This window comes from Myotis daubentonii, chromosome 7, assembly GCF_963259705.1.
Source record: "Myotis daubentonii chromosome 7, mMyoDau2.1, whole genome shotgun sequence".
Taxonomy (NCBI): domain Eukaryota; kingdom Metazoa; phylum Chordata; class Mammalia; order Chiroptera; family Vespertilionidae; genus Myotis; species Myotis daubentonii.
This window is the reverse complement of record NC_081846.1, coordinates 51,525,050-51,813,407: the sequence shown is the minus strand read 5'-3', so window position 1 is coordinate 51,813,407 and position 288,358 is coordinate 51,525,050. Positions and strand designations below refer to the sequence as shown.

General features: G+C 37.8%; 3 protein-coding genes and 1 non-coding gene across 5 annotated transcripts; 1 reads left to right on the top strand and 3 right to left on the bottom strand.

Annotated features, from left to right (window-relative positions):
• Nucleotides 1-7,353: 7,353 nt before the first annotated feature.
• LOC132238582 (sodium channel protein type 3 subunit alpha) lies at nt 7,354-120,690 on the bottom strand. Its single transcript, XM_059704241.1, has 28 exons — nt 120,474-120,690; nt 102,230-102,405; nt 88,416-88,729; nt 83,818-83,936; nt 81,734-81,823; nt 77,052-77,180; nt 76,466-76,557; nt 75,209-75,481; nt 74,943-75,006; nt 72,767-72,908; nt 71,861-72,067; nt 63,130-63,420; nt 56,311-56,655; nt 55,162-55,294; nt 53,492-53,730; nt 47,518-47,691; nt 46,193-46,549; nt 43,726-44,193; nt 33,363-33,483; nt 31,842-31,996; nt 30,688-30,861; nt 20,455-20,577; nt 17,605-17,877; nt 16,683-16,736; nt 15,525-15,662; nt 14,397-14,501; nt 11,413-11,683; nt 7,354-10,902 (listed from the first exon to the last, which is right to left on the bottom strand). The coding sequence occupies exons 3-28, from the start codon at nt 88,677-88,679 to the stop codon at nt 9,707-9,709; spliced, it is 5,997 nt and encodes a 1,998-aa protein (XP_059560224.1). The 5' UTR covers nt 88,680-88,729; nt 102,230-102,405; nt 120,474-120,690; the 3' UTR covers nt 7,354-9,706.
• Nucleotides 120,691-154,384: 33,694 nt separating this feature from the next.
• Nucleotides 154,385-155,062, bottom strand: LOC132238845 (thioredoxin-like protein 1; the record flags this gene model as incomplete). Its single annotated transcript, XM_059704875.1, has 1 exon — nt 154,385-155,062. A coding segment is annotated over one exon (546 nt), but the record flags the coding sequence as incomplete, so codon positions are not given.
• A 1,660-nt stretch (nt 155,063-156,722) lies between these two features.
• SCN2A (sodium voltage-gated channel alpha subunit 2) lies at nt 156,723-280,778 on the top strand. Of its 2 annotated transcripts, XM_059704239.1 has the most exons (27): nt 156,723-156,922; nt 186,019-186,333; nt 187,969-188,087; nt 197,609-197,698; nt 198,447-198,575; nt 199,143-199,234; nt 200,114-200,386; nt 202,642-202,705; nt 204,114-204,255; nt 204,394-204,600; nt 205,935-206,222; nt 209,240-209,587; nt 213,851-213,983; nt 218,218-218,456; nt 230,299-230,472; nt 231,740-232,096; nt 234,429-234,908; nt 245,307-245,427; nt 251,069-251,223; nt 253,029-253,202; nt 258,539-258,661; nt 260,873-261,154; nt 262,534-262,587; nt 265,796-265,933; nt 266,290-266,394; nt 269,931-270,201; nt 277,111-280,778. In XM_059704239.1, exons 2-27 carry the CDS (start codon nt 186,067-186,069, stop codon nt 278,310-278,312), a joined length of 6,027 nt encoding a protein of 2,008 aa, XP_059560222.1. In that variant the 5' UTR covers nt 156,723-156,922; nt 186,019-186,066; the 3' UTR covers nt 278,313-280,778. The 2 variants fall into 2 exon arrangements, with proteins under 2 accessions (XP_059560222.1, XP_059560223.1); XM_059704240.1 differs by lacking the exons at nt 156,723-156,922; nt 186,019-186,333; nt 187,969-188,087; ... (8 more) ...; nt 209,240-209,587; nt 213,851-213,983 and adding an exon at nt 215,020-215,530.
• LOC132238985 (small nucleolar RNA U13) lies at nt 232,922-233,022 on the bottom strand. Its single transcript, XR_009453947.1, has one exon. It is a non-coding gene; the product is annotated as a small nucleolar RNA U13 (small nucleolar RNA).
• Nucleotides 280,779-288,358: the final 7,580 nt, after the last annotated feature.

The window sequence follows — 288,358 nt, the reverse complement described above, 5'->3', positions numbered from 1 at the left end:
TCTGAGGGATGCACTTGGCCCCCAGCAATATGCTAAATTGGGCCGGCTGCTTTTCATCTTGTGGGAGCAGCCCGGGCAGCATTGGGCCAGCAACTCCTCTGGCGCCATAGTTCATCTCCTTCACCTTCTCTGGGCCCTGGACCAGTCGGTGTGCAGCTCCGCATTGCCCGGCGACAGCTTCTAAGGCAGGTCACCCACCCTCTTGATCTTCTCTTTGGGTTTCTCTGAATCCTGGGCCAGGTGCATTTGTAGCCGAAACCTGACTAAATTTAAAGGAGACATAGACAAATTCACTATTATATAGGAGATTTTAACATACTTTTCTCAGTGACTAATAGAATAAGCAGTCAAAAACTCAGTAAGTACAGAGATAATGAAGCGTTAAATATGTAGATCACTGTATCTCACAATTGCAGAATAGACATTTTGAAATACAGAACATTTACTAAAAATAACCCCCCCAAAAACATGTCATCTATGAAGTACATCCCAACAAGTTTTCATTGTATTTATTTTAAAATTTTTGTTTTATTGTAGTAAGAACACTTAACATGAGATTTACTCTCGTAACAAAATTTTAAGTGTGTAATACAATATTGTTGCCCGTGGATATAATGCTGCAAAGCAGCTCTTTAGAGCTTATTTATCTTGCTTAAGGAAACTTTATGCTTGTTGATTAATAACCTCCCTCTCCTTCTTCCCCCAGCCCCTGACAACCACCATTTCAATCTTTGAATCTATGATTTTTGACTATTTTAGATATCTGGTATAAATGGAATTATACGTCTTCCTGTGATTGGCTGATTCCACTTAGCATAGTGTCCTTGGGGTTCATCCATGTTGTCTCAAACTGTAGAACTTCCTTCCTAAATAGTATTCCTTAGTATGTATATGCTACATTTTTTTTTTACCCATTCATCATAGATGGACATTTAGGTTGTTTCCACATCTTGATTATTTTGAATAGTGCTGTGATAAAAATGCAAGTGATAATATCTCTTTCAGATCTTTTTTTAAAAAAATATATATTTTATTGATTTTTTACAGAGAGGAAGGGAGAGGGATAGAGAGTTAGAAACATCGATGAGAGAGAAACATCGATCAGTTGCCTCCTGCACACCCCCAACTGGGGATGTGCCTGCAACCAAGGTACATGCCCTTGACCGGAATCAAACCTGGGACTTTAGAGTCTGCAGGCCGACACTCTATCCACTGAGCCAAACCGGTTAAGGCCTCTTTCAGATCTTGATTTCAGTCTTTTGGATAAATAACCAGAAGTGAGATTGATGGATCTTATTTTAGTTATTTAAAAAAATTTTTTAGAGTAATCTTCATACAGTTTTCTGTAGCAGCTACGTTATTTTGCACTCACACTGACAATGTGCAGGAATTTCAATTGTCTCCATATGCTCGCCAGCACTTGTCTTCTTGGATATGCAGATTAATGTATTTCATTAAATTCAGGAAGTTTTCAACTTTTATTTCTTCAGATGTTCTTCATTTTTCGTTCTGTTCCCTTGTTTTGGCATTGCCATTTTATGTATGTTGGAATGCTTAATGGTGTCTCATTTTTTTCTAAGGCTGTTTTCTTTTTTTTTTTTTTCCTCTCTCTTCTTGAGATTATGTATACTCTATCAGTCTCTTCTCAATTTTGCTGATTTTTTTGTTCTGCCAGCTCAAATTCACTATTGAATCCCTCTAGTGAAATAACTGTGTTTTTCAACCCTACAGTTTCTGATCCCACCTACCCTCTAAGGCTGTTGTTATTGTTTGCTTGCTTCTTTTTATTTTTAATTGTTTAATGATTTGACTGAACTAATTTTGTAAAGTCTAGTTACTCTAACATGTGTAACCACTAATTTTCCTGCTCAGATTGCCTTCCTTTATTTTTTTAATCTCAGGTGTTGCCCCGAGGTTGGCATTAGCCATTTATTGGTCAAAGGTTGTGCTTAAGCCCCTTTATCCAGTTAGAGTTTTACTTTTTGCTATTGGCTTGGAGGTTGATATCATGGTTCAGGGTGTTTGGGTTTGGGGCCCTATGTCATTCAGGGACTAGTAGCTTTGAATTCTTCTCTCTGCTCCTTAGCGGGTACAACCTTGGACATGCACACAATCTTTCACATTGCCAGACAAGAGCCTGAATTTATTATTAATCCTGCCTCTTAAGAGTCACCCCTGGATTAGAATCGTGTGTTGTTCAGTCAGTGTTTGGGCAGAGGTTATATTTAAGCCTCTTATACAACTGAGCCTCATGCCATCTTATATGATGGCTTTGTGTGAATTTTGGGGAGTGCTTTCATGTATGCCCATATCTTGCTCTGATTTCTCCTAGTGAATGAGGCCTAGTCCGTGTACAGTCTTTTTGACCCACATAATTGGCTGTGACCTTAACACGGTTCTTTATGGCTTTCTTTTTCCTTGGTTCATTCCATTAAACTTCTGGCTGCTCTATTGTTTTGCTTGAATCATGGGGCTACTAGCCTCATAATGTCCACCAAGATCTTGTTGTTTTAGATAACACCCTTAGACATGGAGTTCTTTACTCTCTATTCCATATAAAGTCAGTCCCTCAGGAACTGCTCCAAAGTTCTTTGGCCTTAACCACAATTTGAGCTAAGACTCCAAATACATTCCCAAAAGTTAGATTTCTAATTTAATTATATTTAAACCTGGTGTGGCCCATGTATCAGTTCTTTGAAATTTTTTGACACTTGCTTTTTGGTTTGTCATTTAATGTGTTTTAATAAATGTGACTATGCAATTGAAAAAATCATGATACTTTTTCAAATGCTACTGAAGAGTTCTTTGTGTGTCTAGTATGTGAAGCTTTTATTTATCATCAAAGAATACGTGTGCTTTTTGGTTTTTCATCCACTCATTACATTTTGACTATTGTTAATTTCCACCAGAATATTTTTTACTTTTTATTGATCTTATATTTTTCTTTTCATTCTTGTGCTTTTAAATTCATTGAATATCAACTTGTTTCACTTTATTCCTGCACTGATCTTAACATTCGTTTTTCTTTGTATATCTTTGAAATTTTAGTAAGAGTTTTAAGCAAAGTTTAAAGTTCATGGTCCTACCTTATGGTGACAGGAGAAAATGTGACTTGGATGGTGGGCACACAGTGTAATATACAGGTCTTGTAACATAGAAGCCCACACCTGAAACCAGATGATCATGTTGACCAATTGTCACCCCAATAAATTTAGTAAAAAATAATAAAGTTAATATTTTTATCATCCTCCTGAATAATACACAGACTTAGAATTTTTGAACTCCAACATCTCTCCCAGCTTGCATGAAAATATTTTATTCTTTTAGTTCTATTTTTTGTTTGTTTTAACAACTGAAGTACAAATTATTATTGCTTCTTGCCATCACTGTTTTTTAATTTTATGTGTTAATCATACATTTACAGTTTTGTTTTGTTTTTGTCTCAACATTCCTTTCTGCATCTTAGAACATTCTGATGAAATAATTTTTCTTCTACTTGAAGTATATCTTTTAGACATTTCTTTGTGAGAATATATTGGTAATAAAATATCTCCATTTTTGTTTATCTGAAAATGTTTGAATTTCCTCTCTATTCTTTTTTTTAATATATTTTATTGATTTTTCACAGAGAGGAAGGGAGAGGGACAGAGAGTTAGAAACATCAATGAGAGAGAAACATCGATCAGCTGCCTCCTACACACTCCCTACTGGGTATGTGCCCGCAACCAAGGTACATGGCCTTGACCGGAATCGAACCCAGGACCCTTGAGTCTGCAGGCCGACGCTCTATCCACTAAGCCAAACCGGTTAGGGCTCCACTCTATTCTTAATGATAGTTTTCCTGTGTATAAAATACCTGTTTAACAGACATTTTCTTGTAACATTTCTTGCTGTCATATTAAAATTGTTCTGTTTACTTTGTCTTTCTTTTTACTTGTAAGATTTTGTCATTTGCTTTGTTGTGAAACTTATTAAGATGTGCCTGATTATGGCTCTCTTTTGTTTATCTTGATTAGGATTTTTGTGATTCCTGAATGTTAGAATTTTTGTTCATCATCAATAATGAAAAATTCTTAGTCATTATATAATCACATATTGGATTCCCTTATATTATAATTTCTCTTTTGGAATTCCAATTATGTTATATCTTCACACAACTCCCTTAATTTCTCTTAAGGTTTTTCATATATTTTCTATCTTTGCCTCTGCTGTTTAGTTTGTAATTTTTTTCAGATTTTAATTCACGATTTCTCTCTTTCATGTAAGTTGCTATATAAGCCTTCCATTTTGTTTTAATTTCACTTATTGTATTCTTTGTTTCCAGAAATGGCGTAATACTCTTCAAGTGTGCCTCATAATTTTTTATCTCTCCCTTACTATTCATATTTTAAATCCTTTTTTATTTTTTAATATCATTAAGCATACTTATATCCTATATCTGAAGACAGTGGATGTGTTCTCCTGCTCCCACTCTGCAGTTTTGTTTTCTCATTGTTTACTTTGTCATTTCTTTAATTATGAATTCATGTTTCTTGAACTTTATTTGTGGGGTATCTTTGAAGCCTGGGCTGAGCTGTGGTCTTTCAGAAAGGATTTCTGTTCATTTCTACCAGGAGCCTGGAACCACTAGCAACTTGTGTCTGCTTTAAATTGAATTTTTGCCTGGCAGTATTTTGTACTAGGCTGGTAGTATAAATATGGGTCAAATCTGGGTGAATGAATTTCAAGAGAGATTTTCCCCCATAAATCCAGAACTAAGACAAGACACAAGTTTGCTTACCAAAAATTGCCTTTCTATCTGCCTTTGCTAGGTTGGTTTTAAAAAAATGTTTTCATTAAGTGAGTAGCTTTTTGTGGTCTTGAATTTATTCAGGATCTCTCACTCAAATTGGATCAAAATATTTGTCTTCTATTCCCTATACCCAAGTCATTAAGACCAAGCTATAGGTTACTGGGATCCACAGAAGCCCCCAGAGCAGCCTCTGAGTTCAGCGCTTGCTTACCTTTCTCTATCAGCCCTATGGAATTTTCCCTGCTTTCCTGTAAGCCCAACCGTACAGTAAAATGGTCTTTAAAAATACATTATTCTGTTTTTAGGTATTTTATGATAGGAAGATTTTAGGATAGTAGTCTCATTATATGATGGAAATATATATTCGTTAAGCAAAATCCTAACATCATACTAAAGTGTACTCATGAATTATCAAATGTGAAAAATATTTTCATGATTAAGGTACCAAAATAAAACCTATGTTTTAATCCATGCAACATATGTCTGATTGAAGACAACTAAGTAAAACTATTCTTTCATTGATACAATTAATGAAATGAAGTTTTGTTTTAGTAGTTTCTGTTAGGTAATATATATTACTTGAAAGCCACAGCTAAAAGGTATACAGTATTTCCAAGATACGTGTATATTTTTAACTGATTATAAAGGTGGTGAATTTAGATGCTAATAAATTTGAGAGTCATTCTCAATTGGGACTGAAAAAATGTATAGTACTAGGATTATTGCTTGACAAATATTTTTTTGTACTCCTGCAAGAATCAGTTGTACTAGTAATATATCTGAGTACTGATAGTCTCTGATGCTGTGGTAGTCACTGCTGATAGGAAAGAAGGTAAAAAAAAACTAATGAGATGTGCCCCATACTTTAGATATTTACAATCTACTAGAGGAGATAAATGAAAAGGAGGTAATACAGCACATTATGATACACACCGTCATTGATACACTTAAGAAGTCTAGGAAGAAATGATATATTCTACTGGGGGAAATCTGAGGACGGTTCCTAATATATGATGATATTTGAGCCAGTTCTTAAAAGATGAGCAGTGCTTTACCAGGGGGGAAAAGGAGAGGGAAGGACACTTCAGGTAAAGAGAATAGCATGTGTAGAGACAGGAGAGATATCAAAACATTGTGTAATGTGATTCTATGGCGGAGAGAGCAGGGGTTGTGCAGTAGTGGCCATGACAGATGATAGTAGTGGGATATGTGAAGGGCAGGTTATCCAGAGTATTTTTTTTGTTTTACTCCATCCTAAGATAAAATTGATCTCTCAGTAATGGGGTGCTATCTAGTTTAGAAGGTTTCCGATATACATTTCTGTATGTCAACTGGCAGAATTCCAGAGGACAGAGATTCTGAAGAGGAGAGGAGGGGAGGGGGGACAGTTGCTGCCAACAAAAGGATCTCTAGGAGTGAGTAACAACAAATGTTTGGATACATCAAATCATTAAGTCTTTTCTCTGTAAAAAGAATAAAACATTTTTGATGTTATAAGGTAAGAGAATCATGTGCTTCTTTCTTTTGTGATTAAAACCAGTACTCTACGGAATGCAAAACTTAAGCCCAACTTTTTCATGTTTTGTGGCAAATGTTAATGATCAAGAAATAAGTAATTTTTGTTTTCAGACAATTTCACAAATGACTAATTATTTATTTGCTTTAATCTCTTTGGTTATATATCAGATGTTATCTTTTAGAAATCTGTAATATCACAAAGAAGAAAAAATAGCTATTTTTTTTTCAATTATTTTAAACATCCTTCAACCTTGTAGTATAAAATCTTTGAGGTCAAGAAGACTTTTAATGGGATTAAAGTCAAGGCCAAATGTGTTTCTGTCTGTTTAAAGTTATCTGAGTAATTTTTTAAAAGGTATATTGACTCTTCTGACTATTTTAGAGGATGGTTATTTAGATACAATTCATATCAATTAATAGATTGCTTGGCTAATCTATAATAATAATAAAAGTGTAACATGCTAATTAGACTGGAGGTCCTTCTGGACGACCTTCCAGATGAAGCCAGAAGGACTACCTTCCAGATGAAGCCGGGGCTGCAAGGGAAGCCCAGGTCCCAGGTGCCAGAGGAAAGCCGGTGCCGGCAGCCGGGGAAAGGCAGGCCTACTCTTGCACAAATTTCATGCATTGGGCCTCTAGTAATTACATAGTAGGATACATAAAAAGGTTAAGGATTTTGCAAAGCAATACTTCTCTGTGATATTGGCAAGATATGAAAATTTATTTGAGCAGAAAGAAGTCAATGAATTTCAATTAAGTCACCTTATATCATTTATGTTGGGGTTAGGGTTAAATCTGAAATGCATATTTAGACCCAATTCATCTTCAAAACACATGCATTATAACTGGAGTTTGCCACTGATAATAAATATTTGGTTTTGACATGACATCAATCCAAGGAACCCTGAAAAAAGTTAATATAAATCCTCCATCACTACATTATTAATATTTTATCTGTAAATAGGAGTTCATAAAATCCATTTAAATATGAAGTATATAAGATTTATTAACTACTTAGAAATTTGGAGATGGTAACAGTTACACTGAGAGGAGTTGAGATTAAAATTATTACAGCCAAAGTAATTAATTTTGAGTTAATGATCATTGTAGAGAGCTACTGTTATTGTTAGGATACCTACAAACTGGAACATGCGGGTTTGATCCTTTGCACACACAAAAGTTCACAAAAGTGCTTTATTCTGTAGTACTGTTTGGTGGATCATGCACTAGGTTGTTATGTAATTCATGTGAACTTTTATGTATACAGATGTCAGATCAAGTATAGCTTTTACTAATTATATATATTTTAAACTTCGAACAACAAAAAAACAGAGGCCAAGAAATTAAATACAATAAAAAATGAAATATTTATTCTTTTGGCTCAATAATGACGTAGCTCACCATTCTCTTTTAGTAATAGCAATTCCCTGCATGCAGTTCATCAATACACTACAAGTAAATAGTTTTGTAAAATGAATTAACATTAAATTTTTGGTTTGTGCAAAAAATTATATCATTTCAGATCATTGCACAACTTTGCCACTTTGTTCATGGCTGGAAAGGACACAGCCCAAGTTATATCTCTAGTAGCTTTAGTGTAGCAGGAATTAAAAAAATAATACTAGTCTGCATAAGCAAATACTACAAAAGTTGAGTTAAAAAAAAACAAACTTCCATGAATAAAGGGTTATATTGAGGCAACCAGAATTGGTAAAAATGATCTAGGTTTGAGTTTTTGACCAATGTATCTACTATTGGTATGGTAGAAAATATAACAAAGAAATTCACAAAACCCAGTGTCTAACTTTTATTTTAGGAGATTATCCTTTGAAAAGTCTTATGAATTCAAAAGTTTGGAGTTGTGATTAAAAATAAGAAGCAAAAGCAGAAAGCAAAATAAGTTGCCATGTCATCAACCTGAAAATAACTTTCTTCTGTACAAATGCGACAAATAAAATTGATCATATTTTTACATTATATTTCAACAAGTGTTGGACATATTTATAGCAAAATATGAAGTATACAGGTTTTGACAACAGGCAGTATGCAGTTTGTTTCCTTGAGATCTAGAGAGGCATCACACAACACTCAAGTTAAATTAAAAATGCAAAAGTAAAAGTGCTTTTAAATAACTGCAAGCTATTCTGCTTGACATACTAGACGGAGAGCTGGTTGAATTCACTCTACCACCAACATGTCACTTCTTCTAACCAAGACTTATAAAGAATGGGTTGAGGAAAATAGAGCAGCATAGGCAATATTAACATGCATTAGTGATAGTCTTCGAACTATTTATGTTTAATGAATGGTACAGGATATATCCCTGTTGGAAGCTCGCAAAAGACACATACACTGTGGTACATATTTGATTTAATAGAACTTGTTTATCAGGCTGTATATATACATATATATATATATATATATATATATATATATATATATATATATATTTGCCCAAACATGCACCACAGGAAAAAATAGCTATTTACATAACAGGGTGTTTAATAAAATGTCAGCTTTGCTAAGAGCAAAAGATGGCAAAACAATACTGCAGCAGAAAGTGGAACAACTATTCTAAAGTGATACTTTAGATAGACTATACTTTTCTAGAACAGATTATTAAATTACTTTTTTTTAAAAGCATTTAACCAAAATTAAATATAGAACTCTGGAACTTGGAATAAAATTTGCACTTGCTGAAACAGAACACTTTGCATAAAAATAATCCTTTAAAATTAGAGGAGACTTTACAGGCACATAACTGTTCAGATATAAACAAACATAGACAAACACTTTCAAAATTAAAATCATCTAGAAAATGGAAGTACCTGAAATTGTTGATATTACAATTTTGTTTCTGGTTTTGAGCTAGAATTTCATCTCTCAGACAAAACACTTTTGTCTGATTATTTGAGAAACTTTTGGAGTAGGAACACAGGGATCATATACTTTTTTCTCAACTTAAACCTCATTTACAAAAATAGTGACAGTATTATGAATAAACTATGAATTAGGGACCAGGGAATCCACTAGAACAGATTTTGTAAAAATATGGCAGATATGGAAGTTAAAAATAGAGTGGATGCTAGTACTGTACTAAAGGTGTTTGGTGTAGTTACAAGGATCACTGCACAACTGTCCCTACAGTCTAGGTGGCTGTTGAGTTTCTCCTCAGCAGTGTCAGCTGGTAATGAGAACAGCAACCTTTTGTCAATGTTGATACCCTGACTCACAGAGTTGTAGTGACGGAGAGGCCACTGTCTTGTTATAGGCACTGACCATGAGTATTTGTTAAAACAGTCAGTTTGGCATAGACCTCCTCTGGGAGTCCTGTTGACACATAGACTTTACCTTCATAGGCTGTAAACAATTGATTACAAAGGTAATTCTTTGTTTTTACTTCTGATTTTCCCTGACCTCTTTCCCTTTGCTTTCTTTTTCTGGTTTGTCTTTCTCAAACTTTTCTTTGTCTGGCTTTGTTACACTATCATAGGAAGGAGGAGAGGTGGTAGAGGAACTTGCATCTGTTTTTTCTGGGGTGGAGTTCCCATTTAATTTGTCAATAATCATGTCTTCTTTTATAGGTAAGTCAACCCTCCCTTTGATTGCCTCTTTATTATATTTACTTGATACCTTTTTTAACCTTTGCTTTAAAAGATAACATCTGAAATTACGCTGAATAATAGCAGCAGACACCTCCTCTTGTTTGCGTTTCAAAGTGGTGGTGATGGGTTCATAGGAGACTTTGGATGGGTTTGATGCCATGAACCGGTCTTCCATCTGTACTCGAAGGGCATCCATCTCTCCACTCTCACCCAAAACACGCTTTGTAAAGGCAAATAAAATGTCGAGGCAGTGGATCCGGTCCCCACTGACCATGGGCAGGTCCATGGCAATGAGCTGAACTTTGTTTGGTTTTGCTACCAGAAGAGGAGGATCCAGGGCAGCTGCAAAATCTGAGAGCTTGGAGAACTCTATAAACTGGGTAGCATCGGGGTCAAACTTCTCCCAAACCTCGTAGAACATCTCAAAGTCATCCTCACTCAGGGGCTCTGCACTTTCTTCAGTAGCAACACTGAAGTTCTCCAGGATGACAGCGATGTACATGTTCACCACAACCAGAAAGGATATGATGATGTAACTGACGAAAAAGAAAATCCCCACAGATGGGTTCCCACAGTCTCCCTTAACTGAGCTTCCAGGGTGAATTGCATCAGGGTCACAGTCAGGTGGTGCACTGTTGAGAATAGGTGCTAACAACCCATCCCAGCCAGCAGAGGTGGTAATCTGGAACAGGCAGATCATGCTGTTGCCAAAAGTTTCAAAGTTGAACATGTCATCAATTCCAGCTTCCTTTTTAACATAGGCAAAGTTGGACATGCCAAAGATGGCGTAGATAAACATGACCAGGAAGAGCAGGAGGCCGATGTTAAACAACGCAGGGAGGGACATCATCAGAGCAAAGAGCAGCGTGCGGATCCCCTTCGCCCCTTTGATCAGACGTAGGATTCGTCCAATCCTGGCAAGACGGATCACTCGGAACAGGGTAGGGGACACAAAATATTTTTCTATCATCTCAGCCAGAAACATGCCTATGGAAACAATACAGAAAACCACTAATAGTGAATATCTTATGCTTACATGAATACTTTATCTTTGCAAGTTCTATGAAAACAACAAGTTCATTATGAATATAAACCTTTGCTAAATATTTAGATCCACTTCCTAATTTAGCAATTAAAGATTACAGTTTTATACAATTATTATGTAATGTCATAAACCTATATGGATTTTTGCAAAATCCAACAAAGTAAATAATCTCATAGTGATATAGCAATTTAAATTTATACACACCATTTTCTATGAACAGGTATCCTCATATATGAAATGTGCTAATTACAAATATTTTTTCTGAAATTTACAAATATATTATTTTTTATTTTTTAATATCAACATTTTTCAGTTAGAGGCAAATGAACAAGACTGTTAAACTTCAGATCTACACACATTATAATTCTCAGACCTTATTTCCATGTTACACAGCTGTCAGGCCTTGAGGGACCTTCCTACAATAGACCTCTCTGTAATGAAAGCACCCTTACCTACAATGGAGAGAATCACCACCACAAAGTCAAAAATATTCCAGCCTATGGTGAAGTAGTAGTATCTGAGGGAGATAAGCTTTAGCACAAACTCTCCAGTGAACAGGATAATGAACACAACGTTGATCCGGTATAAAACTATAGTCATGTATTTGCTCTGGTCATCGGTTTCCACCATCATGGTGACCATGTTCAGGCAGATGAGGATCATGATGCTGATATCAAAGACTTGTCTGGTTACAAAATCAAAGACCATTCCTTGGAATTTGTTCTAGAAGAGGAGAGAGGATAGAGAAAGATAATATGCATATCTACACTAATAAAAGAGAAAAAATGGTAATTGGTGTATGACGATACCCTTTTCATTGGCTAATCAGGGCTATATGCAAATTAACTGCCAACTATGATTGACAGTTAACTGCCAACTAAGATTGGCAGTTAACTGCCAACAAGATGGTGGTTAATTTGCATATGTAGGCACAATGCAGGGAGGTGAAAGGGAAAGCAGGAAGAAGCCCCCTGCCACTGACAGTGATTGGAAACCCAGGGGGGAGCTAAGAGCTGGGGGGCAGGGCAAAGGCGGCCCTGGGACCGCCTTTGCCGTGCCCCCCAGCCATGATCAGAGAATCAGGTGTCTTTTCCGCCCTGGCCAGTGATAGCGGGAAGTAGGGGTGGAACCAGCGATGGGAGCTGGGCACGGTCGAAGCTGGCAGTCCCGGGAACTAGGGGTCCCTTGCCTGGGCCTAAAGCGGAGCCCACGATCACGGGGCCGCTGCAGCTGTGGGTCCCCGCTGCCCGGGCCGGACGCCTAGGCCAGAGGCATTAGGCCTGGGCAGGGGCAGAGCCTGCAACCGCGGGGAGCTGGGGGTCCCCTGCCCAGGCCTGACACCTCTGCCAGAGGCCTCAGGCCTGGTCAAGGGGCCGATCCGGTGATTGGTGATCGGAGGGTGATTAGGGTCAACTCCTCTGGCCGAGGCATCAGGCCTGGGCGGGGGCTGAGCCGGGGATTGGGGGGATATGATGGTCCCCTTGCCCAGGCCTGAAGCCTGGGTCAGAGGCGTCAGGCTTGGGCAGGGGGTGGAGCAACCGATCAGAAGGAGATGGGGGTCCCCTGCCCAGGCATGATTCCTGGGCCAGAGGCCTCAGGCCTGGGCGGGGGCCAGAGCCAGTGATCAGGGGGAGATGGGGGTCCTCTGTCCAAGCCTGACACCTCTGGCGGAGGCATCAGGCCTGGGCAAGGGGCAGAGCCAGCAATCGGAGGGGTCTGGGAGTCCCCTGCCCAGGCCTGACGCCTCTGTCAGAGGCGTCAGGCCTGGGCAAGGGGCCGATCTTGCGATTGGAGGGTGATGGGGGTCAACGCCTGAGGGCTCCCTGTATGTGAGAGGGGGCAGGCTGGGCTGAGGGACACTCCCCCCCCCACACCCAGTGCACGAATTTCGTGCACCGGGCCCCTAGTTTCATAAATAATGATCCAATAAAATTACAGTCACAGTTCCACCAGTGGCCATGAGATGTACACCCTTCTCACATAACCCCAGACAATTCTGTATGCTTCATTTTTCTTATGTTAAAAAAAAGAGAAAGAAATAAAAAAAGTGATTTGTGCCCAGCCAGTATGGCTCAGTGGTTGAGCATTGACCCATGAACCAGGAGGTCATGGTTCAATTCCTGTTCAGGGCACCTGCCCAGGTTGTGGGGTCGATCCTCACTGTGGGGCATGCAGGAGGCAGCCGATCAATGATTCTCTGTCATCATTGATGTTTCTATCTCTCTCCCTCTCCCTTCCTCTCTGAAATCAATAAGACATCTTAAAAAAGAAAAAAAGAAAAAGTCATTTGACAAGAGCAAAACATAATTGGTTTATTTAGGTTCTATGGAAAGATAAAGCTGAATAAGGCATAAATTGGTGGCGGTTGGCTGATAATATGTATGGGCTTTGCTTGACTTTAATAACTATGATTATTTTTATAAAAAAATAATGGCAACTAGTAATAAATATTTACAAAGGAGGTTAATGTAGACAGACTTGTACAATACTCCAATTCATTTATCAATACTTTAGGACCGATAGTATCTTTTTTCTATCTCTCTCTCCCACAAAATATGTCAGTCATTTTCTATTTAATTCTACCTCTTCTAACTGAAATATTTAAATGAACTTCAGTAAAGCAGGTCATGCCCTTTTGTGTACCCTGCACCTCCTCCTCCCATCTCCTACCCAGCTCTAACTACTCTTAAACATATGGTGAAGTGAAGCCATTTATAGGATTCAGGAGATCCTGTCTAGTCCCAGTTCTAGCAATTACAGCTTTATGACTTGGGGTGTGATATTTACCTTCTGTGGGCCTCAGTTTCCTTATTACTTACACATCTGAGAGGATAGATGAGGTAGAGGACAGTTCGGTGAGCATGATACCTCATTATCATGCCTTCCTGTGATTAGGGAGCTCTCCAGAGTATGCATTCCAAATATGTTTTTGTTGTGTGTATTTTGTGAAACAAACTATTTTGATGACAACCTGTTCCTTGCTAAAAATGTTAAGAATATTTTTAGTCATAAGAATAAAGAGAACAAGCAGCGTAGAGGGAGGCCATGGGTGTGGGATGGGAAATCTGAAAAACTCCATCTACTTAAAAGGCCAAGAGGGTACCCTTAACATGATCACAGGAGCAGGATCCCAGTGCATTCCTGGCAGCAGTGGGGGCATTGAGCCTGTGTGGGAAGCAGTTACCTGGAACCCTTTAGTTGAAGACTTTCAATTGACAGACTGTAAAGAACATTTCCCCTTTTTAAAGAACTTAGTAATTCTTATTGAGTGTCTTATCGAATGTAGCAGTTGTGAATTGTGTTACACAACATGGACCTCACAATCAGGTCATATTATGTATTGGTGATATCACACACTATGCTCTGATCCAGAGCACTGCCCAGTTTTATCCTATGGAAATCAGGCTTTGGAATTTTAAAGATGAGTCATTCTTACTGCAGGCCGAGGTATGGGTTTCTGAGGTTTCTTGGACCCAAGTTTCTTCATTGCATTGTAATATTTCTTTTGTTCCTCTGTCATAAAGATGTCCTGACCTCCAAAGTAAAGACACAGAATAAAATTGGTTACAATCCCAACATGTGTTACAACAGCACTTTTACAAAAATATGTCTGGGTCTTTCCTTTAATCCTCTCTCCATTTTTAAATAGATTATTACCCTGCTTCATACAGATTTTTCTGCTTTTCCCATTTATGTGAAATTCTGAGTACTTAAATATTATGCAAACCCTGTAATCACATAAAACTATGATTAGTACAGGATCTTAATTTGATTATAATATGTTTAGAAGGAGGATCAGAGGTCTCATATATTTTCGTGAAAGAACAAAACGTTTTCTTAAACCATTTCACTGTTGACAGTTTTACTTCTTTATTCAACAATTTTTGAGCACCTCCTGTGTGCTAAACAATGTATCTGGTACCAGACTTTCATAGATATAAGACACAGTGTCAACAAACAAGCACTGCAGGCACTGCAGGGATAACAATAAATTCCAAGACTCGGAAATGGGCTTTGTATAGGAGAGTACCCTTAAGCTAGATCTTAAAAGGCGGTTCAGTGTTTGCTAAGCAAAGAAGTCCAGGCTGAGAACATAGTCTACGTAAAGTCATGAAGGTAGAAGAACATGGCTTGTTTAGAAAAGGGCAGAAAATCCATGTAGCCATGAGTGTAGAAAATGATAGTAGTGTTGATGGTGGGTGGGCAGTGACTGAGGACTAGGGAAGTGGATATAGAAAATATGTTATGGAGAAAATGAGGCTGGAAAACTGGGTGGAGATCATCCCTGAAATGCTTCGTAAGCAAGGATAAAACACTGGAAGCCCTCTGGATGTTTTGAGGCAGTGGCCATATTTTTGGGTCAGGAAGACCCTATTAGCAGATCTGCAGAGGATGCACCTGGAGAGGATCCACTGACTAGAGCTGGATTCTTCTGCACCTGAACTGACCATATAGTGAATGAAAAATAACATAAAAATGATCTAAGTCTGTCATAACTGTGAGTGTTCATATATAACAGAGAAAAGCTCAGAATGGAGAGAGGTGAGAGCTGAGGAATACTTATCTTCTTTTTCTGTTGGTTGAAGTTATCTATGATGACACCAATGAACAGATTCAGAGTGAAGAATGACCCGAAGATGATAAAGATGACAAAGTATAAGTACATGTACAGATTTTCTTCATATACAGGCTGCAGTTTAACCTAAATTATATTAAAAATATAAAATATTTAAAAACACAGTAAATACTTAAACTGAATAACAATTTGATGAGTGTTGTTACTTAATATAGAGCTACTTTTGTCTTGCCCTGAAACAGTAGTTTGAAAAAACAATTCTTTTTCAAATGGTTGTGATGAAGGATAAGGAAAGTTTGTAATTTTTATGAGTGTTCTTGCATCTGTTTTCCCATTGTGGCATATCTGTACATATTATTTAGAGTAAGTAACAGTGGTAAAAACAGGGCAAACATTTTGAGCCTATTATTAGTCATATATATTTTTGCAGTATTTTCAATTTGGGTTTGGAAATGGAAATGCTGGCTCTTGGAGATACGGCTTTACTAACAGAACATCAACTTCTCAGAGGAAAATTCAGCATAAATGATATGCTCTGAGGAATTATTTTTATTCCTATTTTTAAAATTGAATTTCCTTGAAACTTGCTTGCTTTTATCATGGTACTTTTGGAAGTTGTTTCCCAGACCCGGGTTGTTTATCATATTTACCAGGGAGAGGGAGAGACCTTTTCTAATCTTAACAGTTTCATTTGCTGGATCAATTTTACACCTTTTGATCCAAGAAGTTAGATATCTTTTTTTTATCTAGGAAGTTAGATATCTTTTCATTTTAGATACATAAAATAGACATGTATTAACCAAAAATTATCTACATTGAAGTGTATGGTCTTAAAAAGGTCATTTCTACATACGATTGTAAATGATCTGATAATATCCTATATAATAAAAGGCTAATATGCAAATTGTCCCATTGACCAGGAGTTCGACCAGGGGGCGGGGCTGCCGGCCAGCTGCCCACAGTCCTCCCCGCCCTGCCGGCCCAGCCCAATGGGCCCTGATCAGGGCCAGATGGACCCCACCCATGCATGAATTCATGCAGCAGGCCTCTAGTCTAATATAAAATTCTGGGCCTTTCAGTTAAATTATCACAGATGTTCACTATGAAATATCTAGTAGCTATAAATAGTTTTTAAGCGACACTTACATCTCGTGAATCAACAGCTGCATACATTATGTCCATCCAGCCTTTAAATGTGGCCTGTAAACAACATATATTTAAATTCTGCATAAAAACCTAATCCAAGAATATGCATTTTACCTTATGAAAACATGATAGTGTTATTACAAATAAATTTTTGTACAATGTTATGGAGTTGAATGAAGAAATGAAACTGAAGTAGAACAAGATTTTATTTTGAGTCTGGGACTTGTTTTCTTTGTTTCTCTTGGAAGGTTTTTCTTTTTTTTTTTTTTTTTTAAGCTAAAATTTAACTAGATGCTTGATTCATAAAACCCCATCTCCATCTCAAATCCTTTTCATACTTAAGGTGTGCTTTGTGATTCAAACTTGTGACATGTTTAAACACAATTCAGTCATTTTCATTAAGTAATTATCGATTAGTTAATAAAGTGTCAATTAAGTCAAAATTATTAAACATTACTCATTTTTAAATTCACTCCATAAGTTTGCATTTTCACATATATTAGAACCATACTATTGATATGTTGGAATAATTAACTATATGGCTAATAATCCATCCATTTAATTCATTACTCAATATACTAGTATACATTATTATTTTAATACATAAGATTGCTCCTTTGGTAATGATTGCTACAAAAACTTAGAAATGCTAATGGCACAGTAGTGCTCCATAATATAAGGAAATACAGGAAGCAGAAATATAAAATCACATTAAAACACACTAAAAGCTGAACTCTGGGGAAAATACATGATAAAATAATTGAAAAACATCTTTATAGTCAAGTCAAGCTTGTAGTATAGGTGTTATCATCAACTGCTTTTGTACTGTTAGATATTAATCATTCAAACAAAGAGCATCAGAGAAATGATCTTAACTGAAACATTTGAAAATGTTTTCAAAACTCACGCAGCAGCCACTTACCACTTGCAGCAATGCGAGATATCCAGCACCAACATTGTCAAAGTTTACTTTCACGTTTTTCCACCGAGCTTGCTTGCCAAGAGCCTGACAATCGCTAAAGTTGTTGACTTCACTAACTTCAAACATCTTACCCGTTGTTGTGTTAACACAATGGTAGAACTTGCCAGCAAACAAATTCACACCCATGATGCTAAAGATCAGCCAGAAGATGAGACAAACCAAGAGCACATTCATGATGGAGGGAATTGCTCCAATAAGAGCATTCACAACCACCTAGAAGGAGAAATGAGGATAAGGCAGCTTACGAATCATTAAAGTGGAAACCATTCCTTTCATTTATTTAATACTGAAATGGGTGTGAAAATAAAATAAAAAGCTAGATGGAAAAGTTGTTTCTTCTAGTATTTTCTAGGACATATTTGATGAAGGAAAACAAACATAACTAAAGAGCTAAAGGATTTAAGGAAAACAATATGTCAAAGCATGAAAAGAAATAAACAAAATCTAATATAGTCAGATGGAGTCAGAAAATGTTTGCATGCTGGGGAAAAAGAGGAAAAAAGATACATTAAGTACCAACAAAATAAATAATCATCATTCAGCAATACATTTTAATTTTCAAAAGTGTTAATAGATGATTGATTACTGGAAAATATGATTAAACCTTTTACAAATAAACAAATATTAATGATGCATTAAATCTGTATCCACAACACAAGTTAACTTGTCATGGATGTAAAAACAGGATTAGGAATTTGCAAAGTCTTTTTTTTTTCTCCTATTGATAAATTCAATTTAAAAAATATATTAGGAGATGAGATGAAATTTATCTCTGGACATGAAAGTACTGAATCTGTCCCCATCATTATTATTCCAACTCTCTTAAATGTTCACTTTGTGGCACATGTCACTTCACCAGGCTGACCTATTTCATTAAGGAGAAATTCAGTCATAGTCATCTTTCCTCTAACTAAATTCAGAAGAGATTCAGATGTATTTTGAAATCTCTAGGGCTATCAACAGTATCTTTTCTTAATAGAATCTGGTTTATAATGGACTATTTTTTAAGCATTTACACTAAGTGAAACTATTTAAAAACTAGAGGCCTAGTACACAAAATTCATGCACTGGGGGAGGGAGTCCCCCCATCCAGTCTGCGCCCTCTCACAGTCCGGGATCTCTCGGGGGATGTCGGGCCTAAGCTGTCAGTGGAACATCCTTAGCGCTGCTGCAGATGTGGGAGAGGCTCCCACCATCGCCGCTGTGATGGCCAGCCATGAGCAATGCTTCTGGCTGAGCAGCACTCCCCTTGTAGGATCGCACTGACCACCAGGGGGCAGCTTCTGCGTTGAGAATCTTCCCCCTGGTGGTCAGTGCGTGTCATAGTGAGTGGTCATTCTGCCATTTGGTTGATTTGCATATTAGTCTTTTATTATATAGGATATTATAAATATTATCTTAGAAATCAACACCAAAGAATTTTAAATTGACATCAAAACCTGGAATCCAAAACTGTCATATGCTACTTGAATTTGATTTCCTTTAGAAATTAAGTCAAATATATTATACTGAAATCTGGTTTTATGTTACTAAAATTTGTGTAAAATTACCTCCACAAATTCTCTTGTCATCAAATAAATGCATTATATATTTTACCATATTTTATAGTTGGAATGTTAATTTTGCCATATGACTGAGTTAAAAATGACAGAGTATTTTTCTCAGATTAAAGCAAATATATATTTTTTGTTTCATTTAATTGCTATGTCCCCTCAAAAATGAATTATTAATATGAAGCCATACAACCAGATGAGGGCTTACATAATGTCAGTAATGGTAAAAAATTGGTGTGAAAAGAACCTGAAATTGTGTAATTTTATTAATATTATCTTGTGACTTTCATTATCAACTCTCAGTATAATAAAATTTTAATGTACAAACCAAGTATTTCTTTCCTTGCAATGATCTGAAAAGTCTGGAGAGTGGTTTAAGTCACCCTCAAGAGTGAATCTCAAAGTCAAGGCTGAGGTGCTTTTAGTATCCACACTTCCTCCTAACATAAAAGCCCTATGGCCCAGAAGAAATTCAATATCCATGTGCTTTTATAAGTTGGATTAAACAAAGCTGGCCTCTGTGCTAAGTAGTATTTTGAGTTTGTTGCAAGTGGGTGTGTATACAAGTGTGTACTGTATGTTTAGATGCATAAAACATACACTAAGGAGGAGAGCAGGAGAGGGGAATACTAGTGCTATAGAAAAAGTGCACCTCATTCAGAATGCTCACTTAAAAGGGAGATCTATAAAGCAAACCCCAGGGGTTGCCTGCAATCTTTAATTATCCTAACCCCTTACTTTGTTTTCTTTGGATATATAGATTTTGTCAGAGGCTACAATTTAGTGCTGTTTTCTTGCTTAACAACTATTTTTATTACTGATGTTAATTGAAAAAGTAAAAGCACACAAAAACCATTTTACCTTTCATTCATCACCCGTAATTTTTGAGGAATCAGACTACCTATTGAAGGGAAAAAACCCCACAAAACCCTCCTAGGATGAATGCCAGTAGTAAATAGTCATTTCTGTGTGTACAAGCAAAGAAAAGAAATAAATGGTTTGTGGAAACATCCTTGAACTTCTGTCAGAAGACCCGGACTCTAGTCGTCCTTCTGCCACAGTTTTCTGAAGGCTTGTTTCGATTTCAGGCTCGGCTTGGTGGTCTCCAACATTCCTGCTCTGAAACTTTGTAATTCCATTAAATAAATTTCAAGACACTGTGCCCCCACTCTGTATCTAAAGCATAACCTACATTTAATTCTGACATGAATCATCAGAGAGCTCTTGGCCTTCTTACCCTCATGCCTTCAAACCGGGATAAAGCTCTTAGAGGTCTTAAAGCTCTTAGTGTCCGGAGGGATTTGATGGCACCAAGTTCTGAGTAGCCGAGTGCAGTAGCGACCAAGCTAACCAAAGAAACCTACAAAAGGAAAAATTATTCATCAGTCCCCCAAGAAATAAACTGCTGGCTGAAGGCATCGAATATGGCCTGATCTTCAATGGCAACCATATAAAACTTCAGACATATCTTGGCAGCTTTCATCTTTCACATAGTGGGATCATCTTACATGGCCAGCCTCATCTCATACTATTGCTTTCCTTACCAGTGAAACCGGAGTCCTTGCTCATTTTTATAAACATTTGGAAACTCCTCTGATTAGATATTTCGCCCATGGAGCCCTTGTTTTACTTCTGCATATATATAGGGCATTCTTCTAAAATGTATACACACACTTTGAATACGTATTAAAGGTAGTGTTTATTAAAATATATTTCATTGTCAAAGTTGAGCTATACATTTTTAGGACACCCTGTATACCATTAATAATTCAGGCTTTGATATAAAAGCCATATCCTCCATAGATCTGTGCTTAATATCATTGATTAGGAACCATGTTTCTCTCCTGAATTTATGTAGTATCTTCGTTATGCATAGTGGAGGCATTTGCCATGTAATCAAGTCAATGCATCCATTGGATGGCGTAAGGGCGTTAGGGTTTAATTTCTTGTGAAAGATGCTATTGGAAATGGATAATAAGTGAACCTACCAACAATCTTTTGAGGGCAGATACAATTGGAGCCACTGTCCCCTCATTGTTTAATTTAGCATACATCTCACAAAATTGAACAGAAAATAAATGACTTGAAATTAAAATTGACTAGTGGCAGGATAATTTATTGAGCTATTCATTTCTGTCTAGTGTTTGCTGCCGCAGAGGACTGGAAAGATGGGAAGGTTATTAGAGAACACGCAGCCTTCTATATTCTGGGTTCCTTTGCCTCAGGAGGCTTTAACAACCTCTTTTTATTTCTGGAGCTTCTTACTGAAGACTTCCTCCACCCTCCCAACGCAGTCTTTTATTTAAAGGTAAATGGCTGCAGATTTTTCAAAACCCTAAAGTAAGGAGGTTCGTGCTTTGAATGGAAAAGAAGATGGTAATAGCCAGAACCCAAAGGTACTGGCAGGTTAGGAAGTTGTGGGTTCAAAGGCTAGGAGGCACCACTGACATATAACCACCCGACACTGGACTGAGTGGCTGGGTGTGTTGCTGGGGAAGCTGGGAATTATTGAATTGCCTTTATTTTAATGGGCCTCATGTCATTTTGTGTAACGCAAAAACTCACTTTATTGAGTTAACTATTGTGAAAACCTTAATATTCTTTAAGGTAATTTTGAAATATATAATTTTTAAAAGTGTATGTAATTTTGATTGATTTCAGAGAGGAAGGGAGAGGGAGAGAGAGATAAAAACATCAATGATGAGAGAGAATCACCAGTCGGCTGCCCCCTGCATGCCCCCTACTGGAGATGGAGCCAACACCCCAGTCATGTGTCCTGACTGGTAATTCAACTGTGACCTCCTGGTTCATAGGTCAATGCTCAACCACTGAACCACACCAGCCGGGCTTGAACTATACAATTTTAATATATATCCATCAATAAATAATTGGATAAGAAAAAAATGAAGTACTGCCATTTGCAACATCGATGGACCTTGAGAATATCATGCTAAGTAAGTCATTCAGAAAAAGCTAAGAACCATATGATTTCACTCATATGTGGGATATAAAACTGAAACTCAGACAGACACCAAAATAGTGGTTACCAGAGGGAAGGGGACTGGGGAAGTAATAAAGGGCAAAGGGGACCAAATATATGGTGACAGAAGATGTGACTCTGGGTGGTGGGCACACAATGCAATATACAGATTATGTATCATAGATATTTGCACTTGAAACCTATATAATCTTATTAACCAACGTCACCACAATAAATTTAATACAATACAAATAAATTCTGGACTCTGGAGAGTACAAGAATGATTACTTTCTCAGCCAGGCAGAAACCCAAGTGCCTGCAGAAGTCAAGTTGTTTCAATGGCCTCTCAAAAGGAGCTGAACCTGGAGGCACCAAGTTCCTCTCAAATAGGGAGGTAATGGAGGGCGCTGAAAACAGAACTGGTTGAAAGTCTCCACAGGAAAGCGAGTCCCTTCATCCACCTCTCTACAGCTCTGCAGGAGAACTGACGGGAATAATGCACCCTCACAATTTACAGAGTAAAGTCTGTATCTGCAGTAGAAGTCAGAACATAGAAACAATAATCTACACTGTGAGACCCGTGAGACCACAAAAGGCCTCTTCAACACATCATGAAATGGAGGGTTTTTCATGAATAGCGCCATCAGGCTCAACTAGCATGCGGACTGAATCAATATTTCTTAGAGCAAGGGCACCTGGAGCTTCAGGACACTTAGTGTACACCTCCTCTCTTCCACCCCAGGACAGTCATTTTGTCTTTATGCTAGGCAGCTGCTGAAACGGGGCTCAGATACTGGTGAGGGCCAGGTGCAAAGCTGCCATGGGGGTGCTGGCAAAGGGTTGTTGATGAAGAAGGGAGGTGAGGGATGCTGGAGCTGGTGGGGTTTGATCAACGGGGATGGGTAAGGTTTACGGCAAGAATGGAGGGAAGGATATCCAGTGTCTGTGAGAAGTAAAGGACAGTTCCTATGCAGTATCAGTCAGGAATGAGAGCTCATTTTTATGTAAGGGGAGTTTATAAGCCAGGAGTCGCCTCTTTGCCTTTGACATCCCTCTACTTCCATCTTAGGCTTTCACAGTTTATTTATTTGTCTTTAACTTTGTACATGATTAGAAAATCCACAATGCTCACGAGCTATAAAAAGCAAATATTTTGGTCATTATACCATTTATTTTTCATTATAATTTTTTTTTGGCAGTGGGAAGCTGGGGTTAATCTATAAGTGTTCACCCCTGGGGAACAGATGAGCAAATTCTGGCGGTGCTTTACTGTAGGCTGCTGGATGGCGCACAGACCCATGGGTTCCCCGGGGATTTCATTTAAATATTACTAACTCCTTTTTTTAAAAGAACAAACACAAAGAAAACAAGCACCTTGAACCAGGTCATTTCTAAGTTTACTTCCTTGTCTGAAATTCTATAATTCAATAATTTCAAGATGGTTAAAGCAAAATAATACTGTATTCATGCTGAAAGATAAATCACAGTATTTTTACTTACGGATACATTATCCTTAATCAGTACAATACTGGAAAAATACTTCTTTTTATGGGGTATGTAACTATGTATCTATCCTTGGGTTTAATCCTTTTTTTTCTGGGAAAATAGGAATTGTTTTGGACATTTTACATAATGATTTTCCTCATCTACAAAATTGGGATCATAACAGTAGATGCCTCAGTGGTTGTTGTGAAGATTAAATGAATTATGGCAAAGATTAGCTGTTATTAATATTATATAAGGGAACCTTTACCTGCCTTTCCTGCCACTATTTAGAATCCTAGATGATGAGCTGATATCATATCCCTTAGCAAGAGGGACCTTTCTAGGAGAGAGACTTTATGAGGTTATGACTGGAGGTTCAGAGGACATTTAGCAAGCCATTTCTTGGTCCAGTCAGTCATATGGTGTTAGTGCTAAAGGGGAGGACCCAGGTCCCCAATTTATTTTTTATTTGGTAACATGAAAAATTTGCTGATCGTCTGGTTATGAAGAGTGATAGAGAAGGGTAGGTTGAAGATGACATTGGGTATAGTTTTATGGATATACCACCATCAGACTAAACATGGAATTCAGGAAGAAATGCATGAATAGAGGGAAAAGAAAATGAATGTACTCATACAGAAGGAGTAAAAGTAGGCATTATCTAGGAAGCATTTAGAAAGGTGCGTTGTGGTTTCAGGAAAGACTAGAATTAAAGACTTAAACTCTCTTTGTGCTAAAAGTCATGACATTTTAAAGAATGAAATACAGAATTTTATACCCAAAGCAATCTATAAATTCAACGCACTTCCCATTAAAATACCAACAGCATACTTCAGAGATCTAGAACGAACTCTCCAAAAATTCATCTGGAATAAAAAAAGACCCCGAATAGCTGCAGCAATCCTGAAAAAGAGCAAAGTAGGTGGGATCTCAATACCAGATATCAAGATGTATTACAAAGCCACTGTTCTCAAAACTGCCTGGTACTGGCACAAGAATAGGCATATAGATCAATGGAATAGAATAGAGAGCCCAGAAATCGGCCCGAAACAATATGCTCAATTAATATTTGACAAAGGAGGCAAGAACATACAATGGAGCCAAGATAGTCTCTTCAATAAATGGTGTTGGGAAAATTGGACAGATATATGCAAGAAAATGAAACTAGACCACCAACTTACACCATACACAAAAATAAACTCAAAATGGATAAAGGACTTAAATGTACGACAGGAAACCATAAAAATTCTAGAAGAATCCAAAGGCAACAAAATCTCAGACATATGCCGAAGCAATTTCTTCACTGATACAGCTCCTAGGGCACTTGAAACGAAAGAGAAAATGAACAAATGGGACTACATCAAAATAAAAAGCTTCTTCACAGCAAAAGAAACCATCAACAAAACAACGAGAAAACCCACTGTTTGGGAAAACATATTTGCCAATGACATATCTGATAAGGGCCTAATCTCCAAAATTTATAGGGAACTCATACAACTTAACAAAAGGAAGATAAACAATCCAATCAAAAAATGGGCAAAGGACCTAAATAGACACCTTTCAAAAGAGGACATTCAGAAAGCCAAGAGACATATGAAAACATGCTCAAAGTCACTAATCATCCGAGAGATGCAAATTAAAACAACAGTGAGGTACTATCTCACACCTGTCAGACTGGCTATCATCAACAAATCAACAAACGACAAGTGCTGGAGAGGATGTGGAGAAAAAGGAACACTTGTGCACTGCTGGTGGGAATGCAGACTGGTGCAGCCACTATGGAAGACAGTATGGAGTTTCCTCAAAAAACTGAAAATGGAACTCCCATTTGACCCTGTGATCCCACTTCTAGGAATATATCCCAAGAAACCAGAAACACCAATCAGAAAGGATATATGCACCCCTATGTTCATAGCAGCACAATTCACCATAGCTAAGATCTGGAAACAGCCTAAGTGCCCATCAGTAGATGAATGGATTAGAAAACTGTGGTACATCTACACGATGGAATACTATGCTGCTCTAAAAAGGAAGGAACTCTTACCATTTGCAATGGCATGGATGGAACTGGAGAGCATTATGCTAAGTGAAATAAGCCAGTCAATGAAGGAAAAATACCACATGATCTCACTCATTCATGGATAATAGAGACCATTATAAACTTTTGAACAATAATAGATACAGAGGCAGAGCTGCCTCAAACAGATTGTCAAACTGCAGCGGGAAGGCCGGGGAAGGTGGGGGTGCAGGAGGGAGGGGGGTAAGAAATCAACCAAAGGACTTGTATGCATGCATATAAGCATAACCAATGGACATAAGACACCGGGGGATAGGGGAGGCTAGGGGACTGTCTAGGGCGGGAGGAAAAAATGGACACATATGTAATACCCTTTGTAATACTTTAAGCAATAATAAAAAAAAAGAAATACAGAATTTTATACTGTTAATAGGATAATCGATTAACCATGGGCAGTGAGAAAGTTTTCTTATTAATAAATCGATGATGCTAAAAGAGAATTGCATCCTTCCCAAAAAAGGAACAAAGCGAATTATCCCTACTAGGAGACATTTATAGCAAAAGCTAAAGCACATACTAAACTGTTTACATGAAAGTTTGTCTGCAGAGAGATCAGAAATTGACATGAAATGACAATAACTTATGTTATTCAGTTCCTTTGGAAGTTCTTTTAATTTAACGTAATTCTCGTCACAAAAGCCCCAGCTGAACAAGGCAGGTGTGTTCATATTAGCAATTGTTGCCATTCCACCATGGAGTTCAGTGTAGGAACTCTTGGACTAGCGCAACACCACATTTCAAATAGGTGTGTGCACTACGGCAAATATGGGGCAAAGAGCACAGTGCTAGAGAGAGGTTGCTCTGCCACTTACTGGATGTATGACCTCTCCAAACCTCATTTTCTCAGTAGCAAAATAGTGATAATAAGGCTTACATCGCATGAGTGTTAAGAGGATTAAAAAATAATTTATAACTCAAAAGAGATACTGATAATAAGTTTTATAATGTAGGGGTTGGGAGCACAGTCAGACTATTTGAGTACAAAATTCATCTTAGCCTCTTATTAGCTATATTTACTTAGGCAAGTAACAACGACTTTTCTTTGTCTCAGTTTCCCCATCTGCAAAACGAGAGTGATTATGATTTCTAACTCATACAGTTTTTAAGATTAAATGAGTATATATATAAAGTGCTTTTAGTAGCAACTGCACACAGTAAGCATTAAATTAGGGTTATTAGTTTTAATTACTATTAGGAAAGGCTCGTAATTAGTACATTCTCTGTCTAATCCAGGTTCAGGGCTTCAAATGCCATTTATAACCCAATGACTCCTAAATTCATAACCAGGTCCTGGCTTCTCTCTAGAGTTCAAGACTTATAGAAAAGTCCACATATATTCTTAAATGTCTAATTGGCATCTCAAACTTAGTACATTCCTCTCCCACCTACCATCTGCTCGCCTGGTCAAATGTGTTTTGATCTTCCCCATTCCAGTTAATGGCTTCATTCTCTACCTGTTTGTTCAACCCTGGGTTGAAAGAAAATCTATTTGTAGAAGCCTCCCTTTTCTTCACACCACACATCCAGTCCATCATTCAGTCTCATCACCTCAGTCTGACACAATCTTCTCTTTCCTAGATTATCAATACAGTTCTCTAGTTGGTCTCCCTGTTTTGACTCTGCCATTCTTTCCCCATCAAGATATGATCATTTTGAAACTATACATCAGATCCCTACACACACCCCTCCCTGAGCTTCCCATTGTAACTATAATTAATACATATGAAATTACTTAATATACACAATATATAATAAATTACAATAAAAACACACAACTTCTTGCATGGCCTTTAGGTACCTTTCTTAAGTCAGTTTCTATCATTCTTACCCATGTTCCCTCACACACAAGCACAGTAGTTTTCTTTCTGTTTCTTGGGTGTCCTCTGCTCACACTCATTCCAGGACCTTCAGATTGGCCTTTGAATGACTGGCCCGTTATTACAGACTGAATGTTTGTGTCTACTCCCAAATTGATATGTTGAAACCTAATCCCCAATGTAATAAAATTTGGAGGTGGGAACCCTTGGGAGGTGATCAGGCCGTAAGGGCAGAGCCCTCATGAAGGGGATTAGTGCCCGTACAAAGAAGACCTCAGAGATCTCCTTTGTTCCTTCAGCCATGTGAGGTCACAGCAAGAAGAAAGCCTTCTAGGAGCCATGAAGCAGACTCACCCCAGTGACTGAATCTGCCAGTGCCTGGATCTGGGACTGGGAAGTTTATGTTGTTTAAAGTCACTTAGCCTATCGTATTCTGTCACAGCAGCCCAAGTGGCCTAAGATACCCTACCTCATCATTTACCTTTGCAAAAACACCTTCCCTAGACAGTCTAGCTAATACTCTCCTGTTCCTCACTTTGTAGTAATTCTCTATCCTATTATCCTGCGTTATTTAATAGCAGCAATCACAATCTATTAACTTATTTTTAGAGTTTATTTGTTTATATCTCTACTACCTGTTCTATACTCCCATAGAACAGTGACTTTCAACCAAGATGCCACAAGAATTTTTAAAAAACAATACCTGACTATTTATGGGCACTGACCTCTTTTCCCACAAGTTGTCAAAATAATGACAACAGCCAACACAACAATAGCCATACATTATGAATGAATCAAAATTACACCTGTCAGATCAGCAAAAAAGATATTAGCGTGAAAGCTCAAGTTTAATCTATCTTATTTATCTCTCCCTTATCTACAATAATAAAGTGCTCAGAATATTTGAATGAATGTTTTGAGGCTGGACAGGTAGCTCACTAAAATTTTAGGTAAGGAATAAAATAGAGTACATTTTTTACATAAGTAAATTTTTCAACGTTTGAAAGTATATTCCGTCAGGTATGACATACTTCATTTATACCTCAGATTTTTTTTTAAAAAAATTCTATAGCTGTTTAGTTTTGTTACTGCAAAAATACCTGATGGATTGTGAACCCCTTTTACATATATTTTACTTATACTTTCAAAAACTGTTTTAACTCTACATTTACATTAGCCTCGTGGTCTGAGAAAAAATAGTTATCTGAGATTACAGTAATTCATATATTTCAGTTCCTGCTTTAGGAGAAAGAAGAAAATAGACCCATTTAAGATAATATAATTTTCCCAACGACAGAAGGCTTTAAGTACCCAGTTCTAATCTACTAATTCAGTCCCACCAAAAGGGAAGTAATTTTTGGGGAACCATTCTTTTTCATTAATTTATTCATTTTTGACATTACTTAATAGACACCTGAATAACCATTTACCTAAAGTGGTTAAGGATACAAAGATGGTACAATATCCCTGCTCTTGAGAGATTTTTGCATGGTATTCATGTCTTCTGCATGAGGAAAATACATGGAAATACTACAAATGCAATGTAATAAGTATTTCAGTGAATGTACATTTTTTCAGTAAATGTAAATATTCAGTAAACTTCAGAGTTTTCTGGAGTTCTATCACATTTGTGGATTATCTTAATACATGGCAAAATCTTTTTGAACCAGAGAAGATTCTTAAATATATTTAGTGTTTAATCATTTCAGGGAGAAGCTAGAGATTATAAATGCTAAATCCCAAGCACAGTCTGAAAAAAATATTACATTTGTACCAGTTAGATATGAAATCTGGGAGTGGGGGCAGGTAAGGAACACTGAATTTAGAATTAGGAAATTTGGACACTAATCTCAGCTTTGTTACTAAGTTGTGTTATTTTAGAAAAATTCTTTAAACTGAGGCTTCAGTTTAGAAAAAAACTCTTCAGAAAACTATCTAGAATAAAGGCTGGATATTCTTTAAGGTCCATTCCAGCTGCAGAATATGAGAATATTAAACTTAACTTTGATGGATAACTTTTCGGGACAATATTGAGATTCATCTCTATTAATCATTAAAGACCAGCCATGGAAATTGGAAGTTATTTCTGGTCTATTAAAAGTGACTCAGCAGCAGATTTCTTTTCAACTCAAAGGGTTAAACACATTTTGGTTATAGAATTATGAGTATGTATGTGTGAGAGAAAGGAAAGTAGAATTTAGATAAGCCCATACTTGTCAAAAATGATAAAAAGAATGAATGCACACATATGACAATCATTGATTTATAGTGCCAAGTGTTAGAGCTAAAAATAAAGTGCTTTATGATTGCTATGAAACAGCTAGAGGTACTTGCTGGGAGGCTGTGAAGCCTTGTGCAATGGAATATCACAGACTATAAAACACCAGGTAACTATCGTTTTGTCCCAGTGCCACTACATTGCTTAAAATAAAAATAATAAAAAAAATAGACTGAAAGTTAAACAGATTCCACTACTGCCAACACTCCTATGACTACTCACCCCAGGGCAATCAGTTTAGAGCAGGACTCCTACACCTAACTCTTTGTATGCTAAATATTTGATTACTACTGGGCTATATAACTACTGGTTTAAGACTAGAAATGCATTTCACTGTCTCTGTGGGTATGTGACTGAATGAATACAGTATAGTTTATTTTAACATTATTTAATAACATGTTCCCTAGTAAGTGTAAGAGGTAGTTCTCACAATGCCTGCCCCCAAAGCTTGTCTTGATTTTACTTCCTTGAACTTACTTTAATTTAACTGTTAATAAGATAAATGCTTAGATCTGTCAATTAGCAGAAATTTTTTTAGCTATTCCTGAATTTGAGGTCCTAACCTTTCAGAAAAAGAAGAGCTGTCTTCTTGTGGCATGGAACATATTTCTGTATTTTCTGTTACCACTGTCCACATTTCTAGGACTTCTGTTTTCCATGAGACTTTTCTAATTTTTGTATCTATTATACATATTTTAAAAGGTAACGGCATAATTGTGTCAGGATTAGTGAAACTAAGTTCTCAAAAGTCAAGCTTTTAGTTATAGATATATATGAAATGTCAAACTTGCTACTTAAGAAATCATTTTCTAAAAATTAATCAGTATACTTACATCAACAATTAAGAAATCTAGCCAGCACCAGGCATTTGTGAAATATGTTTGAAATCCATAAGCTACCCATTTGAGAAGCATCTCCAGGATGAATATATAAGTGAAGACTTTGTCAGCATATTCGAGCATGGTTTTGATAGTCTTTCGTTGTTCAATGTATATATCCTCAAACGCCTGTGAATGAAGAATTTTATTTGAATGGCTTGCCTTCCCCATATATTTGATAAAATCACTTAGTATGATACTGGCCACACAGCAATAATTTGATAAGTATTAGCTAATATCAGACAAACATTGGATATCAGGCAAAATTTAAAAACTAAAACTAATGGAAAATGTGGTCAAATGAACGTCAATATCTTTACTGATTTAGTATGTGCTTTCTTCCTTGCTTTCATACCAAATCTCTATTTCAATTACTGCTACAAAGACATGCTTTTAGAGAAGTAATATACACTGAGAAAAATAATTAGAAGTTTTGTTAATGAGGGGAAGACTTGACTTATTCCAACACGACCTTGAATGTTTCCCTGAAGGACCTGGTTTATTTTGAAAGAATAAATTGATTAGACATAAATAAATCAAGATACAGTTTTTATTCCCTAAGTGTTAATATGAGTTTTAGGGACAAGTGGATGGTATTTGATATGGAAGGTAGCATAGTTACAGAATGTCTCTGGAAATGGTTTTCTCAGTGAGGAGAACATCTGTTAGATAAACACCAGATGAGAAAGTCCATCTGGCTCGTCATGGTCCTGATTTATTCTGTACTGAATTTTGCAAAGTTAAACCCTAGATGCCAAGCTCTGCAAGGCACAGGTATATCTCACTTGCTTTTTGAAAAAATTTTAAAATTTTTATTGACTTCAGAGAGAAAGGGAGAGGGAGAGAGAGATAGAAACTCAATGATGAGAGAGAATCATAGATTGGCTACCTCCTGCACGCCCTCCATTGGGGGACTGAGTTCATAACCCAGTCACATGCCCTGATAAGGAATTGAATAGTGACTTCCTGGTTCATTGGTAGACTCTCAATCACTGAGCCACTCCGGCTAGGGCTCATTTGTTTTTTAAACTCAGTGTATGCTTTTGGTGTTTTCGGAGAATAAGCTATTTTACTAAGACCTGATTCTTGCCAACATGCATTTGACTTACCAAAGCACCACTACTAAGGAGGATCATGAAGACAATGAAAGTCTCAAACCAGTTGTGTTCAACAATGCTGTAGCAGGTTTTCCGAAGATTCCACCAGACCTTGCCTTTGCCTTCTTCTGTACTTACTTGACAGAATGGAAACTTTTTAATACATCCTAAAAGATAAGAGTAAATGAAATAAGTTAGGAAAATAAATTTTACTTTTAATTAGGAAAAAATAAATTTTGTTACTCCCATCTCAGTCTTAAATCATCATTTTATAGGGTAACTGGTTACTTCATTACCTAGTTATCTTCAGCACCCCTCCAGTATAATGAATCATCAATTCCTAGAATTCAAGGAATTACTTTACCGAAAGTTGCGTAAGTATAAATGGGTTCGTTCTTTAACACTAGTTAGGATCTCTCTGCCTCAAGGCCATTGATGAAAATAGCACTTGTCAGGATTAGGGAAAAACTACATGTTCAAATTGCTTATTCCTTTTTTGATGCGATCCTGGATTTTCATTTCCCTTTTTTTCATGCACAGAAAATCCCTATGTGTTCCCCAGTATTGGCCACTGTCAGTTTTTCCAAGCTAATTTATTTTCAGCCTCAGTGCTTTTCTTAGTCACACCTATGACTCATCTTGTCAGTCAGTATCTCTATTCCTTTGTCTTCCCCCTCTTTGCTTTCATGTTACTGTATTTCTAACTTCCATCTACTCTTCTGCTCTAACTCTCTGAGCTTCTCCTCATCAGATTTAATTCAATCACACTGAATCAGCAAATCTCTATTGATTTATAAGCAAGATTGCTGTAGTGGTTGCTGTGAGAACAACTATTCTTCTTCCTGACAAAGCTCTACAACACAGCTACAGCCCCTAACAGCTCTGGTCACAGCACAAATTAAGCACATTTGAAACTGTAAGGGATGGGGTCTAATTAAATTTCTTTCTTTCTTTTGTTAATCCTCACCCAAGGACATTTTTCCATTGATTTTTAGGGAGAGTGGGAGAGAGAGGGAAAGACAGAGAGAAACATCGATGTGAGAGAAACACATCAATTGGTTGCCTCTTGCATGAGCCCCTACCAGGGCCCAGGCCGGGGAGGAGCCTGCAACCAAGATACATGCCCTTGACTGGAATCAAACCCGGGTTGCTCTATCCACTTAGCTAACCCGGCCAGGGCGGAATGGGGTGTAATTACAGCAGCTATAAATCCAATCACCACACTAACAGTGGAGTCTGAAGGCATTGCTGTATCAGTGAGATGACATTCCAGAATGCCATTTATCTCATAAGGTTAACTTTTCCATATTCTGGAGGGGGAAAAAAAAAAGACACGTCAAATCATCTTAATTGCACAGGCGTGGCCACTGCTATAATACAATCCGGAAATACAGATAAATTAACTTTTTGGAAGAAAAGAGGAAAGCAAGGATAAGCGTGCCTTCATTTCTTTGGAATATTTCTGTCCAGGGAGGAATATTCGGTGTCTGCCAGGAAAGGGGGTTACATTGAACCGCATTGGAGCTGGCTTACCGTCAGTAAAGCACGCTTCTGGCTTCAGGTCTTCTTCAGGTTCCACCTCGGCTTGCTCACCTTCTCGGGGAGGGGCAACATCAACGGTGCTTCCTTCAGAGGAGCTGGTTCCATTTAATTTCTGGAAACAAAAGCCCATTGCAAAGATGTGATTTCGCTCCCCTTTTATTAGTTAATTTGGAAATGCTCTGTCATAGTGTGAAAAAAATGGCATTTGACTCCATTAACATTCCTGATGATTATGTACTAATAATTTAACATAATTAAAGTCCTATGCAAAACAATGTAACTGCTGACTGACTTCAGGGAAAATAAAGTTTAGACAGCATTCAATGCGGGTGACTGGGAAAGATGGGTTATACCGGTTAACTAGTTTTATGATCTCTACATATGATGCCACATTGAAAAGCATTTAATTCATCGATACTCAGGCCAACTCAAGAATAGTTTGATAAAAGTTTGGCATCCACTACCGATTTTATTAATTAAAATGTATCAAGTCAAATTCTAATTTCCACCTCTTCCAATGGAAATTTTCAGAGGGCAAAGAACATTACCAGTTGTCTGTACTACTGTCCATGTTTCTGTAATTTTAGAAAGGAAGGATGGCTCATTAACATTAGTCAAAGTCATTATACTTCAATTTCGAGCTATATTTTTCTCTGACTTACATAATCTTCTTCTTACTTTACTTCTTTACTAGCAGAAAAATGATCTCTCTTTCTCTCTCTTCTGTTTAATATTTGCTAAAGATTTCTAAATGGGAATTTCTTCATAAATGACATTGTTCAGAATTTGTTTTGACTTATTAGGAGCACATTCTTAATTCAACATGTGATCAGGCTGTGGATCTTTCCATTAAATAAATCACTGTGACATGCTACGTGGCTAGCAAGAACCACTTTAATGTTACAATAATAAATATCTAATAAGTACTCTGAGGTCACTTTGGAAGACATTATGGATGTGCAACATTTTATGAAAACTGATGCAAAGACATGACATACAGCAAAACCTAGGCAATGTAAAGCTTTCAGAATGAAAGAATGGTGCATGGTCATCTTAATGATTTCAAAGCCTCCATTAGCTTTAGTAGCTGAATGGAAGGGTCACCCTGCCCTAGCCTTCTGAAAGAGTTAATGTGTGACTAAAATATGCCTAAATGTCTTCCTAAGCGCAGGAGAAAATTTGATTCAAAATTCTTGATTTACTGAAATCATAATGCAAATATAGTTTGATATGCTATAATGCAACCTAATTGAAGAGTAGTATCCAGATGATACTTTTTGTGATGTTACTTTGAGGGTGAAGTTAACCAAGTGCAACTAAATAGATTATGAAAATTAAGTCAAAATATAATTCTATAATGAAATACCTCCTATCCTGGATTATGCTACAAAGAGAAGCGAGACCATCATTTTGGGCTGATGGTTCAAAGGATCATTATAGTACAAGAATTTTACCATTAAAATTCTCTATTTTTTGGAGAGGTGGACATATTTTCTTCGAGGACTTTTCTTTTCTTTTAATATCATTATTCTTTTAAGAAAATCCCAGGAAAGCTATTGCTGGATAGAATTGTAGCCGATTCTGGTATTATGAAGAAAATGCTGGATAATTATTTAGACTTGGCAACAACTCTCCCCTTCCAATTTCACTGTTTTATGGGTTGGACACTATAATGTTTAATGAGTGTTAGCAAGAATATCATAGTTGCATAATATGATAACATCACAACTGCATACAAAAACCAGTAAAAAAACAAATATTTTTTGAGTTTACTTATAAAAAGTTTCATGCTTCTTCCTCTTGGCCAGTCCAAGCTCAATGATTTATTTTGAGCCTGGTCATGGTCCATCTCCCATGAAGCCTTTATTTCTTGCATTATCTCTCCACACGAAATTTCATAGAATGGTTAGTCCATTTTACTTGTTTGTTTTCACCAAATATGTTCATATATCTATATATCTATATATCTATATATCTATATATCTATATATATCTAAATTACCACAGATAAAATCATAATTTATGTACATATACAAAAACATGTATACCAAAATGTACACACACACACGCACATACCAGACAATCCAAGCACAAAATAGACAATACCGTTGTTGAGTTTATGAAGAGTGAATAAATGAATAATTATATTTCTATGTTACTCTTTTTTTTGGAAATATATTTTTATTGATTTCAGAGAGGAAGGGAGAGAGAGAGAGATAGAAACAGCAGTGATGAGAGAGAATCATCAATTGGCTGCCCCCTGCACACCCACTACTAGGGATCAAGCCCACAATTGGGCATGTGACCTGATTAGGAACCAAACTGTGACCTCCTGGATCACAGTTTAACACTCAGCCACTGAGCGGCACCAGCTGGGCTGTGTTTCTCTTACAGACAGAATTATAGTATTTAGATAATTTCATCTCTCCATTTTGATAAATAATTATTGTCTTAACAGAGCTTATTTAATTGTATTAGGAAACACATTTTTCTGCATAAATAGGAATTATTTAATTAATATTTAGTGATAAAAACATATTTCAAAAATGTTTCTCTAAAATATTGGCAAACACTCAGTCACTCAATAAATAAATCTGAGAAAAAAATTAATAGTATATATGTATATACCCACATAAATACACATGTACTTTCCTATTTGAAAACTTTTGAAAATATACTCACCCTTCACTTCTCATTTTAGCACTGTTAATATGACTCTAAGATGTTTATTGTTTTTCATAATATTTGTCTGCTCTATATTATGTCTTATATTTAAATACAAATACTTATTTAAAGCAAACTCTTCACAGCACCAGTAATAGTAACTGCTAATCTGAATGACAACTGGATCTACTGTTTACTAAGTTTTGACCTCAATACATATTTTTGTTATGGTGCTGTCTTTGGATTATAAATGTTGGTGAATGTGATTAACATATTTGGATACACATAATTTTAATTTTCTAAATGGCTCTAGAGACTATGCATTCAAAATCATAATGTAAAGAGGTTCAGCAGTGAGTTAGTTCACCTCTATCCGCTTGGTATTGTGAGACATAACATGTTTTTTGAAAACAGAAAAGGAAAAAATTCTGCATGCCTTCTCTTCTCAAACCTATTTTACAATGAGAATCGCTTCACTGTTATCCAGGAATTTTCTGATTCTAAGGATAAGTTCTTTAAACTTACAATCTGTAAAGCTCCTTAAGGAATGTTCAGAGATCTGTAGACCCTCATGCACCAAAGCTTCAAACATAGTTGGTAGGTTAGTGTTCGTTTCACTAAAAAGTGTTCTGTGGGAAGCTCCTTTCCCTATTGAGGTTGATATAAGATTAATTCTTCTTAAATTAAAGAATCAGGCTTTTTCATATTATAATCTTCATAGGCCAAAATTTTTCATAGGAAAGTTATTAAAATATTATATCAACTACATAAAAGTTGTAAATTTACCTGCATTTATAATTAAAGCTTAGACTGTCATTACATGATAACAACTTACCGATTATGAGATACTTCCTTATATGCTCTATTCACTGGATCCATAAAGAATTTTATTGCTGTGGTTTTAAATCATGATTTTATACCCCAGGTAACTAGTTAAGCATTTAAAATTCTATACATTGAGAAAATACTATCTACATAACCTAAACATTTTCTAAGTTCAACACTTTGACATTCATACTCTGGTAGAGGGTAGTTTGTAATACATTTTATCTTGGTCAAACCCAAATGACTTCTAGGATGGCTATTTAAACACATGTAACTGATTTAAAAGCAAGTGAATGGTGATAAATACAAAAAAGAACTTACTTTCTCTATATTGCCATAGCTGTGATACTACAACGATATAAAAAAAAGCAAAGAAAACCTGAAATGAATTTTTTCATATTAAGGAGCTTAATGACTGTACTAAATAACTAAAATTAATACTTGTTCTGAAGTAGTTTGAAAAACATGATTAGCTCTACTATAGGTATAACGATGCAATGCTTATGCTTTCATATAAAGCCACATAGTACAAGCCGAGACTTGTTTTCTTGTACTATTTTCTTCCTGCTCCTCCCAAATTGTATGGCACTTAAGATTAGACTCTCCCATCCCTTGTAGAAATCACTGAGTCTACAGAGGGATGATAGCTTATGCTGTACAAATGCACACTGGAAAGCAGGTTTTAAGATGCAACATTCTCCAGGCCTAATTCAGCCGCAGAACACATGCCTGGCTGTAGCAGAAGCCTGGCGCAATGCTGTGGAAGCTGCACGCTGATCCAAGAACCATGCGCTCAAAGACATGGTACCTGAACATGAAGTTTTCAAGAAGATTAATTACAAGTACCACTCATCAGAAATACCAGAATCAGCGCCCAGGAAAGCCATGAGACCATGTTTTCCCTTGAGAGCATGAACTTATATAGAAATCCTCCCCTTATGATGAATGTTCCTCTTGATTTTTATCCAATTAAATAATGAAATTTAACTTTCAGAGATAGAAGAGAATGTTAGCAACTGGCCTACTTCCACTGAAATGCGCTCACATTTCATTTGTTTTCAATCAGCTATCAAATGTTTGACTCTCACAAACTGCTGTATGATTCAAGAGGCGAAAATAAAAGATTCAGCCATTACAGATTGCCTTTAAAATCTAGCCATTGACCTCAAAACCCCTTCTGGGTTTTGTCTTGTAAGTAGAAGAGGAAAATTTTTTGGTCAGACATACTATCGGGCCTTAGTCTGATCTTTTGGAGATGCATATCCATATTTTGAATGAAGACATTTCACTTGACGAACAGGTAGCCACATAGTTGAGACCACTGGGTTGCTTATCCAAGGCAGGAAGTACACAACTAGAACCAATAGTTCTCTCTGATGGACCACTTTTTGAATGGTTAAAAATATAAATCACCTGTATTTGGTTTGGCCTCAACATTTAAAATGTGCAATCCCCCCTATACTCCTTTTAAAGTAGACTTAATAAGGACAGAATATATGAAACTAAAGATAATTATGTGGTAATTGAAGGATAAAGTAAAGGGGCATCAAGAGGGCAGAAGAAAAGGCTGGTTTATCTTGAGAAGATCCACAAAAAATTGTCATCTAAACCAGTCTTCATTGAGTAATTTCAGCAGAAATATACTGAAGCACCAGAACAGTTCTCTAAAATGGCTATTCACACACCCATCTGTACTTCTGTAAGAGACACCTCACATTCGGTCATTTTAAATTAAAAAAATGCATAAATCACCTGGGACTGCATTTTTTTTCTATTTTTCACTAATAATCTTATTTCTGAATTTGTTCCAGTCTACAGCTAATTATCAGTTATCTCTAAAGAATAAGAAAGTATTTATAAATTAAACCTAGAAACAACTCTAAACTCTACTTAAATATCATTTTTCACCAAGAGCCTTGAAAATTGCCAATATTCATACACCTCTCACTTTTGCTTTATAATTTCTTTCCCAAAACCCTCACTCAGGCTCCAATAAGCAATGATATCAACAGGAAGAAGTTGAGTCAAGAGACTAAGCTAGACATTTAGTTAATCCACAAACCTACAGTAATTTTGGGAGATGCCCTTTACTCTTCATAAAACTATAATTAATATTCAAAAGTAGGAAATTTTCCAACTCTCCTTTTTTTGCCTGCTCAGTTTTGGGTAGAACATTTTAGGGAGAAATTAATGTAGATCAGGGAAATTTTTAAAAAATGGGTACACTGGACCAATTACTTAATGATCAAGACACAAGGAACTTTTTCTACCCCATATAATGATGCTTTCCTCCTTTTAATTACTTTACAGTGATCACTTAGGGTTTTGCAGACATATGATTTAACAACTTTTCTAAACTACATGAAATCCAAGATATGTAGTGCCCAAATGCATACAGACTATGGCCCTTCATATCCAAAAACTTATGATCACCCTACTCTTCTTTTAAAAGAGCTTATCCCAAAACACATGAAAACAAACATTTCCATTTGGAGCACATGGGTTGGATGGATTGAAAATTATATTTACAGATCTGAAAATGGAAGCACTAATTGAACATCTATGTGAGTCTCATTTTGGTAATACAATTGACTTATAAGGGCTGAATCGACAACAAAAAGTTGTGGTCTTATTTTAACGAAATAAAAGCAGATAAATAAATAAAAATGCATGCCCTCAAGTTCTTGACTATCTTGAACTTTAAACATTCCTATCATGTTTTAAAATAGATATAAATCCTATGATCATGCAATTATTGCTTTTAAAAGTGTACAGAGACTAAACTGGAAAACTCATTAGCAGAACCAGATGTGATGTTGGGGCTGCCCGTGTAGCTGACCATGCTGTGATGTGTCACACGATTCAGCAGAGAGCAGCTGAGCATGTCTAGCAGTTCCTTGCCACGGCAGGGGAAGGAACATAGCTGAGTAGCATGCAGGCCAGTCAAGATTCATTTAGTAAGTAATTGTACTTGTACACTTGCTTGGGTAACCTGGGTAAAAGTGGTGGCACGAGTTTCTGGCTGGTTAAAAACCCCCAGAGCTGCATTCTTGATGGCTCCCGCTCGATTTTACCCCTGTGAGAAGTAAGAATGGTAAGCAGTGAAGGTCACAGCAGGATAATGCTAGATTGTACTTTGGAATTCAACTTCAAATATGATTCTTAAGAGCATTTATTCTATATCCTTTACCGAAGAAGACAATGAAACCTTTTAAGGACTAAATTGTCAAAATTGATAATTATAAAAAAATTCAAAGAAATCGTGCTTATGGAAACTTTAAAAAAGATAAAAATGAACAGAATTATTGTTATATCTTGTCACAATATTTGTGTAATTCCAGACTATTCAAAAAGAAAAAGATCGCTATTTTGAAATCTGTACCTTAAATTTTCTTACATTTTTTCATGCAAAGCTTTATATTTATTTTCATACCAGACTGTTTGTTAGTGGTCCATATATATGATATATGATATACTATATAATAACAGCAATTCATTTTTTATCTCTAAAAACTTTTATCTAAAAATTTCTCCCCAACTGTGTTACAGCTGGATAGAGTTTATTATGAAAATCAATAAAAGGAGCTGATTAGATAGGTTTTATACACCATCCACATTAATGATTAATTTACTGCCTCTTCCTAAAGCAGAAATGAAATGTAAAATTTTTTCCCTTCCTTTTTTTCTCTGTGATAAATGTATCACTCTACTGGATTTAGCTTGTTTTCTCACTTTGTCAGCAAAGAGATACGATACTGTGATCTCCAAAGCACAGCTCAATGTTTTTTTGCTACTTGTGGTAAAAAACAACAACAACAACAATAACTAAGAAACTTGAGCCAAAATGTCACTTTAAGAATATGTGTGTGTGTGTGTGCACGCATGCACACACGCTTGCATGCATGTGCACAATAATTACTAAAAAAAAAGAACACAGATAACATTAATGTGCTCCTGAAATGTGTTCAATGTCAGCAGTTTTCAGAAAATCAAAACTGAACTTTGCTGAAATTTATTTAAACCTTCTCTATAATGTTAGAACATGCTGATTTTTGTTTTAAAAAAGTGTACTTTTAATTTTTGTGTGAGCATATATGAAAATTGATTGCCCTGTTACCTTTCCAGGGATTTTTTTGGTACTAGTTTTAAAAATCATTGACATAAAATTTACTGTTGAATTTAATTTTACTGCACAAAATATTTTGCCATTTTATCCTAACTTTGTAAAAGTATTTAATTGTATATTTACTTTGATTCATTTTCCCACCTTATTTTCTGTACACTTTAAACAATTTCATTACATTCTGTAATTAGATTCCATGTATCCAAAATTAGCTTGAAAGAAGAGAGAATGCTTATTGAAAAAGTCACCCAATAAAGGAATATTTGTTCTGATAACAAAATGTGTTCTAGGACTTGATAATGAAGACATTGTATCCCATTATTCCAAATTTATGATTTTTTAGCCACTAAAAAGACATGACAGTGAGGTAGTATTCTACAAAGCAATCATTTGAGATATCTACAGACATTACAGAGTTTTTTGAAGTATTATGGAAAGCAACTGTTTCAAGATATTTAGTTTTCACGGTGCCAAGGTGATGAAACCTGTGATATTAATGTAGCAAACATTTCTCCAGCTCTTTGGCTTTTCTAGCTCTTTTTGAACCCAACCTAGTCTGGTCCCTTGTCTTCCCTCATTTTTTCTTTGTACTTACCTCTTCGGTAAGCTCCTGTAATTTCAAGGGATCAGATAATTATGAATCTGCATTTTTGAAGCTATTTTTAAACCCTGACCTTTCACCCAGTCTCTGGTTCCAAACATTGTCACTTCTACTTCAGCATATCATAATGAAATTCCTTCTCTTCCCATATAAGCCTGGTGATCTTTTCTACAAAGATTTTTAGACATTGGCATTACCATTTTTCCAATTTCCCAGATTTTTTATTGGGTTTATCAAACCCTCACACTTACTCCCTTACTCCAGAATTTCCTCACCTCATTGCTATCAAATGATTGCTACTACATTCCCCACCACAACCCCACTTATCCCTCACTCTAAACTGTTTAACTCATTGATACAAAATAAAATTTCCTAAAACATCATTTTTCTCTTGGTTTTCCCCTGCTTCAATATAGACAGCTTCTTATTGACTATGCAACCAATTCCAAACTCATCAACTTACTTCAAAGACTGAGCAATCTGAAACTAACTCATTCAAAATATTTTCCACTCTCTTCTCAACCAATTCTTTATTCATGGTGATTGTTTCACTGGCTCACCTTAATAGTAAGCTCACTCTCAATTCTGTCTTTTGTTTAGTAGGTTTTTGCCTTTTTGCTTTCTCTTTGTATATTTGACCCAGACTTTGAGGTCTGTTTTAATTTTATCTCTTCCATTTAGCAACTTACTATGTTCTTGCTGTTCTTCATACCCACACCCTTCTATTCAATGCTATAGGATTAATCTTTTTAATGTCTTTAATTATTTTGTGAGTTAGTGTTAGCTTCCTCAAAGATGTTGAGGTTTCCCTGAAGGGGGTTATGTTATGGAGCGCTCTTTTAATTCTTTCTTACTCTTGGTATCTAGCAGAATGCTAAGTTGATCAAAGTATTCAATAAATGTTTGTTAGTTAATTGGTGTCTCCTCTTTAATAAATCAATAACAGATGAAAAATTAGAATTAACTTCTTATTTTACTAGAATGAGCAACATATAGATTAGGATTGAATTCACTAAGTAGACTTTGAGTGGAATTCAGAGAAAAAAATCTTATGCATCATTTAATGTCTATTTTTACTCTTTCCAAAATATTTTCAAACTTACTATTATATATCAGCAGTTATGAAATGCCTAAAAAAAGATTAAAAAGCTATCACTTGTAATATTGTCAACTACTTATTACTTATACAAATTCTGTTGCTACTGTTATTTAAAAAAGAAAGCTATAAAATATGCTCACAAAATCAGACAACACTGGTCTGATTCCTAGGGCGTCAATATTATGCCCTCAAACTAAAACTTTCTTTTATAACTCCATGGTAGACTTATTTCTTACTGGTATATTAGAAGTTCACAAATAAGTAATAGTAAAAATTATAATACTGTTCTCCACAACACAATATCGCAGAATTAATACCATTAAGCTACTAATATGGTATCCTTTGAATTCTTATCATAAAGTGGGAAAAATTCCCTACTTTCTTTTCTTTTAAATAACTAGTCTATGACAGTAAAAGTAGCTTTTGAATCGATAATTTAACTGTAACCTTCAAGTAGAGCTTTTGTAAGTAGTTCTTAGTATTTTCAAGTTCATCTGGAAGATTTGCTCATCACTGACTGGGCAAAATATAATCAGTGCTATTTGTAGCTTTCTAATATGTACAACTCTTTCATAAATGAATAACACAGTATCATAGGTAATAAAACTTTCAGAGGTGAACAAAAACTACATAAACTTTCACATTAAAACAAACTGTAGCAAACCCTAATATATTATAGAAAGTAAGGAGATGACACTTTCACAATGATCAATAAAATATGGTTCCTTGAATTTCTAAAGAGCATAATTAGTACAAAATAGAAAGTATTAGTTAACATCTCTTTTTTGGAAGGCCATATTTTTAAATTAGACTTTCAAACTATCAGGAAAATGAATATTAACTATTCAAAATGAACATGTTCTATGGAAACTTGGAATTCCTATGATTGAATTTCCCAATGAAGAATATTTTATACTTTTTGAATATTACCATAGATAATGTCCAATATACTTTTAAATAACATAAACACTTAAGAACACTAAGTAATCTTATTGCCTGGTTACTCGAAGAAATACAACACAAAGTTTAAAAGCATTCTTACCTCTTTGCTTTCTTCTAGTTCAGACTCACTGCTGAACTCTTCAGTATTTAAGTTTTCAAAGTCAGACTCTCCAACAGCAATTGGCACTGTCACAGTGAGGCTGGGGTTGTTGATGAAGGACATATCATTTTCATCGATTACATATTTTTCAACACTGCTTCCAGTACCTACACCACTGGTGGTTCCATTCCCATCTTTTAGATAATTAAGCTCTTTGCTTATTTCAATTCCAGTATTATTGGATATGCAGCTGTCTATTTTGTTGCCTTCCTGGATTTCTAGGACTTTTGGCTTTCTAATAAAGGTTTTTCGGAAACAGTCCCGTATCTTACTTTTCACATAATCAATTCCCTTTTGCATCCTTCCTACTGCAATCTGGAGATTGTTCATTTCGTTATCATCATCAGTAGCAGCAAGGTTGTCAGAGCTAAATGAACTCAACAATAAGGCCAGAAAGAGGTTCAGAACCTAAAAGAAAAAAAATTGTTACATTAACATTGAAATATGCATTATTATAATAACTTAAGACACTCATAGATCTTTGCTAAAATTAATTCATCAAATGCTTCTACATTGCTTACTGTATTTTAGACACCATGTCTTAATTACATACTACTTAAAAGAACCTGACATCTGTCTGCTGTAAGGGCAGAATGGGAAAACAAGCTCCATCTATTTCCTACTGAAGACAATGGGGAAGCAGAGCTTCTAAGATTTAAATTGTGTCTACTCAGAGTGGTCAATAAAAAATAAATCCCATTTTTATGTTTTAGCTCAATGAGAAAAAAGTAGATATTTTCATCTTCGTCATTTTTACTTCATGTTATCAGTTTGAATAGGGAATGTCTAGTTTTGTGTTTAAATAATGAATTTATTTGTTTAATAGCCTAGCAACAGGTTAAAACAATATACTTGAAATGTACATTCCTTTGTCCAATAGCCACAAACTTTTATAACAGCAGAAATTTCTAAATGCAAATTATATAATACATTTCCCATAAATATGCTTTGAAATTTGTGTCCAAATAGTTCAACAGATGGAGGAAAATCTAAAATTATCCCAAGGCATAGGCTAGACCCATAAATTACTTTTCTCTTTTCTCTTTTTGTACAGAAAATATGAGGAAATCTTATCTCTGAGAGTATCTCTGGGATACATGGAGAAAATTATCTAATTATCAGATAAAATATGACTAATACAGAATAATTAATTATAACTGATGCAAAAGGAAATTTATTTATAGGAATATTTTTAGCCTGAAATGTAGTTACTGAGTTAAAAAAATGTTACATGGTAGGAAAACACATGAAAATAAAAAATCCCAGTTTGTTTCCTTATTTCTTTATCAAATTTTGTTCAGAATATAGAGCTTCTTAATTTATTATTCTGAAAAAACTGCTTATTCAAAGGTATTCCACAACATTATTTTAAGCATTCTCATTTGAAATGTACCTCTCAAGGCATAGTCCAGTATGATAGTATAAAGAAATGCTTTGTCTACACATGATTGAGAAATTTAATCATTAAAACTAAATATAAAAATTGTGTTTTTACATCCATACTTTTAAGCCAGAGCCGAAAGTAGGTCTTTTACATCTAGTCAATGTCCATTCGTATGAGTAACTTAAACTATAATAATTTTATTTTCCTTTTAGAAAGCATATACAGGGAAGAATATATTTAGTTCCTTCCAAGCCATTTGGATAATTACAATACATAGCTAAAAATACAAGTATAATGCTCTATTTCATTGAAATTTGTCTTCAAAATTTGGTACTGTGTAACTTTCGCCCTTGAGTAAGTGAACAATATGAACTCTGAACTTATAAAGAGTGATTTCAATATAGAGTAGATAGTTGTATTTTAAGATATATTGGAGATTATTATTTTATCAAAATAATATTAGGATAAAAATAATTCAGGTTATAAAATATTATGATAAAGTTAATCTTGATTATAAAAACATTTACTTGAAGAAAAACACTAATATTTCCCCCCCAAAAAAACTTCAGATAGATCTCATCATCATAGCAACCACAATATTTCAGTTTTGTTATTCCAGTTTCATGGTTTGGAAACTTGAGAATTTAAGTAACTGGCCCATGCTTAGAGTGTCAGCACTGGGATCTGAGTCTAAGTCATTGATGAAAAACCAAAGATATGTCTATTGTGTCAGCCTACCTTCCTAGCTACTGTCTGATCTTGTTCTTTTTTAAAAAATAATATATTTTTATTGATTTCAGAGAGGAAGGGTGAGGGAGAGAGAGATAGAAACATCAATGATGAGAAAAGAATCAGTGATTGGCTGCCTCCTGCATGCTCCACACTGGGGTTTGAGCCTGAAACCCAGGTATGTGCCCTGACTGGGAATCGAATCATGACCTCCTGGTTCATAGGTTGATGCTCAACCACTGAGCCACGCCAGCTAGTCTGTTCTTATTATGAATATTTGCAATGTATACGTACCACGAGGTTTCCAATGACCATGACCAACATGAAAACAATAAGGCACATGGTTTGGCCAGCGACCTCCATGCAGTCCCACATGGTCTCTATCCACTCTCCACACAGCACGCGGAACACAATCAGGAAGGAGTGGAAGAAGTCATTCATGTGCCAGCGTGGGAGCTTACAGTCACTGGAGATCTTGCAGACACATTCTTTGTAGCTCTTACCAAAGAGCTGCATGCCGACTACGGCAAAAATGAAGACGATGATGGCCAACACCAAGGTGAGGTTACCCAGAGCCCCCACTGAATTGCCAATGATCTTAATGAGCATGTTCAGGGTGGGCCAGGATTTTGCCAACTTGAAAACTCGAAGCTGCAATCAAGTGAAAAGCTACTCTTAGCAGTAATCACAATATAGATTTTGAAGTTAAACATCATTTAATTAGTGTACTATATTGTAGACCAACTCTGTGGGATACAAATTTGGATATAAAAATCTCAAAACATATGAAACAAATTCAAATCCAGAAAAAGGTGTTAATAATATTGGAATTGCAAATCAAATCATAATATTATTTAAATGCAAAAGTAAAAAAAGATACAATATTTCAGATGTGATAAATAAAACATTTCTGATTCATCAACAGATACATCTATGAAAACAAATTAATATTTTGATTAGAGACATGAATTTAGCAAATTAATGTCATCCTCATACTATATTTCTGAGAGTAAAAAGAAATACATATCTTATTGCACATTTATAAAATAAATGTAAAATAAACTACTTTGATAAAAAAAAACTTATAGAAAACTCTCTTTCCACTTGAAAAAATACACATTTTACTTAATTTCCAACAAAATTTTACATATTTTTCAAAAAAACGTTAGCTGACCTCAGAAAGTTTGCTTTACTATTGTTTAAAGTGCTGATGCTATCAAATATTTTCCTACATGTACCTTTAATGTAGCTCCCACTAATATAAGGTTGATAAAAAGCAAAGATTAATTGGGACCTGAAGTTTTTATTTGCATTTATGTATAAACTTTAGAGCAAAAACAAGTTAAGGAATTTAAAACATAATTTTAGAAGCACATAAGTTTTTTTAAATGTGCCCTACATAGTTAATCATTATGAAGTGTTTCAACCATTTTTATCATTCTTAGAAAACAGTCACACTTAATTTTAAAGAGAACATTTATATATTTTCATAGACTACCACACATATTGGTATAAATTTAAAATTCAAAGTAAATATTTTATAAATACATTTTGATTCACTTTCAGAAGAAATTTTCTGTTAATGAAAAAGAAAATATAAACAGTCTATGTGCAGATACCAGTCTGAATGATCTCAGTACAGACAATCCCTCCACATTGGACAGGCCAAGCTCCATCAAACTGAGGCTGACAATAATGCCATCAAAGATATTCCAGCCCTCCTGGAAATAGTAATAGGGATCCATGGCAATGATCTTGAGAACCATTTCTGCTGTGAAGATCCCAGTGAAGACCTACAGTAAAGAAATGTGACAACTTGATACAAGCTTAGCATTTTATTTCAGGGGAGTATTTTAAGTAGATTTGTTTTATTTAACAAACCTGATAGATTTTCAGGAAAATGCTGATTTTAAAACATTTCATCGTTCACATTTTAAATTTGATACTAAATAACAGCTATGGAGTTGTTGCTATTTTTAGTACGCTATGCTTCTATAATCACAATTATTTTTTAGTATTTTTACATTAAGAAAAAATCTATATGTTATTGGAAGTTACACATAAATATCTTAAATTTAGTAAAAACAGTAATTTGTTCATGATTTTTGTTTTTTAAGAGACAATGTCTTATTGCTATGATTTTATAAAAATTCCTGAAAAATTCCTGAAAGAGTGTGCCACAAATGTTTTATAATAATGATCTCTGGGTGCATGCCTCAGAATTGAGGTTAATGATTCATAGAACAAGGAACTGCAGATTTCATTAAAGCAGTAGGAGAACATCCTCAGTATGCACACATCCATAATTAAGACTAATAAATTATCTGAGTGGTTGCATGAATGTCTATTTGACAATAGAAAGAAAAACAATAAAACAAACTCAAAATTTGTTTCTTAACTCAAAAGCATAGGCAAAGAGGCCCAAGGACACAAGGAGTTATGCAATTTCTCTTGCAAAACAAGAAACCTTTCAAGGCAATTCTCTTAAACAACTGTAAGTAAAAGCTGTATTTTAGGACTTCAAAGTAAAACTTACTATTTACCAAGGTAAGTCAGCCTTTACCTTGGAGAAACTCTGTCAAAATAGCAGTCATAATTATTTCCTAAAACATCATCTTCATTATTTCCTAAAATTATTTCCTAAAACATCATATTAATTAAAAATCTTTATCTACTCTTACTAATATGTCAGTGGAGCAAATACCACATTTTCCCAGTCACAGTATGACCTAAAGAAAATACCCATCCAGAAAAAAAAATCTCCATTTCATCATTTATTCACTCAAATGTATTTCAAGCAAGCTTGGTACATGAAAATTCAGATACATTGTGGAGAATACATTGAAATGTGATTATTTTTTCATTTTATGGAATGACTCACCATGATTATTTTCCCCCTGGTGAATCTAAAATAAGTTCTGATTTATACATATAGCATTTCTTATGTAAAGCTTCAGACGCAACTACTATTTGAAATAGGCAGCTTACTAATAGAAATATATTGAACTACCCAGGAAAGAGTTAGAAGCTATCCAGGTAAATGAATTACAAATATCTATACCTACAGAAAATCATAAGGTGATCTTTTTAGCTAATTGTGTTTCTTTAGGCTTTTATATTTTCAAACAACCTGTAAGATCCTTAGAGCAGGTACCATGATCTGAGTTCCCTTCCGGGTTTAGCAGAATAAGGATATATCATAGACCCTTAATCACTGATTACAATGAGAGTTATAGCAAGAAAATTAATCACAAATCTTTAGGAACTACAAATCTTTGCCTCTATTCCATGGGAAAATAGTTACAAGTTAGTTGGAAATGTTAGGAACTACAAAACTTTGTCTATATTCCCTGGAAAAAAATAGTTACAAGTTAGTTGGAAATGTTTGTGTGATGAAGAGGTTGTCTAACCTACTATGAATGATTGGAGGATTTCTTGGAGTAATGATCAAAACACAATAAAAACCAAAACCAAAATAGAACATCTTAGAGAAACTCAGTAGAAATTTGAGGTCTCTTGATACTCAAATTTAATCAACCCAACCAGCAGAGAAATGATATAATTTTTATATGCTCCAGAAATAGGGTGAAAAAACTTTACTTTCTAAGTAAACTTTACTTACTTTCTAAGTAAAGACTGCAAGTTGTACAATTATTTTATGAGACATTCTTGTGTTAACCAATTCAACCCAAACTTCTATGCTGTTATTTAAAAGGCAGTGTGCAGTCATTTGAACAGTAATAAACTAGTCCATAGAAATTCTAAATTTATTTTAACGAGCAAACTATAAACCCCACAAAATGTGAAATGCAACCATCCAAGGTATGTAATGTCATCAAAAGCCAACTAAGCACCAATGATATAAGAAATATTGTATTTATCTACTTACATATTAAATATATATTTATATTACATATGTGTGTGAAATACATAGTAGTTTTCATATATAAACATTTAGTATAAAATTCTTGGAATAAAATAAGATATATGAGGAATTAAACTATAAACTTCTTTATGAATATTATATGTTATTAATAATAATAAGGAACTACCAACCAGAAGAAACTGTCAGTTTACACATTCCCCTGTTCTTGAATAGTTAATTCAAGTCTGTTTCCTGTCATCCACACTCTCCATCTTGATGAGCCTTGTTTCCCCATCATTAACATCAGTTTATCAATGGTTTTACCAGTCACCAGTCTTCTACCTCACTTCCCTGCCTCATTATCCTCGTTGCTATTCCTAAAGTCATAGAATTTAGAACTAAGTGGGGCACGAACAGTTATCTAGTCAAAACATTGTACTCATGAGAAAAATAGGCCCAAAGATCTACCCAACTTTTTCAGGAACTCCCAGATATTTAGCATGACCACTTGGACTTGGACTCAGATGTGGTGCTTTAGTCTAGTGCTTTTCCATTTGCTAATACCATAATAAAGCCTCTCTTATCATTTGCTTCCATATTCAATTGCTTCAACATTGGAATTCTATAAAACCTCAACTTCCTGCCTCACTCTGACAAATTTCTTCCTTCATTTGTTCAACTTCCCTAACATCCCGATATCCTGGGGAAAATACAAGAGCTAATTTCCATCAGTATTTCAAAGAAAGGTTAATAGCAGATATTAGAGGAAGGAAATTGTTTATTGAGCACATGCTAGATGCCAGGCATAGTGCTAAATGTTTTCACAGTACCTCACTTGACCTTCACAACAGCTCTGGAAGATGGGTATTATATCCGTTTCAATAATAGAAAACAAAGACTCAGATGTTTTATCATACGTGTCCAGATGCTACATTATTAGTAAGCACTGGCAATGAGGTCAAACCCAGTTCCACCAGACTGTAAAGCCCACATTATTCCACAAAAACTAGCTACCTGAATCAGCCCTTTTGGATAGGAAACAATGAGTTGGTTGTTTATTGAGCAACAATCATGTAAACACTGTTGGAGATACAAAAGAAAAGTGGAGCATGACTTGAGCCATTGAGCTAATTTATAATAGGTTTGAAAATCAAGAATTATGATACCGCAAGAAAGTGTTTAATATTCAACCATGTTTTACTTACAAATGCATTTGGAGTTAAGAAAAGAGTGTTTAATTGCACTGAGTATCATTAGAGGAGATAAAACTGGAATTGAACATTAAAAAATATGCAGAATTAAGATGAGGTGATTTGAGTCAGAATACTCTAAATGTGAATGTAGACAGCAGTGAGATATTTTCCTCTATGTCACTATATAAAAATGTGTGTGGTGTTTGTATGGTAGAGTGGTAAGGCTATACTGATGGGACTGATGGTGATAGATCAGGAAACACTGCAGAACAAGATGGTATAGGAAGGATGGGCTCAGATGGGATTGGGGGAGTCTTAAAAACCAGAAAAGAGTGTTGGCCCACAACTACAGATAATAGATACTTTAGCAAGGTAATAGCACTTGAGTACCGAGTACTAAAAATGTTATTTTAATAATAGTTATAGGATTAAAAAAGACATACCTTGAATGAAGAAGTAATGGGTCTTCATTTCAACTAAGAAATAGGGGAAAGGAAGTTAGAGTGGCTATAAGATTCCTATCTTTGAGGTTGGCCACTACTAGAGGTAACACAAAAGTGAAGTGATATTGTTAGGACTCTCAATAAACTGAGAGAAAGATTATTTTTCAGCTGTCATCTATTATATTTAAAGTTGTCCTTGACCAATGGTCTGTAGCAGTTGGAAATATAGCACTTACTTGAACACAGCTTATATCACAAGAGTAAATAATTACTAGAGTTATTGAGTACATACAAATCTTGAGTGAAAGACATAGCTGTAATAAGCATAAACAAAGAAGTAGGGTTGGACTGATTAGAAAAAATCAAAGAACAATCAGAGAAAAAAATCAATATTACAGGTGCCAAAGATGGAGAATTGCTCAAGAATCTGGTCGGGGTCTATTGAAACAAATAAGGCAGTGAAATTGAAACCACTTTGGGGGATAGATGTTTATGCAATTTTATGTAACTGTCTGCCCAGTACTTTCTACCTTCTGTTAGAGATTGCTCCTCCACGTGTATGATTATATTAGTCTGCCATGTTTTCATATGGCTCCACCCTCTGCCAGACTGATTAAACCAGAAGTGAGCATCTAATCCATGCTATGCCAGAGTTCCCCTGTCATGAGAGTATTTGAACTGAAACTGAAAAGAGAGCCAGTCCTTTTTCAGTGCAGAGGTTACAAGAGGTAAAACCAGTGATCTATGATAAGCGTATTTCCTGAACTAGAGACAAAAGATGCAATGATTATTTGGGCTACATCAAAGCCCTTGGTTAAAGCAATTTCTTGGAGCCCAACTACAAAATTACCCTTTCTGTGGTTTGGTAATCTATCTTTCCTTTCCATTCCACAAGTCATCCCCCCTCCCACTTTAAGCTAGTTTGAGGGTTTTTTTTTTTCTGTTTTGTGCCAAAAGGAAGATCTTGATTAACAAACTAAATAAAATACTTTTCTTACTTGTTTATTCATTCCAATTTCTTTATGTAATTTAGGAGGAAACGTACATGCCAACACACATACATAGGTGACTGCTCTAGTAATTTGAATCAAAACTGGCTAAATTACAAATGCATTTTACCAACTATTTCTTCTCTGTGTGAATACTACTGAAACATTTCATTAGATCAGCAATTTTCGACTGGTGTGCTGCCAGAGGCACACTGGTGTGTGGCAAGAATTTTGTAAACATGCAATACCTGACTATTTAGTCAGGATACTGCCCCTTTCCCCTTAGATTGCCAAATTAAAAAATATCAGGAGCCAACTCAACAATAGCCATCAGTGTGAATGAATCAAAATTACAAATTTTTTTGTCAGATCATCAAAAATAATTTTTTTGGTGTGCCACAGAATTTTTGTAATTAGTTTGTGTGTCATGAGATGAAAAGGGTTGAAAATTGCTGTTTTAGGTAATTCAATTTGAAATAACTATGCCCTCTATTATACAGAAATTAACCTGTGTGTTCCTTTAATTGGACATGATTTCGTAAAGGCTATGTGTGCTAAAATTCATGCTTATGGAGCTAGATTTAGATCTGATGGTTTCGCTAGACCGATATCTTCAGCAAGAATGACAGTAAAAATTTTAACAAGTTTACAACTGGTGAGACCATTATCTACCAGACTGACGTTGATCTAAACCAGCCATGGGCAAACTATGGCCAGCGGGCTGGATCCGGCCCATTTGAAATGAATAAAACTAAAAAAAAAAAAAAAAAGACCGTACCCTTTTATGTAATGATGTTTACTTTGAATTTATATTAGTTCACACAAACACTCCATCCATGTTGTTCCGGCCCTCCGGTCCAGTTTAAGAACCCATTGTGGCCCTCGAGTCAGAAAGTTTGCTCACCCCTGATAAACAATCAGTAGTCAAAGTAATTGAATTTTAGACCTTATCACTGAGAGTCTTTATAATATTTCTTTAGATTTTTTTCCTGTGGAAAAAAAAGACTATATTTTTTGTTTCAATGCAGCACAGATGGGTTTCTTTTTTGGTCTATATCCCCCACTCCTGCCCAAGGAATTAAGTAAACTTCAAATAAACTTACCAGGTTTCCTATAGTCAACACACTACTGAATTGACCAGTCATTGGATAGTGCTCCATGGCCATAAAGAGGGTGTTTAAGACAATGCAAATAGTGATGGCAAGATCAACAAATGGGTCCATCACAATTAAATTCACAAGATGCTTCACTTTTAACCATACATCACAGCAGTCCCAGATCAAAAACACATTGGCAAATCTATACCAGCAAGGTGGACATTTCTGCCTAGATTCTTCAAGTTCTAGAAGAATAAAGAAGAGTTAGTAAAAAAAAAAAAAAAAAAACAAAAAAAAAACAACAACAAAAAAAAACATTGAAAATGAATTGCTGCTCTAGATTATACATTATTTTATAAAATGGACATTTCTACTTGGGGAATAGAAGTTGATACAACAGCTTAACATACTTGAGAAGACAATCCCATTAAATATTTTCATAAAATGTTCATTAAGAATGTCATGAAATAGACTTTATTTATCCTTTAATTAAATACAAAAAAATAAACACTTTGAATTTAATATTTTGCTTCAAACTAACTTCATTAACTAATAACTTAGGTAATAGTTGATTAAATTGCTATATTCTCTCATCAAAACAAGTTTTTGTATCAGCTTTGTAGGTATATTAAATGTATCAAAGAATTATTGTTTAATTTGAAATTACCTTTTTAAAAACACCGTTTAAAGATGGGATCTTTATCAATACATGTGACTTATTCTTTCCTCTGTTTCCACAACAGCACTGATCTTGCACACAATGAGAATATAGTATATATATATATATATATATATATATATATATATATATATATATATATTTAGTATAGATTGAAACCCAAATCTACTTCTGTTATTCATATTTCTTTATATGTTTCAGCAGTTTAGCCTCCTATATAAAAAATTACTAGTAATTTTAATGGGTGAAGCCTGTTAAAAAATAATGATGTGACTGCTTAGATATCCAATACACTAGTAGAAGAAGAAACAAAATGTAACTGATGCTTTCTAAAGAACATATGTAAGGTATGACTTATGTAACAACATACACTGCAGTGCTAATTAAATAGCCTTCTAAACTTCAAGAAGTGATGACTCATTTAATGAACGAATAAAGGATTAATAATTACTGCCCATTCCACTGTCTCAAAATTAGTAAGCATTGTGTCAGCTCTCCTTTGAGAGGATGAAATGGTTTCTGGGAATGTGGGAGATGGGGGAGATCTTTAGGGCCCTTGCTGAAGTGGAGCACACGTTTTGATTTGTTCAACTCACTCAGATGCTTCTCTGAACCCCATTACCACCTCCTTGCCTGGAAAACAGGTTAAAGGTTGAAAGAGACGTTTCTTTGTGCTTCTTCATACCAACACTTAAAAGGGGAAGCGTTTCCTCTAATTGCTTAAGGATAATGTAATATCAGGGTAAATAATCACTGATATAGTATCAAGCGGGGAAATGTCACTCTGCAGAGATGTTAAGGACCAAAGTAAAAAAGAAATAAGAACAATATTAGTTTCTATAACCAATGGGAACGTAATATGTTCATATATCATCTACTTTGGTCTAATATGTAGTTCTGATCCTGGGTAATTAACTGTGGTAATTTAAAGAGAAGACCTCGGTTCCACAAAGCATATGATTATAGAAAGCGGCCTGCCTCATGGCCTGCTTCTTACCCTCCATTGTGTTGGTCAGGATGCTGGCTATGCTCATGGCTCTCTGCCTTCCAGAGGAATCCTCTAGCATTTCCATTGAAATCTGGTAAGAACTTAGCCTCCTCTTCCTGACTTCTGTTTCAGTGGTGGTGCCCTGCAAACCAAATACTGATGGCTCAAACCACCCTTTTCAATGACTAATACAACACCACATAGTATTTTTTTGGAAAACCGTGCTACATGCAATTTTTCCAAGTCACAATTTTCAAGTAATAAAATATTAAATTTGTTCTTAAGTTATAAACAGTTTTTTTAAAAAATTACCTTAGGTGATAGCCTTTACCAAGAATTCACCAGTTAGAATGCAATTGTATAGGGCAATTATATTGCAGAACCTGCTGGATTTTTCAGGGAAATTTTCATAAGCATGCTAATGTCAAATATTGTTTCATCTTGTTCACATTCAAATTGTTTTTCTGCTTATTTCAATAACTTATAATCAGATCAATCTTCCCTCCCAATAAATAATAGGATTAGGATTAGATAGTCCCAAGGGTAAGTTATTTTACTTGAGGCTATATTGACAATATTGACATATATGGGCCAATTTTTTCATGCACAAACACAGATGTACAATGAAATGTGTGTGCTTTCCTGAGATTTTCTTAATTATTTCTATATGCCATTTTATAAGAAATAATATTTTAGAGCCATTTTAATAGATACAAAAATATTTGAGTCACTGTGATATTGACAGTTGTGTAAAAGCTGCCCATTACCTATATTGCTCACTATAATATTTAATTTTAAATATATGAAATTTCCAGAATATGAAAAATTCTGGGTGATCATATATCTATAATAATGATTTGGTTGTTAAAGTGCTCATTATTTTGTGTTGGCAGGTCTTCTGAATTTGCAGATATTATTTCATCCCAGATTCTAAAAACTGGGCTCTTTTAACTTCAAGCATTTGAAAGCTATGGTCCCATACAATTCAATTGATTCTAAAAAGTTTGTTGTTTTGCATTCAGTGAATAATACATAATATTTCTGGACTGCTTCCAAAATGACAGTCCTTAAAAGTAATGTATTATTTCATTACTAGGCCTTGACTATTTCAAATTGGTATATAATGTCAGTAGAAGCTAACTTATTATCTATTATCACCTCTGGCAGTTGTCCAGTAGGTGAGGTTAAAGCTGATGGTCCACCCACCAAGGAAACCACACCATTGCAATCCACAGTGCTGTGCATCTTCCCATTTGCTGGAAGCCCTGGCACCATCCTGGATGACATACTGGCCTGACTAACGTTACTGTTGCGTCGCTCTCCATGTCTGTGGGGCACAAACAGTGAGTCTCTCCTGCTCTCGCTGTCTTCAAATGTACTGTGCTCATCATCAGCAAAGTCATTTTCAGAACCGACATCCTTGGCCCGACCTCTGAAGCTGAAAATACTTGTTTTGCTGTTGCGTCGTGGGGAAAACAGGGAGCCACGGATACTTAGCAGAGACTGAGGAGAGAGCAAGGAAGAAAGGAATGGGGGTGCGGGGGGGGGCACACACACAATTATTTAATAAAAGTCCCAATATTGCAGAATCTATTTCCTTTTGGGTGAAGAATAGTCTTGCTCTTAAACACAGATCATCAAATTTATAGAGAACACACATGTTTTGATATTTTTATTATAGATCACAATGCAAATTTAAGTATAAAGTGTTCATTTCTTTACTGAGAATCTTGATTTGCAAGTTATTAAGTCCACGACCATTTCATTTAATCTTCATCTAGTACTGTGAGGTGTATTTTTTAATCACAATGTTATAGGGCTGGAACTTCATGTTGAAGAGGACAAGTGGGTTTTTTGTCTGTTTTGGTGGGAGTGATAGTTAAACAAGTAGTAGGTTGCTTTCTCTGCCAAATACTATGATCTGAAAGGACCTACAACTTGGAAAATAAGTTATGGCTCAAGTGAGACTGTTGGCTCAGATTTCAAATATTTGTAGAAAATATTTTACTTCTGGTTATAATGGTTTAAAAAACAAAACTATTTTCTCTTCATTCATTTCTTTTGGATTCTGACAGGAAAATATTCTTTTTCCAGACCTGTTTGTCTCTATCCCCCTGGGAATGAAAGTCATCAAGTTAATCTATGATGCTGTATGCCAAATTTGCTAGCAGTTTCCCAAATGGCTAATCATGATTCACGCTATTTGGGAGAATATATATCAGAGTAATGACAACAGAGAGTATTTCTAAACTGCTTTATAAATCATTTTCTTATTTAACATTTAACACTAAGTGCTTTAAAAAGCAAGATATATATACTTGACTTTGCTAAAGAGGGTGATATAAAACACAGCTTATCCTTCTGATCTCACTTTAATTTTATTAAAAGGAACTGGATGATCCAAAACCATTTTGAACATTACAGATGTTCGCAAATAAATCAAGTTAATAGTTCCTGGTACAGGAAAATGAGGATTTAGTATGAAGTCTCTTCTTTCACTTTTTGGATAGATTTTAAACTCGCAGCACCGAATACTTCTACGTTTATTCTAGCCTTGATGGTAGTTTTCAAAGACATCTTTATTCAGTCTGCAGAACCTTTGTTTACTCCCTTTCTCACTGACTGTGGCACTCCCTGTTGCTCCCTCTCCCCCCACTCTCCAGTTCATCTCTCATGACCTCTCCTATCTCTCTGCATAGCCAGGGTAATAATGTATTTGCACATACAGACACATGTGCATACATAGTCATATGTCAGCATAAATCTGCCCGGATCTTCCCTTTCTTTCCCCAAGCTTCAGTGTAAAATCAAATAAAATTTTAGTGGGGAAAAACATTGGAAAGGCAAACTCCATCAAATATATTTTGGTCCCTCTGCCTAATTAGGTAATGCTGATTTTCTTAGGCCTCATTCATAGCTTTATTTTTATGACTTTTCCCAGACGGCAAAGCACTAGGATAATCTTTGTTGCCCTTTATAGCGGGGATGCTCTGAGAAGATACTATGCATTTAAAAAGATGCCATTGGCCCGGCCGGCATAGATCAGTGATTGAGCATCGATTATTGAACCAAGAGGTCACGGTTCAATTCCTGGTCAGGGCACATGTCCGGGTTGCGAGCTCAGTCCCAAGTGTGAGAGTGCAGGAGGCATCCCATCAATGGTTCTCTCTCATCAGTGGTGTTTCTATTTCTCTCTCCCTCTCCCTTCCTCTCTGAATAAATAAAAATATATTAAAATAAGATAAATAAAATAAAAAGGTGCCGTTGCTTTGGATTTGGCTAGGATCGCCACAGGAAATACCAACTGCCTATTTGTCCAACCTGCGGCTGTGCCTGCATGACACACGTTTGTGCAGCAGGTTTGTCACTCACTATGGACAGCACTTAGGCAGGTTTCCACTCTTCAAACTGATCAAGAAATTAGGCATTAAGGAGAAAGTAATTCAGCCCCTCATTATAAAGAATGTTAATGTTTTAAATCTCCTCGGATTCAATTTAAATGATCAGTACCTTGGTGATGTCCAGACTGGTTTTTGAAACTTTAGTGTGGATTTTTAGGTCCTTGCCTTCTGGAATTTGGATTCAGTGAGAGAGGGTCGGACTCTGGAATCTGAATATTCACCAGGTGGTTCTGTGCAGGTGGTCCTCACTCTACACTCTTACATTAATCCCTAGGACGGGTCAGTGTAATCATCTTAATATACTCATGTTCAGAGGCTATCTTGGGAAACTGAAATTCTGTATGCAAAGGTTGGGAGTATGTGGAACATTCATAATGTATCCTGTACATGCCTTTAATTTGCATGTTTTCATGTCAGGGTGTTTTCAAAGGCGGTCCAGATCTTTGAGTTTATTTGAAACTTCTATTCACTCTTCAGAAAGTATAATAATGGGTGTGAGCACAGCTTTCAAGGCAATGGAGACTGAAAAAGGCGATGACAAAAATAGTATTCAGAGAAAAGGAACCAAAAATAACACACTAAAAGATGCAGCAGAGTGCAGGGAATGCCCACAGCTGCGCCAGGCCTTTCTCCAGGGAAAACAAGCTTTTGTGCTCTAGGAGCGAAAGATCCTCTTTCTTTGCCTCAGGCATGCCCAAACGTCCATCCCAGGGTTTTATGTTACCTTGGCCCAGAAGGTAAATCTGAACTCTTTTTCTTAATTTTCGACAACAGAAGGGAGAATAGAAGAAGCCAGGTCTGTAAAACACAATGCAGGGCTGGACTCAAGTGGTTTTGTAAAAGTCAAGGTGGGAGACGGTGCAGGGAGTTTAACTCTGGCTGTCAGCTAATTTCCCTCTGCTAGGCCCCTCCATGGCTCCTCAGCTGCCTGTTGGGCATCCCAGGCACACTACCGCACAGGGGACCGACTTACACTTTCTGGAAGAGCTGACTTACATTTGCTCTTCCGTGAGGTAGCTTCTTCGCTTGGCATCTCTAAATGTTTGCTAAGTGTCTCTTTTACAGTGAGGTTTTCCAGACCAACCCTATTTAAAATGTTTATCTCCAGTTAGTGATCCTGATTCCCCTTTTCAACTTTATTTATTCCTATAGCACTTATCACCTTCTAAGACAGTCTATAACTTATTATTGTCTGTCTCCTCCTTGAATATAAAGTTCCCTGAGGTCAGTGAATTGTATTGCTTTTGTTCAGTGAGATATTTTCAGTATCTAGAAGTGTTTCTGCCACACAGTAGGTTATTAATAAATATTTGTTGATTGGACAAATGAACTAATCCACAAGTTTTTTTTTTTGAGCACCATGATGAAACAATGGTGGACAAATGCTGATTTTCAAAAACACGTAGATATGTTCATGTAAATGTTGCTACTATGCATATACATTTATGAGTAATTGAAACTACGCAAATTTCTAGTTTCTCATTTAGAATTCATTTTACCTATTTTTAACTTAATAAGATCTTTACTATTTGTCACATAGGTATTCCATATTGTTTAATTACACACAACTGTTTAAGGTAGACATTATCACCCCATTTTACAAAGTAAAAGTGACTCGACCATGGTCACAGAACTAATTTGGAGTTGAAATATGAACACAGGCTTTGTAACATCAATCATTAAGCTGTGGTGTCAAATACTACTAATCCTAACAACTTCTACTAATCTTAATAATGCTAAACTATATCAGAGATGATAGTTTAAGCCAAAAAAGAATCTGGTTCTATAGAGGTTCAAGTTAAACTCAAAAGTGTTATACTGATGTACTATCATACTTTATATTTTTATTATGCCAGATAGCTGTTGGATCTCTTGATATCAGCATTATCTGTAGGAAACAGTGTTCATCTTATAACTTTTTGTGTGTACATAACTATTTTGTCCGAATATGAAAAGTCAAGCTATAAATTATTAACAGAGTTAATTTTTATTCACATTAAATGTAAATTATAAATTAAATACCCATTGATAACTTGTATATGCCTTTTGCTCCCAACCAAGAACTAAACAATGAATTTTGTACTTATTCCACTTTTTAAAGAAGTTTTATAAGAAGTTTGTTCTTTATAAGAAGGACATATAGCCCTCGGTTGATATATATATATATTTTGCTCTAACTTAATTTTAATTATGTAGAGTGTTCCTCAAAATATTACCTTTAGGGTATAATTATGACCCAGATTAATATTATTAGAAGAGTTAATAATTCATTGTACATGAGCACTTAATGGAACCAGTGTTCAAAGTCATAGGTACTTAATCACCAATTTCATAACTATTTATTCTTTACATTATGTAACAGATAATACTTATTGACAGACAGAAAGTTAAAATGATTTTTCTCTCTGACTTGACATATGCTAAAGAATTGATTAGTTGGCATTAAATCAGAACAAAAATAGACCATCTTTAGTTCTCTTCAAGAGCAATTAGGTCATAATTTCATTCTAATGAATTATAGCATGACACCAGATCAGGATAATGGAGACTCACAGCAGTACAGTTCTCCTATCCTATCTTATAAAGAGGAAATATGCTAATTGACCCTCATGTTATTACAAAAAGAGTGGCACCCACAGCCAATAAAGAGGGAATATGCTAATCGAATGCCCCGCCCTCAAAGATGGCAGAGCCCACAGCCACAAGATGGTGGTGCCCAGTCCCCTTAGCCCCTCCGGGGCCCGGCCTTGCCACACACCTGCCTTCGGAGTCCCCCAGTTCCCTCAGCCCCCCAGCCGCCCAGGGCCGGCCCAAGGCACAGGCAAGCCTTGGATGGCTGCTGCCCAGCTGCCCAGGGCCAGCCCGAGGCACAGGCAAGCCTTGGTTGTCAGCTGCCCAGCCGCCCAGGGCCGCCCAAGGCTCAGGTAATCAGGGCCGGCTGAGGCTTGTGCTGCCAGCAGTGGCAGCAGCAAAGGTGTGATGGGGGCATTGCCTTCCCCTGATCGCCGAGTCACCTCCCACCCCTGAGGACTCCCAGTCTGTGAGAGGGGGCAGGCCGGGCTGAGGGACACCCCCTCCAGTGCATGAATTTTTATGTACTGGGCCTCTAATCAGAAGATAAAGGCCAAGTCCAGAGACATTTTTTTTCAAGATTCAGAACATATGTTGCAATCAGAACCACAGATAATAAAGGCAGAAACCCAGATGTGAAGAAGATAAATTCATCTGAGGTCTCAGAAAGGAAAAGGTAAGAAAAGGATTGCAAAACTATCTCCCTGAAAAGTATGATAGAGAGGTTTTATTCCCCACAGCAACTCCCCTCAAAAAAAAAAAGCAGATGAAGAAACATGGTCTCAAAATAATGCAACATTTAAAGCTGATTACCTTAAGTTAAAAGTTAATCTATATAAAAGGCTAATGTGTGAAGTATCCTTCCCACTGTCTGACCAGTCGCTATGATGCACACTGACCACCAGGCAGCAGATGCTCAACACAGGAGCTTCCATGATACGCACTTGCTATTTATAGAGAAATGGCACCGTGGACCTGGCGCCCACAAAGCAACACTCGGCTTCCCCCAAGTAAGACACAGGCCCTGCCACCACCCCAGAGCGACAACCCACCAAACCGCAGCTGACGCTGCCAAGACCCCATGGCGCAAAATGCGGCCCACAGCCCAGCCCAGCCCAGAAACGGTGGCTGTGGGCACTGGGTAATGACATCACATAGTAATGCCCAGCTTCCTCTCCCTAGTGACTAGCCTCCTTACAGTTTCTTCAGCCCAGGAACATGACTTGCTTCATAGCTAGGTAGCAACATTTCACACTGTAACCGAATGTTTTTCATGCCTCATCTCATTTGATCCTCACAGAAGTCCTGGAGCAGGTAAATAGGAGAGTCGGTAGAATCCTATTTTCTTTTCATTAGCCGGAAAACAGAGATTTAGAAAGTTTAGAAACTTGATCCAATTGAAAAGAAGTAAGAAATGGTGGACCTTGAAAACAACTTCAGGTTTTCTCACTGCACAGAATATAGTCAAACACTGCTACAGTTAAATATTTTACCCTTTGTTCTCCCTGCGTGATCTATAATAATCTGCTTCATGTTGATATTTACTGCTGTGTTGCTGACAATTACCTGAAAGAGAAGTTGGGGTGCTTCACTGGGCTGGAAAAAGTTTAGCTAAATCAGAAAGTAGGGCTAATTAAGCAAGTTTATTCTATATGTATAAAAGGCTACATTGACTCATGCAGGCACAATACATATAAAGCTCTCACTGGTGCCAATCGCACGCATGTGTTTTGATCTATCATTATAGGGAAAGGGCGAATACCAATATTAAAATATTTCTTCTAATTAATTTCCTTTCAATGTGCACGAATTCATGCACTGGGCCACTAGTGGTTTAATAAAAGTCTTGTTTAAAAGTAATTTATAATACAAATATAAATAACTATAGTAAATATTAGTTACCCGCCTTTCATTTAAATCAGATATATAAAACAAAACACAACAATTAACAAGCAACCGCAATGACAAAGTAAATTGGAGCACTTGGTAGAAAGCTAAGCCATACCTGATGAGGGGAGTAGAATTTCTTGTCACTAGTCAGGCGGTTTCCATCCATGGAATAAAGGAAGCTTCTTCTCTTGACACTGTCTTCAGATTCAGATTTGGGAAACCTGTCTCCCTCGCCTTTGTTGTTTCCTTCAAGATGCTCCCTCTGTCTTCTCTTCTTCCTTCTGTTCCTCCACTCCTTAGCATTTTTGGAGCTTAACTTTGAGGCTTCTGAGGAACTTTCCAAGAGCTCTCCCAGGCCACCGATTCCACTAAAATCTCTTGAAGCAGCTGATGCTGCTGCCACTGCCTGTTTAAAACGGAGCGAGGCACTGGTTAGAACATACGACTTTGAAAACAGTTCAGTGGTACAAATGTTGCCACTTAGGGCTATTAACTATATGTGAACATGATGTCTTCTGGTCATTTCGTTGTGCTTTCACGACAAGAGTTCCATTACTAATGACACAGTTTTACATACCATAAAGCAATATGCATTAGGGCAAGAAAAGTCCTGTTTGGCACCTCTCCTGAAAAGATGTGCCAACTCTGTGGAGATGAGCTTCATTTCAGGAGACAGTTATTCTCTTAAAAAATATCTTCTACATTTTAAAAGCAAATGTTTCTTTTCCTGGTTGCTGGTCTGGTTACTATTCCAACTCCATTCATAAGTGTGTTTCTTCTGAAACATGTGATTGTAAACAACTGCGTGGCATTTTTTTTTTCTTTCTGAATCTAGGACAAAATATTTGTGTGTTTGTGTGAACTCAAAGCATTTAAAGTGTTTACTGTTTACCTCTGGATAGAAGTTGTGGGAATGTATTGGCTAGTTTATCCTCTTACTTCATTTGAATTACATTTATTACTATAGTTCACATCTTTAGGGTCATGTTAATCCCAGAGATCAATGATTAATTTACTGCATAGAACTTTTAATTTTAAATTGTTCAATGTTATAAATTATTATAATGAATAATAACACATGCTAACATATCAGTCAATAAGGATTTATGATAATTTTTCAATATTTTTCCATATTTTAGCACTAAGTACATAGTTAAGCATTTCAAATTTCCGTACATGCTAAAGAAACACAGCCAGCTCTAAAATAAAGTATGGCAAACATTTTGTATTTTTATTTATATGAATAGTATTTTTAGACTGGAAGTGATATAAACATGACTAGAGAGGATATGAAACAGCAATATAGTGCATATCAAAGCTGAGTTCTCATTAAGTATATTCCTGTTTTTAAACATCATCAAGGAAGTGGAAATGATTACATTATGAGGATACTGGTTCAACTCTGTACATATGTCATTCCTAAGTATAAATAACTCTAAGTTATCTACCATTTTGTTCTATCTTTTCCACTAGACTGTAAGTTAGACAGGACTTTTCTCATGTTTTGGTGCGCATTGCCTAGTATATCACCTGACATAAAAAAACGGGGGCTCAGTTACTATTTAGTAAATAAAGATGAAAAAAGGCATAATGTTGTCAGTTTTTTTTGGACACTGATGTGGGGCTGGGGGAAGAATAAGGCATACTTAGCTTTGACTTTTCCAGATCTCATAGAAGACTGTCAGAATGTATAACAGAAATGTATTTTAGGAAAGAATGAAGATAAAAGTTATAATGCTTTGACATCATGTTGTGCTTTATGTTTCCTCCTTCCCAGGAAAAAGCAAACTCTCATAAGTAGCTTCCATTCTGAATCTCATCTCAACTTAAAATATACCATATATAGAGAAATACAAATTCTCTAGGACTAACATGATTCCAGTGATGGAATCCCTGGTACTACATATGGTACTAAATACTTGTGTTGAGCTAAGCAACAGATAAAATGTAAGACAGATATTTGTTAATATTGAATACTATATTAATTATAGAAACCCAGGTCTAAAATTTGGTAAAAGACAATGCCTAGCAATCAGATGAAACATTAATTCAGAATTTGGGTATTTGTAGAATTGCATATAGTCAGATAGCCAGACTTTTATTGAATTCTTGGTCATCAGTATTACTTCTAACATTATCAATGATGAAAGATGAGAAATATTATGAGATATTTTAAAATATGAATATGTTAAATATAAATATTTGTAAAATAAATGAAAAAAAGAAGCACGTTTCTGTAGCAAGTTAAATATAGTTGATTATGCCTGATACGCAGAATATACATAATACATACCATTGAAAGAATGGAATATACATGTATTCCTCTTTATCCAAATAAAGTCCTTAATGCACCTTTCCGCTTTGAATAGACAGAAACATGCAACACACAGTGCTAATCATTTATTGTCTCACTTGTTGTTAGAAACAAAGGAAGTGGTGGTAATAGTCCTTTGCCATAATCCTGAAACTCGTGTTCATTTAAATCACTTCCGTAATTTGTTTTGCATAAGACATGATTTCCCTACCTATTCTGGGTAACAGTTGGCAAATAACTCAAAACCAAAACAGATTTCTAAGGCAACAATGGTAACCTCCCGACACAACACATTTTCTGTGTCATTCACCAACTCAAATCTGTCATTTGTTCCACTTCCAGTGATTTGATGATCCCTCAAAGGCAGATGTTTCCTGTCACCTCTCATGTCTGTGTACCTGTTTATACCTAGCTCTGTGACATGGCCAATGTCCTGTTTATTTGAAAATGGCTTGCTGAATTTCTCTTATAGCAAATAATTAATAAGTCCTTAATAATTACAAGAGTATAACGTTTTCTTCTTTTAAAATATCTGTGTGATTCAAAATAGGCTCTGTAACTCAGTATCTGTGTCTTTCAAATATAAAACAACATGACTGCCAGTGATTATACTGCATTTTAAACATAAAATCCAATTTTAAAACCCTACTCAAAACTACAAGACACTGTCCTGGCCAGTGTGCTCAGTTGGCTGAGCGCTGTCCCATGCATCAAGAAGTCGCCGGTTCGATTCCTGGTCAGGGCACATGCCCAGGTTGTGGGCTTGATCCCCATGATCAGCAAGTTCTAAATATATGGTTGAACTGGGTAACCAACTAACCAATTCATTGCTAAATCCCCATCTTTCTCTCTCTCTCTCTCTCCTCTCTCTCTCTCTCTCTCTCTCTCTCTCTCTCTCTCTCTCTCTCACACACACACACACACACACACACACACACACACACACACACACAAAGCCTAAAATAAAGATCTAATATTATATTCTGTGCATCTTCAAAGTAACTAAGTATTATTAAAAACTTCAATTTTGAAACTACAAATTCCAAGGATATACTGTCAAATAAAGTTTCAAATATCTGGAGCCATCTATCTGAAAAAAAAAAAAAAAAAGAATCCCTATATATCAAAAAGTCACTATGTACAAGAGATTTTTTGCACTTCTATTTCTGGCCAAGAAATAGTAACAGGGATCATATTTACTCTCCTTCCTGAAATAATCAATAAAATGGACAGAATGCATGTAATAATGGTTTTGAAGACTGAATGAATGAGCCACTGGGTAGAGTATTCAGAAGGATTTTCACTAAACAGTAGGGAATAATTAACAGTAGGGAATAATTAAACCTAAACTAAGTGCTGCCCTAATTCTACCTAACGAATCTCAAAGTTTTGAAGATGTAAAAGGATCAAGTTGTTTATAAGTAATGTAACTATGACTCCCAAAAAGGATCAATAATTTTTATAGAAATACAAAAATATTGAGCAACAAAAAGGTAAAATGAACAGTGTCTGTAATTCAACTGAAGATTTTCGGCAATGTAAAAAAAAAAAAAAAAACCACACAAAAAACAACAACCAACAAAACAAAACACACACAGGAGTAAATGGCCATTCATGAAGAAAATAATTAATTAAAACCATATACATCATAGATGTTAGAATTACTAGATAAGGACTTTAAACAGTTATTACAACTGTATTATATATGTTCAAAATATTAGAAACAAGGGAGATATAAAAGAGATGCAGATTGAGCTTTCAGAGATGAAAACTGTAATGTCTGAGATGGAAAATACCCTGAATGGGATTAATAGAAGATATGACACTGAAGGGGAAAAGATGATCAAGACATAGCAATAGAAACTATCCAAGCCAAAATAAACAAGATGATTCTAAAGCTCAAATGAAACTACAAAGGACCTAGAATAGTCAAAACAGATTTGAAAAAGATAAAAATAAAGTTGGAGAATTATCCCTATCTGATTGTACGACTTATTAACCAGCTACAGTAATTAAGAGTGTGGTATTGGTGCAAAGACAGACAAATAAATCAATTTAACAGAATAGAATTCAGAAATAGACTCACTCACATATGGAGAACTGATTTTTGACAAAGGTTCAAAGGCAATTAGAGGAGGAAGAATATTTTGTTCAGTAAATAGTACTGGAATAATTAGATATCTATCCTATCTAATAATAGACAAACATGGTAATTAACCGTACCTCTGACACGCTTCCCATTGGCTAATCAGGGCGATATGCAAATTAACTGCCAACCAAGATGGCGGCCGGCAGCCAGGCAGCTGAAGCAAACAGGAGGCTTCCTTGCTCCAGTGAAGGAGGAAGCCAAGGTTCCCCGCCTGCCACTGCTGGCCTCTGAGCTGCACTCTAAGCAACTATGTTGCAATTATAGTGCCTAAACAAACCCCAGAAACCTGCTTTCAGCCGTCACAGCTAGAGCAAGCAGGACCAAAACAATGTTGCAATTATAGAACCCAAACAAACTCTAGATTCCTACTTTTCAGCAGCCGAGGCCTCAAACTGGAGCTGAGCCTCAGAGCTAAAGTTGGCTCTCAGCTCCAGTGACAGACATAGAAGGAAAATAAATCCCAGAATAAAAAAAAAAAAGAAAAAAAGGAGAGGGGAGCTTCAGTAGCCCGCCAGCCTCAAAACGGCCCTCAGCCCCTCATCCAGGCTGGCAAGGCACCCCAGTGGGGACCCCCACCCTGAAGCAACAAGATGGTGGCAAATTTGCATACTGAAGGTGGGCTGCAGCAGGCAAGTAGCGCCTGCAGGCCATCAGCGCACAGCAGTGACTGCGCAAGATCCGCCTCCTGGCCCAGAAGGTGCAGGGTCGCAGGGACAGCCACCATGGCAGGCCAGACTGACATCCTCCTGGCTGCACCATGGGGGTTTGTGGATCTGCAAAGCCAGAGGCCTCTGGTGTGCACATCCCCCCCTGGCATGCGAACATCCCCCAGCACACTGTCACCCTCCCGCGCCTGCAACAGTTGCAAACGAAGGCATGCACAAGTTCCCCCCGCCTCCCCACCACACTTCCATCAACCCAGCATGCCTAACACCCCCACAGGATGTGCACACATCCCCTCTGATGCGCTCACGTCCTTTGGAGAGTGTCTGGGTGTTCTGAGTGCTGAGGGTGGGCGCCTGTGAGATGACAGTGGAAGGGCGGAGTGGTGATGCCCTGTCCCCACGGAGGCCAGTGCAGCTACGAGATCACCTCTAGGGGGTTAAGGCAGGTACTAAGGCAGGAGCAGGTGCATATAGACACACCTGGTGGGCGCGGGCGGCCCTCACTGAGGTGCCTTTGGTCAGTGTTCAAGATCAAGAACCCAGAGGTGGAGAGGAATTCTGTCCTCACAGTGAAACAGTGGGATAGTCGGGGCGACTATAGAGGAGGAATGTGCACTTTGGGTGCCAGCACCCATGAGCAAAGGCTGCCCTGACTGAGCCTTGCTTGCTTGGGGCCTAGCGCACTCCTGCCGGGCAGCGGGTGACAGGACGTGCTTTTCCAAATTAATGAGAAAAAACGTTGATTCTCCCGCTGCCCACGAAGGTGGAAAGTGAAGTGGGGAGACATGTGGGGAGTGAGCGAGGTTCCTTGTCTGGGGGTTCCAAATATGCTGTTGGTTTCTTTCACTGCTGACTAGAGATATACAAGGTGTCCCCCCAAAATGTATACACACTTCAAATACCTACTAATTCCAATGGTTTTAAGCATAAGAAAGAAACAACAATGGAGCTGTTATCTGTTAAAAGTGTGGGCACAAACAGGTAGTTGGACATTCCCTGTGGGGTCTCAGATTGGAGAGGGTGAAGGCCAGACTGAGGGGCCCATTCCCCCCACACACACCCCAGTGCACGAATTTCATGCACTGAGCTACTAGTCCTATCTAATAAAAGAGAACCATGGTAATTAGTGTACAACCGCTACCCTTCCCATTGGCTAATTAGGGTGATATGCAAATTAACTGCCAGGCAAGATGGCGACCGGCAGCCAGGCAGCTGGAAGCGAACATGAAGCTTGCTTGCTTCAGTGACAGAGGACTCCAACATTCCCCGCCTGCCTTGCCGGCCTCTGAGCTTGCAGTTTGAAACATTGTAACAAATATAGAAGCTAAACAAAACCCCAGAAACCCGCTTTAGCTGGCCGGCCGGGATCTCAGAGCTGGAGTTGATACAGTGTCTCAATTATAGAACCCAAACAAACCAGATACCTGCTTTCAGCAGCAGAGGCCTCAGAGCTGGATCCAGAGCTAAAGCTGGCCCAGAATTTAAAAAAAGAAAAGAAAAAAAGGAGCGGTTTGGAGCTTCAGTCACCCACCAGCCTGAAAACAGCCCTCAGCTCCTCACCCAGACTGGCCAGGCACCCCAGTGGGAACCCCCACCCTGATCCAGGACACCCTTCAGTGCAAACCAGCCAGCCCCCACCCATACACCAGGCCTCTGTCCTATATAGTAAAAGGGTAATATGCCTCCCAGCACTAGGATCAGCGGAGCCGCTAGGCCTCCCGGCACCGGGATCAGCATGACAGGGGAAGGCGCCCCAACCCCCTGATCAGCCCTACTCTGTGCCTGATATGGGGGAGCCCCCCAACCCCCTGATTGCCCTGCGGCTCTGTGTGTGACAGGCTGCGGTGACCCAACCCCCTGATCGGCCCTGCTCTGTGTGTGACAGGTTGTGGCACCCCAACCCCCCCCCCCAAACGGGTCCTGCTCTGTGTGTGATGGGGTAGAGCCATAACCTCCCCATCAGCCCTGCCTTGAATGTGACAGGGGGCGGTGCCCCAACTCCCCTATCGGCCCTACTCTGTGAGTGACAGGGGGGGAGCTCCCCAACCCCCTGATCGACCCTGCTCTGTGCGTGACAGGGTATGGAGCCCCAACCCCCCTGATGGGCCCTGCTCTGTGAGTGACAGGGGGGAGCTCCCCAACCCCCTGATTGGCCCTGCTCTGTGCATGACAGGGGGTGGGGCTGCAACCTCCCCATCGACCCTGCCTTGAGTGTGACAGGGGGCAGTGCCCCAACTCCCCAATCAGCCCTACCCTGAGTGTGACTGAGGGTGGCATCGCAACCTCCCGATCTGCCCTGCTCTGTGCATGACAGGGGCGGCGCCCCAACTCCCCAGTCAGCCCTGCTCTGAGCCCGACCAGGGGCTGCACCTAGGGATTGGGCCTGCCCTCTGCCACCCGGGAGCGGGCCTAAGCCAGCAGGTCCTTATCTCCCAAGGGGTTCCAGACTGCGAGAGGGCACAGGCCGGGCTGAGGGACACCCCCCTTCTCCAAATGCACAAATTTTTGTGCACCGGGCCTCTAGTCTATATATAAAACAATATCAACCCATAAAACACATTTTACACACAAAAAAATAACATTGATCTAAATATAAAACTTGTAGAAGAAAAAAATAGGAGAAAATCTTCATAATGCTAGTTTGACAAAAAAAAAAAAAAAATTAGATTCAACACCAAAAGCACAAACAAAAAAGTTTGATAAATTAATTTATAAAAATTAAAAACTTTTATTTAAATAAATACTATTAGGAGAATGAAAAGACAAGTTACAGACTGGGAAAAATATTTGCAAAGCATACATGTTATAAAGGACTGACTTATTCCTAGAATATATAAAAACTACTCAAAACTTAATAAGAAAAGAAACCGCTCAGTTAATATAATGGCAAAAGATTTGAACATCCATTTCTCAATAGAAGCTGTACATATAGAGAGCAAGGACATGAAAAGACACTCAACATCATTAGTCATTAAGAAAATTCAAAACAAAACAGCAATGAGTTACTTAATATAACGGATAATAAGCCCTACCACACCCAATGTTGGCAGATGTATTTGAGGCACTGTAACGCTGACATGAATTAGATCTCACTATAGCTTTCCATGATATTTACCTTTCAACTTACATTTTCCTTTTAATAAAACGCTGTTATCCTTTCTCTTATCCTCAAGACTTAAGTGCCCATTTAACATGCCTCTAGCCCAAATAGGCCATAATATTAATGAGAATTTAAAGTTAGAATCTAATAGAAGATGCCTTGCTGATATCATGAGAGGAGCTGCAGGAAACACCTTTTGTGCTACAGAAACCCAAAAGAATGGTTAGGAGTGGGTATACGTAAAGTTTTCTTCTTAACATTTTAGACTACTTAACTTCAGAATAAAACCTCAAATATGATAAGTAGTAAAATACAGTGGTTGGAAATATCAGTGATGTCTGTTTTTCACATTAAACTGACAATCAGATTCCCTCTCGGCTTTCTTGAGACAATTGTATAGTAGTTAACCTCATCCCAAATGTATTTTCTACCACCAGCTAATTTTCTTATATATATCTAAAAAGTTTCTTTCACTTCCCAACTTCAGCAACAATTTTGTATTTCTCTTTTCGAATGAGAATGCCTGTATACCAAATGAAAACCCAGTTCCAATTTGGCAGAAATATTTCTACTTAAAATTTTAATAATAATAATAAAGCTTTGTTTATCCCTCAGTACCTGAGCTTCTTCCTGTTGCTTTTTAAGCTGTTCGAGCATCTGCTGAAATTCAGCCTCTTTCTGCTCTGCTTCTTCCAAGGTGGCCTGATTCTGTTCTTCATAGGCCATGGCCACCACAGCCAGGATCAAATTCACCAAGTAAAAAGAGCCCAGAAAAATCACCAGGACAAAAAATATCATATATGTTTTTCCAGCAGCACGTAATGTCTGGGGGGGGGGGAGGAATAATTTCATGAGTATTTCATATCATGTCAATAAATACCTGATTACCATACTTAGATAACCAGAAGGTGAATGCTTTTTAGCATCCAATGTATTTTAACCTCGTCTGAAAGGCACCCTCCATGAAAGCCACCCTTAATGCCTTTCATGCAAGAAACTCGCAATATATATGTACTAACTGAATGAACAATTGAGGTCCTCAACACCCTGACTTTAAACAGGACCTTCCTCTGTATTCCAGAGTGTTATAAACAAGTATCCACATTTTTCATTTCATGTATGTTCATAAAATTAAATTCTAGGCATGTTAATTTAACATCACTGTGATGGCCTAAATGCCCCCAGAATTCATATGTTGAAATCCTAATGCCCAGTGTGATGGTATTAGAAGGTGGGACATTTGGGAGGTGCTTAGATCCTGAGTTGGAGCCCTCATGAATGAGATTAGTGCCTTATAAAAAGAGCTTCCAGAGAGCTCCCTCGCTCCTTACACCAGGTGATGACACAGTGATAAGGTGATAAGTTCTGAACCAGAAAGAAGGCTCTGGCCAAGGTGAGACCATGCTGGTGTCTTGATTTTGCACTTCCTAGACTCTAGAACTGTAAGAAATAAATTTCTATTATTTGTAAGCTACCCAGGTGTGGTATTTTGTTATGACAGGCCAAATGGACGAAAACACTTACCAATTGGTAAAGGTTTTCCCAGTAATCTTGAGTCATCAGTCGAAATAGAGACAAGAAAGCCCAGCTAAAGGTGTCAAAGCTTGTGTAGCCATAGTTGGGGTTTCGACCAGCCTTCACACAGATGTATCCCTCTGGGCATTGGCTGTAAGAGAGAAATGGAGCTAAGGTCAGTATGGCAATTACTGCAATCTCAATCAACATTGTTGTCTGTGATTAATTTTCTTGCCTTTCATTTCTAGAACATTTCAGATAATTGCTCACAGTGAAACTCTTATCAGATGAAATTTATTAGGGAAACCAATAGAAAATTTAGGTTCAAAAAGTCAGGTTTATAGACAGAATGGCAGAGGGGCAACAATCACACACTTTTGTCTCTGTCACCATCAATATCCTGCTCTTTACAAAGTGGGAAGGGTCAATAATTAAAAATAAGCCTGGCTGGCATGGCTCAGTGGTTGAGCATTGACCTATGAACCAGAAGGTCATGGTTCAATTCCAGGTCAGGAACATGCCCTGGTTGTGGGCTCAATCCCAGTAGGGGGTGTGCAGGAGGCAGCCAATCAATGCTTCTCTGTCATCATTGATGTTTTTATCTCTCTCTCCCTCTCACTTCCTCTCTGAAATCAATAAAAAACATTTTTAAATAAATAAATAATAAAACAATAAAAAGTCAGAAAACAACCAAAGGTTAATTAAGCTCAACTTAATGAGCTTATTTGTCAACCACGCTGGTAGAATTTTCTAAGATAAAATTTATATTTTAGAACAATTTTAGATTTATAGAAAATTTGCAGAGTGTAAGAGACTTCCCATATGTCCCATACCCAGCTTTTGCATATTATTAACATCTTCTGGTACATTTAAATAAATATTGATACATTATTATTAACCAAAGTCCATACTTCATTAAGAATTTTATTTGACATTTAACAATATAGCAGTTATCAATTTTAGTAAATAAATGAACCAACCCATAGCATGTACTCAATAAAAGGAAGTGATTGCTATTATTTAATAAGAATAAAGTAGGCATTAACCAACCTTATCCAAAATCTTATCTAATCTTTTACATTAAAAATAATAATAAAAAATAATAGGTAACATGCAATAAATGCTTATGATGGACCAGATGCTAGTAATTAATCACCATAACCATCATAAAAGAGAGGTGATATCACTCTCCCCATTTTAGAAATAAGTAAACTCAGCTAGAAAGAGCTTAGGACACTTTTCCAAGGGCAAAGAGTTTATAAATGGTGGAGCTAGAATTTGAATGTAGGCATATATGAACTGTAGAAGTTATGCTCTTATTTACTACAGTCTAACAGCAAAGGTTGGGAAAACTATCAGGAAAAAAAAATCTCCCCTAAACTCCATCTCTAAGATCGGTATATGTTTTTACTAGCTCACTTAGACTTTCATGGCTAAACCAGTTTTCAGTTTTCTAGGATGACTCGAAATATGTTCTGTAAGTTCTGTGATCTAAGAGTCACTTACTATTGCTATCTCTTGGATTCTAAAAAATTTACTCTCTATTCTGATTTAAAATTAATTTACAATATTCTTTCAAAAATATGTTGGGTGTGAGAGACTAGCAGGATGGCTAAGATATTGCAGCATCTGTTACTGTAGAATGTGACCAAAAAGAACTGTTAATATACAAACTCAGACTTGAACATGCCCTGGACATTCATCTGCCTCTTGGCTTCATTACACACAGGGCTTCATGTTATTTCAAGATTATGAATTCTCTCAAAGCTGTTTCCCAACTGGGCTTGCACCCTGAAGACCATGCTCTATTCTGGATCCTTTCCTGCCACATCAAAACTTATCCAACTGCACATCTTCACCCACAGCCTCCCATCTTGTGTTTCCTTCCCTGTATTTCCTCAATGGCTCTGAAGCATTTACAGGAAGGACGGACTATGGACATTCGCACTTTGGAGCAATAGTACAAGTGCATCTTAATTGTGAAACTTTGCAGAGATCTTCGCCCAAAGGGATGGCGTTAGTGCCTATGAGTTTAGAGCTGATAGCAATCCAGTAAGACAGAGAAGGTACTTCCTGGGTAGGCAGCGCCACCCTTTATTGTATGCATGTGATGCTATCCTTATGTTTTTTTCTTCCCTGCTTTTTCCCCAAGTGCTCTATATCTTTAAAAAATATTGTTCCTTACCCTGCATCTGAGCCATTTCCACAGAGTAAAGGATCTTCATGTTCATCCAAAACATAAAAGTGACCTGTTAATATGAAAAATAAACTAGTTTAGTTCATGTCAGTCCTATTGACATTAAGAAAAATGAGAGTTTGACTAGCTCAGTTGTTTCCAAAATGGACACCGATAAAGTATATTTACAAAGGTAGCTTCACACCCACAGCCTCAACTATTTATTGAAAATTCGTTCAGCAAGAGCAAAGGTTAGCAACGTAGCAGTTTCTTACTGTCATCTTCAATGTAATCCTTCCAGTTAAATGTGCTCATTGTTACATTAACAAATGTCCCGTTTGAATCCATCGTGCCATTAAAGAAGGAAGTGGTGTTGCTTTCAAAAGCAGAATCGCTTGGGGGCCACTGCAAGCATTTATTCCGCAGGTTGCCCATGAAGAGCTGCAGCCCGATCAGCGCAAACACGCTCAGACAGAACACCGTCAGGATCATGACGTCCGAGAGCTTCTTCACCGACTGGATCAGGGCCCCCACGATGGTCTTCAGGCCTGAGAAGAGAGAGTGCTAGGCCACCTGAGGAAGAGTGCCATACCCACACGTCCCCTTAATAGTCACACACATTCTCAATCCCAGCTTTGTGGACAGCCAGATGGTTTGAGAAATGGATGACGAGCAGATTTCATTTGTGAACAATGTACTTTCTGGAGGTTAAAAATGAAAGTGTAAATGTCTAGGCAGGAAGTTGTGTGTGTGTGTGTGTGTGTGTGTGTGTGTGTGTGTGTCTTTACATGCTGCCACCAACATGAAAAGACACAGATCCAATTATTTTTCATTTCTCATTTTGTGTTTCATGAGGCTATTTCCCTCCAAGCCATTCTTTATACTAGCTTCCAACTAGTAATGATTTAGAGGGGAAAAGAATTTTAAAATGATAAAAACAGCCATGTGCACACTGTTTAATAATATTTTCTCTTAAAAAAGATATCTTATTGAAATAGATCTGCAGTGAATGGTAAAATCCAAATCAGTTAGTAAAGCCATGGTAGCAAAGCTATTTTAAGGCTGTTAAAGAGAAAACTTTACATTATAAATGCAAAGAAAAAAATAAAGGAAGAGAGCAAAAGTAGTATTTTAATAGACATCTCATGCAATTTTCTATTAAACTCAAAGGCTGATTTCATAAATAAGCATATGATTTTTAAAATTCTAGGAACTGGGATGCATTGAAAAATCAGCATTCTCAGAGGTAATAAGAATAATAAGCAACTGGGCTAATGCTGTAAGTGTGATTTCAACTTCACTATTATTACCGTATATTCAGACAGCCTCAGTGTTTAACCCAGCTCTCACCTGGAATGACTGAAATTGTTTTTAACCCTTGGAGAAATCTGAATGTTCTCAACGCTGAAACATTACCCAGGTCCACAAGCTCTGTCACATATCTGCAATAGGGAGTTCACACAAAACACAGCAATGCACAAGAATAGTTGAAGATATAAGGGTCCTATCACCATACACCAGTTTCTTCTTACCTGGAATTACAGAAATCGTTTTCAAAGCTCTCAAGACTCTGAAAGTTCGAAGAGCTGAAACATTGCCTAGGTTTACAAATTCTGTTATATACCTGTAGAATAAAATCCGAGTTACTGATAGTTTTGGCAAAGTTTATATTAAATAAAGAATGCAAGCTAGGTTTGACATATTAAGTCCTTGAGTTAAACAAGTAGAATTGTTATAGAGTTCAAGGTGCTATATGATAAAAGCTGCTTCTATGGATTAAAATTGTGTTGCTTTATTTCAGTATAATTTTCACTAATGTAAACAAAGGTGTTTGCAAAATGAACCAAAGTACAGTTGGTGGTATTAAATTATAGTCAATGAATAACTTCATTTTGATGAAGTGGAAGACTGTATGACATGAAAGTAATACCATTTTTAGCTCATTTACCAGATAAATATACCTTGTAATATGTATTCTAATATGTATTCTCAACATATATGGAGCATGTAGTTAATTTGATTAATAAGCATACTCTATATTTAAAATATGCTACAACATGATTTATGCCGCAACTATTTTCATTCCTTTGAGTTTATCAATTTTTCAGAAATACTCACGCCATCACAATGACACTGAAATCCAACCAGTTCCATGGATCACGAAGGAATGTAAAATTTTCTAGGCAAAATCCTCTTGCCAAGATTTTTATTAGAGACTCAAAGGTATAGATCCCAGTGAATGTGTACCTAGGAAAACCATCCAAATAAAAATTAACAATTTTGTTTGAACTGTTGAAATAGATGTTTTCAAATATAGCAAATCTTTTCCTTCTTTGGGTTTTCAATTGACTAAAATTTTGTTCCTATTTCACTTACCAAAAAAAAATCTAGTTTAATTAATCTTTGAGTAAAGGGTTAAACTGAAGAGATAATATTTTCCCCAAAGAATATTATCTTACTACTTAAGTTTTAGAATAAGTTTCCTATGTTATGAATAATCAAACTTGATTCAAGCAACATTATCTGATTAAAATATAAAATAAGCTATATATGTAGTTTTCAATTTTCTTGTAGCCAAATAATAAAGAAGGAACCAGTGAGTCTAATTTTTATATTATATTTTATTTAAACCAATATGCCTAAATTATTATCATTTTAATCATTAAGACTAGCCAAATTTCAAGTTTCAATGGCCTCAGATGCCAGTGTTTCCCTCATTGGGCAGCTCTAGAGGTAATATTTCTTGGGTTGGTATATTTATAATAAAATATTTCATTCAAATTTCATAATGATTAGAATTATTTTGGGGGATATTTTACATCTTGAATCTAAAAATTAGACTTAAGAGTCAGGCATAGAGTTATACAACTGCTTCTCTCTCTCTTCACATATGTTTTGTAGAAATATTATCATAAGAAACTTTTTAACTCACTAGTATGTAAGTGTATACAATTACCAAATTTCAGAGATAAAATTCCTGAATCTAACCTTGCACCAGCTACTATCTCTATGCAATTGGTCCAAATCACATAAACATGCTCAGATTCAAATTTCAGCTCCTAAAAAGGTGAAAGACTTTTCCATTTCCTGTTTACATAGTGAATTTCTAGCCCTTTCCTCTTTGAGTGTTGACAATATAACTTATTTCTGTTTCTTCCAAAAATAATTGAAATGCTTGCTTGTCAACATTGTGTTCTTTTTTAAAGTGCAATTTAAGTTTATTCCTCAGATTATTTCACCCAAGCCACAAATATTTGATTTACTCTTATTAAAAATCATTATATTTTCAAGCCTACTAGAATTTTATATGTGAAAAAAATGAGCGTTATTTTGCACTGTTTCCTGTTGAAATTTTCTTATATGAGGAACAAAGAAATAAGAAGAAAATGTGTGCAGAAATCTCCACATCTAAAATTTTTCCTCCTTTTTTAGCCAATTCAGTTGATTTGAAAGGAATATATTTAATTGCTACCTTTACTTATTATGAAGTAGCTGACTTTATTAGGAAGAGATATAATTTGCAATGTCAAGATTATGTTTACTTGTGTTTTAGTTTGATTATTTGTGTGTTACACATAATCATCAAGATATTACTGTTTGGAGAGAAAGCCGGCCTTGTAAAAGGCCATAAGAGACAGTTCACGTGTATGTTCTATTTATCATACTAATGGTTAGTGCCTTATGGTCTATACTTACACAATTCTGAGTAATCTACAATTACTAGGAGTAAGATTAAATTCCCTACTTCTATTCCTTTTTTTTTTTTAAAGTAAAAAGTTTTGCCCGACCGGCATGGCTTAGTGGTTGAGCATCGACCTATGAACCAGGAGGTCAAAGTTTAATTCCCAGTCAGGGCACATCCCCAGTGTGGGGCATTCAAGAGGCAGCCAATCAATGATTCTCTCTCATCATTGATGTTTCTCTCCCTCTCCCTTCCTCTCTGAAATCAATAAAAACATATTTTAAAAAGAGAATAGTTAAGTTAAAATTTTGTTGGGATACTTGGAGTACATGGTGAGTGCTGATAGCTATGGAAGGAAGAGTCCTAGAGCTTAACATAGGAGACAGATTGCACAGAACAGGTGTTGAGAGTACCTATTACCAAAGTAGATTGAACAGGTAAGTGAGAATCGAGGAAACCTTGATCTTTCTTGGCTGTGTGCCCACTAGGCTCCTAAACATCCTGTTGATTCTGTCCGGGTTGCTTCCCCCTCTGCCCCCCTCCCCCAGTAATTATGTCTATATGTCTATAAAAGTGCCTTGTCTTACATCATATGACCCTCACTATACAGTGTGGTCCTCAGGCCATATCTGTGCATGCCAACTCTTTGTCCTCTTGTACAGGGACTGTTTCTGCTCTGAAGACTTCTGTGTTCATGTCAGAACTGAGTTGTCTTCTCTTTTCATTGGATTCTGGGGTTTGGAGGTGGTTTTTTTCTCTAACTGCTAATATTTTGCTTGTTTTTTTTTTTTGCTAGAGATAATTGATCAGGAAACCTGTGTAAACTTTTCCAAATGGAAGATATAATTCAAAACCAATTGTAAGGCTAAGTTTATTTTCATAATGGATATAGTCAACTCTAAAAATGACTTTAAAAGAGAGACCTGCATATTCAGGTGATAATATTCAGGTGTCATGTAAGCATGTTTAAATGCTTGAATAACTTCTGGTGGAAAAAGTACATACAGAATAGTTGTATAGATATATGTTCATTTGTTAATCTCCAGATCATAAGTGATAACTGAGAATGTTGTTAAATGGCTTGCTTCAAATATAAAAACTGGATTTTCTACTTACTAAAATAATTTCTAGGGAGCATTTCCAAGCTACTACAAAAAGTCTTTAATGTGTTAAGCCACTGGCAAATGATGGCTTAGGATGGTACAATAAATCTTCATGGAAATCTATAAAAATGGTTAGAAATAAAACTACAGTTTTCATCATAGTAACCCATCTCCTATTGAAAATTATTTTTAAAACTATAACAATAAAAATATTATACTAATTTTTCTTTACTAAACCAAATACCTAATTATTGTATTACACCATACATAAATAGCTTATATAACCTAAACACCGTATGCATCACTGAAAAACAAAACATGTTTCTTTATCATGAATAACCTCATATGTGATTTATAACCTCGTCTGTGGAGATAATGTTGTTCCAGTGCAGAAATTGTGTTGTTTAATGCACAATGTTCCCTAGCCTATTGATGTTTTGAAACAATCAGGGGCATCTTTTCCCCACACTTTAAATAGAACATCCTGAGCAATGAAAGAACTTAATACTAAAGCGGAAAATCGTCAGAAGCGCCTTATTTAGTGCAAGCAGGGTCTCATTTAACATGCCAAAGAGCTACCGTGCCTCCTACAATATTGAATCAAATGTTTTATTTTGATAATATCTTTCAAATGTCCCCAGGGTCTCCATCTCAAGGGAAAAAGGACAGGCACCAAGGTCTGAGTCTGCAAAGTAGTTGCTGGCTGTGATTTTCGGTACATAGAGAGTTAACTGGGCCAGTATCTTTTCATTGGGATTGTTACTGTTTTCATTAGTGTAATAATTACAGTTTCATAAGTATGAGTGACCTTTCCTTTATCATCTTTTCCCCTTAAGCCCTTTTATTTTTTGAGCATACTTTTGTGGAGGCATTTTATTTCTTTTATGAAACACATCTCTGATGTTTTAGCACACATGCTAAAGTAAACAATATATCTGAATATCTAAGTAACTTAGTTATCTAAATGTATTTTTCCTAAATATACCATACTAGAGGCCCGGTGCACAAAAATCTGTGCACTCGGGGGTGGTCCCTCAGCCTGGCCTGCGCCCATTTGCAGTCCAGGACTCCTTGGGGGATGTCCACCTGTTGACTTAGGCCCACTCCCAGGGGGATCAGGCCTAAGCTTGCAGTCAGACATCCTTTTGGCAGCCAGGGAGCCCTCAGGGGATGTCTGACTAAAGGCTTAGGCCCCCAAGGGAGCTGTGATGAGGAAGCTGGGTGACAGAGATGCCACGCTGTCCCGCTCCACCACCCCGGGTCGGGTCGCACACGGGATGCCCGGGTGGGCTGGTCAATAGCTGCTGCCCTGCTCGGCCGCCCTGGGTCAGGTCGCACATGGGACGGCCGCCGCCCCGGGTCACAGATAGCAGGCCTGGATGGCAGCAGGCCAGGCAGGATGGCAGTGTCCTGCTCCACTGCCCTGGGTGGCAAATAGCAGGCCTGGATGGCGGCGGGGCAGGCGGGATGGCACTGACCCACCCTGCCTGCAGTATGCAAATTAGCCACCATCTTTGTTGGCGTTTAATTTGCATATCTCGCTGATTAGCCAATGGGAGGCATAGTGAAGGTATGGTCAATTACCATGTTTGTCTATTATTAGATAGGATAATCAAAATGCCCAATATAATAATATAGAGCTAAACACCTATAGTAATAGACTAGAATGTAATTATTTTACCCCTCGAATCTTTCAAATGGTCATTGTATTTTATCTAAAATACATAAATATGATTGAGTATTAACTTATATGAAATGATTGTTTTTTTTCACTAGCTATTATATGCTATTTATAATCTTTCTTAAACAGATACTATCTTCCGTTTGTTGGGAAAAAATACCTAATTGAAGAAAAACTCCCCCCAAAACATCCCTTATCTTCTTTCATATTACAGAAATAATTTTTTTTCTTAGAAGTGTTTAGCCTGACTTCCATAAGTCAGACCATAACCATAAGGAGATTGCTAGAGGATGTGAGTGTGCATTTCTAATTGCAAGAAGTTATTCCTACTTACTCTACATTCTTGGTCCAGTCTGGAGGGTTACTCAAGGTCATAAATACACAGTTGGTCAAAATAGTGCACATGATAAGCATGCTGAATAAAGTAGGTTAGTTAAGGAGTCAATGCTTGTATATTATCATGAGCCTTTACAAATGATCCAGATCACGCAACTATCACAAACACAAGTTACCTGTGAAATTAAACTTACTTATTATTAGTTTTAAAACAATGAAAAAAATAATAAGAAACTTCAAAGTCTGTCGTATGTTCTTGGTCCACCCTCTTGTAAATTTTATATCATTTCCTCACAAAATTGAATTTTATAGAAAGAGAACTCCATTTGAAGTAAGTGGGAAATCTGCATTCCAGTCAGTTATGTGAAATTGCACTGTAAGAGGAAATGACTGTTATTTAGTGAGTTTACAGTATAACACAAGTGTAAAAGTTGTAGTTCAGATATAATTAAAAATATCCACCGACAGACAAAATGTTAATAAATACAATATAAAAACCCTAAAAATGGATAGGCCAGTACAGTCAAGGATTACATTGACTGAGAATTCTACTGTAATGAGATATTCTGGTAGTCTTATAGTGACTAAACAGGTAAACACTATTTTGAGAGCTTCCTGGGAATTAGTGTGATAATTTCTCTTAAGATATCAATCCAGATTTTACTCTAAGGAAGCTTATGATTATTTTTAAGCGAATCTTTTATTTTTTAATATAAATACTTTCCAATATTTATCATAGAATGAGAGGATTTAAATGTACCTCAAAAGGTTATCAGTTCTATTTGTCCTATCTCTAGGGTAACCAGTCTTTTGTCTCTTTGATTTTATATAAATCTACTTTGAATCTGCCTATATGAAATGCCTATTCTTGAAACTGCCTCAAAAGAGCACATTTCTATTTTATCATTACTTGTTTGAAAATTTTATTGAAATCCACACTTTTCTGTCATTTTACACATACGTTTTTTAAAAATATATTTTTATTGATTTCAGAGAAGAAGGGAGAGGGAGAGAAAGATAGAAACATCAATGATGAGAGAAAATCATTGATTGGCTGCCCCCTTCATGCCCCCTACACTGGGGATCGAGCCCACAACCCAGCATGTGCCCTTGACTGGAATCTAACCTGGGACCCTTCAATCCACAGGCCGATGCTCTATCCCCTGAGCCAAACCAGCTAGGGCTACACATACTTTTTGACTATCATTGTAACTAAGTACAATGATTTAAAAATATGTATCAATCAGAAGGTAAGGGAAAGGAAGGGGAAGGGAGGGGAGGGGAGGGGAGGGGAGCGGAGGGGAGGGGAGGGGAGGGGAGGGGAGCAGAGGGGAGGGGAGGGGAGGGGAGGGGAGGGGAGAGGAAAAGAAGGGGAAGGGAGGGGAGGGGAGGGGAGGGGAGCGGAGGGGAGAGGAAGCCAAACCAGTGTTGCCCCCGGTTCAATTCCTGGTCAGTGCACATTCCAGGTTTCAGGCTCAATCCCCAGTAGGGGGCTTGCAGGAGGTAGCCGATAGATGTTTCTCTCTCATCGATGTTTCCCCTCTCTCTGTCCCTCTCTCTCTAAAATCCATACAAAACATTTTTTTTTTAAAAAAAAAAAAAAAAAGGAAAGAGCAAGGAACAGCCAGACCCAGATGGTAAAGATACAGAGCCAATTAAGGCAAAAGAAGTTTGAACATTTAGTAATATAGGTTATAATACAATAGACTGTGTTTCTTTAGCAATGGTTATATATGGTCTAATTGAGGTTAATAAAAGTGTGAAGAAGTTTTGCTGTTGTTTCTACTGCACAATGTAATTCATTTACACATTCGCTATGATAGTTGCAATTTTACCTCTATTATCATTCTATAATCCACTAGTCATTCTATAATATAATATTCTATAAATAGAATAGTCATCTATAATACAATAATCATTATACAATACAGTAGTCATTCTATAATATAATATTCTATAAATAGAACAGTCATTCTATACTTTTTTAAGTAGCAGAAAATTAATGAGAACAACAGATTAAAGAACAATGTAAAAAATCAACCACTAGAAGTATCATTTAGACAATTCACATGAAAAGGATATGAATGTACCAAAATCTTAATAGCAATTTTTCTAACAGGGTTTAGTGGAGTTAAAATATACAAGGCAGAGGTGGCACTGAATCGGAAAATTGCCTTCCCTTTATTCAATACTATAAAAGTCTGCAAAAGAAAATATGAGAAAAATTAATAGATTAGACATGTGGCTTATTTGAAGAGCTTACACACATGAGAACTTTTTACCTGATTTTTTGTTCAAACTTGTTTAAACCAGTTGGTATAGCATAACAAAAAAACATGGTAAATGTCTGTCCCCTAAAATAACTTACAGCTACAAATAAAAATATGACTTAACATTATCTAATCTGTGTCTAAGGTTCTAACTTTATGATACAAATTAATATCCAACACAAAATGTTTACCAAGTTATAAGGTAACTTAGCAGACTCCAATTCTATTTAAAGCTTACCATCTGTCACAGCTTTGGGAACTTTTCAGTTTATTCTGTACATGTTGCTATTAAAATAATCTTTTATAAATATTTTAATTACATCAAGTCATCTACTTCCAATGTTTATGAGGACTCTTTATTTTCCCTGTGGTAGTTGTCCTACTTTAAAATGTCAAAACCTGGTTTTGATGATTCTATAGATCTGCTGGTAACAGAGGAGACAACTACATTGAAAATTAGGGTAACGTACATCATTTTGAAGGGAATTTTATAGCTAAAAGGCTATAATCTGAAACCTCTAATCAATTTAGCATTGAAGCTATGCTACCAGAGATTACCTACCACATCTCTCTGGCGACCCACAGGTTGAGAACCGCTAAGATCATCTTTTATTTTTTTTTCCTTCAAGGCAACTCTGCTTCAGCCAATTCAACTCACTTGTCAATCCCACTCCCAACCTGTCAGCTTCTCCCTCTGACTCTGAAAAAGGGTGTCACAGGATCCTAGAGGAAAGAGGACCCTGCGACGTCATCTCTGCAAACTCCCTCCCATTTCATGTCCATAGCAGACTTGACAATAAGATCCCTACAATGCCCAGCTATTATATCAAAGTTCTTAGTTTTGTCTCATATTAGAATCTCCTGAGGTGACTTTAAAATTGCCAATATTCTGAAGGATGGGCACAGACATGGTATGTTTAAAAATTTCCTCAGATGATTCTAAAATTCAGCCAGGGTTGAAAATCTCTGGGAATGTCCTCAGTTATCAAAGTCACCTCTTCCATCATGTCTTTCCAAATAAATTTTGATGTCTTCTGATCACTCCCTAATTGTTTTCTTCACCAGTGAAGTCTTTGTATGTTAATTTGCACACTTTGACATGTTGCTTGTAATTATAGTTAAGTAGTAATTTACATGTAGGGCTCATTCCACTGAGGGCTAGGTCAGAAGTTATAAACCACTAAGCATAAAGAGTATACAATCTTCTTTTCCTCCACACTTTTCACAGTATTTAATAGTGCTATTTGTAAATAAGTACTTGTTTAATTAAATGTGGGTGTACCTTTAAGATGCCATTTACCTCTAAGACATCTATATACCCATTTACTTAATAATATGTTTTTACCCTTTAACCAACATCTATATCCTATGTAGTCATGGTCACTGACAACATGCCCTGTTTGAATAGGTAGTCAGGAACATATTGTGAGTATAAAGGGCAGAGAACACCATTTCTCTATACATTGCCCTTTTGTATTTAAGACCATGGAGCCAACCATTACCTAACCAACCATATATTTTTTTTTTTTCTGAACGGCATTCTATAAATGTGAACAATTCTATGAAGAGAGCAGGCAAGTTGTTCTGTATTAGCATTGAGATTATCCAGAAGGAACTGTGGACATGGGAAGACTGCCCTTGAAGCACAAATGCATTAAAAGATTTTCTTGAATTCACAGGATTAGATCATCTAATATTATAGTCAAACAGTCTGGATCCATTTAAGCAGTCGATGACAGCAATAACATATAAAGTTCACCATAATTCAAGATGCATTTGATTACGCTTTTTTGAAACAATTTCCCTGAAAAGCAATTGCCACTTGTAACATTAGAAGATTTTATTTTGAAAAAATATCCAAAGGCAAAGCGAATGAAAGCAAACTGTTCATTTACACATGGACTCCTACACTCCTCCTGTGAGATTATCTTGAGTGGCACTAATGGGATTAAAGCAGACATGCCAAGGGCGTCTTCATTGAATTTGCAGGTTCTAGAACAGAGCAGGCCTTTAGAACAAAAAGTATGTGTAAAAAAAGGCCCGTTTATTTCTGCAAAACAACACCAAACACAAAATAAACCTTGATTTCTGAGAAGTGAGATACTAACATCCTGTATAGGAGACAAGAAAGACATTTGAAATGTGGGCCCCGATGTTATTGAAAGATGTGAAAACTAAAAAGACTTGAGGAGATGACAGATAATTGGAGGAGGAGTAAATAGTGTCAATTCCAAAAGCTGGTCTTCAAGTAATGATAAGCAATGAGGTGACTTTAAAAATTCAATAATAGCCCATTCCTACTAGATGATGATTGTTATAAGTGGACATATGTTAAACTGGTCCTTGTCCACTCTGGAATGCTGCCTGCTTCTTTTTTTCCAGGTAAACACACATGTTATGTAGCTTTACTAACATTTTGACTACTTGGCACAAGAATAAGCTTTACATCTCTGAGTAGGAAGGTTCACATCAATCAGAGAATTAAAAAAATTATACAACCAATTTTTAAACATTTTCTTGTGTTACATTAATAAACACCAGGTAGAGTTCTGCTTAATGGTTAAGAGCTCCAGGCCTGGAGCCTCACTGCCTGGGCTCAAATCTTGAATTCAGCACTTATAATGTGAGATCTTGGGTAAGTTACTTAACTGCTCTGCGCGTCTCTTTTCATCTGTAAAATGACACTAACGTAGGACCTACCCCGCTGGCTCTTTCAATATCAAATGAGTTACGTTTGAGTTCTACTCACAGTGCCTGACAAAGTATGTGCACAACAAATGTTAGCTATTATTATTATCACTGTCACTGTCCTGAAGTCATTCCCTGGTCAACTTAAATGCCATTAAAAGACATTGTGATGTTGCTCACCTGATTAGATTAGGTGTGTAAATGTGTCTTTAATGGCAGCAAACAGTTACATAATGTTTTACAACTTTAAAAAGCCTTTCACTTGCATTATTTCCTAATTAGCGTAAGTTTCATAGCATATCTTAAAATTCCAGAACTTCTCCATTAACTTCTTACATTACTTGCACCTTAAGAGATCATAAACTACTTTTTCTTCAATAGCACCTCAAACTTCATCTTTATAGATATTTCAAAAGGAAAGTAGTGCAGCCAACAGTGATGAGAAAAAAGTCTAGATGTTTCTCAAGATGGGTCATGGCCACTATGAACAAATCAAGGTCCAAATCTGGTTCTCAGACAGGCGGCAATAAAGCTGACTTTGTTAGCACACAGAGAACAATTCAGTTTCCAAGCGGCAGACTCACCATGTTTTAAAGTCTAACATACGAAATCATAATGCCAACCCATTTATTTACAATGAGATATATTACTTCCACATGGACTGAAATAATTGCAGTAGCATAGCTAGCACAATCTTTCCTTTTAAGCAGATCTATGGGAAGACAAATTATAAGAAGGTTTTTTTTGCTGAGGTTGGAGCCTTAAAAAACCTTCTTAATCAAATGATTCAGAATGCTTGACCTCTCTGTTAGGTAGCCCACTGAAATGGCCTTCATTTGAGGAGAAAAATGCTTTCAGGATACTACTAAATATGTCTCCCTTAGAAAATGCTAATGTTAATCTCTAGTATTCTCCCCCCTCCCTTATTTATCTTACCATTTCCCTTGCTTAAAGATACTTCCTGTCTTTAAGTTGCAAATGCATTGAATCATGTCAAAGTAAGTGATACCCCTTCTCTTGAAGGTATCGTTGCAAATATATTCTTTTCATAGAACTGTCTTCTGGTTCCTTGGGGGATGTCTCACTCTCATCATCGTGTGTAATAATCCAGCAACTAAATTTCAAAATTTCTATAGAAATGTGCTGGAATAAATTACTTTTAGGAATCTAGGAATATATTCTCATTGCCACCTTCTATGAAACTAGTTTAAAAGGCAGAAGAAAAGAATTGTTTAAGTATTTAATTTTGTGTGGTGGCTTTAAATAAAGCATTATAAAACTTGCTGCTCAAAGTGTGTCCCATGTACGAGCCGCATGAGTCTCACTCAGAGGCACCTTAGAAATGCGGGATCTCTGGCCCCACCCCAGGTCTATAGAATCAGAATCTGTATTTAACAAGATCCTCCGGTGATAAGTACAGTGTGCCCATCTGCTTAAGTATGTCAACAATAACAGATACTTTGCTTTGCTAATGCCAATTTAATTCTATCTCAATTGCTGGGACATTGCAGACATGGTCCATCTCTTCACTTCTCTCCACTGGAACCAAATCTTGACTTCATTTCTTATGAGCATTTCTGCTTCTTATAGAATCAAATTTGAACAGTATGTGGAGTGGCATGTATATGAGCCTGAGAAAAGCCCATTAATGTTGAGTGTTTAATAAAAGACTTAACTTTGGAAGCATAACTGAACTTTCAGAAGCACAGAATCAGCACTCACTTTCTTACTGATGTAGTATGGGTCCAGGTCCTCCAGGGGCTCTGACACCATCCCAGGAGGGATGTCTCCGTAAATAAATGGAAGGTTTTTTCCAGCTTCCAAGTCACCATTTGGCTTTGGTTTGTTCTCATCATCATTGTCTTGTTCTCTCTTGGGGTTCTTGGCTTTCTCTTCTGCAGCACGTTTTTCGATAGCAGCAAGGGAATCTCTAGTGAAAAGGCGGAAGCTCTCAGGTCCCGGGGGTACCAGCAGTGCCTGTGCCATCTTTTCATCCTGCACATTTAATCACGTGTAGCTTCTTGCATAAGAATTGCCTGTAAACAAACAAAAATGAATGAGAGTTAGGAAAGCAAATGAATGAGAGGGATTAAGAAAATCATCCAAGATGTTATTTAATGTTCCTTCTAGTAATTTTTTAAAAGTACTGCACTACAAATTTTAACTTGGACACATCATAATTCAATCTAAAATTTTTAATAAGCAAACCTTAGAAGTCTATTGAAACTCTGTTCTGAGCCAAAATATAGTATACTTTTGGTAAAAAGAGTAATGCTTGTGAATAAAATACTTAAGGACTCATATTTCTTTCACCTCTCCTTTTATCACATCTTACTCTCCAAATAAAGACATATTGAAGAAAAGACAATATTATAGACTGACTCATAGAATCTCAGGATAGGAAAGAAGTTTTGTGTAACCCAACCCCTGTTCTAGTCATCAGCATCCTTCATCACTGGTTCTCCAGGGAAGGTCTGACCAGCAGCAAGTACAGGGAAGTCAAGACTTTGTTTCCTTTTAGCTTTTCCTTTTGGATCCTTCTGGGGCATCTTCTGAGGCAATGCAGAATATGGCAGGGGGTGGGGGGAAGGTAGGTTTACAGTTGCTCTTATGGAAAAGAATACAATGCTATATAATAAAACCCCAATATGCAAATTGACCAAACGGTGGAACGACTGGTAGCTATGATGTGACCATCAGGGGGCAGATGCTCAACACAGGAGCTGCCCCTTGTGGGGAATCAGGCCTAAGCCAGCAGGCAGACATCCCCCAAGGGGTCTCGGACTGCAAGAGGGTGCAGGCCAGGCTGAGGGGCCCCCCTGAGTGCACAAATTTCATACATTGGGCCTCTAGTAATACTATATAATAAAAGTGTAATATGAAAATTGACCCTAATGGCAGAACAACCTGGAATGACCACCAGGGGGCAGATGCTCAATGCAGGAGCTGCCCCCTGGTGGTCGGTGCACTCCCACAGGGGGAGCTCTGCTCAGCCACAAGCCGGGCTGAGGGCTGCAAACACAGCAGTGTGGTGGGAGCCTCTCCCGCCTTCTCAGCAACGCTAAGGTTTCTGACTGCCAGCTTAGGTCCTATCCTCCAGGGAACAGGCCTAAGCTGGCAGGTGGACATCCCTCGAGGGCTCCCGGGCTGCAAGAGGACACAGGCCAGGCTGAGTGACAACCACCGCCCCCCCCCCCCACACCGAGTGCACAAATTTTTGTGCACCGGGCCTCTAATTAATAACGAATAACACTGCGTTTTGCATACTCAGAACTGTGATCCTACTTTTGTCCAACCCTGTATGTTTATTTCATTTTCTAATCTGCTGCTCTTTAACTATTCTAAGACAATTTTCAGATGCTTCCTGAATCTTTCATTTGGTATAGTGGTTAAAAGCATGGAATATGGCCTGGCTGTCATGGCTCAATGGTTGAGCATCGACCTATGAAACAGGAGGTCATGATTTGATTCCCTGTCTGGACACATGCCCGGTTGCGGGCTTGATCCCCAGTGTGGAGTATGCAGGAGGCAGTCAATCAATGATTCTCTCTCATAATTGATGTTTCCATCTCTCTCTCTCCCTCTCCCTTCCTCTCTGAAATCAATTTTAAAAATTTAAGAAAAATTAAAAAGCATGGAATATGGAGCTAGAACCCTTTGCTCTAAATCCTGGCTCTACCACTTGTGAGCTACATGACTTTGTAAAATGTAACCCGTCAGTGCATCAGCCTTCATCCATAAAAAGGAATGAGAGAACTGGCCTCCCAGGTTATTGTAAGGAATAAATGAATGAATTTACATGAAGTGTTTAGAATAGTTTCTGGAATTAGTAAACACTATTTTAGTGTCAGCGATCATAATCTAATTATCCTCAGTCTCTCCAGCCATTACTCCTGTTGTGGTTTCAAGCATTTTTACCATTCGAGTCACTCTCGTTTAAGTAAGGTCTTGATTTGCTGGAACCACAGCTGACCACAGAGCTCCAGGAATGGGCTGGAAAGTGAAGAGCACAGGGTGGAGCGGGCGGGGGGGCGGGGGGGGGCATTCACACATGCCTGCCACCTGGCTGGGAGAGGAGAGGAGAGAAGGCAGACATGTGGAGTCGCCTTGCTCAGTTTCCTGGGGAAGGAGGAAGCATTGTGTCTGCTGGAAATGTGACACAATTGCCCAAAATACAGGAAGTCAGCGGCATAAATTTTGAAACGTAAGTTAATAGTTATTTTGCATGGTGCCAAAAAAATCACATTTTAAAAGTCAAGATAGAAAACAGAAACAATAACAACAAAATATGAGTGCATCAGTCGTCTTGTAGAATGATCTAAAACCACGGCCTCAAAGTAGTCATCAAAGTCGGCTGTCACATTTTCCCTGTCCCCATCCTCCCACCCAGCCCTGGCCTCCGCACTAGTCTAGTCTCCATAGTCGTTTATCCCTCAGTGGCTTTCTAATTCTTAGCAGTTTGTTGCATATACTAAACTTATAGACAGTGAGAAACGCTGGATCTTATAGTAACATAAGAAAAGTTGTATAGGTTTATATTATTTTTTGAGTTTAAATCTGTATTACTGGTTCCCTAGTCTGTTCTAATGACAAAAAAAATGATTTTAATAGCTTTTTTTTCATGGAATTTGTTTTTATAATATGACATTATTATATCCCCTGCTACTATGAAGGCATACTAAATAAGTTATAAAATATTAGATTTTTATACAAAAAATTGTGTCGTTTTCCCCACTAGTTCTGAAAAAAACCTTCTGATTTGAGGCGCGGTAAGGCTTTTTTTTTTTTTTGTACTTCATTAAGTGGGATGTGAATGTAAATCAGAAGGTTTGAGAATAGTTATTCTGTTTTACTCAAAAACAGTCAACTATTAATTTACAGCAGAATCAATGTTTTCTTCTATATCATGTCAGTTTTGATGGGCACATAATTGATCCAGCTCGAGGCTGTGTGGAATAATCACAGCCTGTATACTTTCAAGTATGGAAGGAGTTTGCCCTTAACTACAAGTCTTAAATACCCAGAGATGCGTGATTCTCTCATCGCCTGTCATGAACTGAGTGGGTAAGTTTCTTCTCAAGTGTTCAATGAAAATGGATCAGCATGGCAAACCTGTCTTAAGAAGTTTCTATGAAACATGGTTGCTTTCTTAGGGGAAAAGAAAGGTTGCTTTTGTATTTGAGCAATGATTTTGGTTTCTTTATTGACTATGGAATGGTAAACATGTAGCAGTCAGAATGGGAGATCTGGGTTAGCACTGAGTCTATCACTAACTGTTTGCCTGTGTCATTTAACCTTCTTCAACCTCAGTGCCATTGAAGTGCCTTATCATATATGTGGCAGCACTTTGCCACAAAGAAATAATTAATTATACTCATTTAATTGGACTCTCCTGGTTGCTAAGTTTTAAAATGAAATTTGGCTAAAAGCATTTAATGTGGAAATCTTTCAATAATCTTTGGAGATGATCCTGATTTCTTTGAAATATCATAGAACAAGGACCATCATGAAATCATGAATATTTATTTAAAAATAAATAGTTTTATACCTCATGTTCACTTATCAAGACTAGAATAAAGAATCTGAGTCTTGGTCGAAAGATAGTAAAGAAGTCTTTCTAAAATTCCTATCCTCTTATCTCTTATATCCTGAGAAGCCAGGCCAGTGCCCAACTCTGCTTTTCTTCTGCAAGGGGAACTATTTGGATAGGCTGAGACATTAAAGATTACAGGGAGTGGAGTTTCCGGTGGCCCCACCTGCAGCTTTGCTGTTTAGAAACCTCTCCTAGTTCTTTGGAAGTTCTATTTTAATTTTAATTCTACTTTAAAATTTTTCTTCTCTTTTGTTCCTTGTGATCTTATTATACAAAACTCTTACATAATGTTACATTTCTAATAGAGCAGACTTTTAAAAATTAATTCCTGCCGATGTCTTGGCGTGGAATATATATTATTAATGAATATATGTGCATTATAATTTATTAAAATACATCAAATTTAATATGCCAAATTTTCTCCAGAACTGTCCTTGCAAGGACAAAAAAAGATAAGAATAAAAAAGATCTGAGATGATCTCTTAGACTAACACTAGTGTCTCTATGTGTGAATGTGTGTGAGTCAAGCAAAAGCGTCCCTCTATTAGTCAGTAAAAAGGTTGTGGTTCAAATTATCCTGTTTTAGGGATGGACCACGGAATTTCAAACCTGGAAGGGAGTTAGGATAATTCAGGAAATACTTACTGGGAGGCTACCATGCATCAGTGCTGTTCTTGGAGTGCACACCTGTGGTCCCTGCCTTTAGGGAGCTGGCCATCTCTTGGGAGAGACAGATATTTATGCAAATGACTATCATGCAATTATATGTAGCTGGCTATTGTCTGCCCTCCATAAAGCCAAGGGAAGGAAGGGAGGGAGGGGTGTGGTTCATGCAAGTTTCCCTGAGGTAGGTTTTGTAGACTATTTGGGATTTGACCAACTAGATGTGGTGGTGGTAGTTGGGGGAGGGCTAGTAGAAAGACCTACTTGTAGAGACATCTAAGCAGGGAGACAGCATATACATGGATCTAGAAATAACAAAGAGCATGGAGAGTCTGGGAGGTACTATAAGGAATTTATTATGCATGGAGACTAACCTGCCCAAAAGGGAGTAGAAAGAGGAAGGACTAGAAAGTTAGGCAGGATATAGATTACTAAAGGTCTTGTACAGAACACTAAGGTAAGCCAGGGATGGGGAGTGACATGATCAATTTAAAGATTAGAAAGATGGTGGCAGTTTGAAGTGTAGACAAGCAGGAAGTAACCTTAGAACAACGGGCTTCAAAAGTTTGGTGTCAGGATCGCTTTATACTCTTAAAATCATCAGTGACCTCAAAGAGCTTTTGTTTATGGGGGGACTTGTCTCCCTATGCTTACCATATTCAAAATTAAAAGAAAAATTTTAAAACTTTTATTAATTAACTTAATAGTAAACTATTGTATGTTTACATATACTAGTAAAACAAATGTTTAGTGACAATAACTATATTAACCCAAATGAAAAGAATTGAGTGAGAATGAATTTATTTTACATTTGGGTAAATCTCCTCATTGTCTGGCTTAATGAAATACAGCTAGGTTCTTTTAAAAAATATATATATTCTTATTTATTTCAGAGAGGAAGGCAGAGAGAGATGGAAACATCAGTGATGAGACAGGATAATTTATCAGCTGCCTCCTTCAGGCCCTGCACTAGGGATTGAGCCTGCAACCCAGGCATGTGCCCTTGATCGGAATGGAATCTTGGATTCTTATATCTGTTTCTGAGTCCAATCTGTTGAGGTATGCTGTTTTTATCAAAGCAAATTAAGAAAATTTATATATATATATCTGGAAAATCAGAATTTTAAGAATTTTAAGTTAATTGCCTTTTCTTCTTAGATAAACACTAAAACTACAAATAGCAGGGTTTTTTTAAAAAAAATTAGTTTCAAAATGGAACATGGACAGATACATGCAAAAAAAATGAAACTAGACCACCAACTTACACCATATACAAAAGTAAACTCAAAATGGATAAAGGACATAAATGTAAGATGGGAAACCATAAAAATACTAGAGGATTCCACAGGCAGCAAAATCTCAGACATATGCCAAAGCAATTTCCTCACTGATACAGCTCCTAGGGCAATAGAAACTAAAGAGAAGATAAATACATGGGACTAAATCATAATAAAAAGCTTCTTCACAGTAAAAGAAACCATCAACAAAACAAGAAAGCCCACTGCATGGGAGAACATATTTGCCAATGTTATCTCCGATAAGGGTTTAATCTCCAACATTTACAGGGAACTCATACAACTTAACAAAAGGAAGATAAACAACCCAATCAAAAAAAGGGCAACGGACCTGAATAGATACTTTTCGAAAGAGGACAGAAGGAAGGCCAAGAGACATATGAAAACATGCTTAAAATCACTAATCATCTGAGAGATGCAAATTAAAACGACAATGAGGTATCATCTCACACCTGTCAGAATGGCTGTCATCAACAAATCAGCAAATGACTAGTGCTGGCGAGGATGCGGAGAAAAAGGAACCTTCGTGCACTGCTGGTGGGAATGCAGACTGGTGCAGCCACTGTGGAGAACAGCATGGAGTTTCCTCAAAAAACTAAACATGGAGTTCCCATTTGACCCAGTGATCCCACTTCTAGGAATATATCCCAAGAAACTTGAAATACCAGTCAGAAAGGATATATGCACCCCTATGTTCATAGCAGCACAATTTGCAATAGCTAAGATTTGGAAACAGCCTAATGCCCATCAGCAGATGAGTGGATTAGAAAACTGTGGTACATCTACACAATGGAATACTACGCTGCTGTAAAAAGAAGGAACTCCTACCATCTGCAACAGCATGAATGGAACTGGAGAGCATTATGCTAAACAAAATAAGTCAGTTGGAGAAAGGTAAATATCACTCACTTGTGGATTATAATGAACAACATAAACTGATGAGCAAAAACAGATCCAGAGACAGAAAAGCATTGATCAGACCATCAAACCTCATAAGTAAAGCAGTGGAGGGTGGGGGTGGGGGAGGGGGAGAGATCAACCAAAGGACTTGTATGCATTCATATAAGCCTAACCAAAGGACACAGACACTAGGGGGCGAGGGTGAGGGCACAAGCGGGGGCGGGTGGGGTGGAGGGCAATAGGGGGATAAGGACACATATGTAATACCTTAATAAAGAAAAAAATACAAAAAATGCAATTAATAAAAAGTGGAACCTGAAACTATATTAATGAACTTTAATTGATCTTGCCCTTTGCATGGATTTTATCCCATCATGCATGAATAATTTAGAAAATATTGGCACATTATTATGCATATTTTCTATATTTTGAAAAATTTCATTATATAACATTCAAAAACTCACATTTGTTAATATCATCACTGAACTCATGAGAAAAGTGATAATGCATCGGGAGGCTGTCAAGCTCCTGGGGGCAGGTAAAAGTTTTCCAAAATTCCAATTTCCACTTGAAAGCTCCAGTTTTCACTGTCAACAAATGCTGTCATTTGCTTTTCCTGAAGTGAAAGGCTTATCCTTTGTTCATTTTCTGAGAAAATATCTGCCTCATACCTGAGTCTGAATAACATAGTTTGTCAGCTCTTCTTTCAGTGAAAATGGTGTTCCATGAAAAGATAGGAGTGGCTCATTCAGCTCCTGACTCACAATCAGACAAGTGCTTTTCCTTGAGGCAATCATGTGCTTCTGTATGCAGCAGAAATGCTTTCTGTATTCTTCCCATTTCATTATACAGAATATTAAAACTATGTGTTCTTTAGGCTTGATATTATTAATAAAATTAGTAATACTGCTTCATCAAAGATGTTCTTACATGAACTGGCACGTGGACTACTTCAGTTCAATGCTGCTGCCTTGATTCTTGCTAAGCCTTTAGCAGTTTTACCTCCAGGACTTTGGCAGTATCAGTGCAAATACCAAAACAGTGGGAAAAGGCACATGCCATCTTGGTATTATTAAGAAAGTAATTTGGGCCTCATAGTCCCCCCAAAAGGGATTCAGGAACTCACCCCCACCCCAGTTGCCTGCAAACCACCTTTTGAGAACAGCTGCCCAGGAAGGAAGCCGATGGACACCAGTAGTCTAAAGAATAGGGCAAGAAATTTTGACCGAATCTCTAAGGACAGAGCCTTGGCGACCAGAACGTTATTCAAGCCCTGGTTCTGCTGCGCTTTAGCGGTGATCTCGGACAACTGTTTTTATCCTTTACTCTTTAGGTTACCTGTCTGCATTATCTGGAGATATCAATAGCACACACTTTAGAGTTAATGTATATAACTGACAAAATGCACCTAGAGGGTGAGCACAGTGCCGAGAAGATAGTAGGGCATCAAGAAGTCAGAGGGAAAACAAACCACGGCCAGGGAACTGTTTTCAAGGCACAAGAAGGAGGGAGAAAACCATTGAGATTTTTTGATGACTTGATCTGAGAGAGGGAGAAGGAAGAACTACAAGCTCATTCCCAGATTGTCATTAACCCAAGAGAGAAGTGGAGGTTTGTAGGGCATGATAATAAATTCTGTTTGGGATTTATTTAACTTGAGATGCCTGGAGACAACTGGGTGTCTAATTAAAATAGGGGTCTGAGACGCAGGAAAGCCATCTGGGCTGGGAAAATACTGATTAAGAATCAATGGTTGAAACTGAAGCTAAGAATACGCATTACATTGTCTAGGTTAAAAATTGGAAAGATGAAGAGGCAGGACTCCTGTGACTACCAATTTTTAAGGAGAGGGAGCCCAGGATATTAGACAAAGAAGTCAGAGCAGTTATATGGATGCCAAAGGAGGAATTTCCAAGATGCTAATGAAGAGGCATACATTGGATTTGACAGTTAGTCCAACTCCCTGACTTTAAAGTAAACGAGATGCAGGCACAGAGAAGCTAAGTCATCTTCACTGAAATGTCTACTGACAAATAAAAATTATTGCTCTGAGGCAAAAATTTTCCACACGTTCTATTCTTGATTGACTTTTCCTATTATACTTGACACTTTTATCTTGAATCTTACAATTGTGTGATTTGATTGTAAAGATCTAAGCTGTATATAAATAACTGCAGAAAAAATAGTTACATGTAGTTCAATTCTGTTTTCTAGGCTCACACATCTGTATGCTATGATGCTAACATAAGCTTCTGAAACTATATGAAGTCATATTTGTTAATGAATCAGAATCTGGAAAACAAAACAAAATGGCACAGTAAACATTTGGATATGCTGTGGCATTACTGGGGCAAAAATGAAAGTTTTTTATTTATTTTTTATTATTGGTTATATAGACCATGAGTTCTCATCTTGTTGAATTTTCCATAATGTCAGTTTGATGAATTGTATTGTCCTATAACCTGATGGTATCAACAGTCTCCATCTATCTATCTATCTATCTATCTATCTATCTATCTATCTATCATCTATCTATCTATCTATCTCAGTTTTGATGATTTTGTTACAGACAAAATCAATTAGTTCTGGTCTGTTACCATGGAAACAAATTTATGTCACAGGCTGTAAATTTGCCATCTCCAAGAATGGAAAGTTGCTCTGTGTCATACAACTTGAAAGATTAGGGAAAAATATCTAGTGTTCTTGATGGAGAGAGGGTGAGTTGTCAGGAAAAGTCTGGGTCAATTACTGGGGCAAGGATGCTGTGTTTTCTTGGTATCAACAAAAGAGACTATTATAGGAAGGACATAATCTAAAAGGATGAACTAACTAATCACCCTCTTATAGAAAAAAGTTATTAATTTTTTCAAAAGGAATTTTCAATTTGGGTTTATGATTATCAGGTATTAGTATTTAGTATATGTTCTCAGGCAGCATGTGACCAAGAGCATCATATATTATTGCAGGCATACAGAGAGCACTCAGCACATTATGATAACCATTGATCATTCTTCCAAAGCAAAATTTAATATTATTTTTAATATTTCAAAAGTTTTGAAATAATGCCGGGTTGGTGTACCTAGCTAACTAGGTGGTTTTGAAGATTAAATAATAATAGATAAAAACCATTGAATAATTACTATGTGTCAGACATTCTATTATATAATTTATGAATATTAACTCACTTAATCACCTTTATAAACTTACTAGAGGCCCGGTGCACAAAAATTTGTGCACTCGGGGGGGGGGGGGGGAGAGGGGTCCCTCAGCCCGGCCTGTGCCCTCTTGCAGTCTGGGACCCCTCGGGAGATAACGACCTGCTGGCTTAGGCCTGCTCCTGGGTGGCAGAGGGCAGGCCCAATCCCTAGGTGCAGCCCCTGGTTGGGCGCAGAGCAGGGCCGATTGGGGAGTTGGGGCACCGCCCCTGTCATGCACAGAGCAGGGCGAATCGGGAGGTTGCGATGCCACCCTCAGTCACGCTCAGGGTAGGGCTGATTGGGGGGTTGGGGCACCGCCCCCTGTCACACACAGAGCAGGGCCGATCAGGGGGTTGGGGGGCTCCCCCCCCCGTCACGCACAGAGTAGGGCTCATCAGGGGGTTGGGGAGCTCCTCCCTGTCACGCACAGAGCAGGGTTGATCAGGGGGTTGGGGAGCTCCCCCCTGTCACGCACAGAGCAGGGCCCATCAGGGGGTTGAGGAGCTCCCCCCTGTCACTCACAGAGTAGGGCCGATAGGGGAGTTGGCACACCGCCCCCTGTCACACACAGAGCAGGGCGGATCAGGGGGTTGGGGCGCCGCCCTCTATCACCCACAGAGCAGGGCCGATCAGGGGGTTGGGGCGCTGCCACTGTCACACTCAGGGCAGGGCCGATGGGGAGGTTATGGCTCTGCCCCATCACACACAGAGCAGGGCTCATGGGGGGGGGGGGGAGTTGGGGCACCGCCTTCTATCACCCACAGAGCAGGGCTGATCAGGGGGTTAGGGCACCTTCCCCTGTCACGAACAGAGCAGGGCGGATAGGGAGGTTGTGGCCCCACCCCCTGTCACACACAGAGCCGCAGGGCGATCAGGGGGTTAGGGCGCTGCACCCTGTCACACACAGAGCTGCAGGGCAATCAGGGGGTTTGGGTGCTCCCCCCTGTCATGCTGATCCCAGTGTTGGGAGGCATATTACCCTTTTATTATATAGGATAGAGGCCTGGTGCATGGGTGGGGACCGGCTGGTTTGCCCTGAAGGGTGTCCTGGATTAGGGTGGGGGTCCCCACTGGGGTGCCTGGCCAGCCTGGATGAGGGGATGATGGCTGTTTGCAGCTGGTCACATACCCTTCAGGGTGGGGGTCCCCACTGGGGTGCCTGGCCAGTCTGGGTGAGGGGCTGAGGGCTGTTTTCAGGCTGGGACTGAAGCTCCCAACTGCTCCTTTTTTTCTTTTTTCTTTTTTATTCTGGGCCAGCTTTAGCTCTGAGGCTCCAGCTCTTAGGTCTCCGCTCCTGAAAGCAGGTATCTGGTTTGTTTCGGTTCTACAATCGAAACTCTGTATCAACTCCAGCTCTGAGATCCCAGCCCGCTGAAAGCTGGTTTCTGGAGTTTTGTTTAGTGTCTGTATTTGTTACAATGTTTGAAACTGTAGGCTCAGAGGCCTGCAGCGGCCGGCGGCGGGGAACGTTGGAGTCCTCCGTCACTGAAGCAAGCAAGCCTCATGTTAGTTTCAAGCTGCCTGGCTGCCAGCCGCCATCTTGGCTGACAGTTAATTTGCATATTGCCCTGATTAGCCAATGGGAAGGGTAGCGGTCGTACGCCAATTACCATGTTTCTCTTTTATTAGTGTAGATGAGGTTGGTATTATTATTCTCATTTTACAGATCAAAAAATTAAGATGCAGGTAGGTTAGATAACTTATCAATGTTACAAAAGTAATAAGTCGAGGAGCCAGGATTTAAACCCAGTTGGTTCAGGAAATAGCCTACAAAATGATATGCTTAGTTTATCTTTTCTGAAATTGAATTAGGATAAGTCAGCTACTATATTGGGTGGTTGCTATGTATAGAGCCCCATGTTATGAATGGGGTGGTGCAACCTAAGAAATATAGCAATATAATCCTCACCTTTGTTTTAATATAGAAGATAAAACAAACATGAATGAATTAATAACAAAAATAAAATCCACTTCTAATATATTCATGTTCATATGTATGTTCAGCACATTGGAGTTATCTAGAGGTAAATTAAAAGCCTAGACCACTTTCTCCTATATCATGTACCTCTTGTTGTCAGTGTGGTGTCAAAGAATTCAGCATTCCTCCTAGTCTGAATAAACTATTGAGAAAGTAAGTATAGCAAAGAAAGCACAATTCCATGGCCAAATTCAAATTCAATCTAGACTTTCACTACCCTTGTTCCTTTCCTATTAGCTAAACATATGACTGTCCAGACATAAATATTATTTATTGACGTGCCAATCTCTCTATATAAAACCCTAATATGCAAATAGACTGAATGACAGAACAACCTAACAACCAGTCGCTAAGATGTGCCCTGACCACTAGGGGACATGCACGGAACATGGTGGGCGTCGGCAGCAGGCGGCAGAGCACGGAACATGGTGGGCATTGGCTGCAGCGGCATGATGGAGCAGGTGAGCAGGGGCGCCAGACCAAGGCAGGGTGCCAGTTGCTGTCATGGAATGAGCCTCTGGTGGTTACTGAAAGTTCTCTCCCATGGGCTGCAGTCCCACTTGGCGCTCCCGCTGCTGGCGCCCAACGCAGGTCCTGATCACTCAGAGCTGTCATTGCGAGCAGAAGCTGCTGACTATGACCGCCCCTGAGGGCTTCTCCACCTGCCCTTGCTCCTGAAGGGCGATTGGGGCATCAGCCACTGCTCCTACCCACTGACGGCGCTGGCCCCAGTCGCTCCAGGTCAGCAGAGGGTGCGAGCAGGGCCGGTGTTGGCAGCTCATGGGAGCAGCTGCGGCAGCAGTGTTTAACAAGAGAATCTATATCTGCTTTTCTCTACCTGGACTCAATGTCATGCCCCTGGAAAGAAATAGCTGTATGAAAGCATGAACTCATCTCCATCTTCAGAACAATTTTTACCTTGGAAATAATTAGCTTCCAGGTGATGAAGTTCCCTGTGACTTTGTTCTTATAAGCTTAGAGAGACAACTGCTAACTAATAGCAACTATTAGGCCAAAGTAATTATAGACAAGTCAGAACTACTGGTTCTGATTTTTTCTCCTGTATGTTTGCAAAATGAAATTGTCTGTTCAACTCCCCAATATTCATTCCACTTCAGATACCTCCTTCAAGCTCCGTGCTAATCATTGGTTAAGAATAGGCATGTGGTCCAATTCTGGCCAAGAAGAGGTGAGAAGTCCACCATGTGGGTGTCTGTGAAAGGCTTCTTCACTGCTAAGAAAGAGACCATGGAGACGGAATCCTCTGGGATATGATATGTGGCATTACTCCAACTTACAATCAGAAGGGATGGCATTCTGAGGGCAAAGATGACACACTGAGGGAGGCAGATCACAGAGACAGCTCTACCCATGGGCTCTGGATGGACACTCAGCTCTTGGACCCAAACCACCTCTGCACTAATTGTTACATTCAATAAACATTCTTCTTGACTAAGACCATTTTAGACAGCTTTTCGAGTGAGCAGCAGCTGATACATCAAACAAATAATACTCCTTGTTGGTTCAAAAACTTGGCCAGTTCAGAAGCCAGCTTACAACCAAATACTAACCACATATTTGGATATCTTTCACTTCATGCAAAATGGTGAGCTATGGATCCAGTTGCCAAATAAATATAATAAAGTGCAAGTACAATCCTGGGTTATTTACTAAGTATACAGGATGATTCTTTCTTAAAAAGAAAACAAAATAAAAAGTTGGATTCGTCTCTTTCTCCCATCAGGAGCCTTTGGCTTCGTTCCATTCCCTGAGATCATCTCTGCCATGTCCCTCTCTACGCTTGCCTTTTTGTTCTGCTCTGACTGTCCTTGTTAGCTAATAGAGACTTTAGTTTGCTTTCCACAAACATAAATTTATGCCCACTAGTAGTTTAAGCACCTTCACAGTACCTTTTTCCGGAAGAGCTCCAGGCCACTTCTGGGAATTATCTCATTTGTCGTACACTATTCCTAGAAGAGATTCTGTGTTTGTACCCCAGTAAGCCACTCTGCCAATACTCCTTGACAGGTATCTTGTCTCCGAGGAACGCTGATGAGGCTTGGTGTCAGCTTTCTTATTCCAGGATCTGTGTAGAAAGGGAGCACAGGTGAAGTTAGTCCAGCATCTTGGGCATTTGACTGAATTGCGTGCTCTGGCTCTGGCTCTGGGTTTTCATACTTTGTTGACTCATAGCCCTAGATCGAGAAAGTAGGACTGAGGCCAAGCAGGTTGTTTGAGCCTTGTAAGCAGTGCACCCTGGGCTGCTCAAGGAAGGATGGGGCCAGGAACCAGCGCCAGAGTCCTGGGTCGGGTGGGCTCACCTTCCTCCGCTGGCCCTGATGCAGGAACTCTTTCTGAAGGCACGCTGGAGTCCAGAGTATCCTCCTGTTCATCACCTCCTACTTTCCGCCCCCCTGGTCTCCCTCTTTACTTCCCCTTTGTTTCTTTTCTTCAAATGCCAGAAAGACCAAAGAAGCAGACCAGTGAAGTATGCGGTTACAGTGTTTTAGTTCCTTTTCAGCTCCTCTTCCTCTCTACCTAAAACCCTATATGATAATATGAGTAAGGTAAGACCAATAAACTGTATTCAGTGGCTTCTAAGAGTAAGCTTTGTACAAGCAAAGGTGAAAAAACCAGCATACTAAACCGAGGCGTAATATCCATTTCAGTATAACCATCTGATGTTATATTCCTACCAGATATAACCATTGGCAATCTTAGCCCAGTTGAACTGGTGACTATTTCAAAGGAGAATATAAGTAATTTTAAAATCAGCAATTGATGTGTAAAACAATATTTATTTAATTCATTTATACAACGCCCATAACCCTAACTGGGTATAGATTCTCACCAATAAATTTTCTTTTATAATTTACTATGACAAAAAATATATTAAATCTCACTTTTTTTATTTTATACATATTTTTAAAAAATCTTTTACTCCTGATGAGAACTCATTCCTAAGCCACCAATCATTTCTTGAATCTGTCATCAGAGTGATTTTTCTAAAACATGTATCCTACCACTATTAAAAATCTGTCCATCAGTGATTTATAGTCAGTGTAACAAAGTGTGCAAGTGCCTTTATGATCTGGGCCTGCCTCTCCTCCCTTACCTTTCACTTTGTAGTAACACAGACCTGGCTCTGCCATTCACTAGCTGCGTGACACTGAACATGTTACCTAACCAATCTACTTTTTAGTTTCCCATCTGTTATTGGGGATTATAATACCCAGAAAAATAAGGCTGGTGTTAGAATTAAATGAGATTATACATGCATATGTAAAGACACTTGCACAGTACCCGGTATAAAGTAGGTTTTCCATAAAAGCTGGAGGTTTTAATAGTATTGGAGGTGAAAATAATAGTAACAATAGTATTATAGTTATCATTTTCTATAAAATGATAATAATTCTAATAATACCCATCAAACAGACTCATGCATTAGAGTATAAAGCATTACATTATTAAATAAATGTATAGCCTTTCAATAAATGTTAGTTCCCTCTCCTTTACAGCCACAGGTTAGTAAATGTTACTTCCCTTCTCTTCACAGCACACAAGTAACTGTGTTTTAGATAGCTTGGTCTCCAGCCTGACATATGTAATGAACATAATGTTAAATAACCAAAGTATGGGGACATGGAGCGGGATGAGGTAAGGAAGGCTGAACATCAAAGAGGGACTAAGAGAAGGGAGAGCAGGAGAGTACAGTTGGAGAAAGCATCCCCAAAGGTTCTCCTCTGCCCATGTCCTCGCGCTTATTCCGACGATGAAAACACTTGGAAGCCCAGTGTTTCAACATTGAAATGAATCTTTCAGGTCATCAAGTTTCACCATTCACGTTTTCAAGCGGTGGTCCCTAAAACTGAGCATCGGTGAGCTCATTGAAAATCACTGATTCGCAGATCAGAAAAATATAGCTTATGGCCTGGGCTCCAAATGGGAGAGATTTTTTTTTCCCAATTCCAAGAATCCATGGGAAATAGCTGAGCTCTGCGTATGGCCTCATGATCCACTTTAGGCCTCCTATTTCAAGTTGGATATGTCTCAGTAAGATTTCTAGCTCTTTAAAAGCAGCCCGTGGCTTACAGATTAACCATCATATAAAACTGCATGTCTTGAGTTAACTATCAGGATTCTTAAAAGCAGTTCTGAGCTACACTTGGGCTATTTGTTAAAGAATCAGATTTTTGGGTTCAATCTCTGGAGACTCCGAGAAAGTTGGTGTGGGACAAGACCCAAGAATTTGCATTTTAAACAAACTTCCTCAATGAATCTGGTGCAGGTGGCACATGGGTTACAATTTGAGAAGACTGCTCTGAAGGAAAAGAGTAGAGGTTCCTGGAAATTTCAGTGTTCGGAAATCAAGGGGAAGTTCATGCCACAAGTGAGGAAGTGACAGCTCAAACAGCATGACAGGGGCCGCTCTGAAAAGGTTGGGTGTCACTAGAGAACCTTGGACAAAATGTTTTAACTTTATTTTTCTTCACCCATTTTTATTTTTACTATTGATGCTGCTAACTGTAATACTAATATCAACAATTGAATTTTTAAGAGATGAATGTAACTGTTTATATTTTGTTACTTTATTTTATCCTGACACTTTATCCTTTCAAATGTTCCAGCGGTTCTCAACCTGTGGGTCGTGACCCTTTGGCGGTCGAACGACCCTTTCACAGGGGTCGCCTAAGACCATCCTGCATATCAGACATTTACATTGCGATTCATAACAGTAGCAACGTTACAGTTATGAAGTTGCAACGAAAATAATTTTATGGATTGGTCACAACATGAGGAATTGTATTTAAAGGGCCAGGAGATTGAGAACCACTGCCCTAGAGTGTCTTAAATTTTTGTCTTACTCCAGCTCCATTGTTTCTAACCGTCATTTTGTCTTTCTAGTTTATCCTTTAGCTATTTGGGGCCATTGATGCTATTTTCATTCCCTTTCATTCCATTTTAGCTTCTTTTATGCTGACAGCATGATGCACCTGCTTCAGAATTTTCCAGTTCAAACCCATTCTGTCATGCACTCGGCTGTAAAACCCCGGGGACTTGGCTCTGTGCAAGGCCTGCAGCAGACCCACAGCTGTGGCCGAGGAACTCCCAGACTTTCCCAGCAGGTCCCCGCAGCGTTGCCCCTGGGGAAGGGGCAGCCTTCCATCTGGGTGGGAACACCGGTTGGTGTTGCAATGTCTGAAATAGTCTTACCTTACCAGCTGCTCATCTGGGTTGAGGCCCTTATTAAGGAGATAACTTCAAATGGCTAAACCACCAAGATGTTATGCAGGGGAATACTGAAAGTTTGTCTAGGAAGCAAACCATCCGTCCACCGCTCTGGGTGCTCCAGATGTTCTCCTAAATCAGTTTGCATCCAAAGGCTTCATGGTGGTCATGTTAACTGGAAATCTGAGATTCCTTTCTTTGCATTGTATAAAATTCATCCCTGCCTTCACTCTAAAAATGTTGCACCCAGGAGGCTCAGAGCAAAATGTACGTTCTAGAAGAGTAACTTCATGAACCCACAGTCTTTAAAGGGTTTTTCATCTACACTTTTCTACATTTTCTTTGTCTTCAACTTCCTACTGTGCATTAATTTTTTTAAAATAATGCACCACTTTATATGATCTATATATATAAAAGCCCAATATGCAAAGTGTCCCCTCAGGAGTTCGACCGAACAGGAGTTCGATCACTCGCTATGATGTCTGCTGACTACCAGGAGGCAGCGTGCAATGAAGGAAGGTCCCAGCCAGCAGCCACTAGGGACCCTACCTGTGCATGAATTTTGTGCACTGAGCCTCTAGTTTTTTTATATAAAAAGGTGGGATATAATGACTAAAAATCAAATTTCTCTAAATATGTGATTTAAAAGATTTTATTTGTTCTTAAGCATGAGTCTATGCTTCTTATACATAATCATTTTTCTCCTATACTTAATGCTATAAAGAATATAAATGTTAAAATTTGAACTTGAAAGCCCAGTGTTTTAACATTGAAATGAATCTTTCAGGTCATCTAGTTTCACCATTCGCATTTTTAAGCAGTGGTCCCTAAAATTGAACATCAGAATCACCTGGAGGACTTTTTGTTAAAACACTGCTTGTCAGGTCTCACCACAGAGTTGCTGATTCTGCAGATATGGGAGAGGTCCCAAATCCTGCATTTCTATAAGCACACAGATGCTGCTGTTGCCACGGGCCCAGGACCACAATGTGACAATGACTGGCTTACTGAGTTCAGAATTAAAGGTTTTCTGAAGTTAGAAATATAAGTGCTAGTAATATTGTTCTCGTTTTAAATATATATATATATATATATATATATGTATATATATATATCCTATCTAATAGAGAATATGCAAAGATGGTAGCGCCACAGCCAATAAGGAGGGAATATGCTAATTGACTATCATGCCCTCAAAGATAGTGGCACCCACAGCCACAAGTTGGCAGCACCCAGTCCCCTCAGCACCTGCCTCCAGAGTCCCCTAGTCCCCTCAGCCCCCCAGCCGCCCAGGGCCGGAACAAGGCACAGGCAAACCTTGTATGGTGGCTGCCCAGCCACCCCGGGCCACCAGAGGCTCAGGTAACCAGGGCCAGCCGAGGCTTGCACTGCCGGCAGTGGCAGCAGCAGAGGTGTAATGGGGGCATCACCTTCTCTTGATCACCAGGTCGCTTCCTGCCTCTGAGGGCTCCCAGACTGTGAGAGGGGGCAGGCTGGGCTGAGGGACCCCCACCTCCAGTGCATGAATTTTCATGCACCAGGCTTCTAGTGTATATATAATTTTATTGATTTCAGAGAGGATGCAGAGGGAGATAGAAACATCAGTGAGAGAGAATCATTGATCAGCTGTCTCCTACATGACCCCCACTCAGGATCAAGCCCTCAGCCTCGTCATGTGCCCCAACTGGGAATTGAACCTCAGCTTCTTGGTCAGAGACTGAGGCTCAACCACCCAGCCACACCAGCTGGGTATATTGCTCTCATTTTTATGAATTCTCAAAAATGACAATCATTTGTTCATTCATTTAATGTCATGTAGTATAATTCCTCCAAACCTGGAACTTTAGAATGATTTATGGCAGTATTTCACAGAAGCATGCGACAGCTTCGTCACTGTCTCCCTTCCAGCCTGACTCCCATATAGCCTCATTTCACCCAGTAGTCAGAGTGATTTGGGGAAAACAGAAATCAAATCATGTTCTTTTGCTGCTCAGAAGCCCAGAGGCTACCCAGTGAAAAGGCCAAACTCCTTCCAATTGCCTATAAGGCTTTATGATACAGCCTTCCAGTTCCCTAGCTAAATTCATCTCTTCCTGATCCCTGCCTCTCTCACTCCTCTCTAGCCCAATTGGCTCCTGGCTGTACTCTGCACCAGCCAAGCACACATACACTGTTCCACCTCTCAAGAACACTCTTCCTCTAGACAGCTGAATGCCTAACTCCCTGACCTCCTTCAAGTCTTGGCAAGAGTTTATCTTCTCAAAAGACACCTGCTGTGCTTTTTCTTCAGCTTTTTATCCCACTCTATTGCTTCCAAAGCACTTATCACCTTATTAAGTAGTATACTAGAGGCCAAGTGCACAACATTTGTGCAGGGGCCGGGGGGGGGGTGTGGTCCCTCAGCCTGGCCTGCACTCTCTCCAATCTGGAACCCCTCGGAGGATGTCCAACTGCCTCTCGCAATCCAGGACCGCTGGCTCCTAACCACTCCCTGCCTGCCTTACTGATTGCCCCTAACCACCTCTGCCTGCCTGCCTGATCGCCCCTAACTGCTCCCCTGCTGTCCTGATTGCCCCTAACTGCCTCTGCCTTGCCCCACACCTGGGACCCAGGACTCTCTTCTCTGGCCGGCCGCAGGCACCCAAGACCCAGGCTTCCCTCCCTCAGGCTGGCCACAGGTACCCAGGACCTGGGCCAGCTTCACCTGGGCTGGCCACAGCTGCAGCCACAAGGGACCCTGGGTGGGCGGCTTCGCCTGGGCCACAGCCGCAGGCACCCAGGACCATGAGGTGGGTGGCTTGTCCCTTTCCTGGGTGGCAGGCATAGGCACAGCCGCTGGCGCCCGGGACCACAGGGCGGGCGACTTGTCCCTCTCCCAGGCCGCAGTCTGGCTGGTCCCATTCCTCTCTTGCAAGCTCATTTATGCCTGGCTAGTCCCCATTCCTTTCTCCCTGGTGTTGAGTGTCTGATCCATTTCATCGTGACAGAGTGAGGGTGTGACAACCACTTTCATATTAGCTCTTTATTATATAGGATAATTTGCTTATTTATGTTGATTATTCATTTTCTGTCTCTCCTAGGTAGACTATAAGCCTAGAAGTAAGCAGGCATTATTAAGTGTCTGTTGAATACAACTACTTAAAATTAATTCTACAACAGCGCAGTTCAACTGGGCAGCCACTGGCATGTGCAGTAGCTGAAGGCTTGAAATTTTGCTCGTGCCAAATTTTGAAATGATAATGTTTTGGGCATGTCGTCTCTTTTGTCTTTTTTTCAAGTTGGCATCTAGAAATTTTAAGTACCTATGTTGGCCTCATATTTCTATTGAAGAGTGCTGGTCTACTCTACACCTTTCTCCTACTCCTTCACCCTCCTCCAAGGGATCAAACCCATAAACAAATTCATGAATTAAGGAAGGAGGTGAGCCCCTAGTCTGAAATGCTCTAGAAAGCACTGCAGCTCTCTCTAGATTGATTAATTCTCAGTATTATTTGGTCAGATTGTTGTTCTTGTCCTTAAGTAATAGGATTTTGGACAAAGAAACACTACAGTGAAAATGCTACTTTGTCCATGAGCAGACATCTGTGTGCGTGCATGCATGAGCATGTGGAGCAGAAAGGGCATTTAAACCAGAATACAACAGACTTATAGGCAGCTTTCTATTTTGAAATAAGTTGGCATCATGACAAATAGAAAGCAAACAGCATTCTCAGCCCAATAATCAATCCTTGATCCGCATTCCTACCCTCACATCCGTTTTGCTTCAGCCATAATAGCCCTCTGAGGTGCCCTGGGCCATGTTTCTCCCACTGCTTGCTGGTTCTTGTGCTTTAGGCAATTTCTTTCCAGGCAACCACAGACTGTTTACTGACTGTAATCAAAATGACAGCGCACTGTTTACACAACCGAGTGTTGAGTCGATTGCCTTTTTCACTTGGCAACCTGAGGAACTCGAGAATAGGGATCTTAAGGTACAACTTGCTACTTCAAGATGATAGTGCTTATTTGACAAGTTTCCTGCACTCCTCTGGGGTTTAAAATACAAAGGATTGAGCGAGATCTAGCCCGGAGCTGAGTGGCTGTAATCACTGCCTTCACATCAGTGCTAGTGGTAAACGCAACTGGAACACAGGTGGCTTCAGGTGGGGCAGATGTTCAGACCTCACATGATTCTTCACCAGCCAGAACCCCGCCCCTGAGGGGCCTTCTCGACCAAGCATGCCCCACAAGAGATGGTTATAGTGCTGGGGAATCGGATCACTGTGAGGCGGTGACAGTGTAACATCCCCTGCCCCATATTTTTAGAAACAAGTCTCAGTGAAAATATAGGGAAGAAAGGAAGGAAAACAGAAGAAAAGGAATGAGACTTGCACTTCAGGTAAAATGTATGTTAGACTTGTCTTTGCCAACACTTGCTGTGACATATTGAACACTCAGCACCTCTGATGATCAGTGTCTGCATTTGTAAAAGACAGTGAGGAGGGAAATTGACTAGTTCTTTTGTAGTGTGTCCTTTATCTCTCAAACTCTAGCCCAGTGCCCAGGCTCTAGCTCTCTGTATGAGGTAGACTCCAACATTGATCCCTTATGGGAATTACCTGAGGCAGGGCAATAACCTCATGCTCTGAACAAGGGTACTTGAATGCTGACTAATCATGTGACTGAGCCAGGCTGTGCTATACCTACTAGAGGCTGTCTTCCTCTGCAGAATCCTCTAGTACACTAGGGACTTGCTAGTTTTAAATGTAAACCGTGCTTATGATGAGTCAATAGGAATGCCTTGAATAGAGCAAAGCTGGAAAGTTGGTTACTGAAAAGAACGATTCCTCGAATTCTTTCTAACTCTAGATATTCAAGTCTGATACACGATTTCTGCATGAAATTATAGTATCAGAAACCTTCTCACCTGGGAAATTCTATCCAAATAGCAGTTAAAAACAAAAACACTGACAAAATTTTGTCTAGTTTTCAGTGAAATATGACAAGTCAGTTGGTTAATTCCCCCCCAAAATAGGACCTTTTAAAGGAAAGAATAGATGAAAATATCTATTTCTGGGACTGGAATTCAGTACCCAGAAGGTCTGTGCTTTCCTTTAGCAGCTGAGCACATCGTTGGCACCAACATTGGAGCAAGGCTCTGTGTGCATTGCCCTGATCTAGGCGCCTGGCATGCCACTACTGCAGCAGGAATATAAGGTGGGAGGTCTCCGCATGTAAAGGCAGGAGGAACCCTGTTCAGAGATCAGTTCTTCGAAGGCTAAAGGAAGGCCAGATGCTACAGGTAAAAGGAAATCACATGATGTAATTTCCCCCCAGACAGGGATGGCAGCAACCAAACTGCTAATGAGAGCCAAGACCGGCGCTTGTCTTTCCCGTGCTTCCCAGGACTGAGGACTAGCAAGTAAGACCCTGCCGGGGAGGACACAGTCATGAGGAGAAGCATAAGAAGAGCTGAAGGGAGGAGATGCTACAGAAGACGGAACTGGAACTTCTGACGTTCCTACAGTGTTCCGGGTGTGCCACCTAAACTATCTCCTCAGGGACATGGATAACTCAGGATTTTGGTAAAATTGCCTGTCCAACACGAGGGCATTCGATCCACTCATTCTTTAAGTGTCCCTTATTTTATTTATTTATTTATTTATTTATTTATTGATTTGATTGATTTATTGATTTATTGATTTATTTTGGTTGCTTTGGTTTATCCTTTTTCTACTAGAAATGTTCTTGTCCATATGGATAGGGTTCTGGTATGCAATTTTATGCACTCAACAAGATCTCTCTCTCTCTCTCTTTTTTTTTAGGTGTGTTTAAAAAAAAAAATGGGTGTGAGGTATAGGCTTTGGGGCAGATCCTAAGATTGAAAGTATCTCTAATCCCTCAGGAGTGGCTGCCTTGCATTCGTTTAGCATTAGCAAGCATACCCTCATGCAGAGTTGAGCTCTGCAAATGGTGGTCTTCAAGCCGAGGCCTGGATTGACAAAGATGTATTGGACTTGTCCCTGTTGGGTCTCCTCAGGGCAAGCTGGCTCTGTTCACATTCCTGGTACCATTTGACAAGTGTCTTAAGTTTTTATGACTAAGTGTCCCATCTTTAAGTACAAATAATAGACTTTCTTTTTAGAGCAGTTCTAGGTTTACAAAAACTAAAATTAAATTGGAAAGTACAAATAGTTCCCACATCAAGTTCTCTTTTTTTGTCTTCAATACTTAGTCTTCAAATTTTTTACTCAGGAAGAAATTAAGTAAATAAGTAGAAAGTATGTTGTCATGCATAAAATTCCTCAAATTTAGCTTTTCTGAGGGATATGGATTGGTGGAAAAAACATGTATTATTTTGTGATTCATTTGATCTCACAGACTGTTGTCTGACACGTGGCACCACTAGACTGCATTTGATGGGTATTTTAAAGAAATGTGTCTTGCAGTGACTCAGGGTAATTTTAAGGCACCAAGTAAACAACATGTCTAACAAATGTCTAAGAGAGAGGTCATTATTGTGGCTTTGGTGGTGCATCTTAACTCTCGTGTTAATTTGCATAGAGATCTGCATCATGGTTCAGATGTGCTCTGCCACTTTTTATTTACTCCCAGGCATCACTCTTTTCCTTTTCCAAATGTACTAAATGCTTTGAATAACAAGTTGGAATGCTTTTCCCCAAAGAATCAAGTCAGTTCTCACAGTTGTCACCATGTTGGTGGAGGGAATGGTTATAGCACAATAAATTTTTGTTCTACATTGACTGAATAATTTAAGGTGACCCTTCTTCAAAAAAGCATACCTTCTCTGTCAAAAGAATGTCAGAAAGCATTCTTATTAATATTTTACTGGTTTGTTACTTATATTTTCATTGCAGACTACCTAAGGGCTGTGTGTAAAAAGGTAAGATGTAAGTAAATAATGCAATCCCACTTTGAGAATCCAAGCACTGCTTCACAGACACCCATCATGAATCTAGCCTCAGACATACCATTGGATTGCTAATGTTTACCACAGATGTGCCAGCCTCCTGCTTCAGAACGTGGATATTCTCATCCTGAGATTCAATAGATCTTTTTACACAGTGATCATTTACTGACCAGGTGGACAGAATGGTAGAGGTCATGAAGAAAGGATAGTTAAGTAGAAATATTAAAGGATATTTCTCTAGAAGAAAGACTTTAGGATATAATCTGCTCTGAAGGACAAAGAAGATTATTTTATTAAAGGTTACCACTGTGTCATCCTCAGCTGTGGGAAGGACTGTGGGGAAACCAACATGGAAACAACTGGGGTGTTAACCCAGTGAATGTCTCCTTAAAGAGTTGAAAAAGCTGAGTCACCTTGGTAAAGGAATTCCTTTTAAGAAATGAAATTTATTATTAATTCCTCTAGATTAACTCATTTCATTTTTTTTTTTTGAGAAATACCACTTTCTGAAAATACATTTTAAATGCATTTCGACTTTTTCAAATGTGTTGGTTTACAGAGATGCCTTTTCTCTGAATATTCCACAATTGCAGTTTCAAAAATTAGAAATCAATATTTTGTTTCCAGCTTGCTGACCTGGACAGCCAAAGATTATTTTTCAATAGACACTCTTATTTTATTATTGAGAACAAGTTTCAAAGAAGCAATTCATAAGGCAGAATGAAAAAAGGGCGTATCTCTGATTTTACAAATTGAAGTTTGTGGATGCTTATTTCCAAGTGTGCACTATTGTTTGTACTGTTAGTTTGCAAAATATATCATAAGCAGCTGAATCAACTTTCAGATAGACTTAAGGGTAGGGAATTAACAATTTGAAATATAAAACTGCTCACACATATGGAATAAATACCAGCTTGTTCAAACAAGAAAGAAATGGACATGAATGTATTTTTTTATTTTCTTAAGTATTTGCATAGTCTCTTTAGTTAACATGGGCTCACTCATTAGCATTTAAAGCAATTACTTTGGACATCATTTCTCAGCTAATTTTCACTTCTCTAGATAAGCTCCCATTAGGTTCTCTTATTTTTCTCTGCCTTACTCTAGTCCAGTGGTTCTCAACCTTCCTAATGCTGCGACCCTTTGATACAATTCCTCATGTTGTGGTGACCTCCAACCATAAAATTATTTTTGTAGCTACTTCATAACTGTAATTTTCCTACTGTTATGAATCATAATGTAAATATTTAATATGCAGGATGTATTTTCATTGTTACAAATTAAACATAATTAAAGCATAGTGATTAATCACAAAAACAATATGTAATTATATATGTGTTTTCCGATGATCTTAGGCGACCCCTGTGAAAGGGTCCTTCGACCTCCAAAGGGGTCGCGACCCACAGGTTGAGAACCACTGCTCTAGTCAATTGGTTCTCAAACCTGGCTGCATGTTTGAACTATACTTGCAGAGCTTTTAAACAAACACTGATACACAAACCAGCCCAGAGGATCTAATTCAATTGGTGAAAGGTGGAGCCAAGCATTGCTCTTTTTTAGCTTTGCAGGCAATAGCAGCATGCAGCCAGAGCTGTGGGCCGCTCACTGAATAAACTTATTATATTTTACCTCTTTCTTCTTCTCTCAGAATGTTTACATGTCTATTTGTTCCTCCTGTCACTTTTATTGAGGTTTTAAAAATCTAATTTTTTTCAATTCTCATTTTGCTTTTTATTGTTTTTCCATTTACTGTTCAAGAATTTCTCATTGCAGATATATGTATTTGATATATAATTTTATCTAATACTACCAATTTTTTATACAATGAAAGAAAATGCAGAGGCATAGAAGCGTGGAACAGACTGAGGAATCTCAGAGGAAAGGTGGAGGGGGCACATATTAACCAAAGAACTTAAATGCATATGCACACAACCCATGGGCACAGATGATAGTGTGATGAAGGCCTTGCGGGGGGGGGGGGTTATGGGGAGGGGGCATGGGCAAACTGGAGGGGTTAATATGGGGTAAAAGAGGACATCTGTAAAACTTTCAATAATGAAGATAAAATTTAAAAAAATAAATAGAATGCAATGTGATTGTGAATTATACTTTTGTCTGTTCTTCCAATGCTAATGTAATAATATAATTCAATTACTGCCATAAATATATAAAAATTGATAGTAAAGCCCCATACAGTTGTTGAAAACTAATATTTAAGAACGGATTTACTTGAGTTGTAATCATTATTGGCTATGATTAAAGATATTTTAGGACTTGGAGACCCTGTGGGACTCAAGGACATATAAATATCCTATTAGTAAAAGTTATACCATTTCACAGCTAAAGGACATATGTTTGCTCTAAATTTTAAGCTTTAAAGACAAATTTTTCAATGGTTTCAGAATAGGGCAGAAGTGAGAATATTATATACTGCACCAACTAACATATCAGTAACAAGATACCCACAGCAAGGGAAGCATTAAAAGCAATCAAAGGCTTGGGGAACTATACCTTTAGGGAACATCCCCTGAAGTTTGGAGATGTAAATATAAGTGTGTGTGTGTGGGGGAGAAGTACGTAGAATATTCAAGGATTTGAAATGAAAGAGGTGGACAAATAGTGGGCAGCTGGGTGAGCCTGGAGTAGTAGAAAAAAGATCTTGAGTCCCAGTGGCTATGCCTCTAAAAACTGTTAAGCCATTTCCTCTTCATGAGGTTTATTTTTCCTCATTGGTAAAAGTACTGGTTGGATTGGAAATGTTGGATGTATCCAGTGTTGTAAGTAATTTGAAATAGATGCCAACATTTAACAAGAGGGAGATTCCTAATGAAAATCTGAAGTTTAAGCTTCTTCGGAGAAAGGGTTTGATTTGACATCTCTCTGGCCCTAAGGAGCTCCTCCTCTTTAGCAAGGGCTGTTGAGTTCCTTAGTCCCACCTTGACTGGCTTCACTTATTTTTTTCTATTTTCTCTGCTCATGTGGAAATTTGAGTTGTTTTCCTGTAAAATTTATTCTTAGGGTCATTTCCAATCACAATATAGTAAGTTCCTTGAAAAGAAAATGCCCAGAATACTTTGTAGAACAAAAATAACTTACAAAGAGAACAAAAATAAATGTCACAAGCAAACACACCAAGGAGACCGAGAAACTAACCAACCAACAGGTGACAGGTTCTCAAATACAGGCTTAAACCCTTACTGTGTCTCATTAACCCTATGCAAGAATATCTGAGGTTCTTGTGCAGATGCACAATGTCACTTAGCAATGAGAACTGGGAGCCAGTGAATTATTCCAGCCTGAATTCTTGGGAAAGGAAACGGACAAAGTGTTCTGTACAACTCAAGTAAGAATGGAGTATATTCTGAATATCAGGATATTAAAATTCCCCAAAGTGAGCTTCTTGGCAGAAAATGGCCAGAGTTATTTAAAGAGTGACTTCCCATCTTTAAATTCACCCATTGAATAAAACAATATTAAACCGCTGCTTAATAATTCAAGGCCCGTCACTTCCTTCACTTTGCTCCGGCACAGAGCTTAATCACATGCAGAGCTCCCTACAGGCAGTCTCCAAAGGATGAAAACCTAATTCACTTATTACAGAAATAACTCCAGACTTTCAAAAGATTCCTCTGAACTAAAACAACCCCTGAGAATTCCCTTATACAACCACCACCTCGCATATGTTTATGTGCACTGCTTATAAGTTACTTCACAGTTGTTCTCTGTTCATATTATCTTGGGCAGAAACTTCTCTAAAATACTTTCCGTCGATCTTTTATCGCTTGAAATTCTGGAGAAAATAGGTAGACTATAAAAAAATCAATCACTTGCTTGGCACATTAAAATGCGCGGTAGCCAGTGGAGTGGGTATTTATATAAATTGTAAAGAGCTATGTGTCTGGGTGTAGATTCAGATTTCAGATCCTAAAGAGCTGGTGCCACTCAGGCAGTTGAGAGGACAATGCATGTCTTTGCTTACTTCGCAAGAGAGCAAGATTTTATTTATTACTGTTTTATCAAGTAAACCACAACTAATAATATTCTGCTCTGAAATGTGTATCTACTAGTGCACTTGATATGTCCTATTACAATGTATCCAAAGAATGGGTTAACTTTATCCCAGAGTGAAAAATATTAGGTAAAGTCTAACTAAAAAGCAGTTTTCCAATCAAAGATAAATGTGTGAACTTGCAACCCAAAGCAACAATAGAATTGGCTTTTATCCTTCCCAAATTTTATAACTATTCCCAAGAACAATCTACCTCACAAAGTAGAAGTTCAGATACAGGTTCTATAACGATTGCCATTAAAATTGTTAACGGGCAAAGTTCAAGTGGAAGCAAAGATGATTTACAATTAAAATGAATCTAACTTTAAAAACTAGGTCTTTAAAGTACAGAAGTATACCGTTAATATCCTGAATTATATTTCAGGAGTAGGTGGGTAATTCATTCTCATCATTTGGAAAAACTGGTGAAACATCCATCAATATTAGGTAGACTGAATAATATATTTTTAGATGACAAATGAAACATTACTTTCCAACCTTCAGGTAGTTCACAATGTTTCTATACATGAATGGTAGTGAGAAAAAAGTAACCTGCCCAGTTACCCATGCAAAGAAATTTCACCATCTCGTCACATGTTCCTTCTTTGGTGGGGGGAAAAACACATTTGTCTTAATATGCTTATAGTTATGAGTGCTTTCCGTTAACTTCAACCCTAAAATTAAGGAATCACAAGGGCTAGGAGTGACCTAGTATCAGGAAAAATGAACTAGCAACAAATTCCAAGCAAAGGACTGTCTAATTGAGAAACCTCACCCTCATTCTTTAAGCCTTCCAAACTTTCCGCCACCTCAGATCTGTCTAATCATGAGCCCATTAAGTCATCGTGGCTGCCATGAAGATGAAACTGACAGCGCCATTACTTGAGTCAGTTTAAAGAGGCCCAGGGTGGTTGAAGGGAAGAACTGGGAGGCCTGGGGTGCTAAGAGGACATCCCAGCTCTAGCTCCCGAAGATCCCAGGAGCACACAGCTGTCAAGAGCACAAAGCTGCACACAGAGAAAACCTTGGGAGGGAAACAGAGATTTGCAGTATGTCAACAATTTCATCAGGCACCGTTTTATTTTACCATTAATAGGATTTAAACAGTAGAGAGCCTGTGAGTTGATTGCACAGCCAACACATGCACTTATTTGGGGGATTTAGGCTCTATAATTTGATGATCATAGTAGAAATTATTTGGCATTTAAATGTGATTCTTAGTGAAACCTAGATTTTCTTTGTGAATCTTCAGACTTTTGCCTAATTGGTCTATACTATTAAGGCACAAGTGAAATAAAATCCCTTGCCCCCATTTTGTTAAAAAGAAGAAAAAATAAACCCTTTTAAGTGGAGTCTATGTATACCATTGGGCAAGAACATTCTTCTAGAAGATATCATGAGAGTTCTATAAACTCTCCAGGAAATGTCCACAATGTTAGCACTAATTGACATCATTACAGGGAACATATTTTGCTGTTGTTTTAGCAAGGGCACTCTTCCAAGATGAGAATTATTCACTTTTCAACTGTAGAATTCCTTGGCAGATGGTATAATATCTTCCTGTTGTGGTGGAAGATATTATACCATCATCACCGATAATAACAAGAAAACCTGTTCTGTTTGGTGGGGGTTGGATGGCGAGACAGTGGGCACTTAATCATGTCTCAGGATAGAGAATAAGCACTGAACAGACATTATTTTATTTACACATTCCTGCATCAGAGGCATGGTCATGCCTATTTGATAGAAGATGTAATAAAGATTCAGAAAGTTTAAATACTTTGTCAAGTAATAGTGGAGCTAGGATTCAATCTGCCAGCCCTAGCTCTTAACCACTTCTCCACATTGCTTCCTAGTTGTTAGCACCACAGAAGGAACAGGCCAAGGACCTTTAAAACATCTCTCTCCCTCGACTTCTCTATCCCCATGTTTAGCGCACCATTAGTGGTAATATACAACACAGCAAGAGTCAAAGATGTACCAGTTAAGCTGAGAAATCAACTGGTGAAAATCCAGATAAATTAGAATCATATAATTTTAAAACTGAAAAGTGTCCTTTTATATCTTATATATCCTTGATTCAAATTCCCATCTTTTACGGGCAAGAAAAACATGCTTCAGTGACACTTGGTGTCAAATTTTCTGAGGTGACAAAGCTCCTTAGTGGCAGAACTTGAACCAAAACCTAAGACTTCCATCTCAGTACTCAACCTATTTTCTCTACTGCGTCAATAAATTACAGTATTATGCATTTACTATTAGCTTTTTCTAAAGAATAAGATATACAAGCTTATGTGATATACATTTAATCAAAACATTTTGTGATTAACTTTGTCTACGTCACCTCTTTACATTGTGACTTCATAGATAGACAAATAACTAAGAGATAATTGAAACTATACCCCCCAAACTGCTAACATTCAGGGCCAAATGTAAACACCCATTCATAAATGTAAAACAGTTCCATCAAGACCAGCTCTTGTGTTTACACAGAACAAAGTTACATTTGGTCACCTGTAGAGAGGCACTGCACGTACAGTACACACAAGTCAATTAACATCCATTTCTGGGAAGCCTTTTCATAGAGGCAGTTTTGTTTATATCCTATGGTAGAAGTTCTGAAATATACAAGATCCGGGGCTTTCTCAGAGGCATCCGCTTGTTTGTAATTTTTTAAGGAGGAGTATTATTGTTACTCACTTTAAAACATTAAGTGAAAAATCAGTGCTTTTGCTACATCATTAAAAATTACCATTGCTTTTAGAGCAGAGGGCTTGAGTTCTATTTTTAGGCCCTCTTGACCAGTACTGACTGGGAAGCCAGGTTGAAATCAGAGGTCTTTATTTCACACAGGGCACTTACTACTCAAGTGACAGTGATGAAATATTTCCATGCAAATCCCTACAGTCACTTATGCTTCATCTTTGGCCTCATATGCTACGCTACACCACCTGCTGTATTAAAAAACAACAACTTTGTGATATCTAAAGCCCTTCTTTCAATTACTACCTATAGATTTTCTGCCAATAATTTCTTATTCTAAGTATGTGATAGCTAATTGAATGATGCATTTGTAGTTACTCTATACAATATTTTAGAGAAAACTATAAAAAATATAGATTAAGTAAATAATTATTTTTTGGCTCATGCAGCTCTCCCTGGTAATTAATAACAGTAGTAGTAGTAGTAATAATAATAATAATAATAACCAATTATTAAGTCTATAAGAAAAAAAACCAGAAATGTTTCAAGCTTATGAGACAATGCATCAAGAAGATATAATACCCTTTAAGTCAATACATTTAAAAGGTAACTATTTAATATAGAAATAAACATATCAAAATATAAAAGAAATTGCACATTATGGAGCATAGAGAGATGATTTTATTATAAAGTTAAATATCTTTTTAATGGTTAGTGTTGGTGATCTTCTTCCATCAGTGAGAATAGATTTTTAGAAAAAAAGAGAATGTGTTTCAAACAGCCAAACACCTCTATCTTATTGTCACTTGTCACTCCCTATACTCACGGCCCCTTTAACGCTGTTAAATGAAAGACTAAGGCACAATGATAGTTCCAGTTTCACTGTACACTTATGTTTAAAAATACTAGACACACTGGACATTTAAACAGAGATGTACAGCCAGAAAATCCATTAGGTTAGCTTCGTGTAATAAAAAATACTGTCTCTGAATACAATGAATCAAACATCTGCATGTTTCTGAACCACAGGACCAGTAATGCCTAGTCTGTACCATAAGTCACCATTTCTAGACAGAGGCTCTGTTTCTATTGAGAGATAAAGGAATAGTAAGCAGTTTACACATCAAATGATGTCTTTGGTTTCTGTAATTTACATTCAAACAACATTAGCTTAAAATAGCAGTATGAAGATGATTTTAAAATAAGAAAAATGATGTGGTAGCAGGTTCTATGGTGCAGATAATGAAAGGTTTTGCCAGCTTACCTGATGAAAGAGAGCCTTAGGGATCACAGCATAACAAAGCCCCGCATCCAAGATGGTTAGAGTGCAGTGTGCCTTCTTTTGCAGTTGTTCACATTTTTGGCCACAGAGGTTTACAAATTAATTACAATGTTTTTTTTTCTTTGCTCTCTCTGTGGGCAAGAACACAAAGGGACCTTTCCAGAATCCTCTCTGCTATGCCTCCGCTTCCTGTTCTGAGATTCACTCTATGGTACCCAACATATATCAGAAAACAGCTTTGAGGGGGAAAAAAAAAAAAAAAAAAAGGCTGACAGAAACCAACGTGGTACCGCCATCTACTGGTAGACACATAGAATTGAATAAAAGGAAAAACAACCCCATTATTCTTTATCATAAAGTGAAACAACATATGAGTATGTACAAAGAGACTCTTTTGCATACTCAATTATTTGAACCTCATAATATGTTTTCAAATATTCATAAATTTAAAAAGTTGATTTAGCCATAAAGTAGCACAATAAACAATAACAAAAGGCCCCACAAATATCTGTTTGAAAATTAGTTTTTTAGATTTCCATATACTCTACATGTAAAGTTTTGCAAAATCATGACTCTTGTGGCCTGAAAACTTTTGCTTGTCATAGAATGAATTCTAAGTAAGTAATCTGACTCCATTAAGAACAGCGTAGCCCTGGCCAGGTGTCTCAGTTGGTTGAAGCATAGTCCCATGCACCAAAAGGTTGTGAGTTCAATTCCTGGTCAGGGCACATATGTAGGTTGTGGGTTCAATCCCCAGTCAAGGCGCATATGTTTCTCACATCGATGTTCCTCTCTCTCTCTAAAAATCAATAAAATTATATCCTTGAGTGAGGATTAAAAAAAAAAGAACAGTGTCATGCACTTTCACTGGTAGTCTTTTTTAATTACTTTTTGGTAAAACATTTACAAGAAATAACATCTGGATGTAGAAAAGTATTGTAAACTTCAGTGAGGCCTAGATGCTTTAGATCTGTGGATTACCTTGGTGTGTATATTGATACAAGGAACAGTTGAAATTTATGTTAAATGAGACAACTCAGCAGTTATGTAATATATCTATATCTTTAAAATACTTCAGAAAATATTTATGAGAATATTGAAGCACACAATACATAAGCAAAATGGAAATGATTTTTTGTCAGTTTATTAAAAGACATTCCTCAGCTAATCAAGTGCTTTCCTTTCATTTGACTTTTCATATTTACTTAGCAAACAACTATAATTTATTAGCTTATTGTTAACTAGAGGCCTGGTGCATGAAATTCATGCACAGGTAGGTTCCCTAGGCCTAGTGGGCAATCAGGCCCTATTGGGGCCTTCCGGCTGCCGGCCAGAGCCTTTCTTCATTCCATGCTGCCCCTGGTGGTCAGCACATGTCAGAGCGAGTGATCAAAACTCCTGGTCTCCTGGTTGAATTCTTGAAGGGACAATTTGCATATTAGCCTTTTATATATATAGATTAATGAAATACATTCATATTGATGGAGCACCTTAATTGATGTCAGGCACTGTATTAGCTTCAAAGAGACAAAGATGAAAACACACAGTTCCTATCATCAAGGGGATGTATAATGAAGAGAGACAAATATAATGATATTTTGAAGCCATGTCCTCAAGGAGTGTTATTTACTTAGTTTTCCATTCCCATCCCCATTTTGCCTAATGCAGAAAAATAAATGTAGTCAGTTCTGGGTAGATTGAGTCACTTGAGGCTTTTCCCCGTGATTTTGGGTTTACACTAAACTAATGCATGGTTTTCCTCTTTCATCTCTTCTCATATGGACTCATCTACAGGTAAGTCCAGGAACATTTACATATCTGGACTTTTGTATGTGGGCATCCAATGAGGTGTAAAATCCTGTGTGATCCTCAGGCATCATCATTCCTCCACACAAACATCTGCCAATGTGCCCACATTCCTGTTCAGCCCCAAACACCCCATCCAGTTAGTTTTTCATGGCAGTATTTCCTCCTCATGACCTCAGGTTTTGTTGGCTTTTTCTTTCAGGTAACTACTGTTTCTGTCCTTGGGGGAGTAGGAAGGAAAAACAAGTAGCAGCTTTCTGTTGTAGGGGGCGGGAACAGTACCAGTTGTCTGGCCTCAAGCGGTCAGACCAAACCTGGGTTCAGCAACTTCGGTACTTGGGTTCTGGCTACGAAAGAATTCAGAGCCAAGACACAAACTGAAAGAGAACATTTATTTGGTAAATCACTGAGGTGGAAGAAGTAATTCCTAAAAGAAATGGCCTTAGGAAGCAAGCTATAGAGGTGAAGAAAGGGCCTTTGGAGCTTGGGAGTGAGGAAGCAAAGGTAACATGCCTGGGGTGGAGGGATGCGGGAGGGAAAGGAAAAAGGAAAGGCCGAGGCTTGCTCCCCTCCCAGGAGGGAGAGCATACTGGATCCTCTTCCTGAGGGTTTTAAGGGCAGGGGTTTTAGGGGAAGTCCCAGGGAAAGATCTTAATAGAATATTCAGTGCCCTTTCAGGGTTGTGGTCTCCACTAATTTATTGGATGGCACCAGTGCAGGGGGTCATAATTCAATGCAGCTGGTTCTGGCATCAGAGTTGGCTGGTTTTGTTGCTTATCTGGGCCTGAGCCGAAATACAACTGAGGCCTCGATGTTATTGAAATGAGTTTTAGGGACAAAATAGGCAGGTTTAGGAAGGTTTAGGGAATGAGGAGGGTCCATGGGAGAGGAATACATAGATGGAGACTTGAAGATGCCAGGGTGTTTATCTTACTTGTACAGAGGATAGAGCAATGTCACAGGCAGATGGAACTATTTCTGGCCTAAGCAATTAAAACATCCATAAACTGAGGACAGACAGGGATATCTCTGGCCTGAGCAATTTAAGTGACCATAAGTTACACCAAAAGTAGTCCTGACCTGAGTAGCTGGGAGAGCTATAAGATAGGGCTTTCTCTGCCAGCACAACTGGAAGAAAACCATAAGATAAATCAAAAGTGACCCCAACCAGCAAGATAAGGGGGAGAGAAAATGGGGGGTGCACCACGTGGACTTAGAGCTTTGAAACTAATTTTATGTAGCAGAATGACCAATGAGGAAAGCAGGGGGCGGGGGGGGGGTGTCCCAAATTAAGGAAAGAGACCAATTTAAAAAAGATCAGATTCAAGCAAAGAACTGCAGCATGTATAAACTTGAGACACAGAGACACCAAGTAGGATTTTTAAAATTTTCCCATTAGAGAGAGAGAGCAGGCAGGCTTTTCCCACTGGGGGACCCTTTGGGGACACCCTTGCCCAGATGGAGTTTGCATCTGCTTCCAATACACTTCTACATTTTTTATTCAAGAAGCCTTTTTGTCCATGAGTTTATTCTTCAAACTTTGTGAGGACAAGAACCCACGGGAAGAAAAGTTTGCCCCCCGAACCCCACGTTTCAGATTATCTCTAGGGAGGAAAGAGGATGGGGGGAAGTCCAAACCACTTGACCAACGATGTGCTAGGGGAGGAAAGGTCACCCTGGGGACAAGGTCCCACCCTACAGCTAATTGTCCGTTGCTAGGCACCGGGGTTTCCGCTCTGGTGGCCTTCTGTACCTAGCCCTTCGTCCTTGCCCTGCCCATGTCTGCCTAACTGCCTGCCACATTTCCAGGGCTACTCTGGGCTGTAATTTGTTGACCTAAGTCCCAGGTCACAAGCACTCCACACTGCTCTGTGGACTTCAGACAAGTGAGGCACACTCTCTGCCACATTAGAATATTCCAGCACCTCATTTATTCTACCTTTTCAGCTAATCCCGGGCGGGCAAGCTATGTAGGGGGCTCGTTATCAGAGGCTTCAGTTGGGTTTGGCTCCTTTCTTCCTCACAAGCTTCCTTTCCAGCCCCCAAACTGTCTTCCGTGCCAGTAGCAAACTGGATCCATAAGCTTTCCTCTCATTTCCTCTGCCTTGTAGCTAACTTATTAGTCCTCTAGGCCTAATGAAACAAAGTACCACACTGGGTAGCTCAGACCAACAGAGATGTGTTGTTTCCCAGTTCTGGAGCTCAAAAGTCCTAAATCCAGCTCTGGGACCTGAAGGGGAAGGATCCTTCTTGGTCCCTTTCAGCTTCCGGTAGCCCAGACATTACCTGGCTTGTGTCACTATAACTCCAACCTCATCTCCGTGATTCCCTCTGGGTCTCTTCACATCATCTTCCCCTTGTGCATGCTTGTCTTTGTGTCCAAAGTGTCCCCTTTTTGCAAGGACACCAGTCCTTATAGGTTAGAGTCCACCCTAATGACTTCATTTTAGTTTGATTACCTCCATAAGACCTTATTTCCAAATAAGGGCATATATTCTAAAATACTGGGGATTAGGACTTCAACATACCTTTTTGTTGGGGTGGGGAGGGGAGGACTCGAGGACACAATTCAACTCATAACACTTAGACTGAAGCTTTTTAAATTTAAAACACAATCTGATGATTTTTGTATATGTTTCCCATGACAATCCCACTGAGGAAATAATGGCCTTGCTATCTGGTCAGAATTTGGGGGAGTAGCTGGGAGGCAGAGCCTCAGGTAATAGTCAAGAAATCCAACAATAGTAACAACAATAAAAACCGAAATTCATTCAGTGCTACACACCAGCCACTGTTCTAAGCAGTTTGCATATTTGTTTAACCCTGTTGCATGGAAGGTATTATGATATACATTTTACAGATGAAACAAACAAGGAGGGAAGTAAAAACACATTAGTCAGTATGTCACATGTCATCTTGCCACACAAGCAATTATAATTGAGTAGGATAACTGCTATGATACCAACATGGACCAAGTGCTGCAGGAGCATAAAGGAAATGAGCTCCCACTAATTTAGACGCCTACTACTCACACTTTTTGTATGAAAATTTATGACATTTTACCATTTAACTGCATAAGTTTTCTGTCATGAGATATTTCCACTTTCTAATAACTTTTACCTTAGTACTACTTAACTAAATGTTAATTCTGCCAGTCCCTAGCACTCCGTACTAATTTCTCCACTAGTCGTATTCTCAGAAGTATGTTCATTCTGATGCCTACTTTTGGGAATCCATATATTCAAAAGTATCCTGGCAGTGTTTTCTGAGAAACGAATTTTTTAGGTGATTCTAAGCTGTGTGCGTGTGCCTGCGTGTGTGCGTGTGCGTGTGTGTGCATGCGTGCGTGCGTGTGCGCGTGTGCGTGCGTGTGCGTGTGTGCATGTGCGCGTGTGCATGTGCGCGCGTGTGTGTGTGCGTGTGTGTGTGCGTGTGCGTGCATGAGTGCGTGTGCGTGTGTACGTGTGTGTGCGTGCGTGCATGTGCGTGCGTGCGTGTGCGTGTGCGCGCGCGCGCGTGCGTGTGCGTGTGTGTGCATGTGTGTGCGTGTGCGTGTGTGTGTGCGTGCGTGTGTGTGTGCGTGTGTGTGTGTGCGTGTGTGCGTGTGTGTGTGGTTTTTGTGGTAGGCAGTTAGACAGACCTGAGAGAGCAAGGACGATGGGCCAGGTACAGAAGGTCACCAGGGCAGAAAGCCCGGATGCCTACAACGGGCAGCACTGTGAAAACAAGGACTCTGCCCCCAGGGTAGCCTCTCTTCCCCTCGCACATCATGCTCATGCCTCTGAGACCCTCCGACCTTCCATATCACTGGTCATATGGCTGGTCCCTCCCCGACCTTCCTCCCTGGCATGTTGCTAATCACTCCATAGACCCCCCTTGGAGGAGAAACAAAAGGCTGAAGAGTGGCCTCATGTGACTCCCAGGAGGGCCCTTTCACAACCTTTCCCTTAAGCATTAACCTCTCCAGTGGTTCTCAACCTTCCTTACGCCTCAGCCCTTTAATATAGTTCTTGTTGTGGTGACCCCCAATTTCATTGTTACAGATTGAACATAATTAAAGCATAGTGATTAATCACAAAAACAATATGTAATTATCTATGTGTTTTCCGATGGTCTTAGGCGACCCCTGTGAAAGGGTCGTTCGACCCCCAAAGAGCTCACGACCCACAGGTTGAGAACCGCTGCTCTAGGATAGCATTTAGGCCTCAGGTGTGTTTCAGCTCCTGGCCCAGACAAGCAACAAAATGATAAACGATGCCACAGCGACAGCAGGACCAGCTGCATTGACTAATGCGCCGCTTCTCGGGCGCCATCACTGGAGACTGTTACCCTGGGAGGCTGGTGGATGTTCTATAGCGATCCTCCCCTGGGACCTCCTCTAAAATCTCCACCCTTAAGAGGCCTTGGGAGGGAGGACCCAGGTGCTTTGCCTCTCCAGAGCTCCAGAGCTGCTCACTAATGCCTCCCCCCTCCCTCCCCCCCCCCACAGGTGCATTACCCTTACCTTTCTCTCTCCTAAGCCCCAAGAACCCTTCTTTTTCTTTTTAAATCCTCATCCAAGGATATGTTTCTATTGATTTTAGAAAGAGAGAGGAAGGGAGAGGAATATCGATGTGAGAGAAAAACATCTATCAGCCACCTCCTGTACGTGCCCCAACCAGGTATCGAACTGCCGGGAGCCGGTCCATCCTTGCTGTTTCAAGGGACCTGGCATATATGGCATACGGTTCTTAATATGTTTGCTCACCTTCTTGGCGCTGTGTTTTAACCAAGGTCACCTCTCCGAGAAAGGTTGAATCCCCAGGTAAGGATTTTCCCCTGAAGTTAGGGAGGGAATAAAACCCCTCAACTAAGTGCCAGGCGGGTAATTAATCACTTTAACTATGAACAATCATGCTTAAGCTACATAATCTTTACTCCCTGGAATGGAGATAAGAAACGCCCTAACCTTTGTAATAGAGATTGATAGGATTGAATCAACTGGTATAAATACAGATGTAACAAGACAGCAAGACACACAACTTAGGAGTCAGAATTCAGAAGACAGAACCTACACAGAGCCTGGAGACAGAAGAACTTCGCTGGAGAGAACATGGCAATAGATCCTGGACTGAACCTGACTATAGAACATGGCAAGAGAACCTGACTAGAACCTGGTGACTGAACCTGGCTGGAGATCTGAAGCAGAACTTCTCTGGAGATCGAGACCAGAACTTGGCTGGAGATCCTGGCTAGAGATCCTGGCTAGGCTGCTGATCAACTGAACGCTGTCTCCGTGTCATTCCTTCTTCGCCAACTCTGTCCACACCTTTGGGGAACCCTGGACCTGCTGGGGCTGGACCCCGGCATCGAACCTAAAAGCTAGGTATGGGCCCTGATCAGGAATCCAACCAGGAATCTTTTTGGTGTCCGGGGTGACACTCCAACCACCTGAGCCACCCAGCCAGTGCCAAGGGCCCTTCGTTTGCCTCTGAACCTTGCTTCCTGAACACATTTCTACCTCTGTGACTTTCTAAGTAAAATTTTGCTTGTATTTGAGTTTTGCCTCTGAATTCTTTCTTAGCAGAACTCAAGTACCAAGGTTGCTGAACCAAGGTCTAATCTCTGGACACATTCTGGTGCCATAATGGCAGCCAACATTTTAAAGAATAAGCTCTATTCTGAGGACAATATGTGGAATAATCATAGGATAAAATCAAAATTTAGGGTGAGAAAAAACCAAAGCCATTCTACAATGAATTCAACAGACAAAGATATAACAAAATTATATAATTACAATAAATATCAGTATAAATGTAAATTATAAATACAAATTATAGCAAATTTACATTTTAATGTAGAAATATCAGTCTCATCTAATTCATATATTCATTGCTAACATTTGTAATTGCTTCATTAGTTCTGGCAATGAGCAACGATTATTATTCCAAATATTTAAACCTAATTTAGCAATTCTCTTTTAAATTTTCTCAGATATCTCCCTCTCATTGCCTTTCTCTCCCTTATAATTTGGAACAAGGGTTCCCTAGGTCTAATCCAGACACCTTTGTCCCATGCACCTTTCCCAATCAGGGCACATACCTAAGTTACCCATTCCATCCCTGGTTGTGGTACATGATGGAGGCAGCTGATCCATGTTTCTCTTTCACATCAATGTTTCCTTCTCTCTCTCTTCCTTCCTTTCTCTCTCTCTCTCTCTCTCTCTCTCTCTCTCTCTCTCTCTCTCAAAAAAAATCAATAAAAACATATCATTGAGTGAGGATTAAAAAATACATTTACAATATTAAAAATACATTAAATATGCCCTTTCATACTATTTATACACATTTGTTCCTCAGTTCTCTTTTTGAGTCTAGAATAGATCCCTTCTGCTATTTGAGAAGATGCTGAAATCTGTCTTCTTCCAGAAAGTCTCATTCATGCTGATATTTAGCTTCTATGTTTGTTTTTAGTCACCTTGATAGCAAACTTGCCTACCTCTATGCTTGCATTTATTTTTATTAGGTATTAATTTAAGCAAACATAAGTTAATTTATATTACATTCTTTCTACCTTATCACCTCTGTATCCATCCAAGAGCAGAATCTCCTATTAAATACTGACACTAACTCACATTTGCCCAGTGCTTTTACATAAGGTGTTGTAAATTACAAAAAGGACTCTGATAAAATACAATTAAATACATTCACATCTATTATATCTCTTTTTTCTTTACAACATCTCTAAAAAGTTAGAAATGCACACATTTTTCACATTTTCAGGTAAAAAAAAATTGGTACAGAAAAGCAAAAATTACGTGGTGGTAAAAATTGGTCTAAAAATGGGATAATTGTCAGTTTAAAGTCTACTCAGAAGACAATGCAATTTTACATCAAGGACTCAAATATTCCAGATGTAAGAATTGTCAAAATATTACTTATTAGGTATAATTCAATTCAGTAGTACTAATATATTTTTACCCTTACTCTAAAAGAATAATGCAGTAAAAAATACTATATTTCCAAGTGGTTTCCAATATAGATTATCCTCCATGTTGTGGCTATACAGCTAGGTAATCACAACCTCCTGAAGGTATCTTGGCCTACTAATTTGCCCCAAGTTCTTTTACAGTGTTATTCTCTCAGTTTCAAATCACTTTTCATCGCTGCCCTTCTCATCCCCATTTTCCTCTAACACCTGGCCAACTGCTATTTATTCTTGAAGACTCAGGATAATGAACTTGATATCCTGTCCTGTTCTCCCCACAAATGTCTTAGACACCCTCCTCTTTATCCCCCAGGTTATATAAGTAGCATTCTATGCTATGGTTATATTTTGTTATATCATCATGGTAGTATTTTCCATACTACACTGTAAATGTTGGCTTCTTTCCAATCATTCTCTTTAACTCTCTCCTCCACAAGGCTATGAATTCCCTGGGAACAAGTACTATACCTTTTATATACAGTCTTTTCATATCCTTTTCTTTGTTTTAACACAATGCCTGGCACATAGCAGGTATTCAGTAGTATCTTTCTGCATAGGTTGGTATTTGTGTCACTGTTTATAAATTGTTGTCTTCTTTATCTCTTCCATTTAGAAAACCAGTAATGAGAAAAGCCTTGACATTTAATACCAAAGCTAGAACAAGATTCTACTCTATTTCTAAAAGGCAGGCAAACTCATTCCAACTTCCCAATAGTGTAACAGTTTGTGGCGATCTCTAAGGGCAAAGTATCCACTTAATTGCTGTCTTTGAACACTGCCTTTCATAGTACTATGCACATTGTTGGAAATAAGAATGCCATTCATTCAAATAACTGAATATTCTTAGATGCTTGTAAGCACCCGTTCCATGCCATGGGGTTTCATTACACACAGACAGATGTGAAGCAGGTTCGGTCAGGTGCTGGAGGTACACTTCCTTGCTTCTCTCACAGATCTATGGATAATCTGTTTACCCACACGCACACGCGCTCTCCACTCTAGGGCTTTGTGACTAAGCAACAGACCTTTTTTTCCTACACAGATTTGTTAGTGTGATGCTATCAAACTGTCAGATCGACTAAGCTAATAGGAAAAATATATTGCTGTTATTTCCATGATCCCTTAGCATTTATTGCTAATTATAAGTAAGCACTTAGACAAGTCACTTATACAATCTCTAATTCTATCTTCTAAAATTTGCTGGGTACAAGAAACTATGTCTAAATCTATGCATAATTAGGTTAATATGAGAAGAATTAAAAATTTTGATATGCTCTTTTTTATTTTTTGAAAATATTTACTTAAACTCCCATTAATAGTTTAGTTTGTTTAGCATTATTTAATGCTAACACAGTAAGATAGGAAACCATGCTTAGACCCTATATCTTCTAAGTCTAGAGGGTGTAATTATTTGAAAAGCTTATGTAAAACTAGAAAAAATAGCAAAAATATTCTTCACAGTTCATAAGTTCACTTTATTAGTGAAGAAATGAAATTAAAGAATTTATATTTTAATCATAATTGAAATTGTATTAATATTTCAGAACATAACTTTCCTGTTGAAATTTACAAGGTAGATTAATGCAACTTTCCAATGTGCTGTGGGCAGAGAGGGGGGCTGTTGAGAAAAGAATGGAGAGCAGGGGGTGTGGGAGGAATTGGGAGATGCTAATGAAGAAAAAACTGGAAAGGAAGCAAGGGACTGTATTATTAAGGGACTCTATCTACTAGAAGAAAGATAGGGTGAAACTTGGGGTGTTACTGTTGTAAACTTGGGAGAAAGGTGTTGCTGTGCATAAGTTGATGGAAGTGGAGGTAGATGACCATCTATAAATTTGAAAGATTGATCTGGGCTGGCCAGGGGGAGCGGCCACGGGTGGTTGGCTGGCTGGCCCCACACCCCTGGCCGAACTTCCGGTTGAACTCCTGGTCGAACTCTCGGTCGAGGGGACAATTTTCATATTAGCCTTTTATTATATAGGATGTTGTATACTGTATATGAATTTCAATCTATATCCAGGTGTGTAATTTCAAATTCAGTAATTATTAGGGTGCTACACCCATCATATTGTGGATGAAAAAGTGGCCATACTACACCTGACAAGCTTAGTGGAGGCCTGCATGGCAGCCTGATAAATTCAGAGACTGATAAATTCATAGGATGGTCTGAAATTAAAACCTCCTAACTAAAAGCAAGTCAGGGAGGGTAGTCATGTTCTAGGTCTGCCAGTAGCTTTCTTGGCAAAGGCAAATCTTTACCTTAACAGAGCCTGTGTATTGTCTTTTTGCATCTATGATAAATACCTTTTGATGTCAGGGTAATCTTTTTCTAGACCCCTCAGGGCACAACCTCCCACCATAGCATAGACCACAGATGCCCTCATTTTTATCTTGTTCTCCAGCATACCATCTCTCTGTGCTGTTAATTGCTAACTATCTTCTACCCACCAATGTAAAAGAAATATGTTTGTTTTACTCTTTATATAATCCCAGAGATTTCCCCGTTTTGCTTTCTCCCACCTCCCTAATCTATCACCGTGAAACTACCTTTCATGTAACTACCTTACATCTTCTCCTTTGATTGTGATGTTTAAAATCAAGTGCAAAACTGCTGTTCTATGGAGTATTTTCTTAATCCATTGAGATTTTTTGCTTCCCGGCAATTGTCATCAATTTGGTTCACATAAACTCATAAAAAGTATCTAAACATTTGGACACTTCTAGCATTGACAATATCAAAGTTCCAGAGTCTTGTATAGGGCCGAATCATGAAGGTGGAGATGAGGGGTTCAATTTTTGGTCATATATTTGCAGAGGTCACAAGGATTCATCTTATATAATAAAAGGTTAATATGCAAATTGTTCCCTTGACTGGGAGTTTGACTGGAGTTCGACCAGGGGGTGGGGCTGCCCCTCCAACCGCCGTGGGCCCCTCTCCCTGGCCAACTCCACCCCCAATGGGCCCCACACACCCTATTGGGGGTGGGGCCGGCCTGCTGACCTCCCACATCCAATCTCCCAATATGATAGTCCCCAATCAGGACAGGCAGCCGGACCCCACCCATGCACTGGGCCTCTAGTTTATTTAATACGTACAGGGGTTGGCAAAGTAGGTTTATAGTTGTGAGTGTGCAAAAGTGTGCTTGAGTATAGCAAGTAGACTACAAGAATGTGTAAATAATGAAGACCAGCAATTTGAGCACGTATGAGATTGTACCTAAGTGCACTGTGCCATCATGACTTCCTTGAGTTAAAGCTTCTGTAATAATCGTAACCTCCATGTCTGTTTCCATATGCACTACTCTAAACCTACTTTCACCAACCTTTGCATTATTGAGCATCTACTGTTTGCCAGGAAATATTCTTGGTGCTTAGAACTGATAAGTAAACAAAGCAAAGATACCCACTTTCAGGAAGCTTATATTTTAGGTGTGGAGAAGATATAGACAATAAAAATAATCATAATGGACTAGTCAATTATGTACTATGATAGAAGATGAATAGTGTTAAGAAGTTAAAACAGTAAGGATTAAAATGTAAGACAGGTTGTTGCAATTTTGTGAATGATCACAAAGAAGGATTTATTAAGATGATAAATTTAAGCAATGACTCATGTCTATGGTAAATTTTGTCAAAATATTCTTGTGACTGAGAGTCTTGGTGCCTGGGTTCATGTCTTTTGGGTGTAAAATTTAGCCCTTCCTCTTTAAGGTTTTTGTCCCTTTTCAAGCTGCTAGAGAAGAGGACCGATTCCTGTTTCTTGAAAACCTACTGCTCTCAATCTATATGCCAGTTCAAGGGATCACTGCAGAAACCTCTCACTGTCTCTTCTCTCAGTTTCTCTTTATTCCTTTAAACCCTAACTTCCTTCTTGTTTTTTTCACACTGTAATTTTTTAACCTACTATTTTCTAGCCAGCTTTCTAACTTTAGTAGTTGGGACAAGTATTGGGTTGCATTTGCTATAAACCGTGTGTGCTTTTTCAGAGTCTCTTGCACATTCCCTTCTTTCTCTTACTTTATGTTTTTCCGGAACAGCTTTCTCTCCTCTGGACTTGAAGCAAACACTACAATATTCAAATTGGAGGAACCCACTTCCCCATGTGGTTGCTGAGTGGCTAGATGATGCCACACAGAAGTGGAAGGAGTAAGCTCTTCCTTGTCATCAACCTGGACCTAGTAAGTCTCAGTGAGAGTCCACCATCTAAGCATTCAGGTAATACCACATTTCCTTACATTCAACAAACATTTTATTTAGATTCTGGTGCCCCATTCCACTGAAGTGGAAGGATATTTAAACTGTAATGTTCAGGACTTCTTGCCTCCCTTCCTCATCACCAGAAGAGCCATTTCCAAGGCCTAGCCAAAGTTTTCTATCCAAAGTTTTCTATCCAAAGTGCACTGGGGTGGGGGGGGGGGCAGGAAATGGGCCCCTCAGTCTGGCTTTCACCCTCTTCAATCTGAGACCCCTCAGGGAATGTCCAACTACCTGTTTGTGCCCCCACTTTTAACAGATAACAGCTCCATTGTTGTTTCTTTCTTATGCTTAAAACCATTGAAATTAGTAGGTATTCAAAGTGTGTATACATTTTGGGGGGACACCCTGTATATCTCTAGTCAGCGGTGAAAGAAACCAACAGCAGATTTGGAACCCTCAGACAGGGAACCTCGCTCACTCCCCACATGTCTCCCCACTTCACTTTCCACCTTCGTGGGCAGCAAGAGAATCAACGTTTTCTCTCATTAATTCAGAAAAGCACATCCTGTCACCCGCTGCCCGGCAGGAGTGCGCTAGGCCCCAAGCAAGCGAGGCTCAGTCAGGGCAGCCTTCACTCATGGGTGCTGGAACCCAAAGTGCACATTCCTCCTCTACAGTCGCCCTGACTATCCCACTGTTTCACTGAGAGGACAGAATTCCTCTCCGCCTCTGGGTTCTTGATCTTGAACGCTGACTGGAAGCACCTCAGAGAGGGCCGCCCGCACCCACCAGGTGTGTCTATATGCACCTGCTCCTGCCTCAGCACCTGCATTGACCCTCCAGAGGTGATCTCATAGATGCACTGGCCTCCGTGGGAACAGGGCATCACCACTCCGCCCTCTCACTGTCATCTCACAGGCGCCCACCCTCAGCACCCAGAACACCCATACACTCTCTAAAGGACGTGAGCGCATCAGAGGGGATGTGTGCACATCCTGTGGGGGTGTTAGGCATGCTGGGTTGATGGAAGTGCGGTGGAGAGGCGGGGGGAACTTGTGCACGCCTTGGTTTGCAACTGTTGCAGGCGCGGGAGGGTGACAGTGTGCTGGGGGATGTTTGCACGCCAGGGGGAGATGTGCACACTGGAGGCCTCTGACTTTGCAGATCCGCAAACCCCCGTGGTGCGGCCAGGAGGACGTCAGTCTGGCTAGCCATGGTGGCTGTCCCTGCAATCCTGCATCTTCTGGGCCAGGAGGCGGATCTTGTGCAGCCACTCCTGGGCGCTGATGGCCTGCAGGCGCTACTTCAGCTCAGCCTGCAAGCTCCACTTGGCGCACTCACAGCTGTCACCACCGCCATGTGGGGAGTACAGGCCGCCCTCTGCTGGCCTGCCTCCCCTGATCAGAGGCTCTCTGTGCTGCTCACCTGCCCAGAGTGACTGGGGCTGGGCGGAAGCCAGGTGTCCTGCCCTGCCCAACCCCGGCAGATCCAACCCTGTGCGAGCTGCCACCCCACTGGGAAGGGTCACGGATCTGGGTCCCGGGACTGCAGACAGCCTCAAGCACTGCCCCCCGCCCGGCAGGGTCACAGATCCGGGTCCTGGGACAGCAGACAGCCTCCCGCGCTGCCCCCCATCCAGCAGGGTCACAGATCTGGTCCCAGACCACGGACAGCCTTGCCCGCTGCCACCCGCCTTCAGTATGCAAATTAGCCACCATCTTGTTGCTTCAGGGTGGGGGTCCCCACTGGGGTGCCTGGCCAGTCTGGGTGAGGGGCTGATGGCTGTTTGCAGCTGGTCGCGCCCCCTTCAGGGTGGAGGTCCCCACTGGGGTGCCTGGCCAGCCTAGATGAGGGGCTTTGGGCTGTTTTCAGGCTGGCAGGTGACTGAAGCTCCCAACCGCTCCTTTTTTTCTTTTTTCTTTTTATTCTGGGCCAGCTTTAGCTCTGACTCCAGCTCTGAAGCCTCTGCTGCTGAAAGCAGGTATTTGTGTTTGTTCTATAATTAAAACAATGTTGCGGTCCTGCTGGCTGAGGCCCTGATGGCCAAAAGCAGGTTTCTGGGGATTGTTTAGCTTCTATACTTGCAACATTATTTCTTAGAGTGCAGCTGAGAGGCCAGCAGTGGCAGGCGGGGAACCTTGGCTTTCTCCTTCACTGGAGCAAGCAAGCCTTCTGTTTGCTTCAGCTGCCTGGCTGCCGGCCGCCATATTGGTTGGCAATTAATTTGCATATTGCCCTGATTAGCCAATGGGAAGCATGTTGGAAGTATGGTTAATTACCATGTTTGTCTATTATTAGATAGGATATTAGACCACAAATAGATTGACTCATGAGAGTGTAAATATTTTCCTTGTCCTTGTAATCTCTAAATTTTTGATGTGATCTCTTGTACAAAATATTTTATGCTTTAAATAATTGTGGAAATGAATGGAACAAAACCATAAAATAAGTTACAAAAACTCTGAAAGGAATGGCTTTTATTATAACAAAAGAGGTAATGTATTTTATAATGCTGTAGAATCTCTAATTTGACACCTAATGAAGAAGCTTGAAAGAAAAAAAAAAAGTAAAATTAAGAACTACAAACAGCAGAAGTACTCATATCAGAAGTTTTGAATTGCTGAGTGTGGAAAGAAAAAAATTTTTAAATGGCAAATACAGAGTTTATGGATAATGATTCTCAAATTTGACCCAAATGAAAAGGGTAGCAGCCACACAATTATTAAAAGTACCATAGGGAAATGTTAAGTGTGTTATGATGTTTGAGCCTAGATAATAGAAAGACAAAGAAGTAACTTTAGCATACAAAATTTGGTTATATGGAGAAAAAAACCTATAATTTACCACAGATCTACACAATTGTGTGGATAGCCCTAAGCAATTCTTATCTCCCCCTTAATAAGTATTACTATCTTTTAAAATCTTTTGGATGACACTTGCTTTTTTTTTTTTTTTTTTTTCAATACTTACCTCTAACAACACAAGTCCTTTTTGTAAAATTTCTATCTGGAAAATAATAGCACTTTTACTTCCTTTGCAAAGTGTTTCTCCAGCTACAGACAATAATTTGCCCCAAATTAACAATGTGTAGTCTCCTAGAAAAATCTTTCCCTCTGCTACCCAGCTAGACAGGTGGCCCTGGTTTTGGTTCCTGTTGCTACGGGTCACTGTACACCTGGACTCATTGTTCAGTCTCAGATGAACAGGTGGGATGAGGGTGGGCCGTCCTATGGGACATAAATGAACAAGGCATGGTGCTTTGCAGCCGCACTGAGTGGGTGGGCGGGCACAGGCTATGGTAAGCTCAGGAGGGAGCCAAATAGAAGGGCTGACAGTGCAAACACAGACTTTAGAATCTAAAATAATTCCTGGCAGTCAGGAGGGTCTGGCAGCAGCTCCCATAGTAGTTAAATGCTGATTAACACCAAGGCAGGTGCTCTGCATGGGCTGGACAATTGTAAGCACTTGAATAAATATTAGTTGTTGGTTTATTCTCACTGTTTTAAGAGTCTCAGCTTCCCAGCCTTTAGATAGGTGCTACTAGCCCTTTATTTATTTATTTATTTATTTATTTATTTATTTATTTATCTATCTATTTATATATTCATATATTTATATATTTATTTATTTATTTATTTCTCATTCATTCATTCTTTCAGTTTTAAGAACACAGCAGAGGAAGTAGCCATGTTAAAGCAAGGCTGCAGGTCATTTGATCTGGGCAGGTTTGTAAACATAAATAAAAGTGTCCAGCCTGATTAGCTCTCTATCTCTTAGGAATGGAAACATCAAAGTAAGAATCATGCCATGTATCTGTGCTATTTGAGTATTATGATACATCAGAGACACATTCAATGTGTTTCATGTGAAAAATAATGTAATATTACTGGTAGAGGATACAATGATACAGGGAACCTCACCTTCAAAGTTTAAGGAATAATTTATGACAGGAATCTGGATGTTTCAAAATATTGAGGGTTGAGTTATTTATTTTCTTAACAAGAATTTATTAAAAGCTTATGATGCGCCACTCTGTCTGCTGGATGGTGGGACACAGCTAAGAATAAAACCTGGTCCCTGACCTCAAGGGTCTTACAGACCACGGAGGGAGACTGACAGCAGAGCAGTTTCGACACGATGGACATCTGGAGATGAAGGTATGCACAGGTGCTGTGAGATACCTGACTGGGGCTGCCCTGCAGAGAAAAATCATTCTTCCTTTCATTACGTGAAATAGAAACAACTTTAAAAGTGGGATAGCATTTAAGATGTGTAAATGTCCTGAGGTCACTCACCTCACACAGGATGGTCTCTGTGAAGTGTATTCTGGATGCTTCTAATAAACTTTTTCAAAGGAAATCACGTGGCCCTATTGACACCATGTACATTTCAGAATTCTATGGATTCCAAGTTACAGAGCCTGTATTCAAAAGACTCAAGACAAAGGGGGCAATAACAGGCTAATGAACTAAAATTTGTAGGAGCTAGAGGTCCTTTGTGCTTATCTGGGTCCAAGTCCTGAAATGATGATATCTGGACTCCTCTGGACTCTTCCAATAGCTTTTTATTACTTATTTGTTAGTCACCTAAAAATTAGCCATACTTATTCCATTATTTGGAAACCTTTGAAATAAGATAATTATTCTAGGTGGCTACTAAAATGCCTGAACAAATTATATGCAACAACTCCCATTCAGGAGCCTTAGAAATAAGTAAACTTATACACATAGTGACAATGTACAATGGACCTTTGAATATGCAGATTTTTTCTTTTTTAAAAAAATATATTTCTTTATTGATTTCAGAGAGGAAGGGAGAAGGAGAGAGAGATAGAAACATCAATGGTGAGAGAGAATCATTGATCGGCTGCCTCCTGCATGACCCCTACTGGGGACTGAACCCGCAACCCAGGCAAGTGCCCTTGGCTGGAATCGAACCCGGGACCCTTCAGTCTGCAGGCCAATGCTCTGTCCACTGAGCCAAGCCGGCCAGGACCAGACTTTTTTTTTCAATAAATACCCATTCTTTCTTTGATCCACAGTTGGGAGTATGCAGATGTGGAGTGCTGACTGTATGTATTGATCTAGACCATTTTACTAGAAAAGTTGATCATCTGGGTATTTTGTTATCTGAAGAGGTCCTAGAAATAATCCCCTGCAGATACAGAGGGACAACTAGGTTTTGGGAAAGTCAAAAGTTATACTCATATTTGCAACTGCACAGGATGTTGGGGCCCCTAATTCTGCTGTTGTTCAAGGGTCAACGGTAAATACTGGGCCATCAATTTTTAACAGAATATTCATAGCCAAATAAAACATTTAACAGACAGAGCTCCAAGGTTATGATCTCAAAAGTAACACTATTTTTTAAAATGGTATACAGTGGAAGCATTTCTTCCCCTGCTCTTGGTTCAAATCTTGGGCATGCCCAATAATTTTGGGGGTCACTCTTAAGTAATACAAAGTCATATGGTCTTATTTTGTCACAAACATATTCTAAATTTACTAACTGTGTGTATCTAGACCCATTTAGGGAATAAAACTTCAAATTTGATTTAAACTTAGAACGTTCTCTCCCTTTGGTGGAAATTGAAAGGCAGTCCTCTCTTTCCCCTCCTTGAGATCCCACCTCTCCTCCCAGCATTGCACTGTTCTGACGCTTCTAGGAGTAAAGTTGGGTGGTCATGGAAAGGGGAAGGAGGGAAGTGCTTACTTGGTTGGTAAGGTTGTAAGATGGCTTCACCTTGACATCTCAGGAATTTCCAGAGTTTAAAGGTGATTCTCTTAAGACTGATTCTTTAGAGGGAATACTTAAGAATATTCTACTACCTTTCCCTTCACAAGAGCATTACCCCACAATCCCTCAAAGTGTTTCCTTCCTCAGCTCCTGGTTTTCTGGCAATCACCTCATAAAGATCACTTGCCTACATCTCATTGACTTTTCAAATGGCAATTGCCGTTTCTTTCAAACACTGGGAAGCGTTAAAAAATGGCTCCAGAGTGTAGAAACACTTAAATATTTTTGCCTAAGAATTTCTGGGGATGGACTTTAATCTAGGTGCAGAAATCACTCTGTTACATTTTGCAGAAGTAGAATTTGCCAAACATGTCTTAAGATTTTTCTGAGCCCTACTGTTTATTAAATGGAGCTTGTTTTAAGCTCCATGGTTGATCCCAGGGAAACCCCTATCACTATCCTTGAGGTGAAGACTAATGGTGCTTCTCTCTTAGTGGAGGGTGTTTTGGGAACTAATCAGCAGAAGATTTTTTTAAGAAATCCTTTTTGAAAATCCCCTCTAATTTCCACAGACCAACTTTTGTCCCCTTGAGGTGGATGCAGGGTTTTGAGAATCATGAAACTTGTCTCAGATATGGATGTGTGGAACCTTCTTTGGAATACAGCATTTTATTTATTAACTCTTACGGGTTTTTTGTTGAAATTTCTAATTTAAACATCCTGATTTATCTATTATGTTTAATCCATACTCATTTTGTCTCTCCACATCCTTTTCAGTGTGTAAAGCCCCACTGATTCATTTACTTTTCAACATCCCTATAATCTATTGAATTGTTACCAGCAAAAGTGATCAGGCATTCAAACAATTTTGTCCTTGCTGTGTTCCTCTGTTTGAAGAGCATCCTTGTAAATTAATTTGACTAGCATAGTTCATATCATCACTGACAAGCAGCGTGATGTAAATGATGATAATTGACAATAATGCGGTGTATTTTTTTTTTCTTATGATGGAGTAGCATGAGCAATTTTCCTTCACTAATGATAAATGTGTCCTACAAATTCCCAAACTTTTTATAATAACTTTCAGAAAAAATAAAGATTAAGGAAATAGCTTTTACTTCTTAAATTGGTTGCTAATTGTTAGTAAATGAGTGGTAAAAGACTTTAAACAACAAGTAGACAATTTGGTAAACAAGAAATAGCCATAATCATAAACTAGAGTGCTCATCTTTTAAAGACCACCTCTGGACCTCAGAGTCTGACATAACTAAAGCTACACAACCAATTAAATTCTTGACCACCTCTAGTGATCTAAACAGAAAATATTTGCCAGGAAAAAAGTCTATTCTGATTATGATGGGTTAGTGACATAGAGAACAATTAATGATTGAATTGTAGACAATCTTCGATCACATTCACATGCTCGCACATACACACAGAAGTCTAACTAGAGACAAATATTTAAATAATCTTGAGAAACAGTCATAATTATTTATGATTACACAATGGCATTTTAACTGCTGAAGAGGAAAGCATAGAAATACTATTTTATAAATCATAAACTTGTTCATTGATAGATGAATGGATAAAGAAGATGTGGTATATTATATAATGGAATACTACTCATCCATAAAAAAGAATAAAATTTTTACATTCATGACAACATGGATGGACCTAGAGGGTGTTACGGTAAGTGAAATAAGTCAGACAAGTATTGCATGATTTCACTTTGTGGAATCTAAAAAACAAAAAAAATGATCAAACAAACAAAAAACAAGGACAGATTCATAGATACAGAGAACAAACTGATGGTTGCTAGAGTGGAGAGGATTGGGGACAAAGGTGGAATAGGTGAAAGAGATTAAGAGCTACAAAATTCCAGTTATAAAATAAATAAGTCATAAGGATATACAGCATGGGAAATATAGTCAATAATATTGTAATAACTTTGTATGGTAACAGATGGTTACTAGATTTACTGAGGTGATCATGTCATAAGTTATATAAATGTTGAGTCACTGTGTTGTACACTGTAAACTAATATAATATTGTACATCAACTATATATCAACAAACATTTTTTAAAGTTGTATCTATATTCTCTTCTAATGATACCATTGTAATTAGCTAGTCTACACTAAAAAAAGACAAAGATGCTAATTGACCGTACCTTTGCTAAACCCTAAGCCACGCCCACCAGCTAATCAGAGCGACTATATGCAAATTAACCCAACCAAGATGGCGGCCAGCAGCCACGGAGCTGGAGCAAGCTGGAGGTTTGGTTGCCCAGGTGATGGAGGAAGCCAAGCTTCCCGCCAACCCTGAGCCGGCTGAGACCTCTGCTCATGGCAACAAATTTTCAATTATAGTAGACAAATAAATCCCAGATACCTGCTTCTAGCCAGCCTCCACTGGGAGCTTGGGTGGCTGGGGGTTGTGGCCAGCCTGCAAACAGCCATCAGCCCCTCACCCAGGCTGGCCACACCTTCATGGGGTGAGGGTCCCTGCTGGGGGCTTAGCCAGCCTGAAAACGGCCCTCAGCTCCTCACCCAGACTGGCCAGGCACCCCAGCAGGACCCCTCCCCCCTGAAGGGGCTGTGGCCAGCTTGAAAACAGCCCTCAGCCCCTCACCCAGGCTGGCCAGGCACCCCAGCGTGGGTCCCCACCCTGAAGGGTCTGTGGCCAGCCTGCAAACAGCCATCAGCCACTCACCCAGGCTGGCCACACCCTCATGGGGTGAGGGTCCCCACTGAGGGGCTTGGCCAGCCTGCAAACTGCCATCAGCCACTCATCCAGACTGGCCAGGCACCCCAGCAGGACCTGCCCACCCTGAAGGGGGTGTGGCCAGTCTGAAAACGGCCCTAAGCCCCTCACCTAGGCTGGCCAGGCACCCCGGTGGGGACCCCTACCCTGAAGAGGCTGTGGCCAGCCTGAAAACAGCCATTGGCCCCTCACCAAGGCCGGCCAGCACTCCTATATAATAAAAGGGTAATATGCAAATTGACCCTAACTGCAGAATGACTGGTCACTATGACACACACTGACCACCAGGGGGCAGATGCTCAATGCAGGAGCTGCCCCCTGGTGGTCAGTGCGCTCCCACAGGGGGAGCTCTGCTCAGCCACAAGCCAGGCTGCCAGCTGCCAGCACAGTGGTGGTGGTGGGAGCCTCTCCCGCCTCCTCAGCAGTGCTAAGGATGATGACTGCAGCTTAGGCCTGCTCCCCGCTGGAAAGTGGACATCCTCCAAGGGCTCCTGGGCTGCCAGAGGGATGTCTGACTGCCAGCTTAGGCCCGCTTCCCCAGGGAGCGGGCCTAGGCCAGCAGGTGGTCATCCCCTGAGGGGTCCCAGACTGCGAGAGGGCACAGGCCGGGCTGAGGGAACCCCCGAGTGCACAAATTGTTGTGCACTGGGCCTCTAGTTATTAATAACAGGGAAGGAGCAAAGGGAAGGCCAGATATTATAGGCATGTCATTTAGACAGCTTCAGCAGGAAGCTACAACTTTACACACCCCTGCGTCCAACAAAGGGAAGATAGATGCATGCCCAGTAAAGTTGGGATGACTAGGGAATGTGCTTTCTGTCAGTCACATCCAGGAACAGAGGTGATTGGCCAGAATGGTCATGGTGACTGCAAATGTGCTGAATTTGTGATATATAACCCCTTGAACAAAGAAGTTCACTCTCTTGGTTCCTCTTAGCAGGCTTGGCTCATGGCTTATGCTTGGTTTCTGTGTGGCCCACGGCCATGCAGACCCCACACACAATGGATTAATGGACTATATCTAGCCTGAATCTGAACTGAACTCAACTGAAACATGGAAAGGAAACTCTGGATATTGGCTTTTCATCTGGTTTTACTGGAACCCCAGCTACACTTCTTTTATGGCTGGACTAAGGGAAAAGGGACTTTAGAAACACAGGGATTTAATTCCATGCAAATAAAACCTACTCAATCTCCCATGCAAGTCTCAGAAATTTTTTTGTCTTGAGATATCACAAGAAGTCCACCCCCAGTAGGGAAGAGGACCCCTTACTTCATACAATATCACTAAGAGTTTTATTTAGTTTTAAACTTACGTTTTTTATCCATTTTGACTTAATTTTTCTATATGTTCTAAGATCAGGGTTTAACTTCATCCTTTCGTATGTGCATAGCCAATAGACTCAATGCCCTTTGTTGAAGAGACCAATGAATTTTCTTGACACCCTTGTCTTAACTTGTTTTTAAATATTGTGTATTATAAAATTTTAATTTCTCTCTTATCTATTCTTTTTTCATTCTGTTGCTTCTGCCTTAGAACCTTATTGGTTCTCATTCAGATTAAGAAATATATATATATTCCTTATATATATTTGTATGTGTGGGTGTCATCTTATCCATATACCATCCATATAATTGTGTGGTGTCTAAATATCTTAGTTATGAAACAGACTTTATTACATAAAGATCTAAGCATTAAAATAGAAAATAATCAGAAGAAAAATCCTTTATACCTTCACAAACTATATGACTGAATTCTTAGAAACCACTTTTTTAAAAAAAATATATTTTTAAATTGATTTCAGAGAAGAAGGGAGAGGGAGAGATAGAAACATCAATGATGAGAGAGAATAATTGGCTGTCTCCAGCACAACCCTCACTGGGGATCAAGCCCACAACCCAGGCATGTGCCCTGACCAGAAATCAAACCATGACCACCTGGTTCATAGGTCAATGCTCAATTACTGAGCCACACTGGCTGGGCTAGAAACCACTTTTTTTATTTGTTTTTAGGAAGCAAGTAAATGAAGAGGAGAATACTGAGTACCTGAAATGAGGAACACGATCCTATGAAAGGAGGGAGACTGGGACATGAAAATGAAATAGTATGAAGCAAAGAAGAGTAAGGGTATGGCAAACTTTGGTTTTCCTGTATTTTGTGTTTGGGTTAAAGAATTAAATAGTCTTTTAAATAAAAGACAAGTAAATTAATTTGCCAATATATCAGAAGGGCTTGTTTGAAAATATTATTATATAGTCCTGCTGGAAGAGTCATAGAAATGAATAGAGTTTGTATCCCAATTATAATAGAAATGTATTTCTTTCTCTAGATAAAATACAATTAACATGAATAAACCTTCTTTATAATCTTTTATATTATTTGTATTGCTACCACATCATTTATGGAATGTCTACTCTGTCCTAGACTTTTTTTTTAAACTGAAATTTTTTACTTTTTTCTTTTTACTAAATGCTCACAACCTCACAGGATAGTTACAGATGAGTGTCACAGAAGTGTCAAATGACACTAGAAAGCCTAAGTAAATGTCTAACCAAGGCTTCACCCAAGGATTGTCTTGCACCAAAGCCCGCATTCTTTTCTAGCCCAGGCACGCATAAAGATATTTGCCATCTACTGATTGTATTATTAAGTATCAGAATCAATGCCATAACATGCATTGTTTAGAGAAAAGAGGCAATGTGGGCAAGGGTATTCAGGACAAGTTAAGAAAGAGGTGACTCTCGAGCCAGTCCCTAGAGTAGGATGGAGGAGATGGTGGAGGTGTTCTTCCATAAACAATAGCATCACATAAGAAAATAGTCTCTTAAAACATTTAGTCTGAATCTTATGAAAAATTGCTTTTTGATTCATCTCTTTGGGACAAATGTTCTTGCCTGACTTAATAGAAATACCATTTTCTCTGCAGATACCTTTGAGCCATACTCTGCATTGCACAGAGTTCTTGTCAGAACCAGCTCTGCTGGCATGGTTGACTAAGCAAAAATATTCCTCTAAGCTATCTGAAATGGAGCTGAGATACCAATAAGCAAATCATAACACACAAGAATGGAAAAGTCAAACATTTATTCCATCCAGCTAGTGCTTACATTAATCTGATTAATTAAAGCATGAATGAAAACTATTTTCTCTTGTGTTGTGAAAGAGCAGCATTAAATTAGCTCTTCGCCCGAGGAGACACACTGTGATTGTTGCCTCTCATCCTGCTTTCAGCCTCATTACTTTCTTCGTTAAAAGCAGTGCCTTTTCTCTCACATTTTCTACTAGTTTATGTTGGGCCAATGCATAGCCAGAGAAGAGTTTCTGGTTGTTTTACTGCTGACCAGGCTCTAACTAAAGCAGATTTTAATAATGAAATTAATCATGAAATTTGTCAGTAGACAAGCTCATATGCATGCCCACAAGACAACTACCCAAATGGAAATTATAATATGAGACTCACACATTTCTTGAGGACTTTTCTAGGGATTTAGTTCCCACTTGGGTTTTATCTGATCAACTTTCCTCTAAAATTTTTTCTAAGCACCAGTTTTATTTTCAATTTTCTATCTGCTTCATTTACTGTGGGATTTTGTTGTGGAAAAATTGTTTTTATTGATGCTTCAGGGCTCCTTAAATTATATAGAAAACTTAATAATTTAGCCAAAATTGCTCATGTAATAGCCTTTTGCTCAAGATCTGATGCTGGCTTAGTTTTGGATTTGACCTTTCAATGTCTGTATGGAACAACTTTTTGAATATATTAGTGAGACTTAAGTGATCCTCTATTTTCATAAATGGGTCACCAATTTGTCCAAAAGACCAGAAATTGTTAATAGTCTCATAAATGTAGAGCTGAAGTAATAGGGTATAGGAAATGAACTGAAATCAACTTAAAATGCAATTTAACGCCCGACCAGTGTGTCTCAATGGTTGAGCATCAACCCAGGAACCAGAGGGTCATGATCCGATTCCCGTCAGGGCACAGGCCCACATAGTAGGCTTAATCCCCAGTAGGTGGCATGCAGGAGGACAGATTATTCTCTTTCATCATTGGTGTTTTCACCTCTCTCTCCCTCTCCCCTCCTCTCTCTGAAATCAATAAAAAACACATTTTAAAATGCAATTTAACTTAAAAATAGTTGATTATGACATTGAATGACATAAAATTGAAAATATTTGAAAAAAAATCTTGATAAGAAAATTAATATACATAGTAGTAGTTTAAATATAACATCACATTATGTTTAAATAAACATCAAGTTTATTTAAAATTTAGACTGGGTGCGACGCAGACAGGGAAGGTGAAGCTTTAACTGATAATTAAAAATGTAGGTTATAACATTTTTCCAAATTTAGAATATATTTGGTCACATGATAAATTCATAAAACACATACTCTGAAAGGCAGGGCAAAAACCCCAAAAAAGCAGGTCCTCAAATAATATCATTTCATTCAATGTTGTTTCCTTATAATGTTGATGAGAAAAAAGAAAAGTTGATTCCCATCCAGGGCCACTGTCTGTGTAGTGTTTGCACATTCTCCCTTGTCTGCTAGGTACTCCAGTTTCCTCCCACATCCCAAAGATGTGCACATGAGGTTAACTGCCATGTCTACATTGCCTGAGTGAGTGGAGGTGTGAGTGCACCTTGTGATGGAAAGGTGTACTGTTCAGGGTGAGTTCCCACCTTACATCCTTAGCCATTGGTATGGGCTACAGCTACTCTCAACTCTAAACTGGAATAAGAGAGTTGGGAAAGAATTCTCTTACTTGTTTTTATTAATCTTTCTTACATGTTTGTATAGCTTACATTTATTTCAATGTTTAATATTAGAAGTATTTGGAGTCTTTAAAAATATTTTTATTGATTTCAGAGAGGAAGGGAGAGAGAGATAGAAACATCAATGATGAGAGAGAGTCATTGATTGGCTGCCTCCTGCACGTCCCACACTGGGGATTGAGCCCACAACCTGGGCATGTGCCCTTGACCAGGAATCAAACCATCAAACCGTGACCTACTGGATCATAAGTTGATGCTCAACCACTGAGCCATGCTGCTGGGCTAGGGTCTTTATTTAGAAACGTCATGCTATCTTTGTGACCAGAAATATGCTGTAGGAACTTAACTCTTCTTTATATCAATTATCCAATGGTAAAATTGGTTCCATTATACATTGTTTCACTTAAAGTTGCAGTTTCCAAGAACCTACGGACAACATTAAATGAGGACTTACGTAGGTGTGTGGTAGGAAGTTGTATAATTATACTGGTATGTATACTTCCGTTGTTTTACCTAAGAAAGCTCTTTGGATCTCCTTGCTTCCAACCTTGGAAGTAGAGGTCTGACATCTGCTATACTTGCCTGTATTATGATATGTATCCCACTCATGCATATCTTGGTTTCATTTTCCTTCTCATCTATTAGAAACTGAACTACTTGAAGCAGAGATTTTCGCCTTGTTCATCTGTGTGTCCCTCGCACCTAGCACAGGATTTCCACAATGGTCTGGATATTCTCAGACATTTGGAATTGCCTTCACTTAAAGAGACAGGACAGGATTGAAACATGGTGTCCTATCTTCTTAAGTACACATGACTAACACTTGAGGTGCAAACAAGGTGAAGGAGAGCCCAAGAGCTATTTCTAGGAAGAAAGCGTTTCTCTGATCCTTTGCTTCTGCCCACAGTGTTAATAACACTTCGCTCCGCCCCCACACTGCCGATTTCATTCCAGCTGGGACTCTTCTGATTAGAAGCCTGCTCTTTGTATCCCCAGGGACAGACTCAAAGAAGGGTGGACCACAATGACAAAATGAAACAAACGTGGTATCGCAATGTGACAGCATCTTACATCAATGCCGAGGGAGGAAAACAAAGAAGATCAAAGGTTCTCTTGGGATTGCTATCAAGCTCTGCCTACTGATAACTTTAAAATAATTTTGTAACAGCTTATTGTTTCAGTAATAACTTCACAAGCATTTTTTTCTATTTCATTGATCCTTATAACAACCTTGTGAATTGGGGTGGTAGAAGTATCTATAATACTGTATCCAAGAAAAGAGGGAAGGCATTGATGAATCTGCTTTAAATGGTTCGCACAGTCTTCACAGGTCCTGGGATTTAAAAGACTGGTAAATTATCAGATGGTGATGGAAAAGAAAGAAGCTTCTCAGTGGAGATAACAATGTGAAGAAGGGAACAGAGGCATGAACATGTATATTGTGACTGGCAATACCCAGTAAGACCTAAGCTAATATGGTACATGGTGGAAAGGGGGTGCAGAAATCACGGCACAAAGGCTCTTGCTTGCCATCCTAAAGTGGTGGGACTTCATCTCTGGACAGCAGTGAGCCATTGCATGCTTTCCCCAGCTATGATAGTTTGCGCTAAGTGGAAAATTATTCAGAAAGCACAATTGCTCATGATGGAACATAGGCATTAAATCTTTCTCTGCTTCAAAATATATGCTGTTTACACTGGAGATCCAATTCCATGGCCCTACCCAAGGTGAAATGTTATTATTAACTTGCTAACTATAAATCTTCTCTGCCCTTAACAAAGCCTCTCTGAATGAAAGGGAGTAGAATTGATACTACTGTATGAATAATCTCAGATACAGTTTAAATTATATTAAAAAGTAATCATTTGCAACTGTTAGCCCCTTATCATTATTAAAAAAACTGTATGCTCTTTACAATTAAAACACTTTGTCTCATCAGACAGACATGATCGTAGAAGGAGAAGGCAACGAGCAGTCAGAGCACTGGATGGAGAACCGAGAGTGAGGCTGGAATTATTGGCACGTGGCAGAAAACCTGAGCTTTGCTGCTGTAACCACAACTGCCATTAAATCTGTCCCAGCAGCAACACTCCCACTCTTATATTTTAAGCCTTCTGTGCTGGTACTCTGTTCTAAACTTATAAGGTTGCATGATTTCTAACTAACAAGTGTTAAAAATACTGACTGTAGTCTGTGGGTAAAATTTTAATGTGTGGGTAAAGCATTTTTCTCCTTCAAGAATTCTATTGAAGAAAGCCTTCCATACTGATTCCCAAACACATACACAGATTTGGAAGCAGTGAGAAAAGTTCTCTGGAGTTATTTTGATTTGTGTTGTTTCTGTTTGGGAATCTACGGATAGAAACCGTTATATTAGGTTGCATATTATTTGTTTATTCCAGTAGAACTTTAGAAGTGAGGCTGGGGGATTAAGATCCTTTCATGATTTCAAGGGCAAGTGTGGTAGATGAGTCCCAGGCTTTATAACTAGAGAAGCTCGAGAGGCTAATGTTTCTGACAGTATGTGCTATGGACTACTAGCCCTGAAGATATTCCAAAGAAAAAAAGTTTCTAGAGTCCCATATTTATGGAAAAGTCTTCTTTTAAAAAGCTCCCCTGTTAAAGAATCATAATACACATTAGTGCTTTAAATATCTTGAGAAAGCCTTGAGTATAAAAATAATTGTTTTATTGTTTTAATCCAATGTAATAGACGCTAGTGTCCCCTCAAATGTGTTCTCACCCTTTTCCATAGTAAAAGAGTTCAACCTGGATTCTTCCCTTGAAATCAGGCATAGCAAAGCAATTGAGTCCTCACCAATGAATTATAATAGAAGATATATGTACAACTTCTACACTATTTGCTTAAACAAAAATTGCATGTTCTCCACTTCCTCTCAGCCAACTTCAAATATAACGATGAGGACAATGCTCTGCCTTCATACTTTAGACTTTTATGAGAGAAAAATTTTTCTGTCCTGTTTCAGCTAGAGTATAACTTTGTTATATTGCAGTTTATGCTTTATTGTACTCAACATTCTTTCAACTATTTTTGACCACAGAAAGACCCTTTTTTCTTTTTGGGAAAAATCTATTAACATGTTAAAAAACAAAACTTCTAGAAAATGCACTTTTAGGCAGCACTGGACCACCAAAGGATTCTTGAATTGTGGTTTCTTGGTTCTTTGAGGCATGTCTTGCTCCATGATTTTCCTCACCATTCTCTACCTCCTAGTAGGAACTTCTCTAATTGATGACTCAGATGCCATCTGGTTCTTCAGCATGTTCTACTTGGTCCTCTGGACCTGGCCAGGATAGAAGGAATAAAGGGGAGCATCAAGGGTCACCCGAGAAGATTAAAGGGCCTGCAAAAGGTGAACATCAGTTTTGCTTACATTGTTTTGGTTAGAAGTCACATAGTCCTATCAACTGCAAAGACTCTGACAATAGTGGCTTGGTTGTATGTTAAAGAAAATGAAATGTCAGAGACTGACTTTCTTAATTCAATTCTTCCTGTTGCACTGTCTTTTGAAAATACGCGGAATGCTTCACAGAGAGCAGAACAAAGCAATGAGGCTACTTTTACTATAATCCCCGTAAGGAGTTGTACCTCCTTTCCATTGTCAGAGCCTATTTAGTGTAGTAGAAAGAAAATTGGTTAGAGGATAAGGTGGTAGGATTTCTAGTTCTCTCTCTTGAAGTAATATATTTGTTAAGTCATCTACCTTTTCTGAGGTATCAATCTAAGGTTTAAATCAGCTTCCAGATTTATAAAACAAGGGAGTATATAGATATTTGCCCTGCATCTTGTTCTTTAAGAACCCAAGTGGATCATAGGAGTCAGATATTTCTATATCAGTACAAAAATCCTCCGTCCAAAAATCCATTTGACAACACTTTTGACAGGTGTACATACTATGGTGAAACTCAAAGGGTTTTCCACAGTCACATAGCTATCTTTCAGTTCTCTCTTATATTGAGCAGAAGCATTATGGTACAAGCAGGTGGAACTTAGATATTTGAGACCTTCCTCTTCACCTCAGCTACTTGTAAAACTATTGAAAGTGCCTCTGCACCATTCATATTTACACCGAATCATACCACCTATCTTCATAATTGTTCAAACTCTACACATCATCATTCAGCTCTCTCATACGCAAATGTTTGTTCCTCTTTTGGTCCACTCACCCAACAACTCTGCCTACCAATTCTGAGGAACATAAAAAATCACTGCTGAATATTCTATGCCCTCTGACAGCTTTAGCTTCCTCATCTATGGGTTTAGTTTGTATCTCAACATTCATATCTTTTATTTCTGGCTCACTACCCTCACCTATTCACTCTGTTGATGATAAATGTGAATTCATTTTCTGTAATAAAAATGGTTTTCTTTGCTCTCTATGACAATTTTGACCCTTCTTGTTCTATAAACACATATGAAACTTTTTCTCTTTACTTAGACCTTGTTCTCTCTTTAATCCAGGAAGGAAATGGGTTAAAGATCTCCAAATATGCAGACATTTTCTTCTAGGCCTTCTACTGGTGAAACAGTAAAGATCAAAATGGGAATTTCGAGCCACCCTGTCAATACAATGGGATCCTCTTGTGTATGTCCAGCAGATATGCAAGGCTAACTTTGGGAGATCCTGGTTCTATCAATATATTTTGTCATTTCTAAGGTTTTCTAGTTACCAATGATGGGTGACTGCTGGTTTCTCCACTCTTTGTTACAATTACGAATGTCAAGAAAGCAGTGAATTTCATATAATCTGTTATTAGAGCAGAAGCCTTCCTCACTCAAAGCTCCTGTTGGCTTATGCCCTGAAAGCTGGTTTAGAAGCATAATGTGTGCCAGGCAGATATTTACACCCCCATGAAAAAAAATCTCTATCTCATTTAAGTTTTTCCAGGTAACTGGTCCTGCTGAAATAGTAAGATCAACTAACCAATGAGATCTCCATTGGAACCAGAGCACTTTCCTTTGGGATCATCTTGAGCTCAGCCTGAGTTACTAAGTGCCCCTAGCCGGTAACAGGAACAGGTTTGACATTACACAGGCACAGCTGTTCAGAAGCTCGCCTGCTCATGGGCCTTGTATATCACTCCCCCGACCACTGATCTTACGTTATTTATCTCTGGTAATATCATTCTGGTGGTGATGTGTCATTTCTCCAAAAAACACATTTAAATGATTACTCTGATTTCAACCTCCTCTCTACTTTAGCATCTCAGTGACTGGCTACATGACTAAAACAATGTTTGTCCAACCGGAGAACTCTATTTCCAGGTGATCTTTGGAAAAAGGAGGTGCCCACCACAGCCAAATCCAAGAGGAGAACAGGCTGGCTCTTCACCGTGTTCATACGCCTCATCCAATGATGCTGGATGCTGGAGGAATACTATTTGGTGCCCAGAGGTCAAAGTTGTTAATTCTGTGGCATTTCATTTCTAAGTGTTCCATCAACTCCTGAGTAACTCGTAGATTGTCATGAGGATGGATCAAGGGAAAAAATGTGCAGTGCTACCTCTTATCTCCAGAAACTAGAGTACTTATTCTTCACTGTAAGGTGAACCTGGAGACACTCAGAGACATCTCCAGACCTCACCTTTAGCTTACTACTCCATCCTCAAAGCTATTAGCATCTTTCAGGCTCCACCACTTTAAAATTTTATTTTGAATTCACTTTTCTCATTTGGTGATCAGAGAGGGTTCCAAGAGTGAAAGCAAAAGCATCAAGAGATGTTGAGTCCTAGACTTAAAACTGGAATAATATCACTTTTACTAAATTCTATCAGTAAGTCATGAGGTCAGCCCAGACTAAAGATTAAAAAAAAATAGCTTCCATCTCTTAATTGTCCTGTATTCCATCATTGTCCTGTATTGACTTTAACCCTTCAACATCCCCTCAGTCACAGTGCAAAATACATGAATATAGGGAGGAGAAAAAGATTGTGACAATGTTTATAATTAAACCACAGTAAATTTGATAAGAACATATTAAAAATCCAAATTCAAATATATTCTATAACTATTTAAAATGCACCACTTATTAACATTGAACTTTTTGTTTTATGATTAGTCAAAATTGAAGTTATATGCTAGAAATGAATATATATTAAACATTTTAGGTAATTACCTATTTGCTGAGGTGAATTGATTTTATGTCACATAATCTCACGGTCTTCAAAGAGGCTTATTGTGTTCATAGGAGCATGTGGTGGCATGCTTGAAGATACATAAATTCCCATGATAAATTAGACACATCTTCCTAAAGGGTAAATTTTACTCTCAGAATAATAGGAAAAAATAATATTACAAGAAAGTATTTAAATATCACATAAATTATTATACAATTTTCATGATTTTAATGATTAAGTAAGGCTTCAGTGGTATTTCATGTTTTGGCATCTCAGGCTCTGATTTGCTGTTTTCAATCTTCTTGGCCATTAAGAATGCTTTGCTGTAAAATGTGAGAAAAGATCATAATTTATGTGTCCTGAGAGTTTATATCAGGATCCTATGTTTTTGCAGAAAAGTTAGGAGATGATATACTTGTTTGACCTGCTAGTCACTATATTTACTTGTGCAATGTTAATAATGTATTTTAAAAACTATACAAATATATCTCCATGGCATAGTAAAAATAAGAGTAAGGTAAAATTTAGAGAACCAAGTTTGTTCTTCTGAATGAACTCTGGACCGGTTACTGAAGAGTGGGCTTAGGTATCCTCATCTAGTCAATGAGAGCACTAGTGCTGGAACAATATACCTTAGAAAGGATAAATTTAAATGCTCTATAAAAATCCAAAGAAAGTGTGACTGATAATCATATTTTTACTCAATAGATTCATCAGCATTATGGCTTCTGATCAACATGTATACTACATATTCCCTGGGAAAAAATATTGCCTAAATAGTACCTAGATTTTTGTATCTTAGGTACTATCACTTATTCTGGATGATATAAAACTGTTTAAAATGGCATTTATATCAAAATTACAAGACAACATTTCAGACCAGTTTAAGACTTAGAATCTTTGAGTACTGGAGTTGGTTTTCAGAACCACGGACAGAGTTACAGCGTTACTGCAGTAGCAGCTAATGAAAGGCTTTGGAATATCAAAAAACTAGGGAGAATTTTAGGTTACATACCTGTCCCCAAATTTAAACGGTATTGTAAAAAAAGTGAAAGACTCTATCTTTTTATTTCAAAAATTAAAAATGAACCAGGGCTTCACAATTTACCATAAAAAAAGTAATTTAAAAATATATTATTGAGTACATAGTATATATTCTCAGTTAACTAACGTTATTTACCAAATGCATTCTCATTATAACTTAAGTTTTCTCTAATCCCCCCAATAGGGTATAACTATCTGCTATAGAATACAACAATTATCAAATTTCACATAGGGTGTAATTTGATATCTGTATGCTTTGAAGTCATTAAAAGCTGGGACTGATTAAAGATTTTCTATTATTTTTATTATATTATTTTTATTCTATTATTTTTCTATTATATTAAACATTTTAGGTAATTACCTATTTGCTGAGGTAAAAAAATTACCTATTTTTTTTTTTTTGGCAAAAGTAGTGACTTTTATTTACAATTGCATGTATCAAGATTACAATAGAAACACTAGTGATATCATCGGAACAAAAGCAATGATTTATTGGTAATGGCAATGAATGGAATAGTGACAGTCTGGCGAGAATCAAGCAGTCATCCAGGAGCTGTAGGTCTGATTGCAATGTAGTCTTCCCGTGTCTTTTGTATCTTAGTGACTTTCTCCTTTTTTGCCAACTACTCGTTTGAAGTCATTCATATTTGTTGCCTGGACTGGAGTACCAATGAAAGTAAAATATGAAATTCTTGTTGTTTCTTCTTCACCTTGATTGGACTGAACAAATATAGTTACACTGTTAACATTCTGAAACTTAACATAGCGAAGTGGAACAATGCCATCTTCTTTAATATCATCCTCTGTTAGTTCCAGAGCTTGAGTTGGTTCACTTCTTTCTGCTTCTTCAAAATCCATAGATCGGGGCAGATTGATAAAAATTTTTATGTATTTAGGACCTTGACCATTATCTGGCCCTTGAAATTTCATTGAATAAAGCTTCACAGGTTGATTAAATGCCACAGTAATAAGCAGCTGTTCATCACAATCAGACTCCAAGAAGGTCATGTCTTTTCGTAAACAGTTGTCAAATCCATGCTCATCACTTTCATTAAGACATTCACAGCCAGCTTTGTTAATAAAAGGCATTAAATCCATATATCCTTTTGGAATATCTGTGTCCTCATTACTTCCAGGGTATTTTTTTTTTCACGGTCCGCGCACGTTTATTTCATTTATCTTTGAAAATGATAAATGGGAGAGGAGGAGTCTGGAGAAGGCGGGGTGGGCCAAGGGTGAGTTGGCCCCCCGGGGAACTGGTCCCTGTGCCTGGCCTTAGTCCCAGGGGCGTGGACTGTGGGTAGGGCCCCGTCCACCCCTCGGGGCTGGGAGTGGGAAGGCTCTCTCTGGAGCTGGCCACCGCCTCCCTCCCCCAGCTGCCCCGGCATCCCTGGCCCATCCAGACCACCCCAGCCCGGGGAGGCGATGAATGACCGACCCGGTCCTCGGGGCTGGCAGACCCGCTCGGCACTCATACGGGCCGCTCCACGGCGTAGACGGGCTGCGAAGCCAGAGGCCCCACGTTGACCGAGTAATTTCATTGTCCTGTATTGACTTTAACCCTTCAACATCCCCCCAAATAAAAACAATAACAGCATAATTCAGAATTTCTCTAGAAACAAGAACTTATACAACTTCTACTCAAAGAGGTACCCAGTAAAGACAAATTTGACATACAGAATTACTTTATAGTAGTTACATGATACTCATTCAGGTTGTCAAGAAAGTTAAATAAGTCTTAAGGTAAGAATGAAGCTATTTTTTTAAAGCTTGTTGTAATTGATTTTAGAGAGAAAGGAAGGGAGAGAGAGAAACATCAATGTGAGAGAGAAATTTTGATGGGTTGCCTCCTGTATGACCAGGTGAGATGATGCTCAGCCAACTGAGTCACACCAGCCAGGACTACATTTGAAGCATGAAGTTGTTGTTTTTGGTGTTTTTTTGGATTTCATCAGTGATTCTATTAGTTTTCCTGTAAATAATAACTTTCCAATAATTACTATTAAGATTTTTCAAAATTTGGATACATATGTAATACCCTTTGTAATACTTTAAGCAATAAAAAGATTTTTCAAAATTTGCCAGGAGTTTCACAAAGTGAGATTCTTCTGAGGTGCAGACATCTCAATAGTTCAGGCTATTCTACTAAGATAAACCCAAATCCCCATGGTTACAAACACGCTTTTTAACTTTTCCCCACATGCTGGAATAGAGACGTGAGTTAAGAACTAGTTCCTGCCTTTGAAATAGCAGGAGAAACACATGTGGAAAACATAATAAAGTTCTGGGGTCCAACCCCAGCAGGTCCAGGGGTCCCCAAAGGTGTGGATGGAGCCGGCGAAGAAGGAATGACACGGAGACAGCGTTCAGTTGATCAGCAGCCTAGCCAGGATCTCCAGCCAAGTTCTGGTCTGGATCTCCAGCGAAGTTCTGGTCTGAAGCATAAAGTTTTTAATGATGTATGAAAAGCTTCCATTTAAATATAAGGTAAATAAATTTAACTAAATAAAAAAAACCCAAAATCCTAAAAGTAGGATTACATATTTTAAAAATTAATACTTTAATGCTTCTTGAATGTTTAATTTACAATTAATTTTAAGGTAGTTTATTTCAAATACAGCGGAATTATGAGCTATACACCACTTAAACCTGCGAGATGTGCCATTGCCAAATGATCTTGAATATGGTTCCACTTTTGGCCAGGAGATGGCGCTGTCATGTAAGACGCTGCCTTGTATTTATTTATATATTTATTCATTTCAATTTAGCATGCTGCTTTCTAACAGACAGTGGATACCATCGAGTGAGTGTCAGAACGGAACGCTAAGGCAGAAACAGAGAGGATGCTGCGGTCATCCTTTCTTGTTTTTTATTTTTTAGTGATGATGGAACACATATAAGATTTTGCTTTCTGCTTTAGTCAAAATTCTGAAGAACTGCATTAGAGACTCTTCAACACACATATGGATTCTGTGCTATGATTTACAATTACCTTTATTTCAGGTAAGCCAACATGATTTTATCTTTGACCTATCAAAGAATTGTTATCTATGTTAATGAAAACATTGAAAGCAAGATGTGTGCTTTGTAAACTTAGATTCAGATCTAAAGGATTTAAAAGCTCTAATTCTAGCTGTGCTGGTTTGTTAAATCTTCCTAGACTGAAATGAACTCCAACGCTAGCATGCTGTATTTTAAAGATCCTCCCGTTTTCTGGCCTTTAGTGTCCATCTGTGCCATACGTGTGTGCCTTTTGAAGGTAGAGCTTTCAAAGTGAAAGATGGGTCTGCCTCCTTCCTTCACTTTGAAATAGGGAAATACTGCTCCTTAATGCGGTGAACAAATTGCAGAGATGTAATGAAGCAGATTAACATGGCAGTGGCTTTGCTGAAGCCCGGAGCGGAGCCTTCTGATAGCAGCCTCAGAGGCATGCCAACATCCTGAGCCTAAGGGCCTTCTGAACATTTCCTGCCGGTAATGATGCTATGGCTTATTTGTTTTTGTTTGTTATTTTCCTTTTTAGAAAAAAAAATGTAAGTCTTTCTTCCACATCAATGGAAGATTTATGTAATGTGTTTAATAGACTTGGAATGATAATACAGACCTTCCCTCTCCCTCCGGTATGGATGTAAGGAGTAGACTGAAAACAAATTAATTGCTGAGAAATGGATTTTCCTCTGATCTTCGTGGCTTTGTGAGGATAGGACTGTGGCCATTAAAAATAGTCGATATTGTATAAGGTGTTCACATTTTAAATTATTTTTGATCATGTGACTTTGGCTGTGCTAAAGAGTGGAATGACTCAGGAGCTAGAAATTGCATGCAACAGCCCTGCTTTTTTTCTGCTTCTTCCTCATGCCTTCCCTTAAATCCTCTTTTTATTGTTATCAAATTAATAGGAAGAAATCAATAAAAGAATCCTGCATTTAAAAGTCGCAATTGCCATTTAGATCAGTTTTAAATGAAATTGTAAAATATTTTGTAAAATTGTTTTTAAAATCCTCATTCTCTCCTCAGAAAGAGATGTGTGTGTGGGGGGGGGGGGTGTAGGGGTACAGGAAGTGGCAGGTGGTGGGGGTGCATCAGGATGTTTCTATCTCACTCAGCATTTTCCTGTAAAGAGGTAACTCTGCTGTGTCAGAGGCTGTGAAAGCTATGGGGAATGATTTTATAGAATGGTTTGAACCACCAAGAAAAAGAAATCCATTCTTTTGATATGTGGGATCTATAGAGAGATTTAAGTCCCATGTGTTTCTATATGCATGGGCATGTTTAGAATCACAGATCTCTAGCATTTATCTATGTCATCATTTAAAGAATAACAACTGTGGCTGTGAGGTTAAGTTAATTTCCTAGAGCTACACATTAAATTAGAATCAGAGGCAAGACTAGAACACTGGTTGGCAGTTTTCAGTGTCTTTCATAGCAGTAACTCCATTTACCTCTGGTGTAAATCCAAGGGGCATATAGCAGGTGTATGAAATAGACGGGGTGTGTGTGTGTGTGTGTGTGTGTGTGTGTGTAAATTGTATGAAGTAGAGTTTCAGTGCACATGCTACTCAATACATATTTTATGTAGTGTTCAATTTTCTCAGGCCTCTGACAAAGCATCCAAGAAAACAAAAATAATGTTATGGAGACTCTCTGTTTCTTAGTTTTCTCCTCTCCTCATTTGATGAGGTATACAAGTCTACTCTATGCCCATGAATGACATGCATGGTCACTTATTAACTCATGACTCTATTCCTCCTACCTAATAGAACAAAATGTGCATGCTCATTAGTCTGTCTACCCTTATAAGAACATCATCTTGTGCCCTGTCCTTCCATATGTTTTTTTTTTTTTTTTTCACTTACTGGGCTTAAGCTACTTCTTTAATCTCTTGAGAAGGAAAATAAATTCAAATGCGACACTCCCACATACAATGTATATGGAGTACCACACACCTACCAAGAAGTGTCCACTGGAGCGACTAAGACATACACAGAGGCATGTGTTTTACCTCATGGAGTTTGACATGGAAATATGCATGAACAGATAGTACTGTAGTTTGAAATATTATAAACATAAAAATGAAGATGAGAAAGTAATGGGGCAGGTATGTGAATACCTGTCTTGTACCAGGCACTGCATTATGCCTGAGAGTCAGAATAAGCCAACATTCACCATTTCTGTGCATGAGGAGCTCAGAGCCCAGAGAAAATAATTTTAAGAGGATATGACAGTTGAATTAGATCTTTAAGAGTGAGTTGAGTATAAACAAATAAAAATAGAAACAGGGGTTCAGACTGAGGATTAAATAAGAAAAGAGAAAAATGAAAAGTAATTTTAAGTTTTAAGACTTTTGCCAGTGAAAGAAAAGAGATAACTTTTTTTTAAGTTGCTTATTTCAGGCACCAAGGTAAGACAAGCAAATACAAGAAAATAGGGAACTATAGGACATTACATAGAGAAATTATAGAATATGTTAAATAGCCAATCTGATAGAAGCCTGAAGATAGTAGGTTTTTTGTTTTGTTTTGTTTTTGGGGACAGTGAAAGTAAGGATAATGAATTTGACTTCTGATGTTATGGCTTTGACATAGAGATGTTCTATAAGGTGAAAATTTTATGTCCAGACTTTGGATTAGAAGATAAAGCTAAATACATGATGTGCATGAAGCTATGGCAATAATTAGGTCACACATACATGAACATATTTGGGGAGTAAAAGTGGAGTGAAGCTAACTGTGTAAAAGTAATGGAAGACGCTGTAGGAATAACAATGTCATAGGAGGCAAAGCAGGTGAGTTTATACCAAAATAGGGCTCAGAAACAGTAGCAAACCCATAAAGTGGTTGATTAGTAAGAGAATAGGGGAGGAGCTCATGAACTTCATTCTTCTTCTTCTTCTTCTTATTATTATTACTATGTCATGGATGAATTTTAAGAGGTTTAGTAGATTTGCAGAGACAGGGGCTCAGACTGAGGATTAAACAAGAAATGAGAAAAATGAAGAGTAATTTTATATTTTAAGACTTTTGCCAGTGAAAGAAAAGAGATAACTTTTTTTTTTTTAAACTGAGGAGCAACGTACTGTTGAGGAAAATTTGATTTTAGGTAGGATTGGAGAAACCTCAGACCCTTTATCGAGTAAGGTTATTAAGTCAGAAAAGAAAACATTTGTAAAACAAAGAGAAAAAATAAATTGTAATCCAATAGGAGATAAGAGAGATAAGGTTCAAGAATGTTTTTACTTTGAGATATGAAGAAGTAAGAGCTGATATAAAATAAGCTGATGTAAGGTGCCCTGTTCTTGGAAATTAAATCTTTGTCTATAAGATGAATATCATATATATATATATATATATATATATATATATATATATATATATTCCCAGAAAAGGGTATTTGTGAAATATGGACTTTCTGGAATAAATAAAAAACACACTTTTCAGCAGAGCACACTTTTGCCATATTAATCCTTGATGTTGAAACTAACAATACTGTTTCACATTATGCTTATTGTACATACTTTAGTTATCCATTTTTTTATCCAGAATGACCTGTTTAAAAGTAGCTTCTCTTTTAAGTTTGCATAGGATCGGACAAATACATACCTAGTATGAGTATCTACTTTGATTATTAAGGTCTAGTTTGCCAGCATCTGCATCAATTATTCAAACTCTGGCCTTTTCCTCCCTCAGTTTCATTAGTACTTTGACAAGGATTTGGGTAAAGAGAGAAGAAAGTCCATTTAGTCACACACTTCCTTCCCTAAACTCCTTTATGCAGCTTCCTATCAGAAGTTCTCACTTCTTTAATGGTGCCAGAATCCTCTTGCACATTTCCGAGAGCCAACTTCTAAGCATTCCCTTGCACTCACATGCCATGTAATGGCAATATGAGGCCTTGAAGAAGGCACAGGCGTGATAAAGAATCCCATTCTTCACTGGGACGCCTGTGAAGTAATTGCTTTCTCAGTTCAAATGGACTCAGTTCCGGTCAGGATTGGTTGAGTAGAAAGAAATAACTCTTCCTTGTCTCTATACCTGATTCTATTGAGCTGTGTGGTGAGCCTGACAGTTTAAGGAAAGAAGGGCAGAAGTAAGCATTTAGGTGGCAGTGCAGATACAGATAAAGATACGGATACCCCCTTTTCCTCACCTCAGGGCTGACTGGGGGCAACATTAAAAGGCAGACGTCAGCGTCCTCTTCTTCCCTCTTCTCTAAATGCCCTCATAACTGTCTCATTCAACTGTTAAGCCTTAAATGAGATGATCTAGCTTCAGTTCCAAGCCATAGATTTTATTTGTGTTTATTTTTATTCTGTTGTGATTAGGAAATTTCGGGCCATGGTTGCCAGCTGTAGAACCCTTATCCATTTCAGAACTTGGTGTTTATTTGTCTCCATCCTTTCTGGACCATCAGTGTGGCTACTTTGAAGGCTGATGAGGTAGCTGATGATCTGATACAGAAACATTAACTCAAGTTTAATCCCATTGACAGCTATTGTGCTGTCACAACTACACTAGGGGTTGGTACTAGAGGTTTTGAGGTGTCTGATCACCATGCCACAAACCAGGCTCACCACTTCTCAGCTCAGAGCACTTTCAAAGAGATTAAATCCTATGTTGGTTTTGTTGTTGATTCTCTTTAAAAAATATTTATTTTAGCCCTAACTGGTTTGGCTCAGTGGATAGTGTATCAGCCTGTGGACTCAAGGGTCCCAGGTCTGATTTTGGTCAAGGGCATGTACCTTGGTTGGGGGCACATCCCCAGTAGGGAGTGTGCTAGAAGCAGCTGATCGATGTTTCTCTCTCATTGATGTTTCTAACTCTCTATCCCTCTCCCTTCCTCTCTGTAAAAAATCAATAAAATATATTTTAAAAAATATTTATTTTATAATTTTACTAGAGGCCCAGTGTACACGAAATCATGCACGAGTAGCTTGCTTTTGCTTGCCTCAGCTAGGTGCCCCACCCATCACTGCTTGTAGCTTGCACCTCCCTCCACTGTTTGTAGCTCTCCCTGCTAGTAGCTCACGCCCCACCCAGTCTACTGCGAGAGCCACTGCTCATTTGGTCATGATGGCATTATGGCATGACAGCCACGGGCCTTTTATATAAGAGATAATAGGTCATAGAAAGCACAAAACAGGCCTCAGAATAATATATTTCAGATTTCTACTCTAAGTAAACATGCTACAAGGTATACATTAAGGGCTTCTAAAATTCCTATTGAAAATTTTGCTAACAAAAGTCACAAATACTATTTTTTATTATTGAATTTTTAGAGAAAGGAAGGAGGAAAGAGAAAGAAAAATTGACGTTACAAAGATCAAACCCACGACGTGGATATGTGCCTTGACTGGGAATCAAACCTGTCACCTTTTGATGTATGAGATTATGCTCCAATCAACAGGGCAAAAATACTTTTAACATCAATTCCAGACCACTTTCAGATGTTGTCAGGAGATGGGAAAAAAATCCCACTTCTTTTCCTGATTTTATCACTTTTTGCTCTATAACTTATTAATGCAGATTATTCAGGGTGCTTTAAATATTGATGAGAGTTACAAACAAGTTTATTTCAAAGGGAACCCAATTAGGAAAAAATTTAAGAGATTTTAATAAACATGTTAAATTTTTAAATACTGTGGTTTGGATTTTTCCAACAACTACTTCACATGTCTATTATCTTTAGAATTCAAATTTAATATGATCTATATTTTGTTTAAACATAGTAACGGTAAGATTTTTGAGAAAAAGTGGTTTGTTTATGTTGGTGGAAGATCTTGCTTTAGGATTCATAAAAGAAGAGTCACAATGCCTATGAAAGCAAATAAGATCTTTAATCTTCAAAATTGTAATTTTGTGTCATATTGATTTTAAGGTACATTATAATTATATATATTTTTTGATAATGATGAATATCATTGGTAAAATACTGATGTCTATTCACATATGTAGGAAAAGATGGCCTGCATTAGGAACATGAAATGAAATTATATTAAAACTCAAAAGTAAAAGCTACTAGTTTATCTCCCTGCAATATTTACACATTAGTGTCATCTCCCCCTTACTGCATATGGGCTTAGAGAAATCAGAGGTGGGTGGAAGCAGAGGTGAAGGTGGACTTTATAAATTTTTCCTGGTAATATTCCATTAAACATTATTTTTTTCTATTTGCACATTGCCAAAGGAACTGCATGAGTGGATCTTGGACACAGGGGCTGAGGTATCAAATGTGTGTGCAAAAAAACAACAAAACAAAACAACCTCACAGTGAGAAGTGGAGCCAGGCTGGAAGAGAAGGGGGCAGGCCAACAGCTAGGGGTAAGGGTCCCTGAGCTGGCTCTCCCAGCTCACCTGCATTCCAGTGCAGAATTCAACTAGTTCGAGAAGCCTAAATGTAAACATGGCCTTCCAGAGTTTTATAAAATTAATTTGTCAAAGTAAGAAGGTCGATCATACATTATTTCAGAGTTCGTTAGCTTGGTTCATAATTTTTAATTATTTAAATGTGTGTCAGCCTCCATTTGTCCTTTAGCCACAAGATTTTCATTTGGAAGAAAATATAATTACTAACTGAATTAATAATAATAATAAAAGTCTTCTAACAAAGGCCTTTTGTTATTTGAAGAAATGGTTTAAGAATCATGATTATTTAAGTATATTTTGTCACAATGTGTTAAAAGATTTTTGAGTACAAGAAAATTATTATTTTAATTAACTGTTTGTTTCTACTTGCCAAAAATTAATTTTGTAGTGGAATAAAATGATCTTAGGAAGCAATCACCCTCAAAAAGAGCTTTTAATTGTTTGAATCATTGTTGTACTTAACAATGATTAAGTCTTGTATAAGTATCTAAGATCAGTTGGGATTTTAATACACTTTCAGCATGAGCATGTCTTCATGGCATTAATAAATAAAAATGCAATTATGCCTTGCTACATCTTGTGTGGGTGATATGTATGAGAAGATAACAATGGAACATCAAAATCTTGATGAGGCTCATATGAAAGATCATGGATTGGTTTGAATATCATGATAAATTTATGATAAGATTGTGATGAGATGATTGATGTAAAAAGGGAAATATCTAAGGCATGAGGCAAGCCAGTCAGGGACCAATTGTAGTATCTTTATCAACCCAGCATTACCAGCTAGGATGTTTTCTTCCTTCTCTGTGTCCCCTGGACTGAGCCACTGTCATGGTCCAGAAGTTGCCAGGCAGTTAGGATGTGCCAGAGAAGTGTTCAGACTTATACTGCCTATTTCCCGGTCTCAGAAGACTGGGAAACATAGTTGTAGACAGAGTGACTATGAAGTGTATGATCTATTCTAAACCACAGTGTAGTTTGTTAATAATTTCTGTAGACAACAGGAGTGAAACAGGACTGTCCCTGACAAACTGTGATATATGGTCACCCTATTTCTAAGAAGATGTAAGTTGGTTTTGTCTATATTCCTTCATAGTGGGACACCTGTGTCTTCTCTGTGTCCTTTCTAATCTTCATATTCAAAATTTTTGTCTCATTTAAATACCTGGTAGTCAAAAAATCTTTCTTCCATGAAGTTCATGAAATTCTTCATGACATGACATGGGCTTTGAGAGTGCCACTTTGATTTGCATAATACCTAGCCAATTGATTTGTGATGACATCACTGACAGATCACTTGTAGCTTATATCAAGGGTTAGCAAACTATGGCCTCCTATCGACTCTTTTGTTTAAAATAGTTGGAAAATAAAGAATAATTCATGACATAGAAATTACATGAAAATTGAAGTTTGGTGTCGATTAAGTAAAGTTTTATTGGAATATCCATGCCCATTTCTTCATGTACTGTTTGTAGCTATTTTCATGCTATTGCAACAGAGTTGCTTAATTGCAACGAAGGCCATATGTCTCACAAAGCTGAAAACACTTATTAAATGGCCCTTTTACAAACAGGGTTGCAGTCCTCTAGCCTTTATGCTCACATTGCTGTATAATTGCAAAGTATATATGTTTGGAAGTATTTAACTTTCTAGATGAATGATCTCATACAATGAAATGTATAGATATAGCTATACTACAGATATAATCTATTAATGTTACCCTTTTTAGTTGATTCTTTTAGCTTTTCTAGGTATATAATTTTGTCTGTAAATAATTACGGTAAACATATATACTCTTTTACAATACTTACCTTTAATCAATGTTTCCTCTACTTACTTCTAATCAATATTTTCTCCTAGTTACATTGGCAGATTTTTCCGGAAAAAATATCAATAGTAAAAATTTCTATCTTTTTCATAGCTTTTGATATAAACATTTATAACATTTCATCACTAAACTATATTTATATCAGTATTCATAGTGATTTAGCTATACTGACATAAATTTAATTTGGGACAGATTTTATCATGTAAGGAGTTTCCTTTTATTTCTCATAACAGAGAACATTTTTTCTATTATTATTATTGTTATTATTAATTCTCACCCGAGGATATATTTCTATTGATTTTTAAAGAGAGCAGAAGAGAGAGGGAAAGACAGAGAGAAACATTGATATGAGAGAGACACATCAATTGGTTGCCTCCCACATGCCTCCTACATGGCCTGGGCCAGGGAGGAGCCAGCAACCACAGTACATGTCCTTGACCTGAATCGAACCTGGGACTCTTTAGTCTGCAGGCCAACGCTCTAGCCACTGAGCCAAACTGACTAGGGCTAAGCTTTCTCTTTTGGGATGAAACTTAATATAGCTATATTATGCAACAATGGTTTCAGTAATTTTGAAGTTTAGGGTCCAGTGGCCTACAGAAAATAAAAGCTAATCAAGGCAGGGACTATGTAGGTTCGGCAGCCAGAACTGAATCCTAGGAAGTGAGGAATTATTTCCTGAATTCAGTTGCCTTCATGGGGAGCAGTATTCCTATTCTCTATCTGGCATGGCCATCTGCACCTGCTGTAAGCTGGGCACAGATTTTGCCATCTGGTGGACAACTCAGAAATATTGGTGAAATCTTCAGTGTCCTACTACTCTTACCAAACATACTCTTCCTCCAGCCCTTGCCGCAGTGTCTCATTGAGATTACGATGTTTGATGGGCACGTCTTGCATTTATTTCTGAACTATAACGATCATCCTTGAGCCTGAAATTCTGCAAAACATGACTTTTCTTTAATCTGCTCCTGCTGGACTGTATCTAAAAAAAGACGCTTATGGCATTGCAGTTTTTTCTTCCTAGTTTCCAGCAATGGTATGCGTTTTCCCTTCTCAACTCATTCAAGAGTACAAATGTTATTTTCACTTGCATCAGGGACATGAGAGAGTGAAATAGAAGGAGAGGGATAAAATGTCTGTGATCAAAGGACTATTTTACCCCAAAGTAAATGCCTTCACATCCTAAGATTATTCATGAATAAAAGAAAGAGCTATAATAGAAGTATTTGGTGACGCTAATAAGTATGTGTTTTTATTTACTTAATAGAAAACAATTCTCATTTTTATCTTTCAGTTCAAATACTTTTTGTTCCCTTTAAAAATCTCATAGCTTGTTCTATACTTTATAGATAAAAAATTATTACCAGTGAAAATAAGTCAGAAAATCAGAGCTCTGGTCCCAGATCTGACAATAACTACCTCAACTCTTAAATTCCATAAGCTTTTATTTTATCACCATTAAAATGAAAGAAATGGACAAGATTCTCTCTAAAGTCTTAGCTCGATGTTTCTTCTAGTGCACATTAATACCATCATTGTTGATGCTATCCATATTTAAAAACTGTAGAGTAAATCAACAAGAAAGGATGGGTTTATTGCTTCATTTAAAAGACAAAAGATTGCTCAAAACTCCAGTTCTGAATTGTTAGTAAAATAGAATAGTTCCAGCTGTGGGCAAACTACGGCCCGAGGGCCGGATCCGGCCGTTTGAAATGAATAAAACTAAAAAAAAAAAAAAAAAAAAAAGACCGTACCCTTTTATGTAATGATGTTTACTTTGAATTTATATTAGTTCACACAAACACTCCATCCATGCTTTTGTTCCGGCCCTCTGGTCCAGTTTAAGAACCCATTGTGGCCCTCCAGTCAAAAAGTTTGCCCACCCCTGACCTAGATAGATATCAGTGTGCTTATAGATACCAATAGTTTAACCTTTGGTTTGCATTGTAAACTTTCTCTGTGTTATTAATTTTGTATTATTTGTGAAAATAAAATAGGCTAACGATCTTAGTGGTGGTGTTGTAGAAGACTGAAGAAACCCAAGCGACGCTTAGAGAAATGGAGTTACACAGCTTTATTACGCCAGCGGTCTCAGAAAAGTTGCCTCCAAAGTCTGAGCAAACCAACGTGGTGGAAGCTCTTCTTTTATCCCCTTTGGTTTCTCTGTCCCTCAAATATGGATGGAGCTTCTGGACCTTTCATGGGCTTTGCATGGGGGCCTTGAGGCCATATCTAAGGGCCTGGCCTGGTGCCAGCGCTGATAACCCCTCCGGGGGTTGTGTATTGTTCATGGTTTATGGCCTCTGTAAAATGTGAGCATTTCGGTAACAGGTCTTGCAAGACCAGATAGGGGAGAAAGGGGCAGTGACTTAATTATAGGTTATCAAGAATGTACATTAGGTCACTGGCACAGATTCAGATTGCTAGCCCCCCCCCCGCCCCCCCCCCCAAAAAAAAACACACCAGGGATACATTGGAATTAGCCTTTGAGCCTTCTCAGTGGGTAAAGTGAGAGTGGTTCAGAGAATGCTCCACATGGACCTTTTTGCAGAAAATTATCTCTAACAGAGAAGATTGCTGTAGTTCTACCACTTCCTCTCATACCTTGCCTGAGCAGCCCATCATTTCAGTCACTCTGCATCACTGTGTAATGATATTGAATGTGTTTTAATTGTTTGAAAAATAGAAAAGGGATGATCTTTCAATTATTCTAAAGTGTTGGTTTGTAATAAATAGTAATTGTTTACTGTTTCTCTGAGTATTGCATAATCTGTACAATGAAAACGGCTTTTCAGTGCTTTGGTTATCTCTCAGATGGAATGGTCTCTATTTTTTTTAACTGGTTATTATTGAAAAATGTCTCCAGTGAATCTAATCAACAATGTTATGCACACTTTACTATCCTTTTCCTAAGCATAACGGTAAAATGAATCTACCACTCCTACATTGTAGAGCCTGAGAATTCTTGTGAAATTAAACACAAAGTTATCACTCTAGACATGACAAAAACTAGGTGGGTTGGGGATCCTATTCGAAGTAATAGTTTCAGTCCCTTATTAGCATGTTTTCAAATTTTAGAAGGGTGGAGGAATAACTTGTTTCCTATCTGCTGACTTTACCATAGGTACAAAAGTGCTGTTTATAAGGTAGCAATGTGCATGGCAGATTTAGGAGAACTGGGCTTCTTTTAAAGAATCAGTTTTGTTAATGTCTAAAAACCATTAAGTGTAAGTCTGAATCTGATAAAGAACCCAAAGATCTAATTCAATTAACACCCAAGCATCTCAGAGCTAGAAGAGGGTAACAAGGATCAGCTTTAATATTATGCAGAAACCCAGGGGAAGCCTTCTTTAATCAAAAAAGAGAGCGCATTGAAGTTGACGTCAAAGTATCTGCAGTAATGGAATATTTCATATAGTACTATAGTAACAGAACAGACGGTGAATCATCTAAAATTATTAAAACTGAAAGGATATTTTAGGGGTAAAATAGGAAGGTTTAGGGAGTTTTAAAAATAAAGAGGGTCCATGGGGAGAGGACTGCAAAGTTGAGGGATGGGAGCTACCAAAAGGCACACATTCACAGAGAGAGAAAAGAGATGCCACAGGATAAGGGCAGAGGAAGGTACCCACCCATTCACAGAAGAAGGGGAAAGCCGCAGGGAGTAGAGAAACAAAAGGGAGAAAGAGGAAAAGAGATTTTCACAGGGGATAGAGAATCCTGCCACAGAAGAGGGAGACAAAGGGGGGGGGGGGCACGTGGGGTTTGAGCTTTGAAGCTGCTAAAGTGACCAATCAGAAGGGAATATCAAAAGACAAAGAACTGCAGCCTTTTAAACCTTAGGAAGAAGGGGCTTACGCCCTTGAGACCCCCTCTCTACATGGGAGCCTGTGCTTGTTTTCCAATGAATTTCCATCTACCACCTTTTGTCCGTGGCTTCCTTCTTCAAATGCACCTGGACAAGAACCCGGGAAAAGAAATCACCTTTCCTGTCCAGAGGAAAACCACGCGTTTCAGTTTGGTTTCTGCATTTCAAAACCGCATGTGGCTTCTGTTTGGCATCGGAAGGCTCTTCGGTCTGGCCTGCGGACATGGGTGTGTTATGTGGAGATGCCTGTCAAAGTGTGACTTAAAAGGAGCTATAAGTCTGTTCAGCATGCCTGCATCTGCCAGTACCCTTAACTCTAACCTACACGTTGACCCACTCACTCAAAAATTTTTAGTGAAATATAAGCAGAGCTATTCATTCTTCATCATGCCCCACTCCTCACCCCTGCAGTTTCACTTCCAACTGACTTGAGTTTTCTCCTGCAAAAGATTCATCACTAGTATCCTTTGTTTTAATCTTCCTCTTGCTCCCATATCTCAGGGCAGAATAACTTTTCAACACAACTTTTGTCCTGTTTTCCTTCATCTATTTGGGGCGTCTTCACAGGAAATTGTACTTTAAAGAAGATGAAGATTAGTGAGGGCTGGGAAAGCAGAGACACAGTGTCTGCTTCCTGTGCATCAAGTGTGCCCCCCATCCCCCTCCAGACAAAAATGTTGGAGTCATCTTAAGTTTCTGCAGCTCCTTCCCCACCACTGTGCAGGCAAACCTTAAATGTCATTGAAGCAACCTCAGAAATACTCAGATCATCCCTTTTCCATCCCATTGCTCTGCCTCGTTTGGACATTCATAGTCTCTTGTCTGGGCTTTTACAATAGCCGTTAATCTTATCTGCTGCCCTGAAGGTATTCACAGTCTAGACCTCTTCCGTACCATCAGAGTGATATCTAAGAAGTAAACCCGATTGTGTTGCTCTTCAGAATAATATTCCTCAATGATTTCCCGTGTCCTTACATAAAATCCAGATTTAATTGCACATAAGATAACTCCACCCCATGGACTTTACACTTGAGCGTGAGATTCCGCTCGATATAACGCCTAGGAGGTGGCAGTGGTCACAGGCTGTCCAGGTAACAGTAGACCTAAAATAAAATCTTTAAACCTTAACACAGTAACAGGAAATAGACCGTGACTGACATTGTACTGTTTACATAGATAATTTTAGTCCACATGCAACATGGTGGTGAAGAACTTGGACTCACACATCAGGTTGCCCCAGTCCAAATTCTGACTTTTCTACTTACTAATCTGTTCTTGGGCAAGAAATAAACCACTTGAAGAAAAAAAATTAAACCACTTGGGTGTCCTTTTGTAAAATAGGGTTAATAATTGTTCCTACATCACAGGTTATTGTGAAGATTAAATTAAATAATACAGTGGATATGTAAAACATTTAGAACAGTCCTTGCCCTTAGTAAACTTTCAACAAATATTAGCTTTTGTTGACTAATTTAAAAAAGCTGGTTATTATGATGTTCTATTGTGTTACATTTCTGGAGTATCTGGAGTATTCAGAGAGATTTTTTTCCTAATTTTAAGCTAAAATTGACCTTACATGAGGACATAATATTTCCTTTTATTCAAGTGAGGGGAAAATGCTAATTTAACAGTGAGAGGTCCTAAATATATAAGAATTATTACCTAAATTTATGTTTATCAAAATCAAGTTTCCATAATTTCTGTATTTTTATTATTAAAATATCTTTTGTCTTCTATAAACAACCAGAAAACTCCATTTCTTACCAGTGATCATTCAAATGGCTTTATTATTTTTTCCTGATTTTCTAATCCCAACTGTTTTCTCTTCTCTTTTTTAAAGCAATATCTGGAACAGGAATATACTCAAAAAACTGAGGTGACCAGGCTAATTTTATCTTCTTTGTTATCAACCTAATCTAACTGTATTTTTATCCACTGATGCTGACTTTTTCACATACTTAATATTATTCCTCTTGGTTTCAAAGTTTAATGACTTCTTCCTTGTTTTTGACCCCATTGTATTCTCATATTCCAAGAGAAAAATTGCCTTAGGGAGTACTCTCTCCATAGCTTTGATTTTTGATTCTTCATTAACTGGTTTTGTTCTGCCTTCCAGCAAGCATGGCCCTTTCTTATATTGAAAAATGTGTGCTTTAGTTCTTTATCCACTCCGCTCCCCAACAGTGAATTTCTTAAACAACAGTTGTGCACTTAATTTATTAAGCCACTTGTTGCTTATCCATTTTCACTACTGTACTAAAATTGTAGTCTTATATATGTATTAGTATTTTCATATTAATGTTCCATAACATTTAAGATATTTTGTAATATACACTTTTTTTGTTATTTTACTTTTTTTTCTTAAAAGCTTCAGTAAGTAGTCACTGACCTTTGGCATTAAATTTGACACCTTCTCCATCTGGCTTCTACCATCCTTCTCTGATTAGATCTGCAACTTGATCTACCCCCAAACCTTCCCTCCAGTCCACCTGGTCTTTTCATTTGCTATTGTCCCAACCTACCTGGCTTTCTCTTGTAGGTCACAGCCAGACATGCTTGGGGCTGGTCCTTTGCTCATGATTTCCCCTCCAAGTGGAATGTCCTTCCCTTTCAGCCAAACCTTTAAAGCCCAGTGTGAGTTCCACCTCATCCAAGAACCCTTTGTTCCTCACTTCAGCCCTTAATGTCTTTAAGCTTTTATGAATAGCAAGGGATATAGAATAAATCCTTTTGGGAGACCTGGGGGAATCAAAATGCATAAGTTGCAGTCTTGCATCTGTTGTTTATTTGCTGTGGACACTGACATAGGCTGGCTAAAAACTTAGTTTCTTCATCTATAAGATTAAGTTATTCACACCTCCCTGCTCTACCTCCTTAGGTAAAATATTGTATATAAAAACATTTGAAAACTTTTTAGAAATTTATTCAAGCTTGTCATGTTATCACAAATCAAACACTGCATTGTTAGTTGTCTTGTGTTGGCCTGTTCTCTTCTGCTGTTACTGTTATTAAGTTTCCATGGGTTCATTTTGACTCCCTACGTTTTTAATTCTTTTTTTTTTTTTTACTTTATTACAGTGATATAAATGGTATTAGGATCAAAAAACAAAAAGAGCCAATTATCTTAGAGGCATAATTGGGGTATACCTCCTAATAAAGTGGGAAAGAAGCTTATATTCTTATCCTGGCCACTTGGAGATAATAAATTGAAGATATCTGACAGAAACTCTTACTGAAAGAAGGTCAGCAAGAGAGAAAACAAAGATGGTTGGCTTTCCCAGCTCAAATAGGTCTGGCTTGGTGTAGTCCACAGACTTATTAGAAAACAGGATGTTGAAGAAAGACAGTAGAGCTTGGGCTCATACCATTTTCTTTAATAGAAGTATAATTTGCATAAAATAAAATAATGCGTTAGTTTGAATTTTGACAAACATGTTGAATAATACTCTGTTGGATAAAAATACTTAATTTATTGTTTATTCGCCTATTGATGGACATTTGAGGTGTTTCTTGATTTTTGCTAATATGAAAAACTAGAGGCCCCATGCACGAATTCATGCACGGGTGGGGTCCCTGGGGTGGCCTGTGGGATTGGCTGAAACTCACAGTTCAATTACACCTGTTGCTTCTGCCTGCCTCTCCCGCTCATCCCAGCTCCACTGCACCTGCTGCAGCAATGCACGCCAGCCATTAGCCCTGCATTTGGCACCCGTCCAGAGAGGGTGGGAGGGGGCTGGGACACAACTGGCCCTCAGGGCAGGTGGTGGGACACCTTGCTGGCTTGAATCCAGATCTGTCCCACTGATGTTTTCACCAGTTGTCAGGAGTCACCTGGCAGCCTGTTGGGGTCCAACCCCAGCAGGTCCAGGGGTTCCCAAAGGTGTGGACAGAGTCAGCAAAGAAGAAATGACACAGAGACAGCATTCAGTTGATCAGCAGCCTAACCAGGTTCTCTAGCCAGGTTCTCCAGCCAGGTTCTGTTTATTCTCCTGTTACATCAGTTGATTTTAATCCTATCCATTCTATTCCAAAGGTTATGGCGTTTGTTATCTCCATTCCAAGGTCACTACTCTATTGTTCTGTTAAACTACAAGGAAGTAACTGAAGGAGATTATCCTAAGTAAAGATTATGTAGCCTAAACTTGATTGTTCGTAGTTAAAATGATTAACTACCCGCCAGGCATTTAGTTAAGGGGTTTTACTGATTTATTCCCTTCCTTAGTCCTGTTAATCCCTAACTCCAGGGAAAAATCCCCACCTGGGGAAACAACCTTTCTCGGAGAGGTGACCTTGGTTAAAACACATAGTGTTAAGAAGGGGAGCAAACATATTAAGAACAGTATGCCATATACCCCAGGTCCCTTGAAACATATGCTGTGCAGATGTTTCTTCCCTGCAGCGACTGTGTCAAGCAGTAAGGATGGACCGGCTTCCGGCAGCAGCCACTTTTATATCATTTCTTCCTTGTGGAGCATCTAGGGAGGGAAAGTGCCGGAAGCTGACTTTCAGGAGGCAGGTGGTGCTGTCGGGATTGTGCTGGTGGCACTAGTCTGTCAGTGCCTGGACTGTTCTCCAGAGATTGGACCTGCAAGACTACTGAGGGAGTGAGTGGCTGCTGCCAGGCTGGTGGGCCGTGGGGACGGGTCAGTCAGCTGAACGGTGCTCCCATTGTGGGAGTGCACTGACCACCAGGGGGCAGCTCCTGCGTTGAGTGTCTGCTCCCTGATGGTCAGTGCAAGCCTAAGTGACTGAACAACCAAACGACTGGTCAACCAGTCGCTATGATGCGCACTGACCACCAGGGGACAGACACTCAACGCACAGGATAGGGCTCCCTCCAGTCTGGATAGGGCATGTGTGGGTCAGCCTCCCTCCTGTCTGGATTGGGACTGTGGGGATCGAGACAAAACCAGCTATCCAACATCCCCCAAGGGTTCCTGGATTGCAAGAGGGTGCAGGCCAGGCCGAGGGACCCCACTGGTGCATGAATCTGTGCACCAGGCCTCTAGTGTATAGATAAGCTGCTATGAATATTCATGCATAGGTATTTTTGTAGGTTTATATTTTTATTATTTTTGCATTTGTTACCAACTGGATAAGAAACAAGCTCCAATGATACACTTTTTTCCAGAGGCACATTTTAAGTCTAATAATACAGAAAGATTGAAAGTAAAAGAATAGCAAAAGATATAGCGTGTACACTGTAAGAAAACTAGTAGGGTTATATTGATAGTGAATAAAGTACACTTCAAGACAAGGAATACTAATACAGATTTTAAAAAAAAACACAACAACAATCATTTCATGCAGTAAAAGAGCCAATTTGTAACAAGATATAACAATCTTAAATTTGTATGATAAAATCATTGAATTCCAAAAGAGAAGAAAAAATTTACAGGACTAAAGTGAAAAATAGACAAATGCACAATTATTGTTAGAGATTTTAACAATTTTCTCTCAATAGACAATGGAACAAGTAGAAAAAAATTAGTAAGGATATAGATAAATTGAATAATATTATCAATGATCTAACATGAGGACCTGATCAATATTTATAGACTATTATAACCAACTGCAGATTATATGTTCTTTTTAAGTGTGCATGGAACATTCACCAAAGACTATCTGCTAGGCCATAAATAAGTCTCAATTCATTTTATAGTATTAGACTACAGTGGAATGAAATTAGAAACCAATAACAATAAACTTATCTAGAAAGAGCCCATTTGGGGATTGGGAATTAAGCAACACATTTCTAAATTATTGATCCATGGATCAAAGAAGAAGTCATAAGGAATATTTAAAAGTGTTCTATGAGGAATGACAATTAGAATACAACATCTTAAAACAATCTGTGTGTTCATGCCTTTTAACCATTGTATTGTCTCAGGAACTACTTAATCAAATTAATATTTTATTCTTTTTAGAAGAACTGAAAAGTAGATAGGCAGAAGAGCAGACTGAAGGCTGAGAATTATAGGGATCATGCCCACCATCAGCCAATGTTTTTATTCTCCTACAATTGTGAATCATGGATCTTGGTTGAACTAATAAGTAAACATCCTTTCAATGGCAATAAACAGAATGATAAATGTTTTAACAATTTCCCCATAATAAACTCCAGGGGTGTGTATGATGCTTCCTATTCTACCCAATGAAGCACTAGCGGAAATAGTCTGGATACTCTTAATACTGATAGAGTTTATAACTAAAGAATAAGTGAGATGGTGATTAAAGAATGGAATAGATAACCAAGGAAAAACTTTGAAACCTCTGTTCTGAGACCTGGACAAAGGCATCTGTCTCTGATTTTAGTTCAATTCTTAAGAAATATAAGTAGTCTGTGTAAATGATCTCTTGGGAGGCCCTCTCTTTCAAACACGAAACCTATTATTTTAATAAGCATTGGTTGTTGTGCCAATATAAGGGAAAACTTTGCTCAGTGCCATAAAGAAAAGTAGGGGGTTAATTCTAAATCTAATTCATATCTTCCAATTTACAAATTCTTTTATTTGGAAGAATATGTTTTTTTAAAATATATTTTATTGTTTTTTTACAGAGAGGAAGGGAGAGGGATAGAGAGTTAGAAACATTGATGAGAGAGAAACATCAATCAGCTGCCTTCTGCACACTGCACACCCTCTACTGGGGATATGCCCGCAACCAAGGTACATGCCCTTGACCGGATCAAACCTGGAACCCTTGAGTCCGCAGGCCAATGCTTTATCCACTGAGGCAAACTGGTCAGGGCTGGAAGAATATATTTTTAAATAAAACTCAAACCAATCTCTCTCTTCTCTTTTTCTCTCTCTCTCTCTCTCTCTCTCTCTCATCCCCCCCCCAAAAAATATTGTTTGCAATTTGTAATCATGATTTGAACTTTTCAAAAGCTGTGTGAGTCATATCTTTCCCTTTGATAATTTCCAAGTGACGAAACTGTTTTATAGATCAGTCCTTGCTTTTAATGATTCAATATATTTTGTTTGTGTGGGACTGAGAAAATAAATGGGAAATGTCATTCACGAATATGAGCCTGGAAATGAATATGTAGAAGCACATGATCAGATCACTGTGGGGAAGGGAGCATGTTTTTCTGAGCCTTTTGCCTTTCTCCATTCTCAAACCTGCTCTTTTCCTGTTTTAGTTTTCATATGAAATTGGTGCAACGATATGGTAGGGTGAATATCACAGGATTTGACATATGTGGGTTTTGCATTTATGTACATGATAGAGAGCTGTTCAAAATTTAACCATCTTAAAAGCTCTAGCCATACTTTTATAATTCACAAACATTGCGTTATATAGGGAAACTTTAGAATATACATCATTTCTTTTCATTTAAAATCCCCTCTTTTCATTCATTTCTGCAGGCAAAATTGATATTTTAATAATATTAAGAAAATAAATAAAATAAATTTGCCTACAATGTATTGCAGTTCCAAAAATATTTTACTTCCAATAATATGAGTTTATCCCAACAGCAAACTTAGGATTTGACCAGGATAGGAATTATCTTTATCCTAAAGAGAGAGGCGAAAAGAAGGAGGAGGACAAGGAGGAGGAAGAAGAAAAGGAAGAAGAGGAGCAGGTGGAGGAGAAGAAGACAGAGAAAGGAAAGCCGAAGGGGGAAGAGATTAGGGGAACTGAAGAACAAGAGTGGCCAATCTGGTCTCTCCAAAGTGTGTTAGGAGTGGTTAAAAATAAGGAAATGTGCTAGTGAGAATAGCTGCCAACATGCTACATAGACAAGTGCATTTTTCATACTTGAAAACCAACACTTTTTTTTACAGATGAAAACAAACAAAAAGTTTTGTAGAAATATCTGTTTCATAATTGGTGCTTATTGTGTCTTTTTATGACTGCATCCTGGGACAAGAAAAATATCCCCTTTTTAATCTTTTAAAATTTCAACAAACATTTGTAGGCATTTAGAGAGGCAACATTTTGCTTTGTCTGCTTCTCTGATGCAGAGCTGCTGCTAGCTGCTAGCCTGGCTGCTGAGCTCACCATTTCTGTGGACTGTTCCGGGTCCCCCTGCAGGAAGCCATCCAGGTGGATACTTTCCTGAGCATCCAGGCCTGCTATTCTGCTTTCTACACACCCCTTCAGGACATTGAGGGGCAGTGAGCTTTCCTTTATTTCTGGTCCGATTGCTGCTTCTCAGGTCTGGCTTGGGCTCTGATCTTGGCGTTTATGTCACAGGTATCACCGGAGAAGCTGCTGGGAAACCAGATGGCGGGCCTAACTGAGGACAGCGGCATCTGCTGTGGCACTCACTGTGCCTGTTGCCTGCTCTCTCTGCTTCCTGTTGATGTGATTGCCTTGTGTGGTCATTTTCATTCTGTCAATGCTATTCACCTTTCTACAGACCTTTCCAAATGTGGGTACCTTTCTGTAACTGTTTTCATGCATTTGCTCTGCCTGGAGCCCCACCATCCAGGAAGGCTCATGACTTGGCTGGCTTCCCGTGGGTCCTTCGAGGGCTTTCGCGTACACGCCACTTCCCCAAGGAGCCTTTCCCTCAGCACCCTTTATACATTTACAGCACGCCGCTCGCCTCAGCCTCCTCCCCTGATATTTTTCCTTGTTTTCCAGCATTATCCTTTTCTATAGCAGCACCGCCTGCTGTATTCTATATTTAACTTACTTGGATGGAGGCTGTATCACTAGGGCACAGAATATAAGCTTCACGAGGGCAGAGTTTTGCCGACTTGCGTCTGTTTGCTTAGTTACTGTATTCTAAGCATCTGAAAATTGCTGGCGATTGCTTAGCACTTGAAATTTGCTTGGTTAAATGATAAATTGCATTGTAAATTTTGAAAGATCAGACGTCTGGCTTTACATTTGGTCTTATTCATTTTGCTTAGTACAGTGCTGAAGAGTTGAAGGGCATAGGTAAGTAGCATTTGCTATGTGTCCTGGATATTTTATTTATCTTCTTTAATCCTTCCTATAATCCAAGTCCTTTGGCGGAGAAGTACAGCTAGAAATTAGCAGGGCCAGGATGCAAACTAGTTTCATCTGGCTCCAAAGTTGGAGACTTTTTCTTCAGAAGCATAGTGTCTACCAAATAATAGTCAATAAAAGCCCCTCAAGATGAATGATGTTTGCATAAATCACATGTAGCTAGAAACTGAATGCCAACATTCCTTGGTTAAAAAACAAACAAAAAAACTGCACCCTAGCTGGTGTGGCTCAGTGGGTTGGAGTGTCATCCCATACACGGAAAGGTGGTGGGTTTGAGTCCGGTCAGGGCACATACCTAGGTTGTGGGTTCGTTCCCAGGTTGGTATGTGCAGGAGGAGGCAGAGCTGATTGATGTTTCTCTCTCAAAACAAAACAAAACAAAAAAACAACAAAAAATCCTTTAAATTAGCTCCCTACGAAGTGATAACCCCCAAAGAAAGCATTATCTAAAACTACCAGATACTGGATATTGTTGAAGCCATAAAGAAAGATGAGCAAGATAAGATGATAGGGGAAATAGGTTCCGTGTAAATAATACAAGGTAGAAATGACAAACTACTAAGGTATCTCTAAAAAATGAAAAGTAACCAACATTTATTAAACAATTACTATGTCTTAATTTTTGTTCTTACCTTTTTCTTATAAATGTATTTCATAAAACTCAAAATGAGCCTACATTTCTAGTGATGAGAAAACTGAGGTGCAGAGAGTTGAAGACTGATCCTAGCAGAAGTAAGCTAACCCCACAGTAGCAAGCGTATAAGGAGAAACTAAGTTATTAATAGGTGACCAGCAATAAACTCATGGTAGTCTATAAATACCTTAGGTATAGCCAGGAATCCAGTTAATTAAAAAATCAGACGTATTTCACATTACTCTTTTCAACTTCTGTATCAATGGCACATTTCTCACCTCCAAGGAAAAATGGTATAATCAAATGTATTTAGAATTTGAAATCAGCTACATGTGAGTTTAAATGGTGGGTCTGTGTGGTCATGATTAAACCAGGATCACCATCTCATTAGAAAAGTGAAAACACGACTTCCTCCACAACATATTACAAGAATTAAATGAGATCACTAATATCAAAAACCGAGTAGAGTACCAAAATTTAGGCCATGTTAACATGACATGAAGAAACAAATTTGTGGTTTCTTATGTTCTCATTCTCTCATCTCTAGTTCTCTCTCTCTCTCTCTCTCTCTCTCTCTCTCTCTCTCTCTCTCTCTCCCTCTCTCTCTGAGACACACACACACACACACACATTTTGTACCCAGGTTTGTACCCAGGGCACTTTGGGATGTTGCTATTTTTTGAGCATTGTTTTTTATTCCAAAGCCCTTCTGCTCTCGACTCTGCTGGTTTTCTCCTGAGGAAGATTCCCAGACATGCAGATCTGCTACCCCACTGAGGAGTTTATTGGCAACAAACAAACTCCTATAGATGAGGGTGAGGGCCACGGGGGAAAGTTGTAGATAGAAGTCCTAATGAAAAAGAGGAATGAAGAAAGCAGCTGGAAATATCTAGGCATTTGGAACAAATGGGAATGTCTCCTTCTCTTGGGGATAATCACAACTTAAAAAATCTTTCTTACCGGACTGTTAAGATGCAGAAGTGGAATTCTGGGATTCTAGTATAATCTAGCCATCAAAAACAAACTAATAAATATAAAATATAAAATATCAGATTAAAGGCAGCTTTCCAGCTGGTTAGTCATTTTGGGAGGGTTGAAGTAGTTCATGGATGTCTACTGACATGCATTTAATGCATCTGAAGTTTAAGGAAGGATGTAGAAACATGTTACTAGTTTACCTGCAATAAAATAAAAATGCTTTATAAAGATATAGGTCTATTTCATTATATGTAATTTTTTTCCTAGGAAAGTTGATTGTAAAGTGATTATCAGTACATTGAATAATTTTTCAGGGGTTAGCATGATAACATTGGTGTGCATTTCTATTAAAGAAAAACAAAATGTGTTTTAAAACATAATAATTTCAAGAAACACCTATACTTGTATGAAGAATATTGCTCAACAAATATTATATGAATGTAAAATACTTAAAGTAAGGTTTTTAAATTGTAACTATAGCTAACACTTAAAGAGAAATGACAGTTTATCTAAATAGCACATAGTGAGCCTATGTCTTTTTTTTTTTTTTTTTTCTATTTTGTGCTGTTCCTAATCTAGAGTGGAAAAACATCCAAGTCTGGTTGTTCAGAACTTTTTTCCTCTTATGGAAATTGTTACAGAAATGAGCGAGTGGATCAAAGTTTAAGAGCGAAGGATATAAAAAGAAAAACAAAGTAAGTGAAAATCAGAAAGTTCATGAGAAAATAGACTCGAACCTATGGATTAAGGAAACTAGAAAACCCAGAAAATAAACCTGCTGCTAACATTTAGCAAATCTTTTCTTAGTTTTTATTTTCGGCATTTCCTTAAGGTACTGAAGAGAATTAAACATTACAATTGTAAAATAGGATTAAAATATCAATTTCAGAAAAAGACATTCCTTAGTATTTCTCAGCTCTCCTAACTCAGGAACAAAAGCCTGTAAGTTTTTTGAGCACTTATCCACAGTCACTAATTATAGAATAAGACTGTAACTACTTCCTTATCTGTGAGATTTAATGAACCAATAATTTTCTTAGTATGAATTTAATTTTAGAGTACTTATTATTATAAATGTGTATCTTTGTTGAAAGAATCGTATACTATTTATTACTACATATCTTTGCTTTGTATTGCCTTATTTTTTATATAATTTAACTACTATTTTTGTAGATGTCATTATATGTATTAACATAACTTATTTTTTCTTTTATAATTTAAGTTAGAAAATTAATTTTCCTCTTGTATAAGTGAGAAAACTAAAAGAAAGAAGGCATGGAAAGGGAAACAGAAATGTCAGCAGAATTTAGTAATCTAATTCTTAATATGTTTTCCTTTCTGGCTACTTAAAATAATATTGTTTGTGTTTCCATTATTTATGGGTTTTCCAATTATAGTATCTGGCCTTAAAATTTGTAATACAAAATCTTCTGTCTGAAAAGTGGTATAACTGAATGAAGTTTAAAAACCATGGAAATGTGTCACTTAGCATTCTCATAATAAAATGCCATTATGGTGTTACCAGTGTCAGACCGAATGAAAGAAAAAACGAACATGTGTGACTTCTGAAAACTGTATCCTGGGAAATCAGAAACAAGAGACTATGATTCTTACTTCAAATCTATATTTCATCAAAGTCTTTTTGAGATAGTGTTGCTCATCTTAGGTCTTGTGTATTTTGATAACAAGTTCACCCGTTTAAATATCCTAAGGCACAATAACTGGCTAGGATCAATGGGAGAGAAAGAGATAATATATCCTACAACAAATATATTCTCTTGGTGTGTTTCTGAAAGTGGATGACTTGGAAGAAGGCTTGAGAAGCACTGCGTAGTGGTTAGGAACATGGATTCTATAGCCAAAGAGCCTGGGTTTTAATTCTGACTCTACTACTTCCAGCTATGACCTTATGCTTTTTGTAAATTATTTAACTTTTTGGTGCCTCGGTTTTCTCATGTTTCAAATGGAGATGACCACAGTATCTAATTCATCAAGTTGTTAAAAGAAATCATTTTATAGTTCTCAAAATAGTGCCAGACAAAAAAGTTAGCACTATGCGTTATTATTATGGCTAATCGCCTCCCCCAAAATATGTCTGACAAATCACTATAAATTTTGAACTCCTTCATTTATTTTTTGAAATAGAATATTTTGTATAAGTTAGCTTATTGTTGAGCTGTCTGAAAAGAGACACCGGAATATTCACATATTTATATGATAAATGAAGCTAATGCTTACCATAGAGATTTGTGAAATATTTGATTACAGTAAGACAGCTTCCTTTGGGGAAGGAATCTCCTAAATATCTTGCCACACCGGGCCTGGCCAGTGTGGCTCATTTGGTTGAGCGTCGTCCCATGCACAGGAGGCTGCCAGATTGATTCCCAGTCAGGGCACATGCCTAGGTTTCAGGCTTGATTCCTCAAGAGGGGACATGCAGAAGACAGCTGATCAATGTCTCCCTCTTATGGATGTTTCTATCTCTCGTTCCCTCTCCCTTCCTCCTGCTGAAATCAATAAAAATATTTTAAATTTTCTTAAATATCTTGCCTGGTGTCTAAGTCCTAAACATGGAATATTAATGAAAATAGTAGGTCTAGAAAGAAAGTATATACAGAATATATATAGAGAGAAAGATTTGTTCCTTATTGTAGTAAGATGCTATAGCAGCCCCAGCCTCCCAAATTCCCAGACTTAAATCCAAGAGGAACAAAGACCCAGGAAAACTCATGTTGTGTCTTACTTGAATCTATATATACACATACTGATGTTATAATGTTACTCTCTAAGTATTGGAGCACTAGAAATATGACAGATATGTGACTGGAGTTCACTCATTTGTTTTTGTTAATCAGCAGCAATGCCCCCTTATTCTAGTTATAGTACCCCAACTCTGCTTTTGACAAATGTTTCTATACCATCATCACCTGACTGTTCATAGGTTTCAAGTGAGGTTTCCTCCTATTTCCAAGGGCAGGGCATTTGGCTTAGGGAAAGCCACCAAAGCACAAAGCTTGGCTTTGCCCTGGATGGAATGATGACTGCGGGAATGGGCATGTGACCCAACTGGAGTCAGTGAGATACACCATGAGTTTTTCTGGGTCTTTGTTCCTCTTGGATTTAAGTCTGGGAAGTTGGGAGGCTGGGGCTGCTATAGCATCTTACTACAATAAGGAACAAGTCTCTGGAAAAGCTGTCACCATAGAAGCCAGAGCTAAAGGATACAGCATGACTAGGTGCAGGTAACATTAGTTGAGCTCCCAAATCATCTCAAGCCTAAAGATAGTGGTAGACAATAAAACTTGAACCAATGAACTCCTTTCCTCCCTTCCTCCTTCCCTCCCTCTCTCTCTCCTCCCTCCCTCCCTCCCTCCATCCCTCCTTCCCTCCTTCTTTCCCTCCCTCCCTCCTTCTTTCCCTCTCTCTTTCCCTTCCTTCCTTCCTTCCTTCCTTCCTTCCTTCCTTCCTTCCTTCCTTCCTTCCTTCCTTCCTTCCTTCCTTCCTCCCTCCCTCCCTCCCTCCCTCCCTTCTTTCCTTCCTTCCTTCCTTCCTTCCTTCCTTCCTTCCTTCCTTCCTTCCTTCCTTCTCTCCTTCCTTCCTTCTCTCCTTCCTTCTTTCTATTCCATGTTCCCTTTCTCTTAAGCCAATTTGAGTCATTTTTTTGTCTCTTATAACCAAAACAGACTTGGTATAGTGACTAAAAATTCTTTAGGGCTATATCTTCTCTTTGCTTGTTTCTGATAAATGTATTTTTAAATGAAAATAGTTAAGCTAGAAAATAGGCAAAATATACCAATTTAATAATTATAACCTTTTCTGATTATAATTGGTGTCACTTTTATTCTTATTTTATTTTAGGCTTTTTTGCATGTGTAGGTGTTTGTTTTTAAGACTGAATTAAGTTCACAGATTTTTTGGTGTCAGATTTTGAGTTTGAATTCTGCCTGTGTGATCTTAGGTGACTTTTTCCTAACCTCAGTGTGCTTTTTTTCTTCAGTTTTTAAATAAAGGACAAGAAAGTGTTTATCTGTCAGGGTTGTGGGGAGCATGAAATGAAATAGCACATGCAGATGTCTTAGCCCAGTCAGTGACTGGCACATAGTAAGCCTTCAAATCTTAGCTCTGTTATTAGTTGAAAGACTGGCATTTAGGATCCCACTGGCTGTTCAGTTTTCTTCTGATTGTGTTTCAGTCATTTAAATCAGAGATAAAATAAAATTGCTGTCTCATCAGGTTTATTTTATTTCTAGAGAAAGCTAACTCATATAACACAAAGGCAACCTCTTTGTTGAATTAGCAAAGCATTTTATCGGATTTCAGATACTCTGGGGCTGAGCCTAATGTTAAATTGCACTGTATATCAGACCTTCATTAATATAATTGCTGTTTTATGAGTTTTTGTTTTTATCCCTAAGTTATTTACTTTCATTTTACTTTTAATTTGAATTATTTGTATTGATTAAATAATTTCTGGCTTGGCAAATAAAAGCACAAACAGAAGCATTATTAGTTAACAAAATTAATAATTGAAGATCAGACTTCCATTACTGAAAGCTTTGAGCTGCTTCAAACATATGTCTATGTACACCCTGAGGAGTTTCTCTCCACAGTTGCCCTGCCCTCTAGTGGTAGTTACAAGAATGCCATTTTGTAGTCCCCTGCACAGGAAATGCCTGTTCTTACTTCAGTTACCACAATCCTTTTACAGGAAGTTAGGTGTGGTCTTTGAAGGAGAATTAAAAAAAAAAAAAAATGAAAAAAAGCATGATGGAATTTTATCTGCAGTCTTCTTGATGCCAGTTTATCAATCCCAAAATCTGAGTATAAAAGATTCTGCAGGGGTAATGTTTTAATATTCTTATTATGCTTGTTCTCTGTGATGCTTCTGTATCTTTACAGTAGAATCCTTGGGGGAATCAGCAGAGGACCACTTTCATTTTGAACCTGCTGACTGCATGTGTTAGCATGTCTCTTTTATTAGAACATCCAGGCATGGCAGTTCTCTGCTTGCACACTCCGGGGAGGAACTGCCATGCCTGTCTCCAGGCAAAAGGGTCTCTGGGGCTGGGTGAGGAAGATGAGGGCTGTTTGGAGGCACCGTGATACTGAAGGCAGTCTGCTGGCTGGGGGCTGAAAGGTCCTACCTAGTCTACTTCGAAAACAAATGAGGAGACGGTACCGTAGCTTATGTTATTTTTAATGTCCCTGTTTTATCTGGCGCATGCTACAGAAATTACCCAGATATTAAGGAATTGTACTCTTAAAAAATGCACTTCATAATAACTGGCAATTCTCATTCCTGTACAGTGGGGTTAAAATGGATTGACATTTTTTAAAAGAGGGGAAAATAGATAAATTATTGAATACAGATGACATCCCGGTGTCAAGATTTTGGTTGTATTATTTTAAAAAGCATAGACACTCCTGCCACTGATTGAGAGGTCACATTCGGTGTGATTGGTGTGCTCTGTTCGGTTATATATGTTAATCCAGTCAAATGTGATTAGAATACAGTAAAACTTCATTTATGGTATTGCAAAGACCAGCCGAATAGGAGTTTGCTTAAAGGATAAACTATCTTCAACTTACTGTTGTTTTTCAAGTCCAAAGCTGCTCTGTACCTTTTATGAAATGGGCACTATTCGAGAAAATGGGCTTTCTCCAGAGTATTTTCTAAGGCACTGCAAATGTGTTCACTTAGGAAGCAATGACACCAGCTAACAGCAGGTTGCTAAGCCGGGGGTCCTAGCTCCAGACCTCTGACGCGGGTGACTTCCTGCCCAGTTTGGCAGGAGCTGGATCCCTTCCTGTGCAGCTTCTGAGCAGTTCCAAACGCAACTGGGCATCCCCTGCTCCTTCCTGCTCCCTTGCTTTCAAGCAGCATCCACCTATGTTCCTACCGCCTGGCATTTCGGGATCCCCAGAGCTTTTTACCAGGTGCGTGGATTTTAAATAAGCTCTTAGGGGTGGAAAAGTAGGCCAAAAGGAGCATAGAAAAAAAAATAAAGAGGTACGTGCAAGATCCCCGGAGCAGCCCAGGTTCTACAGTTTTGGGTGATGATTCATCTCTTGTTTTGGATCTCTGATATTTTTTCAGAAATGATTTTTTTTGAAAGATGGCTGCCAAATTATTCACACAAGTGAAACAGCAAGCACAAACCAGTATCCTCCATTTCTGAGTTCTGAATTGAATATTTCTCCTTAAAACATTTTGGAAGAGGGAGAGAAGATTACCTCATAGACATCTACTGAATATGTAAGCTAGATCTCCAGGCGAGCAAGTGAATGCATGCAGAGAATTCCCTGGGTGCCAAATACAGCTGCCTTAGTAAAATATTGTTACATCTAGCTTGGTTTATATATTTCGTGTCAATATCATGTAATTGCCAGCCACCTTTTCCCCTAACGGCTATTGCTTTCTCTGTGTGTGTGTGTGTGTGTCTCTTGTTTCCATAGCACTTTCTTCTGCAAGGAGCTAAACAGTGACTAAAGCAGGATGAAAAGATGGCACAGTCGGTGCTGGTACCGCCAGGACCTGACAGCTTCCGCTTCTTTACCAGGGAATCCCTTGCTGCTATTGAACAACGCATCGCAGAAGAGAAAGCGAAGAGACCCAAGCAAGAGCGCAAGGATGAGGATGATGAAAATGGCCCAAAGCCAAATAGTGACTTGGAAGCAGGAAAATCCCTTCCATTTATTTATGGGGACATCCCTCCTGAGATGGTGTCAGAGCCCCTGGAGGACCTGGACCCGTACTACATCAATAAGAAAGTGAGTTCTTGATCAAGTGCCCTTGACTCCCCCTACTTCCTAATTGGTCCTGGGCTCTCCCCAGGGGTGTCTGGTAAAGACCACCGGGCCTCTTCCTCTCTGGGTCAGGTAGCAGTAGGATGCTGGGTGGGCCTGCCCAGGGAATGACCTTGTTATCCTAGAAGTGTTGTGGAAGCACTCATTGGAACCTACATTCTCAGAGCAGGCAGAGAACTAAAGAAGCGTTCTGCGGAGTGGGAGCTGAGGAAGGGCAAAGGCTGTCACCCTACAGTGAGGTGCAGCAGAAGGTGAAAAGGCGTCATTGTTTCATATGCGTGTTTTATACAGGTGGGCCAAAGTGGGTTCATGGTTGCTCGTATAGAAAAAAAAATACAATCTATACTAATAAAAGGGTAATATGCTAATTAGACTGGGAGACCTTCCAGGAGACCTTCTGGATGTTCTTCTGGACAGAGCCATGGTGGCGGGGCCGAGGTAGAAGCGCTTAGAGGCCAAGAGGGGAGGGCAGTTGTGGGTGATCAGGCTGGTAGGGGGCAGGGCCGTTGGGGGTAAGCAGACCAGCAGGGGGCCAGTAGGGGGGCAAGCAGGCCATAAGTGGGGGTCAGTTGGAGGTGATCAGGACAGCGGGGGGGGGGCAGTTTGGAGTGAGCAGGCCAGTAGGGGGGCAGTTGGGGGCAAGCAGGCCAGTGGGGAGGGAACGGGGGGCAAGCAGGCCAGCAGGGGGCACAGTTGGAGGTGATCAGGCTGACATGGGGCATTTGGGGTCAAGCAGACCGGCGGTGGGGGGCAGTTGGGGGTGAGCAGGCTGGCAGGCAGAGCAGTTAGGGGCAATCAGGCAGGCAGGCAGGCAGGTGAGTGGTTAGGAGCCAGCAGTCCCAAATTGCAAGAGGGATATCTGACTGCCATTTTAGGCCCGATCCCTGTAAACCGGCAGTAGGACATCCTTCGAGGGGTTCCAGATTGGAGAGGGTGCAGGCTGGGCTGAGGAACACCCCCTCCCCCGTGTACGAATTTCGTGCACCGGGCCACTAGTAATTAATAAATGATAATACAAGAATAAACTTTGTGTTTGGTGTACTCACAGCTGTAAACCTTCTTTTGCCTCACCCTGCATTTCCAGGAGTAGTGTCTAAATGCCTCTTTATGATATTAAGCTCTATATAAGGTACTTGGCTTTTCAGCAGGTTTACACCTTCATGCCATAGACTTTGCCCTTTCCAAGTGCCCAAAAAAGAATGTTATCCAAAAATACACTTGGAAAACCCTGAAGTTCTTTTGAATTTATTTTTTTTTAAACGAAGAAGTAATCACAGCTTCTTTTCATGTGTTTCATGAATTATAATTACAGTTTAAAATTCTGGTATCAAAACTTGATAAAGATGCTTAGACTTCCTGTGGCATTGACTACAATTTTTTTTTATTTTCCTTAAATCTTCATGTCATGTACTGATTTATGAGGATTTACAGTGCTCACAGAAAAAAAGCATCTATCGTGATGTCATATGTTGGTAATTGGTATGTTGCTACATTATATTATAAGGCTATGTGTCTAAAGAATGGTCTCCCCTTTCTCTTCAAATGTCCTGGATGCGTATTCTAAATCCTGCTTTGTATGTTGTGCCTTTTCTTTTTCAGACGTTCATAGTATTGAATAAAGGGAAAGCGATCTCTCGGTTCAGTGCCACCTCTGCCCTGTACATTTTAACTCCCTTCAATCCCATTAGAAAACTAGCTATTAAGATTTTGGTACATTCATATCCTTTTTTCAAATAGTCACTTGATGTGACTTTGCTTTTTGACCGAATTATTGAGCTGGGATGTTATTTTTTAAAAATATATGTGGTTGGTTGGCAATGTTATATGCGTTTTCTTTCCTCTTACTTAACAGTTAGCATATTACAAAATAGGATCATAGGTAAGTGAAACAGTTTTTCTTATCTTCTAAGTGTCTCTCCTCCTCCTGACACACTACTTCCTTCTTTCCTCCTCTGCTCCCCCCTGAACTGCTTGCTGCATTAAACAATTCTTTATGAATTTTGACCATATTGCCAAATTCTCCTATTACATGTCTTCCTCTTCAAATTTTACAATGTTATGTAATGGGTCAACTTCATGAGCTAATTTTGTTTACTGCTTCTACTTTTGGAAAATATAGGCCTAATCTTAGTCACACAATTTTATTTCTTTTTTTTTTTTTTGGTCTAAATTTTATTATTTTCTGTTTTTCGTTTTAACATTTGAAAGCTTTGGGTTGGTAAGTGCTTAAAATTGTGACTGTGTACATATTAGCCTTTCAATATTTCTTCAAATTCAATTCCCAACAGTATTCCCAGTGATTTTCTATTTTCCTTTCCTTTTTTCCTTCCTTCCTTTGTTTCTTTCTTTTCTTTCGGTCACTTGTTCTTATGTTCTATTCAAGTCACAGATCCTGAGATACTATCTCTCTCCAAAGGATTAATGCCTGTCTACCATTTACATTCTCATTTTATTCTTTGTTCTCCTTATTGAAGCAGCTACTACTTCCTAGAAATGGGATGATGACACTTCGGTGAGAAATGGTCATTTGATTTACTCCTGGAAGTCACATAAAGTAGTTGTGAATGATGAGCTTTATTCCAGGGAGGGGCTAGGGGTCTGCCTGACAGCCAGCCTTGGAAGCAAAGGTTTGGAGGACTGGGCGATGCCAGGCAGGGGCAGTTAGAGAAAAAACATGGAAGCATTGGGATGAGGACTGACATGAATCAGGAGCCAGAGGTAAGGTTCCTGAAGGGGAAACTGAAATTTAAGCAAAGCCTCAGCCAGGACAATGTTTCATGTTGCATCTTCTTTAGAAGAGCCTTGCCTGGGGTTCCATGGCATGGCCAGCCCAGGACCTGGCTGTAAGCCTTGCAGTAGAAAAGCTCACTGCCCCTAGCAGGCCTAAATAATATCTGAAGTAAACCAAGTGCAGAAGTCAGGAGATGGGATAAGCTTAGTACCAGGGAATCTGTTTCAGTGCTTGGTGGAGAGGCTGTCAATCATGTCCCCAGATTTGCTCAGCATTGGGGTAAATGATTTCTTCAGAAGCATGGCCTTTTGGAAGTCAGTCTCCTTCAATCTCTAGTTCATTCCCCTCTCTCTCCCTCAAAGTTTTGTATAGGCATCAGCATATTTTAATTTGATGTTTTTATATTTTAAGATTTAATCGTTTCTTCAGAATTATGTAAAGCAGTTTGTTTCCTTATTTTTTTTTCAAGTAAGATAACCCAGGTGTACAAGGAGCAAAAAAAAGTCTTTGACTTAGCATTAGGAATGAGTAATAAAGTTTAGATTTAGATTTGGGTCTCCTGAATTATAAATTATGCTCTATTATTATGTTTCAAGTATTTATAATCTGTGCACTGAATACAACTTTTTATAAATTATTTATTATATCCTATATAATAAAAGGCTAATATGCAAATTGACCTAACGGCAAAATGACTGGTCACTTTGACGTCCCCTGACCACCAAGAGGCAGATGCTCAATGCAGGAGCTTCCCCCTGGTGGTCAGTGCACCAGAAGCCGGGCTCACAGCTGGCGAGCACAGCGGCAGGGACAGGAGCTTCTCCTGCCTCCATGGCAGCGCTAAGGATCCCCCAAGGGCTACTGGACTGTGAGAAGGCGCAGGCCTGGCTGAGGGATTCTCCACCCTCCCCCCGAGTGCACAAATTTTGTGCACCGGGCCTCTAGTTTCTCAAAGAATTGTATACCCTTGATATCAACATTATCTCTACATGTAATTATGTGAAAATGCAGATTTACGCTAGAGCTTTATTCAGAGTAGAAACTGTAGAGTATGTGTTGAATAAATAAGTAACCAATGAATTACAGGTTAGAGAATCAGATGCAAAACAAGTAACAAAATGGAAGGTTTAAATAGGTTAGGAAAATCTATTTTGTTCTGAATCTGAATGATGAGATGGAATTTAAAAAGCCCAATATTAAAGAAAAAGGCAGCTTTTTGTTTTTTAAAAATTTACATGGAGATTTTTGAGAATGTCATGAAAGCAATAATTTCCACTCAAAAAAAAAATTCTAGAAGGTTAGGGAACCCATGAATTTTAATTTCTGACGCTCCAGAAAGGGAAATTCCAAGTGGTAGAGGAGGAGGGCAGTTTCAGAACCTCTGACCAGAGAACCAGGCCATTGAGGACATAGTTTATGGTGATTGCGCTCTAGGAATCAAGGTACAGCTTGAATTTGTGGGTTTGCACTTGCTTCCAAAAAAAAAAACACCACAAAACAAAACAAACAAAAAAAACCCTAAGGGGCAAAGTTGTTAGATGGCCTGCAGTCATGCAAGTTGAAATGTGAAAGCAACCAGGTAGATCTATTAAGATTTGCCAAAAGGCTGACTCTCCTAGAAGCTTAAAAATTGGCTGATAGCCACAGTTTTCTTCCCATATAGAAAATGTAGATTTTTAAAAATCTCTAATTGCCTATATCAAAATATTATATTTCAAATTACCTCATGCTGGAATAGAGATATAATAAAAGAAAAAGCAGTTGGATAATCGTCTAAGATAGATAAATTCTTTAGTCTTTTGGTGATAATGGTGCACTTGATAAGAGATCCTGGTACACTTTAGTATATACAATTCTGTACAGTTTCCAAGAGTGTTTCCTAATAGTTTTGTCTTTTATGTTTCGCAATGCAAACCCTAGGCTCAAATCTTGGTTTTCTGACTTCAGGCTCAGTGCCCTTTGCTGTAAGTTAAAAATGCTTAAGGATAGTCACAATGGGTTAAGAGATTGTTGTGTATTCATTATCATTAATTTATAAACCAGAAAATGACCATTCAAAATAAAGAAATTTGCATTTTAAATCTAGACTGATATTTCTTCTAACAATAAAAATTCCAGCTTGCTTCATAAAGAACTGTTATCTTCATTAGAAGCAGATTAATATCAAATTGGCTCTGTTTCTTGATTTTGGCAGAATAAGTTATACTTACTGTATTTTTGGCAGGGTATATTTTGAAAACTGAAAATGCTTTTGATGTGCCTGGTATCTTGCTTTAGTAGTTAAATAAAATATGGTTACATTATTTTAGATAGTAAACAAAAATAATCCATATTCCTTAAATTGCCAGAGTTTTAAATGTGTTTCATGTCAGTTTTAACTTAATATGCACTTTTTATTTTATATTCATTACTCATTTAAATGTTGATTTGCCAATAGTTATTGAGTATCTACTATGTGGCAGATGTTCTTCTAGGCATTGGGATGCAACATTGAACAAAACAAAGTCCAGCTCTCATGTAGTTACACTGATGTTTATGCGTGTATTTGAGAGGAGAAAGATAATAAAAATAAATCATATCATCTAGTGATAAGTGCTATTAAAAAATAAAGCAGTATAAAAAGAAGAGTGGCGAGATGATATGGTCAGGGAAGCACTCATTTCAAATCTTTTTCAACAAAGATTCAAAGGAAGTGAAGAAGTGAGACATGGGGATTTAAGAGAAATGTGAATGTAAGGGGAATAGCAAATACAAGGACAAAGTATGAAGGTGAAGGTGAAACTGGGGTGTTCAAGAATCAGCAAGGAGCCCAGTGTTACTGCAGAAGAGTCAGAAAGGCAGGGAGTAGAAGGAGATAGGTCAGTGAGAGTGGAGATCAGGGGCTGAAGCTATAGTTCATGGTGAGGACACCAGTTTACATTTAAGATATGGGCAGAGATGACCGAAGGGTTTTCAACAGAAGAATGTCATGATCTGACTCTCATTTTACAAAGATTGCCCCGTCTGCTTCACAGAGTATACGATGCATGGGGGAAAGTGTAGAAGCAAAAAGATAGATTGGGGGCCTACTGCCATAATGAAGTAAAGGGACGATCATGGCGTGGACTATGGTAGAAACAATGAGGATGGCAAAATGTTATCAGATTTAGATGTATTTTGCAGAAGAGCTGTCAAGTTTTGCTGAGCAATTGGATGTAGAATATGAGGAAATGAGTAGAGCTAAGGATGAGTCCAAGTGTTTAGTCTGGTCAAGAAAGAAAAACGTAGTTTCTGTTGATTGAGCTTGGGATAACTTCCAGTGAATCAATATGGTGAGTAAAATCCAGAGCTCTGATTTGAACATTATGTATTTTATTTTTTATTTTTGAGATGCCTATTAGATGTTCATTGGAGTAGTGTAGAGTTCCAGAAAGGATTGGGCTGGAGATATAACTTTGAGAGGTATCAGTAGATGGATGGTATTGAAAGTCATGACAAAGATAACAGATTTTGAAGCTCTCTATTTAGAGATACATATTAAATCAAAAGCATAAAAACCTGACTCTAGTTATTGCTTAATTTGTTTTAAAAGCAAATTATTTATTTGATTTCCTTGTTAAATGTCTGTCAGGATCTTTAACTTAAGTGTCTTTTTTATTTTTCAAATGATAGTCATGCAATGTGGAAAAAAGTGTTTGAGCATAATGCTTTATTAATTTTGACTTACTGGATAATAACCATTTTTTTCTATTGTTTATTAATAGTGAAGTATATGTATTACTTCATTATAACTAGAGGCGTGGTGCACGAACTCATGCATGGGTGGGGTCCCTCGGCCTGGCCGGCGATCGGGCTGATCTGGACCAAGGGAGGTTGGCTGGCTGCAGGAGGTTAGCTGACCGTGGGAGTGCACTGACCACCAGAGGGCAGCTTCTGTGTTGAGTGTCTGCCCCCTGGTGGTCAGTGCACATCATAGCTACAGGACAGCTATCCGGTCATCTGGTCATAATGGTCATAATGGTCGCTTAGGCTTTTATATATATAGGTAATTCTACCATTATAAAGAGTAAATGTTTTTAAGGGTCATAACCATTATGACATAAATTTCATGAGGCTATTAATATCTGCCTTATGTTTTTATTTCCTCCCTTTCAAAAAAAAGTATAGAAACTTGTGTGCTCAATATATGTGGAGACAAATTTCTTATGTACTTTTGCCCCATATCAATAACTAAATCATTAAAAAGGAAACATATTTATTTAGTCATAAATGAGTTATAAAATTGATTTTATTTAATAGTCAACTGATACTGTGTGAAATGACAATAATATAATGGTGATCCATACAGACTTTGTCCCTGCCCTCATTAATTATGCATTCTAGTAGAAATAATCAACCTTAAAATTAGTCATTGGAGGAATACTATAAGATGCTACTGGAATAGATTACTGGTATATCTAAAAGGTCAGGTGCTATTGTGAATAACTTTCTACTAGAAATAACTTTTAATCTGAATACTAAAGAAGAAGTATGAGTTAGCTAGAGTGAAGTAGAAAGCACTTTGCAAGTGCTGAAGAAGGGGGGAAGGGATGGCATTTGCAAAGACTTACTTGAGAAAGAGCATATTTTACTAGATGATCTGAAACAATTATAATCAAAGGGACAAGGGAGAGTGCAATGAGGAGCAAATAATACAAAACTAGAGAAATAGACAGGAGTTAAGACCTTCTAAAACCTAGATGATTTAAGACATTTGATCATGATCCTAAAAATAGTGGACAGCTCTTGAAATTATATTGAATTAAATTTGCAAAGGTCATTTTGGCACAATATTCAGAATAGGTTTCTTTTATATATGGAAGTATTGCATATGTCTCCTTCTTCCCCCATTGACCTCTCCCAGCTTGCTCCCACCTCCGTGCACTGGCCATCACCCTCTATTGTCTGTGTCCATCTATTATGCTTCTATACATGCATATAAGTCTTTTGGTTGATCTCTTACCTCTCCTCCCACCCTCCCCTGCCTTCCCTCTAAGGTTTGATGGTCTGTTCAATACTTTTATGTCTCTGTATCTATTTTTATTCATCAGTTTATGTTGTTCATTATATTCCACAAGTGAGTGAGATCATGTGGTACTTATCTTTTTCTGACTGGCTTATTTCACTTAGCTTATTGGCATAATGCTCTCCAGGTCCATCCATGCTGTTGCAAATGGTAAGAGTTCTTTCTTTTTGACAGCAGTGTAGTATTCTATTGTGTAGATGTACCACAGTTTTTTAATGCACTCATCTGCTGATGGGCACTTAGGCTGTTTCCAAATCTTAGCTATTATAAATTGTGCTGCTATGAACATAGGAGTGCATATATTCTTTCTGATTAGTGTTTCTGAATTCTTGGGATATATTCCTAGAAGTGGGATTACTGGGTTAATTTTTTGAGGAAACTCCATACTGTTTTCCACAGTGGCTGCACCGGTCTGCATTCACACCAGCAGTGCATGAGGGTTCCTTTTTCTCCATGTCCTTGCCAGCACTTGTTGTTTGTTGATTTGTTGATGATAGCCATTCTGACAGGTGTGAGGTGGTACCTTACTGTCGTTTTGATTTACATCTCTCAGATGATTAGTAACTTTGAGCATTTTTTCATGTCTCTTGGACATCTTTTAAATGTTTTTGAAGTATCAATGAGATACATGAGTACATATACCATATGGACAATCGGGTATGTGGAGTTCAGAAGAGAGCTGTAACCTGGAGAGAAATATTTAAGATCAGTGGGTACATAAATGGTACTTGAAGCTATGTTTGTTGATGAACTCTATTAGGATGAATATAGCAGGAGAGGAGGAAATGGCTGAGATATCCTATGTCCTTCTTTTCTTTTTTAAAACTATTTCTATTGATTTCAGAGAGGAAGGGAGAGAGAGAGAAAGAGAGAGAGAGAGAGAGAGAGAGAGAGAGAGAGAGAGATCAATGATGAATGAGAATCATTGATTGGCTGCCTCTTATACATCCCCTATTGAGGACTGGGCCTGCAACCTGGGCATGTGCCCTGACCGGGAATTGAATCATGACCCCCAGTTCATAAGTTGATGCTCAACCACAGAGACATACTGCTGGGCCTTATAAGCATCCTTCTTTTCAAAAAGGAATTACAACCTTTAAAAAGATACAAGGAAATTGTTGCTCATGAGGCACAGGGGATTGGGACCTCATGAAGCAAAGGGAAAAGGGCATAATGAAAGAGGAAAGAATCATCCTTATCAAATACTGCTGAGGGAGCAAGTCAAATAACTAAAAATTATCCTTTTATTCTTAGTGACAAAACATGAAGAGTGTGTTGTCTTCGGAAAGAAAAGCTAGTAGACTGAGGAAAAGATAAGCAGCTCTTTTGAGGAGTTTGGCTATGAATGGAGAAAAGAGTTAGGACTAAAAGTAGTTAAAGAGAATTGTGGGTTATAGAAAAGAATTCTCACTTCTTTCTCCCCAAGACAGGAGAGTCATAAGCAAGTTTCTGTTGATAGAAAGAGTCCAATAGAGTGGAAGATAGTAATATAAGAAAGAGATTTATGAAGTATTCTGGAAAAGTAGAAGGTGTCCAGGGTATGGATGGAGGAATTGAAAACTTCCCCCATTGAAACAGGAAGGAGAAATGATAGGTCCCACTACAGAAGGTTTGTCCATTTGGGGGTAGGAGTAGAGATATGGCAGACTGATATTATCTCTTCTCTCAGTGAAGTAGGAAATAAAGTTATCAGCTTCAGGTGGGAGGGAAAAAAGAAGAAGGTTGGAAATCAGAGTAGAGTAGAGACTATTTGAAATTGTCTTTGCAGAGAGTAAGAAATGGAGCTAAGTGGAGAAATTCAGGACTATATTGAGGACCCTTGAGGTTGGGATCCAAGCATTCAGAATGGTGCTAATCTGCCAAGGAGAGTTTTATACACTAACAGCAAATCATCCTTTATTTTACCTTATTTTTTGTTTGTTTTCAGCAACAAAGGAAAACTATGTGCCTTCTTTGAAATGGTGTTTTTGTGTGTTCCCTGGTTTGTAGTGCCCTCACGTGGCGGATCCACATCATTCACTTATGGTTGTTTCCATGTGGGTGCCTTTGGACAAGCTGAGAATTAAACATGTGCAATAATACATTGCTATCAATAAAAACAAGAAATCAATCATTGCTTTGACTAAAGCCAGTTGTAGATGCAAAGAAACTTCCTTTATAATTTAGTGAAATATTGGCTACTCACTGTTTTATTTTACCACAATTAAAATCATGTTGATTTTTTGTTCAAGTACATAATGTGAAAATTTATAATTAAAATAAAGAGGGAGAAGGATTATGAATAGCAGCGATGTATTCTCTGGCATATTTATAATTGTGTCTAAATTTACATTGGTAAAGGTTGTTGTTTTCATATTTGCAACTGAATCCTCGTGCTTTTTATTAAATATAAAAGAAAGTAATTTCATTATCTGATTACCAAATATTTTCTTAATGAGTTTTGTTATTTTTCAGGAAACTGAAGATCATTGACTCTATCTATAAAAGCAAAATAAGGTTAGAGTGAAACAAACTAGACATTTTTTATGAGTAATGTTATTTACAATTCAGGAAGTTAGAAAAGCAATTTATTGAGCATTTACTATATACAAACACATTAAGTGTAGTAGCTTTAACATATTTTAAATAATTAGATCTTCACAGAAATCCTGTAAAATAGTTATTTTTTCTTACTTTTATGGTGAAGTGAACCAAGGCTCAGAAAAATTAACAAGTAATTTGGCCACAGTTACAAATAGAAGAAATGCCAAAACTAATATCATTCATTTTCTCTTACTGTTCAGAATATTATAACCAATTACAGTATATTATATACTCCACTTAGAAATGATCTTATTAAAGACATTCCACTAGAGCAGGGGTCCTCAAACTACGGCCCGTGGGCCACATGCAAATACAAATATTGTATTTGTTCCCGTTTTGTTTTTTTACTTCAAAATAAGATATGTGCAGTGTGCATAGGAATTTGTTCATAGTTTTTTTAAACTATAGTCCGGCCCTCCAACGGTTTGAGGGACAGTGAACTGGACCCCTGTTTAAAAAGTTTGAGGACCCCTGCACTAGAGTGACCCTTAGAATGGAGATACAATGCATTTAATTAATTACTTGGATTCTGAATTTTTTTGTCATGATTTACATACATGCTGATCATGCAGCAGTGGTTGAGTGAGTCGAGTCTGTCATTGAAAAAAGTTAAAATTGTTGAATTATTTGCTAATGAACCCATTGCTTTGCATTTAATCTTTTTAATTACTAAAAAGCACCAAAGTAGCCTCAAAATAGTTAATGACTTGGCTCGGCATGGCCTAGCTATGGGGTTGTTGAATGACAGAAATAGAAAGAACAAACTTCAATAATAAAAGTATAAGGTCTTAAAAGTTCTAAACTTCATGGTAGTGAAAGACATGGTAATGCATGAAAGTGAGATTTTCCATTGAACTTTGTCTTCCTTGACGATACTCTACTTTATTCAATGTGCTCATTATGTGCACCATTCTTACCAACTGTGTGTTTATGACAATGAGTAATCCTCCAGACTGGACAAAGAATGTGGAGTAAGTAGAAAATTAAATCTCTCTCTCAATACTCTCATCCCTTTGTATTTCAAACTGCGCATTGAACAGCTTGAGACTTTAGCTTCCTTAACAAATCATACTGGCTCCTCCAATCACGTTAGTGACAATGACTCAAGTTCATTTCAAGCAATAACTTCCTCTAGGACCAAGTTTGCAGTGGTGGTTCGCTCAGTAGCTCAAATTATTGAACTGGTCTGACAGCCAATATTTGTAGCCCTTTATCTTCCTTGTGAGTCTCACACTTTTGAAGATCAGTGATCACTAATATCCAATAATAAATATTATACCTATATAATTACAACTAGTTTGTATATTCATTTTCTCATGGCTATTACCTTTCTATGTTTTATTAGTATATATTACATGTATCTTAATAATGCATATTTTATTGAACACCAATGCTTCATTCATTTCTTGGATTATTACCTAATTGCTTCAATCAGACCAAATGCCAGTGTATTACATAATATCTTCATACAGAATCTTATTATTTGGCTTTCAAATTGATGTAGCAAGTACAGTGTTCATTCAGTTATAATCAAAGAGAATGTCTTTCAAAATGTAATATTTTTTCCTGCCTTAAATCTTACCTACACTCTACATTTTGGGCAGACAGACATAGACCCACATAGAAGCCTCTAACGTGTGTCGTGTAAGTCCCTTTGGAGATATGTACATGTAAATCACCTACTATATCTTTAATGTGGGCTTGGCTATTTTTTCTCAGGTACACCTTTACAGGAATTTATACTTTTGAATCACTTGTAAAAATACTTGCAAGGGGCTTTTGTTTAGAAGATTTCACATTTCTACGGGACCCATGGAATTGGTTGGATTTCACAGTCATTACTTTTGCGTAAGTATTTTAGTACATTTTCCAAGCTGGAAGAATAAATCATTGATGGAAGCCTACACTGTATTTGTCCTTGGCGGCTTCCCTTGTCAGATCAAACATTTTTCATAGTTATCATGCGAATTTGGAATATTTTTCTTCCAATTAAATTATGTACTTTGGAGAAATTAAGGGCTATCATATTTAATTATATGGTTTTGGTTTCAATTAACACTGTAAAACAGTAGTTTCCCAAGTAACAGAGATGATTGATGACAATGCCATTTTCCTCTTAATTGGGAAATCTAATGGCAACACTCATTGAAGTTGAAAAGGTCTTGATGTAAGACCAACATAGACTTAGATTTCCCTAAATTCTGAATAACTCTGATTTAATTCTACAGGTATATAACAGAATTTGTAAACCTAGGCAATGTTTCAGCTCTTCGAACTTTCAGAGTCTTGAGAGCTTTGAAAACTATTTCTGTAATCCCAGGTAAGAAGAAACTGGTATAAGGTGGTAGGCCCCTTATATCTCCAACCGTTTCTTGTGTTTTGTCATTGTGTTTGTGTGTGAACTCCCTACTGCAGATATGTGACAGAGTTTGTGGACCTGGGTAATGTCTCAGCGTTGAGAACATTCAGAGTTCTCCGAGCATTGAAAACAATTTCAGTCATTCCAGGTGAGAGCTGGGTTAAACACCGAGGCTGAGTTTAGCTGCATTGGTGCATTGGCTGAGTTTAGCTGCATTTGTGCATAAGCCTTATTGCTTGTCACCTATTGCAAATACTGGTAAATCTGTAATAAAGCAAGAATCACACATCATATTTTGGATGGACTTGATTCTTTGCTTTTACTAGTTGCTTTCTTTAAAACTGTTCTAAATCAGCCTTTGAGTTTAACAAGTTTTTGCATGAGGCATTTGCAGTAACAGGCTACATGGTCTGCATCCTATAGCGTCAAGCTTTCCGCATAGAAGCTAAACTATGAGAAATTCGAACTGATGCAAATTGAACCACTTAGGTCAAAAACTTACCTGCAGGCAAATGAAAGAGCAAGGGATAGCATGAGTGTTGCATGAGGCTGTTTTCAGATGTCTTCCTTTTTTAACCCATACTCAAGCTTATAGAATTCGCAAAAATATAACCTCATAATTCAGTCATTTAAAGGTTTATTACTACTCTATTCATATAGATTTTTTCCCCAAAAAATCACTAAGAGGTAAGGGAGTAAGACATCTGCAAATAAAAGCAAACTATTTACACAAGGTTAATGTTTAAGCATGAATAGCAAAGTCATTTTTCTGCTCTAAGGAGTGTTTGGAAATACACTTTGGTTCATTTCCATTCAGTTTTCTAATGAACATACAAGTTCTGCTTCCATTCATTTTCACCAGCTAGCAGGCTTTTCATGAAAATGTTATTCAATCACGAACATTAAAGTAATATTCTTGGCATTCTGCATGACATCTTTATTTTTCAGGACAAGCTCATGATGTTTTTGTCAGTCAAGTAGCTGCTAAATAGTACATTTAAATTTCCCCCTCTGATCTTATTTGCAGGCCTGAAGACCATCGTCGGGGCCCTGATCCAGTCGGTGAAGAAGCTCTCTGATGTCATGATCCTGACGGTGTTCTGTCTGAGCGTGTTTGCGCTGATCGGCCTACAGCTGTTCATGGGCAACCTGCGGAATAAATGCTTGCAGTGGCCCCCAGATAATTCTTCCTTTGAAATAAACATCACTTCCTTCTTTAATTATTCATTGGATGGGAACGGTACCGCTTTCAATAGGACAGTGAGCACCTTTAATTGGGATGACTATATTGAGGATGAAAGTAAGCTATACTCTTTTATCCATGAAGTTGTTTAGTCATTTATTTATTAAAAAATACACATAGTGGAAATGGCCTCAATTTTTATGTGAACCAAATGACCAGATCAATAGGAACGTGTGAGGCAGAAATTAGATATCTTTTTTCTTATCTGTCAATCAACATGGTAAAAGTTATCATTTGAATGTGTGTTATCTTTTCCTAAATCAGTGTTGAAAGCAATACCACATTAAGCTGTGTTTATTTGGTAGGCATGGGTCAGAGGTTTTTAATCATCTTAAATAAATGAGTAGTTTGAATTAATGCTGAAATATAATTTCTTACCATTGAAACCACCCCCTCCATCATTTGGTTTTCAAGTCTCATCCTCTCCATGTACAATTAGCTAAACAATTTCCATTGATCCCTTGATTATTAAAACTCCACTGGCACACTAATTCTAAAACCTTTATGGCTTTTAGAACCATATGAAATGTTATCCCTTCTCACGCTATATTAATATTTTAACATTAATAATATATTAATAATATTTTAATGTTCTTACGAAGATTATAATGGGGAGGTTAAGATTCATTGGATAAATGAATAAATAAAACAAATTACTTTATTATTTGTGAGGTTTTCCATTTATTGATATAATAATAGCACAATGATCATCTTTGCACATAAATATTTCCTCTATCTCTAATTGTTTCCTTCAGGTGGATTTTCATTAATGGAATATTTTTGGTTCAAGAATACGACCAGATTAAGGTTATGGAGACATTGTCAAATTGCTCTTCAGAGAGATCAGACCACTCACTAATATTGTTATTACCATATTTAAAATCTTTTGATAGAAGGAAAAGTGTATCCTCTTGTTCCTAACTATTTATGCAGTAGAATTTAAAAGATATGTTTATTAGTATCATTAGTAAGTTACACATATTTTATATAATGTGAATTTTCTTTTGATATTTTTACCCATTATTCCATCAGGTGATAGTATATTTACAAAATTCATATGAACTCTTACTTTATCAAGAATATTATCATTTTTGGCAAATATATTATCCAGCTTCTTTTTCATCCTATTACTTGTTTTTGATGCCCAAGGGATTATGATTTTTTTTGGCAATGGTGTCATTAAATTTTTAAATCCTTTTCTATATTTTAGTTTAGAAAAAAATTTTGATTTAGAGATAATAAAAATTCACTTAGGTAGTCTACATGTAAAGCAGCCACCTCTACATATTCTACATTAAAAAACCCTATATGTCCTTTATATCAGATTAATGGACTTGTGTATAAATCTTTAATCTTTAGAAATCTAGAATTCGTTTTTAATATATGTTGTGAGGTAAGGATTAAGACATTTTTCTGTTTTGTTTGCAAAACAGTGACCCATATTTTCCTGCATAATATATTAGGATATTTCTTGAATACAGACTAAGTATTCCTAAAAACAATCATAAGATTTTGTTAGGTATTTGTGTATGTGTGTGTGTTTTAATGTGTGCATGTGTGTGTTTATATGTAAATATATACATACTGCTGTTCATGTATGTGTATGTTTTCTGAGATCATCTTTGCAATTTATTAAAGTTACATGTAAGGTATTCCATAAGAATAAGAGCTAGATATATTTAGAAAATGTATATCTCCAGAGAAAGAAGTTTATTTTGGTCATTTGAAAGATAGTAATCAAGCAAAAATACAAAGTAAAACACTTATTTACAGTACCATAGAAAGAGCAAATTTCTAAGCCCACTTTTAAAAGGAAATTCACTTAAAATGGGTGGGAGAAAAATGTCTGTATCTATTTGGAGTCCAGGCAAAACGTATTTGTAAAGTAAAATTTTATTTGCATGAAAACATTTAGAAGCAACAAAGCTTACCTCTCTCTCTCCCTCCCCCGCCCTCTTTTTTTTTTTCTTTTTTGCCAAGAACACAGCCTTAATTTGGCAGCTCTTTTTGAAGTACCTCAAATAATTTGGGTTTATATTTAGAGTAAATTCTGATATGAGAATGTTAGCATAATTATTCCTTGCAAATTTTTTTAAAACAGATTTTTTTAACATTTGTTTAATTTACAATGTTATATTTTGATATATTTTAGTATTCAATTATTATTAAAATATTTTCATTGTCATATAATATTTATTATTTTATTTATTTTGTTATAGTTGAAACATTGCAAGTTTTATTATCTAGGCAGAATGACAGAAATGCTTTGAGGGCTTTTTAATGATCCTTTCTACTCCTCACTCTTTAAATAGGTCACTTTTATTTCTTGGAAGGGCAAAATGATGCTCTGCTTTGTGGCAACAGCTCAGACGCAGGGTAAGTGATATTTCATACTGAGTTTCAGTCCACCTGCTCTATCCACCTCAGTAATCTGCCACCTCCCACCCACCTTGCCCCTGTTTTCTCCTCATTCAAAACTCGCCATAAATTCAGCTTCACGCTGACTCTCAAAATAGCTGGGATAAGTGTAGATTCTCACTTCTTTCACACACTCATATGCAGCAATTATTTTTCCATACTAGATAGCAGGTGATCTTCCAAATTAGTTTGATGAAAAATAGAAAAGCAGTTAATAGAAGCTTACGTTAATAGAATTTATAAGTATGTATTTTTATAAGTGTGCTATTTTATCTACTATGCTAATATGGCCTCCATGACTTAAAGGGTACAATATCTGAAGATAAAGTCATTACCTGAGGCATGGTGAGTGTATGTCCCAGATTATTTTAGCAAAGTGGTTAAGAGCATAGACTGGAGAGTTTGCATGGATTCAAACCCTGACTCTAACATATAAAGGCATTTCTCTTTGCCTTATAGTTTCCTTAGCTAATAAAGGGGTATAATAGGAGGGTGACTGTAAAGAATTAAATGGGTTAGTGAATGTACAGCTACTATCGCACTCAATAAGAACTTTTCATTGTTCTTTCTATGGAACGTGATATTGTAGACATTAGTAACTGATACCTGTAGCAAAATTCTCAATGGTTGCAGGCTTTGCATTTGACTCATATGATAAAGATTGCACTGCCTTTATTTTCAGATCCCAGGGATCAGTAAAACAGACTGCCTTTAATTCCTTGTCTGTACTGTACGGAATGCTCTACATACAATACCCTATTCAATGCCTGTCCATTTGTAAGGCAGGTTCTGTCATTAGGCCCTTCTTACATATGAAGTGTCCAAAGCTGAGCCAGGTTAGGAAACCTGCCCCAGGTCATGTAGCCCAGAAACATCAGGCACAATGAAGAGCCCAGGTCAGCTTGATCATCAAGGTCATGTGAGTCATATGACATCTTCACTATGCAGAGCCACTTCCTCCTTTCAACCTCTCCCCACCAACCTTTTCCTCACCCCTTTTCTCACACACACATTTCTGCCTCTAGATATTTTCAGTGAGTGTTTATTTTTTCTCTGCAGACTTATTTTTCTGTTTATGTCCACAAGTCCCCAGAGACTTAATCATAACATGACTGCTTTTATAAATGGAGATGTGATAAATATAACAATGGCAATGGTGAATCACATAGGAATTCACAAATAAACTTAGCAGATTCTGTTATTATGTAAATCAGTCCAAGGGTGCTGAGTTAAGTGCTGGGTAAAGTGAGAGAAATCTGCTTTCCTTACTGTTGTATAAAATAGGCATTGGCATCTGTCAATCCAGAAAGACAGCCAGCAGACTTGCAGCTACTGACTTCCTCTCTTCGCTTGAACCTAATTTCAGCCAGTGCCCGGAAGGATATATCTGTGTGAAGGCTGGTCGCAACCCCAACTATGGCTACACGAGCTTTGACACCTTTAGCTGGGCCTTCCTGTCCTTATTTCGTCTCATGACACAAGACTTCTGGGAAAACCTTTATCAACTGGTGAGAACAGAAAAAAACGACTCTTCTGAGAAGCATGAAATACTGAGATCAGAACTGCTGTAGAATACTTTATTACGTAGAGTGTGAGCTCGTAACATCCCATATCATTTTTAATAAAATGTCTCTTCCATTTTGTAGACACTGCGTGCTGCTGGGAAAACATACATGATCTTTTTTGTGCTGGTCATCTTCTTGGGCTCCTTCTACCTGATAAATTTGATCCTGGCTGTGGTGGCCATGGCCTATGAGGAACAGAATCAGGCCACCATGGAAGAGGCAGAGCAGAAAGAGGCTGAATTTCAGCAGATGCTTGAACAGCTAAGAAAACAACAAGAAGAAGCTCAGGTATAGTTAGCAAACATTGAGCTCTTTTGTGTTTGTGAATCTCAATTCTCTATCCCAACCAGTGAAGTCAAGTAGCATGAAGTGAAGAGAAACAAAATCAGCAGTGGTTACATTGATATTCGAAACATGTCATGTGTGCTTGGCAAGTGCTAGAAGCCTGTTTGGTTATTAGAAGATTATTATTTTATTTTGAAAATTACTCTCAATACTAATGGCATCAAAACGTGGAGATTTATAGTTGCTTTATTGACATTTTTCTCTTCCTTGTGACCTCTCATTTGTTCAAACTCACTAAGTAATTAGACTAGCATGCCTTCAATCAAAGTCTTTCCTTAAGCTTCTGAAGAGGAATTCAGTTATAGCTGCTTCTTCATTCGTGTCACTAAACATGGGAAAGGTCAGGAAACCAGAGTCAAACTGGGAAGATTATTCTCTAGAGTCTGGAAAGACAGATACCTATTTAATATTTATTTTCCATTGGAAGAGTATTTAAATGCAAGCTTGTGGACTGCGTAAGGGAAACACTGCTGTGTGAACATAGTAAATCGCTACATCCTCTGCCTTCTCCCCGTAAATCCTTTAATTTGCACTTGATGAAGCTTCCAAACAAGGCAAGAATTTCCCTAATTATATTTGCTTGACTTAATGACATAAACTAATTTAATTGCCTATTTTTGGCTTTTCTTGGATCTTCAGTATAGTTTTCTTTTAACACTGAATACAGAATAAAGGTGAGATAAATAAAAACATACTGGGGTAGCAGCAACAACAATGAACATTGTATCTTTCCAGAAACTGTGCTATTGTAATTTATAAATTCATTCAGATGACATGATCTGGGATTTCCTTGTATATAGTCTGTAATATGTTTTTGTTGTGCATTTCTTAGTGCAATACTTAATTTAAGTCAAAGAAGGGAGGAGTTCATTAAAATAAAACAATACAATACTTGACTGAATTAAATTCAGTGATTTAGACTGGCATTAAAAGTCGTTGTCAAACAAAAGTGTGATGGATCAGGTTAAAACAGGAAACTTTAATTCTTAAAATCCTTGCTTCTTAAGATACTATTTAAATCAGAGGAAATATTGTGAAGGCATTCACGTGTCTTGTTCATATTATTAGAGAATCAGAAAGTATAGTATGAGGTTTTCATCAGTCACATGTTTCATCTTCCACGGGTCTGTTCATTTTAATTCTTTAATTGGTTTAATGGCAATATATTATTTTCCAAAATATGTACCAGAATGATACGAAAGGTAAGTTAAACAGTAACATGGAGAGATTTTCCCCAAAGTTTGTATGCAACTAACATGTACTCCGTGCCCTTCTAGGCAGCAGCTGCAGCAACATCTGCTGAATCCAGAGACTTCAGTGGAGCAGGCGGGTTAGGAGTTTTCTCAGAGAGTTCTTCAGTAGCATCCAAGTTGAGCTCCAAGAGTGAAAAAGAGCTGAAAAACAGAAGGAAGAAAAAGAAACAGAAAGAACAATCTGGAGAAGAAGAGAAGGAAGACAGAGTCTGCAAGTCTGAATCTGAAGACAGCATTAGAAGAAAAGGCTTCCGTTTTTCCTTAGAAGGAAGCAGGCTGACATATGAAAAGAGGTTTTCTTCTCCACACCAGGTAAAAATATTAGATGACATAAACTGCATTTTCATTACAAACAATCTTGTAAAGATATGCCAGGGTTTGGCAGAGATAAAACTGCCTCCCCCACCTCCCCCCCTTGGATAGCACAATGCTTTAAGAATGGTCATGATCCTCAAGTGTTGTGATTATGACCTCAGACAATTTGTGAATTTTATAACTGTTGATATAAGAAACGTACAAACCAGCAGAGAATTTTTTAAAAATATATTGTATTGATTTTTTACAGAGAGGAAGGGAGAGAGAGATAGATAGTTAGAAACATCGATGAGAGAGAAACACCGATCAGCCGCCTCCTGCACATCCCCCACTGGGGTTGTGCCCGCAACCCAGGTACATGCCCTTGACCGGAATCGAACCCAGGACCTTTCCGTCCGCAGGCTGATGCTCTATCCACTGAGCCAAACCGGTTTCGGCCAGCAGAGAATTTTTTTTTATAAGAGTTTATTTGAGCCAAATTGAGGACACATGGGGGGAAGCAAGATCTCACATGCTCCCAAGAATAACAGTTTTGCAATTTCTCTTATGCATTTGAATTAAAGAGGGAATGTAAGGAAGATCACATGAAGGTGGGAGAGAGCAAGGTGGGGGGTCAGATTATTGGGAAGAGGGGGCCGAAGGGAGCCATTTCAAAAGTGTGTTAACCTAAATGCACAGAAACAATTCACGGGGCTTGCTTAAGGCAAAGACACACCTTTTATCAAAGCAGTTATTTCCATGGGGTGTGACTACGCACCATGACCTGCCCTGTTAGGAATTTATGACCAGACCGTCCTGTGAGATTCCTTTCCATAGAGTCCCTTTTTCTTCCACAAAAATTTTGGATCCCAGGAAAGCATTTTTAGAGCATAGATTCCACTGGGCATGAGAAGGCTTGTAGTTTTGAGGTTTCATTAAAGACTCAAACATCTTGTGGCAACTTTCCACATGAGGAATTATCAGCAGATGTTTCCCAGTCTCTTCTTAGCTACTGGGCCTGAGCTCAATGAAACGTGGGTTTTCTGAGTGGAAGGTTCCCAGTGGTGAATTGGGGACTCTCTCAGACCATCTGTGCAGTTGTTTGCATCCACGTGCAAACTTCATTTGAAGAGTGGATTTTTTTTCCAGTTACAGTTCACATACAATATTATATTAATTTCAGGTATACAACCCTGTGATTAGGCATTTATATAACTTAGAAACCAGTCACCTGATAAAAAAATCTAGTACCCATCTGACACCATATATATTTATTGTAAAATTATTGACTATATTCTTTATTCTGAACTTTACATTCCTGTAACTATTCTGTAATTACCAATCTGTACCTCTTAATCCCTTGCCCTTTTCCACCCATCCTCTCAATCCCCATCCTTTCTGGCAACCATCAAAACGTTCTCTATACCTATGAGTCTGCTTTTGTTCTGCTTTTTCATGTATTTTGCTTTTTAGATCCCACATGTCAGTGAAATAACCTGGCATTTGTCTTGCTCCTTTCTGCAAATTTTGCTCACAGATATAACATCTTCCAGTACCGTCTTCTCCATATCCCAGTCCAGGTTCCTCCAATATAGGGGCAAGATGCTTCCTGCAGCTCTACACGTATAATCAATACTAGAGGCCCGATGCACAAAATTCGTGCAAGGGGCTCGGCCCTCACAGCCCCGGCTTTGTCCGGAAGGACGTTCTGGAAGGTCATTTGGCTGTCTGGTCTAATTAGCATATTATGCTTTGTTATTATAGATTTTTACCAACCCTAATTTAAAATGCACCTCTTGTCCAACAATTATAACAGAAAGAGGTGGCTGTCAATGGACCATCTTTAATCCATTCTCTACGTCCGGGGGTACAGAATATACCCATTGGCTATGTCTGGGTTACGGTTTTTCCTGAGGCTTATTTTCAAGGATAACCAGAATACTGACAACAGAAGAAGAAGAAATAGATATTGGACAAGCAAAAATAAATGTTCACTACAAGAAAATTATAAAAGTACACTAGAAATAAACAGGAAGTGATTCATTGCACTCCATGCTGCTGAGCTAAAGAACCAAGGTAAACTGCACAATGGCAGAGACAATGTAGGCACTCAGAAAATTGTTAAATGACTGTGACCAGATACCTAGTGAAAACCAGGCTTTTGTAAATATGGTGCTCTTCAGCTTTCTTAAGAAGAGTAAAAATCAGGGAATGAGTCATACAGCCCTTTCAGCTTGATTTGTTTAATCTTATTCATGAAGACATTATAAAATATGCAAAGAGCAGGCAAGAAGCATCCCCGTGTGCTATAATTAAACAGACCCACTAGCATGAATTTTATTTTCCTCTGTGGTAAGAGCTGCATCAGGGTGTGGTCACTAGTGAGCCCTTATTTTTGGCTTTGAAGGATCCAAAAGTAGGTGTGTATCTAGTTGCTTTCCATTGGATTATTAAATCAGATGAGCTTCTAGAGCAGTGGTTCTCAACCTTCTGGCCCTTTAAATGCAGTTCCTCATGTTGTGACCCAACCATAAAATTATGTTCGTTGCTACTTCATCACTGTCATGTTGCTACTGTTATGAATCGTAATGTAAATATCTGATATGCAAGATGGTCTTAGGCGACCCCTGTGAAAGGGTCGTTCGACCGCCAAAGGGGTCTCGCCTCACAGGTTGAGAACTGCTGTTCTAGAGAGTAGTCTAGCAAAAATTTCACTTTTGGGTGCCAATTTTGGTACTCAACAATGTTGAGGGGTGCTTGTGACTATCTTAAGGCATGGATAAAGTAAAAAAAAAAAATGGCAGAAAATGAAAAAGGAAGGAAGGGAGAAAAGGGAAAGAAAAATTAAAGAGGCGAACCTAATAGAGAGTTCCTGACCCCCAGCAATTACGGCAGGAGCCTTTGGTTCCCCGTCTAAGGACTTATCTGTATGTAGGTCAACAATTCTGAAACAAGGAACCCAGTCTCATATTGCTCAGGATGCCAGCTTTTAATTCTGTTCATCCGTTTTCTGTTTCCCCTCTTGTTGTCCATAGTCTTTACTGAGCATCCGTGGCTCCCTTTTCTCTCCAAGACGCAACAGTAGAGCAAGCCTTTTCAGCTTCAGGGGCCGAGCAAAGGATATTGGCTCCGAGAATGACTTTGCTGATGACGAGCACAGCACCTTTGAAGACAACGACAGCAGAAGAGACTCTCTGTTTGTACCACACAGACATGGAGAGCGGCGCCATAGCAACGTCAGCCAGGCCAGCCGTGCCTCCAGGGTGCTCCCCATTCTGCCCATGAATGGGAAGATGCACAGCGCAGTTGATTGCAACGGAGTGGTCTCTCTAGTGGGGGGCCCTTCAGCTCTCACGTCTCCGGCTGGACAACTCCTGCCAGAGGTGAGGCCCATTAAAAGGCATCTGTTGGGAAGGGAGTAGGCTGGAGTATTTCGATACACACACACACACACACACACACACACACACACACACACATATATATATACACACATAGAGAGAGAGAGAGATAGATATAGTTATAGATATAGATATAGATATAGATATAGATATAGATGATAGATATAGATATAGATATAGATATAGATATAGATATAGATATAGATAGATATAGATATTTGATTTCAGAGAGGAAAGGAGAGGGACAGAGCGATAGAAACATCAATGATGAGAGAGAATCGTTGATCGGCTGCCTCCTTCATGCCCCACACTGGGGACTGAGCCCTGACCAGGAATCGAACTGTGACTTCCTGATTCATAGGTTGATGCTCAACCACTGAGCTACGCCAGCCAGGCCTGAGTCTGTATTTCAAAGGCCTAGGGAAAAGAGTTTCAGTTAAATACCAGACATTTATAGGGGTATGTTATTGACACTTCCTTTGTAAAACATAACTTTGTTCTTAAATAAGATTTCATTTGCCAATATAAAAATATTCTAGCAATGTCATTTGATTGTATTTTATAGTTTGCTGAATTATATTAAAATCTTTGCATTATTAATTTTTACACAATTCCATTTATTATAGTTAGACAAGCTCTTTAGACTTGAGATCTTATGGAGGGAGCTTTCAGTCACCTAAGAGAGGAGCTTCTTACCTTGCATTATAGAAATAGCCATTGATCTTCTTCACTTTTTTCCTCATGGCCTCTTTCCACCACTTTCTCGGTGAGAAATGTCCAAGTATCCTGGAGTCAAGTCAAATCATGAAAAAGTAGAACTTTGTACTGAAGGAACCAGGAAGAATTCAAACTTCCCTTTAAAAATAATCATGGCTAACTATATGCCAGACACCGTCCAGAACACTTCACATGTGCTAATTCCTTTAATCCTCACAAAAAGCCTTTATATAGTTACGAATATGATCCCCATTTTACAGAGGATGAAATTGAAGCCTGTGTACAGTGGAGCTAAGATTTTACCCCAGGTATGCTGGCTACTGAACGGACTTTGTATCCATATTGAAATATTGCCTCCCATTGAATACTTTTAATTTTCTTAAATGGAAAAGAAGAGGTGGAGAAGGAAACAGTTTCATTTTAACCCAGTATCTCTCAAAATATACTTCACCCTCAAACTACTTATATCAGAATTCCTGAGATGCTTCTTAAAAATGGAGATTTCTCATTTTCCCTCCCCCACACCTGGCAACCACCATTCTCCTCTCTGCTTCTATGAGTCTGATGGTCAAAGGGTATAGAAATTCAGTTTTGTAAGATAAATAAGTTCTGGACATCTAGTATATAGCATGGTGCCTAGAATTAACAATCGTATATTGTACACTGAAATTTTGCTAAAAGTATGATCTAATGGTGTGTGTGTGTGTTTACCACAAAAAACAAACAAACAAACAAACAAAGACAACAACAATAAAGACAGTGGGAGAAAACTTTGGAAAGTGATGGAAATGATTATGGCCTTGATGGTGGTGATAGTTCAGGTTGTATACTATCCCTAAACTCATCAAGTTGTATACATTCAATATATACAGCTTTTTACATTTCAATTGGTCTTCAATAAAGTGGTTTAAAGAGAAAAAAAAAAGGAGATCCCTGAGTTAATCCAGACTTATTCAGACCAAAACATTGAGGAGAACAAGGTCAGGGAATCTTCTCCCTTGAAAAGCATCCACATGGTTTTTACACATAATAAGGTATGAGTATCACTGATCTTGTTAATTGAGGCAACAAAAACAAGTGCACAGCTTTACTGCATACATGCACAGAAAGAGTCAGTCGGTCAGAACACAGCATTTATCAGCAATGCACCATAAAACTCCTGTCCTGTCAGAAAGGATGGACTAAATCTCTGAAGGCAAATTGCGGCCAGTTTGAAACAAAGCCTAGTGTGATCCCTTTTTTTCCAGTTCCCTCATGTCCATTCTTCAATCCCACAATCAGTCAGTGTCTGAGAGGCAAGGCACTGTGGTGCAGCCTGAGCTGAAGGTGCATACAGAAGAACTTGGCTTTGAGAGGCTGCAGAGAGGAAATGAGGATAGAACATAAACAGCTGCAGGCAAATGACACCCTCCAGAGCACACAATATCTTGAACTTTACACATAAATTCAACATAAACAATTTAACTTAAAGAATTCCCTCCGTAACATCATTAGAAGTGTTGGAATCCATCGTTAAAAATTAGACAAATCTAGGATTATTGCACGATATAGTTCTGTATAGAGTAGAAGGAACTATATGACCTTTACGCAACACTATTTTTTTTTCTTTAAAAATTCTGCCTTTCTCTGACCAGGCAAAATATTTTAAATTTTGAGTGGCAACATTTTGATTTAAAGAGCTTTCGTTTCAGAGAGGGGTTATTTCTTTTCTCATTCATTTCACTCCCCTTTGGCTGTAAAATTAATTGTATGGTGACCTGCATGGACATTTATTACCATCATGTCAACCGTATCAATTGAGTAGAAACTTTGTTTTTGAATATATATGTATTAGACATGTGTATGTTGATAAAAAATAATGTTACTCATATCCCAATAAGGTCAAAGTAGATGAACATGACTTATATTGTTATTTTAGAAATAAGGGAAATTTTTAGAGAACTAAAAGTGAGTTCTTATTTATTATTGGCATTCAGACCTGCATTTAAAATGCTTGTTTTACCTTTTTTTCTTTGATACTTAACTTCATTTTTTGGTCTTCTAAAGTAGGAATAAATTTCTGCCCATGTTGAAATTTTGGTGAGCTTATTTTGTAATAGAAAAGTACCAAATTATCATACCATTCTTAGAAATCAAAGACATTCCCCTCCCCAATTGGTGTTACTGCCTTAAACTACAGTTTCAATGCCAAGGATGTGGTGTTTTGTGGATGGAGTCTTTTTTGTAAATGTAAAAATGTTATAGATTAGTTCTAATAGTTAGCTTTACTATTAAGGATGTTGGAAAATATTTTATATAATAATAAAAGTGTGACATGCTAATAAGACCGGACGTCCTTCTGGATGACCTTCTGGATGAAGCCGAGGCTGTGAGGGAAGCCTGGGTCCCAGTGCCCAAGGGAAGCCAGTGCCAGCAGCTGGGGGAAGAAAGGCCTACTCTTGCATGAATTTCATGCATCAGGCCTCTAGTCTGTTTATAATTAACACTAGAAGCCCAGTGCACAAAATTCATGCACTTGGGGGTCGCTCAGACAAGCCTGTGACCTCTTGCAGTCTGGGAGCCCCCGGGGGGATGTCCGACTGCTGGCTTAGGCCCACTGTTGGACATTTTTAGAGCTGTTGCGGAGGCAGGAGAGGCTCCTGCCACTGCCGCTGCACTCACCATCCATGAGCCCAGCTTGTGGCTGAGCGTCATTCCCTTTGTGGGAGTGCAATGACCATCAGGGGGCAGCTCCTGCATTGAGCATCTGTCCCCTGGTGGTCAGTGTGCATCATAGTGACTGGTTGTTTCACCGTTCGGTCGATTTGCATATTAGCCTTTTATTATATAGGATAAGCATTTTACAGTGAAATTCACATTTTTTTAAAATATATTTTATTGATTTTTCACAGAGAGAAAGGGAGAGGGATAGAGAGTTAGAAACATTGATGAGAGAGAAACATTGGTCAGCTGCCTCCTGCACACTCCCCACTGGGGATGTGCCCGCAACCAAGGTACATGCCCTTGGCCAGAATTGAACCTGGGACCCTTGAGTCCACAGGCCGACGCTCTATCCACTGAGCCAAACCGGTTAGGGCTGGAATTCACATTTTAAGGAAACTATTATTGATACATATTAGGGAAACTTAAAAATTCTTTTTTTACATCGCATGAATATATGTCTATAAAGATCTAATAACTCAATCTGAGAGTAATTCAAAGAACCATATGTTTCAGTCTGAAGTTCGAGGTGGAATTAAATACGAAAAAGGTATCTATCCAATTGTATGCATGGTTCTTCCAGCCCAAAGCTCCAAAATGGGGGAATTGGAAATGTCCATTTTGATAACAAACCCGGGCATTCCTTAAAACTGAGATTCTGATGGGCTTTCAAACACTTCCCAGGAATGGTGATTCAGCAATGTCTTAATGAGCTGTTCACATCTGAGAAAGCATGGTGAATAGTTAGTTAGGTAGAAAAAGTGATGGGAATGCTTTTAATTTTGCTGCCCTTAAGAATAATAATTTCATCTAAAATTTTATTTTTAGGGGACAACTACTGAAACAGAAATAAGGAAGAGACGGTCCAGTTCTTATCACGTTTCCATGGATTTTTTGGAAGATCCTACAGCAAGGCAAAGAGCAATGAGTTTAGCAAGTATTTTGACCAACACCATGGAAGGTATGTCAAAGGTCTTACAGCATAGCTACTTGGTGGTGCTTTGTTAATGATGAAAAAAAAATAAGTCCATAAATTCCAAGAAAATTCTTTCTGACTTAATACCACATCATCATTATGTCTTTTTCTATACATATATTCTTCCATCGATTATAGATTTTTATATTTAGCCTCCAGGAAGCTACTGTAAACTCAAGGTATACTTGGAATACTACTTTCATAGAATAAATACTGAATCATTGACATGTGTTGTGCGCATGACACTGAAAGGAGTGTAATGATAAATGTTTATTTTTAGAATGATGCTAATCCATTTGAAATGCATTAACTGCTTGAGAAACAGGTTATAAAATCCTCTGATTTAACCAGAAATGTAAATGAAAACTGTAAATCAGGGTTTGATATAAATCCCTTTGAAGCAAAGTTTTCAAATTTTTATAAATCTACTTTTGCCTCTCTCTGACCAGAGTACTATATTAGCCTTCTCTGCAGATTATGTCTGAGTAGTTAACATATTGTTTAGAAATCTGGTTCTGATGAAGCCAAAGTAAAGATTTTGGGGACAACTTGATCTGTGACTAGTTCTTGGTTCTGCCATGTATTAAGTGTGTTAGCTTATGACTCTAAACTTTAGTTTCTTCATCAATAAAATGTGGATAATGATGTTTAGGCATAAGGTTGTTATAAGGATTAAATGGGGCATCATATATGAAGCACCTATGTACCTGGCATGTAGAAGTCAGTCAATAAATATTATTATTCTTCATTGTTTTGTTTTTGTTGTTTTTGTTCATTTACAAGTTTGTGCCTTTCTATACTGTAAGTGAACTGGAATATCTACTTCAAGTATTTGGAAAATACTTTCATATAAAATATATTCTATCCTCTTCCCTTATCCCCCTTTCCCCTTTTCTCCTTTTCTCTTTTATAATCCAGCCCTTTCCACCCTCCCCAGATGTGTGTGTGTGTGTGTGTGTGTGTGTGCGTGTGTGTGTGTAGATGTGTCAAAGGAAAAAACAGATAAAGAATGAGAGAAGAATGAGAGAGGGAGGGAAAAGAGCACACATTGTGCACATGACTTTATCTTTAGTTATAGTTTCACTTATTATTCAATAGGCTCTTGGAATAAGTACTTTTCCGTCTGAATGGAAAAACCCCATGATACTCACAGCAGTACCAAAACCCTAAAAGTCACGGCCAGAAGAAACTCAGAGTGCAGATGGCAATTTAGATCACAGACATGTCAGCATTACAACACCCAATTTTCGTAATGTCCTAATGCAGTATCAGAAATCTTTTCACTGATTTCCATGGAATATTAAACTCAGTCCATTCTCCCCCAACCTCACCTGCGTTAGCTTGCACTCCCTCTTCTCCCCCAGCTGCCAGTAGCTTGCTCCTCCCTGTCCCTCCAGGTAAATCTTTTGAAGATTCTCTGGTCTTCTGCTCCTTGCCATAGCAAAACCACTGAGAGGAAGCTGCCAGTGGTTCTGCTACCGATGTCAGCAGTATGTCTGCTCCCTAAAGCAAGAAGCAGAGAAGGAGACAGGGTAAGTCTAAACCGACAGTCCTACTTTGCACTTCTGATAGCATTAAGTTTGAGCCGACGTAAGAAATTACTTAGGAAACATCAACCCACCACAAGATCAAACTTGTCCACGAATTCAGATACAGGGTTCAAAATTAGTGCACCCAGATCACCCTCCATGGGAATGTGTCTCAGGGGGTCACTTAGGGGGAAGGATGTCCTGGAACTAAGTGTAACTGAGGAAGCAGGACACGGAGGGTTTGGTTTTAGTGTCTGCAGAGCTTTTGGCTTTATGGTGTTTTCTTGTGAAAGACAATGTCTAAGTTTTATTCGTTTTTCGTTGGCTGTATAGGATAAAAAGCTTACATTTTATTCAATGATTTCTAAACACCTTGAATGCGGCATTGATCCAAGCTTGTTGTTAGCAATCCTTAGCATGCATATGTATACCAGAGCTGTCTTTTCTATATAGCCTCTTTTGTTGTTGTTCCTAATAATGGAGGGAAGGTTTCTTAGGTGGACATAATCTGTTTATTTCGTGTTCTTGTCTTCTAAGTCTAATTATGATTTAGTTTACTTTCCCTTTTATGAAGCAGCTTGTTGATTGGGCTGGCAACTTTTGTTTTCCTTCTTTTGAATTACAGCCAAGTCTCCATTGTCCAGGGTAATGAATAGCTAATGAGTTCATGAAACCATAGGAGATGAGCAAAAATGAATTGCCTTTCCACTTTTTCAAAATCCCAAGCCATATAGAAATGTCTCCTCATCACAGCCTTGGGAGGGATAGTGGGAGGGTGAGTTAGGAGTACCTGAGGAATTGAGCAGAAGTCTCAACTGGGCTGTCGATGATTCTCAGTGTGGATAACTCACACAGGAATAATGGAGAGATGGTTGTAGTTCTCTCCTGAGTGCTTTGTTGTTTTGAAATAGAAAACTCTCCCTCTTTTGGCATGAATAATTGAACAATTTTACTTTAGAACTTAACAGCTTTGCTACACGAGATGAATAATACCGGCTGAATTTCCACTTTTGAACTTGTCTCTGATTTATTTCTCTTTTTTTCTGCACAATTACTGTTGCTTCTGTTTATCTAATAAATGACAGGTGGCATTTAAAAAAATTTGCTCTGACTTGCTCTGACTGTACACAAAGAGATTTCTTTGTTTCTCTTTTGTGATTTACTGTAAATGATAATATATTTTAATCTCCAGCATAACCATAAGGTTATTTGGGAATCTTAAAAATAGCCACAAAATAGTGTATAATAATTATATTTATATTTTTCCTCTGATTTACAACTCAGCTATTCTTTATTGCTTACAAAATTGCATGTTAAAAGAAATATAAACAAACTGTGCACTGGAAGAATTTCAATACCTAAAAAGACAGTTGAAGAATCTACTGCTAATGGAATTCTGTTAAAAAAACACACCACGAAATTAATTTATTTTAGGGAAGTGGTAAACTTTATAGCATTGGTTAGTAGTGAATGTTTATCAGCAGGACAAAAATCATTACCTGTGGTTGTGATTGTTTATTTCATATGCTGTTTCTTCCCTTACAAAGTTTAGTTCCTAATAAACTATACCAAGTTTAGAGGGATATTTCAGTTGCCACAGTAGTAATACTGAAGTGTCTTACCAGAGTCAATGATGCCACAAATGAAAAAAAGAATCTTTCTCGCTACTAAGAAGTGATGGTCTCATTTAATAGAGCAGGTAGTAGGGTATGCGACAATGATTTTGTCAGAAAACAAGTTCTGCATGCTGTTTCCACTGAAGAGTTGATTAAGAGATCATCCTACCAAAGGAAGAGAATAGATCATTTCCCACTTCTAATTTTCTAAAATTATTTTCCAATATTTACCAAATTTCAGTATTGTGAGTATCATCTTAAAGACCTGTGCATTTCTGAACTCTTTTTCCCATTATTTAGTTAAAGTCCTTTTTGAAAAGAAAGTACTTAAAAATAAACATATTTTAACATGAAATTTTATATCATAGGTTTGTATAATAGTTATACATTTTAACATAAAAACTATATCATAAAATTTATGAATTCTACATTTTTCCACTTTGTGAAACATGGATTTATTATATAGTGAAGATCCAATTTCTTAGAGTTGATATTTCCTCTTCTTTCATACCCTCTAATTAAATTAAGAAAACAAATCTTGTAGAGCTTAATATATAGTCTGTATCTAATAAGCTTAATTAGAAATGTTTTTACTAAGACTGGTGATACTGACAAAACTATTTTATTGAAAGACCCGCAAAACATATGTAAGCCAAGAAACTGAGATTCCGCATGACTGATAAAGGTTTTATGGACATCCCTTGAGAGTAATTCTTTGATAATATATGTGTATCTTGCTCTATCTGGAACATGGATGAGTTTTCAGTATCCTTAATACAAGTCCCACCTAATAATTTCTCATAGCTTTGAAGATAATTATCAGACCGTTTAATATTGCAGATAGAATCATGGAAACTCTGCTTAGCCAAGAAGAATTTGGAAAGTTTAATAGCTTTTCTGTGCCCATGCCTTCTATGACAACTAATCCATTATAAGTGTTTTCCTGCTCCATCATCAGATTAACACATTTAATAACTTTAGATTTTTTTTTTCAATATCACTTTCCATTTAAACCAAAGGCTGCTTAATAGAAAGTAAGCAGTTTTCATGAGTAGTCTAACTTTTTTCTTCCAGAACTTGAAGAATCCAGGCAGAAATGCCCACCCTGCTGGTATAAATTTGCTAACCTGTGTTTGATTTGGGACTGCTGTAAACCCTGGTTAAAAGTGAAACATCTCGTCAACCTGGTCGTGATGGACCCATTTGTTGACCTGGCCATCACCATCTGCATTGTCTTAAATACACTCTTCATGGCCATGGAGCACTACCCCATGACGGAGCAGTTCAGCAATGTGCTGTCAGTCGGCAACCTGGTAAGGCTCACTGAGGGTACCTCTTTCAATGGACTTAATGATTGACATAATGAATTTTACTCTCACACTTGATGAATATCAACTCTCAAATTAAATATGAATTTATTGGCTGAGTATACCTGGACAGAAAAAGTTTAGCTTCCCTTTATAAATAACAAAAATATATCACCAAATGAAGGAGTGCGAAAAATTCAAAGATTTTATGCACAATTTGATTTAGAATTAAATTTAAGTTGCTCATCTACTTATATAAAAAACATGGGTGTTGCTCATCATGACCAACCAAGCAGAAGGAAGTCAGTCCTGCAGGGGTTGTCTTGGCAATGGCTGTGCCCTCCCCCGAGCTGTTTCCCAGAGCTGTTTCCGGCAAGGGCAGGGTTTGAGGCAGGAACCGGCCCTCAGAGTGTGGACCCACTGAATCCTGGGTCGCTTTGCCAAGGGCTGCGCCTTCCCCGAGCTGTTTTCCAGAGCTGTTTGGGTGTAACATCAAGCCAGAAGCTCAACCAAGCGGAAGGAAGTCAGTCCTACAGGGGTTTCTTGGCAATGGCTACGCCCTCCCCCGAGCTGTTTCCTGGAGCTGTTTCTGGTGAGGGCAGGGTTTGAGGCAGGACCCGAACCTCGGAGTGTGGACCCACTGAATCCTGGGTCGTTTGCTGCCGGGGTCCAGCCCCAGCAGGTCCAGGGGTCCCCAAAGGTGTGGACGGAGTCGGCGAAGACTATCCACCCTCTTCCTACGGTGGAGTCCTATCCATCCCGAGAGTGGGGCTTACCTAGGGGTCCCTGTTCGGGTGCCATATGCCGGGGTCCAACCCCAGCAGGTCCAGGGGTCCCCAAAGGCGTGGACGGAGTCGGTGAAGAAGGAAGGACATGGAGACAGCGTTCAGTTGATCAGCAGCCTAGCCAGGATCTCCAGCCAAGTTCTGGTCTCGATCTCCAGAGAGGTTCTGCTTCGGATCTCCAGCGAGGTTCTCCAGCCAGGTTCTCTCCAGGTTCTCCAGCCAGGCTCAGTCACCAGGTTCCAGTCAGGCTCTCCTGTCAATCTCCGCAGTCAGGTTCAGTCCAGGATCCTTTGCCATGTTCTCTCCAGCGAAGTTCTTCTGTCTCCAGGCTCCGTGTAGGTTCTGTCTTCTGAATTCTGTGTTCTAAGTTCTGTGTTCTAAATTCTGTCTCTTGCTGTCTTCTGAATTCTGTCTGTTGTTGTCTTGTTGCATCTGCATTTATACCAGTTGATTCTAATCCTGTCAATCTCTATTACAAAGGTTAGGGCGTTTCTTATCTCCATTCCAGGGAGTAAAAGATTATGTAGCTTAAGCATGATTGTTTGTAGTTAAATTGATTAACTACCCGCCTGGCACTTAGTTAAGGAGTTTCATCCCCTCCCTAACTTCAGGGGAAAATCCCTACCTGGGGATTCAACCTTTCTCAGAGGGGTGACCTTGCTTAAAACACAGCACCAAGAAGGTGAGCAAACATATTAAGAACCGTATGCTATATATGCCAGGTCCCTTGAAACAGCAAGGATGGACCGGCTCCCGGCAGTTTGCCAAGGGCTGTGCGCTCCCCAGCTGTTTCCCATGTGGCCTGAGGGAAGAACCCACCCTCAGAGCACCAGGAGCACCCAACAGTAGTCAGTCCTGGGTTACTGAGGTGGAGGCCACGGCATGGTAGAACTCTGGGTCTGGCCCAACAGGGGGCATGGCCGACCTTCAAACCAGACCCTGACAATAGAAAGGAGGGAGCCCCATTCCCCACAGAATCCGCTGTTGGATAGCTTGCTGTCAGTGGCCTGGCAGCCAGGAACCCCATTCTCCTGTACCCCGGACCCTGACAGGAGGGAGGAGGGAGCCCCTTTCCTCACAGAATCAACAGGTGGACAGTTTGCTAATGAATTCCCTTTTAAAAAAAATATATTTCATTGATTTTTTTATAGAGAGGAAGGGAGAGGGATAGAGAGTTAGAAACATCGATGAGAGAGAAACATTGATCAGCTGCCTCCTGCACACTCCCCACTGGGGATGTGCCCACAACCAAGGTACATGCCCTTGACCAGAATGGAACCCAGGACCCTTGAGTCCGCAGGCCGATGCTCTATCCACTGAGCCAAACCGGTTAGGGCAATTAGTTCCCTTTTAACATGCACAAATTTTGTGCACTGAGCTACTAGTTCATTAGAAAGATGATTATGAATTATGGAGGACATTGATCTATGATTTTTAAAAAATCCTGATGTATTTTTCCAAGTATTTAGAATAGATTTTTAGGACATATATACTTTGCCAAAAAAATTATAAAATATGCCAAGTCAAATAATTTTATCACTTATAAATACACTTGAGGCCCGGTGCATGAAATTCATGCACTGGGGGCGGGGGCAGGGTCCCTCAGCCTGGACCTCGCTCCTTACTGCCCATCTGCTCGCTGCTCCTTAGCACTGCTCCTTAGCACTGCCATGAGCCTGGCTTCTGGCTGAGCAGCACTCCCCCTGTGGGAGTGCACTGACCAACAGGGGGCAGCTCCTGCCTTGAGTGTCTTCCCCCTTGTGGTCAGTGCACTTCATAGCCACCTGTCATTCTGCCCTTCCATCAATTTGCATAGTAGGCTTTTATTATATAAGGTTAAGGTGGATTCTTTGTGGTAGGAAACATCATATAGTGGTTATTATTTCTGTTTAAATTTCTTCTATAAAATTAGGAATTTATAAATGATGATTTTTGCATATATTTTTACTCTGGCTATATGATAGAGCAGGGGTGGGCAAACTTTTTGACTCGAGGGCCACAATGGGTTCTTAAACTGGACGGAGGGCCGGAACAAAAGCATGGATGGAGTGTTTGTGTGAACTAATATAAATTCAAAGTAAACATCATTACATAAAAGGGTACAGTCTTTTTTTTTTTTAGTTTTATTCATTTCAAACTGGCCGGATCCGGCCGTAGTTTGCCCACAGCTGTGATAGAGTGATAGAAATGAAAGTAAAGTGGTCTTTACAGACAAACAAAAGGAATATAAATTTATATAAAAAATATAAGAAACTTATTAAGTTCTCATGCATTTTTCACTTGATATATGAACAGATAAACAGGTTGTACACAGATATTAAGTAATATATTCTAAAGTATAGTGTACAATGTTTTTAGGATCTGAAAAAGTAACCACTGTGTTTTTTATTATAGTCCAGACTGGTCTTCACTGATCCAATGATAAAGTTAATATATGCTGACCACTTGTATTATTAGGCACTATGCTAAATGGTTTACATAAAATCCTTCTCTCTAGGTTCCCACAAATTTAGTCCTAAGGTAGATACTGTGATTGTCTGCATTTTACCACTTGGGAAACTGTACCCATGAGAAACTGACATAGTGATGGGAGGTGTGAACACTGTATCACAGACTGTGAAAGCTATTTCAGAGAATATTGTAAGCTATCACCAACAATCACAGACCTTTAGAGGAGGGAAGGACAATAACATTACCTCTTGCAAATTGTCATCTACATAGGAATCTCTTCAACATTATCTCTAAACTATGAGCAAGAGATGAAAGAAAGCTTTGTGGAGGTGGGTATTTAGAAACAACTCAAGTGGGCTTAAGCAAAAATAAAGAGAATCCATTAACTCAAGTAAGTAAAGTCAATTTGGGCATAGCTCCATATTTTAACCTGGCTAGATTCAAGTTCTCAGTCAATGTTATTGGGAGTCAGCTTCCTGCCCTAATTCTTCCCAGTATGTTTTGTTCATCTATGACTGGGTATTCTATTGGTGACAATGTTCTACACAACCTTTATCCTACCAACATAGGTCCTATTAGTACTTCCTAACTAATAGTTTTAACAGAAGCCTAAGAGTTGGTTATCATTGGCTGGGTTGGAGTTACATGACCATTTCTAAGCCAGTGGTGACTCTGATTCTAGGGTTAGCATGCCTATTTGGTAAAACAATAACTCTGTTTTATCACTGAAGACAGAGTAAATAAAATTAATTATGAAGAAAAAAAGTAGGTCTGTTATTACCAGAAGAAGAGAAAGTAGTTGCTAGAAAGACATAGTAACAAATGGACAATTCATAGGTGGGACTAGTCTTATGTGTTAAAGAAGGTAAATTTGTATTTGAGGTGAATCATGGAGTAATGAAATATAGAGAGATAAGATACACATTCGGGTCAAGATTATATGGAATATTACCCAGGGTAAGCTATATTTTAAGTCATAAGACAAGCCTCTTTGAACTTAAAAAAGATAGAAATCATATAAAGTACATTTTTCTGACAAAAACAGAATGAAATCAGAAATCAGTAACAGAAATAAATTTGGAAAATTTACAAATATGTGGAAATTGAAAAACATACTCCTAAGTAACTAGTGGTATAAAGAAGAAAAAAAGGGTGTGTGTGTTAGTGATAAGAATAGATTATGGATTGTGGTGGTGGATATTCAGAAACAATCCATAATCTATCCTTACCCTTTAAGACACTAAAAAAGGAAGCAGAAACTAAACTCTATGCTAGCAGAAGAAAAGAAATAATAAAGAGTGAAAGTGAAAATGAATGAAATAGAGAATAGGAAAACTAGAAAAAATCAAGAAACTCAAAAGTTGATTCTTTGAAAAGATTGACAGAAATGACAAGTGTTTAGCTAGACATCTATACTAATAAAAGGGTAGCATGCTTATTAGACCAGACATCTTCCAGACGAACTTCCAGATGTCCTTCCTGACAAAGCCGGGCCCAGGCAAAGCCGCTGCCCACAGTCCCAGGTGCCAGCACCTGAGGCCCAGGAGACAGAGAAAAGCAGCCTGCCCCGTGGTCCCAAGCACCAACGCCTGCAGCCCAGGAGACGGAGAAAAGCTGTTTGCCCTGTGGTCCTAGGTACCTGTGGTTGGCCTGGGTGAAGCTGCCTGCCTATGGTCCCTTGTGGCTGCAGCCGGACTGGGTCCTGGGTGCCTGTGGCCGGACAGAGGGAGGGAAGCCTGGGTCCCGGGTGCAGGGCCGAGGCAGAGGTAGTTAGGGGCAATCAGGAAGGCAAGCAGGCAAGTGGTTAGGAGCCAGCAGTCCTGGATTGCTAGAGGCATGTCTGACTGCTAGTTTAGGCCTGATCCCTGTGGACATCCCCCAAGGAGTCCTGGATTGGAGAGGGTGCAGGCTGGGCCGAGGGACACCCCCCATGCATGAATTTCATGCACTGGGCCTCTAGTACAAAAATAAAAGACTTAAATCATTAAAGGGGGAATGAAGAAAGAAGAGGGAATCTCACTATAAACCTTATAGAAATAAAAAGGAGTATAAAGAATAATACAAACAATTGTATGCCAACAAATTAGATAACCTTGATAAAATGGAAAAATCCCTAGAAAGTAACAAACTACTGAAACTGACCCAAGAAGAAACAGAAAATCTGCAAAAGCCTATAACAAGTACAGATTGAATTAGTAATTTAAAAATAATATTCCCACAAAGGCAAGCCTAGGCCAAAATAGTTTTACTGGTTAATTCTACCGAATGTTTTAAGAATTAGCACTAAGCCCTGGCTAGTGTGGCTCAGTTGGTTGCAATGTTGTTATACACTGAAGGGTCTTGGGTTTGATTCCCATTCAGGGCACATGCCCAGATTGTGGGTTCCATCCCCATCAGAGTGTGTACAGAAGGCAGCCAATCAATGTTTCTCTTTCTCTCTCTAAACTCTAAATTTAAAAAAAAATTAATACCAGTTCTTCACAAACTGTTCCAAAAAAATAAAAAATAAAAAATTAGAAGAGAATACTTGCCAACAAAGTTGGGAATTTGAAGCAAACCAAGAAAAGAAATTGGACAAATTGGATAAATACTTTGAAATCCCAGATGGCTACACTTTAGGAGTAAAAATTATGTCAGAGAACCAGAATTATTAACCAGAACAAAGAGTAAACCAAAGCAACCCTACCCTAATTAAATATAAAACCAAGGTACTGTAAGTTTCAGGTGGCCAACCTATAATTTAACTGCCTGCTAGAAAAATATCAATACTCTTCAATGGAAAATAATTGAATCAAAAATTATTACAACACATCATCCATAGCACATATAAGATTATGTATTATGTGAAGAAATAGGTAAATATGACTCACAGTTGTGAGAAAAAACACTTAATAGAACTATAAATGACAGAATTGATAGACTTAACAAAAAAGAATTTTAGTGGAACTATTATTAAAAGGAGATTTTAAAGGAGCTATATATGTATAAACATTTGAAAGGAAAAAAATAATCACAAAGAATAAACAGATATAGAATATAAACATATATAAACATATATGTTTATATAAACACTAGTGGCCTGGTGCATGAAATTTGTATAGGGGGGTTGTCCCTCAGCCCGGCCTGCACCCTCTCCAATCTGGGATCCCTTGGGGGGTGTCTGACTGCCCCTCAGGCCTAAACCAGCAGTCGGACATCCCTCTCACAATCCAGGACTGCTGGCTCCTAACTGCTCACCTGCCTGCCTGCCTAATTGCCCCTAACCACTCTGCCTGCTGACCTGCTCACCCCCAACTGGCCCCTCCTACCAGACTGATCACCCCCAACTGCCTCCCACTGCTGGCCTTCTCGCCCCCAACTGCCCCACACTGCTGGCCTGCTCATCCCCAACTGCCCCACACTGCCAGCCTGCTCACCCCCAACTCCCCCCCCCCCCGACCTTATCATACCCAACTGCCCTCCTCTCCTGGCCTGATCGCCCCTAACCGCCTCTGCCTCGGCTCCGCCACCATGGCTTTGTCTGGTAGGACATATGGAAGGTCTCCTGGTCTAATTAGTATATTACCCTTTTATTCGTATAGATAGAGGCCTGGTTCATGGGTGGGAGCCAGCTGGTCTGCCCTGAAGGGGGTCCCGGATCAGGGTAGGGGTTCCCTTGGGGGGCAGGGCCGGCCTGGGTGAGGGGCCTGGGGTGGTTTGCAGGTTGGCCATGCCCCTATCGGGGTAGGGGTCCCCACTGGGAGCCATGCCTGCCTGGGCAAGGGGCTGAGGGCCGTTTTAGGCTGGCCACACACTCTTTGGGGTGGGGGTCCCTGCTCGGGGGTGTGGCCGGCCTGGGCGAGGGGCTGATGGCCATTTGTAGGCTTGCCATGCCCCCATCAAGGTGAGTGTCCCTGCTAGGGGGCATGGCTGGCCTGGGCAAGGGGCTGAGGGCTGTTTGTAGGCGGCCACACCCCCATTGGGGTGAGGGTCCCTGCTGGGGGTGGGATGGGCCTGGGCAAGGGGCTGAGGGCTGTTTGCAGGCTGGCCATGCCCCCATCAGGGTGAGAGTCCCTGTGGGGGGCACGCTGACCTGGGTGAGGGCCATTTGTTCAGAAGGACGTCTGGAAGATCTCTGGAAAGTCTCCAGTCTAATTAGTATATTACTCTTTTATTTGTATAAATATAAAAATGAAAACTATAAAAAGCAATCATTTTAGAACTGAAAAGTACAAATTCTAAAATGAAAAACTCACTGGATGTTTAACCAGTGCTCTGGGTTCCTGGGAACTCACACGATAGAAATCAAGAGGGTAACCACAGAATCAGGATTCAGGCAAAGGTTTATTAAATAGATTGTGCTCACAAGAGAAACAGTGTCCAATGGGGAAATAAATAGCTGCTGCTTCCAGAACAAAAGCTGGGAACAGTTTTAAAAGGCAGGAGCCTGAAGTCTAATATTTAGAGGCAGGGACTCTTTGGCACCTATGCAGTGGAACTACATGCTTCTTCCTACATGGACTGTCTCATTAGCATGTTAAATATCCACCCAGGTGTGTGTTTTACTGTTGTAATGAAGGCAAGGTCACCAAGCAGTCATTCTGGTGCTTAACTGTGTCTGCACTAAGGTTGAGAAATTCCCTTTGCCTGATAAAGTGGTACTTGGTGCAGCTTTGTCTGGTGCTAATTAAGTACAGGGTTTGAGGGGCAACTTACAGAAATTCCAACTTTTCTAGGAGAAGCACAGCTTGTCAGAAGAAAGGGTTGTTAAACTTAAAGCAAATCAATAGAAATTATCTAATTTGAACAGCAGAAAAAAATGAAAGAAAAAATAAATTTGAGTCTCACTAATCTGTAGAATACTATTGAGTAGCCTAATCTATATATATAAAAGGCTAATATGCTAAGTGTCAGACCATCCGACCGGTCACTATGACACACACTAACCACCAGGAGACAGATGCTCAATGCAGGAGCTTCCGTGACACGCACTGGCCATTTACAGAGAAACGGCACTGTGGACTTAGCGCCCGCCAAGCAACACTCGGCTTCTCACAAGTGGGACACAGGCTCCACCATTACCCTGAAGCAACAACCCACCAAATCACAGTTGATGTTGCCGAGACCCTACAGTTTAAAATGCGCCCATAGCCCAGCCCCGCCCAGAAACGGTGGCTGTGGGTGCTGGGTAATGACATCATTTAGCAACCCCTGGCCTCTTCTCCCTAGGGACTAGCCTCCTTACAGTTTCTTCAACCCAGGAACATGACTTGCTTTATAGCCAGGTGCAAACACTTTACACTTTAACCAAATGTTTGTGATGCGTTTTCCTGTGCCTCATCTTATTTGATCCTCACGGAAGTCCTGGAGTAGGTAGATAGGAGACTCAGTGGAATCCTATTTTCTTTTCATTAGCTGGAAAATGGAGATTTAGAAAGCTTAGAAACTTGACCCAACTGAAAAGAACTCATAAATGGTGGACCTTGAAAATGACTTCAGGTTTTCTCACTGTGCAGAATATAAATCAAACACTTAAAATACAGTTAAATATTTTACCCTTTGTTCTCCCTGTGTGATCTACAATAATAGTCTGCTTCATGTTGATATTTACCACTGTTTGTGTTGCTGACAATTACCTGAAAGAGAAGTTGGGATGCTTCACTGGACTGGAAAAAAAAATTAGCTAACTCAGAAAGCAAGTCTAATTAAGCAAGCTGATTCTACATATATAAAAGGCTAAGTTGACTCACACATGCACGATACATATGAAACTCTCACTGGCGCCAATCACACACATGTGGTTGACACTTCCGTTATAGAGAAAGGGCGAATAGCTATATTAAAATATTTCTTCTAATTAATTCCCTTTCAATGTGTACAAATTCATGCACCTGGCCACTAGTATTTGTATAAGGGAGATCCAGAAGGAGAAAAGAGAGAGAGTATGGAAGAAAACAAATATTTGAAGAAATAATGGACAAATTTTTTTCCATTGAAAAAATATTAACTTAGACATCTTAATAACAAATTATAAAATTTCAGTGAACATCAACAAGAATAAATATAAAGCAAAATACATTGAACATAGCTCAGTCAAGCTACTGAAAAGAAACTTTCAAACAGCCAGAAGACAAATACTTTAAACAGTTATGTACCACATTTCAGCCATAGACAGACCACAATGGAAGTCCCATCTACACTAATAAAAGACAAACATGTAAATTGACCATACCTTTGCTATCCCTTAAGCCACGCCCACCAGCCAATCAGAACAACTATATGCAAATTAACCCAACCAAGTTGGCAACTGGCAGCCACAGAGCTGGAGCAAGCAGGAGGCTTGCTTGCTCCAGTGATGGAGGAAGCCAAGCTTCCCTGCCTGCTGAGGCCAGCTCTGAGCTCCACTGAAAGCAACAAAGTTTCAAGTATAGAAGGTAAATAAACCCCAGATACCTGCTTTCAGCCAGCCGTGGCCATGGAGCTGGAGTGAGCAGGGGTGGGTTGCCCCTGGCGACGGAGGAAGCCAAGCTTTCTGCAGACCTCCGCTAAAGGCAACAAAGTTTCAATTATAGAAGGTAAATAAATCCCAGAATAAAATAAAAATTAAAAAAAGGAGAGGCTGGGAGCTTACATTGCCAGGGGGCTCAGCCAGCCTGAAAATGGCCTTCAGCCCCTCACCCAGACTGGCCAGGCACCCCAGTGGGGACCCCCACCCTAAAGGGGGTGTGGCCAGCGTGAAAACAGCCATCAGCCCCTCACCCAGGCTGGCCAAACCTCCATGGGGTGAGTGTCCCCACTGGGGTGGACATCCTCTGAGGGGTCCCACACTGCAAGAGGGCATAGGCTGAGCTGAGGGACTCCCCGAGTGCACAAATTTTTGTGCACTGGGCCTCTAGTAAGATTATAATGGCCGAAACCGGTTTGGCTCAGTGGTTAGAGCGTCGGCCTGTGGACTGAAAGGTCCCAGGTTCGATTCCGGTCAAGGGCATGTTCCTGGGTTGCGGGCATATCCCCAGTAGGAGATGTGCAGGAGGCAGCTGATCGATGTTTCTCTCTCATCGATCTTTCTAACTATCTCTCTCCCTTCCTCTCTATAAAAAATCAATCAAATATATTAAAAAAAGATTATAATGGAGCTGAACTATTCCTATCACCTGATGATGTCATAGTTATAGTATTGTCATAGCACATTACATTACATTACACAAATACCTCTCTGTTGCAATTGCCAACAGTATTCAATATAATGATATGCTGAGTAGGTTTGTAGCCTAAGAGCTGTAGGGAAACTGAATTTGTGACACAGAAATATGTCTCTCCTGCATAAGGATTATTTTATTTTAAACTGGTTAATTTTAAGAAGCAGTAGACAGAGGGAGCTCTGTAGATGAAATAGAACCCTTTGCAAAAGACAATTACATTTGTAAAAGAAATTTACATCTGTAAGGGTGCCTCCCTGCTATACCAAGAAGAGGGGATGATCTTATCTCTAGAAATTCTTATCAATGCAGATACAGGACTTACACTTGCATAACAACCTTATCCCTGTTTACTGTGCTTTTCCTGGTAACTCTTCATGACTCTCCTGACCCCCAACATCTTTTGTCTCTAGCTGCAGATGGTATTTAAGGTGGTGGCTTCAGCCATTTTGGTTTCCCTGGATGTCCTATGTATACGTGCTATTAAACATTTGTGTGTTTTTTTATCCTGTTAATTTCTTTTATTACAGGAATGTCTGAGCCAAGAACCTAGAGGGTAGAGGAAAAATGTATTTCTCCCCTACAGAGCAATAGGCTATAGTAAACAGCCTGGATGTGTATGTAGTAGGCTGTATCACTAGGTTTATGTAAGTGCACTTTTTGAAGTTCACACAACAAAATTGCCTTAGGACACATTTCTCAGAATGCATGCTTGTCCTTAAGCAGTACATGACTGTAATACGCAAGAGACTAACATCTCACTGGAAACAATTAAGGCCCTAAGAAAGCAGCCTGATGAAAAAAAGATAAAACATTAATTTTAAAGAAAGGGTGTTTCATTTTATCTTTATATTTTATATGTACATGGATCTTTTAAAACTAAGAAACAACATATCAATTGATACAGTTGTACAGAAAGAAAATGGAGAATGGAAAATATCGCTTCTAGTGGCTGGGCATTATTAATTTTTATTTGATTTTTTTTTTTTTTTAGCATTTTTACCATCTGAAGGGTGAGTGGTGACCATGTTTATTACATATGGTTGTTAAGTGCATTCTTAGCACTTAACAACCCTGTGGGGCCATGGGAGAAAACCAACTACTAGGCAATCATTTGGCGAGTTTTGGGAAGGTTAGAGAGATCAAAGGCAGAGTCAGGCAGTTGACCACAATGAGTGAGCTGAGCCTTTCATATAAGAATGTAAAAATAAGAATGTTAACTTTATTATCTTGACTCATGTGCTCTTCATCACTTGATAAACCTAAAATATAGTAAACAAATATTGATTTGAATACAAACCATTTGAGGGAATAGTTTGCTGGACTTAAAACGATTTTTAAAATACAGAATTATGATTTCTTAGTGGTAAATTACTCAATAATTATTTATGTTTTTAAGATTACTCACCCATGTAATAAACATTTCTCATTTAGGTCTTCACTGGGATCTTCACCGCAGAAATGTTTCTCAAGATCATTGCCATGGATCCCTATTATTACTTTCAGGAAGGCTGGAATATTTTTGATGGTTTCATCGTGAGCCTTAGTTTAATGGAACTTGGTTTGGCAAATGTGGAAGGATTGTCAGTTCTTCGATCATTTCGGCTGGTAAATTAATTGGGGGTATCCATAATATTATTCTAATTAATTTAATTTGTTTTCAACCTTTCTAGTAACCATTATGGTATTTTACATAGTCACAATATTATTTGAATACATTTGAAAAACAAACCAGATTGCTCCAATCAACTGAGCCACGATTAGTCTCAAGACAGTGTTCTGAAGTCTTTAGAATTTTCCTTACCACTTTCAAATTCCACATTTGAGTTGAGATCTTAGAGCTGTGGCCTTTTTCCCCAGCCTTCACAGAGAACTGTGGATCTAATTTGAAGTCAGAAGAATGCAAAAAATAGAATAAACGTTAGAAATTATTACATAAAAGTAAATAGGGCAACTCTTTTAAAAAATGTTTAGCAAATCGTTGTGATAATGTGATGCAGTTTAAGGAAATGGGAAGCAAAATATCATTAGCATCTTGCTTAGAATGTCAGGCATTTTTGCATTAATTATCCTCTGGGAATAAATTAAACATTATGGTACTTATATTTGATTCTTTGAGTCACTTAGATGCCATTAAATAATGCACTACCACTGGCCTGACATTTGTTGGAGCATCAGAAATAAAATGTTGCTGCTGTTTAGCCATAAATGGTATTTTAGAGGCTTCTATGAGCTAAAACAACCAATGAGTCAAGCACAGTGGTGGAGAGCCATTTACACACTCTAATGAGTTGTTGATTAATTAAATCACTGAAGACATAAAGGTTGACAAAATGCAGCTTTTACTTAAGTCAAAGTATTTCTTCTTTGAATATAATAAATCTTTAAAATACAGCTTAATATTACAGTAAGCTAAAGATACAGCAATATATTTTTTGAATTAGTTTTTTTCTCTTGTACATTATGTAATTTGTTTTAATTTTACCTGCATCTTTGCATTTTAGCATGATATTTTAAGTACACTGAAAAAATATATCCACTTCAAGTTTTTAAATATTGAGAGCTTCTACTTCCCTGAAATAGTTAATTACCATTAAATCTTAAATACCTCAGTTCCTTACAAAAAACAAAACAAAACAAAACAAAAGGAGTATTACATGTGCTTATGTAAGATTCTGGGGAATTTGGTGTATCTATTTCCAAATGAATAGTGCCCCATGATAGAAAAATAAGCTGATAACATTTGGTAGATAATAGTTTGACACACAAATAATTCATCACCCTATAATTGAGACATTGGAGATTTTCCACATAAATAGATTTATAGAGTCTTTAGAAGACAGGACAGTAACAGCTTTCTTGATTTTGTTTCCAGCTCCGAGTTTTCAAGTTGGCAAAATCCTGGCCCACCCTGAACATGCTCATTAAGATCATCGGCAATTCAGTGGGGGCTCTGGGTAACCTCACCTTGGTATTGGCCATCATCGTCTTCATTTTTGCCGTAGTCGGCATGCAGCTTTTTGGTAAGAGCTACAAAGAATGTGTCTGCAAGATCTCCAATGACTGTGAACTTCCACGCTGGCACATGCATGACTTCTTCCACTCCTTCCTGATTGTGTTCCGCGTGTTGTGTGGAGAGTGGATAGAGACCATGTGGGACTGCATGGAGGTTGCTGGCCAAACCATGTGCCTTACTGTCTTCATGATGGTCATGGTCATTGGAAACCTAGTGGTATGTAAAAACAGTTTTCTCATTTTTAGTAAAATATAATGTAACCTTATATAAAACTATGTTCAACTGAGGAATGTTTTATATGTTGTTTTTTGTATCAAGGCCAGTTCCAATTCTCAATTATTCATTATTTCAGGAGCTAGGTATAGTTTACACTATTGAAATCCACATATTTTTATTTTTATTTTTTCTTTATTGATTAAGGTATTACATATGTGTCCTTATTCCCCCATTGCCCCCCCCACTCCCCCCACTCATGCACTCCCCTCTGGTGTCTGTGTCCATTGGTTAGGCTTATATGCATGCATACAGGTCCTTGGGTTGATCTCTCCCCCTTATCTCATCCTCCTCTACCTTCCCTCTGAGGTTTAACAGTCTGATCAATGCTTCTCTGTCTCTGGATCTGTTTTTGTTCATCAGTTTATGTTGTTTATTATATTACACAAATGAGTGAGATCATGTGATATTTATCTTTCTCCAACTGACTTATTTCGCTTGGCATTAATGCTCTCTAGGTCTATTCATGCTGTTGCAGATGGTAGAAATTCCTTTTTTACAGCAGTGTAGTATTCCATTATGTAGATGTATCACAGTTTTTTAATCCATTCATCTGCTGATGGGCACTTAGGCTGTTTCCAAATCTTAGCTATTGCAAATTGTGCTTCTATGAACATAGGGGTGCATATATCCTTTCTGATTGGTGTTTCTAGTTTCTTGGGATATAGTCCTAGGAGTGGGATCACACATAAGTATTTTTAGAAGTGTTTTAATTATTATTTTTTCTTATTGAGATATAATTGACATATATAACATAATTTTTTTTCACGTCATATGGGTAATGTGCTGATGTAACAAGGTTTCAGGGAGGCATATCTCACACAAGAGCATGAACACCCAATCATCACGCTTATGGCCTACAAAAGGATCTATAACTAACTCTTAAGATACGTTTTGAGCCAAAGTTGTTCTTCATCACTAAAACCTCCTATTAGTCATGGAGAAGGCCATTTCTGGTTTTTATTTTTCAGTTCTTATGCTAAAGCATGGAAGGGTTACTAAGAACAGCCACTTGTTTCATTTATAAATACTAACAACGGTATTACTTGAAGTGTTTCAGATTTGAGTTTTCCACAAATTGGAGTTAAAAAAAATAAGTGATCCTCTCAGTCCATTAAGAGTACATGAAGTTTTGGGTGCCTAAAACTAGAGTATGAGCAAGTAACATTGACTCAACAATCACTTACTATCATGTCTCTGTAAAATGAACCATGCCCAGCACCTCTGTACTGAGTCCTGGAGGCATGGGAAAGATGATAGGAAAATAAATATGGCACAGTGATAATACATTTACTCGAACAGAAGTAAAAATAGCAAGTCTCTAATACATGTCAAAGATATAAAAGCAAAGTGCCATATGTCAAGTTCTCAAAATGACAAGGAAGGTTTTGTCAATGAATTTGGACTTGAAATATCTTTAATTGAGGTGTAAGTTTTAACTTGGTAGGAAGAAAGGTTGACATATCTATTTTGAGTTGTCCAGACATAATAGGTCCCCAAAATTTTACATGAATCAAGATGTGTTAATATTCTTTTCCCACACTCATACCATGAGGCCTATTGTTGGAAATGAGACTTACAAACTAATTACTGATCTTATTCATGGAAATACCTTTATTCCACAATCTTAAACTCAATGTTAGCATCACCATTATTTTATAGTAAACATTCATTTGTAATGTTTTCAACCATTGTATAAATATAGTGGTCATGATTTTCTGAGTCAAAAAATAAATAATCTGTTTTTTTTATCCAGTAAAAGGTATATATTTTTTCCTAATTTGGCAAGTTATCTAGGCAGAAAATTTGTATAATTACATAAAAATCAAAGCATATTTAAATATATTAGAATTACCTTTGGTTTTAAAAATAAAATTATAATAAATTATTATTGTCCTAAAAAATTCAGGTTACATGAGAAAAATTGCATCCCAATTAAAACTTTTTTTTTCTTTTTCACTGTACTATTATCTACATAACTAATATTTCTCTTTTTGAATGAAACTTAATATATATGTGAATATATATATATATATTATGCAACAATGGTTTCAGTAATTTTGTAATGACTAAAAAGGAAATGTTAATAGCATCATTTTATATTAGCCAGGTATTTATTTCATTTGCTTTTTTTCCTTAGGATAGTTGATTATGAGCTAGAAAAAAAATAAGTTTATGAAAAAATTAAGTTTAAGAATAATTTTGGAAAACTTAAAGTCAAGAACCATTGAAATGACAGAATGTTTTGATCACCTAATTTCCTATTGTATTTTAGGTTCTGAACCTCTTCCTGGCCTTGCTTTTGAGTTCATTCAGTTCTGACAACCTTGCTGCCACTGATGATGATAATGAAATGAACAATCTCCAGATTGCTGTGGGAAGGATGCAGAGAGGAATTGATTACGTTAAAAGAAAAGTACATGAATTTATTCAGAAAGCCATTGTTAGAAAGCAGAAAGCTTTAGATGAGATTAAACCTCTTGAAGATCTGAATAACAAAAAAGACAGCTGTATTTCCAACCATACCACCGTAGAAATAGGCAAAGATCTCAATTATCTCAAAGATGGGAATGGAACTACCAGTGGCATAGGCAGCAGTGTAGAAAAATATGTCGTGGATGAAAGTGATTACATGTCATTCATAAACAACCCCAGCCTCACTGTGACTGTACCAATTGCTGTTGGAGAATCTGACTTTGAAAATTTAAATACTGAAGAATTCAGCAGCGAGTCAGATATGGAGGAAAGCAAAGAGGTAGGAGATTTTAAATAAGAAGATATTTTGGTATTAAGCTTTAAAATATCAAACTATTTAAAATTATGGTTTCTTTCAGTAAGAAAATAGGAAATATCAATTGATACATTTTCTATGGCAAATTGGTGATAAATCAATGATATATTAAAACATAGCTAGACAAGTAATCTGCTGACTAATTTTCAAGTATTTACTATTTTGAATTATTGATAATATTAAAAATCAGATTAATATGAATTTTTCTAAGTATTGAAATACAAATTTAGATTTGTAAAAATGCCTCAGATTATCCACTTTCTTCCTTATAATTCTCCCAAAATGATTTTTTTATATGTATCAAAAATACTTGTCGAGAAGGTAAGTTCTAATTCTGATTTTGCTATATTCTTGGCTCTTAGGAAATACTTCATAAAATGTGATTTTTATTTAGTTTGCACAAGCATATTTATTCATGAAAAATCTGATTGGAATCTTGGCTTGATATTAACATATACTTTCATATTTTGTGAAGTAAATAATTTTTTAAGGAAGTAAAGATATTGAGGAGGAATCACACTGAAAAATATTTGTAACTCTATTGAGCCCAGTGCCTGCATAATATTTTATAGAATGTAAAATTGTGCATTTAATAACTACAATAAGAGTCTTGGTAGTTTAAAGTAGTTTTTGGTTTACCACAAGTATGAGTATCAGAGTATGTTTTTGTTTATTTATAGGTTAATATGTGCAGAGTTGGGGTAAAGAGAAAAAGAATTGAAATCCTCAATATTTGTTTACCTATACAAAAATATGGATGGCTTTCCCAGTAACAAAAGCTTGCATAAATAAATAAAAATACCAACCAACACCAAAGATTTATCTTTATTTGTCACTTGAATTGATTGGCAGGGAAAATAAAGACCTCTTTTACTGTTTTCATTCTAAGAAAGATAGATGATTTGGGAGAATTTGAAGCATTAAAGTATAAAATTTAAGTAGTGGAACAAAGTATAATTACGAATCAGTTAACAAAAATTATTAACAAAAATATATTTCTAAGAAGGGAACTTTAGATATTTCAGTCAGTATTCCCATATGTATTCCATAAAATTACTAAAGAATATGCCATTTTCTATTCTTTCTTGTTTCTAAGATAAATAGTATTACTAATGCAATAATTAGGTAGAAGTAGATGTTAGCATAAATTCAAGGGAATTTTAAATATAGGTACTAAAATTACATATAAGTAACAAAGTTATAGCTACTAGTTTCACAGAATAGTGATGAAATTCAAGCGAAATAGTTTAAAACCTTATAGCTCAGGGCAAAGAATCACTGTAGTTAGTTGAAGTGAAATGTTTACTAATAAGACCATTATTTTAAGATTGAATATCTTAAGGTATGGTTAATAAAATTTCGGATAAGCATAGTTGGTCGGTCTATGCTGAAATGGTAGGGCCTAATTTCTGGTATTTTATATCATTAGAAGCTGAAGTCAGTGGTTAGAAAATAAAAGTGGGTCATTACATTTTAATATCTATTCCCCTCTTATTGTTTTGACATTATTCCTAACAGTTAATATTTCCCTTATAGAAAGGGAAGTCAATTTTTATTTTTATGTATGCTTAGAGTCTTAGATAAACTACGAATGAATTATAAATAATCAAACGTTTCAGCCCTCAGTCAGATTAAGCTTTTGGCTAAGTTTGAGCAATTTTTGAAGTGTAGATAACTTGACATCCAGTCTTCTTTATTCAGAAATTTTAAAGCCTCAACCTTCCCCAAAAGAACATGTATTGTGCCTCACGTCAAAGAATTAGGTTTGACATTAGAGGAGCATCCAGTAAACTGGGGATTATAGCAGGAAAATCCAAACTGTCTTCCCAATTTTTTCCTGTTATCATTAAATTTGTCATTTGTTTTCTGTATGAGTTAAGTACTCCAAAATAATATATATGACCTCAGTACCTTGGAATTGGAGGCAGACAACTGATCTTCCCTTTGTAAATAAAATTATTTTATTGCTTCAGCTATGGAGTCCTCTGAATACCTTCCCACCGTAGAGATTATTACCTGGGTGTTAAAATGTATTATTTGGAGAATTTTTCAAACTTCCTAAATATAAACTCATAAATGAATAAAAGATTATGTAATGGTTTAGGTAGGGAATATGTGCAGGCTTTAATCTTTTGGTATTTAATGTGGTAGGTCTAACACTAGAAAACAAAAGAGAATTGAAACAATCCAAATATTCCCACCTGAAATGTCTGATTTAGTGTTCTGTCTTCAAGTTATTTTTATCCTGTCCTTTTCTTAGCTGGTGGGATGGGATCATGCTGTTCAATATTGCATGTAGAGTTGTAAGAAATGGTTTGAGGCTTATTGATATTCTTTTCTAAGTGGTTAAAAATATTAAAGGGAAAAATGGAGCACTTTTTAATTTTTGGAATGCCTACGTGATTTCCTTTTTATAGGGCAGATTAACCAAGTGGGCTAGAGGCTGTTTAGGTGCTTGAACTAAATACTCTTCTATTTTGTCTTTGCCAAATTTGCGTGATTCTTTGATAGTTCCGTAGATTCTCTAGAGCATATCATTTTAAATTCATCATGATCATGCATGCTTTAACTCCTATGTTATTTTTACTATATTTAATGTGATTCCTTTTACACTTTGTGATTTTTGAATGATTGATTTTTCTCGAGAGTTTTAATAATGTTGAAAGCATGCTTGATTTTTCAAAGTGAAATTTACTAGTGCAATTGGTGACCTTCACTGCTTACCATTCTTACCTCTCACAGGAGTAAAATCGAGCTGGAGCCATCAAGAACGCAGCGCTGGTGTTTTTTAACCAGCCAGAGGCTCGTGCCACCACTTTTACCCAGGTTACCCAAGCAAGTTGTACATATATAAATAGAACCAGTTTCTAAATGAATTTTGACTGGCCTGCATGTTACTCAGCTACATTCCTTGCCCATCCATTGGCAGTAAAATAAAAACATGCACAGCTTGCTCTTATGCTGGTCAGGCAAGTCTGGCAACCCAACTTTTTAAAAATGATTTAGCTGCTAGTTTCCTTACATAGATTTTTAATGGAAATTATGCTCAGTGTAAAGTATAAGTGCATGCCTTTATGGATTATTTAATTTCCATTTAACATTACAGAGTTTTTAACATGCTGAGGGCCTAAAGGAGAAATGTAGGTGCTCTTTGAAAGACTTACAGAAAAGCTTTCTGTTGCCATCCCCCCCTCTGTTAAATTTATTTTTCAATTACCTTTGTTTAATATAGCCTCAATGAGTGCGCTTTGTTGGTAATTATTTTTGTTCAGTATCATATTAAGTTTTTCTGAAGGGTAGTGTGCAAATTAAAGCAATCCTTTATACATGTGCAAACTTCCTGAAGGATGCCTTTATGTTATAATAATGTAAATGAATGGGAATGCTTACGTTTTGGCTGCTATCAGCATGGGTATAATTTTTATCTGCTTAATTTTAGAGAAAATAGCATTGCTTTATTTAGCAATTGACCAAAAGTATTTTGCATTTAGAGTATGACCCCCTGGAGATTCTGTTGTTTACCCTTAGAAACTCCTAAGACTGAAAAAAAAAAGAAATATTTTTTATACAAAAAAAGACAGTCTTAAAGGTGGTATTTTCAGAAAGAAAATAGATCTGAAATCCACTTTCTTTATCCTATTGTTCCTCAGTCCTTTGTGTTTTTGTCTCTCCTGCTGGGAAATTTTCTCCTGAAAAATATTATTTAAATATGTCATGCAGACTCCTATACAAGGAAAAAAAAATCATTGTGAGCTCTTGTTTCGATTTTTTTAAGATTATTAGTTTGTCGCTTAGATGTGGTTTCCTCTCCATCTGTCATCAAAACTATGAAACAACCCTACCATAAGCATATCTGCTTATTTGGAAGGAGAAATGATTGTGCCTCTCTTGTAGCATTCTCTTATCCTTTAGAACAAAATATTCAGTCACTGGCACTCTAGATTCCATAAAAGGTGATGCCTCATATATTGGAGGAATGATATATAAAATGAGACCTTAGAGGTATCATTGCTCATGATTTAACACATATACTCAGGGACTAGAAATACTTTTTCCTATTATGTAATAATTCTTCAGAAAAAGCATGACTCTTTAGGATAATGGCTTGTTTTTCTCAGTTTCTTGAAAAAAAGTCAAGGTTAGTTTCCTTATTCTCTGAGTATCCCATCTGTGGTGTGCCTTTGTTGAGAGGTAAATGGGGAAAAGCAGATTTGGCTGCAGTAAGTATAGAATACAAACCAAATATGAACTGATTTAAATTGACTTTATTTATTCTCAACTCTCACATTATAGTTTCCAACTTTTTTAATAGGTCTCTGATCCTCCCTTAGGAAACATTGTCAGTTTTCTAAAAGAGTATATATACATACTTGTTACCGATTGGGGCTACCTGCTGGGACCTCGGTTCTTTTCATCAACACAATAGATTTTAAGGTCAACGAAAATGAAAGTAAAGCAAAATGGGGTTTATTGAAGATACATTACAAAGGAGGCACATGCCAGGAGAAAAAGAGAGAGAGAGAGAGAGAGAGAGAGAGAGAGAGAGAGAGAGAGAGAGATTGGCCTGAATTTCTGGGTTTAAAATGGAGGTTTTCTGGGTGAATCCTTTCATTTGTATTCAGGGATGATTGCCAGAAACTATCTTTCTTCTGGGCATGCCCTTACCCATAATGCATACAGAGAAACGCATAGGGGTGAGGGGTGAAAACTGGAATGCAAGTTTTTATTATAATTACTCCAGGCCTTAGTAAGGTCACATTGACATTGAGGTCATGTCGGTTTTCCTCTGAGCTTGCGCCAAGAAGTAGCTGGCTCCCAGCTGCCAGTGGCAGTCTGAAGGCAATGTTGGTCCGACCCTAGTTCAGGGTCCCAGGGCAGGCCTCACAGCAGCCACTCATGTCTAACATACTGAATTCTAATACTTAAGAGGTGTGTGTGTGGGGGGGGGGGGGGCGGGGGGTAGTGGGGGATGTATATGGAAGGTTTGGGTAAGCAATGGTGGGATGAGTTCAATACATCTATGATTTTATCCTGGAGAATGTGTAGTTCCCAAAGGAAAGTTTTCCAGTGGGATAGTGAGGAAGGGAGAAAGAAAGCTCTAAACAACCCGTAAGAACAAAATGAGTAAATATGTGTTTTGGGGGGGCACTGGTACTCTGCTGAAGGATAGGCCATAAAGGTGCCTTTTGCCATCCGAAGAAAGAGATTTAAGATCCTGAGATTCATAGGTCAGAAAATTTTGTAATGTATTCATTATAAAGAATAAAGTATTTTCTGGATAATGTAGTACATTAATAATGATACTTTTGATTTTTTTCCAACTCCCTTATTAAGAAGGTAACAAGGACTAAAGTGTAGTACTAAAGTGTAACTTTGGCCTTAAGCCTATCCCATAGCAAGCAAGACCAACACTTTCATTGTTCCAGTGTTAAGATTTTTCATGTAAAATGACCCACAGCTGCCTTTAAGTACAGATTAGCACTAGGATCGACGTGGGACAAAGGATTGCCATTCTTAAAGACCAAAATGTTAGTTAGATATGGAATACTTGATTTAATCTATACTTGAATGATCCTTTTATTTTTAAAAAATATTATTTTATTGACTCAGATTAGAATATACTAGTCTTTTTTTCTAAATTATATACAATGTTTACTAATTGAATTTTTAGAAAATAACTGCATAACGAGAAACACGTGTGCTTATGAAAATCTTAATAGGAAGTAAAGTTTTCTCTCCCTTTTTCTATTTGATTAATTATTTTTATAAATAATTATACTTTCTGAAAGAAGGACAATTATTTTGGCACATTGATGTTTAATAATAATTTATCAATGATGTAGAAAACAAAAGAATTATATGTTTAAAAATACAAACTGAATATTTGTGTCTTGACATTTATTTATTAGATCACTAAGCAAAATATGGTTTTGCTCTGCTTAACTCCTTAAAACTGGAATTACCCAGCTCTTAGAAGAATCCAGGTTTTAAATAATATGAGCCCTATAATGAAGTTTGCACTTTAAAAATGTTTAATATTTACATTTAAAAGTAAATGATTGCCAGTGCTATTATTCATAGCAAATAAAAATTTGCTATTCCTGTTTGATATCTTAATTATCCTGACATGGGATTCGTATTTTGTTAAAGTTTAATGAGGTAAGGGCTATGCTAACAATATCATTCAGCCTACTTGTTTCCCAATAAATAAGCTCAGACAATAAAAAGATAACCTATCCATCTAAATTTAGCAAGGAGAAGTAGAACATGTCAAGTACAGAACTTGAAACTATAGAACTGGTTTTATTTCTAGACAGTTAATATTTTGGTCTCTTACTCATATAGCATTTTGTAGTGAACTATGCCTAGACTGAAGTATGACAAGCAGTTCTTATTTGAAAATACTTTTTTAGGTGTATGAGGAAGAATAGTTCCATATAATGATGTGTGTGAAGTTGCACTGTAGTTAGGATTGATTGTAATTATGACCTTTTCTGGAGCTGAAGATTTTTATAGTCTTAGATTCATTTGGCTTTCATAGGTGCCTTACAGATTTTAACTTTTAGTCAACATATTTTGTATAATTATGATATTTATCTCAGGTGATTTAAGAAAGTCATTGAATTGAGGTTATCTAGAAAGATTTTATAAGTCAGAATTTCAAAATATAAATATAACCTGAACTAATACTACGTTCATGATCATGAGAGATGATAATTGACAATATCATGAGAACTACTTTAAACTTACAATGTTTGATTACATGTAAAGTCTACTAAATGTTTTAAATAGATAAACATTGGGTTTACCTCTGAATCTTCAAAGAAATTCTCTAAGGAAAAATGGGGTACAGAAGATCTAGAGTCCAACTACTGACTCATTATGACTTTTGAGAAGGTGATTTAAAGCTCCATTTCCTTCTCTAAATAGACACTGGCATGGTTGATGTTGAGGATGAATGTGATGAATGTGCAGCCCAGATTCTTCATTTGTCAACCAAGTAAAGCTATTCAAGTAATTCATGAGAGAGGTAGGTCCTGTATTGTTCCACATCAGAGAGAAGATGGAGAAGGATGAGAGTTCCTCTTCTTCAAGAGGTTCCATTCACTTGCTGGGACTGTAGATCCTTGTACATAGAGTGAAAAGAGAGAAAACATTGTCAGTGTTAGTTTTCCTGACTCCAGAGTTAAACTACAGTTTGCTTTGCAGACTCATCTCAGGAATGAATAATTGGGAGCCTGGTGTTGAGACAGCACTCCTAATTCTGAGAGCTGTTGGTCATTACACAGTTTAGAATATTGCAGGATTTGTGTTACTCTGAACTTTAAGTCAGAATATTATTTGTATGCACTTGAATATGAAAGTAAGTATTAGATAGGAGGTGTTAGAAATAGTGGTGGAATAAGATTCCATGTAACAGTCATTCAGTTACTCAAAAACATTTATTAAACACAACATTGATGATAAGTACTAGAGATACAGAGATGGTAAAATATGTCTTCTAGAAATACAAAATATTTTATGTGCACTTTTGAAAAAGTAATAACATGACCTTTAAGTACATACATATTTGGCTTCAATAAAAAAGCATCTAGCATGGCTCAGTTGTTGAGAATCAACCTATGAACAGGAGGGCACAGTTTGATTCCCAGTCAGGGCACATGTCTGGGTTGTGGGCTTGATCCCCAGTGTGGGGCATGCAGGAGGTGGCCAATCAAGGATTCTTTCTCATCATTGATGTTTCTATCTCTCTCTCCCTCTCCCTTCCTCTCTGAAATCAATAAAAAAATATATTTTTAAAAAGCATCTACCCTGGCCTGTGTGGCTTAATTGGTTGAGAATTGTCCCATGAACCTGAAGGTTGCCTGGTTTGATTCCTGGTCAGGGCGCATGCCTGGGTTGTGGTCTCAATCCCCAGTAGAGAGCAGGCAGGAGGCAGCTGATCAGCTGATCAATATTTCTCTCTCACATAGATCTTTCTCTCCCTCTCACTTCGTTTCTATCTGAAATCAATATTTTAGAAGCATCTATTAATTTTATGTCAATACTAAGTCACTGGGCTAAATGAAAGGATTGATAAATTGATATTACAGGGTCCTCTGGAAATTTTTGAACATTTTGAACAAAGTTTTCCTGGAATATCTTGCCTAGTGACTTTTTCCAATCATTGTCAAGGGCTAACCTTCATTATGTTGTGAAGTCCACTCATTCATTCATTTTTAAACAATATTGAGAACCTTCAACATACCCAGCCCTGATGTAGGCTCTGATACAGTAACTGACCAATGCCAGCTTGAGAGTGTGGCACACCCTGAATATGGATCCTCGTTTTTACTTGGCACACTCCCAGGTCTTCCCCTAAACTGTATTTGCAGTGTGATGCTTGTTCCTAAGAGGGATGTCATCCAAATCTAATTGTGGGCTGTCTGTAGTTAGATCACATATGATTGTGCTTTAATTTTTCTGATTACTTATATCACATTTCAACATCCTGCAAATGATGAGTATTTTCAGATCCCTGATAGGTAACAACTTCATGCGAATCAGATGGGTTGGAAAGAGAGGGTAATTAAGTCATTTCTTAATCAATTATGTATGTAAAAAAAGCTACACATATCTAAGACGGAGGACAGGAAATTAGAAATAGTCCAAAAACTTAGAATATTTGTAATAAATTTCACTTTGACATTTCATCTTATAACAAAATATATTTAAATTTTATTGACAAAAATATTATAATTGAGTATCTGTCTAGTGTTGTGATATAGTTGATAAGTAGAAAAATGAATCAGCAAACTTTAAACACCTTATAATATATAATCCTTGATTTTATTAATTTGGTCAAATTAAAAATTAGTTCCAAGGCAGACATATATGATATTTACATTTCTATCGTTGGTATTATTAAATTACATAAGATACAACATTTTCTGTTTTTAAAAATATTGATTGATTGATTTTGAGAAAAAGAGAGAGAGAGCAACATCAATTTGTTGTTCCACTTATGTATACATTCATTGGTTGTTTCCCCTATGTGCCCCGATGGGGGATCAAACCTGCAACCTTGGCATATCTGGCTAACACTCTAACCAACTGAGCTCCCTGGTCAGGACCAGGCAAAGCATTCAATCTCATATATTATCTATAAATATGTTACTTCATGAGCACCACTTGTCAAGTAAATATTTTATATAAAGAAAATTATTTTCATATAATAAAGTAACCATTTTCCCAGGGTAATTCATAGAATCCTTAGGCCACATGTGCATAGATTGTTTCTAGTACTGACTACATCCATTTTATAATAGTTCAACATATTTTAACCTGCATTTGATCATGTGCTTACCTCATCCCCTTTATAATGTAGCTCTTACCAGCTCAGCCGTGTCCTAATGTTATGCATTAATGGTAATAACATTGTAACAGGTTGGAGAATGCCCTGGCCCAAACTACTTTGATTCCGTGTGGCACTCATACCTGGCCCTGTGTCATGACTGCAGTAACTTACCATCAGGTTCAAGGCTGGGGTCTCTTCTTTATGCTGATCCATGAAGGACCTGACCTACATAAAGTTTATTGCATTTCAAGGTTTAAAACAATTTCTTTCTAGTACATATATATACTTTTGGTGGTATTTGATTTAACCTAAAGGAAAAAACAACAACAACAACCAAAGATTTATTTCTGCTTGTATGAACAAAACAGGTAGGAGTGCCAGAGTAACAAGTAGTTTCCAAATGCACAACGAAACCCGGGCGTGCATTGGCCAAAGAGAATGCAAACTGTCAGCTCTTGCTACAAAGCTAACAATGCGCTGCTCTTTTGGGATTTAGAAAACTATAGAATATATTTAATAACAACTGATGGTATATGTTTTCATGTCAATGAAAAGTGGATAAATTTAGATTGTTGCTGTTTATGTGCATTTGATCAAATCTTTTCTGCATTTGACATGAAAATACACTTATACAGCTTTCGTTGGTTGGGTCACAATTTTAGAATAAAACACACTATACTATTTGCAAACTAATTTACAAAAGCAAGATCACGGACGACCATACAACTCTGGCAGCTTCCATGAGCTCTCTGCAGGATTTTATTTCAGAATCTTTATGATGGGCTTAATTAAAAATTGTATAGTTGTTAGTAGCATATTTTTAAAGAAAAAAAAAATATCCTTTATTGCTGTATCTAATCTTGTGACCCCCACCTCTATTAAGCAGATTGGCATTATGTTTAAGATATTCTTAAATTACAGATCAAGGGGATGCGTCCTGAAGACTTGAGGGCACACCTTTTGAATTTTTATATTATAGAGTAAAGAAAACATTTTAAAAGCTTTTCTGTGGAATTGATTTTCAGAAGTTAAATGCAACTAGTTCATCAGAAGGCAGCACAGTTGATATAGGAGCTCCCGCTGAGGGGGAGCAACCGGAAGTGGAACCTGAAGAATCTCTGGAACCTGAAGCCTGTTTCACAGAAGGTAAGAGAAACAACGCATGTGTGTTCAGGAGACTTCTCTTAGCCACCCATCTATTCCCCTCCCGCTTTAAAATCATCTACATCTATCTAACAACCGTTATGTGTTTGCTTTGCTTTTTCTATATCAAAACAAGGGTGATTTTTAAAGAGGTAAGATTTAATTTATGTGATCAGATATTCTTATTTTTGTGGATCCTATTCAACTCTTGGAAATGCTGCTAACTATCTGGGCTTTTTTGGTGACCCATCGAATAGAAGAGAAAGCCAAATCACACCTATCTCTCTTTAGCTTTAGAAAATAAGAGAAAAAAAGTTGAAACTCAAAGAACTAGTTTATGGTTTACTATTTTATCTGATCATAATGGGTACTAACTGATGAGAGTACATTTTAAATTGTCCCTAAAGGATTACCTGTGTCTGCTAAGGTTAAACATTTTTATGAGCTCTGGATTATAAGAGATAATTAAATGCTAAAATAAACTATGAGTTAATATATACTATATTGTATGGGGCACCATGCCATTGGAGTAATCTGAAGAGGATTTTCTGCAGAAAGCTAAAAGTATGCCATTTGAGATATGGATCAATTAGCTCTTGAACAATAATACTGTGTATCAAACCACCCAAAATTTCTTAGCATATAACAACAAGCATATTTTTGCCCACAATTCCACTGCCGGCTAGCTAGTTTTGCTGATCTTGCTTGGGCTTTCTCACAAGTCTGAGGTCTTGGATGAGACAATTGAAGTGACTCAGCTCCGTTTGGCTATCTCATCCTCCACACCCTGGCCTGAGGTTATTCTAATCCTGGAGGCAAAGGGGCAAGAGAGAAAGCCTGGATACTAAGGTCAAGCTTCCACTTGTGTCTGGTGTACTCCTGTCCTGGCCAATCCAGATTCAGCGTGAGAATGTACTACTAATGATGCCAAACGGTACACAAAATTAGTGCCATACCACAGGACACAAAATTCTTTTCATTTCTTATGTAAGCCACTATTATAGTCAGAGAAATGCTTCTCTAAAACCCTGGGACTCACTTCATTTTCACTCACTTTTTAATTAACAGCTATTTAATAATTCATACTATGTCTTAATCCCAAATTCAATACCATACAGTAATTGCTGAAATAAAAGGTTTTGTTTTTTTTTTTATAATAGTGACTGCCTCAAATTATTGCTAGCTTATTGCCACTAAATCTAAAAAAGTTTCATTTGGGCAATATATGTTTATATTAAGGACATTAAAACTGTTTTAATTTAAACTTTAAGCTGTTTTTAAAAATGCAACTATACAGATGTTAGAAATCACAATTGATGTCAACAGATTCTAGGTTTTTATAAAAGATTATGTTGCATATACTTATTGATTTTGGACTTAAATGCATTGGTGAAAATAAATATTTAAATATTCATTTCAAGTTTTAAATAACTTTAGAGCAAAAGCTGTTTTTTCAGCATAAGTTATGATGGATGCTACGTTTTTCTTATTTCCTTCAAAAAATCTGCATACATTTCAGTATAATTACTTGATTATAAAAAAAAATTTATGAGCCTTGACCAGTGTTCTAAGTGGTTAGAGCATCAACCTACGCACCAAAGGGTCTCGAGTTTGATTCCCAGTCCAGGGCATGTACATGGGTTGCAGGTTTGATCCTGGCCTGGTCAGCACATGTGCAGGAAAGCAACCATCAATGTGTCTCTCTCACATCCATGTTTCTCTCTCTGTCTCTCTCTGTCTTCCTCCTCCCCTCTCTCCCTTCCACTCTCTCTAAAAATCAATGGAAAAAAATATTCTCAGATGAAGATTAATAACAACAAAAAAGAATTATGACTTCGCAAAACATTCAAGTGGTATCTCACAAAAATTATTTGTGTGGCATTAGTTATTACTCTTTCCCAGACAATTAGCTTACTTTAGGATATCTACACTAATAAAAGAGAAAAATGGTAATTGGCGTACAACGCTACCTTTTTCATTGGCTAATCAGGGCTATATGCAAATTAACTGCCAACTAAGATTGGCAGTTAACTGCCAACAAGATGGCGGTTAATTTGCATATGTAGGCACAATGCAGGGAGGCGAAAGGGAAAGCAGGAAGAAGCCCCCTGACACTGACAGTGATCAGAAACCCAGGGGGGAGCTAAGAGCTGGGGGGCAGGGCAAAGGCGGCCCTGGGGCCGCCTTTGCCCTGCCCCCCAGCCATGATCGGAGAATCAGGCGCCTTTACCGCCCTGGCCAGTGATAGCAGGAAGTAGGGGTGGAGCCAGCAATGGGAGCTGGGCACGGTCGAAGCTGGCAGTCCCGGGAGCTAGGGGTCCCTTGCCTGGGCCTAAAGCAGAGCCCACGATCGCGGGGCCCCTGCAGCTGTGGGTCCCCGCTGCCCGGGCCGGACGCCTAGGCCAGAGGCATTAGGCCTGGGCAGAGGCGGAGCCTGCAACCGCGGGGAGCTGGGGGTCCCCTGCCCAGGCCTGACACCTCTGCCAGAGGCCTCAGGCCTGGTCAAGGGGCCGATCCGGTGATTGGTGATCGGAGGGTGATGAGGGTCAACTCCTCTGGCCGACGCATCAGGCCTGGACGGGGGGCGGAGCCAGGGGTTGGGGGGATATGATGGTCCCCTTGCCCAGGCCTGAAGCCTGGGTCGGAGGCGTCAGGCTTGGGCGGGGCGTGGAGCAAGCGATCAGAGGGAGATGCCGGTCCCCTGCCCAGGCATGATTCCTGGGCCAGAGGCCTCAGGCCTGGGCGGGGGCCAGAGCCAGTGATTGGGGGGAGAATGGGGTCCCCTGTCCAAGCCTGACACCTCTGATGGAGGCATCAGGCCTGGGCAAGGGGCCGATCAGGCGATCGGAGGGTGATGGGGGTCTACGCCTCTGGCCAAGGCATCAGGCTTGGGTGGGGGGCAGAGCCAGCAATCGGAGGGGTCTGGGGGTCCCCTGCCCAGGCCTGACACCTGGGCCAGAGGCATCAGGCCTGGGCTGGGGGCAGAACCAGTGGTGGGGGGAAATGAGGGTCCCCTGCCCAGGCCTGACGCCTCTGACAAAGGCGTTAGGCCTGGGCAAGGGGCCGATCCTGCGATTGGAGGGTGATGGGGGTCAACGCCTGAGGGCTCCCAGTATGTGAGAGGGGGCAGGCTGGGCTGAGGGACACTCCTCCCCCCCACACGCACCCAGTGCATGAATTTCGTGCACCGGGCCCCTAGTCTATATATATAAAAGCCCAGCAACCAGAACAGCGGAACAACCAGAATGACTGGAACAACCAGTGTCTATGATGTGCATTGTGACAGCCAACCAGCCTGATCTGGGCCCTGATCAGGCCCCCTCTGGCTGGCCCAGCCCCCATCAGCCCCACCACTCCGATCAGGAGCGGGGCCAGCTGGCCAACCGCTGTGGCCCCTCCCCCTTCTGGCACAGCCCTATGGACCCCCATTGGGGCAGGGCAGCCAGACCCCACCCATGCACGAATTCCTGCACTGGGCCTTTAGTATGCATAATAATAAATATGATGCTATCAACATTGTCTTTTATAAAGTTAAACAATTTTAAGAATGAAATATTACCAGCATAGCATTATAGACAATAATAATGAATAATTCATAGATACTGACCAACTTTGACAATTTGAATATATTTGTTATATTTGCTTCAGTTTTTATTTAAGAATAAAACAGATACAGATTAGGCCCTTTTTGTATCCCTTCCTTTCTTCTATCTTAGAGGTAAACCAGTGTCTCAATATTTTATCATTTATTATTCCTACTAACCTGATCTTTCTTTTTGGTTAAACAGTGTCTTTTCATCTCAAATCCTCATTAGGGGGGGAAGTTACAGTTTCATTTAATAAATTGCAATGAATATATTAGGGTATGTAATTCTCCTTAGTCCTTTGGGAAATAGAAATATCAAAAGGAGCTTGCCCTCAAAAAACAACAAATATGCCCTGTATTTCTTAATGAGAAACTAATAATATTTAATAGCACTTCATTAAATTTTCATGAAACAAAGGAGATGATCTGGCTGCTTACATTATAAAGTAGCATTTGAGAAATATCTACCCAGTAAAATACTATGCTCCAAGAATCCTCTATTGTGGTTAACACCCTATCTCCTGGCTGCTCTGGCTTCCACACACCAGTGACACCGTATTCCGTGTGCTGCCAGGTCCTATCAACTTAGCAGTATCCTGACCACTGTCACCACCATTACCCCTCCTTTCATTTTCTTTAACGTTCAGTTGATTGTGTCTCATAGACTCTGAATTCCTTTCCCATCTTCTTTCTTCTATCCAGTTTTCAAAATAGGCATACATAATTCTAAATCAGTGTTCTTATCAGGTAAATTTTCATAACTTACAAAAAAACACACCCTTCAATGTTTCCCCCTTAGACAGGGGATCAAATCTAAATTTCCTCATTCAGGTCCTCTTTTCAGATTAGCTCTCGGTGTCTTTTCTAGTCTTGATTCCTAATCCTGTCTGTCATGCAGCTCCCAGGCATTTATCTCACCAAGTTCTACTTGTATCATTGTTTCTGCATTCCTTACAGCTCCAGGTACTAGAACTGGTTCTTACACATCTTTTAAAATCTCATCTCAAATCAGTTACATCCATAAAGCTCAATATCAGAAATTAATCTCTGCCCACAAATTCTCACAATACCTTATTTATTTTGTGATAATTATTGCTTTTTGTAATTATAGAATCTCTCCTGCTTCAAATGCAGATTGTTTTTAGAGCAAGGCTATGTCTTAAACATTCTAGTATTATAATTTGTTCAATACAAGTCCTTGAATACAAGAGATATTCAATAAATATTTGTTGACAAGCCTTTGATCTAGTAGTCCACACATTATACAAAGGTGTTTATTACATTGTTGCTAATAATAGCCAGAATTAAAGCTACATAAATATTCAATAATAGTGGAATAACTATATTAATTCTTGTTAAGTCTGGTAATCTTATTTAGAGGTATTGTGAAAGCTTTCATATTCTGTTTACTTGTAATTAAAAAGGAAATATTGGCCCTGGCCAGTGTGGCTCGGTTAGTTGGGCATGGTCCCATGCACCTGGGGGTTGCTGGTTTGATTCGCCATCAGGGCACATGCCCAGATTGCAGGTTCGATCTCCAGTTGGGGTATGTGCAAGAGGCAACTGATCAATGTTTCTCTTTCAGTCAATGTTTATATCCTTCTCTCTCTCTCTCTCTCTCTCTCTCTCTCTCTCTCTCTCTCTTCCCCTCATCCTCTCTTTCTCTCTTCCTCTCTCTCTAAAACCAATAAAAACATACATTTTTAAAAGGAAATGTTTATATTATACCATTAAGTGAAACAATTAGAATTCAAATATACAAATATCCACATATGAATGAAATTATCAACTTCTGGTTATTTTAATTTTCTCTCTGTTTTTCTGTCTTTCTAATGCAATATAATCCAATTTAATAGTCCCGTAAACATAAAAAAAAATGTGTGGAATGAGTAATTGAAAACATTATAGATGATTTCTATTTCTATAAGTGGAAGCCATCTTAAAAAATGAAGTCATTTACCAGTTGTCAGATAATAATATAGATGAATATCCCACCAACACAAGTGTTCACAATCAAAGAGTATTTTCTTTTTCTTCCTTTACTTTGACATATTTTAGACTGTGTACGGAAGTTTAAGTGTTGCCAGATTAGCATAGAAGAAGGCAAAGGAAAACTCTGGTGGAACTTGAGAAAAACTTGCTATAAAATAGTGGAGCATAACTGGTTCGAAACCTTCATTGTCTTCATGATTCTGCTCAGCAGTGGGGCCCTGGTAAGTGGCATATGATCTGCTCCTTTACCTTTCCTCTCGATGCACCTCCTATTTCATGTTTTTACAATAACTTGTTGGTGAGGATGAGAGACATCGTGTGATATTTTTAGCATAGTTGTGAGAGGCTCAATAAATAGGCTCAATAAATTTATTGTTCTGAAGTAGGCCTCAGGATGAATCAAACACAGAACACTATGGTTTTTGTAATATCTAAAAAAGGCTCTTTTTTACTTTCACTCAAAAGAGACAGTTCTTACTAAGAATAACTATGCAGGTATGATATGGGATTATCGCTAAATATCAAACTATGTAACATAACTGCATTGCTGTAGGGAACTCACTGCCTTGTTCATGCTGATTCACTAGTGCCAACCATAGTGAATGGTAAATAGTACACTGACATAATTACTGACTAGTAGCAAAGTGAAAGCATTACAGACTTATTTTATGTCTGATTTCACTCAATGGAATGATCAATTTGGTCAGAATATTGATTAACATAATAAAAAGTGTGACCAGTTTTCCTATTTGGTGATACAAACGTGGTTGCATTTGTACTATTTTTTCAGTTAGTCAGTAGTGTTGGGTGAATTGATTTCAATATAAGGATATGGCATTGTTTCTGGAGGCCTCTAAGCCCACCCCTGATGTAATTGACAATCCTGCATCCTGCCATGTACTCAGAACAAAGAGGGTGAGCCCTGTGTTTTAATGCCAAATGGAAAGACAACCCTGAATCTCATTAGTGACTAGTGTCCTTGTTGTAGTAACTCTTGGTTCTCAAGTACATCCAGTCAAAGCTCAAGGAAGTACATCAACAGGCTGGCTTCTCAGCAGCTTCCACCTTCAGCTATAAATTGAGCTGAAAGCTTTTAGGGCCTGGTGCTAAGCTCACAAGTTCAGATTCCCTTTTAATTCAAAAAAAAATTTTTTTTTTTTATCATTCATCCAGACCACCAGGTTACCCTCATAGACTTTCCTGTAAGGCAGCGGTTCTCAACCTGTGGGTCGCGACCCCTTTGGGGGTCGAACAACCCTTTTACAGGGGTCGCCTAAAACCATCGGAAAACACATATACAATTACATATTGTTTTTGTGATTAATCACTGTGCTTTAATTATGTTCAATTTGTAACAATGAAATTGGGGGTCACCACAACATGAGGAACTATATTAAAGGGTCGAGGCATTAGGAAGTTTGAGAACGACTGCATGTAAGGGCATTGAGTTAGATAATTACTTTTTTCATTCAGATGTCCCAGGGACTCCTGTAAATGAGTCCCCAACCCTTTCTGAGGAATTCTGCAAAATGATGGCTTAGGGAGCTTCTAGAAATTGTGTGTGTGTGTGTGTGTGTGTGTGTGTGTGTGAGAGAGAGAGAGAGAGAGAGAGAGAGAGAGAGAGAGAGAGAGAAAGAGGCTATAGTCCAGTGTCCTTCCCCAGGCTAACGGAGCTCATTGCTTTACATTTGCATTAGTGAGGGGGTACATCCCAGTGACTGCACTAAAGGAAGTGGGTCTACTTGCAGTGACTTTCTGCTGTAGAGATAAGCAGCTGGCACTAAAAAAATTTAACTTTTTTTAAGGTACTGATACTAAATCTTTAAAATTATTTGAATTTATTGGTTGACTGAAATGCCGAGGCAGCAGCCATTTGCATATAGATAACTATAAGGCAAAATGCAGCTATGAAAACAGGAAGGCTTCCAGTGCGGGCACCTGAGAAGAGGTTTGCAGCATGTATTTTCTAATAAGCTATCAATTAGCGACAGTACAATGAAATTTAATTGCATTTTTTTCCTTACAGGCCTTTGAAGATATATATATTGAGCAGCGAAAAACAATTAAGACCATATTAGAATATGCTGACAAAGTTTTCACTTACATATTCATCCTGGAAATGCTTCTCAAGTGGGTTGCATATGGTTTTCAAATGTATTTTACCAATGCCTGGTGCTGGCTAGATTTTTTGATTGTGGATGTGAGTATTCTCCACTGTTTCATTCCATTGGCATGTGATGATACATCAAGCATGTCAAACTCAAAGGCTAGCATGAGCCAGATAAACAAGGTTTAAGTTTATGTGGGATGTAAAAAGCAAAAGCTTCAAATTTCATAGAAATGTAGATTTATTTCAGAAGAGACATGCTGAATACAAAGGGCTGAAATAAATGAGTAATAGTTAACATAAAATAATAGAACATTTTAATAAAAATTAATATTTTTTCTTGAACATTAACTTACCAGACACTAAATAACTGCACAAATTAATAAGCGTAAAGCAACTAAACCTATTTTTCTTGTTCTCCGAAAGTGAAATGTTTCCTGTTGCACACACCAAACAAGTCAGGCCAAGACTAATGATGCAGCAATCGGCTGCTAAAATATTTGCTGCTAGTATTAGTGGGGAGAAATGATGCGCCTGCGCATAAGGTGCGTAAGGGAAATGAGTGCAACACGATTATAGTAATCAGTCATTAGCGAACATTGTAGTTCATTATTAATAATTATGTACAACAGGATATCGTAAAAATTAAGTTACGAAATTTTTATTATAACATTTCTTACATACCATTATATTGGCTGGGCGGCACATGCGGCCTGTGGGCTGCGAGTTTGACATGTTTGTGATACATATTAGTCCTCGCAATGATGCTTAGCATATATATAGTAGGCACTCTATCAATACTATCTGCATGGGTGCAAATATAAATGGTGATTTCTATTTTGCCAATGATACAAAGTCCCCAAACCTTTTTTTTTTTTTTTGACCAATTTAAATACATATACTTTCATAGGTGAAACAGCAGTCAAATGCTATGTTATTATCATTATTGATTTAGCTTCAAATTAATATTTAACATTCCAAGCTATACAAATAATATGTTAATGTAGTTTTGCTTTTTTCACTCTCACATTTAATACAATAACTATATTTAAATTGTTCACATCTTTGACATTAGCATCTTTGTTATCACCAGAGACTGTTGAGAAATGCTTGGCCCACAGATGGATTACTAATTACAAAGAAATGTGAAAGTCCAAATAGCAAGAGACACTTCTTGATTCATATGATGGTTGAAACAGATTGGCTATCAACTAATTATTTAAAAGTTTATTGAACTGCATTGGTGTTGAAAATAAAGTAAGACGGAGAACCAGAGTATAAGAGGCTTTAAAACATTAACATGAGGTTACTCCTGATTTCTGAGTGAGAAGTTTGAGGAACATCTCATCTTTTATTCACAAATATGAGGTCATACTGAATAAAATGTTTTAAATTATGTTTATTTCACTTTGGAGATTTACTTCTTAAATGCCTTTCAAATTATTAATTTATTCAGAATCAAGAGAAAAGAATTTAAAGGCTTTTTGTCTAGACAAGTCTAGGGGATATGTTCATAGCAGCACAATTTACAATAGTTAAGATCTGTAGACAGCCCAAGTGCCCATCCATAGAGGAGTGGATAAAAAAAGCTGTAATACATTTGTACAATGGGATACTATGCAGCAGTAAAAAAGAAGTTTCTCTTACCCTTTGAGACCTCGTGGAGGGACCTGGAGAGTATCATGCTAAGTGAAATAAGTCAGTCAGTAAAAGGCAAGTATCACGTGATTGCACTCATATGTAGAATCTAAGTAACAAAATAAGCTGATATGGATCCAGAGACATGGAAGCATAGAACAGAGTGCAGAATCTCAGAGGGAAGGCAGGGGAGGGTGGATGGCTGGGGGGGTAATCAACCAAAGACCTTGTATGCATATATGCATGGCCCATGGACACAGACAATAGGGTGCTGAAGGCCTGGGGTGGAGGGCAGGGGGCTGGAGGGCATCAATGGGGAGAAAAGGGGACATATGTAATACTTTCAACAATAAAGGATTATAAAAAAAGTAAAAAAGTCTAGGGGAGCTGGTGAGTACAGAGAGTAAGGATGTGGGGAAGGGAATAGATTGATGATCACCATCAACATAGAGGAAGAAAACTGAATTTTCAGGAAATCACAATGTGTTTAATAATGCATTGTAAAGATAATATATTGATTTTAATAATTTCTTGACAATTAAAGACATATTTTGATATATAAAATTTAAATATCATGTTAGCAAAAGAAAAAAATAGACACTTTGTTGAAGAAAATTATTTTTTACAGTTTCAGGTAAAAAAATATCAATTTTTAATCTACTATGACCTTTCTAATCACTGAACACAAGAAAAAATTATGTAAGAGACAAAGAGCAATCTTTGCATTTAGCAAAGAAAAATATATTTGTTTTATTTTTTTCCTAATCTTCCTGAAGCAAATCTATTAAATATATAAAATTACATACAAAATCATATCAAAAATTTTCTAGCAATAAAATGACAATAAATAATAATTTAAATCCATATGTTTAGACATTATAAAAAATGGAAAAACATACCAAAATTATACCATTCTTTTATTTGTATAATGAGTTTATAGATGATACTTTTTCTTCTTATTTTCTTTACATAGTTAAGATACTTGATAAATGTATAATAAAACATCCTATATTTAACACACTATCCTATATAATAAAAGCCCAGAGACTGGAACAGGGAAACGACCAGAATGACTAGAGACCAGAATGACCACGGCCCCTCACCTTGGCTGTTCCCCCCCACCCCCCATAGAGCAGTTAGGGGCAATTAGGCAGGCAGGCAGGTGAGTGCTTAGGGGTGATCAGGTAGGCAGGCAGGCAGGCAATTGGTTAGAGGTGATCAGGCAGGCAGGGGAGCAGTTAGGGGAAATCATGCAGGCAGGCAGAATAGTTAGGGGTGATCAGGCAGGCAGGCAGGTGAGTGGTTAGGGGCAATCAGGCAGGCAGGCAAGCGGTTAGGAGCTAGCGGTCCCAGATTGCAAGAAGGATGTCCGGCTGCCATTTTAGGCCTGATCCGTAAGAAGAATGGGCCTAAACTGGCAGTTGGACATCCCCCGAAAGGTCCCGGATTGCGAGAGTTTGCAGCCTCCGGGCCTCTAGTTTAATAATAAAGGCATTAAGGCAATACTACCTGAATATAAAGGAATCTGTAAGAGAAATCTAGTTGTCCTGTAGCTGGTGTTCATATTACCTAACATATCCTGATATTTACCTTCTTGGATTAAAAAAAAAAACTAGTTTGAGAATATTAAACTAAACAATACTTAGCTTTATATCGATATATATTGCACATCTATTTTGTTATTGAAAAAACTAATGTGAATGTCATTTTTCCAGGCTTTTGGGAACTGATAGTTGTCTTGTGAGGACAGATAGGTATTCAACTAGAACAGCGGTTCTCAACCCCCTTTGGGGGGTTGAACGACCCTTTCACAGGGGTCGCTTAAGACCATCAGAAAACACATATATAATTACATATTGTTTTTGTGATTAATCACTATGCTTTAATTATGTTCAATTTGTAACAATGAAAATACATCCTGCATATCAGGTATTTACATTACGATTCATAACAGTAGCAAAATTGCAGTTATGAAGTAGCAACAAAAATAATTTTATGGTTGGAGGTCACCACAACATGAGGAACTGTATTAAAGGGTCGTGGCATTAGGAAGGTTGAGAACCACTGAACTAGAAGATGACATGTGTATTAGTCCATTCACTTCACTGAGGGAGGTGGAAAGTCTTGAGGGCAGTGCAGTGTGAGCTAGAGTTTAAGGGAGGAGAATGTCAGCAGGTGCAGATGAGGGGAGGGGCACCAAGATGCTCAGACACTGATGCCTGCCCACAGGGCCTGTTCAAGAAACAAGCAGCACTGGAGGGTAAGCACAGTGCCACAGAGTGAGGGAAAGCGTCCTGCAAATGGGTAATAAGATCGGAACGGTAAGTTGGAGAAGAGTTTGGAGAACCTGAGATGCCATCCAAAGAGATTTAGACCTATGATTCAGTAAAGAAGATGCCATTGAACATTGTCTATGGAAAGTGACAAGGAAAGCTCACTCTTTGAGGGAGAGAAATTTGGTGGAGGTATAAATGATGGATAGAATAAAATGGGGATTATTTAGAGGCCCAAAGACAATTAGGAACTTTATGTTTAAAAATACCTGTCAGGAGAAGACTAACAAAGCCTAGAAGTTTAGATTTTGAAAAAAAAATATATAGCACACTTAAATAATATTTTATAGCTCAATTTTATTACAAATTTAGAAGTTTTGCTATTTTAGATTACATGTGCAAAATAAGTTTGTCATTTTATTATAAAAATGTTTTGGTTCACTTATTTTTCTTAAAAAATATATTTTTCAAATATCTATTAATTCCATAGTCTTAAAACTATACTATACATCTATTTTTATTTATTTGCTTTTGAAATTCAGGTGCACTGTAGGAGAATATTTTTTTCTTAGCTTTTGTAATTTTAATGAGTTTCCTGTGTATTTTCAAAGGAAGTCAGATATTTCTGTGTCACCTGTGACAGTCCTTTCCTTTTTTGTCAGCTGAGACTTTAAAACTATACCAACTACATTAGTCATTTGTACACATGATTAAAGAAAACATTGTTTTGGCAAATTACTTATACTAAAACCTCAGCTTTTATAAATTAACTAGAGGCCCGATGCAGGAAATACATGCAAGGGGCTCAGCCCTTGCAGTTGGTGGCTTGTCTCAACCTTCGCAGCCCAGGCTTCGTCCAGAAGGTTGTCCAGAAGGATGTCTGGAAGGTCATTCGGCTGTCTGGTCTAATTAGCATATTACGGTTTTATTATTATAAATTTGAGCTAATTAATGCCTTTACACCCTCACACTAAAATTTACATACAGACAAAGCCACTATGTAGAGGCCAAGATCTTTCTGAATGTGTTTATGTTCAGATTCACCAGTGTTTTGCAGTTACCTGTGTACTTGTACCAAGTTTTAATTTTCCTCTCAGGTCTGCTAAATAGCATGAAAAATGATAAAGTTTTACAGCTACATAGATTGCATATCTGTGCCATTATTTTTCTTGCTTTGCACTTAATTTACAAAAATGTTCGTGTCAAGATTCTTGGGAAGAGAACCTGCATAGTTTCTTCTTTTTCATAAGTGTATGATAGTGGTTCTAAAAGTGTGGGTCACCAACTCCTATCATTAGATTCATCTGGAAATGTTAGGAAACGCAAATTATCAGGACCCACCCCAAACCTATTGAATCCGACTCTGCCAGGATCTTTCCTTTTCAACAAGCCCTCCAGGTGATTTTCATACTCGGTAAAGTTTGAGAACTAGCTACTTGTTTATTGCATAGAGCATGGTTGATCTGTGTAAGCATTTTTGTCTGTAAATAAGAAAATTGTGTTGCTTTTTCTGTATAGGTCTCCTTGGTTAGCTTGACTGCAAATGCCTTGGGTTACTCAGAGCTTGGTGCCATCAAGTCCCTCAGGACACTAAGAGCTCTGAGGCCACTGAGAGCCTTATCCCGCTTTGAAGGAATGAGGGTAAGACCAAATGCTTAGAATTTGTTGAAATTATAAGCAAGAACAGACAGACATTTTGTACCTTAGAAATGACACATCCGTGGAAATTTGTGTCTTCTGCATTCATACTGACCTAACCGGTCAATCAATAATATTTGTCACTGCTGGGGACACTCACAGAATATAATGCCTAAGTGCTTGTTCCTTACTAGATTTTTTACTCTGTGGGAAATCTCTATCATGTTGTGGAAGCGTCTGATGTGAGTCAAGATAAATGGTGTTTATTCCATTTATAAATGTGCAGGAAATCCCACTCACTGTAATTTAAACAAATCATGAGCCTTTCAAAGTCCAGATCTGGCCTCTTAGATTTGAAACACAGGCTGAGATGGCTGAAAAGTAGGTCAACTGTGGAAATCTAACACTCATTTAGAAAGGTGGTACAAAGAACAGGAAGGAATTTGTGCTTATCATTTGTCATCCCTGCGGCATGAAACCTGAGACCACATACCGTCAGCACTGAGGAAATGATGCTGTGTCATAGTGGTTTAGTTATTTAAAAAGGAAGTTTTAAAAAATGATGTTTTTTTGTGATATTTGAAAATTATTGTGACTTTCTATGAATATTTCAGACACAACATTGGATGGTAAGAATAGCTATGTGTGTCTGTGTGTTTGTGCACATACAGTTGCATGGAAACTAATTATTAGCTTCTAAATTCTTTTCACTTTACCAATTTAAATTGCTGTGGGTTTTAAAAAATATATTTGTATTGATTTCAGAGAGGGAAAGAGAGGGAGAGAGAGATAGAAACATCAATGATGAGAGCAAATCATTGATCGGCTGCCTCCTGCATGTCCCCTACTGGGGATTGAGCCCACAATCCAGGCATGTGCCCTGACTGGGAATCAAGCCATAACCTCCTGGTTCATATGTCAATGCTCAACCACTGAGCCACACTGGCCGGGCAAAATTGCTGTTTTTGCAGTAGTGGTTTTTCTTGTAAAAATGCAATCAAACTTTCAGTACTAGAATAATTTTCTTATTTTTTAAATCAAATTTGCATATGTATGCACCTAAATCCTTAATACTTCCATAGATTTAACTGTATTGGAAAATGCATGTGTTGTTTTTTGCTACCCAGCTTTTTAAAAAATATATAATTGTATTAATCAATATCTTCTCACATTTGCATAGTATAGCATTTTCTATGGTGAGCTTAAAAATTAAGTGTCGCCCAGCCGGTGTGGTTCAGTGGTTGAGTGTTGACCTATGAACCAGGAGGTCACGCTTCAGTTCCTGGTCAGGGCACATGCCCAGGTTGTGGGCTCCATCCCCAGTGGGGGTTCTTGCAGGAGGCAGCTGATCAATGATTCTCTATCACTGATGTTTCTATCTCTCCCTCTCCTTTCCTCTCTGAAATAAAATAAATAAATAAATAAGTGTCAAGACAAAGTACCTCTGAATTATGAGAGTTGAAATTCTGGTAGTAACTTCACACTTTAATAAGGTCTTTAAAACTTGCTTTCATTTCTTTTTGAAAGGGATTCCACAAAGGAGGATCCCTAGGGCCAGAAAAGTTACATAACTTGTTCAAAGGTGCATAGCTAATTTGTGATACAAACTAGAATACAGATCTCCTGACTTCCAAACTCTTTCTCCTCCTCACATGTTCAATCTCCATGCTTCGCTCTCTTTGCTCCAGTTTTCCTATGTAGAGTGACTACTGCTACATTGCTTGGGACAGTCCTGCCTTACACTTCCTTTCTCAGAATAGTTATCATTAGTATTCCCTTTCACCCTGAAAACTGACCCTCAAGTGTTCTCTTTTACTTTCAGACTTTGGATAGTAAATGCTATGGTTGTCATGATTTTTAAAAATTGTGACATTCACGTGATTACATCACTTCTGTAGTCATGTCATTATTTGTATTCTTAATTACTTTTTGCATTTGTGATTAGTCCCATCCTTGGGTGACAATTTGATATGAATATTGCCTTACCACTTGACAAAACAATCTACAACATAGAATATATTTTATACTATTCTGAAGTATAATTAAACATTTTAGTTGCAGCCACTAGAGACTAGATTCTGCCTAATCTATAACTTTAAGAACATACATATTTTCTCTCATTTGATTGTCGTTCTTTTTATAGTGTTTAAAAATAGTTAAGCATAAGTAAATATTTGTTGTTGACTTTTCACCTATTTTTTCTTCTCATGTCAGGTTGTTGTCAATGCTCTTTTAGGAGCCATTCCATCCATAATGAATGTACTTCTGGTTTGTCTGATCTTTTGGCTAATATTCAGTATCATGGGAGTGAATCTCTTTGCTGGCAAGTTTTATCATTGTATTAACTACACCACTGGAGAAATCTTTGATGTAAGTGTGGTCAACAACTACAGCGAATGTAAAGCCCTCATAGAGAGCAATCAAACTGCTCGGTGGAAAAATGTGAAAGTAAACTTTGATAATGTAGGACTTGGATATCTTTCTCTGCTTCAAGTCGTAAGTAACCATTTTATTACTCTCTGTGATGTATTATTGAAGTGAATGTAATTTTTTTTCTGTATTCATAAATACATACTTCGCCAGGTCCATCTGTATAGACCTGAAAAAATACTGAAAATTACTGAACTATCTATCTTCACTATGTTGAAAGTGGACAGCTCTGCAAAGTTTATCATCTCCCAGGCTATGCATTAGACCCCAGTAACAGTTCTTTGTTACTGAGATTTCTTTGTGAGTTCCCATTGTTTTCTCCATCCTACTCTAAGAAAATAGAGGCACAGGCCCCTGGGTGGAGTTGGAGTGGTAGATTTCTGTGCTCTTTCTCAGGTACCTGAGAATATAGATGAAAGTCCTCGCCCACCCACGCTTCACCCCACCCTAACCAAAACTCCCCACCTTTACATCCTTCATACAGACTGCTCCCTCATTTGCATGTTCCTGCCTGCTGCTTGAACACTTTCAGCGAGGAGAATTACTCTCTTGCAAATGAAAACCTTCCTATCAAGTCTATTATGTCACTATCAATTCATAACAATTCATATCAATTCATAACAATTAGTGCAACTTCTCAAATGACCACTCTAAGTTATGTCCGCATGCTCCATGAGATGACCCACCCACACAATTCCCAACACTGTATGAACATTAGAGGGAAGAGCCTGTGACACTAAGGAACTGAAAAAAATGTACAAGACTTGTTTTCAGGATTACTGTGTCCACACAAAAAAACAAATACTTAAAAGACTAAATTGCAATTGAATATAATGTTTGTTTCAGATTAAGAAACTCCTTATAGAATAGTGCCTCAAAATAGTATATTCAACAATATGGAGGAGATTTTCAGGAACAAACCATCATGATTCATATTATTGATAATACCTTTTAGAACAGAAAACATAGGGAAAAAAGCATTAAGATCAAACAATGCACCATCCTTTTCAACTTGTTTGATGCTAGTACTACATACATGAAATTGTTTAATCAAATTTCATGTTAGGCACATCAGATACAAAAGTTGTTAATAATTGCTTTTATAATAGCATGTTGTTATAATCTATCAGAATTTAATTAAAGATGTTAAAGATAGATATAGATATAGATGATATAGATATAGATATAGATTAGATATAGATATAGATATAGATATAGATATAGATATAGATATAGATATAGATATAGATATAATAGAAGAATATTAAAGTGGAAGTATTTCCAAAGCATATATTATAAAACTTTGCCCTAAGAGTTTAGATATTAATTCCAAATTATTATATATACCTGGTTTAAATTAATCTTGGTCAATCAATCTGATATGTAATTTCTTTTATAAAATTATAATTTGGGGGGAAAAATTAAATGATGTGATTTTTTTACAGGCCACATTTAAGGGATGGATGGATATCATGTATGCAGCTGTTGATTCACGAAATGTAAGTCTTCTTAGAGGGAAAATTGCTTAATTTGATCCAGCGAGTATTTTCACATTGTTGTATTTTAGTGATATTGTCAATAAAATAAAACCGTGGATCAATTTATAGAACACATCTATTTTACAAAGATGAAATATTCACCTGATATTTTTTCTCACTGCAAATCTTTTAACATATTTTCTAGTGTCTAGCATGACACCTGGCACTTAAAAATTTGTTGACTGAATTTGAGATGAGACATTTTAGTTTTGGCTCTGATAGTTATGCTCATTTGTGTATTAGGAGCCCTCATGGGCACTTTCTTCATCTATCTAGGTTTCCTTCAGCTTTATCTTTCTTGTAATATAGGGATCTGGTTAATGATGGGAAAAAACAATCATTACAAAACAAACAAAAAACTTAATAGTACTCCTCTCTGGGAAGTGAGATATTTGTGGTAGAAGAACAGGGCATTCACAATTCACCTTATACACTTCAACACTTTTGAAATTTTTTGTACAATTTCCATTAATTTCATTTATTTGTTGATTTCATTAACAGTGAGGGATGAAATCACATTAAAATAAAAAAGACTGATCTCTGGTATGTCACCAGAACATGATAATTAAGCTTAAAATGTTATTTACCTAGCACCAGCCACCAGGTTTAACTCAAAAGAATTCCTGAGGGGTTTTTTGTTTGTTTATTTTTGGAGTGTGTATTTATTTATTTATTTATTTATTTATTTATTTATTTATTCATTCATTCATTCATTCATTCATTCATTCCACCTTACTAATAAAAAGAGCACAAGAGCTAAAATCCCTGCATTGTACCTCTGTAAGTGCTATGCTAAGGACTTTCTGAGATTTTATCATTTAATCCTAAATAATAACCTTATCATGTAGTTTGACATTCAACTCTATTTTATCATGGAAGCAAAGAGGATTAACACACTAAGTGGTAGAACATATTTTTGAACTTTTGACCACAATGGGCTTATAACTGCTTTCTACAGTAGTTTTCTACTTATTTGATTACTTCATTTAAAGTTCTCTCTATCTTTTTTATCAATAACCTACGTGACATGCAACTTACTTTCAGTTTCTATCTTAATCATTTAGCATACATTGTCTGCTACATAACTCCTTGACATTCAAGCACTTTACGAAAGATGGAATCTAATTGCCCCTTAAAAATATGAAAAGTTGCTCACTTTTACTCTCATTAATCCACAAAGAAATGTAAATTTAATCCAAAATGAGATATCACCTGCACACCTACCTGATTGGCATATTAAAAAGTTTGATAGTACTAAGTGCTGCCAAGGTTAAACAGCAATAATAACTCTTACACTTTGCTAATTGGGGGAAAAAGAAGATAAATATTCCTTTAAAACCTTAGGAATCATCACATTATTGAATAAAGTTAAGAATTTCTTTAAACCTGCAGTTCCATTTTTAGCTATATCCTACAGAAACTAGTGTACATACATAGGAGATCTGTGTACAAGAATAAACATAACTTTTTTTGCATTACCAAAAACTGTAAACAACTCAAAAGTAGTAGAAATGGACAAATAATTGAATATTATTTGGTGATAAAAATTATATATGAATAGAATATGCCCAACAATGTGGATGAATCTGCAAAATATAACCGAGCTATAACAAATGTGTCTGCCATGCAAAATGTAGACAAAATTAATCTTATTGTTCATGAATAGGTTCTTAGGTGTTAACTCTAAAGAAAAAGCAAGAAAATAATTACCATAGAAGTCAAGATAATGATTACCTCTAGCAGAAATGGTCAAATTTATGTTTGGGAAGGATAGGCCAAGGGTTTCTGAGGTCCTGACAATGTCCTGAGTTGTAAAATTCGCTTTATAACCATTTATTACATCTTATACTTATATGCTATGTAAGCTTATGTATTTATTATATAACTAGAGGCCCGGTGCATGAAATTCGTGCACTGTGGGGATGAGGGGAAGGTCCCTCAGCCTGGCCTGCACCCTCTCCCAGTCTAGGAGTGAGCTGTGAGTCCAGCTTCTGGCTGAGCAGCGCTTCCCCTGTGGGAGTGCACTGACCATCAGAGGGCAGCTCCTGCATTGAGTGTCTGCCCCCTGGTGGTCAGTGGGCATCATAGCGACCGGTCATTCCACCGTTTGGTTGATTTGCATATTAGCCTTTTATTATATAGGATGAAAAACATTTTAAAATGCCATTTTATATTACTTTCTACTAACTCACACAAAAGAAATAAAAGTATTATCAAAATATATGTGTTTTTATAATACTTATTATATTTCTTATTTTATTCTATTTCATTAGGGGGAAAAAATAATGTTGGCCATTACCCTCTAGAGTGATTTTATGACATGTTAGGTGATTACCTGCATCCATTATCTCCTGCGACTGGTTAACTTAGAACAATATTCTGTGAGACCTGAACTATAGATTACAGCCAAAAGCACAAACCAACTATCACACCTTTTTTTGATCAAATTGTGCTGGACAAAAGAATTCATCATGTAGAATCTGTGCCTAAGGCCTACTTAATAAGATGAATCAATAGACTCATATTCAGAATGAGACCCTTCTGATATACCTATATCCTCACATACATATCATAAGAAATGTGTAATAGAAATCAAACCTTTATTTTCAGCTATTATATTACTACTGGAGGCCAGATGCATGAAAATTTATGCAAGAGTAGGCCTTCCTTCACCCGACTGCCAGCACTGGCTTCCCTCTGGCATCCGGGACCTGGGCTGGCTTCCCTCTGGCTCCGGCTTTATCAGGAAGGACGTCTGGAATGACGTCCAGAAGACATCTGGTCTAATTAGCATATTACTCTTTTATTATTATAGATTCAACAAGCACTGTTTTAAGTACTCTTCATATATTACTACTATATTTAACCTTCCAACTACCATATGAGGTTTAGGCTTTATTATTTCCATTTTACAGATGAAGAAACTGAGTCAGAGTAAATTTTAAAGGTTTTAACATAACATCTCTTCTTTTGGAGGAGGAAATCCTCACTTTGCATGCCCTATTGGGGTATTTGCTTATAAAATACATTCATAATCTAAGTAGTTATTAGGTGAAATTAATTTTATTCCCAATTATTGAGGCATGTTTTGAGAATTGAAAATTCACATGATATTCTTTTTATGAAACAAGTATTAGGTCTAATACTTGTCATTCTTTATATTTTGTAGGTAGAATTACAACCAAAGTATGAAGACAATCTGTACATGTATCTTTATTTTGTCATCTTTATTATTTTTGGTTCATTCTTTACTCTGAATCTTTTTATTGGTGTCATCATAGATAACTTCAACCAACAGAAAAAGAAGATAAGTATACTAAAACTTTATCTTTGCTCTAAAATGTGAACTGAACGTGTCATATTATTTCCTTTTGGCTCCAAAATGCAGCCACAAAAAAGAAAAAAATGTAAAATCCATAAACTATTTTGAGAGACTTATTTAACTATAAGATGGTTTATAAAACATGTATTGTATTTCCAGTATAGAAATCTCACTGACCAATATGGCATAACTTATATATTGACTATATGCATCCTTATAAATAGAGATTAATGAACAACCTTAGCATAGAACGTGGAGCCAATTTTCACACAGCTACTAAGGTGGATTATATAGCTAGCAAAGAACATGATTTTAAACAAGTTTTGTTTTCATTTCTTTACTTTGGAGGTCAAGACATTTTTATGACAGAAGAACAGAAGAAATACTATAATGCAATGAAAAAACTGGGTTCAAAGAAACCACAAAAACCCATACCTCGACCTGCTGTAAGAATAACACTTTCATCATCAGTAAAAGCTATGTTATCTCTCACTTTCACAGTTCAAATTGTTAGATACTAGTATTTTTTTTTAATTTTCAAAAAAATGTTTTACCTTAGCAATGTGACTAGCTAGACCAAATAGCCTAAGTGCATGTATTTTACATATACAATATGTATAAATATATTTTATATACAGACATGTAAAATATATATAAATAAAAATGTCAGTTATATCATTGAGGAGCTTCTAATAATGTAGAGAGGAAAATATATCCATACTGAAATATTGTATATGCTCAGTGTGTAGTGGAAGCAGATTGGGATAACTGGTAATCTCAGATATGCCCCATTTTCTATCCAACTCTGTAGACTGGATGAAATCATTAATGAAACAAGTAACAGTGTGGTTGTTTTTGAACTTCATATTTTCTCCTAGCATCTTGCACCTAAATCAGATAACATGATTCTTTTTATGACCAGTTGTGGCTATTCCAATTATATATTTGCCATTTGCTGCTGGTTCTGTTTGTTGTTGGAAATTGTAGTCAGGAAAGTGCCCAAATTTTTTCAGAACTCCTCCCCCAAGGCATACATAGTGCAAGGCAATCCAGTGTTCTCCAGGAATCCATATTCTACGAATCAACTAATGACAATATAAAACTAGCTATGCCCGTGTTCAGTTTGTAAGTTGACCAAAAAAATCAGAAAAAATAGATAGTGTTATTGAATAAAACATAAGGAATGTACAGTTTGAGCCTAGGTTTTGAGAAATAATGCAGTTTGAATGGATGGGAAGAAAAGCAGAGTACATTCCCTGTATGAGAAAATGTATAGTCCAAGCCATGAAAATAAACATTTCCATTGACAATAGTGACATTTGATTTAGTGGGTAGTAAATACAGGGTTTTCTGGGCTAAATGAATGAAGGTAACCATTATCAGTCTGAAGAAATTGATCTTAATTAAGCAATACAAATGCAATATAGTTAAAAGAACAGCATGCTAATGTGAAAAAAAGAGAAGATTTTAGAGATTGGTTTAAGAAGATGTTAGAGACAAAATAACAGATGAGTCTATAGTATGGGGCCATGCCAAATAGGACTGAAACATGAGAGATATATGAGCTAATAAGAAAACTCAATGGGATGAGGCAGCTATAAAGTCTAGGAAAAGAAGGAAGATATGTAGACAATGAAAAACTTAGAACAGTTGATGTTTTGTGAAAGATTGGTTCCAATAACCAATGAAAGGAAATGTATTATAAATGCATTTGGCAATACAGATGTAGTTCCTATGGGACATCAGACTGAGGTAAGGATTCTAGACTTGCCAGACAGAATTTAGTTACGCCCTGAAGCATAGATTCATTTTTGAAAGATAATTAGAATAGACAAAAAAAGAAAAATGCTGAGCATGAAGCCTTGGGCACTTCCCTATTAGAGGAAGAGGTAAATCAAAGAAGGATGAGATTGATTAGTCAGGAAGTATATAGAGAAAGGTATGATGGAGAAAATTTCAAAAAAAAGAGAGGCTGTTTAATTACATCAAATGACATAGATTTACATGGATGGGTGTAGGGATACATGGGAAAAAATCAGGGCATTTAGCTATAATATTACTGGTGACAATTTGGCAAATTAGGAAATAATGTAGTATAATCCATCTTATTCAGTCATACATTAAGAATGTACTGTGTGCCCTGGCCAGTGTGGCTCAGTTAGTTGAGCATTGTCCTGTGCACTGAATGGATGCCAGTTCAATTTCCAGTCAGGGCACATGCCCAGGTTGTGGCTGAACCCCTGGTAAGGGGCTTCGCTCTCACATCAATGTTTATCTCTCTTTCCCTCTTCCTTACTCTCTAAAAATCAAGTTAAAATATTTTATAAAAAAAGAATATGCTATCTCAAGCATTTGAAATTTAGTATTGAACAACACAGAGTCTATTTAGTGCAGCAAGTTGTAATCAAAAAGTCACACTAATAGAAATATCCAAGAAAGAATACATACACCACTTGGTTGTGAGAGCTGATAAGGGGGAGGGAGCTCATTAATAGGAACGTTAGGGAAAGCTTCACTGAAGTGATGCATGAGGTGAGGATTGAAGAAAAATGAGAAGGTATCGATAAGCAAAGTGGAAAAAGAAAAGTCCTCCAGGAAAAGGAGAATGCATATGTGAAGGCCCTGCAGTAGGAAGGCCAGTGGGGCTGGAGTGCAGAGAGCAGGGAAATTTCTGAGAAAGCGAGAACTATCCTGGGAGCAACTGAGGAACAAAGGATGTTTTATCGTTATCAAGGGCTAAGAATAAGATGAAGTGATAGAACATAAATCTCTGGTGAACAAGGCCCTCAGGGTTATACTAGGACACCTTCCGCCAGCATATTCTACACCCTGGAATTTAAATTGGAGACATCAATCAGTGACTGAGGATTGAAGTTTTACATAGAGGTGACCCATTAGGAAACTATATGGGGATGGCCTCTTAAGATGCTTTTTATTGATCATGATAATATGAAAATAAAGACCAAATTTCTGCTTTTAAGCACATCTGAAACCACTACAACTCCAGGTGCTGTATCTGAGAGAAAAATGACACTATTCTGTCCTGACAGAGGCTCCAAACAAGTGGAAGGGAAAATTTAAGTTAACTAAGAGCAAATCATTGACAATATAATGTCATCAACATTATGACAAATGTGAGCACAAAGTTTTCTGAGAGCAGAGTGCTTAAAACATAAAACTGAGTTAGAATTCACCAGAGAAGTCATTTTAGATAGAGGAGACAGATAAACAAGACAACATGATATGACAGTACAGTGATAGAAAATATCAGGAAGGTAGAAATAGAGGGAACATAACCAGACCTGGGAAGTGAAACTGCAGCAACCAAGAAGAAGGAAGACCTTAGAACAGGAATTCGATGCATTTATTAAGTCCAATCCAGCAGGCCAGATATGTATTCAGAGAAAAGCATAAAATGTAACAACCACGTGGTGAGGTCAGAACACCAGTAGAGAGAATCCAGACCTGTGAATGTATCGAACCAGGAAACTATGAAGTGTACTAGTATAGGTAGCAGAACACCAATCACTGAGAAGGTAGAAGACAGCTTAGCAGAATTTTGTCATGGCCAATGCCTTAGAGTGCTTGATACAGACAAAAATCAGATACAGGCAAAAAAGAACAAAACATGGTCCAATTTGCAGAATTGGTTTACAAGATGAGGCCCTAATTTCATAAACAAGACAGAAGGCCCATAAGTGCTTGGAAATAAGGCCCAAACTAAATTGTGCAAAAGTGGAATATCTGAATTGTGAACTATAATTTTTAAAGATAATTTTATTACAGAAGAGTTACCTCATAAAATCTTCACCCAGTTTTTCTTATTTTAACATCTTACATATCAAATTCTTCCTAATATAAAACAAACATGGTGTGTTTTTATAAAAAGCTGCATTTTCATATTGCTGTGTTAAAATCAAATAAGTTGAACTTGATTTCCCCCCCAGTTCCTAAATGAACTTTTACATATTCTTTGTTCCAGAACAAATTCCAAGGAATGGTCTTTGATTTTGTCACCAAACAAGTCTTTGATATCAGCATCATGATCCTCATCTGCCTGAACATGGTCACCATGATGGTGGAAACTGATGACCAGAGTCAAGAAATGACAAACATTCTGTACTGGATTAATCTGGTGTTTATCGTCCTGTTCACTGGAGAATGTGTGCTGAAACTAATCTCCCTTCGTTATTACTATTTCACCATTGGATGGAATATTTTTGATTTTGTGGTGGTCATTCTATCCATTGTAGGTAAGAAGAGGTACTTTTACTCAATCAAGAAAGTTAGCAGTGAAAAGGTGTGTTCTAAAACTTTGATATTAGCTGAAGGATTATCATATATGGCCTTTATTATGTTGGGATACTTTCTGTCTTCTCCTATTTTATTGAGTGTTTTAATCATAAATGATGTTATATCTTACCAAATGCTTTTTCTGTGTCTATTGATAAGATCATATGATTTCTATCCTTTGTTGTTGTTGTTGTTTGTTAATGTGGTATATTACATTGGTTGATTTGCATCTGTTGAACCATCCTTGTGCCCCTGGAATGAATCCCACTTGATTGTGATGTATTATTTTTTTGATGTACTATAGTATTTGATTTGCTAATTTTTTTTAAGTATTTTTGCATCTGTTTTCATCAGAGATATTGGTCTGTATTTTTCTTTTTTTGTGTTATCTTTACCAGGTTTTGGTATCAACGTTTATTGGCCTCCTAAAATATGTTAGGAAGTATTGCCTCTTCTATTTTTTGGAAGAATTTGAGAAGAATAGGTTTTAAATCTTCTTTGAACTTTTGATAGAATTCACTGGTGAAGCAATCTCATCCTGTACTTTTATTTTTTGGGAGGTTTTTGATGGTTGTTTCAATTTCCTCACTGCTGATTAGTCTATTTAGATTTTTGTAGTCTTCATTATTTAGTCTAGGAAAGGTACATATTTCTAGTAACTTCTCCATTTCTTCTAGATTATTGATTTTGGTGGCAGGTAGTCTTTCATAGTATTCTAGTATGATTCTTTGTATATCTGTGATGTTGTGGTGACTTCTCTCATTTCTGATTTTGTTTATATGGGTCTTTTCCCTTTTTTCCTTAGTGAGTCTAGACAGGGGTTTCTCAATTTTCTTAATCTTTTTAAAGAACCAGCTCTGTTTTATTAATTTTTTTAAAAATCCTCACCAGTGTATATTTTTTCCATTGAATTTTAGAGAGAGTGGAAGAAAGAGGGAGACAGAAACACCAATGTGAGAGAGACACATCGACTGGTTGCCTCCCACATGCCACCAAGTATAAGCCATTGACCAGAATTGAACACGGGACCCTTCAGTCCACAGGCCAATGCACTATTCACTGAGCCAAACCAGAAAGGGCTATTCATTTTTTTATATAGTCTTTTTGTTCTCTATTTCATTCACTGCTGCTCTAATTTTTATTATTTCCTTTCTTCTGATTTTGGGTTGTTGTGGTTTTTTTTTCTAATTCTTTAAGATATGATGTTAGTTGTTTACTTGGGATTTCTCTTGTTTCTTGAGATAGGCCTGTAATGATATCAACTTCCCTCTTATTACTGCTTTCTCTGCATCCCAGACATTTTGATATGTTGTATTGTCATTCTCATTTATCTCTATCTATCTTTTCATCTCATCTTTTATTTCCTCTTGGACCCAGTCATTTTTTTAGTAGTATGTTCTTTAATCTGCACATATTTGTGGACTTCTTTACTTCCTTTTTTGCAGTTGATTTCTAATTTCAAGTCATTGTGGTCTGAGAATATGCTTGGTATAGTTTGATATTCTTGAATTTGTTGATGCTAGTTTTGTGACTCAACATATGGTCTATCCTTGAGAATGTTCCATGTGCACTGAAGAATGTATAACCTGATGTTCTGATATTTATTGATTTTCTGTTTGGTTGATCTGTCTAGAGCTGTTAATGGAGTAGTAAGGTCCCCAACTATGATTGTGTGTTGATCTGTTTCTCCCTTTAGTTCTGTGAGTAGTTTCATTATATATTTCGGTACCCCCTGGTTGGGTGCATATATCCTATCTAATAATAGACAAACATGGTAATTAACCATACCTCCAACACGCTTCCCATTGGCTAATCAGGGCGATATGCAAATTAACTGCCAACCAAGATGGCGGCCGGCAGCGACGCAGCTGAAGAGAACAGGAGGCTTGCTTGCTCCAGTGATGGAGGAAGACAAGGTTTCCCGCCTGCTGCTGCTGGCCTCTGAGCTGCACTCTAAGAAACAATGTTGCAATTATAGAAGCTAAACAAACCCCAGAAACCTGCTTTCAGCCAGCCGGCCTCAGAGCTGGAGCTGCAACAGTGTTTCAATTATAGAAGCCAAACTAACCCAGATACCTGCTTTCAGCAGCCGAGGCCTCAAGCTGGAGCCGGGCCTCAGAGCTGGAGCTGGCTCTCAGCTCCAGTGACAGCCATAGAAGGTAAATAAATCCCAGAATAGAAAAAAAAAGAAAAAAAGGAGAGGTTTGGAGCTTCAGTCACTCTCCAGCCTGAAAACGGCCCTCAGCCCATCACCCAGACTGGCCAGGCACCCCAGTGGCAACCCCCACCCTGAAGAGGGTGTGAACAGCTGCAAACAGCCATCATCCCCTCATCCAGGCTGGCCAGACACCCAAGCGGGACCCCCACCTGATCCGGGACACCCTTCAGGGCAAACCAGCCAGCCCCCACCCGTGCACCAGGCCTCTATCCTATATAGTAAAAGGGTAATATGCAAACTGACCCTAACAGCAGAATGACTGGGAATGACTGGTCACTATGACACACACTGACCACCAGGGGGCAGACTCTCAATGCAGGAGCTGACTTCTGGTGGTCAGGGCGCTGTCACAGGGGGAGCTCTGCTCAGCCACAAGCCAGGCTGATGGCTGCCAGTACAGCGGTGGTGGTGGGAGCCTCTCCTGCCTCCTCAGCAGCGCTAAGGATGTCTGACTGCAGTTTAGGCCTGCTCCCCACTGGCAAGTGGACATCCCCCGAGGGCTGCCGGGCTGTCAGAGGGATGTCTGATTGCCATCTTAGGCCCAATTCCCCGGGGAGCGGGCCTAAGCCAGCAGGTGGTCATCCCCCTAGGGGTCCCAGACTGCGAGAGGGCACAGGCCAGATTGAGGGACTCCCCTCCCCCCCGAGTGCACAAATTTTTTGCACCGGGCCTCTAGTATATATATATTAAGAAGTGTTATGTTTTCTTGATGTGGTGTCCCCTTTATCATTATAAAATGTATATCTTTGTCTCTTGTTATCTTTGTTACTTTTAAATCTATTTTGTCAGGTATAAGTATGGTTATACCTGCTTTTCTGTGGATGCTGTTTGCTTGAAGAATCATTTTCCACCCTTTTACTTTGAATCTACCTTTGCCTTTGCAGCTTAGATGTGTCACTGGTAGACCACATATGGTTGGGGCTGTTTTTGTTTTTGTTTTTATCCACTCTGCTACGCTGTGCCTCTTTACTAGTGAATTCAGACCGTTTACATTAAGGGTAATTATTGATGTATGAGGATTTCCTATAGTCATTTATCGTTTGTTTTCTGGTAGCTCTATGTCTCCATTGTTTCTTTTCCCTTATGTTTCTTTCCATTGTTTTTGTTTGGTTGTATTTCATAATGCTTTCCTCTGTTTCCTCTTTATTTAAGCTATGTGTCCTGGCTTAGGGATGTTTGTGTGTGGTTTCAATTAAATTTATAAAAATAAACTGTTAGAAGCAATGAACAGATATAGTCAAGTTCCAGAATACAAAATCAATCTGCAAAAATCCATTGCCTTCCTGTGTACTAACAAAACTTCAGAAAAATAAATGAAAAAAGAAATTCCTTTTGCAATTGCAACCAAAGAATAAAATACCTGGGAATAAACTTAAAAAGAATGTGAAAGACCTATATACTGAAAATTACAAAGTATTATTAAATAGATTGAAAAAGACACAGCAAAATGGAAAATATCCCTTATTCATGGATTGGAAGACTCAACATAGTGAAAATTGTCATATTACCCAAAGCAATATACATATTTAATGCAATCCCCATCAAAATCCCAATGTAATTTTTTAAAGAAATAGGAGAAATCATCAAATTTGTATGGAACCACAAAAGAACCTCAATAGCCAAAGCAATCCAGAGAAAAAAGAACAAAGCTGGAAGTATCATGTACTTGATTTTACATTATACTACAGAGCCACAATAATCAAAACAGCCTGGTATTGGCAGAAAAACAGACACACATATCAATGGAACATAATAGAGAGCCAAGCTATAGAACCATGTATATGGACAGTTAATTTTTAATAAAGGAGCCAGAAACACACACTGGAGTGAAGATAGTTTCTTCAACAAATGGTGGTAGAAAGCTGGAAAGCCACATGCAAATGAATGAAACTGGATTACAGTTTATCCCCATGTAGAAAAATCAATGCAAAATGGATCGAAGACCTAAATGTAAGATCCCCCAAAATAAGTTACATACAATTAGAGGAAAATATAGGTACCAAACTTATGGACATTGGTCGTAGAGAACATTTTATGAACTTGACCCCAAAGGTAAGGGAAGTAAAGGCAAAAATAAGTGAATGGAACTATATCAAACTAAAAAGCTTCTTCATAGCAAAAAAACTGACAAAAAAAACAACAACAACAAAGAGACAGCCAAACAGATGGGAGATGATATTTGCTAATAGTAGCTCCAACAAAGGTTTAATTTCCAAGATATATAAAGAATTCATAAAACTCAACACCAAACAAACAACCCAATCAAAAAATGGGCAGCAGACTTGAAAGTGCACTTCTCCCAAAAAGACATAGGCACGGCCAATAGATACATGAAAAGATGTTCAACCTCACTAGCAATCAGGGGGATGCAAATCAAAACTACAATGAGATACCACCTCACACCTGTTAGAGTGGCTATTCTCAATAAGACAAGCAATAACAAGTGTTGGAGAGGTTCTGAAAAAAACATTCAGAACTCATTCACTGCTGGTGGGAATGTAGGCTGGTACAACCACTATGGAAAGCAGTCTGAGTATTCCTCAAAAAAATTAAGAATAGAGCTACCACCATATGACCCAGCAATCCCTCCCCTGGGTATTACCCAAAAAACTTGAAATCATGTATTCACAAAGATATATACACCTCTATGTTCATTGCAGCATTACTCACGTGGCCAAGACATGGAAACAACCAGTATCCCGCAATAGAGGACTAGATAAAGAAGATGTGGAACATATACACAGTGGAATACTACTTAGCCATAAGAAAGGATGAAATACTGCCATTTGCAACAACATGGATAGACCTTGAGAACATTATGCTAAGTGAAATAAGTCAGTCAGAAAAAGCTAAGAATTATATGATTTCGCTCATATGTGGGGTATAAAACAAACTCATGAACACAAATAGCAGTTCGGTGGTTGCCGGAAGGAAGGGGGTGGGGGCAGAAAGGGATCCTAATATATGGTGACAGGAGAATATTTGACTTTGAGGGGTGGATACACACTGCAATATACAGATCTTATAACAGAGAAATCCATACCTGAAACCCATATGATCATGTTGACCAATGTCACCTCAATAAATTTAATAAAAATACAACTTTGAAAGTGTTTTTTTAATGAATTTTTCTCATTCATTCAGAAATCTCAAATAAAAATATAACAGCTTATGATTTCTCTAATTGTACGCTGTATATAAAATATAAAATAATGTGTAAAGCCCTGACCAGTTTGGCTCAGTGGCTAGAGCGTCGGCCTGTGGACTGAAGAGTCCCAGGTTCGATTCCGGTCAAGGGCATGTACCTTGGTTGCGGGCACATCCCCAGTAGGGGATGTGCAGGAGACAGCTGATCGATGTTTCTCTCTTATGGATGTTTCTAAGTCTCTATCCCTCTCCCTTCCTCTCTGTAAGAAATCAATAAAATGTATTTTTTATATATACATACATATACACACACACACACACACACACACACACACACATATATATATATAGATGCATATAAGCTTCTTATCTTTGAGTTTAGATAGTTTTCTGTGGTTTCTAATATTCTTCAGAAGTAGACATTTGTTCAAAAATTCAAAACAGATTCATTATCTTCAATACATATTAATTACTTATGTATGTGACATTAAATGAGATGTTAGAAGTAAAAACAAAAGATTTAAGACAAGATTGTGCCTATTGGAGGAATATGAACATACACATAGAGTGAAAAATAGCATTGCACTATTTATACACTTTCTCTGATAAAATAGAACTTTGAAAAAATGTCCCATTTCATTTACTCCTCACAAAAGAGCTATGTGGTAGAAATATAATGATTAAAGGATAAGACTCAGGGGTCATTCAGACCTGGCCTGGGGCCACCCTGTTTCTACTACTTACCAGCTCTGTGACCAGTGGCAGGTTACTTCACCTCCCAAATCCCTCATTTTCTAAGAAATATTTCTGTGAATGTTGTTGTGAGGATTAAATGAGAGTATATAAGTAAATGCACTTAGCACTGTGCCAAGCACAAAAAGAAGATTCAGTAAATTTTAAGTTTAATGACGACAACAACAACAACAAAACAACAACATGAGGGATTATAACCATTTAGTAATACATAAAATTGAGGGCCAGGATTCAGTCCCAGGCATGCCTGTCTCCAAAGCTGGGATTCTCCCCTGTACACCTTCCAAATAAAATGGATCACAGCCATCTCAAAAGAGTAAGGACTCTCATATTCCTGATCCAAAATCACATGCTTTGTCCATTATTTCTTATGCAAATACTAGAACTAGTATTTTAGAAATATAAATCCATTTCTATGCTTGGCTGCCCTACACTTTGTGGCATATTTAGACCTTCAGTGGTTGGGTATTTCTTTTGATAGAAGGTTTTCTTAAACTAGGAAAAATGGCTATTAATACCTTCAGTTAATAGAAAGGTGTTCATGTTGTAACACCAAACATACCAGTTTTATTTTGCCAAACAAATATTACAGATTGTTTGTGTATATATGTGTGTGTTAATACTAATATATACCTAATTCTCACATTCACATTTTATAAAACTAGTTAACGTTTATCTTAGCAATGTAAACTTTTATTTGCTGCTGTTAAATATAACCCTATATTTGTTGTTGTCTCTTGGTTTTCCACAGGTATGTTTCTGGCTGAGCTGATAGAAAAATATTTTGTGTCCCCTACCTTGTTCCGAGTGATCCGTCTTGCCAGGATTGGACGAATCCTACGTCTGATCAAAGGGGCGAAGGGGATCCGCACGCTGCTCTTTGCTCTGATGATGTCCCTCCCTGCGTTGTTTAACATCGGCCTCCTGCTCTTCCTGGTCATGTTCATCTACGCCATCTTTGGCATGTCCAACTTTGCCTATGTGAAGAGGGAAGTTGGAATTGATGACATGTTCAACTTTGAAACCTTTGGCAACAGCATGATCTGCCTGTTCCAGATTACCACCTCTGCTGGCTGGGATGGGTTGCTAGCACCTATTCTTAATAGTGGACCCCCAGACTGTGACCCTGAAAAAGATCACCCTGGAAGCTCAGTTAAGGGAGACTGTGGGAACCCATCTGTGGGGATTTTCTTTTTCGTCAGTTACATCATCATATCCTTTCTGGTTGTGGTGAACATGTACATCGCTGTCATCCTGGAGAACTTCAGTGTTGCTACTGAAGAAAGTGCAGAGCCCCTGAGTGAGGATGACTTTGAGATGTTCTACGAGGTTTGGGAGAAGTTTGACCCCGATGCTACCCAGTTTATAGAGTTCTCCAAGCTCTCTGATTTTGCAGCTGCCCTGGATCCTCCTCTTCTGGTAGCAAAACCAAACAAAGTTCAGCTCATTGCCATGGACCTGCCCATGGTCAGTGGGGACCGGATCCACTGCCTAGACATTTTATTTGCCTTTACAAAGCGTGTTTTGGGTGAGAGTGGAGAGATGGATGCCCTTCGAGTACAGATGGAAGAGCGATTCATGGCATCGAACCCATCCAAAGTCTCCTATGAGCCCATCACCACCACTTTGAAACGCAAACAAGAGGAGGTGTCTGCTACCATTATCCAGAGGGCTTATAGATGCTACCTCTTGAGGCAAAAAGTTAAAAAGGTTTCCGCTATATATAAGAAAGACAAAGAAGGTCACGGAACACCTATCAAAGAAGATATCAAAGAAGATATCCTTATTGATAAACTAAATGAGAATTCAACTCCAGAGAAAACCGATGTGACACCTTCTACCACGTCTCCACCTTCCTATGATAGTGTGACCAAACCGGAAAAGGAAAAATTTGAAAAAGACAAATCAGAAAAGGAAGACAAAGGGAAAGATATCAGGGAAAGTAAAAAGTAAAAAAGAAACAATATTTCTTTTGTGATCAATTGTTTACAGCCTGTGATGGTGATGTATTAGTGTCAACAAGACTCCCACAGGAGGTCTATGCCAAACTGACTGTTTTTACAAATGTATACTTAGGGTCAGTGCCTCTAACAAGACAGGGACCTCTGGTCAGCCAACTGGGACTCAACAAACCAGAAAATCAGCATTGACAGGAGGTTTCTGTTTTCACAACCAGCTGACACTGCTGAAGAGCAGAGATGTAATGGCTACTCAGACTATAGGAACCAATTTAAAGGGGGGAGGGAGGTTAAATTTTTATGTAAATTCAACACGTGACACTTGATAACAGTAATGGTCACCACTGTTTATGTTTAACTGCCGCACCTGCCATATTTCTACAAAATGTACGCTGTGAACTTATTGCTTTTTCTTTTGTTTTAATTCACAGGTTGTTTACTATTATATGTGACTATTTTTGTAAATGGGTTTATGTTTGGGGAGAGGGATTAAAGGTAGGGAATCTTTACACTTCTCTACTGTATAATGATATATTTTAAATGAAGGCATGCTGCACTTCTCATTCACACATGAAAAAAAATCACATCACAAAAGGAAAGAGTTTACTTCTTGTTTCAGGATGTTTTTAGATTTTTGAGGTGCTTAAATAGCTATTCATGTTTTTAAGGTGTCTCATCCAGAAAAATTTTAATGTGCCTGTAAATGTTCCATAGAATTCACAAGCATTAAAGAACTGTTTTATTTTTACATAATTCATTATATGTACATGTATATATGTATATATGTATATGTGCATGTATATACATATAGATGTATATACACACACCATTACATAGTCATTCAGAATCCCAGCAGCATGACTATAACATTTTTGATAAGTGCCCTTTGGCATAAAATAAAACTATTCTATCAAGTCCTTTCTAAGAACCTGAACTGACCAAAAAGCATCCCCACCACCACTTTATAAAGTTGATTCTGCTTTTTCCTGCAGTATTGTTTAGCCATTTTCTGCTCTTGGTAAGGTTGACAGTGTATATGTCAATTTAAAAAAAAAATAAAAGTCTGCTTTGTAAATAGTAATTTTACCCAGTGGTGCATGTTTGAGCAAACAAAAATGATGACTTAAGCACAGTATTTATTGCATCAAATATGTACCACAGTAAGTATAGTTTGCCAGCTTTCAACAGGTAATATGATGTAATTGGTTCCATTATAGTTTGAAGCTGTCACTGCTGCATGTTTATCTCGCCTATGCTGCTGTATCTTACTCCTTCCACTGTTCAGAAGTCTAATATGGGAAGCCATATGCCAGTGGTAAAGTGAAACCAGTTGTTCTACCAAGACCTCATTCTTCATGTCATGAAGCAATAGGCAGCAGCAAAGAAGAGCTTCTTGCTTTTTATTCTTCCAATCTCCATTGAACACTCTATGGTTAAAAAGCCCAACTGTGCAAACATGTTGCAAGCCGCTTAAATCTGTTGAAAATATATGGTTAGAGTTTTCTAAGAAAATATAAATACTGTAAAAAGTTCATTTTATTTTATTTTCAGCCTTTTGTACATAAAATGAGAAATTAAGAGTATCTTCAGGTTGATGTCACAGTCACTATTGTTAGTTTCTGTTCCTAGCACTTTTAAATTAAGGCACTTCACAAAATAAGTAACGAAGACTAAGATGCAGTGTAGATTTCTGCTTTTTTATTAGTACTGTAAACTTTGCACACAATTCAATGTGAGAAAAATAGCAAACTAAGTCCAACGTTTATTTGCTTTCAAAGTAATGCCTTATCATCAAAAGGCTTAATTAAGGAAAGATCAGTTGTTATGCCTGGCATTGCTTGATCAGATGTTTCCACATAGTCTTTATCTTGAGTAAATCATCAGTCTTTTCTAGTGTTTGTTTATACAGGTAGATCTTATTCTCATTAACCCACATGGCGTTATAACTGTATCAGGTATGGTATGAGATTCAAGCTCTCCCCCCCCACACAGAATCAGATAGTGAAATTATATTACCAGTTATAGCAAAAACACTTTGTGTTTCTTTCACAAGCAACATTAAATGTAGATTCTTTATACTAAAGCTATTGACTTGTAGTGTGTTGGTGAAATGCATGCAGGAAAATGCTATTACCATAAAGAACGGTAAACCACATTACAATCAAGCCAAAAGAATAAAGGTTTTGCTTTTGTTTTTGTATTTAATTGTTCTGTCTTTGTTTCTATCTTTGAAATGACATTAAAAGGTAAATTTCTATCATGTAAAAATGATCAATCAGAAAAAATTAATGTAAAGAATACACATGAAATATAATAATTCATCTTTAATTTTTTTTCATGTAATGGAAATTAATTAAGAAGAGTGTACTGGATATCTAGTTTAAATATAGGCCAAAAGCCTAGATATGGTATTGGTTAGTGGAAAGTTATAAAAATTAATAAAAATTGACTACCATTTTAAGTTGTGCATCCTTTCTCCTTCCCTCTACCTACTATTTTGTTTTGTTTTTCTCCTTCTCATTTTAGTTTCTTCCCTATGTATCCTTGATCTACTTTCCATCTCCTCCTCGGTCTCTCAGTATTTTTCACTCAGGATATCTTGTTTCTTTTCTGTTTACCAAATTTCTTATTTATCACAATCTGAACTTGTGCACTTAACCCTTAATTATCTACTGCCATTATAAAAGTCCATATAGTAGCTATTTATTTCTACAATTAAATTGCCAAAAATTCAAAGTGAGCTTAGATCTGAAGACTTCATAAAACGCAAACAAAATGACATAGCTTTGGTTTTCACATTTAATTATGAGCAGTTTATGAAATGCTTCTCAGGTCAGATTGCATATTATAATTACCCAAGGCACTTTTTAAAAATGCCAGTGCATGAACCAAGACCAGACCACCTGAACTCGTATTTCTGGAGATCAGACGTAAGCACCTAATTTTTTTAAGGCTCCTATTGGTGTTGATTCAGATGAAGGAATGAGAGTCAATGATTTATGGTATCCTTGCCCAGTAGGAAAATATATTCTACAGAAAATGCACCTGTTTCCTTTAGAGATTATAACTCATATAACTCATCATGTACAAATGAGGTTACCAATATTAATGGCTTTGGGGATGTTTGTGTTGTAGTGTGACATTGATACATTTATATTGGGGGTTCTCTTCTAGGACAGAAGTTAGTGGGAAAAGGATTCCACAAGAATAGTGTACAGAGCTTTACGAATTACACATACATACTCACACACATAACGGCACTGTAACCACCCCTCATACATACTGCATGAGGTGAATATGGAGCTGGTTTTGGAAACAGTATGGATTCATGAAATACCCCTCCCCCACCCAGGTGAATCCTATGTGCCTTGTGTAAGAACCATTAATCTGGGCTAATGGGAGGCAGCTTACACTCGCCACCATAAAATAAACATTCACTTTGTCATTATCAAGTCATGAATTTAAACAGGAAACATTCCCATTCTCAAATTCTCCATTCTTGAACACCTCCCATCTCACTTGTTTTCTGTATAATACAGAATAATTTACAAAGAAAAGAAAGGAGTAAAAAAATAGGGGGGTGAAATGGAGAGAAGGAAGAGGGAAGAAAAGTAGGGAAAAGGAGAGGAAGGAAGGGTAGTATAATAAATGTGAGGGAATGGTTTACAAATGATCCTCTGGGGGAAAATATCTTTTACTGTTAATGTCTACAGAAACTATGGGGGAAAGGGATAGAAAGAGGTAAGAGGGGAAAAATTGTGTTCAGTTGTCAATATATTAAATAGACAATAAAACATGTTTCTCCTCCAATTCTTTTTAAAGAAAAAAATATCTATGAAAAAGGTAAGAGGATGTTATTAAAGTAAATGTTACAATGATTGCATGGGTAGTGTTTTTGTCTTTCTTTAATCTGAACTAAATAATATTTGAGTGTCTACTACATAATCAGATTTTGAAAACAGCTGAGAGATCAAAGATAGACTTAACTGTCCAAAGGAAGATTGTATAGCCAGAGGTGAAGAACCTTGGAAGTTATGCTGAAGAGTCTGGAATTTATTCTGTTGGCAATGAGCAGCGATTAATTGTTCTTGAGCAATAGAATCAACAGTAAAATCAATACATCTGTCCCTATTTAATCTGAAAGTAATAAGCTGCATTGCCCTTTTTTTTGGCTAATTGTTTACAGAGATCTCATTTCCCAACTATTTTTAAAGATGTCTGTGTTCTTACCTTTTGGTATATGTTTTTTAAAAAAGATACACCTCAATTAAAAAATCCAATCTGACATTTTCTGTTAATAGCCTATCTTAATCTACTCACATTTATTTTATATATAGATATATTTTATCTTATTTTTATCACGTTATTTCATGCTGCCCCCCCCCCCAAGTTTTTCTTTTCTTGGTTCCTTCCTTCTTGTCCTCTTTTGCATTAATTTTTTCTTTATTTTCTTTACCCCATCTCTACTGGTTAGAAAGATGCCCACTGTCTTCCCTTTTTCCTTCTTTCCTTCCTTTTGTCTTGCTTCTCTCTGCAAGTGATTCCCCTTAAATTTTAACGTGCATACTTAATTAGTGAAATATAATCAATAACCTGACCTGCAACAATGAAGTTTCTAAAACAAATTACATACCATTGCCCAACTCTTAGGTTATTTTTGGTCCACTATTTTAATTCTACCTTATCTGACAGTCAACAAATTGAACAGTATTATGATTGTGAATTTGTATAGCAGTACTTTTTGAGACTTCCTCACACATGAATGAATTTGTTTCCACACACTTGCTTCTTCTGCCCACTTCATTATTTTGTGTTCTATTTCCTTAAAATATATGAGGAATTCTATTAGCAAGGTCTGTGAGTAGCACCACCTTTATTTCAGCCACATTTTTAATAGATTAGTTTAGATTATTTTGGTGTTTTTTAATTTTTTAGCCAAGCCAAGAAATTGCTTTTATTAATCAAAATTCATGCCAATGTAATTTAAAAATTCATATATTTATTAATATCTTTGATAAAATTTGAGGGAAATTTTCAGCTTTTAGCATTATAATACTTTCTCCTCCTATATTTTATTCTCTCTATCTTGAATTCCTGAGGATTACATATTGAAATTTCTAAATTTTCTTTCTTGTTATCTTAAAGTCACTCCCTTATTTTTTATCTCTCAATTTTATTTTGTATTGGTTTCAGGTGTACAGCTTAGTGGTTAGACAATCATATACGTTAACATAGTGTTCCCTCAATATTTCTTCTTTTATTTTTGGTGCTCTTTCTGGGTAATTCATCAGGCTTTGTTATCAGGATAGTTCTGTCCTTATAAAACAAGTTAGGACATATTCATTCTGAAAAGAACTTTTGTGAGAGTGGGTTTATTTAACCCATATATATTGATAGACTTCACTAGTAAATCCATCTGACGCTCGAGTCTTCCTAGGTCAAAAGTTTTTAATTAAAGATACTAATTTCTTTAACAGATACAGGGTTATGAAGTGCTTTTTTCTTTTTACAGTATTTTGTTTTTTAATATTTTGCTTTCTATTTTTAAATGTATGTTCATGAAAGAATTTGGCTTGTAAATTTTCTTTATTTTAATGTGCTTGTTAGAATTTGATCATAAGATTATGCTAACCTCTTAAAACAAGTTAGGATGGTTTTCTCTTTTTTTGCTCTCTGGTGGAGATTAAGATTTTTTTTAACTTTTCTTAATTATTTGGATAATTAATTAGTGAAGACTTCTGGGGCTGAGTTACTTTTTAGCTACAAGTTTTTAATTATGTTTTAATTTTTTTAATAAATAAAGGACAGTACAGATTTGCTGTTTCTTCTTGTTTCAGTTTTAGAAATTTACCCATTTCCAATAAAATTTAATGTTTATTAACATAAAGTTGCCTATAACTTAATATTATATTTTAAAACTCTATAGGATCTGTAGTAATGGCCTCTTTTTTATTCATATAATTCATATTTTGTGACTTCTTTTTTTACTTATTCAATCTTTCAAAAAAACAACTTTTGGCTTTTTAAAAAATCATTTCTTCATATGTCCTTTAATATTTCTTTTCTCTCCTTTATAATTATCATGTTCTTCTTCCTATTTCTTTGGTTTTAATTTAAAATTATTTTCTAAATTATTAAAATTGATTTTTAGCTTTTTTTTAAAGTAAATGTATTTAGGCTATAAATTTCTTTCTAAAAATGGCTTTGATATCATCCACAAACTTCTTTAAATTTTGTTACCATTCAATTAAAATATATTCTAATTTCCATTCTGACTTCTTTTTATCTTATTAGAAATTAATAAGACCACTGCTAAATTTCCAAATACTGAAGGATTAAAGATATATTTGTTTTTTTTTTAATTGGATTTCCTTTCATTAAGATAACATACTCTACATGCTTTTCATTCGTTTTGGGTGAACTTAGCTCAGCATTTGTTGAACATAATATAATTGTTATGTGTAGTTGAAAATAAAGTATATTATTCAGTGGTTAGATGCAAGGTTTTATTTAATAGGTCAAGTTTATTAATTATGTCATTCAAAATACACCTCTACTGAATTATTTTGTCTGATTATTTTCTATCAATTACCTGGAAAGATGTGTATAAAGCACTCATTATGATTAGAATTTATTTCTCCTTTTATTCCTGTTAACCTTTGTTATATATGTTTTTATTTTATTTGGTTATTTGATGGATATTAGCTGCCTAAATTTAAAATTGCTACATTTTCATAGGTTATTCCTTTTATCATTATGAAATTGCCTCATTTTCTAGCAACAACTGCCTGAAGTTCACTTTGTCTGATATTATATCTACAATGGCTCTTGCTTAGATAGTGTTATATGGTATATCTTTTTCATTGTTTTACTTTTAATATTTCTGTAACATCATATTCAATAATGAATATAAATAAGTTTTGTTTTGTATATAATCTGACCATCTCTGTCTGACAATCACATACATACAACATATGGATTTAAATTTATAACTTCTTTGGATTCATTATTTGTATTGTCCCATTTTATACATTTTGTTACTGTACAGTTTGTAGTTGCCCCAGCAATTGCCCCATGCTTTTGTGACTTATTAAATTCTAAAATAAATTAGTACTTTTACCAGTTGTTATAGATTGCTAGGACATGAGAATACTTTTATTTCTCCCCTCTCATCCTTTGTGCTATTATTGTCATATATTTTCATTTAATAAATATTTTAAACTCTGGAAGACATTATTACAGTCAACACTCACACTTGCAAAAATATTTATGCTTTTGATTTCTTCCTAATTTTTTTTTTACCTGTTTATAAATCTACCTACCTACTTTCCTTCTGCCTGGGAAAAAAACCTGCCTTTAGTATTTTCTTTACAGTGTATCTGCTCTTACTGAGTCTCTCAAGTTTAATTTTTCTCAAAAGTGTCTCTCTTTTACTTTGTTTAAAGAATATTTTCACTAGATAAAGAATTCTAAAGTAGTATTTTTTTCTATCTTAGTATTTTGAGGATGACGTCATTGTCTTCCATAAAATTATAATTTCCACAAAACCACCTAAAATCATGACTCTCATATGCATAAAAAATAAATACATGTCAAAGATTTCACATAACTCATTAATTAATGAGAAAAGCTATAAGAAGCCAAACAGCAGGATCAAATGAGAATTTGGCTTAGAGAGACGCATGATCTCTACCTGGCAACATTTACTTGCTGGTCACAGGTGAATTTCCATGAACAGGGACTCTCCATTCTCTCCATTCAAATTCCCACTTCTCTCTATTCCAATTACCTTCAGAAGTCTCTGATCCACTGTGTTTTGGGGACTTTCATACTCTGCTTTCAATTCCTCCCATGCTAGAAGTCCAAAGAAATTCTGGATTCTCTTACATGTGAGAAGCAGACCTTATAACATGGTAGCCACTCTCTCACATTCTTCCCATACCTATATGACAGCACTACATTGCTGCAGGGTTTTTCCAAGTGTGGTGGGCATTTCTAACCATGCTGAAACTTTCTTGGACTATGTCTCAAAAAATGCAGAATGTGCCTTCTCCTCAGGAGTTGCTTAAATCTATATTTGAATGGGTGTGGTCTACCACCACCATTCCCAATATTAGTTTCCACTATGAGGTGGAAGAAGAATCATACTACCCATATCTAACCTTTTTTCTCTTCATTTCTCCCTTCCTTCATTCCACTGGCCAGCAACAGGAAATGTTTTCTCTTTCCTGTGAGCAAGAATGTCCCTTACATAATACCGGTACATTTGGTTCAATTCTTTGAACTGTGAGTCTCACGATGCAAAATCTCAGCATTACTAAGGGAGTTATAAATATCAAATTTGAATGTGAGCAATGTTTTTTTCCCCATTATTTATGTGACCGTTAGCTAAATTTTTGTTTTTTCAAACAAAAGCCTCATGTTCTTCATGATAAGATTCAAGAAAATGAGAGAAAGTTCTTTAGAAGTTAAAATGCATGCAATAGGGGACAACTCGAACATCTTGATATACATAAATGCATCATGCAAATCTTTAATTGATAAATCTTATGGTATATTATTAGAGATACTCTTTATGGGATAAGAGGGAGCATCACCCAATGCTTAGTATAGAAAGACTTCCTATGATGAATTGACATTATTAAAAGGAAATATGAATAGGTTTATAACCAATGCTATTTTCTCCCACATTAACAAGCATTCTCTTGCAAAACATGCCAATATCTTTGAAAATCATCTTCTAATGTGTACTGGTTGGTCTTTTTTTTTGGTGGTTCCTCAAAAAGTTAGACACAGAATTACCATATGACCCAGCAATTTCCCTGCTAGGTATTTACCCATGAGAAAGGAAAACGTACATTACCAGAAGCTTGTACATGAATGTTTACAACAGGATTACTCATGAAAGCAAAAGTGGGGCAACAACCCAAATATCTAACATTGTATGAATAAGCAAATTGTGATGCATACGGGGGTCAGGAAAAGTAGGTTCACAGTTGCATTGTGACATTCTGTTGAGTTAATAAAGCAATTGTAATTATCATAACCTGTATGTCTTTTCCAATAGAAACAACTGTAAGCTACTTTTGCCCACCCCTGTACATACAATGAAATATTATTCAAAAATAAAAATGAAGTACTGGTACATATTATAATTTAAATTGTCATAAAAATATTTTGTTAAATGAAAGAAGCCAGATACAAAATTCACATCTTCTTGTGATTCCTTGTATGTGATATATCTAGAATAAGTAAATTCATAGGGACAGAAAGCAAATTAGAGATTACCAGGGAATTGAGGTAGACAGAATAGGGAGTGATTAGTCTTATGGTGTTTTTGTAGGGTGATTAAAAAATTTTGAAACTAGGGAGAGAGCTTGTGGTTGTGCAACATTGTGAGTAAGCTAAATACCACTGAATTGTACACTTTAAAATTGTTATATTATGTGAATTTCACTTTAATAAAAATTTATATGAAAAAAATGTTACCATTATTACAAACCTACCCACTAGGGGACGCTGCTTCCATTAAGAAACGTGACTGGTATTTATTCATTTTATTTATTTATTTTTTTTACAGAATAAGGAGGAGAGTTAGCCTTGCAAATACATTTTTTGCTTATTTTGCATCTACTTTAAATTTTTTAAAAAGAAGCAAATGTACATTTTGGAGACATTCCTGGAAAAGCATGTGACAGTGCTCTTCAAGAAAAAAGCTTGTGTTGAAGCATCCATATTAAGAAAAGATTACTTGCATGAGCAAAGACCTCACAGCTTAAAAATTAAACCAATATGAATAAATTATGAAACTAAAGAAAAGGTTCATGGAAAGCATTTCAAAGACTCACATAAACCTGAATCAGCAAAGTATCCAAGTATTTATATTATTATAATGTTTCAAATAATTTTGCTATTATTACTGTGAATAATTGAGTGGGTCTTGAAAATATATAGTCGTATTTTTGTGAGGACAGCAAAATTTGGTTGTCTAACTCAGCTCATGTCTTACATTCTTTCTCTGATTCGTGAAATAAATTGTCC

Excerpts from the sequence above, each read along its gene's own strand:
- LOC132238582 (XM_059704241.1), bottom strand. The coding sequence starts at position 88,679 with ATGGCACAGGCACTGCTGGTACCCCCGGGACCTGAGAGCTTCCGCCTT. Across the intron at positions 77,181-81,733 it reads GACTGGACCAAGAATGTAGA|GTACACATTCACTGGGATCT; the intron begins GTAAGTAGGAAT and ends TGGTTTTCCTAG. Across the intron at positions 53,731-55,161 it reads CCTGACCAACACAATGGAGG|AACTTGAAGAATCTAGGCAG; the intron begins GTAAGAAGCAGG and ends TTATTCTTCTAG.
- SCN2A (XM_059704239.1), top strand. The coding sequence starts at position 186,067 with ATGGCACAGTCGGTGCTGGTACCGCCAGGACCTGACAGCTTCCGCTTC. Across the intron at positions 188,088-197,608 it reads ATTAAGATTTTGGTACATTC|TTTATTCAATGTGCTCATTA; the intron begins ATATCCTTTTTT and ends ACGATACTCTAC. Across the intron at positions 204,601-205,934 it reads AACAACAAGAAGAAGCTCAG|GCAGCAGCTGCAGCAACATC; the intron begins GTATAGTTAGCA and ends GTGCCCTTCTAG.